The sequence below is a fragment of the Lynx rufus genome, unplaced genomic scaffold (genome assembly GCF_022079265.1).
Source record: "Lynx rufus isolate CCGP_SWC_20201006 ecotype Redwood Valley unplaced genomic scaffold, mLynRuf1.p SCAF_4, whole genome shotgun sequence".
In the NCBI taxonomy this organism is placed as follows: domain Eukaryota; kingdom Metazoa; phylum Chordata; class Mammalia; order Carnivora; family Felidae; genus Lynx; species Lynx rufus.
In genome coordinates, this window is record NW_025814856.1 from 51,972,473 (window position 1) to 52,260,830 (window position 288,358).

The following is a 288,358-nucleotide window of genomic DNA, read 5'->3' on the forward strand; positions in this document are numbered from 1 at the left end:
GTTTTTATTTTTATTCTTATTTTATTCTATGTAGTGTTGACTACTCTGTGCCCAGCACTGATTAATCTTCACATTCCCCCGGGCCTAGGAGCTATCATTCCCACTTTATAGAGGAGGGAACTGAGGCACAGAGAGGAGAGGTAATTAATCCCTAGCCACAAAGCCAGGATGAAGCAGAGACAGGATTTGAACTCAGGTCTCCTGACCCAGCCTGTGCTTCTGAGCTTTGATGCCATAGAGGCTTCCTGGTCTTATAAGATCCTTTGGGTCATCAGTTCAAATCCTACAGATACTTCCTTGAGAAAAATCATTTTTTAAATTAAAAAAAAATTTTTTAAGTTTATTTATTTATTTTGAGAGAGAGTGAGTGAGCAGGGGAGGGGCAGAGAAGGAGAGAAGGATCCCGAGCCGGCTCCAAGCTGTCAGCCCAGAGCCCGACATGGAGCTCGATCCCACGAATTGTGAGATCATGACCTGAGCCAAAATCAAGAGTCAAACACTTAATGAACTGAGCCACCAGGTGCCCCAATATTTCTCTATTTTAAAGAGGCGGGAGAAGAGGGCTCATCCAACATGAATTTGTGGAGGAAATCGTATCTCCTACTCTCTCCTTTCTCTCCCTTCATGGGGTCCTGCCCCCATCCGCAGCCACTCATCCTCTTAGTTTGTAAAAACTTAATCTCATGGAAAGTCTTGATGAATGGATCCCAAAAGAATGATAGGCAGTAAGGCTTTCATGGTGGAAGTTCAGGCAGGAGGAGGGGCAAGGCAAGAGGGCAATAGGACCCCCAATGTTTATGAGCACCTGGGAAATGACAAATACAGTTGCAGGTATGTTCCCATGTTCTCTTCTTTGAACCCTGTCACCAACCTATGGAATGGGCATTACCCCCATTTATAAGATGAGGAGACTGATGCCCCCAGGGGTTTGGGGACTCGTCCAAGACCACCCAGCTAGAAAGTGGAAGAATTAAGACTGATACCCAGTGTCCCTGATGTCACGTGTGGAGCTCACTGTGTGTGCTCTGAGCCGCTGGAGAGGGGCCAGCATGTACTGGGAGCTGGGGGTGTCCAGATGACGCAGCTCCTGGCCTCTAGCAGCTCAGGCTGGATTGGGACCTCAGGTCCAGTGGGGTTCATGCATGCAGAACCCTAGTTCAGGCTGGGCCACTCTAGGCTTTTGGACTGTCTGGAAATTGGAATATACACCCATCAAAAGGATCCTTAAGAGACAATGCTCTACACTTAAACCCTAAAAAAAAAAAACTAACAAAGGAAGGAGAAAGCCTGTGCCAAGAAAAAGATAAGATTCAGCGTTGTAAAGGACTCTACCCCTGGTTAGCTGTGTGACCTTGGGCAAGTCACTTCATTTCTCTGGGCTACAGTTTCCATATGTGTAAAACAGGTTGATTCCTAGGTTCAGGCTTACTCCACAGGGTTCCAGGAGCCAAGAAATAACATATTGGGTATGCACGCAATCTGTACACTGAAAATCATTTCACTATACAGACAATATTACTACAATTTCAATAAAGTATCATCATTTGCTTTCTGAATTTCTCCTGTAAGTGAAGCTGATGCCAAGGGCTCGGTTGTTGGATTGTGAGACTCTCAGAGTGGTCTTTACTGTGGGTAAATCTCCTAAAGGCCCATAAATAGCAAGAAAGGATTGTTATCCCCCACCAGCCTGCCTGCTCTCCAACATCCGTCATTAAAATACTGATACCTCTCATCACTATGTTCTTCAATGCAGTCAGCATCTCCCCCCATTTTGCAGAGAGGAAAACTAAGGTCAACTTGCCCAATATCCCTCAGCTTGTAAACACCAAAGTCGAGACACATTAGACTCTCTGCCTCTTTCTACACTTGCCCTCACCCTTCCTCATACCCCTCCCAGCCCCCATCGCTCACAAGGGTGAAGACAAGAGGCGAGGCTGGCATGAAAAGGCAGCCCAGTGGCCTAGGACCAAGATCCTGATGAGCAGAGACCTCATTTATAAAACCAAAGAGAGTCCTGAGGAAAGTTAATTGAAGTGAACGAAATCCCGAAGAATTTAGCACTCAATTTGAGAAACTATTTTTGGCTGAACCAAGATGAAAAGACAAAAGAAAGTGCACCAAAATTGAAGAGAAACTAATTTGGAAGACATAATAGGGAGCAAACTTCTCAAATTTCCTCAGAGCCCAAGAGACGTGATTATTCAAGAAATAATTAGATGCTATCCTGGGGGTAATGAAAGCTAAAAATGAAGAGGAAAGAAATTGAAAACTGCCAGAAAGGTCACGGGCTGCTCTCAATATTTTTTTCCTTTACAGATTTGAAGATGCAAGAATTAATTTGCAAAAGAACAATAAAGCAGTACAAACTAACCGGAGAGGAAATTGAGTTGTGAAAGAATGGAAATATCTTGCCCATCTGTTCGTGATGACTCTGCTGGGAAACACAGAGCCAGGTGTCTTTTGAACCTAGAAGGGGTGGGCAGTCCCTTCCAAAGATGGCTGAAGGAAAACAAAAGCATGTCCCCTGCCCCAAAGCTGAACTGCCTCCTGGCCTGAGGGGTCTGCAACTTTTTCTGTAAAGGGCGAGAGAGTGAATATTTTCAGCTTTGAGGGCCAGGTCATCTTTGCTACAACTACTCAATTCTATTGCTATTGAGTGAAAGCAACAACAGCCAGTATGTCAGTAAGTGTGCACCACCATGTTCCAATAAAACTTTATTTACAAAAACAGGCGGCAGGCTGGATTTGTCCTTCAAGCTATAGTCTGCTCCACCCTACTTGAATTACAGCACCTGGTCTTCCTATTTGCAGTCTGACCCTGCTCCTATCTACCCCCCAAAACATTAGAAACATTACACCAAAAGATTAGAAGAGTCTTTCTAAAACCTAATAGGATGATGATGATGATGATGATGATGATGATGATAAGAAGGAGGAAGAGAAGGAGGCGGAGGAGGAAGTAAAGGCTATCAGCATAGAAACACACAGTACTCAGTATGTGCTAGGCATGGTTCTTAGCATTTATACAACACTTACTGTCTTCACCGCAACCTTTATGAGGGAGGTACAATTTTACAGACGGGGAACTGAGGTCCTGGGAGGTGAAGTAACTTGCCCAAGATCACATAGCTGATGAGTGTCACAGACAAGATTTGAACCCACACAGTCTGGCTCCAGAGTCCAAGCTCTTAGCCACTATATTTTACTGCTTCTAATATGATTGGCTCCAAATTTGTCAGGAGCTTCCCACTGCTTACAAGATCAAATCCAAATTCCTTGTGTGACTTGGTACATCTCACCTCTCCAGTCTCATCTTTCTCCAAGCCTCATCCTGCCCCATGCCTCCAGAACAGCTTGAAGAGCCTTCTATTTCCATGCCTTCATTCATGCTATTCCCACTGCCTAGGATTCTCTTCTCTTTCATTTATTAACACCTACTGTACCTTTCAGACTCAGTACAGGCATTATCTCTAAACAGTTCCCCATGAGCCTATTTTCTACTCTCGGTTGATCAAGTTACTTTCCCTGTATGAATCCTAGCTTCAATGCCTATTAATTGGTGGAAGATAGTGGAACGCCCAATTTTCTCAATAACCATTAACATTCTAGTATGAATTAGCTTATCAAATTAGCTTGGTTTCCTAGGAGCACCTTGGAGAAGTGAGAAATGGAAAAAATAAGCTTGAATATAGGGGAGACAAAGGTTGTATGTCATAGGACTCAATTTATGTTTAAAACTGATTCTACCCAAGACTGGGGTGCAGCTCTGTTTGGCTGGGCACCTGACAACCTGTCTCTCCAGCTCATATTCCCCCAAGGGACCAAGTTCTGTCAGACCAAGCTCTGTACCTACTTAAGGGGAACAGCTGCTTCACTTGAACCCAGATTCCCTAACTCCAGGAATGATGCAATTTCGCAGCCTCACACTGGATAAAGAAGTATATTTATCAGGCTAGGCAGCTTGATTAAAACATCCCTTCAGAATACTAACTCCTTCTGCTCTCATTCTGATCCTCCAAGGAAACTTTGACCTATAAATTGGCTTCATCAACTCAAATCTGATTCAAATCTGTTATTCCCCAACTCACTGTTCAAAACTTTTTTACTCTTTCATCCACACTTTTATTTTAAAGTAACTTTGAACTAGGAGTTCTGGCTCCTGTTCTAGCATATTATTCTTCCATCCTCCTATCAACCAATCCTTCCTTCCATCCATTTCATCCATTTATTCCCTCAAACATTGGGTGGGTGCCCACGTTGAGCCAGGTCCATTGGGGCTTCAGTAGACAGAGATGAACCTGGCAGGGCACCTCACAAGGCTCACAATAGGGAAGGTCGGCTCTCCTTCTGCCTGAGCATCTCCCCTTCTCTGCCATTTTTTGCAATAAGCCCTGGGCCCTGTTTCCAGGGAAAAGGCTCCTGCCCTTCCTCACCTTCTCTTAGCTCCTCCCCCACATGTCTCTGCTCCTCAATGATCTGTGTCTCCTTCCTCCCCAGAGGAAGGACTATCCTCCCACCCTTTCCAGGCTCACTCCCCACTTCTCACTCCCCAGTCCTCCTGATCTTCCTCCCTTTTGCCTTCTGTAGCCTCTTGTCTTACCATTAATTACCCCAGTAATTACCATTCGTGTTATTGTTGATTTGGTGCTTATATACAACAACCACCCCCCCACCCCCGGCTGAGCCACTGAGATCTCTAGCCTGGACTGCTACAATAGCCTCCTCCCCTATTTCTCTTGCCCTACCCCTGCAGTCTTTTCTCAATTCAGTGTGGAAGGTTGTGTACATAAAATGCAAGTCGGATATCAACACTTCTTTGCTCCAAGCCCTCTAGTAAATCCTATTTCACTCTGCATAAAAGCCTAAGTGCTTACATTGTCCCACCCAGCCCCACATGATCTCTGAGTCTTCTCCTGCTTCTCTCTTCCCACTAACTCCACCTCAACCACACCTAGGTGTTCCTCAAACGCACCTACCTCAGGGCCTTTGCACTTACTATTTCTTCCACTGAGACCACTCTTATCCCAGAAGAGTTTACTCCCACAGTTTACTCTCTCACTTCAGGTGGGACTTATTCAAATATCCCTCACCAGGAAAGCTTCCTCTGAACGTGCACTAAAAGATAACATCCCGCCCCTCTCCATTACTCTCTATCTCCACTTCCCTGCCTTATGTTTTCTCATGATTTTCTATCGCCAGACACATAATATATTTATTTTTTTATTTGTTGCCATCTTTTCCCATTAGGATGCAAACCCCTGAATGCAGGACCCTTTTCTGTTTATGTTCACTGTATCTACTGTACCTAGTATGTTTCCTGGCAAAAGTATGTGCTTAATACATACTATAGAATAAGTGAGTGTGTGAATTAAATGTACACCTCTTTATCAAATCTTTCCCCGCAGTCTACAAACATGTCCAAACCTCTATTTTTAAAACAAATGAAACAAAACAAAAACCTTTTCTTGCCTAAAATTTAGTGTATCACTTTATTTTTTCTTTCCTCATCATCCTTAACATAACTGCTATCAATGTGCACATACAGTTTTGGATCCCTTTTTCTCCCCTAATCATTCCTTGCACATGCTGACAAATGTTTCTGCTGCAAAGCACCTCAGGGTGGTGGAATCCTCCACTCTGATCCCACTGCCCACTGTTTGCCACATCTGTACACCCCCTTTATCCCCTTTGATTCAGTATCGTCCTTTAAAAGCACCACCTTTTTATTTTTAAAGAAATCTTATAATGTTACCAGAAATAAGAAACCAGTGTGACTAGCCATAATTAGAATGCAGCTGTAAAAATGAGCACAAAAACAAAGTGATTAAATTCTAGACAGAGACTGTCACCTGCTGGGGGTTCTGGGCCAGAACCTCCCCAGCCATCTCTGCTCTTTGTGAAAAGAGACATCAGCAAGTGTCAGAGAGATGTTAGAGACCTGGGAGCTCTACAGCATGGTGACTATAGTTAATCATGCTGTGCTGCACACTTGACATTTGCTCAGAGAGATCTTACGCATTCACACGCACACCCGCATATAGACGTGAGATCATGGATAGGTTAGTTAACTTGCGATCATTTCACAACGTATATGGATATTAAATCAAAGCATTGTACATTTTAACAAAAAAACACAGTATACACTTTAAATATACAATTTCAGTTGTCAAGTAGCCTCAATAAAGCTGAGAGGCTAAAAAAAAAAAAAAAAAACGGCCCAAAGCTCCCCACTGAGGCCTTCACATGGAGTGCTCAGGACCAGAAGGCTGTGGAGATGTGCTGACATTCTCAGTGTCATTCAAAGGCATGGAATGTCCCTGGCTTCGTGGCACTTAATGTCCTGACTGTGTTCCCCAAAAACTCAAACTTGTTTTCCAAGTGAGGGATAAGTCTTCCTTTGGAAGATTCTGGAAAGGTATTAAGGCAGCCAGACTGCAAGGCAGCCCTGAGGCTACTCCTTGCTTGCTTCTGGACTTGTGTGCAATCTCAGAGAAGTCACTTCTGCTCTCTGGAAGTCAGATTCCTCACCGCTCAAACAGTTGGTCTGGAGGACTTCTGACATTTGTATCTGTTGGGAGCCCTAGGCTTATCATTTTTGTGATAAATTTAATATCCCACCAAATTAACATACCATGATTCAATTAACCCATCTATAGGACATTTGTATTGTTTTTGGTCTTTCACAGTATTAATTGCCATTGCTATAAATATGCTTTTCCCCTTAAAACAGCATTTTCCCTAGTTTTGAATTATTTCACTGGATTAATTTCCAGAATTGCTATTCTTAGATCAAAACATGCAGGTCTAATCCTTAGAGGCCAGTGGCCTTCCCAAAGGCTTGAACAGTTTCACAACTACATACAAAGTGACTGGGAGTGTGCTTTGGGAAGAGGCCATGAGCATTAGCAGTAGGAACATTCAGAACCCTTTTCAGACATCTTGCTGTCTAGGGCTTTAGGAAGATGTGAATTTGGGGGTAAGAGCTGATCTACCTTCAAATGGAGCTTAATTTGACCCAGAGCCCACCCCTTGAAAGCCCTAGTAACCTCGGACCTCCTCCCTCCCTACCCAAATCTTGGCCCCTCCTTCTTCCCAATTCTCTGACACCTGGAACAAGTAAGGGACTTGAGGGAAATAAACTCTTCCCTGTTGCTTTCTCTCCTGTGGACCTGTCACTGCCCTTTCCTCTAATAAGGAGGCCCACAGCCCTGATGCTTGCACCCACCAGGATAAATACCTGAAACTGCACCCAAGAGCAACACCCTTTGAGACCACTTTGGATGTTTGGGAATATCTTATTCTTGGTTCCTAAGAAGGATGTATGTTTTTTCTACATGATTTCTCAGCTTTGTCTAGCAACAGGAAAGGTGCCCTCCTAAACTGTGGCTATATCATCTCCCCCCTGAGCATGTCAGCTCCTTGAGAGCAGGGACTTGTGTCTGTCTCTTTCATGGATGCATTTCTTGCACCTACAGCAGTGTGGGTCACATACCAGGGATACAATACACATTCCCTGGATGAATGGGTGTTGCAACCAAGTTCTTGTGCTCTGATTTGGGCATGGTTTAGGAAATGGGGCCAAGCCATTCCCAATCATAGATTTCAGCCCCAAAGGGCAATAACATGTTCTTACAACATGGCAGCTTATGAAGACATAAGGATTTTGTAGTCTGGAGAACTTCAGAATTACTTAAATTGAAATCCAGATTGTGAATAAAATGACGTCACTGAGTATCATTTCTTAAGAAGATGAGTAGAATCCTTCCCCTCCTGGAGGAAGAGGACACTCATTCTGAGAAGAGAGGAAAAGACAGAGAAAATGAGAGAGGAGAAATAAGGAAAAAAGAAAGGTGAAACGGCGCCTGGCTGGCTCAGTCAGAAGAGCATGTGACTCTTAATCTCAGGGTTGAGAGTTTGAGCCCCACGTTGGGTGCAGTGATTACTTAAAAGTAAAATCTTTTTTAATATAAAGAAAGGTGAGAGAAATAAGAGAGAATATGTCACTTGACAGACAAATGTGATCAAAGAATAAAAAGCAAAAAGTTCTAGACCTATGTGGTTCAATAAGCCATTTTAAAACATTGTTGGCAGGGGGAAATGTAAAAACCATTTTCAGAAATCAGTTGTAAAGCTGATAGGTTTTGATTGTGTTGCAGGGTGCCATGCCAAAGCTGCCCTTGAGCCCTGGATCCTGCTACCAGGAACCTGGACTTTGGAGCCAGCATCCAGGACAAAGAAGGAAAGCCAGGGCCAGGTCAGGACCCTGGAGAGCGCCGAATCTGAGGGTTGGAGAAGAGCTCGCTCAGCATGCCCAGCAAACCTGGCCTGGCCATCTCCTGTCCCCAATCTCCTTCTGAGCATTAAGGGACTGGAGCCTTGCACTCCCCAGGACATGCAGACACTGAAAAATGGAATCTTGGAGCTGAAAGTGGCTATCACTGATCGCCCTCTGAGATTCCAGATCCCACTGCATCACCCACTCACCTCCCTTGCTGCTGACTTCTGGGTCCTGTGTGGATCTGATTCTAGAGACCATTGGTCTCCTACTCTGCCCACACTATAGGTGAGAAAACCGAGCCCCAGAGAAATGAAATGAACTACCCAACGTCACCCTGAGGTGATGCCTCATATTCTGAAGGGGAAGAAGGTGTGTGACAAGTTTGGGGACTGTCGGACTACAACTCCTCCTCAGAGGGCCACACTGGATCCTTTGGGCTTCCGGCAGGTATCCCCATCTAATGGTCCCCAACCAGTTGTTCACAAAGGCTCTAGGCTCTGAAGTTCTTTGCTCTTTATCTTGCTTTTCCTTTTTTTCCCATCAGAAAGCCTACAATCAAGGAGCTACTTAAAAGCCAACAAATGGTTAACTTTCTATGAGTAACAGTCATTGTGCTTGTCCCAGCTCCTTGCTGGTTGGACAACTTATGGACCCCCACTCTGTTCAAAACTGTCTGTGGTTATGGTCTGGCTAAAGCTTAGTCCCTTATGGGGCTCATTACTGTGCAGCTAATCAGCTAGAAATGCAGGAAAGGTTGAGAGGTTCTGGTGACCATAGCAATAACAGATAGCTGGATCCTGATGCCAACTCTCAGAAGCAAAAATCACAATATAGCTTGGAGAAAGAAAAAACCTCACTCAGGGTCAACAGCAAATACGCAGCTTCTGTAACCCAGAACTGTGGACAAGGACAGAGAGGCTGAACCACTTCAGACTCTGAAACAGAGTCTTAAACCAGGTCTTAAAGTAAAGTCATCATTACTCCTCTCCTGGGGCTTGTAGGACATTCTTTTGTGTGTCTGGTACTGGGTTTTGTCCCCAGTATATGTCATGAGAGGCATAAAAATGTGGTCTCCTATCCCCACATCTGTGGGGTCAGAAATTCCAGCCTTGCAGATGAATCTTCCTTTATGGTTGAATACTACCCTTCTCTTTGCATCCTCATTCAGGATGCAGTAGATACTTCAAAACTGGCTCTTGAGATGATGGAGGCTGAGAAGTCCCACAGTCTGCTATCTGCAAGCTAAAGACCCAGCAAAGCCAGTGGTGCGATTCAGCCTGAGTCCAAAGGCCTGAGAGCCCAGGGAGCCAATGACATACATCTCAGTCTGAGGGCCAGGGAACATCAGGTGATATGAAATGTCCCAGCTTATGCTGTGAAGAAAAAAAAAAAGGGACAAATTCCTCCTTCCTGTTCTGTGCAAGCCCTCAAAAGATTGGACAAAGCCCACCACACTGGGGAAGGCAATCTGCTTTACTGAGTCTGCTGGTTCAAAAGGTGCTCTGTGCTATGGTGCTCTTCTAGAAGCACCCTCATGGCATACCCAGTATATCCCCCCAAAAAAGTTTAATCTGGGCACCTGGTGATCCAGTCAAGCTGATGCATAAAATTAATCATCACCCCGATGACTGGGTGACCTTGTGCTGTTGATTCAGGGTCATTTGGGTTCATGGGAGCAGGAGGGCACCCCCATCACTGACCTTCTTCCACCCAACACGTGAACTGAGACGAGGTCAGGTTAGAGCTGCAGCTGGTGCAGTTTTGAAGGGAAAATTAGTACAACGAAGGGATTATTGTTACTATTCCTCAGAACAACAGCAGCTAACATTGAACACCCATCTTAGAATCATACGACTACAAGCTATCATTTATTTGGGCATTGGCTAGGTACCACGAACTATGCCAGGTGCTTTATTCACATTAGCCCATTTGTCTGTACCATCCTGTAGAGTAGGTGTTCATCCCCATTTTACAGATAAGGAAACAGAATCTTAGGTTATCTTGTCAGGGTCACTTGGACTGAAGAGGCAGTGCCAGGACTTGGACTCAGGCCTTCAACTGCAAAGACCATACTCCTAACTCTTATCTTGCTAATCTTTGAGAACTGACCCCTCCAAACATGCTGGGGGTCCCAGGAATAAACACAACAGACACAATCCCTGCCCATGTGGATGTAATAGCCTTGGGGGAGTAATTTCCGAACATGTACTGTCTGCCTGACACTGTGATTTGTTTGTATTCAGTTATGTGTATGACAGCCCTACAAGGTAAGGACATTATTATCTCCATTTGACAATTGAGGCAGGACTCAGAGAGACATCACACAGCATTACCAGCATCACACAGTGGGGTCCAGCAGGGTGTGGAAGGGGCAGGAGAATGCCACCCATGGTGCCTCACTGACAGCAACAGGGCTCAAGATGTGCATGTGAGTACTGGGGTTTTTTCAAACTTGCCCAACTCATCACCAGACTTCCAGAGCTAGGGTTCTCTAAGTCCCACCAAGGGTAGTGTCCTCTTTGCCATATTTGCGGCAGTTTCCCTGTCCTCAACTTACTGTGTGGTCTCTATCTCTCTGAGCCATCATGCCATCTTCCTGGCAGGGTCAATGCAATAATCAAATTAGGCAGACCATGGAAGAGTCTTAGCAGATGGGTACCTAATTCAGATCAATTACTAATACAAATTTCAGGATGGCAGTGAGGTCATGGGAGATCCACATCCCCAGCTGGAGAACCATAAGCTGATACAGAAAATGCCAAGAAGTGGCCCCAGGTCCAGAGATGCAGCCCCTTTGGACCAGGCATTGCCCTAGCACCATCTGAGCCCTCCTGAGTACCACCCAGTAGGCACAAGGGGCAGAAGCCCTTCCAACCCAAGTGCAATATTCGCCTTGGCCACATGAGGGCAGCACAAGCCCATACAACACTCCGGCAACGATGATTCCTGGGTATGGGGCTCCTACCGTTGCTCCCAGAAGAGCGGGCTCACATACAGGAAACCTGAAGACCTCTCCCCACCATGCCCATCCACCCTACCCTGCCCAACATTCCGCCTCCCCCCTCTCTCGCCCTGGTTCACAGACATCATCCAATCCTCTCTAGGTAAGTGCCTAGTTTAAGAGTTAAAGCGAGAGACTAGACACTACTATTTCTCATGTAGCCAATATTTATTGAAAACCTGCTTCATGCCAGGCATGATTCTAGGTGCTGGACACTCAGTAGTCACAAAACAGGCGAAGATCCCCGTTCTTACTGAGCTCACAGTCTAATGGGAGTTACTGCCTTCCTACATACATTTATTATGAAAAATTTCAAACATACAGGAAAGTTGAAAGGACTTTACAGTGAATACCCATAGACCAACCACCGTTATCCCATATCTATTTATGATCCCTCTAGCCACCAGTCCTACTTTTCATGCATTTCCTAGACAGTTGTAAACATCCCTATACCTATGCTCTAAATCATGACTAGAGTTCAGCTTTTTTAAAGGTACAGTCAATATAGAGTGAAATGCACAGATCTTAAGTGAACCACTGCATGGGTTTTGACAAACGCACACACTTTTGCACCTAAATCTAATCAAGATAGAGACATTATTAGCTGCTTTTGATGAGTTCTGCAATCTTGGGCTGATTAACCTTTCTGGACTGGTTTCCTCAGTGTTTTAAAGAACAATAAAGTTGCTGAAAGCATTAAATAAAGTAGTATAGGAGAGCACCTGGACCATGATAAACACATGGGTTATAGAGTCAGCCTTCCTGGCATGGAATTCTCCACTATTTTCTGGCTGTGTGACTTTGGGCAAGTTGCTTAACTTCTCTGAGCCTCTATTTGCTCCTCTGAATCAGTCATAAAAACTTATTAGCACTGGTCTCACTTAGGCTTAACATTACCTGAGGAACATTTAAATGTAATAACCTGAGGAACATTTAAACATAATTAACATTCCCTAATTATTTGGAAATATGTTTTCAGAATGGAGAATGACTGGAGTTAGGAAAACTAGGTTCAGGTAACTCCTCTGCAGACCTGGGTAAGGAGTACACCCAAGCTCTCTGGCCTCAGTTTTTCCATCTTTACAATGGCTGCATCATGAGCCTGTTGTGAAATACAAATGAGCTGATGAATTAGAGAGAAGCCTGAGAGCTGTTAAGTGTGCCACCCTAGGACATACATTATTAGGAACACTGGAGTCAGACAGGACCTTCTAGATCTTAACTTGACAGAATTAACTCTTTTAAAGGAGGGAACCAAGGCATGGGGAAGAATCCATGTTTTTACCGCTTCTGAGTAAATACAACCTGGCCCAGATGATAGCTCAGACCCCAGGGGGTGCCGTGACGCTAAACAGCTCCTAGCATACCTCCTTCAGGCAGCCTTTTCCAATTATGCATTTCTTTCTCTTTCCTCTACTGTCTGCTTTACACAATTAAAGGAACTCATTAGAAACCCCCACATTTTCCACTGTGTGCAAATCTGGAGAAATGAAATTTGTGGCACACATACCTTCACTACCCACTGCTGTGCCCCCAGACATTAATAACTGATCACTCAACTTTCCCCAGCTGAATCCATGTCTGACTTAGAGGCCTGTCCCATGCAGTACTCAAGCCAACATCACCAAATGATCAGCTCTGACATGTGAAATGAAACCTCTCTGCCATTTTTCCTGATAATGATATTTCAATAAATATTGGCTGGCAATGTGAGTGCTTTTGTTCCCCCAAATAGAGTATCAATTCTTTGAGGACAGGACCATGACAGGACCATCCAACAAAGTTTCAAGCATTTTGGATGGTAGATGTCATTAACCTGTCCCTCATTGGTTGGAAGGGCAGCGTACCAAGGTAGGCATCGGCTCTGGAGGAAAGACAATCCTGTCTTCTAGACACAGCTCTGCCACTTACTGGCTGAGTGACCCAGGGCAAAGTGACCTCCATTCCTGAATCTCTGTTTCCCCATCTGAGAAACAGAGGAGCATCCTACCTCTCTTGTAAGAACATAGCAAAGATTCTGTGAGCCCATGCAGGTAAAGCCCCTAGCACGGTGCCTGGCACAGAGTAGGTGCTCAGTAAACAAGGACTTGTGTCATTAGCACGATTGCTGAGGTGGAGGAAGGAGAAGGTGAGCCAAGTCTATAAAATTACAAGCCAGATGTGCTCACTGGAGCCTGATACAGAATAAAAAAGACAGCCTCCAGTGACTGAGATGGGTGAATGCATGACAAGTACTTGTCACTTCACCTGGCAGCTAATATAGGTATTTGTTACTGCAAAGGTGGCAATTTCTGGAACAGAGCTAAGTCAACAAAGGTGTAGGTGAGTTTGTGTTTAAAGAGCTCATGGTACCTGGGAGAGAAGGGAGGCTGAAGGTTTCCCCATGCCATCTAGCAAGAGCAAGGCAGGTGTGTCTGGGGAGGTACCTATCTATAGGTGATGGAGAAGAAGACAAGCCTGGTAAGTGGGGTGGAAACAGGTGAGACATTCCCACCCAGGTGCAAGGCGGGCAGCAAAGAGGAGGTGGATGTCCCAGAAGGTGAATAGAAAAACACAGCCACCTGCGAGCAGGTGATAGGGATCTAGGTAGGTAGGTGGTAGATAGTTGACACTCACTCAGCATGGAGATACAAAGGAGGGTCAAAGGAGAACAAGAGTGAGATACCCAGCAGAGGCTCTGAGAATGAGGCTTCATTCAGTTCAGCAGCCGACAAATGTGCAAGGTCAGGGAGCCTGAGTCATGAATGCCCATGCCGCAGAATCGACAGTCAGCTGAGGGGCCGTGCACCCACCCCCTAGGCTGCTTTCATTGCTCTCAAGGTGCCCCAGCCCCCCAGCCCAGGGAGCTTCCCTGAGCAGCTCCCTCTGGCCCAGGAGAGCTGTACAAACATTGCCTGCCTCTCCTTGTCAGCGGCTGTCAGAGCAAATTTGCAGTAGCAGTGGTCACGCGTGCTTCAGGAAGTCCAGTAGGCTGGGTGCTTTAGGGCAATGGCCAGATTTAGCGATGACTAATATCTTTGGATGACATCGGGAGACTCATTCCCTGGCCAAAGCAGTGAAAGATAGGACTGGGTGGGATTCCAGGGAAAAGAAAAAGGAAGGAAAGAGAAATCCACTCAAACACCACCACCTTGATCACACTGGGACTTGTAAACAGGTCCTGAGTAGAGTGAAAGCTCAGATTCTCTCCGTTCTCACCCATAGTTCTGGTATTAAGTTGCCGTGTGCTGCAGAGGCAGTCACTCTGGCCTCCTCCTCATCTGTAAAACGAAGACAGCTACACCTGCTCTGATTCATGGGGCCAAAAGGAGGCTCAGAAGTGGGCAAGCTCTTCAGAGATCACAAAGTGATAGACCGGGGAAAACAAATGCGGGTGTCGCTCTGCTTGGTAGTAGCTGCCTGGCTGCTGTGTTGAGAAGGATTCTGAAGCTGAGGCCAAGCCAGAAAGAGTGGCATGGTCGCTTAGCTATGTCTTCCGAGGGCACCTATGCTGTGTGTTTGCCATTTGTGTCCTAAATGGTTGTGAGGTATCGTCACTGTCATTTCTTCTTGTTTAGCCCAAAGCCAAAACCACTCTGGGAGAGGCCAATATGCAGCCTCCGTTCAGGAGGCTTTGGGTGCTCATCTCACATGGCCTTTTCTTCCTTCCTTCCTCCCTCCCTCCATCCTTTTCCTTTCCTTCTCCTCCTTCTCCTTCTCCTTCTCCTTCTCCTTCTCCTTCTCCTTCTCCTTCTCCTTCTCCTTCTCCTTCTCCTTCTCCTTCTCCTTCTCCCTTCTCCCTTCTCCCTTCTCCTTCTTCCTTCTCCCTTCTCCCTTTTCCTTCTCCTTCTTCCTTCTTCCTTCTCCTTCTTCTCCTTCTCCTTCTTCTCCTTCTCCTTCTTCCTTCTCCCTTCTCCTTCTTCCTTCTTCCTTCTTCCTTCTCCTTCTCCTCCTTCTCCTTCTTCCTTCTCCTTCTCCCTTCTCCCTTCTCCTTCTTCCTTCTTCCTTCTCCTTCTTCCTTCTTCCTTCTTCCTTCTTCTCCTTCTCCTTCTCCTTCTCCTTCTCCTTCCTTCTCCTCCTTCTCCTCCCTCTCTGAGCAGTATGACCAGGTGAATTGGACTCAGGCCAGATTTCAGGATCAACAACATCACACCCCAAAGAGCAGAAAGAACTGGAAAGGAAGGTCAAGTTGGCAAAAGTCAGATGCATGGAGGGCAACACACAGAGTTGCATAGAAACAGCAAGTAGGTATAAACACCAGGACCCACAGAGGTGGAGAAGAGGCCCTTTCTCCAAGTGATGGTCAGGGACATTGAGGCCTGGCCAGGCAGGGATAAAGAGGACCAGGAAACCAGTCACGGTGAGCAAATTGCTCACCACCAGCAGGTGCCTGGGACCGTGTAAAGAGCAAAGGTGCTGGTATGAGCTCTGCTGCTCCATAGTTACATGACTCAGGTGAGTCCCTGCCTCTCTGAGCCTCAGGGTCCTCACCTATAACATGGACATCACGATCCTACCATCTCCCTACTCGGGGGGCTATCGTGAAGACTATATGACACCATGCCCATAGCAACATGACGGTGTCCTAATGTCCCCTGACTCCTGTCCTCCAGCCCATCTCCTGCCTGCATCAGGTCCCAGATTAACCCCACAGGCCTGGCCCACTGGTTCAATCTGGGATACCCAGGGCCAAAGACATGGAGTAGGCCTGTGAGAGACAAAGTGTTTCCTGGGTCATTGATCATGGACATCCTCTCTTGTCCCTATTGTCAGGCCCTGGAATGTCCACCATGTTCCAGAGTCTAAGTTTTCCTGGGATTTAGATCCATCCATTCTGAGGATTCTAGCTCCTCTCTGGACCAGCTTGAGATAGTGCTGGGAAGGAAATTTGTTGGTTTTTTCTTTGCAATTGTTCTAATTTGTAAAAATTTTTAAATTTATTTTTGAGACAGAGAGACAGAGACAGAGGGCAAGTGAGGGAGGGGCAGAGAGAGGGAGACACAGAATGCAAAACAGGCTCCAGGCTCTGAGCTGTCAGCACAGAGCCCAACGCAGGGCTTGAACTCACGACCGTGAGATCATGACCTCAGCTGATGTTGGACACTTAACCGACTGAGCCACCCAGGTGCCCCTTTGCAATTGTTCTAGAAGTCAAGAGCACTGACTGGGGAGCAACCATGATTATTTACTTGTCCTTTGGTGTCCCAGCCTTTTGCCATGATCTCAGTGCCCACTGAGGGGGCACTGATATTACTGGACTACAAATGCCTTTCCAGAAGCATGTGCCTTCACAACCTCCCTGTAGAGGGAGGCAAGGAAGAATGAGCGGAGTGTGGGCATCAGACTCAGGCCCCTGACTTTCAGCCAGGCCACTTCATGGCTCAGAGACCTATGGTGCCTCTCTGGGTCTCAGTTTCTTCATGTGCAGATTCCCTCCAGCCCAGTGGCTGTAGGACTAGATAAGACAGTGTATGTGCGTGAAAGGGTTCTGTAAACTGTGAAGTGTCAGAGATGCGCTAACTCATGTCCCCTCCCCCACCCAAGAAATTCAAAACTCAGAGTAGGTCCTGGAGGCCTATTCTGGGCAGTTACTGGGGAGCAGATGACCTTGCTTCTCCGAGTTACATCACATGGTCATCCCACCCCCATTACTGCCTCGTTTCCAGCTATGTCCTTTCTTCACTTAAAAAAGACTTTCCATTACTTTCCAATCACACCACATGCTTTCAGGCCTCAGGACCTTTGCTCAAGCTGACTCTTCTGGTTGGAATGCCCTTTACCTCCCTGCTTGGCAAACTCCTATGCATCCTTCAAGACCCAATGTCATGATCATTACCCTGGGAAGCCTCCCTGTCTGACACCCCCTCCCCTGGGGCAGAAGTAGTGTCCTGCTCAGTGGGCTCAAACAGACCTCTGCTTTTGCATGCTGTATTAAAATGAAACTGGAGAGGACAAGCTGAATTGGCTAGATGTATGTGTCCCCTCACCCAGCACACAGCAGGTGCTTAGCCAGTGTGTAGACTTGTGCCCGTTGCCTTCACCCCCTCACCTAAAACTGGCCATGCGTCTGGCTTTCAGAACTCAACACAAGGCTTCCTCCTGTTTACAAGCCCTTGATTCTTGTTTGGGCTAGCTCATGTTCCTCCAGACACCATGGAGCAAAGTCGTACCGAGGCAACCACAGGATGCTGTGTCCCTGTGTGATGGGGGTGTGCAGGAACAGAGGGGCGGTGGTCACGGAGGAGCCAACTGGGAGCGCTGAAGGCCGCCCGTCACCATGGAGACAGGGCTCGTGGGCCAGCCAGGCCCAGGCTGGTCAGTGAATGAATAAACGTGGCCCATTTTTCTGCCTTTGTTTGGAGCCTCCCTGGGGCTTCCTGCTGTCAGCCCCAGCTGTGGGGAAGGCGGAATTTGCCTGATATCGCTGAGCCGCCGCCTGGCAGCGCTGAGCCTGGCCCGGGCCGCCCCACGCCAAGATTCATGCCCAGCTAACAAGCCCTACTTTGTTCCTGTGGGAAAGTCCAGCCCCTCAGGAAAGAGCCCTCACTCCGGCCGGCCCCTGGTCTGGGGACTCAGCGAGGCAAACAAAGCTCCATCCGTTGGCCACAATTCACAGGCCCCAATGTCCACCTCCATGTCCAGACAGATGGACGGGCCTGCTCCTGAAGACAGAACTCTGATGCGTGTCTTTGCCACTCCTCTGAGAGGCTGAAATGCAAACCGGTGTTCAAAGGCCTCCCCCACCTGCCCCAGCCTTTGATTTCAAAGTGGGACTTCTGTAAGAGGCAGGTGGGCCTGGGTGGGGGCGGCTTGGGTGGGGCTCGGCTGGTGTGCACATGTGGCCTGGGTGGGGTGGGGGTCAGCGTGGTCCAGCCATTCCCTGGAGGCCCAGTGATTTGCACATCCTCCTGCCAATGTCCCGGTGCTGGCTGCAGTCCTGATCCCACCTCTGTCTGCAGAGGTGGCCTTGGCCGCATCATGTCACTTCATCAGCCTCAAGATAAGAATGCTGAGCTGCTGCCTCCTCAGCTGTCATTGATATTGACGGCGATAAGGAGTCACTTCATCTGGCACTCATTTTGTGCCAGGCTCTCTGCAAAGGGTGTCCTATGATCTATTTCACTGCAAAGGTTCTCACAATGAGAATTCGCCAGCTCAGATGTCTACAGAGAACAATAGGCAGGTAACATGAAGGAATGCCATAACCCAGAGGTGGGATAACAGAGATGATGGTCCCCAAGGAGTCAGTGCCAGAAATCATTCCCATGTGGGAAAGTGGGTCCAGCTTGGCCAGATCTTCTGTTTCTAAAGGAAGTTGGGGGGTCCCTGGGTGGCTCAGTCCATTAAGCATCTGACTCTTCCTTCAGCTCAGGTTATGATCTTGCGATGTGTGAGTTTGAGCCCTGCTTTGGGCTCTGCACTGAGAGAGCGGAGCCTACTTGGAATTCTCTCTCTTTCTCTCTCTCTCTCTCTCTCTCTCTCTCCCCCTTTCTGTCTGCCCCTCCCACGCTCTCTCTCAGAATAAAGAAAAAAACTGAAAAAAAAAATAAAGGAAGTTGGAAATCTGGATTTTGATGAAAATCTTCTGAATTTGTAAAAATGCAAAACTAAACAATATATCATTTACATCTAAAGTAAAACCGCATATAAAACATGGAGATGATAAATACAAAATTCAGCATAACAGTGACCTCTCAGGGGTGGCAGCAGTAGGCTGGGGAGGGGAGCCCGGGGGCGGGGCAGGCTCAGTAGTCTCAGCTATTTCTTGAGCTGGGAGGTGGATACACAGATGTTTTTACATGATTCTTTATGCCTTATATATACATTATATATTTTCTTGGGAATGCGTGACATAGACTCCATAATAACTTACTTTAAAATCACCAGGAAACCAGATAAAACCTACTTGCAGGTCACATCTAGTTCTCAGGCCTCCTGTGTGTGACACCTGCCCCCCGCTTAGGTAACATTTTCCACATTTCACAGATAAGGAAACCTGGACTCTGGGGGTTTAAGCCACTTGTCCAAGGTCCTACAGCTCTCAGTGACTGCTGTGGTTTGGGTTCTTCCAGAAGCAGAGCCTGAGACAGGGTTCCAGTTTATGGGGAGGTGATCCCTGGAAACACAGCTGGATAGGGAGAAGTGAGACCAGAGAGGAAGGATGTCAATTGAGAATATGTCATCAAGCAAGTGACTCCCGTGGGCAGCTGGAGCAGAGTCATGCTAGGGCTCTCTGGAAAACAGTGTAGAACACACATCTCCAAGCTATCCTGCCTGATGGATGAGGGAGCTGGGATATTTATACCCCCTTCCCTTCAGCATTCAGTTCAGAGCTGCTCCAGGAGGCATTAATTCCCCTGGTTATTTTTTTCTTTTTAGCCGGCTGTTGGTGAGGGCAGAGTGGCTATGTGGCCAGAGTGAGAGCCCTTAGGAAAGGGCTACAGGGCTGGGAGGTGGAAGTCAGGCAGGTGTGCACCACAGAGGTCAGGGCAAGAGGCCAGAGCAGCACATCCATGACAGTGTCTGCTACAGTGACTAGAAAACCCAGGTGGCTGGGGTGACTATGATGTCACTTGCCTGCTCAAATTCGCTTGCCTGAGTAGCTCCCTACTCCACAGCTACTGAGCAAGAATCTTGTGAAGAGGGGGGAAGGCACAGGCAGATGTGTTTTTCAACACGGTCCCACATATTCCTTACACACACGAAAATCTTGGCTCAGGAGACGAAGTCCAGACTCAGCCTGCCATTCAAGGTTGCCACCACCATCAGCTCTTACCCATCCCTTCCTTGTCCCTGTGCCAGTCCTCATGGCTACAGCTCTCTCAACCTGCCCCATTATCTCTCTGAGGACCAGCCAGCCCAGGGAACTGCAGTGCTTGCAGAAGAGTTTGTGTGCAGCGATTTCAGACTTGTGGGATTTAAGTAACTGCCCAAATTGAGGGTTTCTGAAATTACTCCACTTATCTCTTCTTGGCCTTAAGATTGCTTTTTATAAATTGAGATGATGGAAATATTTCTCTCTTCCACCGAGAGGCGTAAATGGAACCAATTCCATTTTGTAACCCAAAACATAGGCCTTAATTATCTATTTCCTCTGCAGCTACAGTAAAGCTGCTAAGCTTTGAACCTGCACTGACAGTCCCCATCAAGGATGTCAAAGGAATCTAAAAGCTAGTTCTGCTTCCTTGAGGTTTATCTGAATTTAAGTGTGGAACAGACATGAGTGGCTTAAGCCTTGAGATCATTAGGGGTCCTTTAAGATGAGAGCCATTTTTGCACTCTCTTGTACAACATTTATTGAGCATGTATTATGCCTGAGCATTGTGCTGGATCATGAGGAAAAATAGGTGGGTGAACACCAGCCCAGACTTGGGGAACCACAGGGTGGCTGGGGAAACAGATGGGAGTAGATTACTTCTTTACCCTACAGTTTGGGCAATAACCTATGTGGGGAAGGGGGATGTCCAAGGTGCAAGGGTACGGCTCTGGCATCATGAGTTACCAAGGGATCCAGTGGTTACACATTTAACTGCCCCACCCAGGATGAATGGGGTTGAAATCTGATGCAGAATATAGTTGCAGTGGTTTCTCCACAAGCCCCTTCCCTACTCTTTTCCTGACTCCATCTGAAAGACCAGTGATGAGAGGAATCTGAGCACAAATTATTCAGAGACTCACCTTTTGTTTTTCAACTGATATTTCAGGGTTTCTCCATGCACTGGGGAGAGCACCCCAGATGGTAGATAAGGTGTTTTTAGTATCAAATGCTCTTCTGTTCAACAAGAAGGCCCCGGCAATAGCAGGGCTCAGCAAAAAAGTCATCCAAACCAAGGAGGCATTAGTTAAGAGGAGCCTCTTGGAAGTGGACATCTCATCCCTGCAGGGGAGAATGCCAGGGACACATGATTCAAGGACAGAAGAACGTCTCCGTAACTGGGATCTTAAGTTCTCCTTACACACCTTAGGACAAGCTTATTCTGTAGGGTGTAGGGGTCCATGGAACACCAGTGCCCAGATAAGTCTGGGAACATGCACATTGTTGTGTGGGTCCCAGAGGATGCAGGAAGATTAACAGAGAGACACCATTGACATTGTTAAAGAGTCTGTTTCCTTAAAGGCAAAGGTCATAGAAATGGACCTGTTTGGTGTGCAGTTCAGAGACAAATCTGATGATGTTCCACCATGTGCCCCCGTGGGGGGAGGGTGCTCAGGCCTCAGCACTGCTAAGACTCCCACATAAATATCAAGTCTCCCTGTTATCACTTGCCTGGGAGAAGGCTTCTGCTAGTATCTGAACCTTGAATCATCAGGTTCTTTGAGGTCATTACATACCTCTGGTCCATCTGGACTGTCCTAAACATTCTAGCTAAAGATAGTCTACTCAATAGGTGCAAGAAATTGCTACAAATCAACCCTAGTACCTTCTGAGTGTTGCTGCTGGATTGAGGCTGTGGAGGGCCAGTTTCTAAGATTTATAATTCCCCTAGAAGGGGTTCCCAAACTTGGCTGCCACTGGAATCACCAGGGGAGCTTTACGAAATATCCCACCCTGAGTCCCAGACAACAGATGCTTTAGCGATTGGTCTAGGGCAGCTAGAGCCTGGGCATTAAGATTTCTTCAGAGCTCCCCCAGGTGATTCTGATGTGCTGCCAAACTTAGGAATGCTAACCTAGAAGGACCAGGCAGTAGGCCCAACTGACTATCTCCTTCAAAACTGACAATGCATGTTCTCTTAAAGGTTCTGCGAGCCTCTGCAGTGAAGACTCCTGTTCAACCCAAAGTGTCCCAAACCTATTTAATCATAGAATTCTTTTGTCTCTTGACACTTATTGACATCAGGGGAATAGCATTCTGTGGGGCACACTCTAGGACATGCTGGGGACAGAACATTCTGTAGGGTGAAGTGGTCCACGGAGTCATGGGAATAAAGGGTCTGTGGAGGCGGAAGAACATTCTGACCTTTATCCATCATGAAAGGTTGTGTAACTGATCAAAATATTTGTTGTCTTTACACTGACCTCTGGCTTGACCAGGTGACTTGCTCTGGTCAATGAAATGTGAGAGGAAGTGACACGTGTCCCTTCTGGGCAGAAGCTGTAAGAGCCATTGCCTGATGACACTGAGTGCTCTGTTTAACTTTTACTGTGAGACAGCAGTGTCTCAGATAGGGGTTGCTCTGTCAGCCTGGGTCCTACGGTGAAAGAGACATGAAACGGAACCACAGACAATCCCTAGTGGACAAGGAGCTTGAGCAAGAAATAAATCTTTGTGGTTATAAGTCACTGAGGTCTTGAGGTTACTTGTTATCATGGCACAACTTAGCTTATGCTGACTGATGCACCCATAAAAATGGTTCTAGTAACATACTTGTTCTTGCCATAAAGTGCTGAAAATTTCGGATGAGTATTCAGATATTCTATATTATTTAAATTTTTCCTCTTGAGAACGTATCTCGTTAAGAAAAAAAAAATCTTGTTTAAAAGTGTTTCAGGTGTTACCCTCATATTGACCCTTGCAGAGGAAATCTTCCTTCTGCTCGGGCTGGCAGGGTCAATTGGAAGCTTTAAGCACATTCTTAGTTAAAGCAAGACAACAAAATGCCTTTCCTGGAGGAGATGCCTAACCTTTTAAAAATATCCTTTCAAAACTTGGATGTGCAGAAGGAAATGCTTTGGGGGACATGAGTTTAAAACCAGTGAATGCTATTTTTGTCTCTGCCCCAAACAAATAGGCTCTGGGTCACCCACCTGGAGGGGAAATGGCTCAGTCAAAATGTCAAGGCAATAATTTCCACAAGACCTTTTGGTTTCCTGCTCTGGGGACAATTAGACAGCAGAGAGCAATGTATATCCACTCTCTGAAAAGATGTCCAAGAACAGAATGGCACTCATCCTTTTACTGGTTCACTTAAGCCAGTTGGTTTCTCTAGGTTTGGCCCCCTGTGAAAACATTTCCCCCAAACACCTAACATAGTACCTGTAATCACACCATTAAAACTTTATTCTTTCTAGCCTCCCACAGTGCTCTACGATGGAGCTTAGCAAGGTGGAATCTAAGCCTACTGACTTGTGAATAGGGATGTGTGATTGGCATCAGGTTTGAGATCTACAGGGTACTGTTATGGGATGGAAGTAGGTCAGAGGAGTCACTGGGGGCTATTCCTTCTGGAACCAGGCAAGGGTGAGGCTGAGATGAGAATCAGCCTGGCACCACAGACCTAGTCAGGATTCAGCAATGAGCATGGCTGGTACTTGATGGGCATGTACTGAGGCACCTAAACCTGTTGTTAAAACACTGAAATAGACCCTTATGTTGTAACTAGTTGCTGTCATGTTGGATTAAAGCATGAATGGTGGAATCTCAGGCACAATGAGAGGTGGTCGGAAAGCCCTAGCCACTCTGTAAGGCCAAGTTCCCCACCTCCAGCCCTCTTCTCTATCCAAAAACCAAAAGGAATGTGGCCCCCGGGTCAACAGTCACCAGAGAAGTAATTTATCTTTTGTCAGCTAGGTGGTGGGCTACCAAAAAGTGAAGGAGAGGCACAGAGGAAGGTGGAGGTGGGAGGGAGCCAGAGATAAAGTTCTCCAGCTTCACTCTGTACAGACAAGCCACCCTGCACTCTGAAGAGGAACACAGTAGCATTAAGCTGTCCCTGAGAGCTGTCAGGGATAAGTTTCTCAAATGCTCACATTCTGTGGGTTTCCATGAAGACTAGAGCAACCAAAGTACTCAGGGTGAAATGTCTGCCGAGAGGTGGGAAGCCCTCTGAAAATCCCTAAAAACTGAACAGTACCCAGAATACATAAAGGGCTCCTATAAATCAATAAGATGACAGCTTGCCCAGTAGACAGGTGAGTAAAAGACTTGAACAGGCACTTTACAAAGAGAATGTCCAAAGGGTCAGTATGTATATATGTAAGGAGGCGCAACCTTATCACTGATCAGGGAAAGGCAAGTTAACACCACAGGGAAAAGCAAATGAACACTTCAATGAAATGCCTCTACACACCCACCAGGGTGGCGAAAACACAAGACTGACAACACAGGTGTCGGCAAGGATCAAGAGCACCCGAAGCTCACATATGTTGGACGCATATGGACGGATCTCACCGATAAAACACTGAAGGAAAGAAGCCAAACACAAAACACTACATACTGTAGGACTCTGTTCCTATAATGTTCCAAAGCATCCTGGTAGGAGTCAGAGTAGTGGTTATGCATGGGAAGTGACTAAGAAGGGTACAAAAGGGGCTCCTGAGATGCTGAGATACTAGAAGCTTCTTAATCTGGATGCTAGTTTCGTGGATGTTGTCAGTCCGTGAAACCCATGGAGCTAATGACATACGATTTGTGCATTTTTCTGTATACCTGTTATACTTAAGTAAACATTAAGGGAAAACCCTTGGGGAAGGTACTTCCCCATACTCACAAATCCATGTTCTTTCCTGGAAAACATTTACCCGACTACATTCCCACCCCTTTTGGAAACACTGAAAGAAATAGCCATATCTGCTAACACAGATGTCTCAAAAAAAAAAAAAAAAAAGCTTGCTGTGCAGAATCTCTGTATGGACAGGCTTCTTGAGAGGGTCTGCTCTGCAAATTTTCTGTGTCCCCTTTTAGGCTCATATTTAACAAGTATTTACCCAGCACCTAAAATGTGTAACAGTCCAGAAGCTTGTGTCCCGCTCCCAACGGGCTGTGAACGAGAGGATGACCCTAACTTTACAGATGAGGAAAGTCAAGGTGGAGAGAGGGCAGATGGCATGCACAAGGCCTCATGGCCATGTGCCAGAACTGAGATGTGAGCCCTTAGGCTGGCTCCAAGTCCAGCATTTCTCTGTCGGGTCACAGCTGCCTGTTCACACTGGACCAAAAGTTCTGAAACTTGAAAGGAAAGGAAATTCTAAATCAAGCACCATCTTTCGTTAATTGTACATCGTTCCCCTTCCATTCATCTATGTCTGTTTAATTCACACAAACATACATGCAGGCACCCGTGAAAGCAGTCCCCATGTAGGCCTGCAGGGTCAGGGGACAGGCAGACTGGGCTCTGTCCACACAGCCTAAGGGAAGTTGCAGCTTGTTCCTCTAGGACAGCCTAGACACCTACCTAGGGGACTGACAAGCTTCAAAACAAGCCTACAGATGCCACGTCCTGACGAGGCTGGAAGCAGGCCTCTTCCCCATCTGGAGAAAGTGGGGAGGGTCTTCCAAGACTGAGTGGTAAGGGACAAAGCACCTGGACTCAGGCACCAGTTCCAGCTTCCCAGAGGTCTGAGAATTCAAGTCCATCCCCAACCATGCTGGTGATATGCTTCCTCTGCTTTCTCTCACCTCTTGCAGGCACCTAGGATCCTCACACCCCTCACACACCTCCCACCCTCAGAGAAAGCCCCAGCCGCCCTGAAGTGATACCTTGGTCAAGACCCCACTTCCCTCAGAGCCTCAATATACTCATGTGAAAAATGGGAAATCTGGGCTATGCTGATTTCATCATTCCTTTCACCTTTCATAATTGGGAGTTTCTCAGACCTCATTGAAAGCAAAACACCCAGGCACCATCCTTGAAATTTCAAGATGGAATTCATGTTCAGGTTGGGGCTGGGGCTGCTGTATGCTCCCACATCATCCCTGAACAATTCTCCAATGCTTATCAAAGTTGGCCCTTGGGGTGGCTGGCTGGCTCAGTTCATTAGAGCATCTGTCTCTGTCCCAGGATTGTGAGTTCAAGTCCCATGTTGGACATAGAACTAACTAACTAACTAACTAACTAACTAACTAACTAACTAAAGTTGGTCCTCTATTGAATCAGTACTTTTTATATTATTTATTTATTTTTTAGAGAGAGAGAGAATGTGAGTGGAGGAGAGGGGCAGAGGGACAGGCAGAGAGACAGAATCTCAAGCAGGCTTCATGCTCAGTGTGGAGCCCAATGTGGGGCTCAATGCCATGACCCCGGGATCATGCCCTGAACTGAAATCAAGAGTTGGATATTTAACTGACTGAGCCACACAGGTGCCCCATGAATCAATGTTTTTCATTAAATTTAAAAAAAAAATTATTGTTTTTTATGTATTCTTGAGAGAAAGAGAGACAAGAGCATGAGTGAGGGAGGGGCACAGTGACAGAGGGACACAGAATCCGAAGGAGACTCCAGGCTCTGAGCTGTCAGCACAGAGCCCGACATGGGGCTCGAACCCATGAGCCATGAGATCATGACCTGAGCTGATGTCGGGTGCTCAACCGACTGAGCCACCCAGGAGCCCCTGAAACAATGTTTTTAAACACCTCCCTGAAGATTCTCATTAGTAGAGGTATGAGAAGCTAGTTGAGGTAATTTCTGCTGGCCCAAACTGCCCAAATTGGGACCCATGTGTATCTACCTAACCATGCCTCAGTTTCCCTATAAAGTTGGAATAATGGCTTCCTTGAGCCTCTGATGGGCAAATGGAAGAAGCACAGTAGGTTCCTGGAGTGGTGTGGCAGGGTACCCAATCCTGAACCCCATCAGAGAGAATTCTAGGCTGTATCTCCTGGACAAGGCAGGGTCAGGGCAGGAAGGAGGGAGGCAAGCCCAGCCTCACCTCATAAATCACGGGCCAGGAAATGCAGGGCAGTTGCCCTTGCCTCGATATATACTACACATTAGATGCTTCACTGGTGTCCCACAAGGGAGCTTTGTGAACAGAGGGGCCGGGAAGAGGGGTGGGCAATTAACATAAATAAAACCTTGGGCCAGCGCTCCCCCAGGGTCTTCCAGCAATAAAAGTCTCCTCACGCAGGGGCTAGAAACACGGCTTTATTTTTTTTGGAGGGGAGCATTTGGCTCTGGGTTTGAGGGCACACAAAAGGCCCTCAAAAAGGAGACAGAAATCTATTACCCTCCTGGCCAGAAAAAGCCCCGCTGGAGGCTGGGCCAAAGCCAAGGGCCAAGAAACTGTCCCAGGGGGCCTCAGGGAGGCCTCTTCGAGGGGACCAGGGGTCCACCGAGGGGCTGCTGGCTTCAGGGAAGGGCTGTGAGGGCATGCTTAGCCTCAGGAAATCCGGGACATCAGGTTTAATTTCAGGCCATCCACCAGCAAGGGGTCCAGCTGAGGAATCACTCAGGGGCATCTCTGGGGAGCAGTGATTCTAGAGAGTCATTGTTTAGGTATGCAGGCTATGTCCTCAGCAAGTATGTTTGGTGGAGGGCTCAAGTGAGGCTGAAAGCGTAGTCTGTGTTCCTCACCAGAGGGGGTGCCCTTGTCTAGTTCATCTGCCCAGAGAGGTGGGGCCTTGCTTCATTTAGTCAGAAGCTCCATATAAATGTCAGGAGGCCCTGGCCTTTTGCTTGGCATGATTAACACAGACAGTACCTATTTAGGAAACATTCACTCAGTGGCAGGCACTGTGTTAATACTGTCCATATACAGAAGGCAGTTTAGCCTAGTGAAAAAAAACCTAAATTGATAGTCAGATATAGCATTTCCTAGCCGTGTAACCTTGGTCATGTAATTTCGTCTCTCCATGCCATAGCTTCCTCAGATACAAGATGTGGATCATGTGGCTGCTTTGAGGATGTGATAAGACAATGCATGTGAAGAGCAGTGCTTGGCACATAGTAAGAGCTCATTATAGTACCCGTTATCTGTGTTATCTTGACAACATGCAGAAAGAAAGTATTGGTTTGGGGACTGCCAGCTGCTGTAACAAATAAACCCTTACAATTCAGTAACTTAACAAATACTTTTTTGCTCACATGCTCCAGTGCTGGTGTGTCTGCTTGGAAGGCAGCTTTACTCCATGTGGTGACTCAGGGATCCAGGATTAGAACTCTGGAGTCTTCTGTATCTAGGAGGAAGTTGAAAGAGATGGTGGAGGAGATACACCTCCTTCTTAACCCCACTGGCTTGGAAGTGACACACAAACCTTCCACTGACATTCCAGTGGTGAGAACTAGTCACCTAAGTGCAAGGAGTGCTGAGAAATGCCATCCCTGTCTGGCAGCCGCTACTCGACTCTACTATGATGGAAGAGCATCACAAGCCATGGAGGACAGTTAGACATCACTGTCACTCCCATTCAAGGATAAAGATGCTGAATCTCAGAGAGATGAACTCACGCAAGGCAGAGCAGTTTGTCTATGGCAGTGCTGAGATCTGAGCACATGTCTGAATCCTAACCTTCACGTCTTTCCGCTGAGGAGTCCTGCCTCTGTCTGCGGCATTGTCTCTCCTCCTGTCTAAGCCAGGTCTTCCAACCCCTGGGAAGGAAAGAGTAAAGACCTGACTCAGACACTGCAGGTGCACCAGCCACATGGTCAAAGCAGATTCAAGAGTCCTAGTAGATGCTGAAAATTGCTGTCCCTGGGACATATGGAACAGAATGGAGGGAACCCAGGTGATGGTCAATATTTATAGCCCCATCTTGGAGCCAGACCCCAGTCCTGAAGGTGATGGGGGTACAACAAGTTAGAAAGAGAGGATAGGGAGAGAGGAAGGTCTACCTTGCTGGGCTGCGTTAGCACATATCTTCTGGGGAGCTCATCTCTGAGCTGAGGGGCAACCAGGGGATTCTGGGAATGTGTATGAGGGTGTCTTGGCTTGGCTATCCCAGAAGCAGACTCAAGGCAAGTGTTAAAGCAAACATTGCTTATTTGGAAGGTGATCTGAGGAAATACCAGTAGGGGAGGAATGGCTTATCAAGCGCATGACCCCTGTGGGTAACTCAGTCTGGTCTTGCTGGGGACCCTGGGACACAGAGTAGAACATGCCCCAAAGCTATTCCAACAGGGGTTTTTATTCACTGATTCCCCCACAGTAGGTACTGCTAACATGCAGACAGGTATGGGTAGGGAATCAAAAGTATTTGTTCCCTGGGTATTACCCTGGGGCCTGAAATTGTGGGGAGAGACTGGATGTTGGTGCCAGGACTGCTGGTGTATTTCCTGCCTTGGCCAGGATTAGCTTAGAAATTGGGGTGATTCTGTGGCTGTGTGTGCAGGAAGTGGAGGGCTAGGGATGACTCTTTGATGTGGGAGGGGAGGGAAGTAACCATATCCTCCAAGATGGAGGACAAAGGGATGAAGGATGCCTGAGGTACCCCAGCCACTGTCCCTCTGCTCTTCTGCCCTCTCCAAGTCCAAGTCCAGACTGCTTCACTTGCATCCATCAACTCAGCAGGAAGTGGAGGAGGGAGCCAAGAGCACACAGCAATTCACCTTAAGGCAGAGCAGGGCAGCCAAACCAGCACCCATATGGCCCAGGTGCCAGGTGGCCATGGAAGCACCCTCTGAGGCAAGAAGTGCCCTCCATGTGAAGATCCCAGTCCCAGGGAGTTAGCCCTTGAAAGCATACCACTAAGGTCTTTTCTCCCCTACTTCAAGAAGTTCCATAGAAGACTGACATTCACCAGAATGAATGCTCACCAAAATGCATTAAAAGGCAATTAAGTGTAATTTCCCTGCTGGATATGAAAAAGCAGCTGGGGGCTGGTGCACCAGCAGCACTTACAGCCAGCTCTTCAGGTCCCAGATTTGTGGCCAGAGGTTCAGAGAGTTTCACGGAGTGGGAAGGGATGCTGGTCATGAGCCCATGACTTTGCCCTACTAGAACTGCACAAGGATTCCCAGAAGGTGCCTCAATGTTCTGTGAGCAAGAAATTCAGGCTGACACCTATCAGTGTTAGCACAGAAAATCCTTAGCCTGTGTATTGGAGGCTGGACAAGACTGGGGCTGAATCCTTGGCTCATCACTCGGAAGTTATCTGACCTTGACCAGGTGATTTCACCTGTTTAGCCTCCATTTCCTTACATGTGAAATGGGAACTGTGATAGTAATACCTGTTTTTCCAGGGAAGTCAGGAGGATTAAATGGGAGAAAACACCTGATACGTAGTACCACTCAACTGTTATTTATTAAGGAAGACAGTTGGAATTTAATAAAATTATTAGTAACTTATGGAATACCTACCATGTGTGGACACTGCCAAATACTCAATATGCATTGTCCACTTAACTCTCTCAAGCAGGGTGCTGGGATCAGGTAGAAGTGGAGACTGGACAAACGAACCCAGTCCAAGGTGGATGGGCAGCAGGGGACAGTGGGCATATCTCACTTGGGGTTGGTTGCCATAGGCATTTATGTCAGAGGGAGCCTAACTTTGTAGGTGAGGCAGGAGAAACTAGGTTGCAATGATACCTGAAGTCTAGCAGGCAATAGATGTGGCTTAAGAAGTGGCATGCATGCCACTGCTCTACAGGCTGTGTCTCTGGCAGACATAACTAATCTATTACAGAATGGTCCCCTGGAAGTCTCCAAGTCCTTCTCACTGAGAGTTGCCAAATGAAGTTAGATCAACTTTCTGCCTTTCTACTCATAGATGAATCCATGGAGAAGGGTGGGTGTGAGAAATGGGAGTCCTTCACAATTGGGGGTGCTGCTCTCAGACTCCAGACCTAGATAAGGTGCAACTTCCAAGTGCCAGTGGGGAGAGAACTCCTAGTTAGTGCCTTCTTCCCCTATCACATATACACCTCTATGGGCCAGGATTGACTCAGGAAAGCAGCGGGGGCTGAGTCTCCAAATTCAAGAGTACCAAGACAGCAGGTGAGCAAAGGCTGGAGGCAGCAGAGGTGCCTCCTGACAGCTTCTGTCCCAATCAGTGCCTCAGTTTCCCCATCTGGAAAACGTAGCAGATGGGGTAAACTCCCCAGTAACCTCCACTCTCCTAAAACCAAGCCAGCCAACCCTGCTATAGGGTTGTCTCCAGAGATGATATTTGCATCAAGGAGCACAAATGAGTATGGTCTCAAGGAGCTTCTTCTCCTGGGAGGAATCAGGGGTGCAGAGTCAAGACAGAAGCCATGCTCCATCAGACATATCATGGCATTTCTCAGAGCTGCCCATGTACTCCTGTCGCCTCCAAATGTGAATTGTTCATTTTACGCTTTCCTGACCCCATCACTCAGTTAACCAGCCAGTAGGGTAGGTGCCAACCCCTCCATGCCACCTTTCGCATAATGTAGAGAGAACTAGAAACTTCTGCCCTGAAATGACTGACATTCTCTCTGTTTTCTGTTCTGCTGTATCCAGGCCACTGCCCTCCCCTCCTCTTCTCCCTCACCTCTTTTCCCCACATGTCTTTTGTATTTGTTTCCATTCTTCTAAGCTTTCTAAGCTCAGCGTTGTACAACTGTAACTTAAATTCCTCTGCTCTTTTTCATGTATGTTGATCCTTCCCTACAGACCAGTCAGTGAGTGAGAATGAACACGTACAGGGATTTACAGAGAGGAGGAGGGAATTGTGCACATCAAAATGCCAAAGCCATTACTTAGATCATTCAAAGTGCAAGTCTCTTTTCACTTTATGTCTAAAAGGCTCTTGTTCAAAGCCTCTGGCTTTCTGTTTCCTGTGGATGCTTCTTCCTCTTATACTTGATCATTACCTGCCCACAGTGACTTCTGCCTCATCACCAGCTGGAATCAGATGCAGGCGTGAGTGAGCCAGCTGTGGCGGCACACAGGCACCTGTGTCAGAGGGTGTGGAAAGGTGTCCATGTATCAGATGGGTGACCTTGGCCACATTACCAAAACATACCATGGATTTCATTTGAAACATTTAAAAAAATTTTTTATTTTTAAAATTTATTTAAATTCAAGTTAGTTAACATACAGCATAATATTGGTTTCAGGAGTAGAACCCATTAATTCATCACTTACATATAACACCCAGTGCTCATACCAACAAGTGCCCTCCTTAATACCCATCACCCATTTAGCCCATCACCCCCACTTCTCCTCCAGCAACCCTCAGTTTGTTCTCTGTATTTAAGTGCCTCTTATGGTTTGTCTCCCTCTCTGTCTTTATCTTATTTTCCTTCCCTTCCCCTATGTTCATCTGTTGTGTTTCTCAAATTCCACATGAGTGAAATCATATATTTGTCTTTCTCTGACTTATTTTGCTTAGTATGATACGCTCTAGTTCCATCCATGTTGTAGCAAATGGCAAGATTTCATTCTTTTTGGTCACTGAGGGATTTCATGATTCTTAGCCACATTTTCAGAATACATCTGGGGGTATTCAGACCCAGATTAAATGTCTTGGCTCTTCCTTATGGATCTCCATGGGCAGCAGGACAAAGGGCCTGGGATACTTGGCAAACCTGAGTCACCAAAGATAGATTCAGTAGTTTTCCCTAGACACATGGGTGCTGTGAGGCCCCAACTGCTGCCCGGGGGCTGAGAGGACCCACTACTGAGTGTAGGGAGTGTCAGGCCCTTACATCAGTGCTGAGCTGCTGTTTGCATATGGTAACTCCACAGGGTTTCTTGAAGGTCCTCTGCGGTGTTCACTCAACACCTCACTTTTGGTGGTCTTACCTGCTTCCTTGACTTCACGCCCACCTAGACTCTGATGGTGTTCACAACCGTACTTCCCACCCTGACCTCTCCCACAAACTCAAACCCACATATCAAGAGCCACTGGGCACATCCACCTGGATATTGCGCCAGCAATACACAGCTAACATGGTCAACGCCATGGTCATCGAATTATTCTCCCCTTGCCAATCAACCCTTTCTCCTGGATTCCCCAGCTCAGGAACAGAACATCCTCCCAGTTATCCCATCCAGGATATAAGCACTACCTTTGACCATTCCTTGTCACTCACCAGGAACTGCCAAACCTATAAGATTCCCCAGGTGGCTCTTTCATTGCCCAACCCTTCTACCTCCCTGTCCTTCCCAGATACCGGCCACCTGCAACTGTTGTCAGGACAGCAGCCACAGTTCCTTCCCTCATGGCCATTTCTTTTTTTGTTGTTTTTATACTTTTTTCTTTAACATTTTATTTATATTTGAGACAGAGACAAAGCATGAGCGGGGGAGGGGCAGAGAGAGAGGGAGACACAGAACCTGAAGCAAGCTCCAGGCTCTGAGCTGTGAGCACAGAACCAGACGTGGGGCTCGAACTCACGAACTGTGAGAACACGACCTGAGCTGAAGTTGGATGCTTAACCAGCTGAGACACCCAGGTGCCCCATGGCCATTTCTGCCATTGAAATCTTTTTCTTCACTGACATCCAGGTGATTTTTCAAAATGTAAACACCCTATCTGGCCATTCTCCTGCTTACACAAGTTCAAGAGGACTCGAAGATAAGCTTCAAATGAGCTGGGACTTCTTTTGCCATTTTTGAGTCATGGTCCTGGGAGGAGACAGATGGCCCACACACCCAGCTGGGTGACTGAGGACAGCTTAATAAAGGAACTGCTTAGAAAGGTATTGGCAGAGTTTAAGTAGAGCAACAAAGATAGTGCAGTGCCCAAGACAAGTAACAGTGGGGAGCTCTTGCCAGCTGAGGCCTGAGGGTCAAGAAGAGGGAGCAGTTTCCTTGACCCCAACAGAGCTATCTGGAGAGGGTAGGCTGATGGCAGCTGTGTCCTGGGAGATTTGGCCACTGCTAGTCCCACAGAGAGGGAGCTGGGACAATCCGTACCCTGATCTCTCTCTCTCCTTTCACCCTCTGGTCTCTTGCTAATGCCTCTGATTTGCTACCACTAACCAGTACCCAGAGGTCAGACGTGCCTGCTGATATGATCAGCGTGGGTCAGCTTCCTGGTGGACAGAGCAGTGCACAGAAAGGTTCCTGGTGGACCTGAAGAAGCCCACAGGAGATCCCAGCACACCACTGGCACCATCAGCATCCAGGAACAAGTGCTCAGATAGTTGAATAAACCAAAGAACTGATAAATGTTTCCATATACACACTAGGAAGATAGGGACTAGTCTTGGTCAGGCATGTGGAGATCTTCATAAATCTGACCCAAACTGTCTTTCCACATGCCCTATATTGACTTCCAGCTAGGACACTGCTCCACATCCAAAGCACTTCTCAAATGCCACCTCTGCTGTGAAGCCTTCCCTTACTTCTCCAGAAAGTTATCCACTTTCCCATAGATCTAATAGTCATTCTTTGCTTTCATTATATCACACATTCCTCTCTATTCAAATATATGTCTCTCCCTACCAGCATGAGCACTATCATATTTAGATTGCTAGCATGTGATAAATGTGAGATGCTCAATAAAATTTTAAAAAGTTAATAAAAATGACAGGATGGAATTATGAGATATGATCATTCCTAATGCCCACACTCAAGTAATGGATTTTTCTATCCATTGCCAAAAATGGTTAGTGTTTTTTTTTATCTTTTGATTTTTGAAAATCAATGTGATATCGTACAGACACGAGACCATAAAATGATTTAATCTGTTTACTGTGTAACAAAAGCACCAAGTGAAAAATCTGAAGGTGCTTTAATTCAGACCTAAGCAAAGCTAAAAACAGTGAAGCTGCCACTAAGGGAAAAGTTCCCCATTGACAATGAAGTGCTCCAGATTGCAATTCCCGTTCAGCTTCTCAAGCATCCTAAACTAATGGCATTGAAAGCCACCATTTGGAAGCAAAGTTTACAGTCTACTTACTGATAGAGAGGCATTTTGTGGACACGGTCTATGAAACTTGTTTTCATTTTGATGTTTTTAAAATCTAATTTCCATGCAAATAGGAAGGGATGTGTTCGAGAGTGTCGACTTTAGGATTTGTTTGAGCATCAAGCGGCATGACTAATATTTGGGGGGTTGGAAAGTATCCAAGGACACTTAAGGAATTCCAGTATTACAAAGGAAACCAAATATGTTGTGATTAGAGCATTCGCTGTCCCAAGCAAATAAATGAGCTGGCTCAGAAGAGGAGCCTGTTTTGCACTGCCCACTGGCTTCAGAGCAATTCTGTTCCCAAGAATCTGTAATCATGTAAGAAGACTTATTGTTCAAACTTGGGTTAAAAACTCATTTATCCAAATGTTTTTAAAATGGGTTTTTAAATATTCAGAGGACAAAAAATGCAAAATGTTAGGCCTGAGGGGGCAGTGGCTTGCTAATAGAGTCTTAACAAGTAATTTGTTTTTGCATTTTCCACGATAGTGAGTGTCTGAACTTGAAAAGTGGGAGGAAGGGAGAAGGTGGGGATTTAGATGCTTGGGATCTCTCTCTCCCGAACAAAAAGGAAAAGGGTCACGAAGGACGTGGTGTGAGGAATTTGGAGATATGATTCCAGGTTTTAAGAAACCTTCCTTGGATTATGGCATACAAGACTTCAGCTTTATCCTCAAGTGGAAAGATGAGTCCTTGCATTTGAATGTGAGAGGAAATGAAGCAGGAAAGGTAGTTAGCATAGGAAGTTCTCAGGATGAAATAGTTTCTAAAACGCAATTCCCTCATTCTATCTGTTAACAGCAAGTGAATAGTTTAGGCTTTTAAGATAATCAATCTGACGTCCCCACACAGAAAACCAAGTTGCGCTGGGGACCCAGATGGCCCGGAAAGCCCCTGTGTCTTCCCAATGTCACACCAAGGACCAACCTCAACATATGGAACATTAGAAACCAATTGAAGTTTAGTATAAGAAAACGTGCAACTTGGATCTAGATATTTGTACTTCTCCCTACCTTATTCTAAATCTGATATCAAGATCTTCTATTTTACAGTAGTTGAATAATATCTGCTATTTTTCCGATAAAGACCTAAACCTTCTCTGTGTGTACACATGCCCACAAGATCTCAGTTACACACACTGGGTGCTTTGCCCAGAATCTGCACTAATCACTACCTCCCCTAGTGGCCATATCGATAACTGCAGGCCTGTGTCCCTGTATGCCCCCTGGGCAAGGGCAACTAGTTTGGCCTTACAATTTCTCATCTATTGTTTGTCTCATGGTGCCACTGATGTGGGCACATGAGTACCACATGCTCTACATGTGCAAATTAATAGGTCTGTGATAAGAAAAACACAACTTACCAACATTAAAACGACAAGAAAGAGTAAATCTGAATGGTCTTATATTCTTTTTAAAAAATGTTTATTTATCTTTGATAGAGAGAGACAGAGCACAAGTGGGGGAGGTGTAGACAGAGAGGGAGATACAGATTCTGAAGCAGGTTCCAGGCTCTGAGCTGTCCGCACAGAGCCGGACGCAGGGCTCGAACCCATGAACTACAAGACTGTGAGCTGAGCCAAAACTAAAAGCTTAACCTACTGAGCCACCCATGCACCCCAATCCTATATTCTTAAAGAAAAAAATACAACTCTTTCTACACATTGTAAAGACCAATATTACATCATCTTATCCTCAAAATAAAGAGGAAACTTTCCCTAACTTTTTGAGACCAATACAGCCCTGATACCAAAACTAAATAAGGTTATTACAAGAAAAGAACATTATAGTCCAATATTAGTCAAAATAGAGATGTGAAAATCCTGTTTAAAATATTAGAAAATTGAATACAGTGATATATTTTTTTTTTAAAAAAAAGGATAATTTATCATGACTGAGTCAAGTTTATTTGAAAAATGCTAGCGTGGCTTAATATTAAAATATCAATCAATACATTTCACCACACTAATGGAAAAATCCTATCTCAAAAGATTAAGAAACATTTGATAAAATCAACACCTATTCATGATAAAAATCTCTCGGCATTGGGAACAAAAATGAACTTCTTGGGGCGCCTGGGTGGCACAGTCGGTTAAGCGTCCGACTTCAGCCAGGTCACGATCTCGCGGTCCGTGAGTTTGAGCCCCGCGTCAGGCTCTGGGCTGATGGCTCGGAGCCTGGAGCCTGTTTCCGATTCTGTGTCTCCCTCTCTCTCTGCCCCTCCCCCGTTCATGCTCTGTCTCTCTCTGTCCCAAAAATAAATAAAAACGTTGAAAAAAAATTAAAAAAAAAATGAACTTCTTTAAACAAAAAATGAGTACGTACAATATATGCACAGATTTTAATGATGAAAAACTGCATTCTTTCTCCCTATGGTTGGTAACAAGATAAGAATGTCAATTATCTTGCTCACAACCTTGCTCAATTCAAAAATTGAAACTAATAAATGAAGTTGTCAAGATACAGGATCAATTAAAAATATCAATAAATTTAAAAGGATTTAAATAACATAAATTATGTTCTTGAACTACAATAGAGTTAAATTAGAAGTCAGTAATAGAAAGATCTGGAAAATCCCCAAATATAGGAAACTAAATAGCACACTACTAATTAACTTGTGGACCAAAGAAGAAATTACCAGGGAATTTACAAAATCTTCAAACTGAATAAAAATAAAAACACAATATATCACAATTTGTGAGACGCAGCTATAATTGTATTTACATGGAATTTTATAGTAATATATGCTTACATTAGAAAAGAAGAATTTCAAATCAATGACTTAAGTTTCTAACTTTTTACTCAAATTTATTCTAAGAAACTAGAATAAAAACAGCAGTTTAAACCTCAAATAAACAGAAAAAATTAAGAAGAAAAAAATTAAACCAATGAAATAGAAACAAAAAATAAAAATCTACTTATTTAATAGAATCATTAAAATGAATACTAGGCAGATTTATCAGAAAAAAATGAGATGACATAAATTGCCAACTTCAGAAATGAGAGGAGGGACATAAAGATTAATAGGGAATATTATGTATAAATCTATGCCAACAAATTTAAATGAAATGGACAAATTTCCCGAAAGACACAAATTTCCAGAGCTCACTCAAGAATAAGTATATATCCTAAATATATCTACTAAGGAACTTATTTTTGTGCTTCTCACAAAGCAAATTCTAGGCACAGAGCTTCATTGGTAAATTCAATGAAACACTGAAGAAAGAAAAAATCAATTCTATGCAAAGTCTTCTGGAAAAGTGAAGAGGAGAGATCATTTCTCAACAAATTCTGCAAGGCCAGCATTAACCTGATAGCAAAACCAGACGACATTAGAAGAAAAAAACAAAAACAAAACTACACACCAATCTCTTTCATGACCATAGATACAAAATATAAAACTTTAGTAAATCATAATTATAATATAAAAAGGATCAGGACCATGTAAAGTTCACCCCAAGAACATAAGGTTAATTTTACATTTAATATCAATATAATTCACCATTCTTATGGACCATGGACCAAAAAAGAAGAGGAAAAAAACCCCACATGTGATCTTCTCAATAGATGCCAAAAAAGGAGGAGGAAGAGGAGGAGGAGGAGAGAAGGAAGAGAAAGAAGCACATGACAGAATCCAACAACTATTTACGACAGAAACTAGGAATGAAGGGGAATGTCCTCAACCTGGTAAAGGTGATTTATAGAAACCTATAGCTAACATCATCAAACCTAGTGATGAAAGACTGAATACACTCCCCACAAAGATCAGGAGAGAGGCTGAGATGTTCATTCTTACCATTTCTATGTTATATTCTACTGAAGGTTCCATCCAGGTTTCTTGTACTAGGCAAGAAAAAGAAACAAGAGGCATGCAGTTTGGAAAGAAAAAAAATAAAACTATACTTACAGGTAACATTATAGTCTTTATAGAAAATCCTAAAGAATACTGTAATAAGTAAGCTTGCATATGAAGTTAGCATATAAAAATTACTTGTATTTCTATATACCAGCAAGAAACAATTGAGAATTGATATTTTTAAAAAGACTATTAATAACAGCATCAAAAATATGAAATACAGCTTTGAATAAAGGATACACAAGACTTATATATCAAAAATAATAAACACTGCTAATAGAAATGAAAGAAAGCTTAAATAGATGGAGAAATAAATATACCACATTTGTCAATTAGCAAAATCAGTATTAAGATGACAATGATCTTTAGATTCAATCAATCTGAATCAAAATCCCAGCAGGTTTTTTTGTTTTGTTTTGTTTTGTTTAGTAGAAATTGAAAAACTGATTTTAAAATTTGTATAGATATGCAAAGGACCTAGAATACCCAAAACGATTTTGAAAAACAAGAATAAATTTAAAGGACTTAAAAAATCCGATTCAAGATTTATTATAAAGCAATTTTATAATCAAGGCTGTGTGGTATCAGTACAAAGATACAATGTCAGTGAAAGAGAATGAAAAGTCCACAAATAGACCCACATATACATAGTCAATTGATTTTCAACAAAGGTGCCAAGAGAGTCCAATGGGGAAAGGATAATCTTCTCAACAAATGATTCTGAAACTGTTGAATATTTGAAAGTAAAAAATGAACCAGATCATTACCAAATCACACCATAACTCAAAATGAATCATGCATCTAAATTTTTTTTAATGTTTATTTATTTCTTAGCCAAAGGGTAGACAGAGCATAAGTGGGGGAGAGGCAGAGAGAGAGAGAGAGAAACACAGAATCCAAAGCAGGCTCCAGGCTCCGAGCTGTCAGCACAGAGCCCAACATGGGGCTTGGGCCCACGAGCTGTGAGATCATGACCTGAGCTGAAGTCAGACACTTAACCCACTGAGCCACCCAGGCACCCCTGAATCATGGATCTAAATGTAAAGCTTAAACTATAAAATTTCCAGCAGAAATGAGAGGAAACCTTAGTGATCTTTTCAAAAATTTATTTAAATTCAGGTTAGTTAGCATATAGTGTATTACTGGTTTTAGGAGAATTTTAGGTTTTTAGAATTTAGTGATTCATCACTTAGATATAACACCAAGTGCTCATTCCAACAAGTGACCTCCTTAATGCCCATCACCCATTTAGCCCATCCCCCACCTCCCCTCCCCTCTAGCAAACCTCAGTTCTCTGTATTTAAGAGTCTCCTTGGGTCCCTGGGTGGTTCAGTCAGTTAAGTGTTCAACTTTGGCTCAGCTCATGATCTCACAGTTTGTGAGTTTGAGCCCTGTGTCAGGCTGTGTGCTGACAGCTCAGAGCCTGGAGCCTGCTTCAGATTCTGTGTCTCCCTCTCTCTTTGCCCCTCCTCTGCACACTCTGTCTCTCTCAAAAATAAAAAAAAAACATTAAAAAATTAAAAAAAAAATAAGAATTTCTAATGGTTTGCCTCACTCTGTTCTTATCTTACTTTTCCTTCCCTTCCCCTATGTTCATCTATGTTTCTTAATTCCACATATAGTGAAATCATCTGATACTGGTCTTTCTCTGACTTATTTCGCTTGGCATAATACACACTAATTCCATCCACATTGTTGCAAATGGCAAGATTTCATTCTTTTTGGTTGCCAAGTAGTATTCCATTGTACATATATACCACATCTTCTATATCCATTCATCCGTTAATGGACATTTGGGCTCATTCCATACTTTGGCTATTGTTGATAGGGTTGCTATGAACATTGAGATGCATATGCCCCTTCGAATCAACATTTTTGTATCCTTTGGATAAATACCAAGTAGTGCAACTGCTGGGTCATAGGGTAGTTCTATTTTTAATTTTTGTGAGGAACCTCCGTGCTGTTTTCCAGAGTGGCTGCACCAGTTTGCATTCCCACTAACAGTGCAAAAGGGTTCCCCTTTCCCCACATCGTCACCAATATCTGTTGTTGCCTGAGTTGTTGGTTTTAGCCATTCTGACAGGTGTGAGGTGGTATCTCATTGTGGTTTTAATTTGTATTTCCCTGATGATGAGTGATGTTGAGCATCTTTTCATGTGTCTGTTAGCCATTTGGATATCTTCTTTGGAACAGTGTCTATTCCTGCCTTCTGCCCATTTCTCCACTGGATTATTTGATTTTTGGGTGTTGAATTTGATAAGTTCTTTATAGATTTTGGATCCTAACCCTTTATCTGATATGTCATTTGCAAATATCTTTTCCCATTCCATCGGTCGCCTTTGAGTTTTGTTGACTGTTTCCTTTGCTGTGCAGAAGGTTTTTATCTTGATGAGGTCCCAATAGTTCATGTTTGCTTTTGTTTCCCTTGCTGCCAGAGACATGTCTACTAAGAAGTTGCTATGGCCAAGGTCAAAGAGGTTGCTACCTGTGTTCTCCTCTAGGATTTTGATGGTTTCTTGTCTTACATTTAGGTCTTTCATCCATTTTGAATTTATTTTTGAGTATGGTGTAAGAAAGTTGTCCAGGTTCATTCTGCATGTCGCTCTTTTCCCAGCACCATTTGGTGAAGAGACTTTTTTTCCAATTGGACATTCTTTCCTGCTTTGCCAAAGATTAGTTGGCCATATATTTGTGGGTCCACTTCCGGGTTTTCTGTCCTGTTCTATTGATCTATGTGTCTGTTTTTGTGCCAGTACTATACTGTCTTGATGATTACAGCTTTGTAATATGGGTTGAAGTCCATAATTATGATGTCTCCAGCTTTGGTTTTCTTTTTCAACATTACTTTGGCTATGTGGGGTCTTTTCTGGTTCCATACAAATTTTTGAATAGTTCTAGCTCTGTGAAGAAAGCTAGCATTGTCTTGATAGGTATTGCATTGAATGTGTAAATTGCTTTGGGTAGTATAGACATTTTAACAATAGTTGCTCTTCTAATGCATGAGCATGGAATAGAATGTTTTTCTATTTCTTTGTATCTTCTTCAATGTCTTTCATAAGTGTTCTATAGTTTTCACTATACAGATCTTTTACCTCTTTGGTTAGGTTTATTCCTAGGTATCTTGTGGTTTTTGGTGCAATTGTAAATGGGATTGATTCCTTGATTTCTCTTTCTGCTGCTTCATTATTGGTATATAGAAATGCAACAGATTTCTGTACATTGATTTTTACATTCTGCAACTTTGCTGAATTCATGTATCAGTTCTATAAGTTTTGGTGGAGTCTTTCAGGTTTTCCATGTAGAGTATCACATTGTTGGTGAAGAGTGGAAGTTTAAGGAAGGAAGTTTCTTCCTCGTCAATCTGTATGCCTTTTATTTCTTATTGTTGTCTGATTGCTGAGGCTAGGACTTCCAATACCATACTGAACAACAGTGGTGAGAGTGGACATCCCTATCATGTTCCTGACCTTAGGGGGAAAGCTCTCAGTTTTTCCCCATTGAGGATGATATTAGCAATATATGGTCTTCATGACGTTGAGGTATGTTCTTTCTATCCCTACTTTCTTGAGGGTTTTTTTTAATCGAGAGGATGCTGTATTTTGTCAAATGCTTTTTCTGCATCTACTGAGAAGATCTTGTGGCTCTCATTCTTTCTTTTATAAATGTGGTATATCACGTTGATTTGTGGATATTGAACCAGCCCTGTAGCCCAGGAATAAATCCCATTTGATTGTGGTGAATAATTGTTTTAATGTATTGTTGGATTCAATTTGTTAGCATCTCATTGAGAATTTCTGCATCCATTCTCATCAGAGAAATTAGTCTGTAATTCTCCTTTTTAGTATGGTCTTTGGTTTTGGAATCAAGGTAAATCTGGCCTCATAAAATGAGTTTGGAAGTTTTCCTTCCATTTCTATTTTTTGGGACAGTTTCAAAAGAATAGGTATTAACTCTTCTTTAAATGTTTGGTAGAATTCCCCCAGGAAGCCTTCTGGCCCTGGACTTTTGTTTGTTGGGATGTTTCTGATTACTGATTTAATTTCTTTACTGGTTATGGGTTTGTCCAAATTTTCTATTTCTTCCTGTTTCAGTTTTGGTAGTTCATATGTTTCTAGGAATTTGTCCATGTCTTCCACATTGCCCAATTTGTTGGCATATAATTGCTCATAATATTCTCTTATTACTGTTTGCATTTCTGCAGTGTTGGTTGTGATCTCTCCTCTTTCATTCATGATTTTATTTATTTGGGTCCTTTCCATTTTCTTTTTGATAAATCTAAGTAGGTGTTTGTCAATTTTGTGAATTCTTTAAAAAAATCATCTCCTCGTTTCATTGATCTGTTCTACTGTTGTTTTTTTTTTTTAATTTTGATCACATTGATTTCTGATCTAATCCTTATTATTTCCCCTCTGCTGGTTTCAGGCTTTATTTGTTGTTCTTTTTCCAGCTCCTTAGATGTAAGAAGGAGACATTTCTTCCTTCTTTAGGAAGACCTGAATTGCTATATACTTCCGAGAGGAAACTCTAGTGATCTTAGCTTTGACTAAAAAATTATTAAATAGGACACAAAAAGCATAAGCTATAACAAAAAAAAAATAGTTAATTGGTTCCCATCATAATTAAACTTTCATTTTTAACAGATACTGTTAGAAAAATAAAAAGGCATGCCACAAATTGGGAGAAAATAATATCAAAACAAATATTCAACAAAGGATCTGTGTGTGAAATATATTTTAAAAATTTTACAACTCAATAGTAAGACAAAGAGTACAATAAAAAAATGTTAAGAGATTTTAACTGTCATTTCACCAAAGAAGATAGTAAACAAGTGCATGAAAACATGCTCAGCAATATTAGTCATTAGGGAAATGTAAACCAAAACCACAATGACATACCACTTTGCAACCACTTTGAGTGGCTAAAATTGAAAAGACTGATCACTCCAAGTGTTAGTGAAGCATTTGGAATTTTCATTGTCTGCTGTTGCGAACATAAAATGGTATAGTCACTCTGTAAATGAGACTATAGTTGCTTAAAAATTAAATATACCCCTACTATCTGACTCAGCCATTTTGTGCTTGAGTATTTACTCAAGACATGAGAACTGAAAGTAAATGTCCATAGAAAGACTTATACACAAATGTTCACAGCTGCCTTATTTATAATAGCACAAAACTAGTAATAGCTCAAATATCCATCAACTGGTGAACAGATAAACTGTGTTATATCCATATAATGAATATTCAGCAACAAAAAAGGAACCAACTATTCATACATGTAGCAACTTGACTGAATCTCAAGATAATTATCTTAGTGAAAAGAACTCATACCCTTTCCAAAGTAAATATTGAATGAATTTCCATTTGTATAAAAAATCTAGAATATGAAAACTGATATACACTGACAGAAAGCAGATTGGTTGTATAGTGACAGACGGGGGTAGAAAAAAATGTTCTATAAAGTTGTTATGAGGAAAGTTTGGGGAGTGACGGATGTCCTCATTATCTTGATTGTGGTGATAGTTTCACAGTGTATATGTATGTTAAAACATATTAATTGTACAATTTAAACAGGTACAGCTTACTGTACTTCAATTATACTGCAATAAAACTAGAAAAACCAATTGTACTCTATTGTATTTTCATATAATAGCACAAGAAATGGGAAAATGGAGTTTTAAAAATACCATGTACAAGATCATCAAAAATGTAAAATATCTAAGAATGCATCTAACAAAAGACGTGTAAGACCTCTACGTTGAAAATTACAAAACATGATTGAAAGTCATCAAAGGAGATCTAAATAAATGGAGAGAGATTCCATGTTCATGAGAGGAAGACTCATTACTGTCGAGATGTTAATTCTCCTCCATGTGATCTATAGATTCAATACAATCCCAATCAAAACCCCCAATTGGTTTTTTACTGGAAATTGAGAGCGTATTTTTAAGATGTACAGTATATGGAAATGTAAGGATCTAGGATAGCTAGGGCAATCTTAGATAATCAGACAAAGTTGAAGATTTCAAGCCTTAGGAAAAACTATAATAATTAAGACAGTGTGGTACTGGCACAAGGACAAATAGACCCATGGAACAAAATAGAGGGTCCAGAAAAGATCCACACATACATGTTAAAATAACAGTGTCAACTGCAATTCAGTGGAGAAAAAGATATCTTTTCAATAAATGCTGCCAAAGCAGTTAGATAACCATAAGAGAAAAAATCTTGCCTCCTAGCTCATGTCCTATACAAAAACAAATTCCAGATGGATTACAGATTTCAATGTGAAAAGTAAAGCCATACAACTTTTAGAAGGAAACCTAAGAAAATATCTATATGCCACTAAGCATGCAAAAATTTCTTAATCTGAAAGCAAAAGCATACAACATCAAAGTTATTAAAAACAAAAGCCACAGGTGGGAGAATGCATTTAATATATATATCTGACAATACTTCTATCAGAATTTTTCTCAATGTTTATTTATTTTTGAGAGAGAGAGAGAGAGAGAGAGACAGAGATAGAGACAGAGTGTGAGCAGGGGAAGGGCAGAGAGAGAGGGAGACACAGAATCCGAAGTAGGCACCAGGCTCCAAGCTGTCAGCACAGGGCCTGATGAGGGGGTCAAACCCACGAATGGTGAGATCATGACCTGAGCCCAAGTTGGATGTTTAAGCAACTGAGCCACCCAGGAGGCCCAGTGTATCATAATTTAATAGGAACTCCTACAAGTAAATAAAATAGGCAGAAAATCCGGGGCACCTCGATGGCTCAATCAGTTAAGCACTAACTCATGATCTCACAGTTTCGTTGAGTTTGAGCTTGACCTCAGGCTCTGTGCTGACAGTGTGGGGTCTGCTTGGGATTCTCTGTCTCCCTTTCTCTCTGCCTCTCTCCCATGTGTACTGTCTCTGTCTCTGTCTCTGTCTGTCTGTCTCTCTCTCTCTCAAAAAAGGGGGAGCAGAAAATCCAATGGAAAAATGGGCAAACAACCCAAACAGGCATTTCACAAAGGAAGACATCTGAATGGTCAAAAGACATGTGGAAAGTGCTAAATATAATTACTCATCAAAGAAATGAAAAAATTCTAATTAAAAACCCATCATTGCATAGCCATTAGGATGGTTAAAATTATAAAGGTAGAGAATAATAAGTGTTTGCAAGATTGTGGAACAAAAATGACTCTCATACTTTGCTGGTAAACAGGTTAATTGTGTAACAATTTTGAAAACTCTTTGACAGGATCTACTAAATTGAAGTACACACACCCTAAGATCCAGCATTTCTACTTCTTAGAAATATAACCAACAAGAATGTATGCATAAGTTCATCAAAAGACATATATAAAAATGTTCACAGCAGCACCATTCCTAATAGCCCAAAGTGGAAACAACTAGAATGTCCATCAAATGTGGAATAAATTGCAGTATATTAACACCACAGGAACAAACAAACTATTACCACATGGATGAAGCTCTTCCCATCCCCTCAGTAATGCTGAGTAGAAGAGTCAGCCAGACCCAAGAGTACCTACAGTAGGATTCCCTTTCTATAACGTTCATAAGCAGCAAAGATTAATCTATAGTGTTGAAAGTTAGGGCAGTAGCTCTTCTTAGGAACAATAGTGATTGCGAGGGAGCATGAGGGACTTCTGGTGCTGGCCTTGTTCCATTACTCGATCTGGGTGTTGGTTATGGTGGCTCACCCTGTGAAAATTCACCCAGCTGTATAACTACGGCTTATATGCATTTGTTTTGTACGTCATACTTTAAAAAAAAAAAAGGTTGATTTACTATGTGGGAAGTACTGTGATGGAGCCTAACAGGGTGCTGGAAAGAGAATTTGGTTGGAGTCGTCAGTCATAGAGGGCTCCTTGGAGGAAGGGGAAAATGACATGGGAAATCAGCAAATGAAATAAATCAGGACTTCCCACCCACTTCCCAGAAAACCACAGGCTGCAGGGTGATGATATTAGCATAACAGACCTATGTTGGTCATTTAACTGTCTTTAAATTAGCTATCACATCCAGAGGTCCTGACTTTGGTCCTCAGCTTTCTTCTCTCTCCTGCTAGGAAAAAAATAAAAAAAGCTTCTTTGAGGGGCACTTGGGTGGCTCAGTTGGTTGAGTGTCCGACCCTTAATTTCAGCTCAGGTCATGATCTCACAGTTCGTGAGTTCGAGCCCCACATCAGGCTCTGTTTGTGCTGATGGCACAGAGCCTGCTTGGGATTCTCTGTCTCCCCTTCTCTGCCTCTACCCTGTGCGCTCTCGCTCTCTCTCTCTCTCTCTCTTCCAAATAAATAAACTTTAAAAAAAAAGCTTCTTTGAAAATAATCAGTCTACCTTTAATAGAAGCAAATGCTGCATCAGTTTTCTTGTATATTCCTGGTATAGGAAACTATAATTTTAAGCTATTTTAACTTTATCATTGAAATGATAAAAATCTGAAGGAATCCCATCATTGTCTTCAAAGATCCCCAGGGCCCCAGGCACACAGAATGGGAAAGGTAACAAAAGGCCTGGGAAAGGTAGGCTGGAGTGTGTCTGAGTGTGAGGAGGAGTGCAAGAAAACACCCCACTGATTTGGGGAACTCTTTTGCTGTCCACTGTTTTTTGACTGTTGATTTACCCTTGAAGATCCTGCACTAGAAAAGGCAGCATTTACTTCATTTTGTTTGGTTTTGTCAAACAGCATGGGCTTTGGAACTAGGCAGATGGGGCATTCAAACACATTCTGCTCCTTACTAGCTGTGTGACCTGCACTAAATACCTTTCCCTCTGAGAGCCTCAGTTTACCCATCTGTAAGGTCTAGCTTTTAACATCCCCATCACCTGGCACTGTTGTGAGGGAATGCTTGTATGGCTAAGCATTGGGCATAGCACACAGGGACATTCAACAAGCAGTACTTGGGTTCTGGTCACTATGGGTCACACAAGTAGATACCTCCTGTTTTTAGCCCAAGATCATCCTCTCTGCACAAAAGCTCTGCCTCAGTTTACATGCAGCATCTCTCTTTTCCTTCTCAATTGCCAGAGAACACCCACCTCCTTGACTCCTGACTAAGTACAGATTCTTCCTATAACCTGTGAAAAATTACATCTTGAAGACGTAGGAAGAAGTTGGCCTCTGGACCCAGGCTGGTCTGAATTTCATCTGAGTCACTTGTTAGCTGCGTGACCTTGGATGAGTCTCTTAACCTTTCTGGGCTTCCAATTTCTTATTTTCACCATGGGAATAACAGTCACACCCACTTCATGGGATTATGGTGAGGGGTCAATGGGCACTTGATGTGAAGGCTCCTTGGACACTGACTGGCATACTGGAGGTGCTACGTAGATATCTGACCTCTTTTCTTTTTGCTATTTCCATGTATCCTAAGCTAACACATTCACTGGAGACTAAAAAAGTCCTATCATAGCCCAGGCCTTTTTACAATCTTAGTAACAGATTGGTGTAGCTATTTAAAAAGACAAAATTCAATAATGACCTTAACAATAATAATAATAACAACAACAGCTAACTTGCATGTAAAAGCAGTTTCAGTTCATGCTTCCATGATGCTTACAGTCCAGGGGAGAAGGTGGATATTCATCCACAAACCACAAGCTCTGGGAGTAAGAGGTGCATGTGACATCTCACTTTCTTCTCAAATGGACCCTATGAGATAAATACTATTATTATACTCACTTTTTAGATGAAGAAACTGAGATTCAGAAAAGTTACAATTCTGATTCAGGTTCACCCAACTAGTAAGAGACAGAAATAGGTTTTGAGCCCAGGTCCTTCTTCCCACACTCTAGTTGTGAAACAAATACAAAGGCTGTAGATGGATCTTATCAATCAAACCTCTACAAGATAGAATTCTTGTTAGGCAGACTTTTCAAATAGGAGCCAGCTTCAGTCAGTAAGACTGTTATTCATTCAGGGTGTCTGAGAAGGGGGGAGGGAGGACAGACCCCCCCCAAAGAAGCCAGTGCTGTGATGCTTTGTTTTGAAAAGCTGTCAATTAGAGGTGGCTGAGTCTAAGGTGACATGTGGTTTAAGCTCTCTGTTTCACAGATGAGTAAAATGAGGCTCAAAGAAGGGAAGGGACTTGCTCAAGGTCACAAAGAAATCACTAAGCAACTAGTTTCTCCACATACTTATACATCAATCCCAGGGAAGACTCTGATTAACTCTTTTGGATCACATGCTCATTCTTGCACCAGCCAATGAGTCCAGAGGCAGACCTAGCAACATGAATGACAGCCCCCACCAAAGCCACCCAAACACTTTTCTTGAGATGCCACAGGACTGGCTCCTTCTCAAGTCTTGGGCTAGAATGCTATCATTTCAGACCAGGTTTCTTCAACCACTCTACCAAAAGGAGACCCCTTCCCTGACCCTGTTGCCCTTTTCATTTTTCTCTGTAGAACAAAGAATACAAAAAAGCTCCTTTATGGGGCACGTGGGTGGCTCAGTCAGTTGAGCATTGGACTTCAGCTCAGGTCATCATCTCACATTCATGATCTCAGATCATGATCATGAGTTTGAGCCCTGCATCAGACTCCTCACTGGCAGAGTCTCTCTCCCTCTACCTTTCTCTCTCTCTCTCCCTCTCAAAATAAGTTAAAAAAAAACTTTGAAACAGAAACAAAAACAAAGTTTTCAAGAAAAAAAAAAGCTCCTTGAAAAGAGGGACTTTGTCTAATTTCTTGGCCACTGTACCCCTGGTATCTAGAAACGGAACTTGACATATATTGATGCTTGATAAATATTTTTAGATAAAACTAAAAAAGAGTTGGGGAAGGAGTTTTCTGAAGGATCTGGAAGAAGACAAAAGGGAAAGCATAGCATGTGGATCTCAAGTGTTATACTTAACCCTACTTTACAAATTCTTACCATTGACCTACTGGTTGTTTTCAGTTTCTAAGGCTGCTCCCTCCCACTAGCTAGATTCTTTAATAAGGACCTTTTTTTGTGCTCTCTGAATCCTGCTCTACCCTCTTTCTGAAAAGCAAACAAATAAACAAACACAGCAAACTCCTTCTAATCCCTTGGTTATGCCTCACAAACAACAGTAATAATGAGAAATGACAAAAATGACAGCTTATCATTTATAAAGCATGAATAAGACCCTTATCTAGATACTCTCGGTGTTTCCCCAAATGTGGCAAACATCAATTACAGCATGTGACACGCAGACAAGTGTCACTTTAACAGTTATATCATTAATGGGTTACCTTCTACTGGTGGTAAACAATACTGTCTTTCCACTTAGGGTAGCAATACAAAGTCTCCTTTAAATACAAACAAAATGAATCAATAGAAAGGAAAAGCAAATAAAAACCACAATGAGAAAAAAAAACACACTGAGATACCACTCCACACCAATTAGAATGGCTATAATAATAATAATAACAACAACAACAAGTGCTGGTGAGAATGTGGAGAAACTGGGACCCTGATACAGTGTTGGTGGGAATGACAAATGGTGCTACCTCTTGATAGAATAGGCAAGCAGTTCCTCAAAAGGCTAACCATAGACTTGCCGTATGATGCAGGAATTCGACTCTTAAATATAGACCCAAGAGAATTGAAAACATATGTCCATGTAAATCTTGTACATGAATGTTCATGGCATTAGTCATAACAACCAAAAGTTCAAAACAACCCAAATGCCTATCAAACTGATGAATGGACAAATACAGTGTAGTATATCCATGCAGTGGAATATTATTCAGCCAGAAAAATAAAGTACTGATGCATGCTATAGTGTGGATGAATTTTGAAAACATTACTCTAAGTGAAAGTGAAAGAAGCTAACACAAAAGGCCACATATTTTATAATTCCATTTACACAAAATGTCCTTAGTGGGTAAAATCCATAGAGACAGCAGGTAGATTGGAGGCTTCTTAGGCTGGGGAAGGGGTGGGTTATGGAAAAAATGGGTAGTGACTATTAAAAGGTACAGGGTTTCTTTTTTGGGTTGGTGAAAATTGGGGTGTTCAAAAACTATGGTGATGTTTGCACAACTATGTGAATATGACAAAATCACCAAGCTGTATGCCTTAAATGGGAAAATTATATTATGTGAATTATAGATCAATAAAGTTGTAAGTATATATAAAGAAAATTTTACATACTACAGACAGCATACAAATATGAAAAAAAGCATCAAGAAAACAGATGTAGTGAATACAAGTTTGGGAAACACTGGATTAGATCAGTAATCCTAATAGCCCTATAAAGTCAATGTTGATTTTTTTCCTGTTGTACAGAAAACTGGACTTCAAGAGGTGAAACTGCTCAACCAAGGACAAAAAGTTTTTGGAAGATTTTGAACACAGACTGCTGACTTTAAAACTAGTACTCTTATCTGTCATGTTCCTGGGCTCCCAGGCTTTGAATTCAGCCCCCACCCCTACTTTTCTGATGATGCCTCTCCCCTCATGTGTCTCTCTGAGACTTGGGTCTGTCATGCACCAATGAGCATCCATAGACTTTACTTGGGCTGGAAGCGAAGACAGGGATATCAGAGCTAGTTTCTAGCTAACAGGAAAGAACAAGCTCATTGTACAGAAGGGGAGACTGTGCACCAGGTCACAGAGGTAGTCAGAGGCACCTCTGAAACTCCTGGAGAGAGGTCTATGGTCAAGATGACCAGCTGTCCACCAAATATTACCCCTTCTGCATACAAAGTTATTGCTAGAAAATGGCTGCCTGGACAGGAACCACATTTCCCAGATGCAAGAGTATCAGTGGTGGCCTGACTTTAAGACAGTCTCCAATGACTTCTTCTCCTGCTGATAACATCCCTGGGTAGTCTCCTCTCGCACTGAATAGGATTGACCCGTATAACCAATAGGATACCAAAGAAATGATGGTGTATAGTTTCTGAGCCTAGGTCATAAAAGATACTACAGCTTCTACCTTGGCTTTCTTGGATCACTTACTCCAGGGAAAGCGATCTGTCATGTTCTGAGGACATTCAAGCAGCTCTATGAAGAGATCTACTTGGCAAAGAACTGAGGCCTCTTGCCAATAGCCATGTGGGTGCACCATCTTGGAAGCAGGTCCTTCCATGCCACTCAAGCCTTCTGATGACTGCAGCCACAGCCCATTTCTTGACTGCCGTCTCCTGAGAAGCCCTGACACAACTACTCAGTGGTGTCTCTCCTTATTTCCTGAACCACAGAAACCATAGATAGTAAATGCTCATCATTGTAAGGCACTAAGTTTTAGGGTAATTTCTTATTCAGTAATAGATAACTATTACACCCTGTGACCAGTTCTTGCCAATGAAGTGTGAGCTGAAAAATTACATGCCACTCCAGGCTCATGAGGTTAAGATATGAGCATACCCTCTCTACTTTCTCTTCCTCTTTCCACAGAGATATTTTTATTTTTTTCCCAAACAGATATTTGCACACCATCTGTTCATAGCAGTACTATTCATGGTAGCTAAGAGGTAGAAGCAACCCAAGTGTCCACTGATGGATGAATGGATCAACAAAATGTGGTCTATACATACAGTGGAATCTTATTCAGCCTCAAAAAGGAAAAAACTTCTGACACACTACAGCAAAGATGAACCTTAAAAATATCATGCTACCTGAAATAAGCCAGTCACAAATAGACAAATATCATAAAATTCCACTTACATGAGGTACCCAGAGTAGTAAAGTTAGAGAAACAGAAAATAGATTGGTGGTTGCCAGGGTCTGGGGCAGGGGAAAAGGGGAATTAGTGTTGAATGGATACATAATTTCAGTTTTGGAAGATGGAAAACTTCTGGATGGCGGTGAAGATTGTACAATGATGTGAATGTACATAATGCCAATGAACTGCATAGTTAATTACATCTGAAATAGTAAATTTTATATTATGCATATTTCACAATTTTAAGCTGTTGTCATGTGCTCAAAGGTAGTTACTCCCTCTGCTGTCCACCCAACCAAGCTTCTGTGCTGAGGGTTGGAGCTTTGGGCTGACTCATTCTTCTTCCGGCTACCATTTGCCAGAGTACTGTTGTAGACAAAAAGAGTAGGATCCTGTATTTGGGACACAGGTTCAGTTGCATAAAACAGGTGCACAAACAACAGTGGCTTAAACAAGATGGAAATTCAATTCTCCCACATACAGTCTGGACGTGGACAGTGCAGGACTGGCAATGTGACTCTGCTCCATTCAGTCCCTCAGAGATCCAGTCTCCTTTCTTGCACTCTGCCATCCCTAGGGTGTTTCTCCCCATGATTCAAGAGGGTTTGCCAACACATCTATGTCCTAAGACGCAAGGTGAAAAAAGGAGGGAAGAAGGGGCATGCCTCCTCTCTTTAAGACACTGCCATATGGGGTGTCTGTATGAGGAGAATGTAATTGCTGCCTGATGTAGTGTCTGCCCCTTGCATCCTCCAATATGACATCAACTGCATTCCATCTTTCCATGGCAGCCATGAAGGTGCCCAGCAAAGACGTTGGGAACCCCATGTTGACCATAAAACAGCTACAACGTGTGTAGAGCCTACATCCCTACATCCCTGCATGGAAGGCTGCCTGCCAAACATTTGTGTAGGGCTTTGCATTACTGAGAATAAACTTCAAACGTGGGCAAGCACTGAACTTTGAGAGTTTATCTGTTACAGCAGCCACCACTCTCTTAAGTAACACAGAGCTTTATGACTAGAACTTGGGAGGTTGAATAACACATTAAGGCTGAGGCTAGGCTGGACAATGAAAGATGACTTTGGAGGCAGGAGACCCAAATCCAAGCACTGGCAACTCCACTTACAAGCTGTGTGGGCCATTCAATCTCTTCCAACCTGGTTTGCTCAAATGTAATTTGGAGATGATGCTAATATAGACTACAAACTATTAGTGGTGTGGGCTGAGTAAGGAAATCTGCAAGAACACAGTTGAGAAAGATCTGCTTGGGGCAGTGACAGACACCTGTCCCCTCGCCATCCTCCAAAGAGGAAAACAGATGGGCAGTTAGAAATGGGCAGAGCATATTATAACTCATGGCTTGATGAGAAGCAAATGGCCCACTGGGGGGTGCCTGATCGCTAAGTCATGGCTGAATACCCAGCCTCGGGCAGGAAACTGTCTGGTTTGGATTTGGCAATAGCTTTGATTGGAGACCTCAAATAGCCCCCTGAGAACTTACTTGGTTGGGACTTGGATTGGGTTTGCAGCATGGATCAACTTTTTCTAACATTATATCTCAACTGGACAGCCATGGCCTTGAAAAGCTGAGACACTAAATGCTTTGGCTGCCACTCTTAAAAGTGTGGCCATCACATTGGTCCACACAGCAGAATCAGAAGCACAGATGCTTCAGAGGCTGGGCAGAGAACATAAGAGTGTGAAGAGGCTGGGTGCCACCTAGTAGTGAGTGGCTGGTACTATGATTTGTGTGGCAAGTTGAGTGTGTCTAGAGGTTCATTTTAAGTCCACAGATGAATTAAAGGCTCAGTTCTGAATTTATTGTCTTCTGCCCTAGCTTTTCTAGACTAATGCTGTCTGATAGAAATATAAGTCACATAAGCAATTTAATTTTTTTAGTAGCCATGTTTAAAAAGTATAAGAAAAAAAGGATGAAATTAATTTTGAGTATATTTTATTTAACCCAATAAATGATTCTGATCACCATCCAATGTTTGTGGGATTCCCCCACCCCCACCCCACTGCCAGCAAGCAATTCTCAGTTGGGTTCTCAGTTCTCAGTTCTGACACTATCTACCAGAGATTGCGTCAGAAATCAGATTCCCCGGGTTAAGGGCTCAGTCCCACAAGACTGCCCACCCCTCGACTTCTGGCATAATCACAAGTCCAGGCTGTCACCTGTGCTTTTGGCTGACAAGCTATAAATCAAAGTTTCCCATGACGCCCTCCTTGGGTTGAATCACTTCGCGATACTGGCTCACAGATCTCAGAAAAACAGCTTACTTACTATACTCCCAATTTATTATAAAAGGATATAACTCAGGAACAGCCAGATGGAATAGATGCCTGGGGTAAGGCATGAGGAAGGGGTGTGGAATTTCCATGCTCTGTCCTAGTGCACCAATCTCCCCAGATTTCCATGTGTTCACTACTCCATAAGTGATCTGAACCCTGTCCTTCTGGGTTTTTACTGAGGTTTCATTACATAGGAACAACTGATTAAATCATTGGCCACTGGTGACTGACTCAACCTCCATCTCTCCTTCCCTTCCTGGAGGCCAGGGGCCAGGACTGAAAGTTGCAATCCTCTATTCATGGTTGGTTCCGCTAGTAACCAGCCTCCATAAATCACCTCATTACCATAGCCTCAGCCGTGGTGGAAAGGAAATTATTATAAATAACAAGATACTCATTTCAACTTAATGGCCCTCAAGTGATTTCAGGAACTAAGAATGAGAGATCAAATATTGGGACAAAAGATGGTTCCGTTGATCTTTTCCACTTAGGAAATTCTAGGCATTTGGGGATCTGTGAACTAGGAATCATGGAAGACCAAATATGTATAAAAATGTATTTTGGTTATCTTAATGACTAAATATATATTTCTTATAAATCACAACATTGTACCCAGTATAAACCAAGACATTATAATTTCAACATGTAGTCAATATTGAAAATATTAACTATTTTACATTCTTCTTTTTTTATACTAAGTCTTTGAAATACAGAATGTGTTTTAACACATTGCAGTTAAGACCAGCCATATTTAATCATTTGGTAACTACATGCGGCTGGTGGCTGCTCTGTTAGGCAAGGCAGTTCTAGGTAGGTGGCATCCCCCAAGCCCACCAGGCATCTCCATAATTCCATGCCTTTGCTTCCACGGTGCCTCTGCCTGACATAGCTTCCTCTCCTTTCCCCACCTGCACTCCCAGTCATATCTTAAGGGATTAATGCAAATTTTACCTCCTCCCTGAAGTTTATGCAACCCTGAAGGAGGAGAGGTGTCCTTTCCTCTGTGCTTCCTTAAGACCTTGCATGGATCTCTATACTAGTGCCTGCCATACTGGATTATTGTTTGTTATCTCACTGAAAGGCCAAGACCATTTCTGAGTCATCACCAGCACTTAGTACATTGCTTGGCACAAAGAAGACCTCCAATCATAGCTGTTGGTTTTAAGAATAATTGTGGGGCTCTATCTGCGATGAGGATGTTAGGGCACCAGGAAAATTTCTTTAAAAGTTCCCCATGTTAATTTTTTTTATAGTGAGTTGCAATAAAGAAAGTGGCAGAAACAATGCTTGGGGTGTCATTGTTACCAGAGAAACTCTGAACCAGAGAGCTATGACTTGGGGTTGCATGTATCTTTAATAGTCATTCACTTCTTAGTCTATGATTCTCCCTAGGAGATAGTTGAACCACTTTGCTGTATAGTTACAAGGCACAGTATAGCTGGGGCCAGTGGAGAGCACAGCATTTTACCAGTTGGGTAAACTGAGGTCAGTGTTGACATCTGTCATAAGAGGACCAGGGCCACCATATTGCACAATTCCAAAGTAACGATGTAAATGGGGTCCCCAGAGTTGAGCACTCAGAGTCTGTGTGGCCAGATGCAGTGGTTCTAGGAGCTGTAGCTGTAGGCAAATGTAAATATCTGTGACATGCCACTGGCTTTAGACATCTGAGCCAGGATTTCCAGATCATTAGATATAAACACAAGGAAAATCAGAACACAAGGAACCATGTGTGTTCACACACACAGATGCTGCCCAATCCCAGAAGGACAACAGCTAAGAGTCCAAGTGTAAAATCAGTGTGTGGAACTTGGAAAGCATTCTCTTATAGCAACAGGGCCCAGATGGGGGATTTGTTTCCCAGGTTGGCATCCAGGATAGAATAATTAAGTTTTAAACGAATGTTCTTGGGCTTAGATGAGGAAAAGATATACACTTCTTCCTTTGTTCTCTCATTTTTCCACTGAGATCAAACAGGGAAAGACAGTTCACATGGGTAAAACCAGCAGCCAGGAGAGGACTACAGTTGGGCCTGGTAGGTCACAGAGGATACGCCCAAGAACTGAATTCTGACTTGACTATGTGATTATGGACAAGTTGCTCAACATCTCTAAGCTTCAGCTTCATGCTGTGCAGAATGAAGCACTTACCATCCCTACCCCACACTAGTTTTGTGCAGTGTAACAGACGGGGTGCATGAGGGCCCTCGCATAGCCTGTGAAAGTGTTATCAGTCAGCTTTTGCTGTGTAACAACCTCAGAATCTCAGTGCATTTATTTTGCACTCCTCTTGACTGTGGATGGGCTGGGGCAGCTCTGCTTTAGGCTGTGGATCTGAGGTCTGGCTGGAGTTTCTCTGCTCCACTGTCCCCTTTTGGGGATCAGGCTAAAAGGGCAGCAGCTACAAGAGATACATTTTTTTTTTCATGGTAATGTCAGCAGGTAAGAGGGAAAGTGCAATTACACAAGTACATTTCAAACCTCTGCTTGGCCAACATGAACCACATAGTCAAGAGATGGGGAAGCATGCTCTGCCCACCATGGGGCCACAGCAAGAGTGAGGACATAGAACACAATTACAGGCAAGTGAACACTTAGGACCAGTCGTCAATTTACTGTAGTGTACAGATACAATTATTGTCTCCTTGAGTTTGGTCATCCAAACATTTCAGTGGAAAGTCAGGTAGGTCTTAACAGTATTTCCTCCTTTCAAAAGAAGGCTGTCCTAGGGGCACCCAGGTGGCTCAGTCGGTTAAGCTTCCAACTTCGACTCAGGCCATGATCTCACGGTTCGTTGGGCTCTGTGCTGGCAGCTCAAAGCCTGGAGCCTCCTTCGGATTCTGTGCCTCTCTGTCTGCTCCCCCGCCCCTGCCCCTGCTTGTGCTCTGTCTCTCAAAAAAATAAAATAAAATAAAACATGTAAAAACATTAAAAAAAAAGAAGTCCATTTTAGGGATTGTGGCAGAAGATAAGCAGATGAGTGAAGGCTCAGGCAGGGAGGTGGCTAAGAGGCAAGGGGAGGGAGGTGTTCCCAGGCAGAGTCACCCGTCCAACTTAATTCTGGCCCTAAGAGTAAAGGTCTTGCCCTGAACCAGCAGTGAAAGCATTAAAATAAGAATGTTACCACAGCAACCTGGTGAGGGCAGTTCCTCAGTCTGGTGGTATAAAGGCTGCAAAATGATGCTTCACCCTGGAAGGTACGGTGATCAAGCAGTCCTAAGAATTTAGAGGGTGAAGAAATAATTTTAGAATTCATGAAGAAGATGAGCATTACAATGGGCTTAAGAGAATGAGTTGTGCCTGATAAGCAAAGGGGAGAAGGGGAAGGACATGAACAAAAGTGTATAAAGCCCACTGACACTCCATGGCTAAATGTAACAGACATTGATTATTACAGTTCCTAAGTCAGGAGGTGGGAGGTGGGCTGGGCTGGGTTTGCTCATACCTCCGTAGTCCCTGAGGTCTCTACTTTAGTCTGGGCTTGCCTTGAGGCACTTAGGCCAGGTCAATTCTGCTCCATATCCTGTTTTCCTCCTCACCTGGGGACTGACCCAGACCATCCTTCACAGGGTAATGGCAGAAGCCAAACAGAAACATTTACAGTCACTCAAGGCTTAGAACTGGCACCTCATCACTTCTTCCTCATTCTAGTGATCAGAGCAAGTCAGATGACTGAACTCCAGTGCTGGGAGGGTCCTGCAGAGTTACATGGCAAATGGCATGGATACAGGGGAGGGTGAGAAATTGGTATTGTTAATGCAATCCTGTTATAGTGGTGGTAGTGAGGCAACATTTTTGCAGAAAACTGTGTTCTCAGAGACTCTTGTGATTGGGACAGCCTGTCCATAAGTTCTGTGTGCCAGTCTAGCTTTCATGGCAGCATCTCTAATGTGAGGAGTTTACTACCTCCTAGGACAGATTCTTTAGACTGGATGATTTGTAGGAAGTTCTTTCTGGTGTCTAATGCCTTTTTAGCTTCCTTCCTTTGAGAGGAACCATGTGGTGTTTAGGTCCTGCAGCTGTTCACACAATTGAGGACGGTGCACTGGTTCAGTGGTTGTGGCTTATCACTCCCTGAGCAAGACAGAGTGGGTGTATCTACACAAACGAGCAGGGCCATCCCCTCCAAGGTGGAGTGCTGGAGTTCTACTAACCAGGCAGACCTATCTTCCTTTCCTTCATCCTCCATATGCAGCCCCAGGTCAAGTTCTGTGGGGTTTACCACCCAACCCCCCCACCAATATCGCTCAACTCTATCTTCCTCTCTTCGTCTCCACTGCCACCTCCCTCGTGTAAGCTGCTGCGTCATCTCTTGCCTGGACTATTACAGTAGTCTCTTCATAGCACTCACCCTACTCCATAAACCACTTTTCACAGTAATCTCTTTACAATGCAAATATGCTAATGTCACTCACTGCTCAAAAAAGTTTCCCCTTCAGGCACATCTTGACCCACACTCTCTGCTACAGCCTCAGCCTCAGTGATCGTCTTTCAGGACCCCCAACCCCTCCTCATTCACTTCATTGCTTCTGTCCCTTCAGGCTTCAGCTCATCTGTCACTTGCTTAGGGAGTCCTCCCTGATCTCCTTGACAAGGTCAGTCTCTCAGTGACAAGCTCTTCGAGACCCGCAAGGCTCCCTTTTATGGTGTAAACCAGAATTTCCAACTTCTATTAATTTCTGCGATTCCTGAACTAGGATCTGCCTCCTCCACTATTCCACAATGGTGGGCTGGTGCACTTGCTAAGTGGGCGCGGGGCTGATTTATAGCCTTTGTAGTTTCCTGTGGTGTAAGTACAACCACTATAGCAGACTTCCAGCTCCCAATTACAGCTCCCCAAATCCCTGAAAACTTAATAATTGGCTTTCATGAGCTAGTATGAGCTGGCTTCAGCATACTGCCAGGGCAGGCTTTCTATCTAGTTTTGCACCCTCACGACCTCAAGTATCTGAAGTATCTGAAGATAATTGAAGAACATAAGTATTTGGAGAATGAATGAATGAGCCATGCTGAAGTTTAAATAAGCCTTCAGGATGGCTATTTCTGGAAGATGAAAAACTTTGAATTCTTGCCCCCAAAAAGGAATAAGGAAGTCATGGCAATTCTATTCTTTGAAGACCATATATTTATTGAACAGGAATGTCTAATTCAGGCACAATCTAAGTGCTTTACAAATACCAACCCATTTAATCTTCATATCAACTAAAGGCAAATACTACTAGTACTCTCATTTTGCAGATAAGGAAACTGAAGCTCAGAATAATGTGCCGAGTAGGGAGACCTGGGCTTTGAACCCAGGAAGTGTGACTGTAGAGCCCCTGTTCCTAACCACTATGCTGTGCTGCATCAGGACCAGCTCTGGGGATGATCCATGGCCCATATTCCCATCTTGCTCCAATCTAAGTACATCCATCCCAGGGGCCTGGGTGTATGCCCTTCAGGTCACTGCCACTCAAGAAATAACAAAATGGAAAAGGCCCAGAGATGAGGCTCCAAAATGATAGGGAAGATGTGAGTTCTTCCGTATAAGGAAAGAGGAAAAAGAATAAGTCTTTTCCAGAGCTCTGATGTAAGCACGGGGATAGACTTTAAACATTTATTTACTAAATTCTAGGAGGAAAATACTGATTTGGTTAACTTTCATATGGAAACATTAAAACCTGAGAGGTGAGGGGTGCCTGGATGGCTTAGCTAAGTGTCTGACTTTGGTTCAGGTCATGATCTCACTGTTCGTGGGTTCAAGCCCCGCGTCGGGCTCTGGGCTGACAGCTCAGAGTGTGGAGCCTGCTTCAGATTCTGTGTCTCCCTCTCTCTGTCCCTCCCCCACTCACACTGTCTCTTAAAAAAAATGTATAAATGTTAAAAAATTTTTTACAAAAACCCTGAGAGGTAAGTTTGGGACATTAGTGTAATGTAAAATATTCTTCTCTCCATGTAGTCTCACTTTACCTCTAAGACCACCCTGGGAGATGAGGATAATCAAGATCATTTTGATAAACCAAGGACACCAAAGCTCAGAGGTAAGAGGTCTTACCCAAGGCCACATGAGCATCCATCAGCAAAACTGAGCCCAGGTCTGTGCCAGAGGCTGGCCACCCCCCACCCTCTCATGCTGTTCAGTGGGTGCTCCCCAGGCAGGTCTCAGAAAATCATAGCTTCTCAGAGGAAGTCAATTCCTGGAGCTAATTATGCTAAGGAACATTATAAAGTGAAATGCAATTAGATTCAAAGGAGGTTTACAGAGATTCTGGGGTGACAGCCTAATGTGGCAATAAGGTTTGGACTGTGTCTCAAAATTTTGCTATAGTTGTTCATTTAACAGGGGGACTCTGAGGCACTCTGTGCTTACTGTGTACAAGGACTGTCAAGGTCAAACATGAATTCCTTCCTTTATTGCCCATTCTATGTGCAGTACTGTGCACCATACCCTTGCCCTCCTATCCTCCCCCCAAATGCAATTACAGTAAAACCTTGGCTTGTGAGCATAATTTGTTCCAGAAACACACTTGTAATCAAAGTGAATTTCCTCCTAAGAAATAATGGAAAATCAGGTGATTCGTTCCACAACCCAAAAATATTCACACAAAAATGATTACAATACTGTAATATAATACAAAATAATAACGAAAATACAAAATATAAAGAAAAATAAGCAAATTAACCTGTACTTACCTTTGAAAACCTTTGTGGCTGGTGTGAGGGAGACAAGAGAGAGGAGGGTTATTGTGTAGGACAAATTTCAGTATCACTAACTGAATCATTGCTATCTATTGGCTCAATGGAATCTTTTCCTTTTCATGCAACTTTAACAGGGAACCAATCCAATGACACTTGCTTTTGTCTCCTTTTGAGGATTTTGTAAAAATGCAACATTGCATTATTTCTAAACAGATTCATTGCTCTCACTGCTACAGCCTTATTTGGGTGGTGCTTTTCTACAAAATTTTTCACTGTTTCCCACATTTTATACTTCTTGCTAATCTCATTTGAAGTGAGGGATTCCTCCCCCTTTTTCCCCTCCTCCTCTGTGGGTAAGATGCATATGTAGACTTCTTACAAAATCTTGCAGTTTTGGCCACTCCCATACCTTGTTTGTACTTCTCGATGATTTCTTTCTTAACTTCCACTGTAATCATCTCCTTATTCTTACTGCCTTTCTTTTCAACCTTTTTCTGCATGGGGGCCATTGTATGCACTTACACAGATGCTGACTACCATACAGTATTAATAATCTCTTGTTATTTACTGTATTTAATGTAACTGTCAATAAAGCAGCAGAGGAAAGGGTCTATATCTGCAGGTAGTCTGGGAGAATGAAGCAAAGCATTCTTAAACTTACTCTTGTATGGAAAAGGACTGTCCATAAGTGCTTGGAAGTGACAAAAAATACACAAGTGCCAGTTGTGGGCACCTTCCAACATTCTGAAAAATCACTGATTTCTGCCAAAGGCTGTGGCCTGAGACTGAGCATCTGAGCATGGGAGACGACCACCCACAATCCCGCAGGGAGAGAGAGAGAGAGAGAGAGAGAGAGAGAGAGAGATAAAGAGAGAGAGAGAAAGAGAGAGAGAGGGAGAGAGAAGAATCATTGGTTCAGTTGTGATCATGTGATGTTTGGCAAGCTATCGCTCATTTATTAGGATGTTAGAAACATTTGCTCACCTTGTGGAATACTCACAAAACAGGTTACTCACAAGCCAAGGTTTTACTGTACTCATATAGAGTTTTAGTGTGGGATAGAAAAGGCATCAATTTAGAAGGAAAGGCTGGGACAGACTGTGGGGTAATTTTGAATGCCAAGATAAGCAATTTGATTTCATCCTGTAGAAAAAGGAAAGCCAATGCGGATTTTTCAGCAAGGGAATGACATCGCCATCATCGTCACAATAAAAATAACAGCTACTGTTCACAGAGACCTATTGCTTTCAATGCTTTCAGCCTGCAAACCCTCACACCCATCCCATGAGGTCAGAATGAGTATCAACCCCACTTAGCAGAGGAGACAGCCTGAGGACAGCGATAACATAGTTCATAAGGGGTACAGCCTGGATGTGACCCCACATCTACCTGAATTCAGTTTACTCTCACCCCAAACACTGCAAGATCTTTGCTTTAGAACATACCCTGCACAGCGCATGGGGACGGAGGTGTGGGAACCATCAGTATTTCACTGGGCAGCTAAAGCCATGAGAGAGATGAGATTTAAGAGGACAGAAGCAGGGAGAGAAACAGCAGCTGAGGCAGGCAGTGTTAAGAAAAGCATGCAAGTGTGAATTTTAAGACAGCAAGAGGGGGAAATGGTGCAGAAAGTTACCTGGAGATCAGGCAGGATGGGGACGGACTAAGGACTGTAAGATCTGCCAAAAGAAGAGGGACTTCACAGACAGCACTTTCAGAGGAATGGTGGGAGTGGGCGCCAGATTGCTATGGGCTGAGCAATGAGTGGGAGGTGAAGACAGGGCCAGCAGCATGTAAACTTACTCTTTCAAGAAACATGGTAGTGAGGGGGAGGGGAGGAAGGAGGCCTGAAATGGGAAGATGGAGGCAGGAAGGGTTTTCTAGGGGGTTGGAGGTGGGGAGAGACTCGAGCAGTTGTAAGCCAGAATGAAAGGAGAGGCTGAGGGCTACCAGATGGGGAGGTTCTTCCTGAGAGAGCACCAGAAGGAGCTCCAAGGGATGGATGGAGAGCACAGTGGGTGGCATTAGTAACAGCTCATGTGGTTGGGCTTCTCCAGGGCTGTGAAATGACAGAGGTGGATCTATCTCTGTGGCTCCTTGCCCACTAATTTTCTTTCCCCTTTCTCCTTCCTCCCTTTCTCCCTCTTTTGCCCTAAGTATTTACTGAACACCTACTATGTGCTAGGTCTTGTGCTAAGCTCTGTGGCTATTATAATGAATATATATACAGTGTATATAATTCTTAAACTTGAGTGGTGAGATGGATAGTAAACAAGAAGATGCACACATATGTACATTGTGTAACTACACATTGTATGATAATGCTAAAAAATGCTAATGTTCATTGAGCACTTCCAACGTACTAAGTACTTTATAAGCATTTTCTCATTAAGTACACACACACATACACAAACACACACACACACCCTAAGAAAGGCATTGTTGGTATTTCCTTTTGCAGATCAGGAAATTCAGGCACAGAGGTCAGATGACTTCACACAGCTCAGACAGGTGGAGTGTGAGATTCAACTTGTGTTTGCCTGTCATCAGACAGATGCCCTTAACTGCCACACTGTCCTGCCTCCTTGTGTTTAGAACAGTGAGCACGAGGATGAACAAGACATGAAGGTGTACCCATCCTATGGGAGCTCACAAACCTTGAGAAGTGGGAAGAAATTGAGTTCATTTACTCCCTGTTACCTTCAGGTGTGGTCTCCGGACCAGCAGCATCCACAGCACTTGGGTGCTTGTTAGAAACGCAGAAGCTCCAGCCCAGCCCAACCCCCTGGATCAGGATCTGCAGGGACCTGCAGGTGCTTGGTGTGCACCTTAAAGTTGGAAATGCCTGGTCTAGAGCCCACTTCTCTTATTAGAGATGGGCAACCGAGGCCCAAGCTCTTGGAGATTACAGTGAGTGGTGGAATTTGGGGGTTTGGCGTCAGCAGCCCAACCTAGGCCTGAATGGGCGCTTCCACTCTTGCGCTGAGGCCAGTAGGAAGGAGAACAGGAAGGGCGCGCAAGGTGCTCGGCGCGCGCAAGGTGCTCGGCGCGCGCAAGGTGCTCGGCGCGCGCAAGGTGCTCGGCGCGCGCAAGGTGCTCGGCGCGCGCAAGGTGCTCGGCGCGCGCAAGGTGCTCGGCGCGCGCAAGGTGCTCGGCGCGCGCAAGGTGCCCGCGGGCTCCCGGGCCCTGCCGGGCTGAGGCGGCGTGGGCGCCCTGAGGGCCGGGCCGCCGCGCCGCGTCCCGGTCCCCGCGCTGGCCCGGCCCGGCCCCTCAGCTCCACCCCCTGCCTCCCCCCTCCCGCCCGCTCGCGCCTCCTGAAAAGCCAGCCCGCCCGGGGCGGCGGCGCAGAGCCGGGCCCGGCGCACGAGGCAGCCAGCGCGGCCATGACGGCGGAGAAGGCGCTGCCTCTGGGCAATGGGAAGGCTGCCGAGGAGGCGCGGGAGTCTGAGGCGCTGGGAGGCGGCGGCGGCTGCAGCGGGGGCGCGGCGCCCGCGCGCGACCCGCGCGACAAGCGCGACAAGGCGGTCCACGAGCGCGGCCACTGGAACAACAAGGTGGAGTTCGTGCTGAGCGTGGCTGGGGAGATCATCGGGCTGGGGAACGTGTGGCGCTTCCCTTACCTGTGCTACAAGAACGGAGGAGGTGAGGCGGCGCGCGCGGCGTGAGCGGGAATGAGGAGGGGAAAGCGGCCCGGTGGGGGCGGGGAGCAAGGGGGTGAGCGAGTGACCCCTCCCGCGCCTGCGTGTAGCGGGACCCTCGTGGGGAGTGCCTGCCTTGGGCCACCTGGCGCGTGAGCTCTCCCGGGGCTAGGCTCGCCTGTCCCAGGGCGCATGTGCACGTTTCTTCGCACCTGAATGTGCCGCCTGCCAGCACGCGAGGACGTGGTCGCCAGGTGTGTTCTGAGCCAGCGTAGGGTGGAGGCCCATGCTGGGAGCCCTTCCTTGCTTTTGAGACGTGCCTTAGCGTCTGGGGCAGGAGACAGCCCCTTGGAGCCTCAGCTTTCCCAACTGGAAACCAGTGTGAAGGAAAAGGACTCTGATCAGGATCCGTGTAGGCTGGGGTTCTGAGCACTTAGTGAAATGCCAGACTCAGCTTTCCCTCCATCATCTCATTTCATCCTTAAAGTCATCTCTGCAGGCAGTGGCAAACCCATTTTGCAGATGAGGATGCAAAGGGTCAGAGAAGTAACCCCATAAAGAGATCAAGATGGGATTCTGACACCAAGGCCTTGTTTTAAACTGGGATTGGACTGACAACAGGGAGGACTTTTGGGCGAGGTGTTGATGTTCGATTGCCCGCCCCGTCTTTCATTTGCCCTTAAGGCCTTTACTAGGTCCTCTTTTCGGGCCTATCTGGCGGAAGCACTGGCACCAAGCGGTTTCTTTCACCGGTGTCAGAGACACGGACAAAGAGCAACGACACGGATTTAATGTTTAGGAGATGCTTCGAGAGTGTGGAATGGGGGACAGGGAGAGGAAGGTGATGAGAGAGTTGTTCCTAGTGGCTTGTCCGAGTCAGTTTGGTGGAGATTCTGCAGTGAATCCTCAAATCTTTCAGCTGAAGGACTTTAGGAGCCTCCACCTGTCCTATCAGCAGGACAGATGGTAGGTGTGTGGCAAGGGACCTTGTGAAACCTTCGTGGGTGGCACAGTTTCTCCCAGGAAAAGCTTGTGTCCGTGTATTCCTCCCTCTTTGCTGTGCCTCTGCCCCTCTAGCAGATTCCCAAGACCCCAGTGGAGGTGGCTCAGAAGTTGGCTGGCAGGGACCACACTGTTAGGCCGCTCGGAGTAGGACTTCCTGTTCGAGCAGCTGCAGGGAGAGCGAGAAGGGTACTGCTTGGCCCAGGCCCTTTCTTTGGAGACATTCATCCTGAAAACCCAGGCTGCTCCAAGCCTGCTCTGCACTGGTAATGAAGTGGCCGCCGGTGTTGGTGGCTTGGCACTGGTGACAGAGGGAGTGGACTTGGAGACCCGGAACGTGCCCTGTGGCCTCAGCTGAGTTCTGCCTTTTTGCAGATTCAGCCTTTATTAGCTGCCATGTCTTCTTAGAAACCTGTGGAAACCCTGTTTAGGGTAGTCCCAGGCAAAAATCGTTTTAGCATCTTTTTTTTTTTTAATACAGGCAATTGTTATACAAAACAATGCATTCCTAAAAGGAGGCGACAGAGTAAATTGGGTTAATTACAAATTCTGCACAGATTAAAAGAAAAAAAAGTTGCAGTGAGTAAAATTTAAAAATTAGTAGGTTTTTTTTTTTTAACTCGCCAAGAGTCCCCACTGGGTGCACAAATATCCTGATTTAATTGAGGTAGTTATCTTGAGTACTAGCTTTGCGAATACATGGGTTAGAAGTCTTTCAGAAAGTGCTGTTAGGTTCTAGAGGGTTCACAGCATATTAGCGAACCTGTTGTAGCTTCTTCTAACCACTTAGATTTATATTCAGCAAACAGACCGTCTTGTTCCTTTCACATACTTTTTGCCTTCTGCTATAGCTGGGGTATCTGATTATCCACTGCTTGCCTTTAAAAAAAAATCTATACAATTCTATTCATAGATCCCAGCACTAGTTTAAAGGATTTCTTTCCCAATGTGAAACTAAGAAAACGAAAACAGCAACAACAACAAAACAGTATCTTGCCCCAAAAAGCTTTTCAAAGACGCTTTCAAAATTTGATGGATGTGGTCCTACTATCAGGTTTGATCAAAATTGTTGCTATTAGTTCTAAGGCTGAAGAGACTTCATTTAGCAAAAAGCAATTTCAGTTAAAGCCTTCATTTGTTAGATTAGATCGTGAGGAATAGCATGTGTTTCCAAGCTTTGTTATTAAACAGGTGAGAGGGAATGAGGGATTTGGAAAATCCTTTTCTGGTTATAGTAGCTCATGCTCACCTGAGTTATTTCATTTGTTTCAAAGAAAGGCCCAGGCAGTGGGTATTGTGTACCAGGATAGGAGCGCTAAAGCTTATGGCGGTCTTTCTCAGATTGATTCAGAGTCAGCCTTCTGGGGAGATAGATACTTGTTGCAAACCCCTTATAAGTCAGCTCCATAGCTGGGTCTCATGTACTGGGGCGCCATATTGCTAATAGCACATCTCCTTGAGAATGCTTTTCTTAATGAAAAGTATTTTCTTTTTTTTTTTGCAGATCACTTCCAAAGTAAATAGGAGGAAGGGGTCCCCTTCACCTAGCCTGTTGAGGTTACTTTAGGATAAAAAAGAAGAATGTAATGTTCAGGGAGAGAATGGATTTAACCTAGAGAGTGCTAGAGAGTGAAATATATACATTATAGAATTAAGCAAAGAGAACACTTCCTTTTTACATTATCATCTTAGATGCACAACATTTCTGTGAGATAAGTGGTACGGATGTTAAATATTAAAAGCCCTATTTTACAGATGAACAAGTTGAGGCTGGGAGGTGTGAGGTAGATGTGCAGAGAGCACAAACCCAGGGCCATGTTTTCTGACTGTGGTCGTCAAGGTGTGAACTTGACCTCAAGCTCAGCGAACATTACGTCTTGCACGTAGTAGGTGATTATTAAAGATTTCTTGTGCTGAACTCGAAATAGTAGAGGCAATTTTAACCTCATTCCCTTACTTTGCATCCTTGTAGGGGCGTTCCTGATTCCCTATGTGGTGTTTTTTATTTGCTGTGGAATTCCTGTTTTTTTCTTGGAAACAGCTCTGGGACAGTTCACGAGTGAAGGTGGCATTACATGTTGGAGGAAAGTTTGCCCTTTGTTTGAAGGTAAGCACTGAGTTCAAGAATGAAATGGTGCCTGGGTGATGATGTCAGGCTGTGAAAGGCAGCTGAGACTGTTTTAACAAGGTGGTAAGAGACCCACATCACTCCCTTTGTTCTTTCAGGCATTGGCTATGCAACACAGGTGATCGAGGCCCATCTAAACGTGTACTACATCATTATCCTGGCATGGGCCATTTTCTACCTGAGCAACTGCTTCACCACCGAGCTCCCCTGGGCTACCTGTGGGCATGAGTGGAACACAGGTATGGTCCCCAGGGAGGGTCTCTCTGCAGGTCCTGCTGGGGGACCAGGGATTGGGGGTATGCCCTTGTCCTGGACATCAATCCTGGCCTCTTGACATGAGTCCAGATTCCACTGAAACCGGAGATCAGTTCTGCACTGGGTCTGGTTGCCCTGGCTCAGTAATTGGCATGGGTAGAAGAATGGTGATGTTCTTTCCTTGCTTTGCTGAATACAGAGACTGAGCCCTTTGTGGGCAGAGAGGGGTTCAGGCTCTAGTTCCAGCCGGGCCCCTCTGGGTGTCAGATTTTCCTCTGTAAAATGAACGGGTTAGGCTAGATCAAGGGTTGCAAACCATGGGCCTATAGACCAGTTAGGCTTTAACTCAGTGATCAGTGAATTTCAAAAATGTGTTTGGTTGCCAAAATTTAAAAACCAGAAGACCTCGCATGAAAATCCAGATTTCCCGCTTCTCTTGAAAATAAATAAATAAATAAATAAATAAAAGATCTGGCAATAGCAGACCCACATTCTCACAGTCTTGCTTGACAGCAGCTGGGGCTGATAAGCAGTTGTCTTTGGATAAGGCATCTGTCCACAAGTTGGCCACAGTCTCCACTCAGCTCACATTGCTTATTTACTTTCCCAATCTAACCCAGGTAGAAATTTGAATGTACCACTCTCCCACTTCCTTGAATGGATAACTCTTTAGATTACTTTGGATTCTTATGTGCTGTTTGCTTTTCAATTTGTCCATCCTATCAAGATGGTGTCTTAAAATCCAGGGAAAGCAACAACATATTTATTCCCTATCTGTGATGGCTGTGCTCAGAGCAGACATCACTAATTGACTGTAGAACTCTATCCTTTTTGAGCCTAGTCTTGGCCTCAGAACCCTTCTCAGCAGTGCTCCAGGCAGCCACTGCCTTTTGACTGGAATGAACACACATGCTTTAAGCTGTTCACCATCTGTGTTATAACCTGTGGTTAGGTTGTCCCTGGAAGGGTCATTTCATCCTGCAGGCTGAGGTACGGTAAGATTGGGTGGGATGTTGGTTATCAGCATAAGGAACGGGGAGTAGGGAGTAGTAGGTCTAGAAAGTGCTGTGATGTCACTTCCAGTGCTGTGATGACTGCCCTGCTCCCACTGTTGGATTGTGTGGAGGTCTCACTATCTCTCTTTAGGGCACTGGTTCCTAACCTTTCTTTGGGGACTTCATAGAGATGTTTATCAAATTAAAATTCAAGGATATATCCTTGGAGGCCAGCAAGTCCTCCATGATAATTTAACTGTGTGTGTTTATTTTGAGGGCACTCTAAAAATACGCACATGTTCTAGATTATCTGCACAACCACCTTCCACTGAGGACAGTCAGGAGACTTCAGTGCCCAGTGTTGTGCGTGTTTACAGTTTAAGATGGGTTCTTGATAAGTAGGATGATGGTGGCCAATGGAGGAGAGCACAGAGATTTAATTTGTAAATGGTGCTTTGGTATTCATCAAAGTCCAGTTAGGAATGCCACAAACTGTAAGAATGAAGATATTGCGCAAGTGTGACCAGAGGAAAATGATAGTAGAATTGCTTCTCAAGTAGCCAGTGGAAGAATAGGCAAGCTGAACTCCACAGACCCTGCCTCCTCCCTTTGGCTCCACTCTCCTGTCAGGAAATCCATTTAATGTCACAAAATGGCATTGTCCTACACATACATTTTATGCTATCAGTTTGAATTGTGTTCCGTAGTTGGTATTTAATGTATAAATTTAATTCTGGTTTTATAGTCGTATGAGTACTATAATCACAAGGACTTTATAACTCATTTATTTGTACACAGATGTCATTTTAATAAAAATACCTTGTCAATGTTGGATGTCTGAGAAATTTGTTTACTCTAGGGAAAAAAAAAAGAGATGCACTGTTTTAGAGACTGATCAAAACTAAGGGCTCCCTTCCCTGGAAAAAAGCATGAGGGTTCCTATAATCTCAGGTTTTCAGACTCCTTTCAGGATGTCATGGCCCCCACAGACGCCCCCTCTCCCCCCCGCTTTCAGAATATGGTTAGTCCTTGCCAGGAGGAGCAGGAAGAAGGCAGACGATTGGGGGACTTTTCCCCAGCAGACGGCAAACCTTTCTCCCACTGGTTTGCAGCCCCCTTTCTCTCCTAGCATGTGAACACTTGTGTTGTGTAAAAACGTCATGTGTGAGAGGTGCTTCCTGCTCCAGAGGCTACAGATGTAGTTGGAGGGTTTGTACCCATGCGAGGAGAGAGCAGTGCCAGAGCGAAGCAGACCACTGACTCCGTGCTGGGTGCAGGGGCTCCAGAGTGAACAGTGCAGCTGCCCTCGGGGAGTTCACAGTCTGGCGCAGAGCTCTGTAAACAGGGGTGCTGTCAAGAGGTGCAGGTCCCGTGGTGGGAAACAGACCTGGGTGATAATCACGAGATGGGGCACTGGCTGGAGTGGACTCCCAGTTCTGTCCCTAACTGACTTTATAGAGGAGGGAGTGGGTAGGGATATGGGTCCCTTGACTGTTCCTGAACCTTAGATTCTCCTGTTCAAAATTAAAGGGAGTTGGAGAAGGTGGTTCCTTGGAGGGTCTTTACATTCTGCTTTTCTTAGAATTCAGGGGAGGGAGATAGATGAAGTCTCCCTGGAGGAGGGGGTCAATCTGGGCCTTTAAGATCGAACAGTTGGATATTTTTACTGGAAATTCAACTCCCCCTTGGTCATCAAGTTTCATGAAATGAGACATTCAATAAATCCTTTCTTGGATTGACCAATCAAGTGAGGGAATGAGGAAGAAAGCAGAAATTCTTTACACCTACAGGCTCACGCCATTTCATCCAGTTCCCACATCTTTATGAGGCAGTTGCGATATTAGTGTCTTCCTACGTGAAGGAAAACGGAGTCTCAAATGCATTACCGTCGTAGGGACACTGTGACCGACTCACTCTTTTAGACCCTCCACCCCTGCTGGGGCCACTGGGCAGGACAGATAAATGCCATGGAGAGGGCTTCTGTAGGGAAGTGGAAAAAAGGAAAGGAAATTCGGAACTGTGCAGGAGGAGAGTTTGATAGGGCATTTGGAGTGGAAGTGAGAGAAGGTGTCGTGCCCCCAAACCTTTCCCTCCTGTTCTAATCAGACCAGACCTCTCATTTAAACTGTAAGTGATCGATTTTCCTCCTCGGTGTTCTCTGAGGCATGTTTGCTTAGAGCGGCTAGTTAAAACCACCTGGTTGCACCATCAGCTTTGAATGTTTCCCAAGGTCCAGCCCTTGCAGAGGTTAATCTTCTCTTTCTTGTCTTGTTTCCACTGTAGAGAATTGTGTGGAGTTCCAGAAACTGAACGTGAGCAACCACAGTCATGTGTCCCTGCAGAATGCCACCTCTCCCGTCATGGAGTTTTGGGAGTAAGTGGAAAGTGACTCGTGTCCCTTGGCCTGTGGGGCCTCTGTCCTGGTTCTGCTGAGTTAACATTGCCCCCACCCTTGGAAAAAGTCTGACCCTTTCTTTCTCTGGCTTCGCACTTCCTGGTTTCTGGGGACGTTTGACTGCTTTGGAAGCCAGTGCAGAGATTTTACACGTTTCCTAAAGGAGCAGCTGAGAGGAATGTTTTCTTGTTCTTTGATGGCATGTCAGCATGCCTGGTTGCTTATTAGGGCAGGAAATGCTTGCTAAAAATGATAGTTTAAAAAAAAGGGTTTTTAACAAAAGAGGAGACATAGCATGTTTGCTATAAGCTAAGTCAGAAGTGTATTTAGCCTGGAAAGCAGAAGTCTCCAGGGCAGAGAGGGCAGGTTAGCTTTCCTTCAGTACCTGAAGTGTCATGTGCAAAGGAAGCAGGTGAACTTGAATGGATAGAGGTTCTAAAGAGGCAAGTTTAAATGTGCTTAAGGGAGAGGTTAGTTTCATAGCACGGTCTGCAAGTACTTCTGAAGGTTGTGATCACCCAACCCTGAAAGTGTTTACCTGGTGGAGGGTCACTAAGCATTGTTGGGGAGGTGTCTGAATCCACTGACATTACAGGCAGTAATTATGTGAATGGGCATTTCCCCAGAGGTGGGCATTCTTCCTTAACATCCCAAAGGGGTCTGTGACCTGGCAGTTACAGGGCTGCCACGTATGGTTATAGAAGTCGTGCACTGCACAACCCTAGGGGACCTCATTCATATTGTGAAATGTGTGCTCCAGAATTGTACAGTGCCAACCTGCGTAACAGTACACAGCAGCCCTGACTTGGGGTCTTCTGAGGTAGAAGGATCACCTTGTTTTGGGTATGGAAGAGATGTTTCCTCTGTGGGTCAGAGGTTGGGCTAAATGTTTTCTGAGACTATTCAATCTGAAAAAAGTATGGCTTTGTTCAAGAACATTGCCTACCCTAATGCTGATTATAAGTAGGGTAGAGGGGCAGTGGTTTTATGAGTCATTTTAATTCTCTTCCCAGATACCATTCATCTCCTTCCCTCTCTAGAGGTCATGATGCTGAATTTAGACTTATCATTCTCATGTTTATAGTTGGTGTGTGTGTGTCATACATATATATACACATTCTATATTAATATGTAATTATAAACTTTAATAAGCTTTTATAAAAATTATAAAGCTTCATATAAAATTATAAAATTATAAAAATTTATAAGCTTTATATAAAATTATATATAAACTATTTGTATGTTAGCTATGTATATGCTATATATACATCTCCCAAATAGTACCTAGATCTTTGTGGCATACTTAAAAGTTTTTTATTGATGGTATCCATTACTTTTCTTACAACTTTGTTCTTTGCTCAGTTTTGGTTTTGAGATGTTCCCCTGTTGATACCAGCTTTGGTTCATTTATTTTTTCCTGCTGTATAGTATTTCAATGTATAAAAAGACTACATTGTATTTAGCCAGCTCCTCTTGATGGGCATTTAGACTTTCTCTGGTTTCCCAGTGTTACTAAGAACTCTGAATAAATGTCTTGCCCATGCTTCCCTGTGTGCGTGAAGGAAGGTTTCTAGGCCTGTACCTAAGAGTGGGATTGCTAATGGTAGCGTGCATGTTTATTATCGGTTTTATCAGATAATGTCCAATTGCTTTCTGAAAGGATTGTTCTAATTTACTTTCCAAACAGTAGTGTATGAGAATTCTACTGTTCCATATTCTAGACAGCATTTGGTCTGGTTAATTTTTAAGTTTTGCATCCGACTGTTCTAAATTTGCATTCCTCTAATGACTTGCAAGGTTGAGCACATTTCATGTGTTTTTCCCTATTTGGGTTCCTCATCTGTGAACTTCCCGTTCGTATTCTTTTCTCTTTGGATTGTGTGTCTTTCCTCATGGGTAGGAATTCTTGACACATTCTAGATATTAGTATCTTGACACATTCTAGATATAAATATGCTGCAAATTGCCTTCCCTAGTGTGTGGCTTTTCTTATTTATTTATGGCATTTGGAGTTTTAACTTTATTGAAGTCAAATTTGCCAGTCTGTTCTTTTTGGTTTGCACAGTTGGTATCTTATTTAAGATGTATTTCCCTACCCAAAGTTGGGGGAAAAAATCTTTTATATGTTCTTCTAAAAGTTTTAAAGTTTTGGGGTGCCTGGGTGGCTCACTCGGTTAAGCATCTGACTTCAGCTCAGGTCATGATGTCGCAGCCCGTGAGTTTGAACCCCGCATCAGGCTCTGTGCTGACAGCTCAATGCCTGGAGCCTGCTTCAGATACTGTGTCTCCCTCTCTCTGCCCCTCCCCCGCTCACTCTGTCTCTTAAAAATGAATAAATGTTAAAAATTTTAAAGTTTTAAAGTTTTGTGTTTTCATATTTAAGAATATAATCTACTTGGAATTTTATTTTTGTACATGGCATGATGTAGGAGTTCAGGGCTATTGTTTTTTAATACAAATTATCAAATTTTCCAGCCATATTTACTGAATTATTCATCTTTTTCCTATGATTTATAATGCTATCTTTCATACATAGTTATCTTAAAAATACAGGTCTACTTTGGGGCTCTTGTTCTGTTCCATTTGTCTCTCTAGCTAATTGTGTGTTAATACTACACCCACATTTTTATTGTAAGCCTGGAGTTGGTAAGACATGTGGGGACTTGTCTTTGTTCTTTTCCAAAATTGCCTACCAAATGAATTTTAGACCCAGTTTGTCAGGTTAAACAACAATAAAGAACAAAATAACTTCGTGGGGATTTTGGTAGGAAGTATATTGAATGATTAGGTTAATTAGAAGAAAATTGATATCTTTGTGTTTGAGCCTCTCGGTCCATGAACATGGTATAGCCCTCCATTTATTTAGGTTTTTTTAAAATTCCTGATACAATAGTGTTACTTAAATGTCTACAAAGTAGTGGCATTAGAATACCTGATTAGAAATTCAGGTTCTCCATTCCTCCCCAGACCTACTGAGTCATAGTGTCAAATACAGCATACATAAGACATGTGCTAGAGAGAGGATTACTGTGGTAGGTGGACTGGTGTGGCCTTTCCCAGCCCCATTGGGCTATGATTTCCCAGAGGCATATTACAGAGACTTATTTGTGACCTGCATATTTTGAGGGTCTGTAAAACAGGGTCTCTTTGCTCCCTTAGAGAATCGATCCTGAAACCCCACAATGGAGAAGATCTCTGTGTAACTTACATTGTTTCTCACCATTTATTTCCTTTGTGTCATATATAGAAAACCTCAAATCATTTTTTGTGTGTGAAATGTGTTTGTTTATTGTCTGTATTCACCAAAAGGTAGTCCTAAAGGAACACCTTGTCTGGCTTTACTTACTACTGCTGGTCTGTGGAAGATCCCCAAGGAATATTTACAGAATGCATAGATGCATGCGAGGAAGACAGGCAGGCAATATTTTCTTGGAAATACTACACGAAAACTCAGAGTGGGTTCTGGCAAGAATTCATCCTGTCACTAAGGTCCCTGGCCAACAGCATCGATTGCTTCCTGGATCCCTTTGCACTATCCATATCATCAACTTATTTGGACACAAAGTGGTGGGAGGAGACAGCTAATCTGCATCCTCGTGTGTAACTGAACCTTGTGGCCTACCGCGTGGCCATTCTAGATGAAAGTCCATGGGAGAATGAACCCATGGTTCTAGTTTTCTATTAGATTGCATCTGTATCATCTGTTCAGTGTTGAATTCTACATCCTAAAAGTACTCAGATACCTGTGTGACAATCACCTTTTCATAACATGCTTTTGTCAGACAGTTCTTTTATGTATGTATGTATTTATTTTTAATTTTTTAAATGTTCATTTATTTTTGAGAGAGATAGCATGAGCAGGGGAAGGGCAGAGAGAGAGGGAGACACAGAATCGGAAGCAGGATCCAACCTCTGAGCTGTTAGCACAGAGCCTGATGCGAGGCTTGAACTCACGAGCTGTGAGATCATGATCTGAGCCGAAATCGGACGCATAACCAACTGAGCCACCCAGGCGCCCCTGTCAGGTGGTTCTAATTCATCTCTTCCCAGAGATGAGCTTGGAAAGGAGACTCTGTGAGATGTTCATAACATCCTATGAAAAGCCACTGGGGCCACATGCATTTGAGAAGTGTTGAAAACTGTGCCCTTTGGCAAGAACATCTGTTGTCTTTGATTAACTCAAATTGCCAAATGTATTTTCCTGTGGAATCATTTGGAGTCGTTCCTTTCTACCCCCACCCTACCCCCACTCCCTGAATGCTAGCCGTCCATGCAGCACAATTTGACACATACTTTGCTGGGAGGGAGTTCTTCCTTAAATTCAGCTGACAGTTGACTTCTGGGGCTTTGGATGGAGCATGTCTAATTCCTTGCCAGTGTGACAGCTCTTCAAGTATTGTATCAAGTTTCCTCAGAAGCGTTTCTTCTTTGGTTCTTTGTCCTGTTTCCCTGTGTGGCTCGCTCACGGGTGCCCCACCTCAGGGTGCTCCTGGTACCTTTCCTTACTGCCTCTGACCTCATTCAGGCCCACACACTGCTTGGTCCAAATAGACTGCCTTGGCTGCCTGCTCGTTCACTCATTCCATAAATGTGTGAGTTCCTGGTATTCATAGGAAGGACACTGCACGTTTGGAGGAGGCAGAAATGTGGGATACAACTCTAGCCCTCTAGAAGCGGAGGTGAGACAAGCCCCTAAACGGCCATAAAATCAGGTACAAGGTGTTACTTCCCTGCACATGACTGGCCATAGCTTCACTTTGACCTTGGGCACCTGGCCCAACCCACCCCCTGTCTTACAGGTTCATTTCCCTTTTCAGGGTACAAGTTATTGGCTTAGCCAGTGAGAAAAGGTTGGGCCCTGGGTCAGTCTTGGACTGTGGCTCAAGCAAGGGGCCTATGGGGCAGGGGCAATTTGTCTTTCTCATGTCAGATTTCAAAATTAGGCCGTTCTGGTTTTCTTAGTAACTCATTATGCTTCTGGCATCTGAGCATTTATCTAAATATGTTTGCAGTCCTAAATTTTAAGCCTGTGTCCTCTGCTGGGATTGAGTACTGCCAAGAGTGTAACCACCATCATGGCATTAGGTGGGCTTTGGTCTGTCTTCACATCAGGCCTTGGATTCCATTAGTCCACGTGTCTCCAGCAAGTCCATATTTGCTGTGTGTACAATTAAAATCGCTTTTGCGTGGTGTCCATTCAACCAGCATTTGTTGAGCACATACTGTGTGCTGGGCCTGAATTAAGCTCTAAGGGTTTTCAGTTCTGTATCTTTGTTCAGAAGGATGTGGTCTTATCTTTCTGGTGTATCTTCACTGGACAAGGTTTTAAAATTTCATTATTTCTAAATCATGTGGCCACTTGATTTTCTCTGGACACAAAATTTGGGAGGCAGGGGAGCTGGAGTGAAGCCCTGATTCCTGTGGACCCAGGGCCCAGCCCTGCCTCCCTCTCAGACTCCTTCCCCTCCACCGTCGCCCTCCTCCACCTGGCTTTCCTTCTGTCCTTTGTATGTACTTGACCCATGCTCAGTCACAGGTCTTTGTTGTTCCCTTTGTTTGGAAGATTCCTCACCAGATCCTTATGTGTCTGACTCCTTCTTACCATGAAATCTTCATGCAGATGTCATTTGGGAAGCCCTCTCTGACCATCCCAGCTATATCAGCACTCAGCCCCTCTCAACCCCATAGCTCTGTTTTATTGTCTGCGTAGCCCTTACTGAAATCCCCGCATCTTTGCTTATTTTCTCCCTCACTCCATTAGAATGTAAGCCCCATGCCAGGAAGGGCTGCCCTCGTTTGTTCCCTGTTCTGCCAGCACATTCTAGGTGCTTAACAAATATTAGTTGAGATGGGTGAGTGGAAGGGTGAATAAATGAACAGATGTTTCTTTAAAAAAAAATTTTTTTTTTAACATTTATTGAGAGACAGAGACAGAGCATGAGCGGAGGATGGGTCAGGAAGAGAAGGAGATACAGAATCCCAAGCAGGTTCCAGGCTCTGAGCTGTCAGCACAGAGCCCGACGTGGGGCTCGAACTCACAAACCGCGAGATCAAGACCTGAGCGCAAGTCGGACACTTTACCAACTGAGCCACCCAGGCGCCCCTGAACAGATGTTTCTTAACTCCTCAAAGTTCATTGTCCTCATTTGTAAATTGGAAATGATCATGATAACACTCACCTGCAGGGCTGAGATGAGGATTGAATGGGTCCTCCCCTGTCTTGAGCCCGGTATAGTTTAGACCCTTTGGAAAGGACTGAGTGTAGAAAGAGAATGTTTGTGATTGACTTTCCTATTTGTGAGTTGGAAATTAGTCACATTCCCTGCTTTGCCAGCCTCTCTGGATTTCTGTTGAGGATTAAAGGGGAGAACACATACTAACTTTGATGGGGTGTAAGTGGGGTGCCCAAGTTAGCTCCTGGTACTGAGGCTTGGTGCCCCACTTCGCCCCTGCCTCTACAGGTGTGGATTCATGGCTGATCCTCATGCAGCGTCAGCCTGTGTGTCTGAAGCAGCCATAGTGCCTCCTACTGCAGGTTCAGAAATGCCCCCCGACCCTTCCCTAAGTCAGAACCCAGCACTGCATGGCACCGTCTACTCCTGCTAGTTTGGAGTACTCCACTCCCAGTGTATTACCTCCTTGACATGCACAGTGTAGACTTGAGCGGCAAGTTCTAGAATCCAGTTTAAGTCATCGCTTCCTCTACCAGCCCAGTGCATGACCCCGGGCAGCTTACCCTCCTAAACCTCCATCTGCTTCTCTGAAGATGGGAGGGTCATAGGACCTAACTCTCAGGGTTTTCAGGAGTGTTAGAAGAGATGAGGCCTGTATGCTTTCCGGGTGGCAGGTGTTCAATATGTGGTAGCTAATTTTTACAAGGAAGATGTCATCCACATCTTTGAAAGTCTGCGTGGATTCTTTTAAACATTCTTAGAGAAGTCTCATCAGCCAGGTCTGTATGCCCCTCATGGTGGGCCTGGAGAACTCTCAGTGCATTTTCTTCACCTGGTTGTTCTTTTGACATTTTCTGAGAACCTACTAGGTGTTGGACACCTTATCAGTAGTCAGAAACATGAGGGGGCGGTGCTATCTGTCCCCAAAGAAGCACACAGCTTGGTGGGGGAAGCTGGAAAGTAAAGATGTGATAAAATAAAAGATTTTTTGAAATATAAAGCAACGGATATGTGTAGGATGGTTGCATAGGGCCAAGATGAGGAAGCCTGGGCTTTGGGGAAAGCTTCATGGAGTTGATGAGGCTTAGCTGTGTTTTGAAGGGTGAATAGAAGTTTATGCGTTTGCCAGCGGAGTGATTGAATAGCATGCCAGGTGGAGAAATAGCGTAAGCAAGAACCGAAGCAAGACCTGAAGCTAAATGTTGAGGCTTGTAGACTTTACCTGCCATACTACTGCATGTGGAGCCTGGGGAATGGTGGGGGCTTTGCTGAGGAAGTAGGCAGGAGCCAGAGCATCTGGTCAGTCACAAGTCTTTACTGAGTACCTACTATATGTCAGATAGCATTGTAGGTTCTGGGATACGGTATAAACAGAACAACATACTCTCCTGGTGGAGCTGGCTTCGCAGACAATCAAATACGCAGAAAGTATTAGGTTAAGTCAGGATCGTTCTGCTGAAGAAAAAGCAGGCAGGGAACAAGAGTGTCACAGGACCAAGGAGGGCCTCTTTAAGGAGGTGACATTTGAGCAGGTACCTGAGAGAAGTGAGGGAGGCAACCATGTGGATGTGGGGGATGAGGCCTCGGGCCGAAGGAGTAGCGGGGGCTGTGACCCTACAGCGGGAGAATGTTTGAGGTGTTGGGGGAAGAGCCGGCAGCCAGCAAGGCTGGAGCCGAGTGTGAAGGACCTTGGTGCCTTTCCAAAGGGTTTGAAATCATCCCATGGGCTGCCTCCAAAGGCCCCATCCATGGAATAATAGGAGTAAGACAGATCACCCATGCTGCCAGGTGGACGCAGGAGGCAGGGCTGGGGGGACACTTTCCTGGTCCAAGTGCATGAAATTGAGTTTTCTGCCTGAGAGAGGGCATGTGGGTGGGAAGGGATGGGCAGAAACAGTGTTGTGAGGATGATGGTAACTCTGCTTGGCCAATCTGTGCCCTGAGAAAGTAAGAACACGTCCCTATGATCTGTTAATGCCTCCCAGCTACCCGCTGGCATGCATCCGTGGTGGGCTTTTCCTCATGGGGGCAGGGGGGAGGCTCCAAATTGGCCTGGACTCTCTCACAGCTTTTACACGGCAGTGGAAGCCAACTTAGCAAAAACTCTCAGTGCTTGGGCAGTGTGTCAGCTTTGTCCCCAAAATTCCACTTCTGGAACTTTATCCTACTTGGGTGACCATTCTAGTTATGAACAGCATGCCAATGGCAACATCGTTTGTCATCGTTGGAAAAAAAAAAGGGACACATGTAAAATGTGATACTGATTAGATACATTGTGGTATTGTCGCAAGAACTGCTAACAAGGAATGAACAGAAAATGTGTTGATATGGAAAAAAATCTCTAAGGTCAAATTAAGTGGAAAAGGCACAGTGCAGAAAGTTGTATATAATACCATAATTGTAAAAATATATGTACATGCCTTGTTTTTGTAGAATATTTCCGGAACCTTACACAGGAAGCTGTTAAACGTGGTGACCCGAGAGTGGGATGGGGGCACACAGGCGTGGAGAAAGAGAGTTTTGTTTGCTTTTTATTTTTTTTTGTACTATTTGAGTTAAAAAATTAAAACCAGGAACATGATTATTTCATAATTAAAAAAAATAGGAGCTGAGAGGTTACAGAATACATTGTCATTTATTATAATGATCCCTCCTGAGTGACAAATCTTAATCACAGCCCTGGTAATGACTTACTAGTCATTATTTATTTATCGTATAAACCGTTTTTCTTAACATTATCTCATTTAATTTTTATATCAGCCCCATGAGATAGGCAGAAGAAAAACAATTCTGTTTTCCCGTTGAACAAACATGATCTTGGAGAAGCTGAGGGATTGCCCAGCTCATATACCAGAACTCAAAACTCCTGGGTCTGGCTGTCCCCAAGGCAGCCCTGGTTTCTCCAGAAGGCGCTGCTCTCCAGTGGGGTTGGGAGGGGCTGCCTCCCCCTACAGATGTTTCCTGTGGACCAGAGGAATTCACCTCCTTCTCTGCTCAATCCTCACCACCAGGGAGGCTCCTGGGGGCCTGAGTTAAGGAGAGCAGGGAGGAGATCACCAGCCCCCTTGCAAGGGAGCAGGCCTGGGCCGCCCTTCCTAGCTCTCAGGAGATGCACCAAAGCAAACCCAAACTGGCACTTTGTGTCCTTTTCCTTCTAATTATTTAATATTTAACTGGTTGCAGAAGTAGTGAATGTTGTAAGTGATTCAAACACAACAGCTACATAAATGAGATACATCTGTGCATCAGATATACATAATTTATAAATATGTGTTTTAGTCCATTTGGGCTGCTATAACAAACATACCACAGATTGGGTGGCTTCTACAACAATTTATTTCTCACAGTTCTGGAGGCTGGAGGTCCAAGATCAAGGTGCCGGTAGATCTGGTGTGTCGTGAAAGCTCATTCCTGGTTCATAGGTGGCCATCTTCTCGCTGTGCCTTCACGTGGTGGAAGGGGCAAGAGAACTCTCTGGCCACTTGTCCCGTTGGGAGGGCTCTACCCTCATGGCCTAATCACCTCCCAAAGGCCCTACCTCCTAATACCATCACCCTGGGGGTTAGGGTTTAACATATAATTTGGGGTGACACAAATTTTGAGGCTGTTGTTAACAATTCAGAATCTCTTCCTGTCAGTATTTCCCTATGCATTTAGCTCCATTCTTACCTTTCTTTTTGCTCTGTGTGTTGAAGAAAAGAAATTCCCAGGTTCAGGAATTTAATTCTGTAAAGGTCAGCTCCCTTTTACAGAAGTGGGTTCTCCAGTGGACACTCGATTTCCTTATTGGAAAAGTAGTCCATGTTTTTTTGCAGAAGATGTAGGAAGCATGTTTAAGTAAATAAAGGAAAAAAACAGCACACACAATAGCATTCCAATGTCCACACTGCTGAAGCTGAGAGGGGTTACGTGTCAAAGCCCACTGTTGTGGCTTCCTTGTTTCCTCTAGATCTAGCCTGGTAACCACCCTCGAAGTCAGACCCAGGCCCCCGCTTTCAAGAAGCAGCATGCAGCACCTGTCCCCCACTGACAGTGATAGAGCCCCAAGGTGACGCTCCTGCTCTGCCCCCCCCCCCAGTGGTAAGCTATCTGCCCTCAGTTGTCAGCACTGGGGTGCCCGCTCACCCAGAGCCCCTGCCCCAAGAAGGAGTGGTTAACCCTTCTTCTGCTGATGCAGTCTGAATACACCACTGAGCTGAGAGTAGAAGCACTGCTTGTACGCAGAATTACTGAAATGCTCTTTAAAAGAATGGTGATGCGGTATGGGGATGCAGAGACCTGGGCTTTGGGGCCCCAGGACAAGAATTTGAACCCTGTGGCTTCCACTTATGAGCTGTGTGTTCGTTACTTACACCTCCCGGCAACTCACTTTCTTTGCCCGCAGAATGGGAGGCGGAGGAGGAGTAATTCAGCTTATTAGGAAGTGCTGAAGAGCTATGATCTATTATCTTTTGTTCATTGGTGGAGTAAAGATATTTGTATATAGAATCAGCCACGAGTGTGTTTGTATTCACACACAAAAAAATGGTGGATGACTTACACTAAATAATGAGAGGTAGCAATTTAGTGAACCACAGGGCTTTGTCTGAGGTTTCTTTTATGTCTTGATGGTGCAGCAGGGGAAGGGGAAGCCCTGGCACTGTGCCCTGGCCCGGAGCATGCCCTCCAGCCACGCTTTTTCAATTCCAACCACCCACCCAGGGGATAAATGATGTAACATCACTGTGGGGGTCCTCATCCCACACAGGGGATTCTGAGGCAGAGAGAGGTTAAGGGACTTGTCCAAATTGCCTCTCTTGTCAAGCCAGAGCCAGAACTGGGCTGAGAGAAGGACTCTCCACCCCACCCGCGTCCCTTCGCCCCTTCGCCCTTCCATGCTCCTCTTGCCTGTGTCTGAAATGCGGGCAGCTGCCTGTTTTATCCCATGGCAGAATCTGACCAGCATGTCCCTTCTCTTTGCAGGCTGCTGGACCTAGGTCCTTGAAGGAAGAGTTTTTTAGCAGATTGGGGAGAACATAATCGATGGAAGGAGGGAGAAATGAATGGGAATGGGTGAAGAGAAGGCTCTGGTGCCCAGCAAAAACAAAACAAAAGCACCTGTTGGATTATGTCTTTGCTGGATTTCAAGAGGTGCCTTTAGGAAAATGGTTGAATCTTGATTTTGAAAGAATATTGTTGTTTTCAGCTGAGCCAGATGGTGCTTGTGACACTCAAAGACTCTGATCCACTGTGATGACAGATGTAAATTGATGCTGGCCTCCTGGTGTATAGCTTATGGCCCTGTAGCTGGTGGCACAGGTGTTAATGAATGACTTTAATTCAGGCTCAGGCACAAAATAATGCATAAGGGGCTGTTACCAAATTTCAGTGCATTAACTCTATTCTGGGTGATTTTTTTATGTTTATTTTTTGAGAGAGAGAGCGAGCGAGCAGGGGAGGGGCAGATAGAGAGAGGGAGACGCAGAATCCAAAGCAGGCTCCAGGCTCTGAGCTGTCAGCACAGAGCCCCCTGTGGGGCTCGAACCCACAAACTGTGAGCTCATGACCTGAGCTGAAGTTGGACGTTTAACCAACTGAGCCACCCAGGCATCCCTAGTCCAGATGATATTTAATGAAACCACAAGAAAGTATATGAAACTGTCAAGATGCCTGACACACATGTATCCTCACGTCTGCTCTAGACTGATGCTGGTAGACATCTTGATGGGGAAGAAGCACCAAAGCTGGGGAACCTGACCCTCCCACTTACTGGTGGGGTCCCTGGGCATGTGACTCGGAACCTCTGTTCCCTCGTTGGTGAAATGGTGTACCTGTCCCACCCTTCAAGGTGCTGTCAGTGTGAAGGGACAGTGGTGCATTGTGAGTAGCTGACCAATGGTAGCTCCTCTCACTTCTGCGTCCAGCCTGCACCCCTTCCCGGTTGGTAAGGTGACATTCAAAGGATGGAGGTCTCCTGGTGATAGACACCAGAGCTGGGAGTAGACCCCTCCTCCCCACTCTGGAGCTCCTTGTCCAGGGCTTTTCCAAATGGCACGTGTGCCTCTCCTGCGTGCTGTCCCTCCTTGGCAGACAGTAGCTCTTTGCTAGCCTTGGCACAGAACGTCTCAGAGGCACGAGGGGTGGCAAAGATGGACAGACTTCATCAGAGCTTTTGGTGGCTGGTGATGCAGAGGTGTGGTACTGTAAGGGCCCGTGGGGTGGGACTGGAAAGGCTTGGGCAGCACTTTTGGGCCATGCTGAGTCCTGGTGAGGAGGAGAAAGGGTCAGGAATTGGAGGGTCCTGGGACCCCAGCTGTGGGTGGTGAGATCCTCTCTGCTGCGTGGGACCTAGGTAATACACATGAGGATGTGCTGTGTTACGAACCAGCGGGTTCCCCAAAGCCGTGGCAGCCTCTCTGTTGCTTGGCCTGCCCCTTCTGCACTTTGCCTCCTGACCTGCAGTACCTCTGTTCACGTCTCCCCATGAGGCACAAGTTTTAGGGCTCTTCCCTGAGTTTTGATGCCATAAGAGTCCCTTCTTCTAGACTCATGCTCCTCACTGCCTCTTACTTTCCTGGATCTCACCCTCCAGCCAGGGGGGCACTGGAACAGAAAACTGGGGCGCAAGCCCCGTCTGTGACCCAAGGCAAGCTCAGTAATACATGGAGCTTCAGTTTCCCCTGAACAATGGGAGCAAAACAGGACTAACAGACGCAAGAGTGCCAGTGTGCTGTTCCTAAGTGTGTGTTCTGCGTAATGCCCTCGAGGAAGTATTGCTTTGGAAAGGCAGAAACATGGCACAGTACACTTCTTACTAACAACTTTAAAAAAAATTTTCTTTAAATGTTTATTTTTGAGAGAGACAGAGAAACAGTGTGAGCAGGGGAGGGGCAGAGAGAAAGAGAGACTCAGAATCTGAAGCAGGCTCCAGGCTCTGAGCTGTCAGCACAGAGCTCGATGAGGGGCTCAAACTCATGAACCACGAGATCATGACCTGAGCCAAAGTCGGCCACTTAATTGACTGAGCCACCCAGGCGCCCCCCTTCCTGACAACTTCTTAGTAACTGGGTTACAGTTTACATTCCATAAAGTGCTCCCCTTGTAGGTGCGCAAGTCAGTGATTTTGAATCACTGCCGATCGTGACATCATCACAATACAGGTTTGGAACATCTCCAACACGTCATAAGGGCTCTCAGTACCCATTTACACTTCATCTCTCCTCCAGCCTGCAGGCAACCACTCCTCCACTTTCTGTCTCCCTAAATTTGCCTAGTTGGGACTTGGCATATAAATGGAGTCATGCAAGGTCTCACTAACTTCCTTCATTTAGCATGTTTTCAAGGCTCACCCATGTTATCACATGTATCACTTCGTCATAAATAACATTCTTTGTGGCTAAATAACATTCTGTTGTATGGATACACCACCTTTTGTTGGTCAGTTAATGGACATTTGGGTGCTTTTCCGTTTTTGGCTATTAGGAATAACCTAGGGGTGGAATCTCTGAGTTGAATGTTTTTAACAGCTTTTTAAGAAACTGTCAAACCGTTTTCCGTTGTGGCTAAACCATTTTTGCATTTCCACCAAAAATATATGATGTTCCATTTCTCCACATCCTAGGGGACACTTGTTATTTTGATTACTGCCATCCTGGTAGGTGTACCCAAGTGGATATGAAACAGTATCTCATTGTGGTTTTAGTTTGGCTTTAATGGGGAATACTTCTGAATAAATTTGGGAAACATTGGGTTAATCAGAGTATAAAAGTATCTTTACTGCAGGACTCCTTAGAACCTTTAATATTCTGATGATCATTGAGATTCTCAAAGGAGGGCTACAGTGTACTTCGTTTTCTCCACTGAGGTCCTGGTGAGAACTCTTGAGTGTCTGGAAGGATTGCTGTTCTTTGGAAAGCCTAGGACAGGGTTCTAGAGACCACTGGCCAAACCCCGTCTCCTGCCTGTTTTTGTAAATAAAGTTTTGTGGAAGACAGCCACACTTGTTTATAAATTGTGTATGGCTGCTTTCACACTGCAAAGATAGATAGTTGGGACAGTGACCATATGGCTTGCAGACCCTAAAATATTTACACACTGGCCCTTTAAAGAAGGTTTGTTGACCCCTGATCTAGGAGTGCCTGGTGCACAGTAGATGCTCGCTTAACCTTTAGATGAAAGGATGGACTAACCCTTATGATATGGGTAGGGACCAAGAATACACTTTGTGAGGCTTTGTGTTGTTTGAGCTGGTGCTTAAAGGACAGGTAGAATTTTTACAGCTTGGGAGAATGAGGAAGAATGAGGAAGAATTCCTTACAGGAATGAATCCTGTAAGGTGGAGAAGTCAAGGTGTGCTTGGGGGCTGATGGGGACTTCCTCATGGCCTAGGGGGATTTCTGCAGTGACGGAAGAAATTGGAGCAGTAGCTCCTGACTCCTCGTGCCAACCTAGGTCATTCTGTAAATGACACAGTTCTGTTCCATCTTCCCCATGACCAGACAGTGGCTCCAAGCTCTGCCTCTGAAGTCGAACAGGTGAGGCTTCGGATTCTGCCTCAGCCTTCCTGGGCATATTAATTTCCCTAAGCCACACTTTTCCCACTTATAAAATGGGAACAACTGTTGTCTTTACCTTGGGAGTGAGCATGAGGAAATCCAGGCTATCATGGTCCTTGTTATTTTCTTCATACTCCTGGGTAGTAAGCTCTCCGACAACCTGAGGGGGTGCTCTCTCAGGGCACCCCTGCTTCACTCATCGTTGTGGCTTTAGTCCTTAGAGTACGCGGCATGGAGTTAGCACCTGATAACTATCTGCTGGAAGATGGCATGATGCAGAGGCCTCAGTTGCTTGACAAGGAGGGTCCTTACCCTGTGCCTCCAGCGGCATTTAGGATCTCTGCTGGGGCTCATAGGAGCAAGTCAGAGCTGGGGGCCTGCACTTCTTTCTTCCCAGAGAAGTGAGAGCAGAACCCCAAAGGCAGAGAAACTCTGGAGGGGGCAGGGAAGGCACATTAGTTTTGGTGATGGGCCCTTTTTTGTTTGTTTGTTGCTTGGGGAGACCAGAAAGGAAGACCAGCAAGGCTATTTATAGCCCAGCCCCTCAGCGCCAGTTTTTAGGGCGGTCTGTGCGTCCCTGGCAACACTTACTCCGTGGCAGGTTAAAGAAAGGTGATGTGTTTGCCGGCTCCGTGCTGGACATCAAGATGAGGCCTCTCCGGCCGGCCAGCCACGCTGGGAGCTGTTCCCACATGGCCTCTCCCAGGCTCTCTGCCGGTGGAGGAGAGGGGCCTGGCTGCCTGCTCCTTCTCCGCTTTCTGGGGTCAGACCATGCCTGGCTCTGCAAGCTAGGGAAGCCCCAGGTGTGAGGCTGTTTCCTCCTCTCCAGACTCAGCCTCTCTGTGTATGAGACGCTGAGATGGAAATGAGGGTGATGTCTGGAGACTGGATTTGGGAACCCAGCCATTTTCCCTCAGACTGTGAAGGATGGGGGAGAAGCCTTGAGTGAGAGGCATCCTTTTGCTGGGGTCCATTTCTGGCGGGGCAGCAGTGGGGGAAAGGGTGTGGGCACCGGAAGAACCTGGTTTCAAGTCCTAATCTGGGTAAGTTCCTTTACCTCACTTGGCCTCAGTTTCCCCACCCATAAAATGGGTCTAATAATACCCTCACAGTGAACTGAATGTAATGAGCTATACAGCTTTCATGTGGCACCTGCCATAGTCCCCTCTGCTTCCAGCTCCTTCCAATTCTCTCCTGGCAGTCTCTTAATAACGACAGTTTGTGGGCGCCTGGGTGGCTCAGTGGGTTGAGTGCCAGACTTCGGCTCAGGTCGTGATCTCATGGTTCCTGAGTTCGAGCCCTGCATCTGTTGTCAGCGCAGAGCCCACTTTGGATCCTCTGTCCCCTCTGTCTGCCCCTCCCCTGCTCACGGGCATGTGCTTGCTGTCACTCTCTCAAAAATAAAAAAATAAAAAAATAATAAGGATGGTTTCCTTCCAAACTGGCCTCTTGATTTCCCCAACACATTCACCCCATTATAAGTAAAACAGCTCTTGTGTTCTGTGTGGCCCTTCCAGCTACCACAGTCTCTGACCCATAAGAGCCAAACTCACCAGGGCCCCACCAGCATCCCACTGCATGTCTGCTCCTCACTCACAGCTGCCTGAAGTCTGCCCCACGAGGATCTGTTCTCCCTGCCTCACTCCCACCTTCTGGTCCCAAATCCCCTGACACCCTCCGTCTTGCCAGGCTGCCCTGCAGCATGTGGCAGGTGGACTGCTTCCCCTTCTGGAATGTCCTCCGCCTCCAGGGATGCCAGCTTCCCCTGTTGCTCCCTGCTTTTCTGCTCACACTTGTCTCCCTCCTGCAAGGGCTCCTCCCTTCCTCTCCTGTCCTGTAAATGTTGGGGTTCTGGAGGCTCTGTGCACGTCCTCCCCCTGCCTCCTCCTCCTCCTCCAGCTCTCCCAAGGGAGCCTCATGTGCTCCCAGAACACCCTGATGGCTCAGGTCTGAATCTCCTCCTTGTGTCTCTTTTCTGAGCTTTACACCCAGAGACCCAGTTGCCTCTGGGCATTGCAGCTTCCTAGGTGTCCCACAGGCACCTCAAAATCATCTTGTCTAAAAGATTGATTCTTCACCTCTTCCTCCTCCAACCTTCTTGACAATTCACTCCTGCTCAGCTAATGCCCGCCATCCATCCAAGTATGAAGCTGGGTGTCACTTGGAAACCCCCTCTTCCCTCCTACCTGCCACCCCCAGCAGTCACCTTGTTCCTGTGCTTTTTTCAAGCCCACTTGTTCTCCTCTAGGGCCATTCCCCTACCTTGGTCCAGACCCTCACCAATTACTATGCAAACTAAGGCAGCCCTGCCCCATTCTACCCTTACTGCCCATTCTTCCCACTGCAGCCAAAGAGAGTCTTCCAGAATATGTATCTGATAGGGTCTCAGTCCTATTTAAGATTCAGTGAGGCTCCTGTTGCCCTCAGGATGAAGACCTAGCCCCTCAGCAAGGCTCATAGTCCAGCTCTGTCCTCATCCCACTTCTCACCCTGGCTTCTGCCGCGCTTACCCAACGTGCCATGCCTTTCCCTGGTCTCACTGAACTTTTGTTCCAGCCTTTTGCACCTGGTGGCCTTTCTGCCCCAAGTGCTCCCCGCCCTTCTTTGCTGACTCCCTCCTACCCTCCAGGATCTCCTGGCTCACTCTGATCTCCACATCCTGGTATTGGCCAAATCCCCGATGATGGTCCCAATGATTTCTCTGTCTTGATCCTCTCTATGTCCAGTTCTATTTTCTTGTCTGCTTTCCCCATTAGAACATGAGCTCTTTCTGGACCACCGGTGTAACACTGGCACACTAAAGACATCTTACTAAGTGCTACTTGAATAAATTAATAAATTATGAAGGACATGTGCTGCGTACTACCTTTATGTTATATGCAAAAACACGTAAGATAGCTTTGGAGCATGCGTTTAATGACAGCTTTCATTAATGAAGAAGAGAAGAAGGCAATGATTTTAGTGTTACAGGGGAATCTCAGAGCTAGCATTGAGGCTGGAAGTGCGGGCTTTGGAGCCAGGATCCCTAGGTTCAAATCCCAGCTTTGTTGCTTGCTCCTGGTATGACTTTGGGTGAGTTACTGAACCGCTCACACCTCAGTTTCCCCATCTTTGAAATGATGGTGATTCTCTTTACCTCAAGGATTGTTGGGAGGGTTAAATGATGCTTGGAAACCTGTCAAAGGGAGGTATTGTCATTCCCATTTTACAGATGAGGAAGCTGAGACTCAGAGAAGCGATGTCCCTTCCCCAAGGTCATACAGCTGGTAAGGAACAGCGCCCAGTTTGAACCCAGTCCATCTCTACAGGTGCCAGGGGCTGGAGAAGCAGAGGCACCACACTGCCAAGCTCTGGGTAGCTATCTCCAGAAATATTCTACACGTGTGGTCTGAAAAAAGATACCTCGTGAAGGACCTGCTCCCATGCCTGGCTCATAGTAGGTGTTCAGAATAACTTGAGTAAATGCCTCCAAAGAGTTCTGTTTAGTCTTCAACATTTCCCGCTCCCTGGACAGTGTCAGGAGGTCTGTTCCTTGGTCCCCTTTTTTTTTTGCCAGGGTGTTGGCAGCAAACTCTTCCTTATTCAGACCTTTCTCCTCTCCAGCACTTCATGGGGAGGGTCATTAAGAAAGCTTTTTCCCAGGAAGAGCTGTGCCTTCTCCAAGTCTCCGGAGTTGAGTGCCCCAGCCCCTGGGCTCTCAAAGGCTGCCCTTGTGGGTTTCAAAACAACCCACAGCCCTGCAGGCTGAGAACCTGGCCCCTGAGCCTTCTATCTTTAGAAACCCGAGGTCCATTGCTAGTTAGAGTCAGTGCTGGTAAAACCTAAAGAAAATAGTTTGAGGATGTTTTCAAATAGTGTCTGGTGAAACAAAAGAGCAATTCATCTTGCGTAGCTTTTAGTAATCTGCTTCCCATTCTGGGAATTAGATTGTTCAATTAAGCGAGAGGGCGCCGAAGCAGGCTGCATGACTCAAAAGTTTGCGGCATCCAAAATGTGGAAGAGAGGGGACCTGAGCCAGCTCCCTCCTGGCTGCTCTGCCCCCTCTGCCGTCCCTCTGTCCCCATGCCGTTTCCAGTTTTCAAGTCCCAGTTCAGAAAACAACTACATCAACAAGAAGGCATATGTGTATGTGCACCCCTGCTAGCTGGGGACCTCATGTAAGTGCTTCTTTAATGAAAAATTCACAGCCTGGAGTGGAATGGGAAAAGCACACCATCTGCACTGGCCCACTTTCTCTCCTGAGCGGGCTTATTTCTTCTTGAATGAGAAGGAATGCCCACCTCATGGGCATTCAGGATGCTGTCGGGGGCAGTTTGTAAGGTGGTAGATATATGTAGGCTACGAGACTCTTAATCGAGAAACAAGGTCCTTGATGAACACTCTGAGGTTCCCTGCAGAATTTTGAGAGTGAGTGGGTGCATCACGGTATTTTGGGGGAGGAGAAAGTCCAGTCCTTCAGGAGCTTCTCAAAGGATATCAGACCCCATCTCTAGGTCCTCTTCAAAAATACTATTCAGCTGGGGTTTGTAGGTTATTCCTTCGTTGTCAGGAAACTCTACTTCTGTGGTGCTGAGGCCTTCCCATGCATAAGCAATCCTTGGACGGGTGTGGCAAAATGCAGCTTCGGGGGAGTCATTCGGCAAAGATCTGGACTCAGTAGGTCTGGGACGAGATGCAGGATTTTTTTTTATTTTTAGCAAGCACTCCACAAGGACCGTGCTCTGAGGCCCACTATTCTGTTATGATAATAGATACTCTTGAAGGTTTCATTTAATGGCCTGTAGTTTTTAACGGAATTAAAGCCAGAGACTACTAAGCATAAGAAACAAAATTTTAAAAAAAATTGCTGTTACAATGATGTGGCTATCTTCTTCCTTAAAAACTTGGACTTTTTTTTTTTTTCTTTGGTCCAACTTATACTTGTAGAGGGCAAAAGCCATACATGCTTTTGTTTTAATTCACAGTTTTAATATAGTGCCTGGTCCATAGTAGGTGCTCAGTAAATGTGTATTTAAGTGGATGTTCGCACTTCTAGCGATAGGTCTGAAAGCTGGTTTACTTTCAAATAAATCCACACAGCCCAATTTTGTTTGAGGGCCTGCCTGATTTCTCCAGCAGGGGTTGGGGCTGGAGGGAGCCTGTAGACCAGTGCTAATTGGTGTCATTGAGTAATTAATGCAGAATCAGGCCCTGAGCAGATTCCCAGGGAGACAGACACTGAGGGAGGCTTTCATGCTTGGTGGGATGGGAGCTGCTTGCTCAAAGGATGTTCCCAGAGCGCTGAGACGACTGGCGTGGTCCGACGGGGGTGGTTTGGCAGCCAGAATGGGGTTCGTGGAGCGAGTTTGGAGGGGGTTTGTGTTAGTGCCACAGTTCTGCACAATATGGAGCGTGGCGAGTTTGACTTTAAAGAAACACAAACCCCAGGCGTAGGCTCTGGGAGCCAGGCCTGTGTCAACCCTGAAGGATTGATGGGTTCAAGGCATTGACTGTGGCTCGAGGCATTGACTCAGTGTAGCCCGGGGTCCTCCCCCTCCTGTGGCCTGGGCCTTCTGGGACATCCCTACTCTTGGCCTGCTATTCAAGGCTCCCAGGGATGCATCTCTGTTTACCTTTTCTGCGATTCCCTTATGACCCCTATGTTCCAGCATTCCCCAAGTATTCCATACTCTGTTTTCTGGCTTTTGCTTGTGCTATTCCCTCCATCTAAAACAATTTTAAGTCCCTTTCTCTCCTGGCTGAATCCCATCATCCTTCATGGTTTAGCTCAAATATCACTTCTTCCAGACTGCTTTCCCTAACCCCATGTATCAGTCAGGATTGGCTGGGTTTTGCTGCAATAACAAACATCTCCAAAGATCTCAGTAGCTTAAGGCTGCAAAGTTGCTTTCTTGCTCACACAACATCTTTGACAGAGGGTAGCAGGAGGGCTCATGTGTAGTCACTCAGGAAGTCAGGCTCCTAGGGGCTCCATCTTGACACATACTCTGTCATCACAGCAATAGTAGGAGAAGGCAACATGGTGAATCACCTCACCTGGCTCTGCAAGTGACATGGGTGCTATTGGCGAAAGCAAGTTCATTCACTGCTGTTTAGTTCAGCAAGCCAGGGTTGTATAATTGCTCCCACTGAAATTCCCCACCTGGAATGTGTATGGACAGTCCTTCAGTCTCCTGGCAGTCGTCAGGTGGGCTAGATGCTTCTCAGTCTTTCCAGAACCCCTCTACTTCTTCCATTTTAGCCCTTGCCTCACTTACTGTAAACCATTCCTAACTGGCCTGTCTTTCCCCAATGAGTGAATCCACAAAGACAGAGGGCTGGGTCTTGTTAATCGCTGGGGTCCCAGCCCTGGGTTTGGCTCGGAGGAGATGCTTGGCAAATGGTGGTAGGGGAGGCAGGTGAATGATTGGGTGGCCCATTCCTGCTTCCCTATAGCACTAGCTTTGCCCCGGGTGGGGTCAGGGTGGGTCTCCAGCCCCTGTGACTCTCCCCTCTCCCCTCCACAGGCGCCGGGTCCTGGCCATCTCAGGTGGGATCGAGCACATTGGTAACCTCCGTTGGGAGCTGGCCTTGTGTCTCCTGGCAGCCTGGACCATCTGCTACTTCTGCATCTGGAAGGGGACCAAGTCCACAGGAAAGGTAAGAGGTGCATCTTCAAGCAACTAGCCACCAGCAGAGGAGGACATGAGCTGTCCTTGGATAAGATCACAGGTGACCCAGAGAGTACCCCGAGTTTGAATTATAAAAGTTAGCTCTTATGCTGGAAGGTAGGAGGAGCACTGGACTGGGAGTCCACTCAGGAGCTCAGAGCTAGAACCCAGTGCACCACTCACGTGCCACACACCTCAGGGCTGGTCAGTTCTGCCTTTTGAGCCTCAGTTTGCTTGTCTGTGAAATAGCAAAGCCTGTCCTGTCTTACTGAGAGCTCTGCAAGGAAAGGGGAGGTAAAATGCTTTGAAAACTGGAAGTGCTGAAGTACAACCATGTAGTTTTTGTAATGAAGACATGAGCTTCAGGCATGTGCCAGGGCAGGAAATGCTGGCTGCCTGCACTGATAGGCCCCAGGATCTCACCCACTAAGAGTCTGTGGATGGAGGCCAGCTGCGTCCATCTTGTTGCCTTGCCGTGCCATCCATACTGTGTGGCCTCCGGGACCTGCATCTCCTCTCGGGGGGGGGGGGGGGCGGGTCGGAGAAGTGGGAGGAAGCAGCCAGGTCTCAACAGCCCTGGCCAGGAAGTTAGCACGGCTCTCCCACTCACAGGCACCTGGCTGGAGCCTGAGGCATGGCCTCAGCTGCCTGCCAGGGAGGCTCAAGATGTAGGGGAACACGGGGGGAAGTGTAGTGAGCACAGCCATCTGTGCCATAAGAATCAATGCACATGTTGTACATGTAGCTCATGGACAAGTCCCGCCCACTCATGTGCTTTAAGGAAAAAAAAAAAAGTAGAGATGCCTGGGTGGCTCAGCTGGTTGCGCGGCCTACTCTGATTTCAGCTCAGGTCATGATCCCGGGGTTGTGGGATCTAGCCCCGTGTTGGGCACCATGCTGTCAGTGGAGCCTGCTTGGGATTCTCTCTCTCCCCCCCTCTCTGCCTCTCCCTGCTGGTGTGTGCACAGGCGCACACGTGTGTGTGCTGTCTCTCAAATACATTAAAATAAAAGCATAGTTGCCAACACTTAAAAATCAGGAGATTTCATGTTGGAAAAGGAAGTATGATTCTGGTATCCTTTGGCAAGTTGAAAGGTTTGGCAGCACTGGGCCTGCATGCCTACACAGCAGCTGGGTTGGCGGAGCTGAGCAGTAGCCACCGCCTTCTAGGGATACTCTGGTTGGCCACAGTCCTCACCATTCCCTATTGCCCTGACGCTCTAGCTGAATGTCAGTGCCAGTAGTTTGCTCATTTGTGCTATTCCATTTTTTCTTGTGGAAAAGAGGACATGCAGCTTTTCTTATTCCAGTCACCCTGACCATCTCACTCCTTGCCTGCCTGTTTCCGGTAGGCATCACCTTTATTCTAAGCTGTTGGCTGGATCAGGGACTGGAGGTCAAACCTCTAAGGAGATGGGAACTTAACCACTCTGGGTCCTTTTACAAAAGGTGGTTCCCTCATTTCCCACAGTGGTAGGTATTGACTGGTGGGCAGACCTGCTGGGGGGAAATTAGGCGAGCAGAAAAGAGATATTGACAAGTTTCCATGCTGAGGGTGGTAAGGGAGCTAAGGAGGTACTAGAAAGTAATCATAAATTTGCCTGGTGCACCAGAGAAAGAACGGAGACTCATGTTCTGTCGGCCCAGATGATTTTGCTAATCTTTGCTTTCTCTAGTTTGCATCATGAAAACAATAGAATTTTTCTGTTTTTCCAAATCTAAAAATCAGTGCATTATTGATGTACTTCTTTAGACTACATACACGCTGCTCCTGTCCCCTTTTTTGCTGCCTCTTCTGGCTAAAGAGGAGGAGAATGACTTGGAGGAGTGAAGAACCAGAGTTTGGAACCAGGATTCACATCTGAGGTCTGTCACTCACTAGCTGTGACCTTGGTACATCACTTAACTTTTCTGAGCCTCAGTTTCCTCTTCTGCAAAATGGGGATTGATCATTAAGTTTGTCTCATGGGGTGATTGCCAGGATGAGATGCAAGGATGCATATTTAATGCTTAGCGGAGTGTGTGACTAATAGTAAGTGCTAAATAATGGTGATTCTTAAAAATCTTATTATAATGATAAAATTTACTCATATGAGAAGTTGTTTCTGGGTATCTACTCTCTGCCTAGCATTAGTCAATGGATATCTAAAGGTGAATGAAACACAGCCTCTACCCTACCCAGTTAATATATGTGAGAGTGCTTTGTGAAGTGCAAAGGGAAGGGACACTGCTTCCACCATGATTACCACTTTCTTGGGAGTCAATGCCAAGGCCAGCAGGCTTGGCTGGCTAGCAGTTGTGTGTGGTGGGGGCGAGGGCCATTGGATAAGGCATTTGTGCACGCGTGTACTTGGGTTGTCCATGTGGGCACATGTAGCCTTGAGCTCTTGGGCCCAGAACATGGGCCACAGCAAAATTTGGTTCCATTTGGCTCTTAGGAGGAAGCTGAGTCCCACTATAGGGCCACTTGCCATTGGCTGGGCTGTTGAGCCTGTGTGTTGAGAATTCTAATGCAGAGACTGGGTTTCAAGGAAGGACTAGCAGGCTGCATTCTTGGAGATTTCAAAAGAGACATATGGGGAAGCATGGGAGAGAACATTCATCCACAGCCTTCTGTTCACTGCACACTCTGCCAGGCATTTTTCATCCACATTAGCACATGAGATCCCGCAACCTGGGGAGATACTGCCTCAAGTTCATAGGTGGAGACCCAGAGGCTGAGAGATTGAGGAGCCTGGCCTGAGTTGGATGAAGACTGTGCCTCGGCACTGACCCTGTGCTCCTCCCATCTTGCCTGTCCTTGGACTCGATCAAATTTTAGAAGATTGTGATATTTTGAGTGATGTCCTTTCAAGCATTCTGCCTGAGCCTACTTTCTCTCATCACTAGTAGGCATGGTAATGAGGGCAGTAGTACTTGGTGATAGTAACGGGTGATGGTCATTGAGCGCCTCACATGCCCACTCCGTTTAGAACTTGAAACAAGCCCAGGAGACAGGGGCAGTCATTATCTCTGTTTCAGACGAGGAAACTGAGGCCTGGACGGAGTAAGTAACTTGCTTAAGGACCCTCAGGTAGGAAGCAGACCCCAAGCCTTGGTGGCCGCATAGCCTGGGCTTTGGATGAGAGTACTATCCTGCCTGCCCTCTGTGGTGTAGCGATAATGAGTTTTCTTATGGGCTGATTATAAAGAGGCAGTTGATGAGATAACATAGCACACAGTGGGGGCTCAGTGGTTGTTGGTTGCAGCTGTAATAAGATGGTGGTTTTAAGGGAAATGCTGAAATCCGATGAGCCAATTAAACATTTTCCTGAAGGCTGGGTTTCAGGGGCTCTTCCCCTGTTCCATGCTCAAGACCAGGGTTAGCATCAGGATGGAATGTGGTTTTCCAGAGCTGTTGTGATTTCTCAGAAACCATGTGCTTTACCCCCACCCCTGACATTTTATTAGTGAAGAAATTTAGGCTCAAAGAGCACAAGGGACTTGTCCAAGGCCACACAGGGAGTAAGTGACAAGTGTCAGGTTAGGAACTAGAGCCTGGTGGCCCAGATCCTCAGCTCTTTATATATGATGAGGTTCTGACAGTTTAAGGAGACCAGGGGTCCCCCATCAGCACATGGTGTCTTCTCAGGAGAGGGTCTGTTGCTTTTCTTACTGTTTATTGTTCGCCTCACCTTGGACATAAGCCCAGGGTCCAAAGGTTTTTCAGGTTCTGTAGAAAAACAGCTAAAAATAAACACAGGTCATATGAGTCTTCCTGAGTGGGGAGCCACCGCTCCTGTCTCTTGCCTATGACCAGAGCCACTTTCATGAGGCTGTCCAAGGAAGGAGAACCCTGTCTTTCTGCTCTTGTCCAGGCCATGACTGAGTTCCAGTCCACTTCCCATACTCAGATTTCAGCAGAAAATTCTGAAATTTCATTAGCTTGAGAAAAGTTTCCTGGCCCAGGTTTAACTTAATTCATTGAACGTGTCTCTTGCTGCTGGAGGCATGCATTACAGACTCACCTGTTAGCAGATGACTGTCTAAATGGAGGTTTGGGATCAGGTCACAAATGAGTAGATCACAGATGAGTCTGTGACAAGGCCATAGAGGAAGGCCCAGCCACCCTCTCCAGTGGCTCAACAGGCAGTGTGTGGGCTCCTGATCTGTGTTGATATTAGCATACCCCCCACAGATGGTCTCCGCAAATGTCCTTCAGTGCCCTCCCCTCCTGCTCCCTGTTTGAGTGCTTTACGGTCTTCTGACATCACAGAGGCCAGCATTCAGGATGTCCCCAGGGTCAGAGTGAGCAGCATCTCCTGTCAGAAGAAGCTGCTGTGGGTTGGAGAGACACAAACTAGATTCAAACTTCAGTACGTAGCAAGGTGCCACCTAACTGTTCTTAATAAACATTTGTGGAATGGATGAATTTCACCTGTGCCTGGGGCTCCCTGCAAGGTGCTGGGATCCAGTAGAGAGGGTGGTGGGCCATCTTGTCCCCATAGGGTGTGCCTAGCAGGGCAGGCACAGACAGATAATTTAGACATTGCAATTTAGTGTGTTAGTGCTAGCATTCACAATAGAACAGCTAGAGAATCAGATGCTGTGAATGTGGGGATTCTAATGGCTGCATACTGGCTCTGGAATATTGGAACATAGCATGTCAGAGCTGGGAGGCATCTTGGCTTTTAAGGTCAAACCCTATTGTACAAATAAGAGAGTAGAGGCCCAGAGAGGTTGCAAGGTTTGCTCAAGGCCACCCTGTTTGGAAGGAGCAGAGCCAGGATTCAAGCCTGGGTCTGTCTGCCTTCCCTAAGCCTGATCCTCCTCTGCTCTCATGCCCTCAGCTGGGAGTTCATGTGCAAGTTCAGCGTGAGCACATTGATCATAGTTCTAAGCACACAGTAGGTGTTTATTTCCCTACCCCAGGGCAACAGCTATGGTTTATTTCTGCATAGCTTTTTTTTTTCTTTCTTTAGGCACAATTCAAAATTCTAGAAGTCTGAATTAGAAAAATAAATAAAAACCTTTCTCAATTGTTAATTAAATTCTGCCAAGATGTAGGATTCTAAGATACTTGATTTCTTCATGAGGAAACTTCCAGGCTGTTTGTAACTTGTCATCTTCTGCATGATAAACAGTTTTACTCCAGATAATTGAAATCAAGTGTTCACAACATGGAGACATCTTTGTGATTTTCCTGTGTCCTTGGTTTTTGTAGTTTGTTTTCAAAGACTTTATTTTTAAGAGCAGTTTTAGGTTCATAGCAAAATTGAGCAGAAAGTACAGAGATTTCCCATGTATCCTCCTGCCCCCACACACGTGTCACCTCCCCCTTTATCGACACCGACCACTGGAGTTGGGCATTTGTTACAGTTGATGAACCTACCTCATCATCACCCAAAGGCCCTAGTTTACACGAGGTTTCAGTCTTGTTGTACATTCTGTGCATTTGGATAAGTGTATAATGACACATACCCGCCATTATAGTATCCTACAGAATAGTTTCACCACCCTAAAAATCTTCTGTGCCCCACCTTTTCCTCTCTCCTATCCCTAACCCCTGACAACCATTCATCCTTTTTTTTTTTTTTTTTTTTTTTTTTTTTTTTTTTTTTTACTGTCTCCATAGTTTCAACTTTTCCGGAATGTCATTATCATTGTAATCATACAGTATGTGGCCTTTTCAGATTGGTTTCCTTTACTTAGTAATATGCATTTAAGGTTCCTCCATGTCTTTTGATGCCTTACAAGTTCATTTCTTTTTTTTTTATGCTTTTTTTTATTTTGAGGGGCAAGGAGGGGCAGAGAGAGAACCCCAAGGAGGCCTCCAGGCTCAGCAGGAAGCTTGACATGGGGCTGGATCTCATGAACCATGAAATCATGATCTGAGGCGAAATCAAGAGTCGGACGCTTAACTGACTAAGGCCCAAGTGCCCCCCAAAGTTAATTTCTTTTTAGCACTGAATAATAGTCCATTGTCTGGATGTATCATGGTTTATCCATTCACCTTAATTTTTTTTCTTTGATAGCTGACACACAATGTTACATTCGTTTCAGGTGTCCAACATAGTGATTGGATATCTCTATATGTTATGCTGTGCACACCACATGTGGACTTACCATCTGTCACCATACAACACTATTATGATACCACTCATATGCTCCCTATGTCTTACCTTTCATTCCTGTGACTTACTTATTCCGGCCTGTGCCTCCAACGCCTCTTCACCCATTTTGCCTGTCCTCCCACCCCCTCCCCTCTGGAAATCATCACTTTGTTCTCTGTATTTATAGGTCTAATTCTGCTTTTTGTTAGTTTACTCGTTCGTTTTGTTTTTTAGATTCCATGTATGATTGAAGTCAAATGGTATTTGTCTTTCTCTGTCAGGCTTCTTTCATGTAGCATTATACCGTCTAGATCCATCCATGTTGCTGCAAATGGCAAGATTTCATTCTTTTCATAGCTGAGTAATATTCCATTGTGTATACATACCACATCTTTATCCATTGATCTGCTGATGGATACTTAGGGTGTGTCCATATCTTATCTATTATAAATAATACTGCAATTAACATAGGGTGCGTATCTATTCACCTACTGATAGACATTTTGGGTACTTCCAAGTTTGGCGATTATGAATGAAACTGTTATAAACATTTGTGTTCAGATTTTTGTGTGGACATCAGTTTTCAACTCTGGATAAATACCAAGGAGTGTGATTGCTGGATTGTATAGTGAGCGTTTTGTTCTATAAGAAGCTGCCACTCTGTCTTCCGTTTTGCATTCCCACCGGCAGTGAATTACAGTTAGTATTGCCCCATATCCTCGCTAACATCCAAGTGTTTTGGATTTTGGCCATTGTCTCATTATTTTAATTTTCATTTCTCTGATGACACATAATACAGAGCATTTTTCATATGCCTACTTGCCATCTGAGTATCTTCTTTCGTGAGGTGTTTGTTAAGGTCTTGGGCCCATTTTTTTTTCCTTAATGTTTATTTTTATTTTTGAGTGAAAGAGGCAGAGCATGAATGGGGGAGGGGCAGAGAGAGAGGGAGACACAGAATCTGAAGCAGGCTCCAGACCCTGAGCTATCAGCACAGAGCCTGACACAGGGCTTGAACCCATGAGCTATGAGATCATGATCTAAGCCCAAGTCAGATGCTGAACCGACTGAGCCACCCAGGTGCCCAGAGCCCATTTTATAATCAGGTTGCTTTCTTATTGTTGAGTTTTAAGTGTTGTGTGTGTGTGTGTGTGTGTGTGTGTGTGTGTATTTTGGATAACAATCCTCTATTAGATGTGTCTCTTGCAACTATTTAAAAAAATGTTTTTTAAATGTTTATTTATTTTGAGAATGAGAGACACAGCACAAGCAAGGGAAGGGCAGAGAGGAAGACACAGAATCTGAAGCAGGCTCCAGGCTCTGAGCTGTCCTCACAGAGCCCAACATGGGTCTCAAACCCATGAGCTGTGAGATCATGACCTGAGCCAAAGTAGGACAGATGCTCAACTGACTGAACCACCCAGGTGCCCCTCTTGCAACTATTTTTTGAGCTTATTGTTCTTTAAATCTTTTTTAATGTTTATTTTTGAGAGAGAGAGAGAGAGAGACTGAGACAGAGAGACAAAGTATAAGTGGGGAAGGGGCAGAAAGAGAGTGAAACACAGATTCCAAAGCAGGCTCCAGACTCTGAGCTGTCAGCACAGAGTCCATTCCATGGCTTGAACTCATGAACTGTGAGATCATGACCTGAGCCGAAGTCAGATGCTTAAGTGACTGAGTCACCCAGGTGCCCCTAAGCTTATTTTTTTTTAATCTTTCAACATTTATTTGCCCTTGAGAGGCAGACAGAGTGAGAGGGGGGAGGCAGAGAAAGGGAGACACAGAATCTGAAGCAGCCTCCAGGCTGTCAGCATAGAGCCTGACATGGGGCTCGAACCCACAAACTGTGAGATCATGACCTGAGCTGAAGCTGGACACTTAACCGACTGAGCCACCCAGGTGCCCCCCTAAGCTTATTTTTTAAAATAATCTCTGCAGCCAACATGGGGCTCCAACTCACGACCCTGAGATTAAGAGTCGTAGTCTCTACCTACTGAACCAGCCAGGCACCCCTCTTGCAACTATTTTCTCCTAGTCTTTGGTTTCTCTTCTTACTCTCTTGACATTATCTTTGGCAGAACAGAAGTTTTCATTTTAATGAAGTGTATCTTATCACCTGCTTCATGGATCCTGCCTTTGGTGTTGTGTCTAAAAAGTCATTGCTGTACCCAAAGCCACTTAGGCTTTCTCCAATTATCTTCTAGGAGCTTTATAGTTTTATGTTTTATATTTAGGTCTATGATCATTTCAATTTAATTTTTGTGAAGGATGTAATGTCTGTGTCTAGATTTATTTATTTTTTGCATGTGGATGTCCATTTGTTGAAAAGACTATCTTTGCTCTGTCCTTATTTTTTTGTTTTTATTCATCAACCAAATTCATCTTGACCATCCCTGCCACCCACTCCTCCCCTGGTCTCATAAGCCTGAAACCACCAGGGCATTTTTGACAACTTCTCCCTTTATGTCTCATGCAGTTATTGACCAACTCGCCTTTTGTAATTACCCTGGCAAACATCCTGTCCTCTCCATTTATTGTCCATCCATCTACTCACCCACACATGCAACAAATATTGAGCCCTCAGTAGCTCTTCAGTACCTCCAGAGTGAAAATTGCTCTTAGAATTTCCCATTTGTACAAACATATTGCTGACACACAGAATAATACAAATGAAATGCTGTATATTCTATGAAACAGCAATTTCAAATAGCTTCTGTATGCTCCTGTCTTCATTCTATTTTATCAAATGACAGCATGTGAAGCAATGTTGTGGTTTTGCAATATTTTCCTGGTACCTCTATGCATATTTGTTGAAGATGGAAAAAACTGGCCATTACTGGTTGTCCTTCCTTTGTAGCTTTGCTAAACCTTAGTCTAACTCAGGGAGTAGCCAGATCTGGCCAAAGGCCTGTTTTTGTACATAAAGTTTTATTGGAACATAGCCACATCCCTTCCTGTAGGCATTGTAGGTGGCTGCTTTTGTGCTACTGTATAGCAGCAGACTTGAATGGTTGTGACCGAGACAATGTGACCCACAAAGCCTAAAATATTCACTCTCTGCTCCTTCACAGAAAAAGTTTGTGGATCTGTAATTTTTTTAAGTTTATTTATTCATGTTGAGAGGGGGGGAGGGGAGGAGTGCAGAGGGAGAGAGAGAGAATCCCAAGCAGGCTCTGCACTGTCAGCACAGAGCCTGATGCAGAGCTCGAACTCACAAACTGTGAGATCATGACCTGAGTTGACATCAAGAGTCAGCCGCTTCACTGACTGAGCCACCCAGGCGCCCCAAGTGGGTCTGTAATCTGTGAAACTAATTCACGCAGACTCTCTGCCATCTAACAAGAAACTAATATAAACTGCTGTCACCCAAAACATGGATGGTTTCAAACACTGCAAAGCATTAGTGATAGCTGCAGTGCAGAGGTTTTCTGAAAGGTCCTTAAAATCTCACCCCAGCCTTTGTAGCCTGCAGATGTGCTATTTCTTGTGTCCAAATGCTCACTTGCTATGGATGTTACTCATTCACTCATTAATTCATCCAGTAAGTGTTGCATACTTACTGTGTGCCAGGTACCAGGCTGGGGGTTCTCAGCGGTGGGTAATCCAGACCGTGGAGTTATGGCCTGCTGGGGGAGATGTAGAATGAATAAGTAACAGAAATACTATGGATGGAAGACAAGTGGGGCTGGGAGAGAAAAGAACAAGGGCGGGGGAACCCTTCACAGGGGTCAGGGAAGTGTTCCTTCAAGAGAGGTGTCCATCTGCGATGGGAAGGACGAGCAGGGCTTGGCCGGGTGAGCAGCACATGTGAAGTTTTCAAATGGGAAGGATCTGGTGAATGTGCAGCGAAGCAACTGGGAGTCCAGATAGAATCGGTGATGGCATGAGATGGGGCAGGGGAAGTCGGCAGGGGTCGGACCTTGCAGGTCATGGGGAAAGGGCAGGATTTTATTCTAAGTGTGATGGAGAGCCCCTGAACGTTTTTAAGCAGCATGATATGATGTTCATCCTTAAAAGCTGATTCTGGCTGCTCGTTGCAAGTGGATGGGTGAGAGACAGGCTGTGGGAACCCTGTTAGCAGGTGACCAAGGCAGAGGTAGCAGCGGAATGGAGAGAAGTGGTCGCATCAGTCGACTTTTGGCATGGCATCCTTGTTCTGTGAGGCCAGAAGGTGCACAGGGGTTCGAGACCTTAAAGTCCTTTGACTGTGGAATGGGGGTGGCTGGCCCAGCCTCGGTCCCGGACACTCTGCCCTCTGCAGGCAGCCGTCCTGCCCACCAGATAGTCAGGGTGTCCCCTCATGCTGCCCCCCACTCCCTCCCCATCTGGCTCCTGGTTTTTGCTCTCTCCTCTGCCCAATTTCTTCCTCTGTCCTCCTCTTGGTGGATGATTTATGGATTTTTCCCCCTCATTTCCTGGTCTCCAGGAGCAGAGGTTGGGAGGGGAGGGCACTGCAAAAACAATTCTGGTCCCTTCCCCGCCTCCTACTATTGCCACTTTAAAGGAAGCTGCAGGATTAGCTGGGATTTTAAGAAGAATCCTGCCTTTTCACTGCTTTTGGGCTCTGTTTTTATTCTTTTCAGAGCTCTAGGACACCAAGGCAGGAGAAAAGAAAACACACACGCGAGCGCGCGCGCGCACACACACACACACACACACACACACACACACAGAAACAGCTGCAAATAGCCTTGAATTGATTTTTTTTCTTCCCCTTCCTTCATTCACCAACAAGTAGAAGAATTGGAGGTGGCACAGGACTCTTAAACAGCCCGTGTCGTCTGCATGATGTTAATAGTAAAGCAAATGGTTAAGTGGCACTTTGTTCCAGGCCCTGTTCTAAGGCTCTAATTACATTAACCTACTGAGTCCTCACAACAACCCTGTGAGAAAGGCGTGACAATTACCCCATTTTGCAGATGAGAAGACCAAAGTTCGTAGGGCTTAAGCTCTGTGCCCTAAGATCCTGGGGGGACCAGAGCCTGTTGGGATGGGGGAGGAACAAGGTGGGGCCCCTGGGCAGGTGAGGGCACCCACTCCAGGCGGTCTGCCCTAGAGCTGCCTCATGGACGCACAGCCCAGAGGGGCCCTGGGAGGCTCCTCCCCAGAGTGTGTGCCTTTTATCCCCCCGCCCCCCCACCACCAAGGCGGGTTAGAGCCGCCAGCAGGGAAACCACCAGGAGCCCCACACAGAAAATTTATTCTTCAGGAGCACCCTCTAAAGTGGCTAATGGATTCAATGAGGCATAAAGCAGGAGTAAAGGGGGCAGGGGAAATAAAAGGGAAAGATGTGTGAAAGGGAAGAGAACAGGCCCAGGGAAGGAACTGGGCAGCGCTGTCTCTAGGCCCTCAAGTGGCCTTTGTTGCAGCCTGAAGCAAGTGGGGACGGCCTTGGTGGCAGGGCTCTCCCAGTGGCCCGGCTGATGTCTGCATTCAGAGAGGAAACTAGAGCGCTCATGAGCTGCATGCAGAGAGCCCAGGCGGCCGGCGCAGGGAGGTCCCTGCCCTCGGGCCCCCAGAGCCCGAGGACACCCAGAGCCTGAGCCACTGCGAGGGGGTTTTTGTGCCCAGTTGGGAGTGCTTCTCCCACAATTGTGGTTTGGGGAGAGCTGTAGATTGTCACATTAAGTCAAAGGAGTTTAGCATCTTGATTCAACCCTTTCTTTGGCCTTGAATGACAGCGCGTCACCTTTAGCGGGAACCCTGGCAGCGAGGAAGGTTGGAAAGGAGGGAAGCTTTGCGACTCAGTAATACTGTCTTTATTAAAGCACAAAGGCCCCCCAAAGTCCCAGTGGTTGCTGGATGGGAGGGGCTCTGCAGGGCTGGCCGCCTCCTGAGAAGGCCCGTTGGAGCACTGCACGGGGGACCTGGCTGGGGGCAGCGGGCGCTGTTAACCCTCATGGAGCGGAGCACCTCTGGGGACCTGGCATGCTTGGAGCCCACCCGCATGCGTGGCCTCCCTGGGAATCAGGAGCCCACCCTTCCCTATGGCAGGCACGGAAGAGTCAAAGTGGCTTTGCTGTCAATGTGAGGCCAAGAGCAGTGCTTTTGGAAAACTAAACCAGAAGCAAGTGGGTACTTATTTTGTGCCTACTGAATGTCAGCACCGTACTAGGCATTCACAAAAGAATTGTGAGCTATGTATCCTGCCCACAAGAATCTGGCAAAGGAGATGAAGAGAGATAGCAATTAAGAGGAACAGAATAAGCCAGCGTTTGGGGTCCAGAGTCCCACCCCACTACTCACCAACTGTGTGATTCAGTGCGTGCCACCATGACCTTGTATGGCTGTTCATATCACTTCATCTCTCAGGGCCTCAGTTTCCTCTTCTGTCAAGATTAGCATGACAAGTGCAGCGACAAGTTGGTAGCTGTGCTGATGTCACTAATGACAGAACAGATGAGGCAGGGGGTCCTGGCAGCCAGAGCATGCTGGAGGGGGAGGAAGACAGGGAAGGGGTCAGCGTGTCTAGGAGGTTCTGGGTAGGGGTGAACGGGAAGGGTGATGAGCATAGGCCCAAAGGGGACTTCGGGGGAGCATTGAGAGGTCATGTGAGCCTGAGCAGACTGTGGAGTGGATGGCGAAGCAGGGGGCTGGCAAGTTACAGTGCACCTGCTTGCTCTTGGCTGGCAGCAGTTGGCTAGCTCAGTGTAGTGTAGCTGGAATTGACAGGGAGCCGCTGTCTTCCTCCAGAGCCCCTGCTAGATCCCTCCTTCCTCCCTATCCCTGTGTCAGTCAGGGATATTGCCACTGTGTCAGTCAGCATTCAGCCAGAGCAGCAGAACCAGTAGGCGATGTAGAGATTTTGTTCGAGGCACTGCTGATTGTGGGTGCTTGCCGGACAAGTGTAAGGTCTGTAGGGGAGGCTGCAACTCTTGAGCAAGAGCTAATACCGCTGCCCACAGGCACCACTTCTTCCTGAGGGAAACCTTGCTTCTGTTCCTGAGGCCTTGTAGCTGATGGAATCAGACCCACCCAGATCATTTGGGATAATCTCCCTTATCATCAGTCAGCTGCTGGTGGACCTTAATCACATCTACAAAACACCTTCACAGCAACACCTACATTGGTGACTGTAGCCTAGCTACCTTGCACACTAGAGTCCTTCTCGTGCCATCATCCAGAGGTGTCCTACCCACCTGGCTGATAGCACAGGGGCTACCCTCCGTGCCCCCTGCCCAGGCCCATTGTCCACCACTGCCAGGCTCAGCTTCCTTCACCATGGCTTTCATCGCATCACTTCTCTGGGAACTCTGGAGCAGCCCCCATTACCTGTAGCACCCACTCTGGTCTCTCAAAATCAGCCAACCAATATCGTAGCACTGAGTATTTTTGGGTTTTGTACAGTTCCTTTTCCCTGCAATCTCCTTTCTCCTCTGTCGTGGGGTAAATTAATAACCATGCAGCTTGGATGTCACTGCTTCCCTGGGATCATCCCTAGCACAGGGATGTTTCATAACTGCCTGTTTACTTGCCTGCTTACACTCCAGCCTCTAAACTTGTTTGGAGTTGCTATCTGCAGTCCCAGGCACAGGGCATGCTTAATAAATATTTGCCTCTCCGAGTAAGAAGTCTCCCTGAGCTCACAAGCCTGGCAGTCATGAGACAATGACAGGCAAACTTGGGCCGGCTGCATGCTGCTGGCAGGTGGCTGCCATCAAGGGCCACCAGAGGAGTTCAGAGAAGGCCCGGAAGGATGAGAGTGGAAGGGGTCTGGAAAGCTTCCTGGAGGAACAGGAGATATCAGGGTAGGGCATAAAAACAGCAAAAAGAGGAAGCAGGAGTGGGAAGAAGGCACGGTGCTGCCCGTCACCCTGCCAATGCCTGTTACTTGCCAGTGACACAGGGAGGACTGGCGGGGTGAGAGGCATAGAGGCAGGGAGGCAGGTTTGGGGGGAAAGCTAGCTTGCAGTGAGGGAGACTTAAATCTCCTCCATCCAATGTGAACATTCCCCAAATGCCGGGGAAGGATTCAAGCTGGACCTTCAAATGTGGGCCAGAATGTCAGGGCGGGAGGGAAGGCAACCAGACACGAGGGAAGAGCTGTTGGCGGGGAGTGTCTTGCTGGGGGAGGCGGGGAGTGGACCAAGGTTTTCTGGATGGATGAGGCTGGTGATTTTGGCAGAAATTTCACACTTTTTAACCTTCCTATCAAAATCACCTCCCATGGGGATGGGAAACCATATGAATAAAGTATTTCCTTCAGCATTTTCAATGGTGTAAAGAAAAAAAAAAGGGATCCTAAGAGCCCAACAGTCATGGAATAGCTTATTATGTCATGGGATATTTACTCGGTGGAATTTAAAAATAGCTTTTGGCAAAATGGGGAGAACATGCTTTGCGAAGGACTGTTAAATGGAAAAGGTACATTATACAATATTGAATTACATCATGTTATGATTAAACAAGGTATAAACTCTGGTTATACGTGTATAAGGATCAGAAGGCAGCACAGGAACATTCTGGGGAAACTAGCCTTTCACTTTGAAATACTCAGTGCTATAATATTGGTTGGCTGATTTTGAGAGACCAGAGTGGGTGCTACAGGTAATGGGGGCTGCTCCAGAGTTCTCAGAGAAGTGATGCAATGAAAGCCATGGTGAAAGAAGCTGAGCCTGGCAGTGGTGGACAATGGTCCCGGGCAGGGGGCACGGCAGGGTAGCCCCTGTGCACTCAGCCGGGCGTGGGTAGGACACCTCTGGACGAGAGTATAGGAAAGACTCTATAACGTGCAAGGTAGCTAGGCTACAGTCATGTGATTCAAACACCTGTGTTAATGTTGCTGCGAAGGGGTTTTGTGCTTGTGATTACGGTCCACCAGCAGCTGGCTTACATCCTTCCCCCCTCCCCCCCCCCCCCCGCTTTCCTCTCTTCTTTTTTCCTTCTCTCTTTTCCTCTTTCCCTTCCTCTTCCCTCCTCATTCAGTGAGTGAGCATCCATTGCTTATTGTCAGGGGCTCTTCTGCATTTCCTTATTTCTTGTTAGTTGATTCAATCAGCTGACAAGTATGTGTTGCCTGTCATGTGTTAGGACCCATTTCATTGATTGGGGTGAAAGTTCCAAAGCAATTTCCTGACAATCACACAACCAAGCCCTCTTCCTTCCACCTCCTCCCAACACCGGTGGCTAGGAAAACAGAGGGACAACCTATCTTGGGGGAGAGGAGTGAAAAATGAGGCAGAGTCCATAGGAATTGTGTGTGATCCCAAGTGTGCAGCTGTAGGTGTGATACCCTTACGTAAGGACCAGCAGAAAATGAGGGGTGATGGTAGGTCTGGGGGGGGGGGATGCAGGATGATATGGAGGGTGTCACAGAAGCTATGGAGTCAGACTGACCCAGGTTCAAAGCTCAGGTCTTTGCCCTAAGCTGAGTAAACATTTACTGAGGGCTTACTGTGTGTCTGACATTGGGCTGGGCACTCTACTTTCATTATTGAACTTAACCTTCACAACAGACCGTCAGGTGAGTATTAGCAAACTCACTTTATAAATGAAGATACTGAGGCCCAGAGGTGAGTGATGTGCAGAGGGGCCACTTAGCTGTTTGAGGAGTCAGGATTTGAACCCAGGTCTGCCAAAGTGGATCTCGAAACTGGTGTTGTTCCTACCAGTGTATGCAGAGCCCTGAATACGTGTTGGCTGCCTTCCTGGCCTAGATGAATATTCACCAGCCCAAGTGCTTAATATGTGCTTGGCACCATAGGCAGGTGACCTGGAGGTAGACAGGCAGAAGAGAGCAGAGCCTGGTGGTCCTGAGTTTGAACCGAAGCTCTGCCCTGCAGGTCTGGGCATGGGCCTTTCTTTTGCCTCTGAGCTATTTCCTCAGCCTTCACTGGGGACAGTAAGAGTGCCCATGTCAGTGGTCTGAGGCACGTTAAGGTTTAAGTGGGGAGAGGCATGCAAATACTTGCCTGGTGCTTGTCACACAGGACACACACAGATCACTGTTGTTTTTATTTAATTGCTTGTGGTTTTTTATAAACTCATTCTCTAACTTAAAAAGGTTCTCAGTCTAGTGGAGAAGTAAGACTGGACTCCCTTTCTTGGAGATAATTAACACTATTTTGTAGTACAGATTAGTTGTCAAATAATGGCACTGTCATGCTGGTACAGAGCTTGGATAAGGAAGCTACTGTGGCCCAGAGTAGTCTGGAAAAGCCTTCTGGAAGAGGTGGGACCTGAGCTTCACTTTGAAGGACAGCCCAGGGGCAGGGGCTGAGCTGGGCCTTCCAGAGGATCAGGGGTATGGAAAGGGGGAGTCAGTTGTGGTCATGGAGATTGGGAAGCCATAGGCAAGGCCAGATTTCAGGGGAGGGGGGCACAAGTGCCAGACTAAGGTCACATGGACGGTCAGGATCCACTGAGGGTCCTTGACCAGGGATGTGTTTAGGGAAAGTGGAGGGGGCACAGATAGGCCTCGCACTGTGCATTGTGCCATGGCAGTAGCTATCTTCCTTCCTATTTGACAACCCCCCATGTGTAATGAACTCGAACCCCCGGTGAGAACATTGAAGCAGAAGATAATTCACTCTGCAGAAGCCAGACATGATCTTTATCCTGAATCGCAAGTATGTTGTGTCACAGTTAGGATGGACCCAGTATACTGACAATAGCAGTATCAACACCAGGAGGCAGGTGCTCAATCCATGCCAGCCCTAACTGCCCACCACCCCCCGGTGCCGCTTAAGCCACTCACAGACCCAGCACCCCTTCTTTATGGCAAAGATTTGCAATAATGCCTTTATCGCCCTGAAATGCGATTCATAAATAATCTACCTGCACAGATAAGTTCAAGAAAATTGATATAACACCCAGCTGTCTTTTATTTTTTTTAATTTTTTTTTTAAACGTTTTATTTATTTTTGAGACAGGGAGAGACAGAGCATGAACAGGGGAGGGTCAGAGAGAGGGAGACACAGAATATGAAACAGGCTCCAGGCTCTGAGCTGTCAGCACAGAGCCCGATGCGGGGCTCGAACTCATGGACCGCGAGATCATGACCTGAGCCGAAGTCAGCCGCTTAACCGACTGAGCCACCCAGGCGCCCCATCACCCAGCTCTCTTTTAAAAGAGAAACAAAAAGGAAGCAACTTCTAATAAAATAGCATGTGTTTCAATATGTAAATGTTCCAGCATGCCACAAAGGTAATAGAGTCATCAGGTGCTGGCAGCAGCCTGGCACGAAAAAATCTGGATATAAGACAAGAGAGCCAAGTTTGGGGCGCTTGGGTGGCTCCGTCGGTTGAGCATCCGACTTTGGCTCAGGTCATGATCTCGCCGTTTGTGAGTTTGAGCCCCGCGTTGGGCTCTCTGCTGACAGCTTGGAGCCTGGAGCTGGAGCCTGCTTTGGATTCTGTGTCTCCCCATCTTTCGGCCCCTCCCGTGCTCATGCTCTGTCTCTCTCTGTCTCTCAATAATAAATAAATGTTAAAAAAATTTTTTTTTTAAAAAGAGAGCTAAGTTTTCACAGAATATTGTCAGTGCTTTTTCTCTGGTTTACATCTTGAAATAAGAGCTAACCACATCTATTATGGAATCACCATGAATGCAGCAGCTACAAATGTGGGTAGACGGGTGTTTCATTGACCACTGGGCTCTATCTGTGGCGTTACCATCGGTGATAGGATTTTCTGAAATGATGAATGACATTAACGTTTGGTAAAGAACTGAATAAGAGAGTGTACAGTGTACCCTCAATTTACATGGTAATTCCATTTCTGGAAAATTCAGTTTATATTAAAATGAGGTAAAATATACTTTGAAGTTACTTGTAAAACAGATTCTAGGCTTGATAGTCAGAAACAGCTCCCCACCCCCATGAATGTCTAGTGGCACATTGGGAAAGCGTGTGAAACAGAGCAGTTTTTGTTATGTGGGGAGTGTCCCATGCGTTGCAGAATTACCAGCCCTCCTAGCCCTCGGTCGTTAAGTGCTGGGTCTCTATCTTTGTGATGACCTCAAATGGCCCGCGTGTCTCCAGGTCACCCCTTAGACAACAGTACTACTTCGTTGACAAGCACCAATGTACGTTAAGCTGTTTAGCCTTGACAACAATCCTCTGAGTAGATATTTTCATTCCCACATTATGGCTGTGCACGTCGAGGCTTGGAGAGGTGTTGTCACCTGCTCATGATCACAGAGCTGGGACTGGACCCACTTCATTCATCTGCCTCACCACAGCGTTTAATACTGCGTTAGTGTTTTATGGAAGTGTATGTTTAAAGATGAATTCACGGGTGCCTTGGTGGCTCAGTCAGTTAATTATCTGACTCTTGACTTTGGCTCAGGTCACGATCTCGCAGTTCTTGGGGTTCAAGTCCTCTGTTGGGCTCTGCATTGACAGTGGGGAGCCTGCTTGGGATTCTCCCTCACTCTCTGCCCCTCCCCTGCTCTCTCTCTCTCTCTCTCTCTCTCTCAAATAAATAAACTTAAAATAAAGATGAATTCATCATGCATTTATTAAACACCTATTGGATCACAGGAACCCATAAGTCCTGTAGACACACAGGCAAATAACTAAGATGTGGTCCCCGTATAACACATGGGATGGTCCAGAGAGAGAGAGAAGGAGGGAACATGGCTCAGGAAAGGAAAAGAAAGAAAGGAATAGAAGGGATAGAAAGAGGGAACATGGCTCAGGAAAGGAATAGAAGGAAATCCACACTGTGGCCAATGTGCATTCCTCAAGAGGCAACGGAGAAAGGTAGGCTGGGTTGGTAGGCAGGGACCAGCTTAGGAGGGGTTTGTAGGCCAGCCTAGTAAGAAGATGAAAGGAATGGAGAGTCACTGGAAGGCTGAAAGCAGAGGGGTGACATGACCAGGGTTTCCTTATGAAAAGGCCCCTGTGACGGTGACATGGAGAGTGGGTCAACAGGAGCCAAGGCTGGGGCCCTCTTCTGCTGGTTCACCAGCACACGGTGGCAGCTTTGCAGTGGGGACAAGAGGACAGGTTTGAGAACCAACACAGGAGTGCAAATCAGCCCCCACCCACCCACCCCCCCCCGTGACTGAATGTAGAGGGTGAAAGGAACAGAGACGTCTGCAAGGAAACCCAGGTTCCTGGTTCAAGTGTGTGGTGCCTGGTGGCACTGCTGGCTGAGATGGGGGACCCGGCAGGAGGATAAGGCACGGCTAGAGCTGAGGGAGATCCCTGTTGCATTTGTGATGTCTGTAGCACTGTAAGTAGAGAGTGTCTGCACAGTGGTCTAGAGCCCAGGAGGGAGGGATGTCGGCGGGGGGGCACCAGCATATATGTTAGGGGTCCACGGATGCTTCAGGGAGCCCTTAAACCTCTTGGAATTGTGTAAAACTTTTGGGACCATGTGGATAACCACATTTTTCTAGGGTGATGGTTCACAGCTGTCCTCTCATTTTCAAAGAGGCTTGTGTCCCCCAAATGATGAGGAATTTCTGATAGTGTAATTTCATCTGATGTAAGTTACACCACTATTTTATATACCAGTACAAAATACTACCAATTGAGAAGGGTGTTTACCAGAAGCAAAAATACCTCTAATTCGTCTGCTCTGTGTTCCCTGAACTTCACATGTGCCACATGAAATAACCACCCAAGACTCTAATGGACTCTCACTGTTTTGAAGTTTCTTTGGTGGATTCTCTTGTCTGCTGGCATATTGTTTGGATTTTAATAGCTATTGTTTGCATGTACTGCAGTAACAATATAATACAGCTTCATGTCCTGGAAGGTATTTTCTTAGATCCATAAAGTACAGTTGATGCTTGAGCCACATGGGGGTTAGGGCTGCACAGTTGAAAATCAATATATTAAGTTTTGACTCCCCAAAGACTTAACTAATAGCCTGCTGTTGACCAATAACATAAGCAGGTGACTAACACATATTTTGTATATGTATCATATATTGTAGTCTTACAGTCAAGTAAGCTAAAGAAAATGTTATTAAGAAAATTATAAGGGGGGTGCCTCAGTGGCTCAGTCGATTGAGCATCCGACTCTTGATTTTGGCTCAGGTCATGATCCCAGGGTCATGGGATCGAGCCACCACATCGGACTCCACGCTGAGCATTGGAGCCTACTTGAGATTCTGTCTCCCTCCCTCTCTCCTTCTACCACTCACCCCACTCATGCTCTTTCTCTTCTCTATAAAATAAAAAATCATAAGAGAAAATACATTTACAGCACTCTACTGGATTTATAATACAGTCCATATAAGAGGACCTGCAGAGTTCAAACCTATATTGTTCAAAGGTTAACTGTACTTGGTTGTTTCTTCATAAGAAAAGATAAAATTATGATTATTTTTCTAACGACTTATATTTGCTTTACAGTATCAATTTTCACCTCTTTTTGTGTGCCTGTCAGTGTAATCTTTTCAAAAGACCTTTTAAACACCAGAAATTGATTGAAATTAATTTAAACTATTTTTTTCAATGTTTATTTATTATTTGAGAGAGGGAGAGAGAGAGAGAGAGAGAGAGAGAGAGAGAGCATGAGCAGAGGAGGGGCACAGAGAGACACAGAATCTGAAGCAAGTTCCAGGCTCCGAGCTGTCATCACAGAGCCCAATGTGGGGCTCGAACTCACAACCCATGAGTTCATGACCTGAGCTGAAGTCAGACACTTAACCGACTGAGCCACCCAGGGGCCCCTAAACGATTTTAACCTACAAAGCCCCTCAACTGAAGCGATGATAATAGGGACAGCTCTGACCTAGGGCCCTTATACTCAGGGAGCAGTGGTGACCCTGCAGCTGCCACCTGAGGGGGGGCATCGTGACTTCAGAGATAATAAGGTGAACAGTGCGGAAAGCATGCATCTTCGAATTGGTGGAATTGAAACTGTGGGAACAGATGGGCTACCCAGGGAGAGAATGCAAGAGAAGGGAGGAGGGGTAAAGATAAGGGGTTTGGGGAGGCTGAGAGGTGGAGAAGGAACCTGAAAAGGAAGCTGAGTTCCCTGGGAAGTCGAGAAAAGCCAGGATTGAAAGGCCTGAGGAGGGAGTGAGGGAGGAGAGCCCACCGCATCTGTCCACGCGTGGTGAGAGCGCGTCCAGCTTCAGTGCACTGAAGGGGCTCTGGGGCAGTGGAGTCCAGCTGTGCATTTCTTAATTTATTCATGAAGAGGGGAGTGAGAGACAAAGGGTGACACCATTATCCAGCAAAGGGACACACAAGGAGGAACCTGTTTGGGGGAGAAAGTCGTGGTTTCGGTTTTGAGCATGTGGAATTATAGGTCAGAAATCCGGGTGGATGTACACATAAGGAACAAAAGGAGTTGAAAATGTGGGTCTTAAATTTGAGATACGGCTGGGCTGGTGAGAGAGACTGAAGGCCATCGGCACATCGGTGATGTGCTTAACTACTGGAGTAAGTAAGGCAAGTCAGGAGGGTGGGAAGAGAGCAAACAGAGGTTGGCTGAGGCCAGATTTTTGGGAATCAGCTTTGGAATCTACAGAGAGCAAGTGTAACTGTGAAACAGAGGGCGGGGCTCGCTCCCAATCTATCTTTGTATCCTCTATGCCTCCCACGGCATCTGGCACAGGACACATGCTCATCAAAGTTGGTCAACTGGCTGATAAATTGATGGAAAGAATGAGTGAAGAAATGAGTCTGTGAAAGAGACTAAAAAAAAAAAATCATGCGGAATGGAAACAGGAAACCAGAGGCATCATCTAATGAGGGAAAGTGAAAGCTGCAAAATTGGAGGACACGTGCTAAGAAATTACTGAGTTTGACCTAATAGGTGTGCCTGGTGTCTTCCGGGGTGGCTGCTGAGTGGAGAGGTGGCAGACAGAAGGTGGGTCTCCATCAACAGAGGCAAGTGTAGATTCTTCTTTCAAGTCATAAAGCTGTTTTGGAGGGAGCATTTTGCAGCCACAGGTGGCCTAGGTGGGATCCGTGTTGTTCAGGACTCCTAAGGCAGACCCAGCAGAACAGCAGGTGATTGGCCTGTGGGCTGATGGGAAGTGGTTTGTCTTAGAGAACAGGTGATGCAGGATCCAGGCAGCTCTTTCTGACTGAGACACAGTCCCTGAATGTTGGCTTTCCTCTCCACACCTCCATTGCCAAGAGGAAGCGTGTTAAAGACTAGCGTAAGAGGATGTAGTGTGGTGCTTCTCATCTGACAGCCTCCCCACAACCCCTGCCTGGGATTTAATGGTGTGCTTTAATGGTGCTCTTGGTCTCCATGGTGACACCAGCCTTCTAGTCCAAGAGAGATGGATGGGGTTTAAATCATTATTAGCCAAGGTACCAAGTGTGTTTTCCAGGCAGTAAATAATAGCTCCTAAAGCTCTTGTAAGCTTGGCTGGGCGCTGCATGGAATATTTATGTCATTTGAGCTTGTCTGGGGATTTGTTTTCATTTTTGTGGTCTTTATGGTGGAGCTATGTAAAAATCAATAGCATTGCCTCTCTAGTTAATCTTAATTCACCATGAAATAGGCTTAAACACTAGACTCCCCCATCCAGTGATTTTTAGATATCCTGTGGACAAAGATTTGAATCGGGCTCAACCGTCTTAATGAGCATGGTTGCTATTTAAGTACCTTGTCACCTCTGGGCCCCCAGCTTTTCTACTACCATGCAAAGCTGGTTTCTTTCCCTGGAGATGATGGTCCCAGGCTGAAGCACCCCACGTGTTCCATGTCCTGACAGTTCTTTCTTGCTCTGAGGAATGTATTCACACAGTACATTCTAGATCAGGACTCTTTAGAGCAATAGGGACAGTCTGTCTCCCTTCGCAGCCCAGGCCCATGAAGAGCTCTCTAGCTACACCACTGCCACCTGAGCTGCCTGCTCCCTCATCAGAGTGATGTGTTCCTGAGCTCCCGCTGCTACTACTGAATGGGTCCACCATTATGGCTGTCCATGTCTAGGGCTGGCTTGTATGCCCTTATAGGCAGGGGTCCGACTCATTCATCAGCATGCTTTCCAAAAACAGCAGAGGGCCTGACACACAGTGGGCTCAATAAATGGCTGGTGAATTGAATTAGAAAGCTCTTAATCCTCAGATGGAGAGGCTCAAAGTGAGAACTGTTTACATTTAAGGCCTGTTGCAGACACATGGGATTATATCCTGTTTTGTTCCATTTGTTCTTTCTGGGTTATTGAGGTCATAATGTGTTCATTCACCCACTATTTAGTCTGTGTAGGCCTTTGTGAAAAGCATTCAGAGCCTGCAAAGATGAATAAGGCGCTTGCCCTTCAGTGAATCCCACTTTAGGAGAGGCAGGTGTACGAGAAGGTAGAATGATATCAGAGCTAAGTGAAAGAAGGCTGGGAGGCTGTTTGCTATGAGCCAATGTGTGAAGTTTCTGTGCCTGGTATTGTGTAGGCATTGGTTCATTTAATTCTCACCCTTAACCATAAGAGGTAGGAACTGTTATCCATATTCCATAGAGTTAAGAGCCCAAGGCTCAAAGGGATTGAGTTAATTGGCTGTATGATTATCCCATTTTATAGAAGAAAATATCAAGACCTAGAAAGACAATAACTTGCCAAAAGTAGGTCATGTACACAGAAAGTGCCAGAGGCGGGATTTGAGCTTGGTTATTCTGCTGTCAAGGTTGATCCCCCTATACTGCCCCCATGTGCTGTAGGCTAAGGAAGGAGGATTTCATCCTGTAGCCTAATGCTGATTCCTGAAAGACATGGTAATTGACCAGTCTTGAAGGTTGGCAAGATTTTGTTAACTAGAAAAGGGGGAAAGGACCTTCCAGGTGAAGAGAATGACAAAAGCAAAGGCTTACACCCATGAAAGTGCAGGGTTTGTTCGGGGACCACAGGGAAATGTGTGAGATGAAGCTGGTTGGATTGTAAGGCCACTTGAATTCACTATGGGACTATGTAGTGGTTGAGTGCTGGTTTTGGAGCCAGACAGATCTGAGCTTGAATCCTGTTTTTACTGTTTAACCATGGGCTAAATACTCAGCTTCTGGGTGCCTCACTGTCCACTTCTGTGAAAGGGGAAATGATAATGGTTTTTATCTTATAGAACTGGATAACATAAGAAGGAAGCATGTAGAACCAGCAATAAGTGTTAGTCCTGTCATTATTAGGGATCTCCTGATTTTCCATTTCTCCTGAACAGAGCACTTTTCCCTCTTAATCCCTCTGTTCCAACCAGCATACCCCTGATTGGTAAATAATAAAACCATGGGATCTCCAAGTTGGACTAGTCCATGGGTGTAGATGATCTTTATGGCCCCAACCATTAACAAGAAGAAAGAGTAACACCATTCCTAAGATGTTTGGTTCTGTGCCCACCATGCCCCAACCCCTGAAGATGCCTTATTGATCTAATCTTTCCTTCATAACCTGTGAGGGCTGGCAGTGGCATTTTTGGGTCAGAATCTGAGAAGTCTTAGCAAATTTCCCCCCATAAACTGTACCTGATCCCCCAACAGCCACATACCCCTCAATGGGGAGCCCCCAGGCTCCTTTCTCACTGGGTTCCTGAAGCCTCATGAGGGTTGGCAATGCTTATTGTCCTTGGCTTCCCCTGAAAGTCTGGCTCCCCCCTTTCACAGGGCAAGCTTTGTCCCTGTGATGACACAGCTGGGACCCATCCTTCCCTTCACTGCAGCCTTTCAGTCCCTTCTATTCTTTTAATTTGGAACTTGGTCTTAGGGGGTTTTATCCTGGTATAATTTCTCCTATTACATCTAAGAACTGTTTGCACCCTGCCCCCTTCAGTGACCATAGCTGTTGGCTGGAGTCAAGACTCCAGAGGATTCTCACCCATAATGGCCTCTTTGGCTTACTCCTACCTCTCTCTCTAGCTTCATTTCAGAGTCTGGCTGCTGCACCCCCTCACAGTGGCTATGTGCACTTCCCTTCTGTTCTGATGTTTTTCTTATCTCTGGTCCTCTTCACCTAGATTGTCCCAGCCAATGATTTAGTACCTCTTTACACCAGCCTTCTGCTTTCTGCTGCCCCAACAATGCTCTTCGCTCCCATTGTTAATGAGAGGATCCCATAAGGGTTTTCAAGAGCCACTCTCCTGCCCCCCCCCCTTACCGCCGAGACAGAGATGACTCCAGCCTCTTTGTTTACATTCTTGAACCCCCAGATATGTTGATTTCTACTGGCCAAAGCTACTCACTTACTGGGCTGGAGGGACATTGCTTATTGACCTAGTGATGCAAAGGCAGTCACAGTTTTTCCAATTATTGAGCAGTGTCTGTGTGGCAGTTGCCTTGCATGGTGATCTCAAATTCTCACATCAACCTTTGAAATAAGTGTTATCCTCATTTCACACATGAAGAGGACAGGGGCTCAGGAAGACCTCAGAGACCTTCTAACCCATGTATGCACCTTTCTACTTGATGATGGGATCCACACCAAATTTGGCTACTCACCCTGTCAGGCTCATTCTAAACTGTGACAGAGAAGGTTAAAACAGTGGTTTGTTAGAAATGGCGATCTCTTTGACAGGTCTGTTTTAACTGCTCTTTTAATTTTATGGACTGCACCTTTCTGAAGACTTCCTGACTGTATTTGTTGCCATTCCTGGTTGATTCCAGGTGTGGAAGGATGGTGGCTCTGAAGAGTGTACCTTCAGGATTCTCAGGTCATCCTTGGAATCTTCTTTTCATTCTGAGTAGAAAGGAATAAGGTGGATCATTTGGGCTAGTGCCTTCATTTAAGAAAAAATGATACAGACTTAGAGCAGGACAGGGCCTATCCAAGATCACAGAGGCAATCCATGGTTAGATATTTAGGTTACATGTTGGACTTCTTACAACGGAGACCTCAAAGAGCAGTAGTGGAAAGAACGTGTATTTCTCTCTCCCATAACAGTCCAGGTATAAGCTGCCTGCTGTTGGGGACCCAGGCCGTTTCTGTTCTGTTGCCATGTTTTTCTTCATTTCCTATTTCTGTTAGAATGGTTGCCCTCATTTCCATGGTCTAAGATTTCTCACAACTTGGTCTTCATTCCAGCCTGTGGGATGGGCAAGAGGAGAATAGGATACAGCTCTTCCCTTTAAAGATACAACCTGGAATTTGTACATAGTGTAGTCACATGGCCACACCTAGCTGCAAGAGGGTCTGGGAAATGTTGCCTTTATTCTAGAAAGCCATGGATCCAGTCAAAAATAGGCGTTTTGTTACTGCAGAAAAAGGGAATGTGAATCTTGAAAGGGGGCCCATGTTCTCTGCCACTATGGTAAAATGGGGACTAGAGCTAGCTCATCCCACTCTGCTTGCTGCCTCCAGTTCTAACCCTGTCCCTCTCAACCCAGATCTAGGACAGTACCCTGAAACATGGGTCCCAAGGCTGGCTGGTGATTTTAGGCTCCACACATGGACTAACTTTTATAGATAAAGACACACCACAAATCACTGCATAAAAATTATAACTTCAGCTTCCCAAGGAAATATTTCTGCATTGCTGAAATGCTGTTATCTCCTTGAATAGTGAATATCTTTGCTATACTCTTGTGAAGACATGGCTCCATCCACCTATTTAGAATTTGATTGCTAGAACAGAATGTTTTTTTCTTCATTTCCTATTTCTGTTAGAATGGTCTAAGAATAATGTCTCTAAAAAGGGTGAAGAGGCCAGATGTGTTCATGGTGACATCCCTCCTTCAGATCCACATTCTCCTAGAACCTTGTTTTGAGAGATCAGTAACATCCTCTGGGAGATCATACCAGACTATTTAGTGCCTGCTATGGTGTCCCTACCTAGGAATTCAGGTAGTTTTCCCTCAAAAACTGGCACTGGGGAAAATCTGTTGATATTAAAAACATTAATTCTCGGGGCGCCTGGGTGGCGCAGTCAGTTAAACGTCCGACTTCAGCCAGGTCACAATCTCGCGGTCTGTGAGTTCGAGCCCCGCGTCAGGCTCTGGGCTGATGGCTCAGAGTCTGGAGCCTGTTTCCGATTCTGTGTCTCCCTCTCTCTCTGCTCCTCCCCCGTTCATGCTCTGTCTCTCTCTGTCCCAAAAATAAATAAACGTTGAAAAAAAAATTAAAAAAAAACACATTGATTCTCTAAGGATTGCAATCATATGTAATGGGCATATGTACCCTACACACAGGGGCAAGCCCAGCTAGAATGGAAGGGGTGGGGGGAAGGTTAGACTAATACAATGTTTCCCACACTGGGGTGGTAGGCTACGATGAGTTGCTGGCAAAAGTCAAGAAAACTGGACTTTTGAAGTTAAGGACAGACAGAGGGAGAAACAGGAGTTGAAAATAGGAAGGCATGTCTGGCCAGGTTTATGGCATGGAGCACAGCTTGTATGGTAGAAAGAGCTGACTTCTGATTACTTACCGTTCTGTGACTTGGCACAATCCACTTCTTTCTTTAATCCTCAAGTGTTTTTGTTTTTTGTTTGTTTGTTTGTTTTTGTCTACAAAATGGGGCCAGAACCTATTCGACTGGCATGAAGATCAGTCAGAGATAGTATACGACACATCTTTGGCACCCGGTGGTGCCTCAATTACCAACAGCATCTTCCAAGGCCCTAGGTAACTGGCTCTCAGAAGGTTCAGCCTAAATTAGAGTCAGGACCTTGGATAGCTCTACAAATCCTGGTCCTTTGAAAGGGTTGTGGTTAATCCTGGACTGTTCTAGAAAACATTGTGGTTGCTGGGCAGGACCCCAGCGATCATCCATGTGATCTATCCCACAAATATGGGAAGTGTTTTTTTCTACTGGCAGTCCACAGGATGATTTTAGTGATACATGAACCTGGATTAAAGAACATCCGATTACATAATGAGATAATATTCCCTTTCCATGTTGCTTAAGGCAAAAGGTACAGTTAACTGCTTCATCTTTTAGCACCTCCTTGACACTTGCTACTCTTGGTTTTGAACAGAGAACATAGCCCAGACTCTAACTGAGCCTTTGGCTATAATTTAATCATGCTTTGTTTTCATTGCATTTATTTTTGCATTTACCTTCTATATTTGTCATTAGAGGTAATGGTTTTCTGTTTATGGCGGTAATTCAGTTTTTCCATTACATATATTTATTGAACATAAGAGAGAATATTGAATTATAGAAAATATTAAGTAAATAATACAAAAGCATACATATATATGGCAAAAAAAATTGAGAAAATGGTATAAAGATGATTGAAGCTTGGATTAGTTCATCCCTGCCTCTTGTGGATGGTAAAGTGCCAGCCCAGAGAGGCAATGGAACTTGCTCAAGCCACTTATTATATTGGATCTTCTGACCCTGTGGTTCTATGTCTTTGCCCCCACACCAGCCTACTTTCCCAAAGCCTTTTGAACAAGGCTCAACTTTCCAATTGACCCCATTATCCTGGAAAACTTAGGGAGGGGCAGCCTTTCTGCAACTTTTGTCATGTTCTCAATGATCAGACAGTCTCCCTGCTATGAAATAAATAGCTGTGTCCTGGAAGTAGGGGGAAAATGCTCCACAATTCCAGTATTGGAATGCAAATGAGCAATTAGAGTCAATTAAAACAGGATACAGTATAATTACCACCAAGTGTGCTAACCTTTATATTCAAGAGGACTTGACCTGCTGAAAGGAAATTAAACAATAGTAAAAAACAAAACAAAACCTCTTCCTTAACCAAGGGGGATGTGCTTGGGGCAGGAGCCTCACTTCAGGGGCCTCTGAGGTCTGACAGATTAGACCCTCCTTCCCCCACACCCAACTCTCTGGGTCTGAGCTACCAGCCAGACTTGATGGTACCTTGTCAGTGACTTTTATGCCCATCACCAAACACTGCATATTTTAGCTAAATGCCCAAGCCCTGCTTGGCTCTTCCAGAGACTCCTGTAGCCTCGGGCATCTTGAAAGCTATGCTGAACTTTGCTGCAAAGTACCTTGTATCTGCACTTCCTTGACCTCTGCATCTGAACTGATCTGTCTTTTAAAGCCAGATCTCTTACTTCCTTATTTATAAACACTCCTCTGAAAATCCGATTCGATTTTCTGAATCCCATTTTATGCGGACCCAGCGTTTCCTACAGAGGAAGCACACGGTAGTGTTGTGAAACCCTGCAGTCTAACCTTGGGGTCCCAGACCTCAGCCTGCTTATTTGTTCATCCATCCACCAAATGTTTATTGAGCTTGTTTTATGTACCTTGTGCTGTCCTGGGCACTGTGGACATAGCAGGGAAAGTAAAAGACAAAACTCCCTTTCCTCAAGGAGCTCATATTTTAGAAATCTTACACTTACAAGGTGATAAAACAGCAGGTGGAGAGCAGCTAGAGGGGACCAGAGAGCACTGGAGTGACAGGGATGTGTGTGTGGTGGGGGAGGGAGTCAGGGAGGAAGTGGCACTCCAGCTGTCCGTAACAGGTGGGCAGATGGCATGGCTTATAGGTTTAGAGGGTGGATCCTGAGCTGATACTGAGGTACAGTAGTCCGGCCCCCCGCCCCTTATTCATGGTTTTGATCTCTGCGGTTTCAGTTCCTCCCTGGAAGCAGATGATCCTCCTCCTGATGTCAGAAGGTCAATAGTAGCCTAATGCTATGTCACAGTAGTCTAGGTCATTCACCTTGCTTCTCCTTACACAGGCACGTTATCATCTCACAGCATCACAAGAGGGATAAGTATAGTACAGTGAGGTATTTTGGGAGAGAGAGACCACATTCACTTAACTTTTATTGCAGTATATTGTTATAATTGTTCTAGTTTATTCTTAGTTAATGTTCATTAAAGTGTTTAATCTCTTACTGTGACTAATTTATTAATTAAACTTTATCATAGGTATGTACATACAGGAAAAAACATAGTATATATAGGGTTCAGTCCTACCTATCTGGATCTTGGAACATATCCCCCATGGATAAGGGTGAGTGGGGGCTTATAGTACTTCAGAAACACCATTCTGGGCTTCAGCTGCCTGATGTATAAAGTAGGTAGGACAATGGTATCACACCTGAATGGCAGGGTCCCTGACTTTGAGGAGTCCTCAGCCTTGTGGGGATTCAAACACACCCAGGAGGAACACCTGGGGCTGGATAGTACAAATAGAAGAAGGCACAAAAAGATAAGGAGGCCTTGAAGGAGCCTGGCATGCTTTCCAAGGGTGAGGAACCTGGTACAGCAGAGGACAAAGTAGTTGGGGGAAGGATAGAGACTGATCAAGTCACACAGCAAGCCAGGGAAGCCCAAGATTTGAACACGGGGTCATCTGACTCAAAGCCTAATCCTTTGCGCTATATCCCACGGCCTTCAATGTGCGGTTGGGGAGGGCAGATTCAGAGAAGCAGGAAGACACATGCTGAATTCATAGTTTTGAAACTTGCCTGCAGTGTGGACAGAGTGGGGCTGGTGCATGACTGAGAAGAAAGATAATGAAAGGCTTTGGTGGTGGGGCTGAAGAGAGGGTGTAATTTCAGAATATAGTTGGAGATCAAGTTGGTGGGTCTTAATACCACTGATTGAATGGGGACACAGCTCAGGAAAGAGGGGAGGCAGACTCCAGCTTGAACACCTGGAGGACAACCCAGGGGACAGTATTCTCAGCCCACTTACACATTGTTGGCTAGTTCCACATCTTCCCTGCCTGACTCAGCCTCTCCCATTCCTGCTTATCCTTGGAGACCCAGCTGCAACTCCACTGTCGGCACCCAAAGGCCGAATCCATTCACAAAGAACCTTCCAGCCTGTCTCTCTAGCCTCCTTTTCCTGTTTCACACTGCTCCTTTGGGTGTCATGACCCCAGGAACCCCATTCAGGTATGCACATTCAGCAGGTCTTTCCTTAAGCACGAGATCTGGGGCTTACCACTCTGGGCACAGGGACTAAGGACCTGCAGGAGACTGTGAAGGCATAAATGAAAAGTGGGCTAGATCAAGGGTAGAAGATAGTGGGTTTCTTCCCAGCTGATTATGGAGCTGCCTGGAGTACTATGGAGGGTTCTGAGGCTGTGTCCATGCTTAGCTGCACAGAGTATTGTGATCGATTAGTGATGTCTGCCATGAACACAGGAGGGATAGGGCAGGGTAAATGCCATTTATGTACAATTTCTTAATGACAAGATCTGTATTGTATGGACAATCCACAGCTGTTCTCAGGAAAAATCAAAGATGATATCCTAATGGCTGGTATAACTGAGGGCAGAAACAAATCAGAAGGGGGCTGTTAAGAGAACCAGGACCAGTGTCAGATACAGGCTGTCCTCAGCATTGCATTTCAACTTTCATACCACTCTCCACTTGTGTCCATTACATAATGATGCCCCTAAACCACCTTTTGTTCCCTGACTTGAGGCTCTCAAACCTCAGCTCACAAAGGGATTTTTCTAGCTAATGCCTGCCAGCCAGTGGTTTCGTTTTGGCAGCCTAAGTCATTGTCTGTACTGTGGTCTTTGAGCAGTTCATCTGAATATTTTATTTCCCTTATGGTTTTATTTTAAAAAACGTAAAAATGAAGGTGTGGATACCAGTGGAGGGAGGGTAGTTCTCCTCAATGTAATGTAGAAGCAGAACATGCATTTAGAACTTTAAACAATGGAATTACTTCAAAATAATTGTTATCTATTTAATAAATCATACTAATGTGGTCATTGAGGAGTAGTCTGCTATGTATGCTGCTGAGGGCATAGTGAGGGTGCATTTGGCCAGGTTATAAGTGACCCCTTAATGTTCACTCAAAAACAGACCAGGTGGAGGGGTTCCTGGGTGCTCAGTTGGTTGAGTATCCAACTCGTCTCCTGATTTTGACTCAGGTCATGATCCCAGGGTCCTAGGATCCAGCCCCACATCAGGCTTCATGCTCAGCCTAAGATTCTCTCTCTCCCTCTGCCCCTCTACCTTGCTTGCTCGTGTGTGCGCTCTCTCGCTCTCTCTCTCAAAAAAAAAAAAAAAAAAAAGACCAGGTGGAGTATAACCAACAAGTTTAGTCACATCAAGGTGGTCCCACAGAGTAAAGATAAAGTCCTATGATTTTCACTTGTTCTATTTTATAGGATAACATTCTTTTCCTTACATTTTGTGAGCATTGGGGGTTAAGATAGATATGTCATCCTTTGGGGCCTGGGCATTCTGGATAATTAATCTTCTGCCATACCATAGAGACAAAAGTGGAAATTATGCAGTTAAAAGCAATAGATTTTAGCTTCCTCCTGTCTTTTCACAGACATAAGCCAGTTGACCACGGTGTGGGGGTTCATTCTGAAGGAAGATACTCAAGAATTTATATGAAATGCTGAAGATCCACGCAAGATTGTGTCTGTAAGGCTAAGAGAAATGGGAGCTTTTATACCACGATGAGCTGTCTGGGCAGGAACCGTCGGCCCTATTGACTGCTGGCCTCTCATTTTTGACTATTGATATCAGCTGTTGGCTCTGATTCTTATACATCTGACTTGCATTCACCTGGATTACAGTATATGTTACAGCAAGAGGTTGTTTGAAATAACTGACATGTCAGTAGAGCTGACTGTTGGTTTGGAAACAGGATGCTTAACTGGCTGGGGCAGGGCTGTGAATAAGCTGAGGATGCTGCCAGCACTGTGGGCCAAGGACAGTGTCTGGATGAAACAACCCAGTCCTCCAGATGTGAGCTCCAGGACCCAATGACACCACCCTCTGCTGGTTCTTATTTCTTGTTTTTGAGGACTGGGTTTAAATCCCTGCTTTGTCACCAACTGAATGACTTACATTTGCATTTATGTAAAGTATGGACTCTTTTTTGTTTGAAGGTTAAGTGCAAAGAAGCAATACCTTTTTTTGTTACTGCTTTACAATGTTCCTGTCCCCTTTAGTCCCTCTAATGCGTATATGACCATTCTTCAATGAAGTAATAGCCCAGTTAACACAAGGATCACTGTGTGTCCTGCCATAAATAGCATCTCTATTTCAGTTTTTCGAAGATGTTAATTTATATGAAAATAAAAAATAATACAAGGAAAAATTCAAGTTACATAAATGTAACTATTTCCATTGTCATGTGTAAAGTGGCTGGCATTTAGTAAGATTTTATTCTCTTCTTCCCTCTGTCCCCGTTTCCCATGTCCTGAACTCCTTTATGGTCCAATACCTGGATCACCTCCTTGGAGAAGCCCTCCCTGACTGCCTCTGTAATTAGCTACTCTTTGGTCCTCCATCCTTTATATTCCGCTGATTACATAATGCATGAATTATCTACTTACCTACATGTCTGTCTTTTCTACCAGAGCGGGGCCTCTTGAGGCAGAAACTTCCATATCAAGACTTATTTGCATATTCCAGAGTCTAGCTCAGCACTTGGTGCATAGGAGTGTTTTTGGTGAGTGAGTGAGTAAGTAGGTGGATGAGTGAGTAAATGAATGAATGCAAAAACTGAGTGAGGGACTAGACCACTGGTAAAAGAAACCCTGAGCTGGGAAGGGTTTCAACTAGAAGAATTAAGACCGTAGGTCACACAGCACAAGTACTTTAGCAGGGAAGTCTGAGTCTCTGAACCATCCAAAAGCTGGTACACATATCTGTGTCTGTGCACCTTTGGGGGAAGAGAGGAGAGTCTGTAGCTGTCCTCAGATTCTCAGAGACATCCATGGCCCCCAAATGTTGACAAGTTGCTGATGTAAACAGATGGAACAGGCAGGCCCCACCAAGAGGGCACAACGAAGTGATTACAGAAGAGATGTGACAAAGGAGGAAAAATCAGACCTGGAGGAGGAGACACCAAGTCCTGCATGGACCTCAAGGAGAGGTTGTGGCCCAAGGACAGGATAGAGTCTTGAGGGTGTTGCTATTTGCTTATAAGCAGTGCTTGTGTGAGGAAACCCAGGGAAGATTCTGTTTCTTGTACAGAATCTGTGGGCTGAAAAGGGCTGCTCAGTTTGCTGGTTCCAATCACTGGCCTCCAGGTACACCGAGCAGAAATGATCCCAGGCAAACACTGGGTCTTTCTTGCCCCAAATAGCTTCCCTCCCCCATTTCCCTGCACTTTACTCTTCTCTCTTCTCTTCTCTTCTCTTCTCTTCTCTTCTCTTCTCTTCTCTTCTCTCCTCTCCTCTCCTCTCCTCTCCTCTCCTCTCCTCTCCTCTCCTCTCCTCTCCTCTCCTCTCCTCTCCTCTCCTCTCCTCTCCTCTCGTCTCCTCAGTATGTATGTATGTATGTATTTATTTATTTAGAGAGGGCATGTGAGCAGGGGAGGGGCAGAGAGAGAGAGAGAGATAGGAAATCCCAAGCAGGCTCCACACTGTCAGCACAGAGCCCAAGGTGGGGCTTGATCTCTCAAACCCTGAGATCACGACCTGAGTCAAAGTCAAGAGTCAGACACTCAACCGACTGGGCCACCCAGGTGCCCCTCCCCTGCATCTTTCTATTCTATCCTTGGCTGTGAAAAATTGATTATCATTGAGAGCAGTCTTTTTCAAAAATGTGGGTCATGGCCCATTGGTGAATCGTGACGTAAATTTAGAGGGTCATGACCAGCCTTATGAAAACATGAAATAGAATATGATAGAAAATATTGAGTGCATCACACATGTAAGAGTGAGTATCATGTGGGACGTCCTGTTTCAGCTCAATATGTATGGGATTTTGATATCATGTATTTCCTTTTGTGGGTTGTGGTCACAAATGATTAATAAGCACCGGTCTCAAGCATCATTGTAGGCATTCATGAGATACTCGCTGAAAGGCCAGGCCCCTGAGCGGACAGTGATGAGAGATGAGGTGGGAGAAGAAGCCACGTTGGGGCTCTACACTGGAAAGTCCTCTTCTCCTGGCCAGAAGTTAGGGCCCTGCCACATTGCCCACCACCATCACCCCTTCTTGATTCTTTCCTCTCCTCCCCTGGGCAGGTTGTATACGTCACTGCAACATTTCCCTATATCATGCTTCTGATCCTCCTGATCCGAGGGGTCACCTTGCCTGGGGCCTCCGAAGGCATCAAGTTCTACCTGTATCCTGACCTCTCCCGGCTCTCCGACCCACAGGTAAAGTTGCTTGCTTCGTGTCCAGTTGCCTGTCACCACTGGGACGCCCTCTGCCAGCCTCTGCTGCCAGCCACGGGGGCTTAGCAGCTGGCTGAGCATGTAGAAGTCCATGGACCCCTTCTCACAATAATCATTTTCCATGCATAAATTAAATGCCTAGGAAATCCAGTATATTGAAATACAACCATCAAAACATCAACAAAAGACAAATTTGTGGCGTGTAATAATATATGTGCTTGTTTATCAATACATTAAAGAGCAAGATCCAGCAACAGGTCCTATGATTTTTATGGTTTCAAAGTCATGGTGAGCATAAATGATGTGTGGAGATATCTATACTGTGATATGAAAGTATCTGGGATTTCTACTGCTGACAATTCTGCAGTTTGTTGTGTATATTCATAATTGAAGAAATGCTAAATTTGTTAGAGGTAAGTGTAAACATAAAGTTTTTCCTCTGCCTAAGATCACAGATCCCCCAGCCATGCATCTCAGTGAGACCAACTGGGTCTTTGTTGGTGATTGATTTTCCTTGTGGGTGCAGCTCGCAGAAAGAAAATAATTGGTGAAAACTGGCTCACCTCTTAATTGTGTCTGGTAAGGCGTTGGTTGTGCTGAATCTTGGATAGTGACTGTTTATACCTAAGCTTCTCTAAGTGGGCAGTGATGGTGTTCCCAGGTGTATGTTAGACAAGAGGTGAAAACAGACACCTTGCAGGCCCAGAAATGCTCAACCTCACTACTTGTTAGAAGCTCCTGGGACCTTTTGAAAAATCCCAATTCCCAGAGTGTAACCCAGACCAATTAAATTAAATTTTCTGGGGGTGGTTCCCAGGTATCAGTGTTTCCTAAAGGCCATCAGGTAAATCCAGGGTGTCAGACAATGTGCTCAAAGACATCTGATGGCCGAGGAGACATCCATGTTTGTTTAATTGAAATATAGTTGATATACAATGTTATATTAGTTTCAGCTGTACAACATAGTGATTCTGGCATTTTCATACATTGCAAAGTGATCACCCTGGTAAATCTAACTACCATCTGTCAGCATACACAGTTGTTATATATTATCAACTATATTCCATGTAGTGTACGTTGTATCCCTCTGACTTATTTATTTTATAACTGGAAGTTTGTACCTTTTAATCCCCTTCTGCTATTTTGCCTACCCCCATCCCAGCAACCACTAGATTGTTCTCTGTATCTTTGAGTCTGTTTCTGTTCTGTTTTGTTAATTTTTTTTGGATTCAACATATAAGCAAAATCATACAGTATTTGTCTTTCTCTGACTTATTTCACTTAACATAATATCCCCAGGTCCATCCATGTTGTTGCAAATGGCAAGATTGCATTCTTCTTTGTGACTGAATAGTATTCTGTTGTATGTATCTGTGTACCATATTTTCTTTATCCATTTGTCAATCAGTGGACACTTGGGCTGCTTTTATAATTTGGCTATTGTAAATAATGCCATGATGAACATAGAGGCACCCATATTTCTATTAAAATGAACATAGATACATCATGCATTAGAATGTAGAATCTGCATTCATAGTAGATGAGACTGCAGGAAACTCCGAGTCTGCAGTCTGTAGCTTCCAGCCACCCCCTGTTAGGAGAACTTGGGTGGAAAGGTTTATGGAGGGCGAGTTATTGCAGCTCAGGTGTAGCTCATTACACTGATTAAGGTCCATGGTGAAGTGGCAACGTGTGCTCGTTTCTTCTCAATTTGCTGTGCCTTGAGGGGCCCCTGAGGCTCGGGGCACCACCGGGCACCTGACGCAGCATCCTGAGTTGCAGGCAGAATCCCTAGGAAGAAGGAAATTAGCTCCTGACTGTTGGCCTCACCAACTCCAACCTCCGATGGCAAAGGCTCAGTTGGAGAGTGAGTTTTGGAAAACGTATTTCCAGAATCACTGGTCTGTGCCTTTTTGTCAGATCCACAAATTCTTGACCCAGTACAGATTTCCTGTTCTTTCCTCTGCTCACAGGTTTCCTTATCCTGTTCCTCAGGGTCTGTCAGGAAAGAGATCCTGGGCATCACCCACATTTTCCAAACCTAACTGATCATCGGAACACCTTGGAACATGTTAAGAATGCAGTTTTGGGGGTATGCGATGGCACCTGCCTATTTATATGATTAGGAAGCTGCCGAGGAGATTCTGATGATCAGAAAAGTTTGGGAAAAGCCAGCCAACACTTACGACCGTAGAGCCCTATCTACACATATACACATGTACCACAAACGCACATATCCACACACAGGACAGAGGTGAAGCCAGGTGTTCACCATTCACACTGTCTGCCTCATCATCCCAGTTTCCTGCCATCTCCCTTCCTCTCAGGCTTCGGCTCCCAGGCCAGCACTCACTTGCAAGGCTGTTCTGAGGAATGGCCACTTGGAGTCGTGGTATGAACATTGGGCCAACAGTCAGGACCTGGCTTTCCTCGGGCTCTGCTGCTGATCCTAAGTGACCTTGGACAGGTTCCTTCTCTTTTTCTCCTTCTGGGCCTTCGTTTTCCCATGAAGGCAAGAAAAGGTTGATTTCATTCAGCAGGTTCAAAGTGGATTCTGAGATGCCTGCATTTTCCATGAACATGGGTTGACTGATAGACTTACAGGCCACCTTCAGCCCTCTGCCCATTTTTGTAAATAAAGTCTTATTGGAACACAGCCATGTTACTTATTTTTCCCCATATTGTTTGGCTGCTCAAAGGCATAACTCAGAGGCAAAGATGAGTAGCTGAGACAGAAACCATATAACCCCTATGCCCCGGCCCCTGCCACATTGAGTGACTCACTAGGGCTCAAAGGACTCAGAGCAGTCATACTGTTTAATACAGCTTATTTCCAGCATCAGCGAGAGAAAAAGACACATCACATCAAGTGGGGAGGAATCCATGCCATAGGCTTCCCACAGTCACCTGCCAGGAGGAGCCACACAGAACGTGTTCCTTCTTGCAGCACCAAAATGCAGCAGCATGTGGGCAGTATTTCTCCCCAGAGGAGATTGGTCAGGACTCGGGTTTTTAATGGGGAAGTTTTATTAAGTGCGCAGGTACTTTGTGGCCATGTGATCGATCACACGGTCTCCAGAAGGAAAGCAGGTACTCATTGTAAGTTGCATTGCTTGTACAAATAGTCCAGGCAAGCTGGCACAGCAGAATTCAGTGCCCCTGGCATACAAAATGACGGTGTGACTTAGTACCAGGGGAATATCTTAGCTAAGTTCCCAGATATCAGCCAAGAGCCAATCCTGCCAGCAGGCCCTTTGGGACAAGAACATCAAGTCTGCTGTGGTAACTCTTTGCTGCACACTGGCAAAACGTAAAATATTTACTATTTGGGCTATTCTAGAAAAAAGTGCTAATTTTGAGCTGCAGAACCCTCAAATGCCTCTGATCTCTGCTTGACTCCCTCACTCTACCCATGTTGCTCTCTGCCTCGGCTGCCACCAGCCTGGTCCAGACACCACCATCTCCCCCTTGACAGTAGCCTCCTAACTGGTCTTCCAGAAATGTCCCTTAACCCCTTGGTCCTGTGGGCCACTCTCATTCAGCAGCAGAGTGATCTTTTTGAAATCTAAATCTGACAGGCATCTCTTGGCTTAAATCCCTTCTGAGGTTCCCTGTGGTCTTTGGTAGGGCCTCCAAGGGCTTCCTTGAGCTGTCTCCTTGCTGCATCCCCATCATTTCTCCCCCTCTCTCAGTTCATGCCAGATACTGGCCTTCTTTCTGCCTCAGGACCTTTGCACATGTTACTTCTCTGCTAAGAATGCTCCCTCTTTCCTCCCCAGACCCTCCTTCTGCACCTTGCCCAACATCCACTCATCCTTTAGGACTCAGTTTAAACATCACTTTTTCAGGCAAGTCTTTCCAAACTGCTAACCATGCACCCTCTAGTATTTCATACTTCTTTTCCAAAGTGCTTACCATGTTTGCAGGGAAATATTTATATATGTATATACATGTATGTATGTATTACATGTGTGATTTGTTTAATGTCCATTCATTTGCTTGACAGATACTTACTAAGTGCCTGTTCTGTATCAGAGATTATTATAGGTATCAGGGATATATAGCAGTGGACATTGAACAAAATAATGATCCCTTCCCCAAGAAGTTTATATGCCAGTCAAAGAAGAAAGCAGTGAACAGAATAAAAAATAAAATATGCAGTCCATTAAATGGCGACAAGACCCAAAGAGGCCAAGGATGGAGTGGCAAGGGGAGTGCTTAAGAGAGGGTGGATACAAAGTTCCTCCCAGAGAAGACAGCTTGGAAGCAAGGTCTGTATCTGTTTTTCCCACCATTGTATCTCCAATCCCTAGCTAGCTCAGTGCGTGGGACATAATAGGTGCTCAATAAATGTTTGCTGAATGACTGTAAGAGCCAAAGCTATTTTGAGATTTTTGAAGAAAGATTCTGTTGCTTTAGCCAAAAATTTAAAAACCTCCAGCTCACCAGATCTGTGAGTTGTAATTTTTTTTGATTCTCCTTGTGTGAGCATGCCCACCAAAAGGAACAGAGATAGTTAATTGGGATAGAGGTAAGGATAGTGACCGCAAGAGGGAAGGGTAAACAAAATTCCATGTAACTGGTATCTTTGGAAGCTGGAGTGTGTTGCGGGAAGGGCCCAACATGGCTGAGAAGAGAGGTGGGGGTAGCCCTGAGTCTGCTTTTTGTCTGCTCCGGGGGCTGAAGGGCTGGTGTTGGGGTGTATAGTAACCTGGAATCTGTGGAGGGGTCTTGATAACTCCTCGAACTTTGGAGGCTAGCACATCACACAGATTCGTTTCGGCGTGCTGAGGGAAGGCAGCCTGTGTGTGGGTCAGTAGAATCACAGTACCCCAGCTAGAATGTCCACTCAGTAGATAGATCCAGGTCAGAGAGGCTGAGCTACTTGTCTGTGGCCACACAGCAGCTCAGTGGCCCAATTAGGACTTAGAGCCCAGGGTTTCTGGGCTCTGAATGAAGGAAGGTAAGATCTAAAGAAGAAAATGACAGATCCACACCAAGAAGTTCTAAGTGTTCCCATTTGTGCACACCCCAGGCATGAACCATCGGGAAGGCCCAGGCTGGAAATCCTGCTCTCCCATTACAGTTCCTGTGGCCTCTAGCAAGGCTCCTCCCTCTGTGGGACCTGGTCATCTCTTCCCTAGAATGAGGGTCACAGGTTGTAGTCGCCTGCCCCATCAGATGGCTGTGAAGGTGAAGTGCAATGACCCAGTTTGTGGAGGAATGTTTTTTCTTTTTGCAGTTACGTGTTTTAATGTGCATTAGAAAAAAAAAAAACCTGGGACATCCATCAACCATATCAGAACCGTGACTTCATAGTTATTGCTGGAGTGAAGCTGTATCTATATACACTTTACACACACACACACACACACACACACTACACATTTACATACATGTATGTGGTAAGGAGCAAGGTTAATTTACAAGCAGCTATCAAATAAATACTAGAATGAACATGGACTTGGCAAAAGTAGTACAGGGTGAAGACGGTGTGCTGGGGTTTGGGACACGGCTGGGGCTGGGGAATCATCCTGAAGTAGCATTAGGACTTCAGGTAGCCACATGGTCCCGCTCAAGACAACTGAGGCATGACTCTCAGAAGTAGAGAAAGTAGGTCAGGAGAGCTGTCAGCCAGAAATACTTAATCAGGAGATCAGAAAATGGCTCAGCCTCTTGGTGGTTTTCTCCTTTTATCAAGTCCTTGTTGTGACTAATGAACCTGACTTAGTTTCCCATTTGTGCTTCAGAACGCACCAGGAAGAAAGACTCCCAGAAAGGCCTGGCCGCTTGGCTTGTCTACGAGTGTGAACACCCTTGTTTCTTTGGGGTGATCTAGAAGTTGCAGTGGTCAGGCTTCCCGCAGCTACAAGGGACTAAAAGGTTGATGCTGGACCTATCAGAGTGTCTCTTGTGTGTGAACCAATGGGAAGGATAGGTGATGGGGGTGGTGAGCCGGGGAGTCGGGCTGGTCAGAGGGGAGGCTGATGGACACATTCAGACCTCCAGCCTCAGAGACTCATTGGGTCCCTGCACTGCTCCAGCCATTCCCAGAGTGTGGGCATGGTCTCAGAGGGACTGGGGGCCACTAGGGGGTGAAATAAGCCCTTACTGGGAGTCCTCCCCAGGCTGCCAACTCCATGAGGAAAGGGATCGCGACTGTCCTGTGTACCACTCACCTGTCACCAGAGCCCAGCAAAGCTGTTCTGTATCTTATCCCACGGATATTTATAGCATGCCTACTTCTGCCAGGCAGTCAGTATATAAGTGAGTAAGAGCACTCTGTGACTGGGTGGGCTTCCCTCCCTGGAAGAAGGAAGAGGGTTGGAAGAGATCAGAGCTTTGCATCCTTCCTTTGGTCTGTTGAGAAGAACATGCACCTTGTTCTTGGTGATGGTCCTCATGCCAAAGCCTGTGAATAACTCCTGCCTTTTAAATACTAGGGCAGATCTAAAGGGGCTGCATCCATGCCATCACTCTCCGTCTTTTGCTTCCTGGGGGCTTATATGGGTGGGGACTTCACAGGAAGGCTGATAGCTGATGCTCTGGGTGCTAAATGGAACCCCCAGCTTGCCTTCTCTCTCCTGCAGCTGGAAAAGCCAGCCCTGTCCCAGTGCTCCAGGAATAGCTATGGGGCTCACATGTTATCATCACAGCTTTACCTCCCTGAAGCCATGTTTGGAATTTGGTGAAGTTGGGGGCCTGGGGTGGGAGGGCTTGCCTGTACAGGTCAGCAGAGGGAGGACAGGCAATGACCCACCTGAGGAAAACAACCCTCAGGGTGCCTTCTACCCCATAGGAAACTCTTGCTTCCTGGATCCCATATCCTGGCTGGAGTGATAGCAAGGTGGGGCCTCTCCGTGATCCAGGATCTCCATTAATTCCAGACCCGGGCTCCAGCCCCCCTTCCCTGCTGCTTATAAGGGGTTCAGACATGCATGTGTGCTGTGTCATTTACGTTTCTAAAGGGGCACAGGTTCCTGACTGATGCAACGCTCTGGACCCCAGCTCCCAGGGCCTTAAGGGAAAAATCCTTTTGAGGGGTGCTCCTGAGCCCTCTGGGCTTGTGTGGCATTCTGCATGAAGACTAAGTCTTGATCTGGACAAGCAGATGCATTCACAGCGGCCCCCTCCTTCTATCTCCCCAGCCAGCGAGGCAGGAGAACTCCAAAAAGCATGTAAAGAGAACTCAGTTGTAGGGAGCCTGGGAGCCAAGAACACCTTCCTCACAGGGTAACTGTGAAGTCCAGAGAGAGAGCCATGGAAGTTATTTTAAGGTCTAAAGGGCTGTGCGCCCTACTGTTGTAGTCTCCGTGAGGGCTTCCTGACCACCTTGTATAAAATCATGCTCTCCACCCTGCACATCCTGTCTACACACCCACCCCCCCAGCTTTGGTTTTCACCATGACACTTGCCAACATCTAAGACACCTTTCATTTTGTGTCACCATACTCCACTCACTAGAATGTTAGCTCCAGGAGGGCAGAGGATTGATCTGTTGCATTCACTGTTAGATGTCCTGCCCCTGGAAACAGAGCCTGCCAACATTAAGAGCTCAGTAAATACTTTTAGGCAGGCAGGCAGGAAGAGAGGGGGGAGGGAAGGAAGGAAGGAAGGAATTGAAGGAAGGAAAAAAGGAAGGACGGACAGTTTCAGGAGAAGCCTATGTGACTCTGTTACAATGACCTAGCATGGACTGCAGTTGTGGGTAAGCTCTCCAGAGACAGGATTTTTAGTGCATTGGAATCTGGTATCTAGGAAAGGAAATTTGAGTCACTCTGTTGCCATTGACCAGCTTGGTGGCCTTCAGGCTGTCTCTTTACCTCTCAGAGCTCAGGGTTCTCACCTGTCTGTTGGGGTTAGAATATCCACCACACGGAGCATTTGTGGAGCAGGTTTGCATGTGAATGCAAAAGCACTTCTATTTCTCATTTTCAGTGCCCAGCCCAGGGTCTGGCATGCTGTAGGGCTCCAGGGACACCAGTGATGTTCTTCATTTGCCTCCGTGTCACTGGGCTCTGGGCAGGATGAGTCAGAGCTCCACAGGCCTAGAGGGAGGCTTTGAACTCAGAACCGAGTGCCTTCATTGTGAATCCAGTAAATTAAGTTTCTCATCAAGAACTTGAAGCAACACAGCTCGCCTTCTTTGTCCTCTGGCAATTTGCATTCCGTGGTCTCTTATAACTTTCTAAACATCTATTTGCCTTCACTGTCAGCCCTGTGTTCTCTCCAAAGTGTGAAGTGCTTCCACTCCATTTTTTCCCCCCCAAATTTTTATTTTCTGTCTTTTCAGTCTTTGGGGAATGGAGGGCCGCTTTCAGGAAATCACATTTTCCCTGCCCCAGATTCCTGCCACTCTCACTCTTCATTGTGTTTCGAGTGTGTGTTTTCAGGGCAAGAACAGAAAGGCCTGTCACGGATCCAAATTGCGGGGTCTGCTTTCCCAGGGTGTGCACACGTTCCCCAAGTCAGCCTCTTCTATGGAGGGAACTGGAGCTGGCAGCTAAGGTGTCCCAAGTCCTGGAGGTGGGGTAGAAGGATGCCCAAAGAGTGAGAACCTCAGAACACTGGAAATCTCCTCCACCTGCCCTCACCCCATAAGGACAAATCAGGGAAAACAAGATCCTCATTTAAAACCTCACCTGATGAACCTTGTGGACATGCCCATGGAATCGCTGCCGCCTGGTGGCAATGTACTTTGGCTCCAGACAGGGACCCAAGGAAACATGAGTGTCTTTACTGCTGGACTTCCCGACTGAAATGGAAATAATGATACTGACTTGTAGACATTGGATATGTTTTTGAAAATATTGCAAACCTCCCTGGACACGAGGGCTACTCCCTGGGACTGAAAATCAACCAAGGTTTCCTTTTGGTATATTTAGTTTGGGGCTAGGGTCACTGTTCTACCAGCATTCATCTGTTGTCTACTCAGCACCAGGTACTGCGGATGCAGAATCAGATGATGCGTGATTCTTGTCTTCAAGGAGACGATAGTCTCTTGGGAGACACACATAATTAGGTCAGTGTTAACAGTAGTGAAGGAGGGGGTACTAGGGTTGGAGTTCACCTGACCCAGGTATGCTTCCCGTCACTGGGTGAATGCCTCCAGAATTAGAGACACATTACTGATCTAACACACACACTGAAAGGAAGGTAGTGAGCATTTCTTCTTTCTTGACTGCTTAAAATTCCTCAAGAGTTGCTGGTCTGTGGAATCAGAATTCCTGTATATTCCACTGAGATTCTGTGCGTCGCTGGGGTTCCTCATTAAATTCTTTCAGCCATAGGCTTACTCAGGGGGAAGTGTTGTGAATTTTAGTTCTCAGCTGTTTCAGTAGCCCCTTATTAATCTGCAGTCTCAGTGGTTAAAGAGCTGCTTGGGTACACATATGAGTAGTGATACTAGTTATTGTTTCTTTTTCTAATGTTTGTTTATTTTTGAGAGAGAGAGAGAGAGCGAGAGAGCGAGAGAGAGAGCGCAAACAGGGGAGGAGCAGACAGAGAGGGAGACAGAGAATCCCAAACAGGTTCTGCACCATCAGCTCAGAGCCTGATGTGGGGCTCGAACTCACACCCTGTGAGATCATGACCTGAGCAGCAATCAAGAGTCAGACACTTGGGGCACCTGGGTGGCTCAGTCGGTTGAGCCTCCGACTTCAGCTCAGGTCATGGTCTCGCAGTTCGTGAGTTCCAAGCCCGCATCAGGCTCTGTGCTAACAAACAGCTCAGAGTCTAGAATCTGCTTCGGATTCTGTATCTCTCTCTCTCTCTCTCTCTCTCTCTCTCTCTCTCTCCCTCCCTCCCTCCCTCCCTCCCCCTCCCTTTCCACCCCCCCCCCATGCTCTGCCTCTGTCTCTCAAAAATAAATAAATGTTAAAAAAAAAAAAAGTCAGACACTCAACTGACTGAGCCACCCAGGCATCCCATTAGTTATCGTTTCTTGATGGCTGATTTTATGACAGGTATTATACTTCACCAACTTGTCATTTAATTTATCCTATTCACTCAATCAGCAAGTAGTTATTGATAATTATTATTTTCTAGACCCAGGCACTAAATGCTATGTATAAGTACCTTAAATTTTTATGACCTGTAAGACAGGACCTATGGTCCTATTACCATATGAAAGGTTCTCTCCTATGGGTCATGAGAGTTTTAAAACCTATGTCCTAAAGGTTTTTCAGATGAGGGGACTGAGACTCCAAGAGGTTAAACTACTTGCCTTGTGCTTACAGAGATAGCCCTTGAACCCAGGTGAGTCTGACTTGGGCAACTAAAGGATGCAATGCTGAAACCCTTTGTCATATCTGATTTTTCTGGCCTTGTTCTTACTCTGCAGCCCTGGGCTAGCAATTCTGGCTCTGGTGTCTTTGAGCATCCCAGACCTGCATGACTACCTTGCAAGAATCCTAGAATCTCAGCGTCAGGTGGGTTTAGTCCCCACCCAGTGCAGGAATCTCCTCTGTAGTAACCTGGTCAGTTTCTGATTGGCCCCCCTGTGACAAGGAAACCCTTCAACTCCACTTGGGAACACTCCTTGCTCACCTGGTTCCCAATGTTGACATTCATTCATTCTTTGTTTCATTTGCTTGTTCTTTCTTGATTCATCTACCCTAATTTGTACCCCACTTTGAGAGAATCTACCAGGGTTCAACATGCTAATATAAGTGCAGCTTAAACAAATGAGGTACAGACCAACCTCCTGTGGGCTAAGAGCCTCCAAGATGGGCTCCCTGCCCCTTACCACGATCTCCTTCCTCACCCAACAGACTGAGGGAGCTTTGAAAAAGGAATCCTGGATTATGTAACTTCCTAGAATTGTTCTTTAAATGTGTTTTGCTTTAATTCTTTGCGTATGTTTATTCTAACATCTTTTTTCCCCAGTTCATGGATCATATTTTCCTGTTTCTGTGCATATCTGTTAGTTTTTGATTGAATACTGTGGGTTGTAGTTAAATATTATGGATACGATATTATAGAGGCTCTGAATTCTGTTATCTTCCTCTGAAGAGTGTTGGGTTTTTTTTGAATAGGTATTTCAAATACTGATTGACACCTTAAACTTATGTAGACTCAACTTCATGTTTTCTTGCTGCAGGCATGTGGAAATCCCAAGCTGTTTCTTAAGACCCTCTAACTTAATAGGACTCAGTGGGCCTTCATTGGTTCTAAGCTCTGTCTCCTCTGTAGAGCTTGTCAGGGCTCTGTTTAGGCTTTGTTAGGATGGGTCTAGAAGAGTTCTTACTCTAGAGCATTGGTGCTCAACTAGGGAAATTTTGCATCCCAGGAGACATAAGTCAATGTCTGGAAACCGTGTTAATGTCACTAGTGACAATCTAGTGAGTAAAGGCCAGGGATGCTGCTAAACATCCTACATTGCACGGGACAGCCCCCCAAACAAAGAGCTATGGGGCCCAAAATACCCGTAATGCCATGGTGGAGAAACCTTACCTGGAGGCCTGGTTCTTGCTCCTAAGGGGAGGTCCTTCTGTGTCTCAGCCAGGTGCCAAGGGTGAATACTTGGTGTTGACCGATCTGTCATGCTTGTAGGCAGTCCCCCGGCCGTGCTCTTCCCCCAGTAGTGTCCGACCTCTAGCATATCTGTTCCACTCTCAACCCCTGGCAGCACTATCTGGCCTTGGGTGGGCTCACGCTGGATGTTTACAGCTCAGCCCTCAGCCACAGTCTCCCAGGTGACCTCCACATGGATATCTGGGGCCCTGTTCTGTATAGCTCCCCCTTTCTGGTGCCCCACACTATAGATTATAACTCTTTCAGCTGTCCTGCACTCTGGCCCTGCCTCCTTGGCCCGGTGAGACTATGTATTCTGCCCAGATTCTAGCCCTGTCTGCTGTGGTCAAGAAACTGTCCCCAGGTAGAGGGCTGGGGAAAACCCCCTTGGAGGTTGCCATCTCTCAGAGATAACAATCTTGCCCTGCATATTATCCACTGCCTGAAAGGGTCGCCTCCTCTATTGTGACTGCTTTGATAGCTACTTATGGCAGGAGGGCTAGTCTGATACCACTCATTCATGACCAGAAACAGAGGTCAACCCCCCAGCAGCTTCCCCTCGCGCTAGGATTAAAATCGAGACTGCTTACCATGGCCCTCTGTGGCCTGGTCCCATGTCCCACATGGCCTTGGGCATCCTAGACTCCTTCCTACCATAAACCCTGCCTGTCTAGATCACTGTTCCCTCAGATAATCCTGTGGCCTGCTCCTTCTTGTCCTGTAAGTCTTAGCTCCAAAGTCAGGTCGCCTCTGACCAGCCGAGCTCAAACCTTCACTAAACCCCGTGACTTTAATGAAACCCCTGTTTTCTTTTATTCACGGCACTGATGGCTGTCTGAAGCAATCTCATGTGTTTGTTGATTAGTCTCCCCAGTTAATGCAGCTCTATGTAAGCAAAGAACTGGTTTGTCTTGTGCACTGTAGTCTCCCTGGAACCTGTCATACAGCCTGGCACATGTTAGACTCTCAGTCAATACTGGATGGGTGGGTGGGTGGATACCATATGGTGGTTTAGATAAAGGACTGCACACAGAGGAGAACAAAACTATTTCCAGTTGCACATCCTTTGGAAGACTTTTTGAAACAGGTAGCCTTTGATTTTATCTTTGAAGGATAGGGAAAAGAAGGCTGTTTGGAGATAAGCAAACACCAGAACTAGGAAAGTCTGCATATATGAAGGGAATGGTCAGTAACTCAGTGTGGCTATAGAACAGGTTTTGTTACAGGGAGTCATAGCAAGTAAGAGTGAGACAGCAGACTGAGGCCCTGTCACTGGAAACCTTTGGTACCAGCCCAAAGAGTTTAAGACTCCAGTCAGTGGTCAGGAGGCTGCTGTTGAAAGTTTCTGGGCAAGAAGTTGATTGGCATAACAAAGCTGTAACTTCGAAGATTGCTCAGACTGGAGGGACTCAGTAGACATTGGCAGCAGAGTTTTAGAGTCAGACAGAACTGCATTTGAATGCCTGCCTCTTGCTTACCCCACTGTGTGACCTCAGGCAGGCACTCACCCTCTCTGAACCTCAGTTTCCTCTCTTACAAGCCTCAACATACCATCTTTTACTAATATGCACCCCTTGTAGACGTGGTGAGGTTAGATGAAACAGTAATGTGTAAACTTCTCTAGGGACAGAAAAAGAGAAAGAGAAGAAAGTAAGTTTGGAGGTGAGTAAAGAAGTGGACACACGTATCAAATGACCTTGATTTTGGAGCCGGGGGGCAGGGGGCGGTGGGGGAGGACAGTGTAAAGCAAGGAAGAAGTCTTCTTCCCAGGACAGTGGAGACTTTGCAATGTCATAGGGGACACGAGAAGCAGCCCCCCAGTTGTGACATTGTGGGTTTATGGGCACATGGACCTAGGGTTAGTGCCGTTGTTTGAATTCATGTGGCTACTTCTGGAAGCCCAAGAGGCTCCTCAGAGAAAAGAGACATGGGGCTCATTCTGAAAAGATGTCAGCAAACCCTGAAGATATGCCTGCTGCCTGCCAGGTCTGACCATATGTTCGTAGTATGAGGGGTGAACTGGGCAGTGCTGTTGTCCTTGAGGATTTTGTATTCTCATAGGGAGAAAGAGAGATGTCACCAAGAGTGGTCACAGTGTGGGTTGATGGGGACCATGGACAGTCGTGACTCCAGCTGTACCAGCACAGGAGACTGACCGTGAGACTTCTCTAAGAATCTGCAGGGCTTCTTAGGCTGTTTCTGTTTTGTTTTGTTTTGTTTTTAGAATTCCAGCCTTATATTTTTTCATATAGCAAGTACTATTGAACACCTACTGTGTGCCATGTGCTGGCTATGCCTTTGCCTTTTAGATGAATCAACAGACATGTACAAAGTATCTACTCTTGCTAGACATTTGCTGCTCTCTGTGGGAGCGGGTGGAGTATGTGGATGAGTGGTGTTTTCTAGGACGGGAGTTTTTAACTGGGGAGGGGTTTTGCCCACCCCCCACCCCACAGTTAGACATAAAATTGTGTGCACTAAGCATGTTCTTTTTTTTTTTTTTAATTAATAGGATTTCTAAAAACAGTTTTAGCTTTACAGAAAAATTAAGCAGAGAATTCCCATACAACTCCTCACCCTGCTCTCATTTCCCCTATTATTTACATTTTATGAGTGTGGCACATTTGTTGCAATTGATGAGGCAATCTTGAGATTATTACTAGCCAGAGTTTACATTCAGTTTCACTCTTTGTGTTGTGCACTTGATGGGTTTTAACAAGTGCATAATGTCATGTATCTGCCATGACACACAGAATAGCTTCAGTGTCCTAAACATCCTGTGCTCTGCCCATTCATCCTTCCTTCCTCCCCAAGCCCCTGGCAACCACTGATCTTGTTCCTGTCTCCATAGTTTTGCCTTTTCCAGAGTGTCCTACAGCATGTAGCCTTTTCAGATTGGCGTCCTTCACCTAGTCATAAGCATTTTAGGTTTATGCATGTCTTTCTGTGGCTTAGAAGCTCGTTTCTTTTTATCACTGAATAATTGTCTGTCCTCAAGATGTACCGTAGTTTGTTTATCCTTTCATTTATTGATGGACGTCTTGGGTACTTCCAAGTTGGGCAATTATGAATAAAGCTGCTAGGAACATTTGTGTGCAGATACCTCATTAAGCATGTTTTTCTGTAAAGGAGTCCATCCACTGCCAACAATCAAGATCCCTGGACTTGAGCTTTCCATCAGAGCTCTGGTATAGTGTGGGGTTTCCCATCAGATTGCTTGGATTTGAATCATGGCTCATCCGCTTACTAACTGTAACCTCAGGCAATTACTGAGCTCTCTGGGCCTTCATTGGTTTTGTTGTTGTTGTTTTCCTTTTTTTTTTTTTTTAACGTTTATTCATTTTTGAGAGACACAGAACAGAGCCTGACATGGAGCTCAAACTCACCAACCGTGAGATCGTGACCTGAGCTGATGTCGGATGTGACGCTTAACTGACTGAGCCACCCAGGCACCCCTGGTTTTTTTTTTAATCTATAAAAAGGGTTGTTGAGAGGATCAAATGAGATCATCCTCATTCATGATGTGCGTAACATCATATCCAGTGCATAGTAAATGCTCAATGAACGTTGGCTCTTGTTTTCTTTAAGAGATGAATACGCCTTTAATTTTATGTTCTTGACTAACACTTCAGGGTTTTTTGGCAGCTCTGTTCAGCATGAGCTGATTTGACCTATCCTGTTCTCATAGAGTTTGCTTTTAAAACCCCATGGAAAACAGGTATGGCAAAAACAGAAGATACAAATATTAATGGGAGCTGATATGGTGCCAGCTGTCATGGTGCCTACAGGCAGAGTGACGTGACATTTCAAGACAACTGTCCTAAAACTGTCTTGCTCAAAGTGTGGTCCCCAGACCACCAGCAGCAGCAACAGCCTCATTTGCCAGCTTGTTGAAAAATGCAGACTTGCAGGCTCCATCCCAAACATATTCATCAGAGTCTGCATTTTAACAACAGCTGTCTCTGGTTTGTGTACACAGGCAGGTTTGAGGCGTGCTGGTCTGAGAGAGCACGCAGGGCGGGCTGAGGCTGCCAGACGAGCATGAGGGTTGTGGTCAGGGGAAGGAGAGGGGTGGGGGCCGAGTGTTGGGGCCACCCACCTGCCCTCACGCACACACCAGAGCAGAGGGAGGGTGAGCTCACTTCAGAGATTCCTGTAGAGGCAGGGGACTGTCTCTCAAGAATCATTTGGGGGTAGAATGGATCCCTTCAGGGATGTCCACCCTTTAGAATTATGCAGTCAGTTAAGGTAGCCACAAGCCATAACTCACTATTAAAACTTAAGGTAATCAAAATTAAATAAAAGTTAAGGTTCAGTTTCCTCAGTTTCATTCGGCAAATACCTGGTGCTCAATAGCCACATGTGGCCAGGGGCTACCATACTGTACAGAGCAGATATAGAACATTTCTATCATTGCAGATAGAATTCTTTTGGCCAGTAGTGCTCTAGAGGGAAAAGGGCCGAGGAACCAGGGATGGGGGTGTCTATGGAAACTGAAACTCAAATTACTCCAGAAACTTGGAAATGGAGCAGTGACCCCTGACTCTTCGAAGGCATGCTATCAGTATTCTGGGGTTCCTTACTGTACACCGTAGGGCCCAGGTTATTTCCAGAAGAGTTCAGAGCATGCCCATTAAAGAATCAGCACCAGAACTGTGGCCACAGTTGTCTTGGGCAGAAAGCACGGCAACTGGAAGGCCGCCCTGTGAAGTGCTGAGAAGGAGGTGGTAGCTGCCCATGTGGCAGTTCCCAGCTGGGAAGAAAGAGTCTCTCTTGGGGTACACTGGAAAGACAAAAGATGCTGAGTTAATCAGAGTGGCTGTTAACCAGCCTTGTCCTTTTTCTGAACAAGAAAATAACAAAGATGCAAAATTCCCTCCAAATTCCACATGCACACCCTCACCCTTGTTATGGTTATTTACTACTTTTTAAAATATTGCCTTGTTACTTTCTAGAGTTGATTCTTGGATTTTATAATATGTTTACCAATTTCTTTGCTCCCCATTTCTTTCACTTCTTTCTACTGAATTAAATTTCCTTTGTATTGCAGTGCATCCTTTAATATTTCTTTAAGCAGCCCCATGGGAACTAGTCTGTTTATGTCTGAAAAGATATTTATTTCACTGTCATTCTTGAATGGTAGTTTTGCTGGGTATGGAATTCTAGGATGGTGATTTTCAAGTTGCAGTTTAAGCTTGGGTGCCTACTTTACAGGAGCCATGTGTGGTCATATCCATACCTAGAAGTTCCATGTTGAGTTCTGGGCTAAGGGGCAGAATTTTCTAATACCACATTCATCATAGGACAGTCCTTTTCTAGCTCCTCACTTTTTGCAGTAAGCCCACTCAGCTTTTGGTCATGCTCAGGGGCTGTAATCTTAATTCTATCCTTGAAAAGGAACTTAAACCTCAGCCTCTTGGGCTTCTATCTGGTTGGATATCCCCATGGGTTGCTAAGTCTCTTCCTCCTCCTTCTCTTTCAGCTTTGACTTCTCTCATTCTGGCATCTGGGAGAATTTTATATCTTCCTTTCAAGCCAGGCTATGAATTTTTAAATGGTTATGATATTTTATAATTATGTGTTTTCTGTATCTCCCATAAAAATATGTTTAACCCTCAGGTATTTGCTTCTCTTCATCTACTAGTCTTGAATATGACACACTGAATGTTCAGGTAGCACATTTAAGAGAATTATCCCTTAGTCATTCATGCTTAATTCAGCAGCTCAATTTTATCCATAAAGTCATATGTTTATGGTGATTTCATATTTCATACTACCCACTGAATATATTTTCTGACAATAAGTATACTTCCAGCACATTCAGTAAAAATCATATTCATCAAGATAAAAAGCCCCATGGAGCCCATTTATTTGCTATTTTAACAACTTTGAAAGTCAATATCTAGGCCTTCTTTCTTCTTTTGTGGATGAGTGGCTGAATCCTAGAGAGAGGACCTGACTTACCCAAGACCTCAGCTGGCAGAGAACTGGACTGGAATGCAGAACTTCCTGTTGAAACATCTGTCATCTTTCTACCCCTTTGAGCTTGTTTTCCCATCTGTGAAGTTAAGGAGTTAGGCTAGACATAGAATCAGCTCCTGACTCCCTAGCTTTGTGACCTTGGGCAGATCACTTAACCTCTCTGGGCTTCCATTTTAATAAGGCCTCCTATCTGTACCTCAGATGACTGCCGAGAGTAACAAACAGGTTGATGTGCACAACAGAGCCCTGAGAAACACAAGGGTTGCAGAGAGGTGCATGCAGTTCTTATAATTAAGATGCTGTGACTGCCTCCTGCAACCCCTCCTTAGTTAAGAAGTCTGCTTTGCAAATGCAATGTGTCCTGATGATTTCTGACCCAGCACATATTGGAACAAGGAAAGCAAGGATCTCTTCTGTCTGTAAGCAGCAAGATGACAAGGCTTTGATACATCTTAGTTTGCTGGGATTGTGACATTTGATGTTCTTCTCTGTGAAAACTCACTGGTGTGTGAATCTCATGTTCCGCTTCCCTCACTTCTCATATGCAAACCAAGCACTGGAAAGCCCTGCAGGGCAAGCACTGAGTCCTGCATAATGTTCACAAAGAGGTCAAACATAGCTCTGTCTCCTTGATTAGAGCCTTAGAGATGTTCCAAATACTAGGGGCTGGTGGGCAAAGCTCAGCCTCCGATGTTGTAAGTGCCTTGGTCCTTGCATTTCCCATCCTCCCCTGCCCCAAGGAGGCAGTGTCACATAGTGGGTAACTCCCAGACTTAGAATCAGGGTACCCAGTTCCATCACTGACCTTGAAAAGACATTGTCCTTCCTTGTGCCACACTGTTCCCTCAACCATAAAATTAGAGCATCAAGTAAAATCACTTGTTTTCAAGCTTTTCATTACCGTAGCCCTTTGCTTTTCTTTTCTCCCTTATGACCCATTCCTGTGGGCTACTTCATACCCATGGGAGGTGCTTATTAGCAGTTGTATGTGTCTGATTAATAAAAGGTGTCAGCCCAGGAATTACTCTTTAAAATGTCCTTTGTGAAAATGAGACTCAGAGATATGAGATGATATATCTGCAGTCATGTGAGTATTTTTATATTATAAATCATCCACATGCCTCCAAGATAATGGATGATAGTGCATTAAGATTTCTCAAGGCCATAAGACTGAGGGAAAGGGTCAGATGAACAGCATTCTAAGCGAGTATGTGGTTAACTTCCTTGTGGAGATAATCCAAACTACACTTGATCATTGCCCAAGACTACCCTTCCAGAACCTGGACAACATCTTATTCAACTATACCTCTCCCATGGTGGAGGCTTGCACATGGCTCAGCACATAGGAAGTACTCACTAAGTGCTTGTGTAGAATATGGTCATCATTTCAGTGTTTTGATCATGCCTGGGACAGTGGGTGCCGTGATAACTGTTTATACGTCAGAATTGGTGACAAAGTGGAGAAGAAACAGAGTGGAAAAGAAAGAAAGGGTTCTAAGAAAGACGGGAAGATAAATTATGGGCATGGGCTTCTTTCTGAGTGCCCAAGAACCAAATATAAAATGAATCCATACAGTCTCAAGGGCAACTGGGGACTGCTACGTTCTGGTCCATTGTTCCTCCTTCTCCCGTAAGCCCTGGAAGGCTGATCTACCTCATCCAGAAGACAATTGTGGCTGAAAATGAGCTTTAAAAACTCGGATAAAACCATGAATTTCAGTTGGATGATTTAAGGAATTCAGAAGTGTTTTTAATCAATGAGGTGATGTCAAGGATAATAAACTGCCAGGTTTTCTGGTTGGGAGCTGACACTGAGTGTGGCTTCTGACTGTCACCTGGACAGCAGAGGGATTACCTAAGTTTACCCCTCAGTGATTTGATCGTGAGTTACTGGTCACAAAGCCTAGGTATTCTCACTGATGCATCCCTGGGAAGCATTTCCCTCCCCAGTTTGCATATATGATTCATCTCATTGAGCCCACCAGTTCCCACTGCTGGCATGGGAGCATCCTTTGTGTCATCTTGTTGGTTCTGCCTGCACAGGGAACACCCACATACCCACCACCTGATTCTGCCATCGACGTTTTGCTGTGTCTGCTTCATCGCAGGCCTCTCCAAGCCTTCTATCCATCCATCCGTTTAATTTATTTTTTGATACATTTCAGAGTAAGTTGCAGACATCAGCACACTTTACCCGCTAAACACTTCAGCATTCATGCCTTGATTTATTTTTAAAATGATCATTCTTGGTTTTGTTCCTCAAGCCAATGCCCGCAGAACTTGCTAAGGGAGGGCATGAGGAATGAGGTCAGCCCCTCAGTCATGACCGCTTTGCCCAGAGCCGAGGCCACACCTCGGCATCATTTGGGAGGACATGTTGTGGCAACCGTCAGTGTCTCCCATTAGTCTGTCTGTGAGGTTAGCCATCCCTCCTGGGTTCTGGCCCCTCTAAGATGTTGTGGTGCTCAGGCAGCTGGTGTCAGAGTCTGCGGGTACTGCTGTGGTGGCTCACTCAGTCCATCACTTGAACCTGCTTCTGTCATCTGCCCTGCATGCTCTGGGTGCCATGATTCCCAAGGATCTGCTGGTGTTTAAAGCTGTCACCTCTCCATTCAGATGAGCAGGGGAGAGGCAGTGTGGGTCAGGTAGCCATGGGGCCATGCAGTTTGACAAGGATGCAGGGAGGTGGAAGGAAACAGTATGTGAGTGGATGTGGGCAGGCCACTACATGTTATCCAGATCCATCTGGACTTTGGGCCTATGAGGCTGGTCACCCTGGGTACTCTCTTCTTGGTTGACACAGTGGCAGTCTCCTGGCTTTGGAATCAGACACATAGGGTTTGAATCTTCCACTTACTGGTTGGGTGATCAAAGGCCACGTCCATGACCTCTCTGGGCCTCAGCTTCCTTATCCATAAATAGAGATAATAATAGTACCAGGGCGCCTCAGTGGCTCTGTTGGTTAAGTGGCTGACTTTAGCTCAGGTCACAATCTCACGGTTGGTGAGTTCGAGCCCTGTATCAGGCTCTGTGCTGACAGCTCAGAGCCTGGAGCCTGCTTCAGATTCTGTGTCTCCCTCTCTCTCTCTGCCCCTCCCCCATTCACACTCTGTCTCCCTGTTTCTCTCAAATAAGCATTAAAAAAAATAATAGTACCTAGCTCAAAGCATTTTTGGAAGGACTGAGGTAATAGCCTTTTTAGGCCTCCAGAAAAGAGAGTGAGGTGCATGAGGATTTGAGGGCCTGGGTTTCTGCTGCTGAGATGATAGAACACACTCACCTTTTTCAGGAGCAAGCTGGTGTCTGCATTCTCAGGTGGTACTCAGGTGAGCAGCGTGCATAGTTCCTTGAAGGCCCATATGGAGGTGGTGGGTTTCCCCTCTGTTCTCACTCCTGACGCTGCCCAAAAGTGAGGTCCCAGGGAGAGGAAGTGAAGCCTGAAGAGCTCAGCTCCCTGGGGTTTGTCTGCTGGACCTGGGAGAGGAGGCATGAGCTTCGTGGCCCTCATGGGAACACTCACCTTGGGGTGGAGACAAGGCCAGGGCTCTGGGAATAGCTGGCTGTTCTTTTGCTTCTCCTCCTGGGACACATCTGCTTGGCTTTTCAGACTCCTCAGACTCTTCCTCAAGCCAGAAGTAATGACCCCTCTGGCCACTCGGCCCTTCCCACTGGATGCAGCTTTTAACATGAGCCAGGGGCCAGTGTGTGCTCTACATGTGTTGTCTTGTGTCCAGAACAATGCCAGCACCTTGGAGCTGTTGTTATCCCCACAGTACCCCTGAAGAAACTGAGGTTCAAAAAAGTGCCACCTCCATGTCACCCAGCAGAGCAGGCACTCAAGATCTGTCTGATACTGTGGACCGGGGAAGGTCTTGTTTGACTTCCTTTCCCCTCATTCACTTGCTAGATTACAAGCTTCTGAGCAGGGACTAGGGGTCTTATTATTTGTGTATTCTCTACACCTGGCAGATAGGTGATGCTCAGAAAGTGTTGTTTGGGGGGACTTGACCCCCTGATTAAGTTTGTTAACAGCAGAAAACCTCTGAGATTTCTGCCCTAACTTCCAATGCAGTGCAAGAATTTCCTCACTGCACCCCCAACTACTTAGCAAGAGGGAGCTCATCCTGGGGCTGGAGCTCTCAGCTGGGGACAAAGCTCTTTTGCTGCTGTGACTGTCCCCATACCCTCACCACCATGGAACCCCTCAAGGAGGCTCTTCCAGGCAGGAATTTGAGTTCCCTTCCCTTTCACTCTCAGAATTCTGTTTCCCATGGAAGTGAGTAGCATCTTCCTGCCTCGTCCCTATGACTACCACAGGCGTTTTCCAACTCAAAGTAAGAGCAACTTCCAGCCAAACATATAGTGATGAATGAAATGCCAGCTCTGTAAATCCATGCAGTTCAGGAAGGCACGTTCTATCCCCGCTCGACATCCTTTGCTTAGCTTGGAAGCATTTCTGCAGGGCAACTTCACATAGATCTTTCTTTCCCCTGCCTCTAGGCCTTTCTTTGCTGATACCACTTGCACCCCTAGAATATCCCTCCTCTTTCTTTCAGCCTTCCAGGCCAGGACAAGTGCTACAAACCTATTGAAAATGTATATTTCCATGAATGTGGCATCCTCCTCCTCTTCCCTTTATAAAGACTCTCTGCTCCTTGCGTTTGAGTTGAAGTTTGCTCCTGGGAAGGGGCAGGAGCTTAAACTCTGTGGTGTCACAGTGTCTTCCTGGGCTTTCAAGACTAGAAGGTCAAAACACCTCAAGGAAAGTGAGTCTCCACTGACCCCAAAACATATCCTTGCTATATAAGCCTGGTGTCCAGGGCTAGAAGACCATCTTTCACGGGTTTCAACTCACTTACCAACTCTGACTGATGGAGGAATTCTACCATAGCTGGGCAGAGGGGAGGGCAAGAGAGTGTTGTGAATGATAAACAATATCTGCCGTGAGAGGAAAGGTAGGGAAGGGGGAGGGTTGATTAACAGTGTTTACCATGGGCAGGAATATGAATGGGATTGATTAGCAATGTCTGCCATGGATGGGAAGAAATGGGGGTTAAATTCATTAGCAATGTCTTCCATGGGCAGGAATTGGAGGGGGACTGATTAACAATGTCTGCCATGGATGGGAAGAAACGGAGTGAAATTGATTAGCAATGTCTGCCATGGGCAGGAATTGGAGTGGGATTGATTAACAATGTCTGCCATGGATGGGAAAAAAATGGAGTGAAATTGATTAGCAATGTTTGCCATGGACAGGAATTGGAGTGGGATTGATTAACAATGTCTGCCATGGATGGAAAGAAATGGAGTGAAATTGACTAGCAATGTCTGCCATGGGCAGGAATTGGAGTGGGATTGATTAACAATGTCTGCCATGGATGGAAAGAAATGGAGTGAAATTGACTAGCAATGTCTGCCATGGGCAGGAATTGGAGGGGGATGTGCTTGCCACATATTTGTCATTGCCATTACAACCCAGTTTCCTCATTTTACAGATTAGAAAACTGAGGCCAGGAGAAAGAATTTGAGGGAGAACACCCAGGAACTATCAGGGCAACCTGGAATTGGAAACAGGGGTCCTAACCTTGTCAGTCCAGCACATTCTCCACTTAGCCTGGTAGCTAGGACTCTGCATGAGCCTTGAATGTTCCCTTCCTATGTCCTGGAGACTCCAAGCAGCTGTGGGCTTTCAGAACATGTTGTTGAGTATTTACCATGTGCTAGGCAGTGTGCGAAGTGCCAGAGATGCATCAGTGAACAAACAAATGAAAGGCCCTGCTCATTGAGTCTCTGTTCTAGGTGGAAGAGACAGACCATAAGCAATGAATATGATGATGGGATTAAATGTATTTACTCTTTTGTCTCTGGGCAAATGCAGAGGTGGCTGCCTTCACCAACTGTGGCTGCTTTCTTTTTCATTTTCCTCTCAAGGGAGTCCTTTCTGTAGACAGGACTGCATGTGGCCACTTGGCTCTCCCAGGGCATGGAGCATCCTGGCGTGCCCTCTCTTTCCTTGGCTCTCTGCCTTGAACCAGCTCAGTGATTATGAGAGGAGAGAAGTGGTTATGGCAGAAGCTGATGAGGCTTCATCTTGGCTGCTTGCTCAGCTGACGTGGGAGAATGTGCCAGTTTGGGGCTTGGTTGGGAGCTCAGGTCTCATTTGGCCAAGAAGTCCCTGGCCCTGTGCTCCCAGAGATGGGATGTGGGCTCTGCAGCCCCACCACTGATGCCAGCTCAGATTCCTCGTGCCTCAGTGGTTCTCAACCAGGGCTAGATAGGACCACTGTCCAAGGATCACTTAGAAACACATGGAAGCCTAGTTCCGGTTTCTGTGCTGACTGCGGCTACTTCTAGTATTTAGAGAGTAGAAGCCAGTGATGTTACACCCCTGCAGTGAAGAGGACATCTTGCACAGTGAATTGTCCTGTCCAGAGTGCCAGTTGTGTCCCCCCAGAGGAACACTTTTGGCCTAAAGTGCAACCCCTTGAGGGTGCATGGGCAGTCCTGGGAAAAGCTCAGGGCAGGGAACATGCTATCTGTGGGCCTTGCTCACGCTTCCTACTCTCAGAACCTCCTCTGTTAAGCCATTTGGAAAGATGGGACTCCGTTGTCTCATGTGATGGATTAGGGGGTAGGCATGCAGAGGCCTCAGGATTCCACCACAGAAGGCACGAGGTCATTGCCATCAGCTCAGTGCCAACAACACCCATACACTCCCTCAGCTCTCTGTGACTGGGACATGGCTGTCCAGCCTCTGGGCAAAGACCCAGCCACAGTGACCCCGCTCCCTGCTCCACACAAAAGGGCCACCAGGGTTAGCCTACACGCCCAGGCTCCCCCCACCCCTGCAGAACTGAACAGCTCCTCACCGCCCGCAGTGCAACCCTTCAGCCCAATGACACTTTACTGGCAGGGCCTTTGGCAGGGCCCCAGTCCAGCCCCCAGGGCCGGCTGCCCAGGGAAGTGCTTGGCTCCAGAGCCAGAGGCTGTAGAACATATTTCCAGTGGGGCTTCCAGGCCAAGAGCTTCTGCCCCTTCCCACCACTGTTCCCACTGGCCCTGCCCGCCTGCCCAGTGCATTAGCATTTAAATATATCCAGAGTGGACTCCCCCAAAGCCCTCTCCCCACCATTGAATCCATCAGGGAGGGAGCATTTGAATCCTTCTCTCTCCCAACTCCCTTTCCTCATAATGGCCATACTGTATTCATCAGCTTCTGTATGTGGCATTAGCAGAAAGAAGGAGAGAGGGCGCCTAGCAACCCAGAGGGGGCTGAGAAAGAGGTGGGAAGGAAGTGATTTTCATGTAATTATTCACTTCTACAAAAGCCGTTGTCAGGTACACACTGGAAACACAGCTGTTGTATTATTCTCCTAACCTACTTTTAATCTTTTGAGAATCTTTACCAATATAAAAGGAGAAAAGAAAGAGCTTAACTCAGCCATTTTCTGCCGGGCCATATAAGTTATGTTTTAGCCTCAGTCGAAGGCTCCGCTTACAAAAGTTGTGTTGTGTATGTGTGTTTGTGTGTCTTTGTGTGGTGGTCTGTATAAAAGAAAATGTTAAAGAGACAAAAGCTTGTAGGTTGTGAGCCCCAGGAGGGCCACCAAGCCCTGTTCTGGCTACTTGGACCCAAAAGCCAAATGCTGCATGTGCTGTTGGGTCTGGCAGTTTTCACGCATCTTCTTGGCCAGGCATTCGGACGGCAAGGAGCCTGGGAGTGGTGAGACGCTGGCTCCTTCCACCCCTCACTGGCGTACCCATGTTCCAGGCTCCAGAAGTAAGTGGGTCTGCGTTAGTGATGGGCAGCTGCAGTGTTTGGTGCTACTCAGACATCTGATTTGTTCACCTGGTCTGAAGAGGCCGTGATGGGGGAAAAGAAGCAAGAGCTTGTTTTCATGGTACAGTTGAGAAGTGTTAGCCCCCAAAAGAAAGCACATTAAGGAAATCTTACCAGGTATCCCACTGTGTACCTTACACTCGCCATATCTTTCACGGACAAAGAAGTCCAAGTTCAGAGAGGTGAAGTAACTTGCCTAGGGTTACACAGCAGGTAAGTGGACAAGCTGGGCTCCTGCCTGACCCCAAAGCTCACATCCTTCCATTAAGCCATAGCAAGGCTTGGAATCAGGCACCTGACAGAAGCTACGTGATTTAATTTAGTCCCCCTTAGCATGGTCTCCCAGAGGGCAAGGCCACATGCCAAAGGGCAGTTCCAGAGGCTCATTTGTCCCTAAGGCTGACTCCTCACACAGTGGCCAGGGTGTCTGTCTGTCCAAAGCTAAAGAGACAAGTGACTTCACTCCTGTGGGCACTAGTTTTTCATCTATAAAAGGGGGATAATAATAGCACTGACTTCAACAGTGAGTCTGACGCTTGGAACACAGCCCCTGCCGTGTCATAGGCACTAACAGAGGTGAGCTGGTGTCATGATCATTGGCATCACTGTCCTCACTCCCCTCCTTTCACTGAGGGCAGGATGGGCTAATGCTGCATTTGTCAGGGACCTCGAAGGGTCAGTGCCACAAATCCCACCCACTCCAGGACACAGATAGGGGCATACCGGGCCCGCCCACTGGCCTCTGCTTTGGTGATGCGCAGAGGAACTGCCCTTCTGCTCTGATGGTCAGCTCTGTTTGTGGACCTGAAAGCACGTTTCTAGGGAAGTGTCTTCCTGTCCCCCATGCTGTGCCAGACACCACAGAAAATGAGACCTTTGGCTCCAGTTCCCTCTCAGCCTCCAGAGACAGCAGCGGCACCTTCACTGCCTCGAAACCTCGTCTCCCATATAGTCCCTGCTTGCTCCTGTCCACCAGGTGTTGTATCGCCTCTTCTCTGCTTTGGTGTGTGGTCTGTCTCTCCTGCTAGAATGGAAGCTCCCTGAGGGCGGGAGATGCTGGTACTGTGCCTGGCACATGGTAGACTCCCAGTGCATGTTTCCTGTAGGGAAAAGAAGGGAAGAGGTTTTTGGTTTGTTTTTTTTCTAGATTTTTCAATACTGGCGTATCTGAGGAGGGATTGATATTGATTAAACACCTACTCTTAGAGCTCATGGCTGGGTTTCTGAGCACTTCCTCAGTGCCCTCCAAGAGCTAGCCACTGTGTCGAATATCTCTTTCACACACATTGTCTTATTGAACCTTTTGCTTGTGAGAGAAAAAGAGGGAGGTGCTAACCACCTAGGCACAATAACCCTCTCCTTGATCCCTGCTGAGTAGAAGTCTCGCTCCAAGAGGTGAGAAAAAGACACTAAGCTTTCGTTCCCAAACTTCTAAGGGATAAGACATTCTACATATATGGTCAAGGTAGAAATGTGGGGAGAGGGAAAGCATGTTTCTGCCCCTCCCCACAGCTGTCTCTAACCTGGGGATAATCATGTCCACCTCAGGGCGGCCTGTGGGTCACAGAACATAAGCAGGTGCTTTGCAAACTGTAAAGTGTTCTTCATGTGGACTGGGGCAGCAAATACTGAGCGTCTGTCATGAAAAACATAGCTTCTGAGTGTGGGTAGGGAAGAATTTGTCCTTGTCCATCCACCGTTCTTTGTTCCTCCTGGCTAATATCATCAAGGACCTACTACTCTGTGCAGCCCTGTGCTGGGCCCTGTGGGTCTCATTGGGAAGTGGGGTTACACTCTGATACTTTGCTTTCTGTACCTACTGTGCACCAGCGCTCACTGGAACCAACTGTCCCGAAAGATGTGAGGTTACCCCAGAGCTAGAGGGCGGAACCACCTCTCTTCTAAAAGGGGCTCTGCTCCCCTGTTCCCATGCAAATCTGTTCTCCAAACCTCTGAATGTGGACCGCCTACGTTCATGCTGCCAGAACGCCCCCCATTCATTGCTGTAGAACATGGGGAGTGATCCGTTTCTCAGCTACTTACCCAGCTTCCTTAGGGTTTGTTTTGTGGAGACTATTTTCCCTTCAAATTGTGTTGAGAAATAGGAAGCCCTTTCTCCACTGAGCTTCCCCCTTTGTAGCATCCTGGGAGATGCTGGTCAATGGGGTTCAGTTGCCTGGTCTTCCTTTCATTAAGGTGGGGTTGCCTTTGTCCTATTTGACTGGACAGCCACAGAGCTGTTTATATCCTAGTGGAGACTCCAGGCCTACTCAGCACACCAGGAGGCCCGAGCTTTTCTCTGAAACATGGAGCCAGAGTACTTTGGGTTCAAACCTGACTCTCTCCTTGATTAGCTGTTTGACTTTGTATGGACTCATTTCCTCTTCTATAAAAATGGAGATAGGAGTACTTGCCTTAGTGGGATGGTTATGTAAATGATGACATTGTGTCTGTGAAAACCTCTAGTACAAGGCAGGTTTTCAACAGTTAACTCATGTTTCCCACTTTTTTTAAAAAATGTATTTATTTATTTTCGAGAGACAGAGAGAGATGGAGCCCGAGCAGGGGAGGAACAGGGAGAGAGGGAGACACAGAATTTGAAGCAGGCTCCAGGCTCTGAGCTGTCAGCACAGAGCCCGACGCGGGGCTTGAACTCACAACCGCGAGTTCATGACCTGAGCTGAATTCAGACACTTAACCAACTGAGCCACCCAGGCGCCCCTGAAGTTTCCCACTTCTTAAGGCATCACCTTAAGATTGGTGGAAGGGTTCATAAATGTTATTAGTCTGTTTTATTAGCCTCTCTTTCTCTTTTTATCTTCTATAGAGTCATTCCAGGAGCCACCATAATCTTGTTTGATCTCTGGGTGTTTGTGGAATTCCTAGTTGAAGTAAGAAGTAGGGGAAATAGACTTGGGATAATGCCTATAGCAGAGATAATACTGTGTGTTTACCAACCAGTTCTCACTTCCTTTTTTCTTCCTGCATAAGTAGGAAGAGTACATTTCCCAGACTCCCTTGCTTTTAGGTTGGGGCCATGCAACCTGGTTCTGGTTAGTGATATGTGGGTAGAATTGATTTAATCAACCCCTGGGTCTAACTCTTAAAACTTCCCAAGCAGACCTCCAATTCTATGCTGCTTTGCCTCAGAGGTGTGTTGATGTAGAAGTATCAAGATAAGATAGAAGGGCTTGTATTGCTAAGTCACTGGGTTGAAGAGAGCCCCTTCATAATCTGTGTTTGGCTTTTTGTAGGAAAACAAACGAAAAACGATAAACTTATGTTGTCCTAAGCCATTGAGATTTGGGAGTTTATTGTTTATTCTTGCGTAGCCCAGCAGTAATTATCTTAACAAATATAGCAGCTCCCTCATAAGTTAACTATTTCCTTCCCTGATGAGGAGGAAGGCTGACAACTGGGACCTTATTGCATTTTTGCAATGACAGGCAGATGTTTAAGAACATAGACACACCTCACTTAGGCAAGTCTTTTAAGGAGGCTTCTTGTGAAGATATATCATGCTTCTTCATGAGATACTTTCATGAAGTCTAACCCTGAAGATTCTTGGTTCTTGAATGCCCAATGAGCATGTGTCTAAGCAGAGTTTTATCAACCTGAGTTTTACAAATGTGGAAAATGGAAAAAGCCAGTGGAGAAAGGTTTGGATCTGGAGTCAAGGGGATGTAAAGTTACTGCTAAAATTGTGATGACTCCTAAATGTGTGTCTCCAGCCCAGGCTGTGATATTTAGCCCTTGACTATCCCCCTGCCTCCTGCACATCTCAGTTCGATGTCTCAAACTTGCCTTGTCCAAAACCATACTTCCCCATTTCCCCACTTTATACTTCCACCCTCCCTTTAAAAAACTAGCTCATCTTCTGTTATCCTCTGTCTACTAAATTGCTCAACCCTGGGTATTCTGTCATCTCCAGTTGAGGCCAATCTTGTTTCATCTCCCCCCTGATCATTTCTTGGGAACCAAGGAGACAAGATGGCAGCAGAAAAAAAAAAAAAAAAAACCTTAAAATTTTCCAGACTCTCTCCACCCAAAGAGAAAACCCAGGATAGTAAAACAAAAAAACCTACAGACAACATCTTCACAATAATTACTCCATGAACTAGAGCTCATGACTCCAAGAACCACAAAATGTGACCAAGTGGAGTGAAATGCTGATAACAGTAACATTTGCATGATGTCAACTTTGTGAGAGAAGATGAATATGAAGGCAAAGGCCAAAGGAATTCAGAAGCCTGAGAGCCAGGAAAACCAGAACTCTCTAAAACATGTTCACCCCTGGAAGGAGAGGACTCTAGGAGGGGAAGCTTGGAAAGTCTATCTTAGAAGGTCAGCCAATTTTTTCCTCTGGGACTTTGATGGCTTCCTGTCTTACATTTAGGTTTTTCATCCATTTTGAGTTTATTTTTCTGTGTGGTGTAAGAAAGTGGTCCAGGTTCATCCTTCTGCATGTCGCTGTCCAGTTTTCCCAGCACCACTTGCTGAGGGACTGTCTTTATTCCATTGGATATTCTTTCCTGCATTGTCAACAATTAGTTGGCCATACATTTGTGGTTCCACTTCTGGGTTCTCTATTTTGTTCCACTGATCAAAATCCTAGAAGAGAAAACAGGCAACAACCTCGTTGACCTTGAGTGCAGCAACTTCTTAGTTGTCTCTGGAGGCAAGGGAAACAAAAGCAAAAATGAACTATTGGGACCTCATCAACATAAAAAGCTTCTGCACAGCAAAAAAACAATCAGCAAAACTAAAAGGCAACCAATGGAGTGGGAGAAGATATTTGCAACTGATATATCAGATAAAGGGTTAATATCCAAGACCTATAAAAACTTATCAAACTCAACACCCCAAAAAACAAATAATCCAGTGAAGAAATGGGCAAAAGACATGAATAGACAACTTTTCCAAAGACATCCAGATGGCTAACAGACACATGAAAAAATGCTCAACATTACTCATCATCAGGAAAATGCAAATCAAAGCCACAACGAGATACTACCTCACACCTGTCAGAATGGCTAGAACCAACAACTCAGGCAACAACAGATATTGGCAAGGATGCGGGGAAAGGGGAACCCTTTTGCGCTGTTGGTGGGAATGCAAACTGGTGTAGCCACTCTGGAAAACAGCATGGAGGTTCTTCAAAAAAATTAAAAATAGAACTACCCTATGACTCAGCAATCGCACTACTTGGTATTATCCAAAGGATACAGGGTGCTGATTCAAAGGCACACATGCACCCCGATGTTTATGGCAATACTATTGACAGTAGCCAAAGTATGGAAAGAGCCCAAATGTCCATCAAGTGATGAATGGATAAAGAAAATGTGGTATATATATTCAATGGAATATTACTCAGCATTCAAAGAGAATGAAATCTTGCCATTTGCAACAACGTGGATGGAACTGGAGTGTATTATGCTAAGAGAGGTAAGTCAGAAAAAGGCAAATATCATATGACTTCACTCATATGTGGAATTTAAGATACAAAACAGATGAACATGAGGGAAGGGAAGCAAAACTAATATAAAAACAGAGAGGGATACAAACCATAAGAGACAAAAACAGAGAACAAACTGAGGGTTGCTGGTGGGATGTTGGGTGGGGGAATGAGCTAAATGGGCAAGGGATATTAAGGAGGACACTTGTTGGAATGAGCACTGGGTATTGTATGTAAGTGATGAATCACTAAATTCTGTTCCTGAAATCATTATTACCCTATATGTTAACTAACTTGGATTTAAACTAAAAAATAAATAAAAAATAGAGAAGGTCAGCCAAAACTAGAGGAATATATGTGGGCCCCAAGCTATAGGTGAATGTGGTAAGGCTTTGGGAAGCTCGAGCATGAGGTCTGGGCCCTGGGAACTCTAAGGACCAAGCAGCTGAGGCTCCATAGCCAGAGAGAACACCACCCTGGGGAGAAACCACTAGAAGCAGAATCCAAATTGAGCAGATCAGTGACACTATAGGAAACAAAAAGAGAAATTTGGGATAAGAGTAGGGGAAGGGAACAGAGAACAGTAATTTCAGAATGTACTGTCTGCACAGTCATAGTTTTCAAGACTGTTTGATAATAACAGAAGAGGTAACTATGAGGCTAGAAAATCTACCCTGGATCATCTATCCCCCCATTCCTCTACACAAGAAAATCTCCTCCTAAGAGGACAAGAAAATGTGTCTGCCCTACACATGAACAACAGAAAAGAATCATGTCAAATCCCATACAAAGCTATTATAAGAAAAAGAATTGTGAACATAATAGTATTCCTATAGATAATGTATGCATTCCACAGACAAGCCCACAAAACAGCCGAATGCTAAAACTTAATATTTCAAAACAAGCTGAAAGAAATGAAGAACCAACAGGTGTGATAAAACAACAGCATAGGTGAAATTGTGAGACAAAAAGAACATTTGAAAATAAGGCTGACAGGAAGTACTGCTTAAGAAAGGCAAAACATTTTGGGAGGAATAACTAAATAGAAGGACTAAAGAGGTGAATAGACATCATGGGTAATATCATAAGGTAAATAGGGGATGGAAAAGAGGAAAGTAAAAAAAAAATAAAGTCAGAAATGAAGAGATAATTTAAAGAATAAAAGAAAAAGTGATATAAAAAAAGATCCAACGTATACATGAGTATGCCAAGAAGAAACCCAAAGCAGTGGAAGAAAAATAAATACTAAAAACAATAATTCAGGGATTCTTTTTTCCTGAAATAAAAGAGAAGACTTGAACTTTATCTTGAAAAAGTACACCAGAAGCCTAGGAAAATCAACCCAGACTAGTCAACGTTAAGACCTATTCTAATAAAAATGACTGAACATTAAAGAGAGAGAGAAAAAAAAAAAAACACCTGAATGTCGGTCATTCAAACAAAAAGAGTAAGTGAGAAGAATAGATTCAGGCTTTTCTACATTTCACTCTGTGCCAGGGGAAAACTATGCAATGTATTTAAGATTCTCTGGAAAAGAAAAAGAGAACCAAGGATATTATATGCAGCCATACAGACATTCAAGTATGAAAGCCATCAGCCAACTATTACGAACATACAAGAAGCCAGGAAATGTTACTTTTCATGAGCCTTGCCTGAGGGACTTACTAGAGAACAGGCTACAGGCAACCAAACTGACAGGAGAGGTATTATCATAAGGACTGGAGTAAGCATTAAATTAATAGTCACCTGTAGAGCTCACACTGAATCGTGGCTGTCACGGAGACAATATAATATGTAATGGCTGTACATTGTGATCATGCTCTTACGGAACAAAATTTAAAGTTGGGAAACGGTGGAGTATGTATATGGAAGATAGGATAAGTTCACATGTTGCTTTTACCTATCAACTGGAAACCAGTGAATATTTCTTCTATTTAGTTGCTAGAGGAAAGGGAAAAAAAATAAACTGAGACTACTGGCTAATTTCAATATTTCTCATAGTTGGGAAGCAACACACAGTGTCACAAAGAGGGGGGAACTAAGGGAATTGTATAGAGGCATGAATTTGATGGTAACCACCAGAATAACAATGACAGGCATTTTACCTTGGAGATAGGGGAGCAAGAAGGAAAAGTTATTTGAGAAAACATCCCCCTGTCACATGAACCTCCAGACCCAAAATGTCCTCCTGCATCTTTCTTGTCTTTAAAGGTGTGCCTTTAAGCACACCTTCTCTGATTGCCCTAGCACGTTAATTATCCTTCCCCCACCCTCACCACCATCAGCCACTCCTAGGTACTGGCTACCTTGTGCTCTGAATGTTTCAGCTTCTCTCATCTGCAGACAAAGATGAAATGCTATATGTAACTGTACAGTATTTCTTTCAGGTTCTGGCACAGGGTTCTGCATACAGAAGGCACTCAGTAAATGCTGGTTTACCAGTAATTCAGGATTGATTGAAGGATTTGGGCTTATATCCCCTGGGCTTTTCTAAGCACTTAATGTTGCTACTAGTCAGAATTCTTTGAGTTTGAAGTGACAGCAATCCAGTTCAAGTTGACTTAAGGAAAAGAGGAATTTGGGGCACCTAGATGGATGGCTCATTTGGTTGAACGTCTGATTTCGGCTCAGGTCATGATCTCACAGTTCGTGGGTTTGAGCCCTGTGTCAGGCTGTGTGCTGACAGCTCAGAGTCTGGAGCCTGCTTCAGATTCTGTCTCCCTCTCTCTCTCTCTCTGCCCCTCCCCTGTTTGTGTGCTCTCTCTCTTTCTCTGTCTCTCAAAAATAAATAAGTAAACATTTTTAAAAAGAGAGGAATTTATAGGCCTCTGAAAGTGCAATGTTCTAGGGTAGGCCTCCATTTCAGGCATAACTGGATCCAGGTACTCAAGTCATATCATCAATATCAGTCTTTCTTTGCTCTAAACTCTGCTTTCCTCTGCGTTGGTTTTATTCTCGGGCAGGCTGTTCCCTCATGCTCAGTGATGACCCCCAGGAATTACAAGCTTAGCATCTCTAGGAGAAAAGAAGGTATCCCATTTGCAGTAGCTTCAGTAAAAGTCCCAGGATTGAGTTTAATTGTCTTGGCTTGCATCATATGCTCATGTCTGAATCAATCACTGTGGTCAAGAGAAATGCTTTGATTGGCCAGGCCTGGGTCATGTGACCATCTCTGAAGCTACCTCCCAGTAGAGAGGAGGTGGTTTCCCAAAGGAAAACTGGGGAGCTGTTACCTGAAAGGGGGAGATGGATGCTGGGTGGGCAAAACCAGCAGATGTCTGTTTTAGTGCTGACATGCTCAATGCACAGACTGCAAGGAAAATTCCCCATAAGTGAAAGTCATTCTTTGGGGGTTACATCTTCAGGGTGTGTGGATAGAAAGCTCTCCGGTGTTTTCAAAGTCACAGAGAGCTTGTTTACCATGTTCTGGGTGGAGAGGAACCAGTGGCCATGGAGCTCAGTCATGATGGACAAACTAGATTTCCCACAAGTCTGGCAGTTTTTCTCAAGCAGTTCTGTACAGTCTGCCAGAGGACAGGAAAGGGGCTGGGTACAGGGACATCTAATTTGCAGAGGCATTACAGGCAAGAGTGAGGTACCAGAGGAGCTGTGCTTGATAGAGTGCCAGGAGTCCCACTGGGTAGCTCCTGTGATCTGGTCTTCGGTTTCCTGGGGCAGCAGCTGTTCTGTGTTTTACCCCTCTGTATGATTTACTACTGGTCTTAGAGATTCAGAGAAAGCACCCCTGCCCTTAGACCCTAGAACTCTCCCTCCTCCAGGCAAAATACCTCTCTTTCCTTCTTGGGGATTTGATGACTCAGTAAGGTCACTACCCTGGATTTGGGTAAAGAAAATCCACTGACGTAGCAAATAGGGGAACTGAGGCAGAGCGGGAGGACTTAAAAATGCATCCATTTCTCTCCTAAATCTTTAACATTTGTGTCTGCACTGGACCCTCCCTATCAACATTTAAGCATCCTTGAGTTTCTACCATTAAAAAAAAAAATTCTCCCTCAATTCCCCTTCCACTACCTATCTCCCAACTCCCTTTGGAGGCAAAATTTCTTGAAAAAGCTCTTGTTATATTCACTCTTTCCATTTCCTCTTCCCCATGTCTCAGTCCATTCTGTTATACTGGCACCTCTGCTCTCCACACACACACACACACACACACACACACACACACACACACACTTCATGAAAAGGGCTCTCCTTGAGATGCTCATTTAGCTCCAGGACACTCCAGTGAGGGAAAAAATGTATTCATTTCTTAGGTTGAGAAGCAGCCTAAGATTAAGATCTTTAATTTTAATAAGTTTTTGCTGAATGATTAACACACTCCAGCAAATCCAGGGTAGAGTGACCTGTACTGTTGTAATCAAATCCCTGAGGGGCGCCTGGGTGGCGCAGTCGGTTAAGCGTCCGACTTCAGCCAGGTCACGATCTCGCGGTCCGTGAGTTCGAGCCCCGCGTCAGGCTCTGGGCTGATGGCTCGGAGCCTGGAGCCTGTTTCCGATTCTGTGTCTCCCTCTCTCTCTGCCCCTCCCCCGTTCATGCTCTGTCTCTCTCTGTCCCAAAAATAAAAATAAACGTTGAAAAAAAAATATTTAAAAAAAAAATCCCTGAGAGGAGAAATAAGAGATTTTGCCTGGAGAAGGATGAGATCTAGGATCCAAGGGGCACTGGTGCTTTCTCCAAATCTCTAAGGTGCTACTGCATAGAAGAGGAAGGTGTGGTCTGGATGGCTCCAGAACTAGGAACCTTCAGGAAGGGGGACTTCCTCTCATTTTAAGAAATGTTCTCATGGTCAGAACTCTCTAAAGAAGAAAGGGCCACATCAGGATATAGTGAGTTTCCTGTCACTAGCAGTAATCAAACAGAGACTATTCTAATAGTCAGGAGTACTCAGAAGAGAGTCTTGGGTGGGAGATTATCCCAGAGGACTTCTGAAATTCTGGGATTGGTTAAGTATGTATCTCTAGAGGTGGGTCTCCACAGACTTGCCTCTGCCATTCCCAGCTGTGTGGTCTTGAATAAATTGCTCAACTTCTCTGTTCCTCACTTTCCTCAGCTATAAATAATAGCACTTACCACGTAGGGATGCTGTGAATATTCAAATGCCCTAATGCTCAAAGGGCTCAGCCCCGGTGCCCAGCACATAACAAGTGCTCAGTAAATGTAGCTAGTATTTGTATTTAGTGCAAAGCCTTGTTCTCTAGATGGCACCCTATTCTCAACCATCAGCATCATCGGCTGCATTTGGCTTTTAGCTCTGGATTTTCCTTGGAGCTGGGCTCACAGAGAGCCTGGGGAAACACGTTAGAAAAGCCATTGTAACTCCTGGTGTGCGTCTCATGCTGTCAACAGCAGTTTTTGTCAGAGAGGAGCCTGGAAACTAAGAAAGTAGTTTCCATTAAGTACCACAGAGGAAGCCTAAAATGCATCTGTTTTGAAAGGTGAAAGATACAGGTGGGCCTCCCCCTTCTCCTACCCCTTCCCTGCCACCTCTTATGCTCAGATCAGCTATGCAAATATTTTCTCATGGGCAGAATCCTGTGACAGTTTTCTCATGGTAATCTTAATCACAAAGATAAGAAGTCACTCAATTTGGCTTAAATATGACTTGCCTTATGAGCTGGGTCCCAGGAGCTTCCATTCCGTATCACACAAATCCTCTTGACAATCCTAAGAGGGAAGTTCATTCCCCACTTCGCGGATGAGGAGACTAAGCCTCAGAGAGGTTAAGTAGCTTTTCCAAGGTCACACAAGCTGGAGCAGGGACCTAAACATCCAAATTCTTGCTGTTCAGCGAACTGTTACCCATAACCTCTGGAAGATTCTGGAATTAATTAAGGACATGTATATTTAATGAAGCAGTCCCCAATAACAGAACTTCTAAAACACGTTCCTGAGAAGTTTAGGAAGTTCGTTTATTTCTCCGTCTAGACCTTTTGGATGGTAAGGTGTGGGTGGGGGATTTCAGAGAACAGGGCCATCACTCATCTGACTTCTCTTTATGCTGACCTCTTTGTGCCTTCCTGCAGGTCTGGGTAGATGCTGGGACACAGATCTTTTTCTCCTATGCCATCTGCCTGGGTTGCCTGACTGCTCTGGGAAGTTATAACAATTATAACAACAACTGCTACAGGTGAGCATTTTGTGGCCCTGCCAAACTCCAAACCTCCACCAGACCCCAAGAGCTCCACACTGTCAGGCTAGGTCACATTCGTCTTCCCACCTTGCAGGGCCAGGACAAGACAGGCAGTCTGTTTCTTGGCCTCTCCCTGCCCCAGGATCAAAGAGCGGGCCACTTGAGGAGCTAGGAAAATAACGAATGTGATCAGAGTGTGTTGCAGACTGAATGTGAATCCACCCCAGGAGTCTTATTCAGGCCCCCATCCCACCCTGTGTGGCAAAGATTTATCCCAGGGCAGGTAAGTGACTTGCCCAAGGTCACATCGCTAGTAAGCGGCAAAACTGGGACTTTAACTCAGGTCTTCTGACAGTGAGGGCTTTGTTCTTCTGCCTTCTGTTCAGAACCCTGCTTCTTGCCCCTTCTCACTTGATTTTAGGGTCCTCTCCTATCCCATCTGGAATGACTAGTGCCCCATCTTACCCCTTGGCCTCCCTGCCTGGCCTCCTGCATGTGCCCACACCCAGAACTGGGAAGGGAATTGCCCAGGTTGGGAGGTGAGCCTGAGACTGTCTGACCCTGGCTGCCTGGCTTCTCATGCTTGCAGCCTGATTTCTACTGTGAGGCTGAGACCCACTGAGGGCCAGGAACCCACTCAAGGTCACCAAGCAGTGCATGGCAGAAGGGAAATTGGCACTCTGGATTCTAGCCAATGGTCTGTTTGCTGAGATCTCTGTACCCCTGAATTCAACTCCTGGTCATAGTAGGTGGCTCTTCAGGAGACTTGTATTTAATAACCACACAATTTGGTTGCTATGTGGCTCAAGGGAGATCGTGCATTTGAAAGAACTTTTGGCATGATAAAAGTCCCTCCCATGTTATCCCCATCTTTGAGATGGGGAAAGAGAGGCTCACGGAAGTGACCCCCCTCAGCTGTACACAGTAGAGCCTGGACTCTGCCTGAGGTCTCCCATTTTTTCCATCCCAGGGCCCTGCCACATCTCTCTGAAAGCTAGCTTTGTGATTGCTTTATTAACCCATTCGTTAAAACCATGTGCATTGTGTGTCTGCTGAGTGCAACACTCCAGCATTGGTACCTTAGGAGATAATACACAGGAATGGCACAGCCTCGGTCTACAGATTTTGTAAGTTGGGGAAACAGAGGCACTGAGGAAGTGAAAGTGGCCAGGTCCAGCATGCTGTAAGGAAAAGCCATTGTGGAATCCAGTGTGCCATTAGGCAGCAAGTTCTGTTGTTCCTGGGGGCCCTTGGGCAGAGAGGTATTGGGTATGGCTGGGCAGAAGGATGCTGGAGAGGCAGAAGACCATGCCAGGTTGTCCATATGATCCTTTCTACCTTCCAGGCGTTCGTGGGGAGGTGGGTGTTGGGGGTGAGAGGCAAAGCACTCTGTCAGCCACAATGCAAAACAGTAACCATGGACAGGAAGAGAAAGGCATGGGGCAGGGAGAACAGCATGGCAGTCCTCTGGTCGGGGTTGAGTGTGAGCCGCTTGGGATGTTGAAGAATGCTGTCTGCACACAGCTGTCACCACACCAGCGTGACTGCTGACTTAAACCAGCCTTCTGTGCAGGACACTGCAGAAATCACTTGGCCACTGCCTGGCTGTCAGCTCCATGAGGACACAAGCTAGTTCTTGTTGGCCACCATCCCTTGAGCCTACTACAGTGCTGCCCAGTGTGTCAGGAAGCAGGGAAGGAGCCATCTGTTACACAGATGAGGAAACTGAGACCCCCAAATAAGTCACTTGCTCATGTTCATTATTACCAGTGGTGGAACATGGCTTTGAACTCAGGGCTTTCTAGTTCCTGCACCGCTATTCCTCAGCAACAGGGATGGCCAGTTCTTTCCCAACATCTGTAGCTGACAAGGATTTGGCCAAGACTGCCCTGTCTTCGGGCCGTGTCCTACAACCGTCTCCCCCACGGAGCGTGTGGGTAAGATATGCTGGCCACCACAGATCTCTTCTGCTGTCCCATCCAAGAGGCAGCAGAAGAAAGAAAATCCCCCAGGGGATGTTGCAACATCTGAAGGCCCATTTTATTTCCATTTCTCTGCGAACAGGTCTTCCCAACTCAGAGGGAGTAAATTAGTACCCTCCCTTCTGACAGCCTAATAGCTTCTGGAGGTCTTCAAAGCCCAGCTCAGTTCCTGCCAACTTTAAAGCGCTTGTTACATAAGCTTTTCACCTAGAAGGTGCCCTGCAGGAAGGAATTAGAGGGATGGGAAATGCAGCAAACCAGGCGGGGAAAATCCTCACTTCAGAACACAGGCTGCTAAGCTCCTTCTGCTTAAAAGGTGTGAGTGCTCTGAGGGCCAAGGGGTGGGATGCAGGGCTGGAAGGGACCTCAGGTCTGCTTAGTGCTTCTCTGTCCTTCTGTGGTATGAGGAACTCACTCAAGAGGCCCCTGGGGACAGATGGGGAGTTTGCAATAAGGGATATTTGTTTTTCAACAACCACATGAGTGCCCACAGATAACTGTCCACAAGTCAGGATCTGAAAGTCTTAATTCTTAGGGGGGATTGTTTTTGTGTAGCTCCTGGAAAAAGCATGGGTTTTAGCATCTGAGACAAATGGACACACATCCCAACCTCATCCCAAGATGCCCCTGAGACCTTGAGTAGGTGATTCTCCTCCCTGAGCCTCAAGATTCAGTGACACAATGTTCAAGAAACCATAGCACAGGACTAGGTACATTGCAGATTCAAATTATACAGGAGATTTCCAGAATAGAGAGGATATAGAGAAAGTGCTTTCCTCAGGACCCCCTTATTTCCCACTGTTTGATAAGGCAGGGTCAGGAAATAGGCATGAAGAGCAGCTTTACCCCAACCGTAGAGATAAATCTCCCCTTACCTTGACTGAGCTGCGTTTCCTTTAAAGAGGAGAGAAATCTGGGATGCCCGGGTGGCTCAGTCAGTTGAGCATCTGACTTCAGCTCAGGTCATGATCTAACGGTTCGGTTCATGGGTTTGAGTCCCACATCAGGCTCTCTGCCCCTCCTTATCTCTCTGTCTCTCTCTCTGTCTCTCTCTCTCATAAATAAATAAACAAACAAACAGACAGACATTTAAAAAAAAAGAGGAGAGATATCAGGCTTGCAGATAGTCTTCAGGTCTGCCAGCCCAGCCTACATCCACAGTGCCAGAAGAGTTATTTAAAGAGACCTGTAATCAGTCACTGACTGCTACAGTAATGCTGTGTAACAAACATCCCCACGAACTCAGTGGTTTAACATGACAAGCATTTGCTTTTATTACTCTCAAGTCTCCTGGACAACTGGGCAAGCTCTCCCGCAGGCTGTGAATTGGTTGGATTCAGCCCCAGGACCCAGGGCAGGCTCAAGTCTGCTTCATGTGTGTACATCGTGGGGTGCAGACTATGAGGACAGCAGCTCCCCTGGGGCAGTTCCTCTCATGGCAAGTCACAGAAGGCATAAAGGGAAAGTTCAATCACCTAAGTGTTACCTGAAGCCTCTGTTTGTATCACATCTGCTAATATCCTGTGACCAAAGAAAGTCATGTGGCTAAGCCCAAAGTCAGTGGGGAAGCATACTTGAACCCAGGAAGAAGGTAGGGGGAGATGACTACTTGCTGGAAAATTACATAATTTGTCATAAGGCCCAAGAAACCCTGTTCTTAAGCACTTTGTCCCATGGGGAGGTCAGGTCCAGAGAGAAGATTCTGCAGGGGGAAGTAGGGCCCACGTCTCCTGACCCCCAGGGTAATGCCTACTCCAATGTGCCCTTGATTCTCAGAGTCATTGCAAGGCAGCTGGGTGTCACAAGTCACCAACATTAGTGTAGCACTTGGTTACATTACAAAAGGCAGGCTGTCCGGAGAAGAGGAGGTGAGAGCCCTGCTGTTTTCTTGAGTCAAGCACTCAGTCCTGGATAGGGCATTTGAAGAGGGGCTGGGTCAGCTGGAGTGGATTCCAGATCACAAGCCAGATGAACAACTGGTAAAGGAACTGGGGCAGTTAACTGAGGGAACCGAAAACCCAAAGGGGATATCGGGCCACTATCTTCAGATCTGCCAAAGCTGAATGAGCTGCAGGCTGTTAGGGAGGGCAGAACTAAAACTCACCAGAGAAGGCTGGTTTTGGTCAAACACACACGAGGAAGTTCTTACTGCTGTAGGCAGCACTAGCTGGACGGCCATGGGAAAGCACCATGGGACGAGGGGACTAGGCCTGCTAGGGTGTGACCAGAGGAAGCCCACCAGCACCACCACAGGGACGCCCCCGGCGCATCATACCCCAGACAAATGGCTGGACAGGCCACTTGGGAGCTCCTCCCTGTAAAATGGGGCATCGCGCGTGTCGTAAGCCTAACTTCCTGGCGCATGCTGGCAGCAGCTGAGATCCAGGGAGGCCGATTCCCTGAGTTGGCCCCGTGAGAATGCAGTGCCTGAGGTAGGAGAGGCCGGGACTTGAGGGTTCTGTTTTCATCTTGACAAAACCCAGTCGTTTGTACTCCGATTTCTCCTGGTTGCAGCTTTATGCTGGTGCTTCTTTGCTGGTAAGCCCCTCCCAAGGGCAAGAGACAGTCACTGCTCCCGTAATCCCTCCATGCGGGATCCAACCTGGGAGGGGCTGCTGCCTCATAGGGACTTCAGTGAGGCCAATGAGGCTCTGCTCCAGTAAACAGCCTGGCAAGAAGCTTGACCTTCGGGAGGGTGTTTCCTCCTGAAGCTGCTGGGAGCTGCCGGTGCAAAGTCTGTGGATGCTCCCCTGAGAAGGAGCCATTTCTCAGAGGCCTCTCCGGCCCTCCTTGGGCTCCCAGGAAATCACTCCTCTGTCATTTCCCTGGTTTTGTTTCCTTCTGGGGATTTGGAGGAGTGTTGCTTTGTCTCCAACTATCTTCTCACTAGTGCATTTTCTCACTTGCCAGCCTTTCTTCCTTCCCATCCCTCTTCCATGCGTCTGGTCCATGACCCACCTTATCTTCTAAAAATGCAGGAGCAGCTCTGTGACCGTGAGCCAGCCACCTAACCTCTCTGAACCACCAGGGCTTCATCAGGCAAATGGGGCTGTCTGTGCCCACCGTGCCCTGCCTGCCCCACAGGATTGGCGGTGGTGCTCACACAGAATGTTCAAGCAGGGCACCTGTTCCGCCCACTCTGACCTCAGCCCCTCTCGCTGCTTCCCCACAGGGACTGCATCATGCTGTGTTGCCTGAACAGTGGCACCAGCTTTGTGGCTGGCTTTGCCATCTTCTCAGTCCTGGGCTTCATGGCATACGAGCAGGGGGTGCCCATTGCCGAGGTGGCAGAGTCAGGTAAGTTCGCCAAAGGCGAGGGAGGCCTCGGGTGATTGAAGGTCATAGCACAAGTGTGATCTGCCTCCTCAGCTCATTCTCCTCCTGGGTTCAGGTCTTAGGAGGTGGCCCACCATCCATCCTCAAACCAGGATCACGGGAGAAAAACCTTGACACCTCCTCATTTCCATATCCAAGACGTCCTCGGGTTGTATAGCTTCCGCCTCCTCAGTATTGCTCCACTTCATGTACTTTCCCCCAGCTACACTGTCTCCCCACCAGCCCAGACCACCGTCACCGCTCACCTGGATGATCGCAGGAACCTTCCACGGGCCTCCTAGCCTCCACTGTTGCCCCTTCTGTTCCATGTGTAGATTGATTTCTTTCAAAATGCAGATCTGAGTATGTCCATCTCTGGTGAAAAGCTCTTCTTTACTTCTCATAGTAGTGGATTCTAAGCATGGCCCCAAGGCCCCGTGTTGCCCAGCCTTTGTAGCCTCACCCCCAACATCATCCCCTCCGTGCTCATGCTGCCCCACTGCAGTGATCTGCTTTTGCAACGTCACTTGCTCCCTCCCACCACAGGGTCTTTGCACATACCGTTCTCTCTGCCTAGAGAACCTCTCTCCCTTTCCCTCTTTTAGATATAGAATCACTGAGTGTGACATTCTTAAGTACAGATTGATGTGTTTGTATCAAACACACTACAGGCAGAGTTATTGTTGCTGAGGCGATGACACAAAATGGTGAATTTACAGGGTTGTGATTCACAATCTACATGGTGTTTGAATTCTAGGAAAATGTGTGTTAAAAAGTATGAAAATAGTTTGTGTTCTCATGACAAATGGTTAGGTTCTAAACTCAGTTAAGTCTAAATAAGTTTTTCACCTACAAGAATGTGTAGTAGAATAGTTTGTCAAGACCAGCACAGGTTGCTTAGCCTTTCGGGCCTCCATCTACTCAGTGCAAGTCATGCCCCCATTTATTGTGACCACCCCCAAGCACTTGTGGGAGCCACACTGCCTCTGTGGAAAATGTTGGTCCACAGTATCCATATCCTTTTTTATGTGGCACACATAGATCAGGAAGCACCCCTCTAACCCACCAGGAAGCACCCCTCTAACCCACCAAGCTGGGCAAGGTGGTGGATATGGACATCAGAGCAGGAACGTGGTTGCAAAGCTTTGCTCCGTGACCACTCAGGGTCCACCTTCCTCTGGATAATGTATGAGAGAGAGAGAGAGAGAGAGAGAGAGAGAGAGAGAGAGACCGTCCCTGCTGAAATCAGGATGCCAGAGCTAGCCTAGAGGATATTAATCTGACCAAAACTCTCACTCATCAAGTGCTTACTCTGTAAAGAAGCTACCCCTGTTTTACAGATAAGGAAGCTGAGGCTCAGAGAGGTGAAGTCACTCAACCAAGATTACATAAGCTGGAAGGGACAGGGCTGGGATTTAATACAGGCCCTCTGGCTCCAGAGCCCATGCTCTGACCATGCCATCCTACTGCCCACTGTGGGCACCTGACACTTGACCAGACACCCATGCTCCTTCCTGGCATCAAACCACAGACAGCCCTGTAAGGAAAGAGTGTTACCTTCTATATGGGAGCACTGCCCACTCCAAGAATTCATTTCCTCCTCTATAAAATGAATGTCCTAATTTCTGCCTTAGGTGTGCAGTGGGATAAGATATCTGCAGCATTATGTTTTCTCTTTTTATCATTATTTCCATTTTATAGATGGAGTTCAGAGAGGATTCATAGAAAGGAAAAGAGCCAACTAAAAATAAATTTTATTATTTTTTTTTTCTAATTTCAAATTGAAAGCATATTCATGTTAGAAAAATGTGGAAATCTTAACAAAGGAAAAATGCTGCACTCCAAATCAGACAACATTTTGGGTTTTTCCTGTCATGGCATTTTCCATGCCTACATATCCATATGTGTGTTGATGGAAATCAGATCAAATTACCCCTGGTATTCAGTAGACTACATTTCCCCCTTCACAATAAAGCATGAGGAACTTTGTGCCTCAGTAAACAGAGATCTCAATCAAGAGTTTTCATGGCTCTGTGGTATTCCACTGGATGGATGGACCATAATGGATTTACTGTGTCTCGTTTGTCAGGCTCTGGGGTGGTTGTATTTCATAGTCTACCTCACGAAATTCTCACAGCACCTCTGCAGGGTAGGCTTTGTCCGGGCTTCCACTCGTGGCTGTGCAGAATAAGCTCTGCACAACTGCAGGGGGCACTGTTCACATAAACAGCACTAGGTTTTACCATGCCCATTGAGATATGGACCCCATACCTCAGAGCCTCAAGTGGTTCACCCAAGGTCACACAGCTCATAGGTGTTACAACCTGGCTCTAGCCTTTTCTGGCTCACCTTCCTGTGTTGCTCCTGGTATCCAGCCGGTAAATCTGCTCTGTGCCCTTGGTTGGGCATATGGGTCAGGCTAAGATTCTCCTTGGGAACATCTGCCATATGGAGAAATTGCAAGTTTTAAGTGAGTGTGTGGCCACCTCACCTTGCTTGGAAGGACCTGGGCTTGCTTTCTGATGAGTGATTTTTGGAAAATACCTAATTAGATGGCAGAATGCTCAATGGGATGTCCCAGAATACCTGGAAACTGAGCCAGAAAGGCAACGTATACTTCTCACAGGACTCAGATTTTGTCATGCTATGATCCCAAGCCCTTACCCACATGTCCCTTGGTCTGTTTCTGTGATACTTTCTGTGAGATACCCTCTCCTGGAGGTTGAGATTTTAGACAGCTTATAATTGGGTCTTGCTTTTTTATTCAGTCTGATTATCTATGTCTTTTAATTAGAGTATCTGTCTCTTTTCATTTCATAATTATTGATGTGGTTAAGTCCTGAATTCTGTTTTGAGACAGAAAATGTCAGAATGATCATCAGAAGTGGAAAGAGTCAGATGTGTGGTGGCAGGATTAAGTAATATGTTGCTAACTCCAAATAGACTTTAATGAGTTATGGGTGCATATTGTTGGCTAACTGCTTAGAAAATAATAATAGGAGGTAGAGCTACAAAGCTTAGATGAAATACAATTGGACATTTCAAAATATTGATCAGCCCAAAAGAAGGCAATAAAAACACAACAGAGTAAACAAAAAAACAAAACCTCCATAATTCAGAAGGGACAAAAGTAAAACAAATATGAAATGGTAAAATTACACCCAACTATATCAATAATTATATTAAGCGCAAATGAGCCAAATACTCCAAGTAAAAGGCAGAGATTATCAGACTGAGTAAAAGAGCAAGACTCAACTATAAGCTTTCGACAAGAGATGCTTTAAATTTAAAGACACAGATAACGTGTAACACAGAGTGAAAAGATAATACCATGTAAACAACAAGCATAAGAAAAGTGGCTTTGCTATGTTAATATTAGAGTAGACTTCAAGTCAAAGAGTATTACTAGAGATAATGGGGAGCACACTTCATAATGTTTATAAAAGGAGCAGTTCATTTATAAGATAGCTAATCCTTAATGTGTTGGTACCTAATGCCAGGGATTTTAAAAACATGAAGCAGTGGTGCCTGGGTGGCTCAGTTGGTTGAGTGTATGACTCTTGATTTTGGCTCAGGTCATGATCTCACAGTTCGTGGGTCTGCACCCTGCATCAGGCTCCATGATGACATGGAGAATCCCTGCCTGGGATTCTCCCTTTCTTTGTGCCCCCCTCCCCATCTCTCAAAATAAATAAATAAACTTTTAAAAATAAAATACATGAAGCAAAAACTGAGAAACTAAAAGTAAAAATAGACAAACTCACAATCATAGTGGGAGATTTTAACACCCCTTGTTCATTAATGTTAAAACAACTATACAAAATATTAATAAAGACATAGGGATCTGAATACTGTCAAACAACTTAGCTTAATTGACATCTATAAAACACTGCAAGGAACAACCGCAAAGTACAGTTCTTTTCAAATGAACATGAAATATTCACCAAGATAGGATATAAATTGGGCCATAAATTAAATCTCAATAGGCTTCAAAAGATTGAAATTACAAGGTATATTCTCTGACTACCACTGAATTAAATTATGAATCCATAATGAAAATATACCTAGAAAATCCTTAAGTATGTGTAAATTAAGCAACATGTTTCTAAATTTCCCATGAGCCGAAGAAGACAGTATTTCAAACTGAATGGTAGTGAAAACATATCAAAACTTGTGGGATACAGTTAAAGTACTTACAGGGAAATTTATAACTTTAAAGCCTAATTAGAAAGAAGGATTTAAAGTAAAAAATTAAAGTTTCTATCTGAAGAAGCTGAAAAAAAAGAAGTATAAATTAAAACCAAAGTAAGTATATGGGGCGCCTGGGTGGCGCAGTCGGTTAAGCGTCCGGCTTCAGCCAGGTCACGATCTCACAGTCCGTGAGTTCGAGCCCCGCGTCAGGCTCTGGGCTGATGGCTCGGAGCCTGGAGCCTGTTTCCGATTCTGTGTCTCCCTCTCTCTCTGCCCCTCCCCCGTTCATGCTCTGTCTCTCTCTGTCCCAAAAATAAATAAACGTTGAAAAAAAAAAAATTAAAAAAAAAAAAAAAAAAAACAACAAACCAAAGTAAGTATAAACAAAGAAATAATAAAGGGAAGACATACCCACAATAAAATTCCAAAGCCAAATTCGGTATTAAACAACAAAATTTATAATCCCCTAGTAAGACTAATCAAGGAAAAAAAATGAGAGAAAACACAAATTACTAATATCAGGAATGAAAGAAGGGGGATGAAGTTCTACAGACATTAAAAATGAGAATAGGAAATATTATGAACAACTTCAAGCTAATATATTTGATAATGTAGATTAAATGGAAAATTCCTTTAAAAATATAATTTACTCAAAGTGACTCAAGAAGAAATAGAAACACTGAATAGCTCTATACTTTTTAGAAGACATTGGATTCATATCAAAAACCTTTCTACCAAGAAAACTTGAAGCCCTGATGGTTTCACTGGTGAAACATGTAAGAAAAAAGTAATATCAATCTTACATGGGTCTTTTAAAAGTTAGAGTATGTTAGACCTCTGAATATCTGAGGGCTATGAGAGCTGTATAGCTACTTGTATCCTAATTTCCTTCCCAAACAAGAAAAAAACAAGAAGGGAAAATATATTTTGTACAAAACCATGCCCCTGCATAACTCAAAGACAGAAAATATTAAAGCTACAGATAACAGTAACAAAAAGAAAAAATACCAATCTCAGTTTATAATCCCTTCTGCTACCACCTGCACCCTCACAGCTGGTAAGGCTTTGTGATGAACAAAAGCAAACTGAGAAAAACTATGGGGGAAACAGAAGACAGGCTGGTGAAGGGACCTAAGAGTGATTTGGAGCAATCCCCAGAAAGATTAAATTCACTGTAAGTCTGAAAAACCTGGAAAAGATCCAGACAGATCCCTGAGCAGGGACAACAGAGAAGGGATTCAATGTGTAATTCAAGGAACAGGGGCCATTTAAAGGAACCAGCACAATGTAAAGGAGACACCACTTGAAACACAGAACTTCTGGGAGAGAAAAAGGCAAAAAGAAAAGGAGAAGCACCCTTTGACGATTAGATGGTGAAGGGAAAACCAAAAAAAAGGAGATAAAATAAAGTCCTGAAAAACCAAAGAGAACCATTAAATCAGGGTGTGGGAAGGGGAGATCACCCTTCCCCACCCTCAAAACAAAAAGCTGCTAGAGTACCTGGACTTTGCCATACTGACAAAAGAGGGCACTATTAAGTTGGGAATATTATAAAATACCCACAAACATAAACATGAGAAAAGTCAAGTCCATACAGAGCTACTGCAGAAAATCAGGAATAGAAACTCCCCACATATCAATGACCATGAAACCAACCATGACATAGAGGAAAATTGTAAGTCAACACTCCAGACAGAATTAAATATATCCAAAGAAGCATCTGAGGATGTGAGAAAAACAAACAAAAACCTTGAACCTGGAATTTTAAAACTACCAGATAGGAGAAGAGGGCACAGGAATGAATGAAGAGAAAGTTAATTGAACTCAGGGGGGAAGAAATGAGAAAAAAGATAAGGCCAAGTTATCTCAGAAATGAAGAATAAATTACAAATGTCCACTGGAGAATGGTCTCAATAAAGGGGCATTTTATTATTTTTTTGTTAAAATTTTTTAAATGTTTATTTTTGAGAGAGAGAGAGAGAGACAAAGTGTGAGTGGGCGACGGGCAGAGAGGGTGGGAGACACAGAATCCGAAGCAGGCTCCAGGCTCCGAGCCACCAGCACAGAACCTGACACGGGGCTCGAACTCACAAACCGGGAGATCATGACCTGAGCTGAAGTCAGATGCTTAACCGACTGAGCTACTCAGGCGAATAAAGGGACATTTTAAAAAGGAAGGAAAACAACCAGATGAATGAAAATGACATAAAGAAGTAAAAACGATCCCACCAAAAACTAGAAATGGAAGACCAGCAGAGAAGAAGATATTCACATTATAGGGTCCCTGAAGAAGAAAAATAAAACAATGGAACAGTGGTAATATTTAAAGCTATAATCCAAGAAGACTCTTCAGAAACAGAAAAAGAGCTCAATCTACACATTGAAATGACTTCTCAGGTACTAATGAAAATTAACCCAGGTTGATCAACTCCAAGACATCCTGGTAAAGATATTAGCTTTCAAAGATAAAGATAAAATCCTCAAGGCTTCCAGGCAAAAAAGATTAAATAACTTAAAAGGGCAAAAGACTTAAACTGGTATCATACTTTTCAAAACCAACATACAAAGAAAGGCAACTGTGAAGCAGTATCTTTTTTTTTTTTTTTTAATTTACAAAAAGAAGTGTGAATCAAGGCTATGGAAAATGTGGAGGTTATAGGAAAACCATATTAAGCAGAACTTTGAGACTTCTACACTCATAAGTCCTTTGGAGGAATCTACTATTGGGTGAGCTTCATCCAACCCAGGAATAACTAGGAAAACTTAGAAAAAAGACTGATGGTAAGCATTCAAAAATATGTAAGTACACATCTAAGACCAAAATGAAGGTAGGGAAGAAGATAGATGAGTAATGTAGAAATATGCTGTGTACTGTTAACAGAGTTGAAATCATCAACCTAAAAGATGGAGAGAGAAGGCAAAAGGAAAACAGAAAAGCTCATTGTTGTGTAGACCATAAATGGTGTCAAATGATATGGGGGGTGGGGTGGGGTGGGGTGGGGGCAGACCTGGAAAGCCAGGCAGTAAAGGTTTAAATAAAATATAAGGGTCTAAGGGCATTTTTAAAAGATGTAATAAGTATAAAGATAACCACTAGAACAAAAACATAAACCTTCCTAAATACCAAAAAACATTTATAAACAAAAGAACAAAGAATACATGACTCCTAGAGAAACATAACAAATATTTAAAAATACACATAACCACCAAGTATTTTGTCAAAATTAAGACTGATCATATCAATAGATGTGAGTGGGCTTAATTCATCCATTAAAAGAAAAAGACTTTCGGGGCACCTGGGTGGCTCAGTCAGTTAGGCGTCTAACTTTGGCTCAGGTCATGCTATCACAGCTTGTGGGTTCAAGCCCCATTTTGGGCTCTGTGCTGACAGCTTAGAGCCTGGAGCCTGCTTTGGATTCTGTGTCTCTCCCTCTTTTTCTGCCCCTCCCTTCTATCTCTCTCTCTCTCTCTCTCAAAAAAATAAATAAACATTAAAAAAGAAAAGAAAAAGATTTTCAATTTGGCTCACAAAACATGACCTATATATATGCTGTATATAAGAGATACACCTAAAACAAAGTGATTCATAAAAGCTAAAAATAAGGGAATAGACAATGACAGCAATATCAGGGAAAGTAGAATTCAAGCCCCAAAGCACTAAGCATTACAAAGGACATTTTTTAAATGGTAAAAACTATAATTCATAATAAAGATACAGCACACATAAAAATATATGCACCAAATAATACAGCAATAACCTTTATGAAGCAAAATTGCAGGAGGTACAAGGAGACACAGATAGAAATAAACTGATAATAAGAGAAAACTATACTAAAAACACATCGATAAAAGTGAAAGAATGAAAATTAATTACATTAAGAAGAACAACAGCAAAGTGAACTAAAAGAAAGCACAGGAAAGGAAATAATAAAGATAAAAGCAGGAAGGAGTGAAATAATTATAGATAATTACAAACAGTAGATCTAATTAAAATTCTGGGTTTTTAAAAATATACAAGTTACCAAACAGCCAAGAATAAAAGACCTTACCAAGAGTGAAATAAGAAATGATAAAGGGGAAATAACCATTGAAGTGGAAGACATTTATATGGTAAGCAAAATAAGTCAGAGAAAGATAAATATATGATTTCACTCATTGGTGGAATTTAAGAAGCAAAACAGATGAACATAGGGGAAAGGAAGGAAAAATAAGGTAAAAAGAGAGAGGGAGGTAAACCATAAGGGGACTCTTCAATACAGAGAACACATTTGAGTTGCTGGAGGAGGGGTGGGGGGGGGGATGGGCTAAATGGGTGATGGACATTAAGGAGGGCACTTGTTGGGATGAGCCCTATATGTAAGTGATGAATCACTAAATTCTCCTGAAATCATTATTACACTATATGTTAACTAACTTGGATTTAAATAAAATTTAAAAATTAAAAAAAAATCACAAGAGCCTGCTTTGTAGTCTTCTCAACACATAAATTTGAAAAATTAGATAAAATGAATATTTTCCTGGGAAAAAACAGATTGCCACAATTGACCACATTTGATTTAGAAAACCTAAGCCAATTTCCATAGAAGGAAAAAAGTTATTAACTACCCTACCAACAAAACAAAACAAAACAAAAAGCAACACTAGGCCCAGATGGCTTCTCAGATAATGCTATCAAACTTTCAAGTATCCAGGGCACCTGGTTGGCTCAGTTGGTTAAGTGTCCGACTGTTGATTTTGGTTCAGGTCATGATCTCACAGTTCATGAGATCAAGCCCCATGTAAGGCTCTGTGCTGACAGTGCAGGGACTGCTTGGAGTTCTCTCTCTCTCCCTTCCTTTCTTCCCCTCCCCCACTCACACTCCCCCCTCCCTCTCTGTCTCTAAATAAATAAATAAATAAACACAACAACAACAAAAACTTCAAGCACCAGATAATCCCAGTGCTCTATAAATTATTCCAGAGGGAAAGGAAAGGAACATTTATATGAAGCATGAATAACATTGATACCTACACCAAATAGACAATGCAAAGAAACAAAGTATCACTCATGCATAGTGATGTAAAAATAGTAAATACAATATTAGCAAATCCAAATCCAAACCATTAGAATCCAAAATCACATTAAAAAGGTAATATACCTAAACAATAAAAAAAATGTAAAAAAAAAAAATAAAGCGGGGGGCGCCTGGGTGGCTCAGCTGGTTGGGCAGCCGACTACAGCTCAGATCATGATCTCGCAGTTTGTGAGGTCGAGCCCTGCATCGGGCTCTGTCCTAGGAGCTCAGAGCCTGGAGCCTGCTTCCGATTCTGTGGCTCCCTCTCTCTCTGCCCCTTCCCTGCTTGTTCACTCTCTGTCTTTCTTTCTCTCAAAAATAATAATTAAAAAAAATTTTTAAAAAGAAGGTAATCCAAGTAGGATTTGCTCCAGGAATAATGCAAGGTTGGTGTAATGCTAGGAAATCCAGTAATATCATACATCCTATTAATAGCCCAAATGAAATAAATTATAAAATTATCTTCATATATACTAAAAAAGTCTTTGAAAAAATACAATAGTCATTCACAATATAAAAATAATTGAGTAAATGGAAATTTATGAGTATTTTTTAAAGGATAAATGTGTGTGTGTAAATTTAAAAAGCAAATATCTATAGTATCCTACCCATTGTAGAAGAAAGAAGGAGATGTAAGAAAGTATGTCTGCTCATTTGTGCAAAAGAAATATGGAAAGGATAAACTAAAAAATGAAGAGAATGGTTACCTATAGGGCATGAGTGGACAAGGAATAGAAAGAAGGGTGGAATTAAGTAAAGATGAAAAGGAAAAAATACTTCTTAGTATATTTCTATTCTGACTCTTAGAGAACCACGGTAACAGTAACATTTCACATAGCACCCAAAATAAACGGTTCCTTTTTTTGAGTGGAATTAAAATGGAATACAAACAGTAAAAAATGAACCTAACTGCATTACAAATAAAAAATGTAACCATACTGAAGAGAATGGGAAAGAAAAGACCAAATCTAAGTAAATTTCTGGACACAGTATTTTGACTGGACACTATAAGGCTAAAAACAAAAATCACTGTACTGTTCTCTTGTTAGTACAGGAGTATGGGTTTGCAATTCTGTAACTATTGTATGTGTATGTGGGGACTGAACAAACAAGTCAATAGGGATCATTAGAGACAGAATTTTCACTGAGGAAGAAGTTACACATGAAGAAAATGGAGAAGCTACAGTGATCTGTATTAGAATTGGAGGTATCAGGATGGACTCGTGGGTTTAAAATATATGCAGTTAGATATAGAAACATATGTGTGTGTGTATGTGTAGATAAACATACATATGTCTCCTAGCTTTGTGTGCTGAGAGGGCCTGCAAGAAATGATATTCCAGTAGCAACGAACATACCCAGAAGCCAGATCTTGATTTCTGAACACCATTTTTCAATTAAAGGAACTCAGGCTTTTTGGAGAAACAGTTGATTCTAGTGCTGGAGCAAGACATGATAAGCTGAAACATTTAGTAGTGCCAGAAAGTAAGGAAGTACTCAGAAAAAGGACAGAGGCATGTCATAAGGACACAGGGAACCAAACTGAAGAAGCTAATAATGATAGTATTGGATTGTAATCTGTAGAATAAACTGAATACCCGGGAGTCCACATTGAAATAAATAAAAATTGAATAAATGTGTGTGAAGGAGCAGTCTTTCTTACAGAAGAATTCTAATTGATAAATGTAGAAGGAATGAAGAAAAGAAACCCACTAGGCAAACCTCAAAGGAGTTATTGTTGCAAGCAAGATCTACCAATGGATACTAAAATCAGTGGGTAAAAGTTTTACTTGAAACAGGATAGTTTCATAATCTCAAAGTATCCTCACCAAGATATTTATCAGTTATAAAGGGAAACACAGTAACTTTACACTGGAGAAAACTGGCATTCACCAACCTAACCAAGTAATCAGTGTAAACATTACCAGTACTAAAGTTTACAGATATCACGTGCCCCTTTAACCTGATGCACTGAGAAGGACACAGCATCACTTCTGTGATGTTCTTGCCAAAAAAAAAAAAAAAATGCATAACCTTAAAAAAATTGTGTAACCTCTGTTTAATAATGAGAAAACATCAGACAAACCCATACAGAGGAACATTCCACAAAAGAATAACCAGTACTCGTTGAAATGTCAAGGTCATGAAAGAGAAGATTGGGAAACTATTGCAAATTTGGAGGAGAGTAAAGAAATACAATCATGAAGTATGGTGTGGAATCCTGAATTGGATACTAGAATAGGAAAAAAGGACATAAGGAGAAAAACTGGTAGATAAAAAAAAAAAAAAAGGTCTGTGGTTAGTGCACAAATGTTAATTTCCTCGCCATTAAATATTGAATGCTTGCCCCTAAAATCAGAAATAAAGCAAGGCTGTATGCTGTTTCTTCTTTTATGCCATATGGTACTAGAATTTCTAGACAGTGCAATAAAGCAAGAAAAATAAATAAAAATAATTAAGATTGGAAAGGAAGGATCAAAATTGTATTTACTTATAAACAACATGATTGACCACATAGAAAATTGTAAGAAAGCCACACACAAAAATTAATAAGTGAACTTAGTATTGCCATGGGATAAAAGGACAATAAACAAAAACCTATTGTATTTTTAATATGCTAGCAACAAACAAGTGGAAATTTTAAAACTTCTGTTCTTCACAAGATACCATTAAGCAAATGACAAGGCAAGCCACAGAGTAGGAGGAAATATTAATCATCCTTCTCTGATAAAGGATTTATATCCCAAATATATCAGGAATTCTCACAACTCAAGAAAAGGGAGACAACCCAGTAAAAAAAAATGGGCAAAATCAACAAGGACTTCACAAAAGAAGGCGTTTGAGCAGACAACAAAGCTACGTGAAGATACTCCACATCTGATAACATCAGGTGTTGCCAAGGCTGTGGAGCCACTGGAACCCTCCAACATTACTGGTAGAAATATAAAATGACAGCTACTTTGGAAATCTGTTTGGCATTTCTTAGAAAGTTAAAGATATGTTACCATATGACCCAGCAATTCCACTCCTAAATAGGATGGGCAAAGCTAATATAAGGTGGGAAAAAAATCAGATCAATGGTTGCCTGGAGCTAAGACAGAGAATGGGGATAGACCACAGAGGGGCCCAATGGGGCAATAGAAATGTTCTCCATCTTGAATGCAGTTATCTGGGTATATACACTTCACAACTCACTGAAGTTGTACAATTAAAATGAGTGCTTATTATAGGTAAATTAGACTTTAATAATGTTGCTTTTAAGAACAAATATAATAATCAGTTAATGTTTACTGAGTATTTATTTTAAGTGCTTTCCATATTCTGCATCATCTTTTTTTTTTTTTAATTTTTTAATTTTTTTTTTTCAACGTTTATTTATTTTTGGGACAGAGAGAGACAGAGCATGAACGGGGGAGGGGCAGAGAGAGAGGGAGACACAGAATCGGAAACAGGCTCCAGGCTCTGAGCCATCAGCCCAGAGCCCGACGCGGGGCTCGAACTCACGGACCGCGAGATCGTGACCTGGCTGAAGTCGGACGCTTAACCGACTGCACCACCCAGGCGCCCCTGCATCATCTTATTGAATTTTCAAAACCATTTCATTAGGTAGGACTTTATCATCCCCATTTTTCAGCTGAGGAGACAGATACAGATCACAGTAAAGAATAAGCATTTGAACCCAGGCCATCTGCCTATAGAACCTGTGCCCTTGACCACTGTGCTACAGGGCTAGAATATCAGGTATCTCTCCCTCGATATTAATAAAGTTCATCCTCAGGACGTGCTAACCAAGCTCTTTATTTGGAGCAGCCAAAATAAGTGAGTATAGACACAGGAAATGAAGGGAAGAAGCAAAGGAAGGGGCAGCCTGGGGTAGGCTGTTCCTGCTACCCATTTGGAATCACCTGGTGCCTGGTCCTTGCCCCACCCTAGACTGACCCAATTAGAATCTGTGAGGTGGGCCTGGGAACCCGCATTTTAATAAGCCACCATCCCCACGTCTGCCCCAGTGAGAACAGTAGAGACAGGTCTATGCAGGGGAAGTCTGTGTGTCAGACCAACCTGGGTTTGAATCCTGACCCCTTGCGTACCTTTCTTTTTTTTTTTTTTTTTTTAATTTTTTTTTTCAACGTTTTTATTTATTTTTGGGACAGAGAGAGACAGAGCATGAACGGGGGAGGGGCAGAGAGAGAGGGAGACACAGAATCGGAAACAGGCTCCAGGCTCTGAGCCATCCGCCCAGAGCCTGACGCGGGGCTCGAACTCACGGACCGCGAGATCGTGACCTGGCTGAAGTCGGACGCTTAACCGACTGCGCCACCCAGGCGCCCCCCCTTGCGTACCTTTCTATGCCTCAGCTTGCTCATCCCTGCAATGGGCATCAAAATAGTACCAACAGCTTAGGAGGGTGGCTGGGAAATTTACCTGATTTGAGGGAGAATGAGGCATAGTACCCAGCACAAAGGGGGCACTCAATATATGACGGCTTCAAATAACAACTGAATGAGGGACCAAGCTCCACCCAGCACCTTTCTCTCTCTCCTTCCTCTCTAGGCCCCGGCCTGGCCTTTATTGCTTACCCCAAGGCTGTCACCATGATGCCTCTCTCCCCACTGTGGGCTGCCTTGTTCTTCATGATGCTGATCTTCTTGGGCCTGGACAGCCAGGTAAGGGGGAGAACTCAGGCTGGGAGGGCAGGGAGGCCAGACACTGCACTTGGGAGCAGCTCAGGGGCCTGATTGCCACCTCTAGGTGCTGCTTGTCAGGGCCCTGCTTGCTGTCCCCATGTGGTCTCCTCTCAGCACCCCCTTCCAGGCGGTCTCCTCGGTCACCCCCAGATGCACCTGTATGGGTCCCTCCACGTCTTCCCAAACATACTTTTCCTTACCCAGAATTCCCACTCTCAATAAAATTTTTTTTTTTAAATTGTTAAATACTTCCATTTGGTGAAAATATTTCTGCCTAGTAGCACCACTTAGCAAGCGGGAAGAAATTCTCAGAGAGAGGCTTATAGTTAATGGCATATCTGAGGGCTCTGTCCCAGTCAAATCGTGGGGGACACAGGAACACAGAAAAGTACCTTCTTCCATCCTTCTTCTCGGTGTTACGGCCCCCCAAGGCACTCCAGGATGCCACAAGGGTCCTCAGTACCACCACCAGCTCCCACTCACCCCACATCCCACCCATCTGCTCTCTTCTCATTGTTGCTAATAGGGCTCCCCCCACCCACCCTGCACTTGGCAGCCTGCCTTCCTCAGTGAAGGGTGTATAGTTAGAACTAGCAATTTATCTGTGCACGTTTTCCGTTTTCTCCTCACGAAGGCATGCATTTAATCTCACCCTGTAAAACTCACCCCAGCCTGCACTCCCAGCCCTCCTCCAGTCCTCTCCTCGGCTTTCCAGCCAGACCCCCATGGCCTCCAGTCACTCTCCACTCGACGAAATCCACCCTTTTGCCTGCTGTTCCAGCACAGCGGGCTTTCCTGTGAGCCCCAGTGAACATCTTCTACCCAAGGCTGGAGGCTGTGCTGTCAGCCTCTGTGGCAAGGTGCTACGCCCCACCCATGACCTTGTGCAAGTCACTTAGCACCCTGACCTCATGGCCGGTGTGTCTGTCAACCCGGCCAAGTCCGATCTCCCCCCCGGATGATTTCTCAGAAACTGCAAAGCTGAGCTGCTGAAGCACCGGGTGTTCCTGCTGATAATCTTCCCTTCTATTGTTGAGGGCCGAGGCCTCGGGAGGGATTGGCAGCTTGTGCGTGACAGTGACTGTCCTGCAGTGGGAGGTGGGGGACGGGGGCCTCAGCTCTGTGAGTCCCTGGGGGTGTTGAGCGGAGCCAGCACTTGGGCTGAGACACTGTGCTAGCAAGGGAGACCCGGGGGCCCAGCGGGCAGGTGGTGATCTGCTCACCCCCGTGTGTGCTGTGCTATGCTGGGACCACATCCTCTGTTCTTTGTCACTATAACCACATGGACCGAGGGCCCTTGTGTCATCCCCATTTTGCAGATGAAGAAACTGAGGCCGTGTGACCAGCTGGGACATGCACCCAGGTTTTTGTGCCTCTTAGCTACCGCATGCTCTGATGTCTCTTCAGTTTGGGTCCTGGATAAACAGCCTTCCCTGAATTGCATCTCCTTCCTTCCCTGGGGACCCCGGAGAAAGGATGAGTGCAGCCAGCCTTACTGTAGAGACAGGGTAGCCTGGAGGCTAGGAGCCTGGGCTTTGGGGTCAAACAGGGCTGGGTGTGAGTCCCAGCTCCATGACTTTCACTAGCTGTGTTCCTCCGGGCTAGTCACTTCACCTCTCTGTGCTTCAGTCCCCTGCACAGTGAAGTTGGAAATACCTTTTCTGAGGGGGTAGAAATGAAAAGTAGAAAGGATATGGGTCCAACAAATGGCCCCAGGGAAGGGGGTATCTCAACATGGTGACCAGTAAAAGAATTCTTTACTCTTTTTGCTGCCCTCCCTCTTGGCAGTCCAGCACAGTGGTTAAAGCCCAGTCTGTAGAACAAGATTCCCTGCTTCCTACCCAGGCTGTATCACTGAATACCTCTGTGACCTCAGGCAGGTGGCCTACCCCCTATACTTACACGTCCTCACTTATGAAACAGGGATAATAATAGTACCATAGAGATTAAATAAATTAGTATCTGTTAAATGCTTAGAATAGAGCCTGGCTCACCATAAGTACCATGCATTTGCCATTATTTATTATTATTATGAATTTATCAACCTTTTCTGAGGCCTTTCCTCTGTGCCACTGGAAAGAGATGAAAATCCAGGGTCCCACCTTGTAAGGGACAGATATAAGCAAGCACGGGACCCATGAGGTGAAGCAGAGGTGGGGGTGCTGGGGTAGAGGAGAGGAAAGGTCTGTTCTGCCCAAGTTGGGGGCAAGAAGGAGCAGTCAGGAAAAGGCTTATGCAGGAGATCTGCCCATGGTCTGGAAGAACCCAGGGAGGAGGGTGACTGTGTGTTGGGATATTTGGGCTGGGTGTTGATGGTTGAGTAGGAATAGAAGTGACACCGTGCATCTGGCCCTGTCTCAGCATGGTGGGATACAGACAGGGGCTCCAGCTGTGTTGTCTTGAGCCTGCCCGGTCTGGCCGGGCCCAGAGTCTCCCACAGCACAAACACAAGAGCTGGGAGTTGGCTCGCCTCTGATTGCTCTCCATGCATCAGAGGGGTGCTTGCCCAGCAGAAGCAAAGGACAGGGGAAGTGTCACAGTCCTAGAGAATGAGGAAATCAAGCTCTGCCTGCAGACACTGACCAGAGCCTGCCACTACTAGAGCACTCACTCTCAGGATAGGTACAGAGGCGCCTGTCTTGCCTCCCAGACAGCGTCTCACTTAAGTAGTCGACCCCAGAACAGGGCCCAGCACGTAGGCTCCTGATAGGAAATATGGGGGAGAAGGAGTACTAGCTTTGGAGTCAGAGACCCCAGTTCAAGTCCTGACTCTGCCGCTTCCTTGCTGTGTGACCTTAGGCAGGTTACTTCCCCTCTCGGAGTCTCAGGGTCTCCATCTTTTTCATGCACTTGCTGAAGTTCTATTAAGTGCTGGGATTGTTGTTATTCTCGGGTCCTCTGTCAGTGTGAGTGTGGGAAGGAAGGTAAGGCCAGCGGGTGAGAAGCCCAGGGGTTAGACGTGTTGCACTTGTCCAGAGCCAGGGCCGCTGAGAACCAGCTTTCTCCTGGACTTGACACCATCCTCTCTGCCCCGTCCAGTTTGTGTGCGTGGAAAGCCTCGTGACCGCTGTGGTGGACATGTACCCCAAGGTCTTTCGGAGGGGCTACCGGCGGGAGCTGCTCATCCTGGCTCTATCAGTCGTCTCCTATTTCCTGGGCCTTGTGATGCTAACGGAGGTGAGCCATGTGGACGCAAGTAAGCAATGTGAACACGGTAACGTGATGGTTAAGTGCCTGGGCTCTGGCTTAGGCAGGTCTGAGGTCAAAGCCCAGCTCTGGAATTGGCCCTATGACCCTGGGCAGGTCTAGTACAGGTCTAGGACTCAGTTTCTCCTCTTTGTAATGGGTTGTTGTGCAAATCATTCGAAGTTCTCCTTGAGCCCCTAGCATAATGTCTTACACGTGTGAAGGCTCAGCTAAAGGTCACCGTGGTCGCTACCAGACAGGAGTGAAACTCGGAAAGGGAGATACTGGGTTTATCTGTAGTCATGAGCCTCTGGATGCCCGGACCACTCTCACTGTAACTTCTGGGTGAAAGGGACAGTGTTAGCTATGCACCCTTCAACCAGGTACTGCTCTTGGACTAACGTTCAGAGCAGGCTTTTCTGGGACATCACTGAGAACGACACACATGAGGATGTATGGCACCTTCAGGCACTGTGTGTCTGAGCCCCAGAACCCCTTATGTATCCCTCTTCTTGCCTCTGCTGGGCCTGTGGGTGAGGAGGGGTTCACCATTAACCCCTCAAATTAAGACTCTCTTGGGGCACCTGGGGGGGCACCTCGGTTAAACATTAGACTTCAGCTCAGGTCATGATCTCACGGTTTGTGGGTTTGAGCCCCATGTCAGGCTCTGTGCTGACAGCTCAGAGCCTGGAGCCTGCTTTGGATTCTTTGTCCTCCTCTTTCTCTGCCCCTCCCCAACTCTGTCTCTCTCTCTGTCTCAAAAATAAATAAACATTAAAAAAAAAAAAAAGACTCATAATACCATGTTTCTCCTGCAACCATCCTGTCCAATAAATACTTTCTCAAGTACCTTGAGGTGGTGACATTAGGTATCTTTACCCCCATACTCACAAAATTAGTTAGTTTAAAAAGAAAAAAAACACAGAAAACTGTTGCTGGGAGACAAGAAGAGGTTTTGTAAGAAACGTGGAAAGAGAGGAGGGAATTCCAGATCCATCCAAGCGGCTGAAGTGATACTGAGGTCGGTCTGGGGAATCTTCCGCATCCTCTGCTTCTCAGCTCAGAGGCTGCCTCCTGGAAGCCTCCTCTGCTTTCCTTCCTCCAAGCACTTTGTTCCAGGCTCAGCCCAGCCTTTCTCCCACCTTAGAATGACCCTCCAAGCACCTGTCTCTCCCCTACCAGGCTCTGAGGTCCTTGAAAACAGGAGCTGGCCTTGCGGGAGGGGGGGGGCTCTCTTCCCTTGGGGCCTCATAGGGGGCAGGCACTCAGGGCGTGGTGGCTGGTGTTATTAGTGTTCCTAGTCATTGTCACATTAATGGAAGTGATAATCAGCTTTGTGCAAATGAATGGTGTGGCATTCTATCTCTCCTCTTCCCACTGGGGAAACCAGCCAGCAGGGCTTCATTAAGTGCTGATTCATTACACAAAGTAGAGTCTTTTGTCACCTACGTACAAATTGGGGGGTTAATGTGATGAGTTAAAGGGGGCTGGTGGGGACTGGGCTGCAAGAAGATAAGCCGGGCCGTGGGCGTGGATGTCACTGGCCTGGAGCAGGTGGACAGAGGACCCTGCTGGACCTCCGGTGCTGGGGGCCCCGGGCCTCCCAGAGCCTGCTTGCCCACCCTTCAACCTGAGGGCGTGGATCTGCCCAGGGGTGCCTCCTGGCCCCCAGGGAGGAGCTGACCATTCATCAGCAGACACGTGGGCTTCACATGCCAACCTTCTGCCTCCCCGCAGGAAGATCCGTGAGTGAGCGCAGCAGGAAGTTCAGATGGCCAAATGGGCCATGTCCGCCCCAGCCTCCACAGTAATTGCCGGCGAGATCCTCTCCCTTAAGTATACACATTTAATGTTCGGCTCTGGGGAAGAAATAGGCCACAGATTTCTTGTCTTCCACGAAGGCAGTGTGGTGGAGGGTTAAGAGCACAGGCTGTGCGGCAGTCGGCCTAGGTTGAGTCCTCAGCCCAGTGACTGGCTAAAGCCGGATGACTCTGTGCCTTGGTTTCCCCCATGAACGCCGAGGACAGCAGTCGTGCCTGCCTCGTAATTAATTACACACACTGCAAGGACCAACCAGACTGAGACCCGGCACGCAGTTCACTCAGAGCCTGGTGCTTGGAGAGCGCTGCATACGCATGTATGGTGTTCATGGAAGGAGACGCTCAGGAGAGCCCTTGGGAGTGTGGTCTCTGCTTTTAACTCAGAAAGCCACGCCCACTGCTGGTCGCAGAGGAGCCTCTGGTTGGCTCCTTACTCTCACAGACCTGAATATCCACCACGTCCGGCACCGATGGGAGGCCCCAGACCAGATACGGCCCAGAGATCCCCTTTGTTTCACCCCCAATGTGTTTTTAAGAACGTGAAGAGGTTGCCAACTATTCAGGAGAAAAAGATTTCTCAGGAAAGCCTGGATTTCTGGCATCTTCTAGAAAATCTGCATATCTGGCCACACTCAGACCTGCCTCCCCCAGCGACTCAACCAGACTTGTGTGTGGCCAAATAGCACTAGTCCCCACCACTTCCTGCCAACTGGGCCAATGTCTCTCCCTTGTGTTACCTGTCTGGCCCTGTAGGCACTGAGATGTTGCCCCTGATGCAGCTGAAGAGATGTGGGGAAATAGTCCCAGCCTGTGTGTGGAAATAGTCCCAGCCCAGTCCAGATGTGAGGAAATAGTCCCAGGAGGAGGCCCTGGGGGCTGTGGGAGCACAGACCAGAAGCTTAATTCCAATTACGTCCCTGTGGCAGACACACAGGAGGCTGTCCAGGCTTTGTCCTGGCCTCTTACCCTCCTGTCCTGGCATTCACAGTGCCTCCCCCAACCAGACCCTCCTTCCCTTTTCGACTTTTATTTCTCCTGCTGTTGGTTGTGTTCCCCTAAGGGCAGTCACGTATTATAAAGATTTTCTGTAAGGATCCCAACCCTTCCCACACCTGTAGCTGGCCTCCCCCAGCCCAGATGCCATCCCTCCTTTTTAGGAACCTTCCCAGATCACCTTGGCCACCTGAGCTTATACCTCCCAGGCCTTTCCCTGAAGTCCATCATCACAGATGTATATACCACAGAGCTGGCCCACGCCAATCCTGCATTCCACAAAGATTGCACACCTAGTCTGTGCCAAGGCCTTGACCAGAAATGGACACAGCTGTGGACAAGCCATTCAGAGTCCCTCCCCCACGGGGCTCTCACTCCACACAATTCAACTTGCAACTATCGGGGACCTACTTCGAGCCAGGCCCTGCGCTGGCAGGAGACAAAACTGGTGTGGGGGCCTCCCCAGCAGAAGCCCAGAGCTAATAGAGCAGCTGATGGGAAAACTTGTTTTAAAAACTGTGAATCCAGAAAATGTGCTACAGAGGCTTTCAGGGAGGGCTTCCTAGATGAGGTAACATTTGAGCTGAGCTTTGAAAGAACTTACCAAGCAAAAGGGAACAGCACAGAGGCAGGACGATCCCTTGGTCTGTCGGGGGGAAGCGTGTTGAAGTCGGCTGGTAGGAAGGCAGACAAGGCCGAGTGAGAGGGGAGCTGTGACTGTCAGGCTGCCTGAAGCCAAGGGGTAACATTAAGCTGTGGAGGCACATGGTTGGATTTGCGTGTTATAAAGGTCCTGGTGAAAGCTGATGTGCCCAACATCTAGAGAGAGGGAGACCTGTGGGGAGGCTGTTAGAGCCATCAGGGAGAGGGGCTGAGGCCACCTCTGGTTTTCCATGTTGTCTTTGGCATGTGGGGAACAGAGACAAGACAAACGATTGCAATCTGAGCAGCCCCAGAGGGTGGAATCTTATGAGGTGCCCAGGTGCAGAAGGGATATCGTTTGGGGAGGATAGGGAGAAGCAGTCTGCCCTGGTGGAAGTGACTGCTGGCCGATGGTAGCCCCAGGGCACAGCAGAGGCCTTTCCGAGGCCAGCTGGCCAACCCTGCTCTCCCATGTGTGTTTGCGTCCCTCTGTCCATGTATCTGTCCTCCTGCTCTGCAGGGTGGCATGTACATCTTCCAGCTCTTCGACTCCTATGCTGCCAGCGGGATGTGCCTTCTCTTTGTGGCCATCTTTGAGTGTATCTGCATCGGCTGGGTGTATGGTGAGTAGAGACCGGGCCCACCCACACCCCAGCAGCCTGCTGTGGTGCCCAGCATATGGACGCCTGGGGCCCGGGAGGGCTCAGGTTCTCCGTGGCTTGTCTCCATCTGTGTCCACCTCTTCTTCCTTTCCTCAGGGGCTCGGCCTTTCATACTTTTCAAGAGAGTTTCTTACTCTTACACCCCTGCAGCACAGGGAGGGGTTCCAGACTCAGGCACTGTGACCTTGGGCCTGTGCTTCTCTGCCCCTGAGCCTCAATTTTCCCATCTGTGAAATGGAGTAGCCCTCACCATGTCTACAAGTAGGAGATAGTGTGGGCAAAACAACAAGCACAGTGCCTGGCCTTCAGTCAGCAGCTGCCTTGTGGTCCTCCTGTTTCCTCCTATATCCTATGAGTGGATGAGGATCTGGACTCATTGGTGATGGACACCCCCACTGGGAGCATAGCTTGGGAACAGGGCCCCCTGTGGGCTGCCCTACTCATTAACAGTCCAGCCAAGCAGTCGCCTTCAGAGCCCTGCCCCAGCCCCCACGCATGTCAGCCAGGCCCAGGGTCTGCCTCTCAAAGGGACCACCTTCTACTTTGTTCCCAGAAATGTTTCCTCTTTACTGTTTCCTGGGCCTCACTGCCCAAGGTCAGTGGTGTTCCCAGTATCAGACCAGAATTCCTCCTACTGCAGTATATTCTGAAACCTCACATACATAACATCTTGGTAGCTGTTCAGTGGTAAATAAGGTCCCTGCCATCATTTGTCTGTCTTGGGCTGGGAAAAGCAAACACTTCTAGCCTTCTGTCTGAGTCTTGTACAAAAATTCTCTGGGATGTGTGTGTGGCTGTCTGTTTTATCCTGGACAGGAAGCAATCGCTTCTACGATAACATCGAAGACATGATTGGCTACCGGCCACTGTCGCTCATTAAATGGTGCTGGAAGGTTGTGACCCCCGGGATCTGTGCGGTAAGGGCCCTGCCAGAAGCTGCCTCCAGCCCGCCCACCCGCTTTTCCACTCTAGCGCCACAAGCCTGGCCAAGGCTGAAACTGAGGAGGTGATGGCCCCCTGGGTGACCCTCTGTGAATTCAGAGTCCACGGCACCCAACAGCTTTCTAAGTTGGAGTCTTGGGGTCAGTTTCTGGGCTCGGCCAGGGAGGGGCCTCCCTGGGATCCCAGCTCTGCCACCAGCTTGCTGGGTGACCACAAGCAAGTCTTCTCCCTTCTCGAAGCCTTGGATTCTATACCCACAAGCTAAGTGTCCGGGGCCTGTCTCCGTGGCGCCCAAGGATTGTACCACGGACAATGTTTAACTTTGCCGTTAACTGAGAAAGCCACAGAATTGAGGGTAAAGTTGGAACTCATGCTCTGCCCCTCAGGCCAGACCCTGGAGGGGACTTTGTGAATGGATGTTTGATAAAAACTGCAGCCCCGCTGCTCTTTACCAGGTGCTTGGCATGTGAAGCATCTCAGAGCATCTTCACAAACCATCATGGTTTTGAAAGGCAACTTTGAAAGCAATGCCAAGAAGTAGCTAGGGAAAAATGAAAATCCCTGATTGGGCAGAGGCGGCAGATGGGGCTCCTGGGGGGGGGGAAGGAGCTCCGAGCCCCGAGGAGGCACTGGGCCCTGTGGGCATCCCTTCCCTGTGCCCGCGGTGCTGGCGATCCTGTGCAGCGCCTCCCCTGTCCAAGACCGTCACACAGGCCTGCAGCCGGGCCCCCAGGGACCTCTCCTGTCTCTCCACAGGGCATCTTCATCTTCTTCCTGGTCAAGTACAAGCCTCTCAAGTACAACAACATGTATACCTACCCTACCTGGGGCTACGGAATTGGCTGGCTCATGGCACTCTCGTCCATGCTGTGCATCCCACTCTGGGTCTTCATCAAGGTGTGGAAGACAGAGGGGACGCTGCCTGAGGTGAGACAGTCCCGGGCAGGAGGCCGGCTGGCAAGGGCAGCTCTGAGGGGGGCTGAGGCACATGCGGGGACTGGCTCTGCCTCGGGTGGGCCAAAGAGCAGGAGCAAGTCCATGGGTCTTACCTGAGCAGGGAGTGTGTTAAGAATGAGCCCTCGCGTGTCTCTCAGGGAAGCCACTGCCAGCCCCTCCCTGGCAGGTGTTCATTGTTTCCGTTATATGAGGTCATCTATATGAGGCCTTGAGGTTGAGCCAGGTTCTCTGAGTTTCCTCATCTGTAAAATGGGGACAACAGCAGTTCCTGACTTACAGAGGATTTTGTAAGGACTTGGTGAGTTCATACAGGGAAAAGCACTCAGACCAGGACCTGGAACAGAGACTGACCAAGTGGTAGCTTTTACTGTCCTGTTAATTCATGAAGGACCCCATACCTGGGGCGAAGGGAGGGGGAACACCTATCCCGTGTCATCACCGTGCCAGACTCTGTACATGCTGTATCTCCTTTAGTCCTCAGAGCAAAGCAGATGCTGGCCTCATTTTCTGCATTCAATAGGTAGAGAAACTGAAGCTCGGAGAAGTTAAATCATTCAACCCAAAGTGAGCATCACACAGCCAAAGCTTAGCAAACCAATTTTTTTTAATTGAGATATGATTGACATATAGCATTAGTTTTAGGTAACAACATAATGATCTAACATTTGTATGTATTGTGAAGTGATCAACACAGTTAAGTCTAGTTAACATCTATCACCCCGCAGTTCCAAATGTTTTTCTTGTGATGAGAACTTTTAAGATCTATTATCTTAGCAACTTTCAAATATATAGTACTGTATTATCAACCATAGTCACCATGTTGTGCATTATGTCTCTGACTTCTTTATTATGTCTCCATGAAGTTTGTACATGTGGACCCCCTTCACCCATTTCCCCACCCACCCCCACCTCTGGCAACCACCAGTCTGTTCTCTGTATCTTTGAGCTCTGTTAGGTGTTGTTTGTTTGTGTGTTAGGTTTTTGTTTGTTTTTCAGTTTTTGGGTTTTTTTAGGTTCCACATATAAGTCATGCCATCGGTATTTGTCCTTCTCTGATTCATCTCACTTAGCACGATACCCTCAACATCCATCCATGTTGTCACAAACAGGATTTCCCTTTCTATGGCTGGGTAATATTCCAGTGTGTGTGTGTGTGTGTGTGTGTGTGTGTGTGTGTGTGTGTATACACATACACATACATACATATATATGCATGCCACATCTTCTTTATACATTCATCCACGGATGGACAGTTAGGTTGTTTCCATGTCCTGGCTGCTGTAAATAATGCTGCAGTGATCATGGAGGCATACATACCTTTTCAAGTTAGTATTTTCCTTTCCTTCAGATAAATACCAGAAGTGAAATTGCTGGATCATATGGTAGGTTATATTTTTAACTGTTTGAGGAAACTTCAGAATGCTTTCCATGGTGGAAAACAAATTTTTTAAAAACAATCTTGTTACAGTATGTTTTATATATCCTAAAATTCACATGTCAGGTGTACCATTCAGTGATTTTTGTAGTAATTTTCTGTGTGTGAGAATCATCACCAGGAGTCAGCTTTAAAACCTGTCCACCACCCTAAGAAGACCCCTCATGCCCTTTCACGGTTTTCCCCATTCCCACCCAGACACCACGCATCTCCCGTCTCTGTGGATTTGCCTGCTCGGGACACTTCCTGTCAGCGGCATCGCACCATATGTGGTCCCTTGGTGGCAGGCAGAGTTACAAACACACCGTGGTACTCCAGAGCATCCGCTGGCTCTTTACTCTCCTTTCCCACCTGCTGGCACATCAGATGGTTTGAGTCACTTTCTCACTCATTTAGGGAACTGCTACGTGCCAGACGCTGTTCTGTTTACAAACACTGCACCATCGAATTCTCATAGTAGTCCCCTGCGGTGGAGGCTCTTCCTGCCCCCGCTTCGCAGAGGAGAAAGCTGAAGCACAGAGAAGTGAAGCAGCTTGTCCAAGAGCACACAGCCTCAGAGTGACAGAGCAGAAACTCTGAAGTCTGGGCTCTCATTGCCTGAGTTTTGCGGCCTCCTTCATCTGCTAGCCTGGCCACACTCCACTGCCAGACCCTGTCTCTGCCCCAGTGCCACATGATAGGGATCTCAGAGGTTGACCTTTCTCTCTCCAGGACAAGGCCAAAGGGAAATGGGAGTAGTTGTGTGTGCAGACACCCAAATGCAGCTCAGAGCCGGCTTCAACCAGCCTGCCTGCCCACTGAAGGGCCTAAGCTCCAGAAAAAAGCTCCACATATCCAGCCAGAAGGAGCAAGCCGAGAGGGAAAGCCCCTTTCTCAGACCTGCTCATGCCCCCAAAGAAAGTTTCCTTGGCTCCTGCAGGGAATATAGGTCAAGGGCAGTTGGTGAATTTTGATCTGGAACCAAACCATGTCTGTGGTCCCTGCCGGCCCCTGTCCAAACTTCTGTGGCCTTTGGTATTCAGGAATGCTCTATGTCGCCTTACAAATCCTCCAGAGATCAGCTCAGGCCTGGCAAGGAGGGAGCGAGGGAGGGCTGGGGAAGGAGAGGCTAGTTTCCTGAGCTTCTTCCACGTCCCTAAGCTCCCATACCTGCCTCCACAGAGAGCAAGGTTCGTTAAAGACAGCAGAACTGGTTTCCAGGCCATCCCTGAAGGTTCTACCAGCTGACAGGAAGGATCTGGAAGGAATAATGGGGTCAATGGTACTTACGCCTCTGAGAACTGCTGTGAGGATAGATATCTGTGCTAGTCTGTGACAAGCTCAACTAAACTGGACCTCATGTTAATCCTAGGAGACAGGTGCCCTTGTTCTCCCCCTTTGACAAATGAGGACACTGAGACGCAGAGAGGTTAAGTTTCTTGCCCCAGTTCAGTGGCAGAGCTGTGATTCAAACCCAAGCGCCTGGCTCTGGAGCCAGTAGTCTTTGCCCCTGTCCTGTGTTAAGAGCTTAGTGCAGTGCCTGGCACACAGGAGGCGTTCAGCACGGGGGAATCGGGCTGCTTATCCCACCTGGACAACGTAGGTTCAGCCTCTTAGGCATGGCAGTATCTGCAAGAGAAGACGGAACCTTGATCATGAAAAAACAGGCCTCCCGAGTCTTTGCGGCTTCCCTGGGGGAAAGGGTTTATGCCCAGCAAGGACATCCCAAATCCTGGTATAGTGTCTTCTCCTGATGGAATGTGTGGGGTACATGTGAAGCTGAGGTGTGGGACCCCAGGCAGCATTGTGGCAGCAGACGTGTGTCAGGAGTCTGCCTGTGTCCTCTGCTCCCTCACTGGTACAGTCAGGATGAAAGTCATGCCATCTGTGCCCAGCCCAGTGCTGGCCACTTTCCAAGGGGAATGGGGCTGTGGCTGTGATAATGTTCCCATCTTCAAGCGTGGCCAGAGGAGCACATGGCACACACCACGTGTTCCCCTGGACAGTGGCAATGTGATGACATCCCTTTTGTGGGAAATATACCCATTTATCCAGCAATCATGTAAACAGCCCTAGAGTGAGCCTTAGCTCCCTCATACAACACCCCTTGCAGGCAAGTACTATTATCCCATTTCACAGAACAGGAAAGCGCAGCTCATAGAGGTTAGGTAACTTCCCCAACACAGCTAGTGAGTGGCTGAGCAGAGATTCAAAGCCCAGCTGCTCTTCTCCACCACAGGGAGGGACGAGGTGGTCAGCCCCCGATTACACCCAGTAGGCCAGGTACAAGGCTAAGCACTTGTACAAGCCATCTCCTTACTCCTCATTGTCCCCATTTTCCAGAGGAGGAAACTGAGACCCACGAAGGTCAGTTCATCAGAACAGAGCTCTAAGTGACAGCGCTAAGGCCCAGATCTTGGTCTGATGGCTCTGTGGCCCCGTGGTGTCCACCCATGCAGGTGGGAGAGGCCGAGGCAGGTGCCGGGACCCCGGCAATCCCTCTCAGACAGCTCTTCTCCTCTCCACGTAGAAATTCCGGAAGTTGACCATCCCCAGCGCTGATCTGAAAATGCGGGGCAAGCTTGGGGGAGGCCCACGGACGGTGATGGTTAATGACTGTGACGCCAAACTCAAGGGCGATGGGACCATTGCAGCCATCACAGAGAAGGAGACACACTTCTGAGCAACACCTCCACCTCGGATGCCTCTCCTTCCTTTCCTCCCCCCACCCCATGTGTGTAAATGAATACCTGAAACATGTATTTCACCTAATGATAGAGGCTTGCTCGTTTTGCACAGGATTTATTAACAAGTTAATTTTAAGGTGGCCGTGTACACTCTGGAAAGTCGCATTCCCCTCCTTGCCCCCAGTTATCATGTAAGTAACATTACAAAGAGATAATACTGTACAGGGACTAGCAGAATCTTCTGTGCTAGGATGGTGTTAACCAATGTTTTCTAGGGGGTAGGGAGAAGTTGTATCATATGGTCAAACTTTTATACTTGGGCTGTGGGGCAGGTGGGGTGGGAGTGATGCCTGTTCTCCGTCAGCCTTTTAGCTGACCAGACCGCATCCCACGCTCGTCCCTGATGAGCTGCCTGTCCTCCATGCCCCCAGGAAGCCTTTGCCTTCAAATCCTGCCTTTGCCATCCCCGATCCCTTAGTAGTGGGTTTGCAGACAGCAAGGCTATGTCAGAGGAGAGAAAGTCCCACCAGACTCAGGACTCCTGGGTTATAGCCCACCCCCAACCCCACCTCCGCCCTGATCCCTCTAAGTGACCTTGGGCGCTCCCATCACCTCCCTGGGCCTCAGTTTCCCCATTTCTCAAATGGGGAGGGCTGGATCCGGTGATCTCTGAGGTCCTTCCTGGCCCTGCCACATCTCTTGGGGGTTCTCTCAGTGTGCCTCACTGGCTGGCAGGCCTGACCTTGATCTTGGATTATTCTGAAGACTCACTCCCAAGCTATCATCCCTGCATTGCACCTCCTGCTTATTTAAAATCAAGTTTGTTGCGAAAATGATGTGGTGTTTCCCCGTAAAACTCTAGTTTGATGCGTCTGTGAGTGGCTCCATTCTCTGGAGTCCTTCCAGGTCCTCAGCCCCCATGACAGGGCTCCTCCTGTCCTATCCATCTGCTCTCCCCCCTCATCTCTGCCTCTCCATTCTCATGGGGCTTGCTGGCATCTCCTGGGCGCTAATATTTGGGGTCAGGAAGCAGCCGCTATTCCCTTGTGGCTGTTTGTCCTGCTGCTGCTCCAGCAGGGATCTGTGTCTAGAACCTTCCACCAGCCTCCCAGGGGAAGGAGCCATAGTAGGGCCTGAACCCTGGTTTTCTCCTCTGACCCCTTCTCCATCTGCCTGTCACCTCTTCTCCTTCTTGCTGTCCTCTGCCCTCCTCTCTCTCCCCCTGTCCTACTTCCTCTCAGTCCTCCCCATCTTCTTTCCTATCACCAGCAGACCCTCCTCTCAGAGGCTTCTTCCCCACCCTGTTTTTGGGAGCCATCCTACCTGCCTCTCTCACCAGGTGGCTGAGAAGCCTTGGCACTTATACTGGAGGGGAGAACTTGGCTCCCACCCCTCCCTCTGTGCAGGCCTGGGGTTGCTGGGGGGTGCGGCCAGTGCTGCCTCAGACCCCTCTGCCTGACCTCTCTTCTTTAACTGGATTTCATCAACCCTCTCTCTTGGATTCTGAGTTATTTGGGGACAGGGAAGGTGCATTCTTTATCCTTTTCCTGTATGTTGCCGGTTTTATTTGATGGAAACAGGAGCTTTCTCCAAACTAAGACTTGAGTTTCCCATAGGGAACCCACCTGTTTGATTCACCCAAAACTTTCCAAACTGACAGCTTCTCTGCTCTGGCCAGCCCCCACCTGAAGCCCAAGTTTGCTAGAAGGGATGCCCAGTGCCCACCCCCAAGGCAGGTTGGGACGCCTGGTTCTGGGCCCCCTTTTGCACACACTGCCCAGGCCTGCCTGGCTCTCCCTATGCTGTCTGACCTGGTGGCCCCAGAAGTGGACCGAGGAAGATTGGGCCTTGTGCTGAGCCCTCTGCTTGTGTCTGTCCTCGGCTACTCTTCTTCTCCCACCAGGTCCCGGGGAAGGAGACTCCCCCCTGCTGCTGCTACCGATTCTCCACCTACAGCTCTGAGGTCTTGCTGGGGACACACTGCATTGTACCTGTGGCACTTAACATTTCACTCACTTAACACTACTCATGGGGCAGGGCGGAGGGAGGGCTTTTGCTCTTTGTTTTTTGTAATTTCCTACTAGTATTTGGGCAACTTGGGGTGGGGCGGGGAGGGAAGTGTGGGGGCAGGGGAAATGTCATTGTGGTGACTTTTTTGATATTCATTAGAAACAATACATCCTTTCTGAGATATTTACAGAATTATTAAAAAATGAAAAAGGTTGTACTGTTTTACATAATGAACGTTTTTATTGGGTATTCAAAGGGCACACGATTGTCTGCTTACTCATTTTTAAAAATTAAAGGAATGAACACACTATATGTGGCTGTTCCCAGCAGAGTGGTATTCATTGAGTTGCTCTTCCTGTACTGTATTACCTCCACGATATACCTGCAAAACCACCTTGGTTCCATACTTGGAGGTTGCCGTTTTAACTCAGGATTACAAATTAGAAGCACCCGGGGGTGTTGTAGGAACCCACACTTCCTTTCCTTCCTCGCCATACATTGAACATCTCCTTGTGCTAGGTCCTCTACAAAAGTTGTCTCTTTACTCCTTCAAAATAGTCCCATAACAGAGGCTCCTCCCACGTATTACATCCCCCACTTTACAGATAGGGGAAATTGAGACACAGAGAAGTCAGGTCTGTCTGAACTCAAAACCCAGTCTTGAATCACTGTGCCTTACTGTCTCCATGCTGGCAGACCTGCATGTCTGAGGCAGACAAGGTAGGGTGGAAAGACATGATGATTTGAAACATGCAGCCCTGGTTTGGGCTCCAGGATAGTCCACAGAACAGTGAGATCATCCATATACAGTGTCTGCTCATTCCTGTGTGGTTGACTCTTCTGTTTAAAATCCCCGATCTCAGGATCCACCCAAACCTGTCTTGGCCTCTCACCCTCTCTCAGGCAGTAGCATCCACTCACAAGGAAAGCATCCCCACAGAGTTCCAGGTTCAGAAAATCTCTGATGGCCAGAGGGTCCTTGAGAACTTAATAATTTCATAGAGCCACAAGGATTGGTACAGTCACCTATCTGCCACCATTCCCTCCTCGTGTCTGAAAGTGTATTAAGCAGTTGGTGCAAAGCATTTAAGACACAAAGAGACTGGGTCACAGAAATGTGGGTCTCCCTCATCCCCAGGAAATCTGATTTGCAGACACTTAAGCTTACAGAATTGTAACCTATGGCATTATTTTACCCAGTAGACCCTGTAGCCTGCAGTGTGTGTTAGTGACCCCTGCTGGCCAAATGTGACCCTGCAGCCTAGCTCTGTTAGGCACTGCAAATAACCAGAGCACAGAGGAGGTTTGGAAGTGAAGTCAAAGTCTACTCAGACCTAGGAGATTTTCCTCTGGTTTTGGGAAAGGGGACAGGGGAGGGAATCAGGCACTGAGGAGCTGATACTTTCTGCTGAGGGCTGCAGATTTTAGAAATTGGGTCATGTATTCAGCAGGCTTTTACTGAGTACCCGTCATGTTTCCTGCCTGGACCTAGAACTGGGGATATTAAGACAAATGGAAAAATCCCCTTTCCTTGAATGTTTCTGCTCTTTCAGGTCAAGAGGACAGGTGTCCACACTCCCCTGGACAGGGGTAAGTACATGGAGAAGCTGTTCTTGCTTCCTATCCCCAGCCTTCTCCAGCTAGTTTGAGCTCTGCACTGCATCCCTGGGCAAGTCTGCCCACTTTTCTGGACTTCAGCTTAGCCGTTGGGAGAAAGGTGAAGAAAATGAAATGCAGAGAGGAAACAGCTGGCTTAAGAGTCCCCTAGAGACCCTCTGCACCGTCTCAGACTGTTAAAAATCAAATGGATCATTGACCCAGGCAGCTTGTTAGCCATTAGGGAGCAAAGTCCATCTGTTGCCAACTCTTGGCCTTCTCTGCCTCTCAGGTTTGAATAAGATCACTTTACGGGGGGGGGGGGGCGGGGGGGAATGCACATGTACTGTTCGAGAAACTACAGGGTGGAATGTGCCAGGGACCAAGTGCTCTGGGAGTGCCAAGCATGGGGAAAGAACTCTTTACTGAGCACCTACTGTGTTCCAAGTGTCATTCCTGCATTACTTCACCAGAGCATCACAACAAATCTAAGAAGTGTTATTAATCCCATTTTCATATGGAGGAACTAAAATTCTGGAGATGGTAAAAAAATTCCCCCCCCCCCCCACCTACCCAAATGATACCAGATATACCTCCTGGAAGATGAAGAAGCTGGGCTGGACCAAGGCTTGTTGGGTCTAAATAGAGCCCGTGTGCCCAACCTCTTAACCAAGGATGTGGGACTTGAGCTGCACCTTGAGGGATGTGAAGATTTCACCAGCAAGAAGAACATTTGGGATGAGGGAACAGCCCAAGCCAAAGTAGAGGTAGTGTACTGTCTTTGGGGGAACATGGTGGAAAAGAAAGTCCTCCCCATCCCTGGTATACTCTTACAACTCCTTGTACAACCTCACCAGCTGTGAGGGTGGCCCCTCCTCATTCTCTCAGAGCTCCTTTGGGATGGCACTGTGCAAGTCCTGGCACAGGGTGGGTGCTCCACGGGACAGGGCCTCCAACGAACAAATGCTTGGCTTGCCATAGAGTGGGGAACCATGGGAAAGGGAATCAAAAGGCACTGAAGACCCACTCGGTGCTGAAACCATGCTGGGCTCCTTCATATGTATCACCTTGCCCTCAATCCCCTTGTGGATTGCCATGGTGTTCATTTTCTACCAATGAGGAAACAGGCTCAGAGAAGTAGAGTAGGCAGCCCAAGGTCCCAGAGCTGGATAGTTGCAGGGCTGCTGTAACAGCCCCATGGGATTCTGGCTCCAAGGCTCATGCACTTTCCACAGACCACTTTTGGGAGCCATTGAGTGCCATCACAGCCATCAGCACTGAAGAATCATTAAAGGCCATGGAGAAACGGATGATGGAGGCCAGGTGGGGAAGGTTGGAAAGTCTCTAGGAGCCTTGAAATATCTTTTGGACACAAGAGACTTCTGGAAGCCTCCATAGTTTCTCAGAAATGATAGAAGGTCACTGGGGTTCAGTGAGATGGACAAAGGGATGTTTGGGGCTAATGAGAGGCACTGAGAGTGGAAGGGACCATTGGAACCCTGGAGACCTGCAGGAGAGGTTGAGAGGTACTGAATGAGGAGCTAGAATTATGTGGAATCAGTGAGAGATGGAGCCTTTAGGAGTTAAGAGGGGTTGAGCATACTGGAGGGTGGGTATGGGAGTTCTTAGGGGACCGCTGGAAAAAAATGAAGGCTTTTGGGGGGCACTTCAGAGTTGCTAGGGGCCATAAGGAGCTGTAAAAAAGTATCAGAGCCCTTGGTCATTACTGGGGGACACTAGAGCCATGCAGAGTTCTGGGGCCACTTAGGGTCCCTGTGGGAAGCAAGTCTCTGAGGGGCACCCTGTAGGATGCAGCCTTGAGGGAAGTGAAGGAGGGGAGGAGGAGAGCTTGGAAATGCTCCTAGAGGCGGGGCATAAGACGTTAGAGCTAAGGTGACTGAATGAGGACAGGGAGGGCCTACCTGGTAGTGATGGGGAGGCCCAGCCAGAACTGCAAACATCAGGAGGCAGTGGGCAAGTTGTGCCTGGGCCCAGGACTCCATGAACTTGACCTCAGAAGAGTGGAGCAGGCTTGATTCTTCTGGAGATCCCCCACCTGGGTGTACCAATTAGCCAACACTTGGCTTTTCTTATTCTCCACGGAATTTTCTCTGCCTGCCTTTTGAGTATCTCTCCAAAGCCAACCATTTCTGGAAGGAGCAGGCTCTGGTAGTCTGAGCAGGAGCTTGGCCCCAATAGGGAAGTCTGGGATTTTTCTGTGGGAGCCCCTGGTCAGAGGGAGAGAGGGGACAGAGGAAAGAGTAGAGCACAGGCCAGTACCATTGACCACCTGAAGTACCATTTATTCAGCACCTACCATGCACCTGGGATAGGTTCAGGTATTTTCCATAAGCTGGAAAACAACCACTTCAAGTGTGATTCATTCCCATTTTACAGATATGGAAACAGGCCCAGAGAGGTAGGGGAAGAACTTACCCGATGTCACATAGACTGAGCTGGAATTCAAAGCCAGGTGTATCAAACCCGGAGTCCTTAGTTTTTTCTCTATACCAGGTGACTATTGGGTTGGCCTGAGTCTCTTGCAGAGAAGACTGGGCCTTGGGCCTCCCCCTCCTTCCTCGTCACCTCTCTCCCATCCAGAGTCCTGGGCTCAGGCGGGCGCTGGTGACAGCAAATCAGCCACCAGGTGGCGCTGCTGCTAAACCCAAGCCCCCTCCCCATGGTCCAGGCTCTGACTAGTAAGGTCAGAATTGGACCTAGGGCTGCAGGGTCCCGAGGCTTCGCTCTGGGTGCCCAGATGAGGGACCAAGAGGCTGCCCTTGACAAAAGGATGCAATTCACCCTTCTCACCTCGTCCTATCCCTTGCTTCTGTTGGAAGCATTACCCCAACAGCTAGACACACATGCTTTCAGCTCTCAGCTTCCCCATAATGGCTGGTGGCCTTAGGCAAGTGGCTTCACTCTGACTTCAGTTTCCTCATCTGTGCAAATGGACAGAATAGGGCTTTTCTGGCAGGGCCGTTGAGAGAATTAAATGAGATAATAGTGTGTGCCAAGTGTCTGGCAAATAGAATGTTATTCTTCTCGGTACCTGGATAGCTCAGTGAGTTAAATGTCCAACTCGATTTTGGCTCAAGTCATGATCTCACAGTTTCGTCAGTTTGAGTCCCACATTGGGCTCTATGCACTGACTTAGTGGAGCCTACTTGGGATTCTCTCTCTCTCTCTCTCTCTCTCTCTCTCTCTGCCCCTCCCCTGCTCACATTCTGTCTCTCTCTAAATAAACTAAAAAAAAAAAAAGTTATTCTCACATGTCACCATTCTCAGGATGACATTCAGAAGGGCCCCAACCCATGTCAAGAGACCCATGTCCTAGTTCTGAACTGTTTGTATGCCTTGGACAAAATCACTGTGCCTCCCTAGGCCTCAGGTCCCTCATCTGTAAAATGGGGCTAAGCACAGGAACTCTCTGATTTGGTTATTCTGTGAATTAGGTGACATAGTGGCTCTATGTCATTTATTTTATAGAGCTCCAAATAAACAGGAAAAATGATTATTGAAAATATTAAAAGTTTCCAGGAGGTTGTAGTTAGGTGAATATGCAGAAGGTGATAAGGTAGGAGGGCAGGCCAGCCCCTCACGGTCTGACCAGGAGTATGGGCCGGACTGTGGGTTTTGCCCTGACCATGTACCCACAATCACACAGGCCCTATCCTCCAGACCCTGCCTTGGTATCTGCCCAGCCTCCCCCTAGTCCTTACCTTCCTTTATCTTCCCTCAAGTCCTGCCCCCAACGCATTTGGACACAAAAATACAGAACAGAGATGAGAAAGCTACACACTGAAATATACATGGTGGTTATCTCTCAGTGATAAGGTTTGGGCTGATTTTTATTTACTCCCTTTTTTTGGTACCATCTAATTTTTCTTCGACAAAGAACATCTATTGCTTATATTCCAAAAAAATAAAAAACAAAATCAATAAAGCTATTTTAAAAAATCCTCTCCTCACCACTTAGAGGTTGGTTACAAATGAAGAGTCGGGGAATGAAGAATGATTCTGATATGGTTGGAAGAAATGGCGAGCGGGAAAAAGGAGGAGGGTGCTGCCACTACAAACATTCCTTCAGTCCTCAGGCTCCAGCCTCCCCTGGGGGATCCTGAGCCTCAGGATGTGGGAGAAGCAAATGGAGCAGGATCTCTCCTCTGGGCCACGTATTTGCACAGCATGTCTGGGCGGTCCCACGTTCCAACATCTTCAAGTGTTGCAGGGAGTTCACTGCAACTGTTTGAGGAGAGAAGGAAGCAGACATGCAAGGCAAGGCTGCCTTGCTTTGTTGAGGGCTGACTGTGTGCTAATTACTGCCACTCCTTTTATCTCATCAGACTCCCCCCCACCCTATCCACACATACCCAATGAGGGAGCTAGGATTATTAGCCCAATTTTCAGAGGAGGAAACCAAGGTATGAACTTGTATATCTGACTGCCTTCTGGGTATCTCCTTTTGGGTGTCTGTTGGGACATCTCCAACTCAGTTTTCCCAATTAAATTCATCTCTAACCCCCATCTCCCCCAGTCTGTCCCTCCTAGTCTCAATAAATGACACAATCATTCAACAACTTCCTTCATTCAGCAAATATGGTTTAGCACTTGCTGTGGCCCTGCCCTCATGGAGCTTATATTCTAGTGGGAAGACAAGACAATGAGCATTTTTTTAAAAGTAAAGATATATACTATAGCAGAAGATAAGAAATAATCTGGATAAAAATAAAGTGAGGCAGAGGTATAGGGAGGACCAGGGAGTATGGGTTGGGGTTGGATTTTTAAATTGGATGGTGAGGGGTGCCTGGGTCGGTTAAGCATCCAACTCTCTTGGTTTCAGCTCAGGTCATGATCTCACAGTTTGTGAGATCAAGCCCCCATTGGGAACCTGCTTGGGATTCTCTATCTCCCTCTCTCTCTGCCCCTCCCTGTGCTTTCTCTCTCTCTCTCTCTCTCTCTAATAATAAATAAGTAAACATTTTTAAAAATTTAAATAGAGGGGCACCTGGGTGGCTCAGTTGAGTGTCCAGCTTCAGCTCAGGTCATGATCTCACCGTTGGTGAGTTTGAACCCTGCATCAGGCTCTGTGCTGACAGCTCAGAGCCTGGAGCCTGCTTTGGATTCTGGTCCCCCTCTCTCTCCGCCCAACCCTGCTGGTGCTCTGTCTCTCTCTGTCTTTCAAAAATGAATAAACATTTAAAAAATTTAAAAAAAATTAGAATGGTGAGGGAATGCCTCACTGAGAAGGTGAGGGACAGAGCCTGTGGCTGTCTAGGGAAGAGCTTCCAGACAAAGGCAGCAGCATGTGCAAAGGCCCTGGGGTGAGACCTTCTCTGCAGTGTTCCCAGGGAAGCTAGGAAACCATGGTGACCGAAGCAAAGTGAGCAAGGGGAAAGTATAGAAAGTGAGATGAGAGAGTTGTTGGGAAGATCACAAAGGACCTGGGAGGCTGTCCTAGATGTGAGATGAGGGTTTTGAGCAGAAGACAGACATAATTTGATTTCTGTTCTGGTAAGTTCCCTCTGGCTGCAGTGGTGGGCTTGGGTGGAAGCAAGGAGACCAGTGAGGAGGCTGTTGTAATCCAGTAGAAAGGTGATGGTGACTGGACTGGTGGAGACAGAGAAGGGCAGACATGATCAGATTCTGGACATATTTTAAAGGTAAAGTAACAGGATTTCCTAGGGGATTAGATGTGGGGTATGAGAGGAATCAAGTGTGACTGTTGTGTAGGGCCAAATGGTCAAGTGGAAAATCCTCCCTCCTCACATTCAAGCAATTGGTGAATTTCCTTGGTTCTTTTTCCTCGAAATCTCTCAAATGCACCCGCTTTCCTCTGACTCAGCCACTGCCCTGGACCATCCGCCATCACCTGGACCACTGCTGTGGCCTCCTGCCTGCACATCCCTAGTACAATCTCTTCTGATGATAAAGCACTTCACTTATTGTGCTCCTGGCTGGGTATACCTGAGCCAGGGCACTTCCCACCTCAGTCACAGCCTCTGGCAGGAAGATTTCCTTCTGCCTGAGAGTTACCATCCCAAAACAAATCAGGGGAGCACTGGCACCAAGAGAAGAGGGAAAGATGCTGGGTCGCCAAAAACCCCACGAAGTCTGCCTTCCAGCCATACCCACCCAGTTCCGTGGTAACCAAGCAGCAATCAAAGGGGAGGGAACAGTGGCCCCAGAGATAACAGGGAAGGCTTCCTAGAGGAAGGGCAGGGGGTGGGTCTTTGAAGAAGCTCGGAGCTTAGTGATTTCAAGTGGTGGGCTTTGGCACTTCACAGATGTGGGTTTGAATCCTGGTTCCACCACTCACACACCATCTGGGTGACCCTGAACTTGTCCCTTCACATCTCTGAACCTCAATTTGCCTCATTGGCAAATTGGAACCAATAATCCTCAAGTCTAGAGACTTTTGCAAGACCTAGGAATTCCATTAAGGGTGTTGGCTTACCCTAGGATAACATCTCCTGGGCCTGATGGTGCCCCCCCATAAAAGAAATAGGTCCAAGCTTTGGAGTCAGACAGACTTAATTCCCACCCCAGCTCTGCCACTTACCAGCCCAGTGACCTAGGGCAAAGCACTGTCATCTCTGAGCCTCCAATCCTTCCCCTGCAGAATGGAAGCAGGGTTGCAGCGGTGGGGGTGGGGGATGGGGAATGGAAACTGTCCATGCACCCAGCACATAGTAGGTGCCCAGCCAAGGTGCTGAAGAGTTTGGACTTCACCCTGGAGGCAGCTGGACCCACTGCATGAACGCTCCCCTTCCTGGGCCAAGGCAGCTGCAGCCCCTGTGTGGTGTTTTTTGTCTCCAAGCTGCAGTGGGCTCTGAAGAAGAGCTCGGCAGAGTCCCTGGACAAAGGGCTGTTTTTCCCGCGGATCTAAAATTGCCTCCCTCTGATTGCCGCTATACAAACCCAGGCGGCTGCTCGCTTCCCCCATCCAGTTGGGTCTATTTCAAGAACACGCTGATTAACGTTGATTGCGCCTTGATTATGGAGAGCGCATTGCTCAGCCCCCTCCCCAGGCTTTGTGGGGAGTACATGCTCCCACACCCACCGACCACCTCCCCGCTGGCACCCAGGGGTACCCAGTAAGTGGTGCAGCATCCCTGGGTTAGGATCCTTATTCTGCCTCTACCACCCATGGGACTTTGGGCAGGCCACTTTCCCTCTCCCTGGCCCCTGTTTACTCCACTGCAAAATTCTCCTGTGCTCAAAAAGGCGCCAAACAAAATTGTGCCCAGGGAAATGTGACTTTAATGGTGGGCTTTTAGACATTGTGATAGGTCACAAGGGGGAAGGACATGGTTTTGGCCAGGGGAAGCAACTCTTCAAGACACCCCATCACACATACATGCATGTACACACATGCAAACATGTGCACGCACGTGCATACACACACACACACACACACACACACACACACACTGCTTCTGCCTCTTCCTGTACTTGAGGCTGCCCTTGGTAGGGTGGGATTGAGCTTAAATATCAGAGTTTCCCTTTACTGAGCACATCCCAGGTGCCTTGGGCACAATATCAAGTACAAATGCCACAACGATTTTTTGAGGCACATATTTTGTGCCTGTGTGCAGGTGATGACCCCGAGACTAACACAAGTGATGTGAATTGCCCAACTAGAGAATGGTGAAGTCAGAATTTGAACCAAGGTCAGTGTGAAGGCAGAGCCTGTGTTTCTCCCCATCCCACAGCATGCTCTGGATTCTTCGCCAGGTTGAAAGGAAACCACAAATGGGTATTGTGTATCAGAAGCCTCTTGCTAGTTATTTCTACCATGCTAGTCCTGTGTGGTCCTGGAAAAGTATTTTCCCCTCCCAGGACCTGTTTTTTCCTCTGTAGAAAGGGGAATGGACTCAGAGTGGCCCAAACTCTAGACTGTTGCCTGGGGCAGGTGGACTGATTCTTGAAATAACCCAGAAGTGCATTTTTAAGATGCAGGTTCTGGACCTCATCCTTAGAGATCTGAAATCAATAATCCTGGAATGGGCCCAGAAGTCAGTATTTTAAAACACTATCCAGTGAGGGTCAGTGGTTCTGACATCAGTCAATTCTGCCCCAAACTTTCTCTCCCAACCAGCCCCATCCATACACAAGACCTGTCTGTTCTACTCTCTAATGGGTCTACAATCTGGCTGGTCCTCCACACCCCTGTTGACCCTGCCTTCAGCCCAACCTCCCATCATCTCATACCCAGACCACTGCAGCAGCCTCCTCCCTGGACTCCCTGCTACCTCTCTGGTCCTCTTTGGTCCATTTTTTTATACAACAGATTGAAGGATGGTCTTGTGCAAATCTAAATACCAACACCACCACCACCAGCCAATCCTCCCTGCCCCTGGCTTCAACCACCAATGGCTCCCTATTGCTTCAGGGATAAAGACTAAATCCTATACTTTGCCTACTAGACCCTGCAGGGACTGTCCCCTCCCCCCCTCCAGCCTCATTTTACATGACCAAACTTCCCCTTGCAGTCCCCTGGTGTTCTTTCATATTTCAGATCTCAACCCATAGTGTGACTATCCACCAGAGAGGGCCTTTGCATCACTGTCCCTTCTTCTTGGAGCACATTTTCTCCCTTCTTCTTGTTCATGCCGGCCCATCCATTATACAGAGCTCAAACCTCACTTCCGAGAGGAATCCTGGGGAGGATTGGGCACCATGGGGGACATAAGCTCCCCATGCAGGGAGACATACAAGAAGATTCTGCTTATCTACTTGGAAGGAGATCGTGGAGAGGATCTCTGCTTTGGGTCTGAGTCCTAGATCCTTCCCCCTACCTAGGAGAGACTGTGGTTCTCTGGAACAAGGGAGCCCTGCCCTTCTGGGGTGTGGGGAGCTGGGGTGGACAGTGGAAACCTGGCCCTGGTCCCTAGAACCCCAAGCGGCCTACGCCTAGGGTGATTGGCAGCAGCGGGGTCTCCAGAGCTCTGGCAACGAGACCGGAATTCTCATTAGATTGTCCACTTGGCCCCTGACTCCTGGCCGGCGAGTGCTGGCAGCTGCAAGGGGTTTTTGAGGATCAGGTCAACTCTTCCTCCTCACCTGTCTACTACTCTGAGAACTTGTCTCTCTCTGGCAGCCCCTGTCCTTTTCCCCACCCCCTTTCTCTTCCACATCTCCTCTCCCCTCTCCCCAAATCCCCCTCTGAATGCTGTCTCTTCTTCCTCCCCCCACTCTCACAGGTGGCTCTCCCCTCTGCACACCCCTACTGCCTCCTCTGCCCTTCCAATCTTTTTGCACCCTTCCCTGTCTCACTACTTGGTCCCTGTTTGTCTCCCTCTCTGCAGCACCCCCCCCCCATACACACACACTCCCACCTGTTTGCCAGACTGAGGACCTCTGTTCACCTGGGCGAGGGTGCCAGGGAGGGCTGCAAGTGTCAGGCCAGAGCAGGATGTTTCTACAAATAGCCTGAGGAATGGCCTCCCTGTGGACAGGCCGGGCAGGAAACTTGACCTTTTGCTGTTCTCCCTGGACTTCAAAGCCCCCCTACACCACTGTTAGGGGATGGGCTCCAAAGTCTTGATCTTTAAAAGCCCTTCCCTAATGTCCTCCTGCAGAGCAGAGGGGCCTTGTGGGCAGAGAGGAGGCCTCGCTGGTAGGAGGACCTAGAACAAAGGGGAGTCTAGGGGAGGGCTTGTCAGGTTGGGTTTTAAGAACCTAAGCTCTGGATTCACACAGGCTTGGATTCAGATCCTGACATTGCCACTCCGCCGCTTCCTGGCTGTGTGATACTGGGCTAGTGACCCGACCTCTCTGAGCCTCGGTTTCTCCATCTGTGAGATGGGGATAAAGCTAGTTCCCGCCTGCCACGGTTGTTGTCAGGATTCCATAAGCTAATATATGCAAATGTAGCACCAGGCACGACACACAGTGTGTGCTCTTAATAGGTGACTAGGGACAGATCATGGTCTCAGGCTTGACTGGGGTGGGAGATGGACATCTGAGCCAGTCTCTGAGTTTTTAGATGAGCCCTCTGAGGGAGGAGGCAGGTTCCAGGGTTGGAGTGGCTTTTCTCCAGTGTTCTACATGAAGGAACTGCGAGGGTGCCCAGGGTGCCCTAAGTCTTTCAGCATGTCTCCCATGGCCAGGGCTTGAACTCAGCTCTGAGGACTCTCGGTGGGCTGACATGGAATGTTCGAGACCCGTGCCTGGGCTGTGGAAGATAAGCGGGATGTGTGCCCAGATTCTGGGATTCTGCAGACCCCTCCAATTCCCCCCACCCGTCCCCCGTTGCTAGGCAACAGCTGCTCATTGCTGAGGGTACAAGCAGAGGGAAGCCGAGCAGCCAGCTTTGTCCTTTGCAGAAACGCCAGTGGAAGCTGTTCCCAGGTCAAGCCTAGTGAGGATCCGTGTCTCGGGGACGTGCAAGGACTTGTCCAAGGCCACTACAGTTACAGGTTAAGATCCCAGCGCCAAAATACCCAAGCTGGTCGGATACCCAGAAAGTCAGCTCTCACACAGCACATGCACTGTCACCCCTCGGTTCCTGAGGCAGGGCAGCCAGTGCCATTCGGGGACCATGCTTCTTCCACTGAGCCCAGCCTTAGCCCCACAATTCTCAACAGAGTGGTTGGGCAAGTCTAACAATGGGTCAGAGCTGGCGTGCAAGATAAATCTTTTTATTATCTCTTATCTGTTCCTACGATCTCGTTTTACAGATATGGAGGCCCTGAGAAATATGGTGGAACAGAGTTCACCTGGGGCCTGGGAGTCAGAACCTCAGGACCTAGCTCTGCGCTGTCCTCTGTGTGACTGCAGGTGAGCTGCTGTGCCTCTCTGAACCTCAGACTCTACTGTACGTAGAATGGGTTTGATGAAAGCAAGCCTTCCCTGTAAAAATTAAGTGGGGGAGTGGTCGCAAGCACCCCCCCCCCCAGAGTGTCAGACACAGAAGCGGCGCTCAAGGAATTTTTGACCCCGTCCTTCCTTTCTTGTCTGTCTCCTCTGGGACTTGGCGGTAGCCAAGCTGAAACCCCAGCACCCTCCATCCCCAGGACACACCGTGCTCAGTCCCAGCTTTGCCAGCAGCTCCGTTCCTGGAAAGGCAGATGTCGGCCCAACAAATGGGTTTCGCCGAGGGGCGCTGGGGGACGGGATCAGAACCGGAGCTCACCAGGTCCCTGGTTAGCGGGCGAGGGAAGGAAAAGATGGTGGCCCGCGAGGACAGGATGCAGGTGTCAGGCTGCCAAGTGGAATGGTTGCTTGGCAACTGTTGGGCTTCACCTGAGCGTCTCACTGGCTTAAGGTGGGTTTGACTCTGCAAGCTTCTCTCTCTCCCTCCAGCGTCCTCTCTCCCATTCCCTAGACTCAGACCCCATCCGCTCGTTCCGCCTCCTCATGGCTGCTGGAGGGGGACCTAGCAGGCTCCCCCTCCACCTGCCCCACGCATGTCACACACATGCCATGCACACACCACACACATCACTTACCACACACATCTTAAGTGAGCTCATTCAACCCCACGACACAGGGAGAGTCGCTGAGCCCAGAGCCAGGCACTTACCACTGGACCACTGGGTCTCAGCTCCTCTGACCCATGCAGGGCACACAGGACACGGGTCCACGAACAACCCAAGGCCTTGCAATCCCTTCCCCAGTCACCCTCACGGGGAAGACTGAGCCCCTTACGCGGGTGCTCATCAAACCCATGGTCATCCCACTCTCCCAGCCAGGGTTCCCTGAAGGCAGGGTCTTGGCTTGGGGAGAGGGTAGCCCTATTCACCCAGAGCACACAGCAGGTGGTTTTATAGATGTACAGAGTGTCAATGAGCATGTGCTGGACTGTCACCTTCCCGGAAGCAGGGCCGCGTCCTAGCTTAAGCACCAAACTGAGAGTCAGAAGGTGGCTCTGTCCCTGGCATGCCCCTGACGACTACACGACCTTGGGCGAGTCCCTCCCCTGCCCAGCCTCCGTTTTCTCCTCTGCCAATTGAGGAGTCACAACAGATGCTCAGGCTCTGCAACTCAGAACACGCATGGACGTGGTTTATAACCCGCAAGACCTGTTCCAAGGAATACAGGTGGATTAGGAGGCAGCTGACACGGGAGACGGGAGGGAGAGAGCCTTCCCCTCCCCAGTGGGTCTGCTTGGGATCATCCTTTGCCAGGGACAGGCACCCTGTCCAGGTCAGAAGGACGTGGTATATTTTCTGCCACCGTGGAGCGGAGGTGAGGGCTGGGGAGGGAGTTTTTGGATAAGAATCGTGCTGGAAGGAGCTTCCTGTGAAGATTCTCTAAACACAAGGGTGGGACTTGAGAACATCTGAGGGAGATGTGCACTCCCCCCGCACGTGCATACGTGTGCACATACATGCATACATGTCACAACACTCTCCACACACATGTGCAAGCACACACATGCTGTTTTTCCTGTGGAGCTGGGGTTTCTTCTCTCCCTGAAATGTTTCCATGGTCTGCTTGATCTTCTCATCTCAAATAGGATCATTCATGACCCAGCCAAGAAACACAGGAGGTTCTGATGTTGGGCGACAAAGAGCAGGGCCACCAGTAAGGGAGGGTGGGGGGGGGGGGCTATGACACCAGGTGGCTGAAAGAGGTGAACAAGCTGTGTCCCCCTCCCCCACTCCATGGTCAGTCCTGCCTGGGAGCCCAGGGCACGGTGGCCTATCCCGTGTGCAGGGGGCAGCCCTGGACCTAACCTGGCCCTGCCTAGCAGCCCTCTCTGCCCAGCCCCTCACTCTGACCACACTGGTTCTCACTGCACCTAATTTTTCTTTACATTTTGTTAAAGTCATCTTTTCACTATGATTATGTGAGGGCCTTTTGTCTTGTTTTCAAAAGATCCCAGAAGTGGCAGGGAGCCAAGAGCAGGAGCCAAGACATCTAGTCAGAAGCCCAAGTTTGAGATTGTTTGTTAATCATTCATTAACTCACTAGATAAAATTGTATTGAGCACCTACTATGAACCAACCACTAGCTTGATGCATGTTTCTTGCCCCGTGGAGAAGACATACTAATACATTGAACCATAAAAAAAGAAGATGATGATAATGATGTGGGCTAGGAGGAGGTCAAGGGCCCAAGACAGTGAATGTTAAGGCCAGGGATGGGTTGCTCCTGAGGGGGTGCTCAGGAAAGGCCCCTCTGAAGGTGACACTCAAGGGGAGAAGGAGCAAGCCCGGCAGAGTGGAGGCATTACAGGGAAGAGAAAATAGCAAATGCAAATCCCCAGGCACGAGAGTGTGCACAGTACAGACAGGAGGCCAGAAGAACTGGCAGCTGGTGGGGGCAGACGGTGCCACAGAGGTTAGACAGGTAGGCCGGACCTAGTGTTGGGTCTGGTGTGGCGGGCAGAGAGCAGGGCCATGGGGGAGAGAACAGAATCGAGGATGAGTCGATTTCTGCTTTGGGCGACTGGAGGCTGTAGCTGTGATGTGTTGAGGGCCTGCCACATGCCAGATCCTTGTGCTTCATTGAGCTGACGTGTGGTCCGTCACTGCCTCCCCCAACAGCCCTGCCCCAGGATTGAGTCCGCCGGCCAGGCAGGGCCTCAGTCAGAGGTCAGGGCAGCAGCTGCAAACACATCTTCCTTTGCTGCCTTCCCCTGACCCACAGCAGTTCCGGGCATGTGGGCCCCAGGCAGGGGCTCTCATCTGAGCCCCACCTGCTGGGGTTGAAACCGGAGAGCACACAGGAGGCCTGGTGCTCAGAGAACAAATTCCCTCCAATTCTAGGAATCTCTGCCATTTTGTTCCCTAGTTGTCCAATCCAGGGGGACTCAACCCAGGTAAAGACGGATAGACGCTTAGTCCCTGGCTACTAAGACCCGCACCTAGAATGTAACTTGCACTTTCAGATTGGGCATCTCCTTAAATTAGGGCTCCCAATCCCACCAAAACTTCTAAAAAAAAATCCAGTTTCCCAGGACCCATCTCTGACTTGCAGTTCAGAATCTCCCAGGGAATTCTGGATTTTTCATAAGTTTCTCTGTGACTGGGAACCACTGCTCTAGAATAGAGAACTGGCAAGGCTGAGCATAGGACAGAGGGAAAAGCTGGAGGCTCTGGAAACAGAAAGCCCTGGGCTTAAATCCCAGCAGACCTACTGTGTGATTCTGGGCAAGTAGCTAAACCTCTCTGAGCCTCCCTTCCTCATCTAGAGTGGGGCGGTTGAACATGACTCCAGTCCCTCCACCCATTGAGAGCACTCTTTGCAAGATATGTCAAGTTCTTGGCACATAGTGGGTGCTGAATCAATGGCGGCAGCTTTCACAGTTGTCTTTGAGGGATGTCCTTTTTGTGGATGTTCAGATTAGAAACCGCCGACTTGTAACAACTCTCCAAACGATTCCCAGGGCCCGCCAAGCTGGCCCCTTGTTCCTGCTCAGATGGGCATGCTGAAATCTCCCAGGCAGGTCTCCTTGATGCTGAGGGTGCCAGGCGTGTGCTTACCCCGGCAAAGGCAAAGAGGGAAAGATCTTTCTAGTGTCCCCAGTTGCCCTGTGGATGGGGGGCAACCCCGCTCACCCAGTCCGGATGGGCAGAGAAGGAGGGGCCTGAGGAAGGCTTAGAGAGAGGAAACAAACCCCAAAGTGGGTCAGCGCTGCCCTGGACACTAACCCATTTCCACTCCCTCCTGCCCACAGGCCCGCCGGCCACGGGACTGTCATCTTGCATTCACTCCTCTCCTGCCGGAGACTTTGACCCCATTTTCTACCTCTTGGTAGCACAGGGAGAGAGAGCTTTGAACAACCTGAGCACAGATCATGGGGGCTGCAGGGACGGGTTTACGGTGCATGCTGGATGTTCTAGGAGGATTTGTCACCCACATATCCCGACTTTATTTGGAGTGGGGATTATTGGGGGATCTGGGGACACTATGCTAGTCAAAATAATATAGGCTTTAGGGCAGCCAGATGTGGGTTCTGAACCCAACTCCCCTATTTCTGAACCCTGGGGTCTCGTGCAACTGGCTTCATTTCTTCTGAGCCTGTTTCCTCATCCATTCAATGGGCTGTTGCAAAGGTTAAATGAGACAGTATCTACAAAAATCCTTGCTGGGGCCTTGCTCACGGGAATACTCTGTCAACAGTAGCTAGTAGCTGCAGTGCTGATTTAGCATAACAGAGGCTAAGAGGCCAGACCTGGGAGTCAGCCAGACCCAGACTAGGATCCCTGTTTTGTCCCAACTAGCAGTGTGAAGGGGGATAAGCGGCTCAACCTTTCTCAGCGTCCATTTCTTAATCTGCAAAATGGAGATGCTCACCTCCCAGGCCTTTGCAGATCACATGCGGTGATGTTTGTAACAGAGCCTCATGCAGAGGCAACTCTCAGCCAGCGATCGCCATTAATAATAATAATAATAATAATAATAATCGGGAATTGTATGTGAATCTATTCATTACATGTTCATTAAGCACTTGCCTGCTTGTGTGACAATGGCATCTAGCAGGGAAGAAGATATACAGGCCCCAGAGACACAGCTTACTGACTAGTGGATGCATGGTCCCAATGTAGATCATGACCCTACTCCATCCTCTATAACCCCGAGTGGGGAAACCTGGTTTATTGTCCAGAGGGATCCTAGGGAGGGTGAGGGACACCAAGGTGCCCAGTTGGGGAGGGAGCCAGGTGCCCCAGTACATCGTACTGCCCGCCACCACTGCATATGCCCCCTTGGTGAGCCTTGACCCCTGCCCAAGTGAACAGAGAGGAGCAGGCCTTGAGCTTCCAAGAAGTCATGCACTCAGAAGCAATCAGCTGGCACTTGTGGCCTGGCTGGCTTCCCAGCTATCAATGACCTGGCAACTCAGATGCCACAGCGGCTGGAAAGCAAGCTGCAGAGGCCACTTGAGCTGGGTGTCTGTTTCTCAGCAGCCCTTATGCCTGCACTTCTAGGATGTGAGACAAGGTTCTGCTGAGACCCAGGCCCGGATGGGCGGCCAGAGGCAGAGGAAAAAGCCTAGAGAAGTCTGCAAAGAGCAGTCTCACTCAAGCCCTACAGGGGTTAAAAGAGACACCCCCAGGCTATGAGGGTCAGGGGACCCCTATTCTCTGGGTGCTGCCCAAACTCACATTCATCCCTCCCCAGGAACTGACCTGAGCTACCTGTTGGCCACATGCTGCTGAGATAGAAATCTCTCAGAGCTCCTTCTGGGGGTCCGGTTACCTAGAATTTGGGGCATCATAGGAATGGAACTAGAGACTCAGACTTTGGACCCACGTTTGTACCCAACTTTTGCCACTTACTAGCTATGCCTCCATTTTTTCTACTGTAAAATGGAAACAATAATAATAGCACTGACCTCGCAGGGTGGTTGGGAGGTTTAAATGAGTTCCTATATGTAAAGTGAGGAGAACAGGGCTTGGCACATGGCAAAGGCTTAGTGAGTGTTATCGGGTCTTATTATTATTCAGAGTGAGTGATCCTGCCAGGGGCAGGGGCACAAATAGGTGAATTGTCAAGGAGTTACCCAAAGAAAGCCTATGTATTTGGCAGATGCGTTTGGTGCCCAGAATACATCTGACACCTCTGATTTTGACTCACATGCTCTTGACCCTTCTGATTTCTGTCATGGCTATCTATGCCATCTCCTTCTCACTTTGTTCAAGGACATGCCAGAGCCTTTGCCTAAATATGGTGGTGTCCATGGAGCTCATTAGGACCTCATGCACATGCAGCTCAGAAGTAAGGGGAATCAGCACCCCTGTCCCAGGCAACCCTTGACAAATGGGGGCCTGAACCTAATGGATAATTCTGGAAGACTTCTATATACTCTGCAGAAGGTTCTGGCAGATTTGAGGTCTTGTTGCCACGACGGCAACGTGGATCATACACCCCTGCATTAACGTTCCCTTCGCAGTCTTCCTGCTCCCCCATTTCTATGCCTTACATCACCTTTCACACAAACCACCTCAAACAAGTCCTTGCCTCAGATCCAGAGTTCAGGAAAGTCTGAGCCTGGCTGAGGAGCTTGGGGTCTTCCTGACTCTGCCATCTACACATGGTATGACCTTGCACAGGGCGATGCCCACTCTGAGTCTTGGTTTATTCATCTGCTACATGGATTGGTTGGATCTCTGAAACTGTGACATGTGGCCATGAATGGTGTGGGTATTGGAGGGAAGTCTGGGTGTTCCCTGGGTGACCTCACCCTCCACTTGTTCCTCTCCTCCCTGCAAACGTTGGAGCCTGTCCTCAGGCTAAATCCCTCCTTCATCTGCTGTGGAATTCTCCCACCATCTGGCCTTCTGTCTCACCCAGCACTGTGTATTATGGCTCAGGGGAAAATGTCTGTCCATATGCAGGGTCATAAACACATGTTCACACACACACACACACACACACACACACACACACACACACACACGTGTGTGTGTGTGTGTTCAAGTCCTGCACCCATATGAACACCACATGTGTAAGTACACATATGAAGATGTGCTAGCCCACAGTGCATGTGCATGCATAAATGTGCACACTTTCTCAATATCCACAATTGTGGCCTAGGAACTCTCATACAATCCAGCCACAGCTACCCATAGGCAGAGTAGGCTGAAGGTGCACACAGCCTGAGAAGGAGCCCCACAGGTCATCTGTCTGCAATACAGACCAGTCAGCCCCAGGGAGAATGGGGGGAGAGGCGTGAGGCGTCAGAAGTATTGGGAGGGGGGTAGATTAAGGAGGAAAAGGAAGAAAGGAACTTAGTGACTGGCACCAAGTGCTTCACAGACATCATCCCCTCTTACCCCACAACCGTTGGGTAAGGATTATAAACTCAGTTTATAGGTCAGGTAAAGTGGCAGAGGAGAGGAGACTCATATAGACTCTGAAGTTCAAATCCTGGACTCAGCACTCACAAGCTTTGAGAAAGGGCCTTGACATCTTTGAATCTCAGTATCCTCATCTGTAAAATGGGGCTAATGATTCCTACCTCTCAACATTCTAGTGGATGTCAGAGGGAAAAGGAATTACACGCAAAGTGCTTTTACCCCAGTACCTGGCATAGAGATAATGGTTATAAATGGGGGTTTTGATTATAACTAGAATGACATAGATGGGGGCCAGAGACCCTGGTTCAGACTTTCATCCTGTGCTCAAGATCCTCTTCTTCCTCATTAGTGGCCCTTTGGTGGCATTGGTCAGCTCCTTGTCCTTGGCTCCCTAAGGTGGAAGACAGCATTTGTGGGAGGCATCATCCTTGTCCCCGCCAAGTGCACCCACTACTCAAAAGCAGAGCCTTGGAGAAGGCAGTTAAGGTCACGAGAGCCCCCGTCCCAGCCTCCCAGAGACAAAAATAAAGTATGGAACTGTCAGAACCGTTATGGAACTGTCAAAGGTATATGAAATCGCTCCCGTGAATTATTAATAAGTCACGGGCCTAATTATTCAGTGACAGTATAAAAAGAGACAAAATGTTTATCAAGAGATAAAGAATTTAAAGAACCAAAGAAAAGATGTGAGCTATGGGAATAGGTGGCCATGACTTTCCGGAACCAGGAGCCAGGAGTTCGGAGAAGCCAGGAGTTCCCGTGCACAGTGATTCAGGACCATGGAAAGCGGTGTGGGTGGGAGAAAGGCGGCCTCTTGCTGCTCTGGCTCCTCTGACCAGGGAAAGCAGCCCCAGCTGTCTGGATCTTCACTCCTGTGACGTCTCCTCCAACTGCAATTGCTTTTGCCTAAACCAGAGTCAGAGCTGGCACCTCGGCGGCTGCGACTTCATCTCCCTAGATTCCTGCTCACTGTAGAAGTCATGGAGCCCAGTGCTCCCATCATGGCAGGAGAGGCTGGGGGTGCATCCTGAGGATAATTATCTTTCTCTGAGCAACTCGAGGTAACTAATCAGCACCATGATGCTGGCAGCTGTGACTGCTAATGGGGTTAGAAACTGTCAAACTGAAGGTAATAATTGTCTCCTTAAAAAAAAAAAAACTACTTAATTAGCATAATCAGGGCATACATGGGCCAATATTCCTAACCCAAAGTGGGAGGTGAATATGAATTTTGGTGCCTTCAGTGGCTCCAGTAGAGACACCGACACCAGCCAGGAGTTGGGGTCACCAGTTCAGAGGGGAGAGAAGAGGGCAGGAAATATGTGTGCTCTGGGCTGTTGCTGTGTGAGTGTCCACAGGAGATGTTATTTTATGTAAAACGCACCCTTGTTTTCAAGGCATCGATGTTCATTTGGCATTTTTCCAATCCATACTTTGATGTGTATTTACTGAGCACCTGCTGGGAAGGCAGCCAGGATTCATTCTTGGCAAAAAAAAAAAAAAAAAAAAAAGAAAATTAAGTTCATAGAATATGCTCCCCATCCTCATCCCCCTTCTCACTCCCAAAGAGATTTGCTGTCTGTTGTGGGCTAAGGTGAGAGCTCACTCTGAGTTATATGTCTGGTAAGGGTCCAGAGGGGGCACTGAGAATTGCAAAAAATCATCTCTCGTGTCTCTCAAAGTCTTCTCTCAAATCATGGCAGGTAATGGCTCCCTGAGCTATGTGCCCTTCAGATGGGTATGACTAGGAAGAATGGAGACAGGCATGGCATGGTCCTAGTAAAGCAAACACTTATACAGCACTTCCTTGTTCTGGGCACTGACTAAGAATATGCATACATTCATGTTCCTCCCCACAACACTATAAAGTAGATACCATTATTATCCCCTTTTTATGGAGGAAGAAACTGAAGCACAAAACAGGTAAAGGACTTGCCCACAGTCACCCTGCCAGTGAGTTCCAGAGCCAGGATTTGAATGCAGCCTAACTCCAGAATTTATCTTCTGAAATCTCAATCTAAAAAGGGGGAAGTATGCTTACTGCAGCCAAATATCCAGAATAAAAGCCAGTGAGGGGGGAGCAGAAAGGAAGCAGCATATACTGAGCATCTAGTATATGGGAGGCACTGAGCTGGGTTCTGAGGCCACCAAGGGAACTGAGACCTCATTCCTGTAACCAAGGCACCTGCGGGTTGGAGCTGAGAGTGACCAGCACACACAGTACTGGGCTCTTGGACAGTCACTCCATGTGCTCTGGGTTCAAATCCTATCTCTTTCATTTACCGGATAGGTGTCTTTGGGTAATGGTCTGAGTCTGAGTTTCCCCAGGAGCTCACCTTGAAACAAGGATTTAAGTTTAAATAGTTTGTTTGGGAGGTGAATATAGGAAACATCAGTAGTGAAGTGAGAAAGTATATTAGTTATCTACTGTCAAAACAAATTAACCCAACGCTTAGCAGTGTGAAACAACAAATGCCTATTATCTAAGAGTTGCTGAGGGTCAGGAATCTGGAAGTGGTTTAGCTTGGCACTTCTAGCTCAGAGCCTCTCATGAGGTTTCAGTTAAGCTGTCAGCCAGGGCTGTGGTCATTTGAAGACTCAACTGAGGCTGAAAGATTCACTCCCAAGTTCACTCTCAGGGTTGTTAGCAGACCTGGATTCCTCACCAGCTGCTGGCCAGGGGTTTTTCAGTTCCTTGCAATGTGGGTCTCTCCACAGGGCTGCCCCATGACATGGAAGCAGGCTACCCCTCAGAGTGAGTGATGGGGGATGTGGTGGGGCGGGGGGGAGTAGATAGATCAAGAGAGAAGCCATGGTGTATTTTATAACTTAATCTCAGATACAATATACCATCACTTTTGCATATTTTATTGGCCACACACACTAAACCCTGATAGAGCTATAAGGGTGTGAATACCAGGAGTTGGTGATCATGGGAGCCATCTTAGAGGCTCTCTGTGACAGAAAATGAGACAGGGAGAATCAATGGAAGCCAAGAGAGGACCTGTCAAGCCAGGTCCCATGGGTGACTAGAGCTTAACCCCCACAGGAGGGGGGGTCCTTGAGGACAGCATAGAACATGCCTCAGAGTCACCTCATGACTCAGAGCATGAGGACTCTGGGATATTTTCCCATCCAATCCTTACCCATCACTGGTTGAGAGCTATCTCCATGGGCATTAACTCCAGCATTCTCAGCTTGCTCTGTGCAGTGGGTAAGCATGATGGGGGGTAAGCACTGATAGAATCTACTGCAGTAGTGACTCTCTTTGACCAGAATTCCCTAGGTGAGGGTGCTAAGAGCACTTAGATGCTAGAGTAACTGTGCACTGGATGTGCCTGGTAAGTGTTCAGTAAAGCATGTGATGTAGCTAAGGCAGTCATTCTGATGGATGATTGTAAGGATGAATGAGATAATGTCAACACCGGTCTAGTGAAATCCGATTTTCCTGACTCCCATTCCTGCACTCTTTCCAGCTCAGCACATCATTTCCCAAACTCCAGGCAATAACACTTCAGGAATCAGTGCTCTGAAGCTTAGAGGAACTCCGAGGCAAACTGAGGGTGGGAGCACATTATTTCAAAAGTTGCTGCCGACCTCAGCATCCATGATATGCACAGGACTCAAGGAACCCCATATGGAATCACCTTTGACAGCTCCCAAAGACATGGTCCTGGCACAAACCCCCTCAACCTGATTTTATCCCCTCCTTGTTAACAATGCCTCTGAAGTAGTAATGTGTCTTGAGGCACTCCTGTATGCCACTTAAGTAGTTTGTCTGAAGCCTCACACCTAGAAAGGCACAGAGCCAGGACCCAAGTCCAAGTGTAACTATCTTGGATAAGGTGTCAGATCTCTCTGCCTCCAGTTTGCTCATGTGAAACAAGGGAACAAGGTTGGCTTGTCATGGGCAGATGACCTGGCTTAGTTCTCTCTCATCACTGTTTTGAAGTTCTTAATAATTTTTAACAAGAATATTGGCATTTTCATTTTCGCATGAGGCCCTAAAAATCCCTTAGCCAGTCCTGTGTGAGAATGATGATTATAGCACCTCCCTCAGCTGGACATGTTCTGTTCCCCACTCCAGGTCTACCCTCCAGCCCTTTGCACCTTGCCCTGTGGCCCAGAAGGCTGGCCTATAATGACTACACCATCAAGCTCCCAGGTCCTCTGACACACAGGTGTATTCAGCCAATGGGAGGCCCTGGCAGGAGATGAGAGGGCAAGGAGAGGGTGCACACTCAAGTCCAAGGGCATGCTACCCATCCCACAGTGGGATGTTTTCCCCAGGGCTCCCTCCTTGCTGAGTCACTTCAGATTGGCTGCGTTCCTCTGTTGAAGACACAACTTCTGTCAGGCAGCCCTGCCAAGAGCTGTGGCCATGCTCATCGTTTTCCAGTAACATCTCCTTCCCTTGGTCCATTTGGACCCATAGTTGCTGACCTCAGATGGTTCATTACCTTTTGTTGGTTTCCCTGTACCTTTTGCGAAATGCTCTTGGACTTCCCCATGTGTGTGCACCTTCTCTTTCACTCCAGGACCTGCCTGTTACATTGTCCCATTGGATTTCTGCGAAGGCTAAGAAAACCCCGCATGGAACACACTCGGCATGGCCACAGGTACACCATAAGCACTGAGTAAAAGTTCACTTTTGCCACTATTGGTTATGCAGCTCCAAAGGCCAAAAGGTTTTAGTCGTTACCCTGACCAGCCACAACACTCCCAACATGCGCGCAAATGCACACAGACATACATACCACCCCCCTGAAAAACAGTTCACCTGGTGGTGTGTAAATAACCAGAGAGTGCTTTCTAGAGGTTTCTAGCTTTGGGAATGAAGCTTGGAATATAAATTACCCCAGGAACCTCTCATTTCCAGCCCATGGGCTCTAAGCTGTTCTATGATTCTCATCTTGAGAATTTCTCTTTCTCGGTCTTTCACCCTTTCTTTCCCCTCATTCTCTCTAAGAAATCCAGCTGACCAGCTGGTCTGTGAAGGCTTTATTACCCCACCCCAAGGCTTGGTTCTCTGCAGTTTTGATGTTCTTCTAAGTCACATGAGCTCTGCCTGGAAAGACAGAAGGCAGGACTTGGTTTCTCTCTCTATTGGGATGAACCAATCACCTCTAAGCCCCTTTCCAACAGTAACTGGGAGAACTTGCAAGGCCAGAGGGTATAAAAAGACCTCTACAATATGGCCAAGAAGGTGCCAGCACCACCAACCATGGGTGCAAATTAACTGATCACTGCTATTTCCCAAAGCAGTGCTAGGGACCCTCAGAGGGCAAGTTCAGCTCCCTTCACTGGAGACCAAATCCACCAGACTCCCAATAACACAGATCCCCAAAGTCTGAAGCTACCACATCCCTAAAATGGCCTTGTTGTCCCAGAGCCATATCTGTCTTGTCTTCCACTGCATCACTGGATCCTGACACATGGGGTGGGGTCTCCATAAATGTATGCTGAGGACATGAGTGAATGAACAGTTGAGTCCACAAGCTGGTACAGGAGCCAGCTGAACTCTTCCTGTATTTTAGGACCAACCTATTTCAGACAAGTTCTCCCTTTATGTATGGCCTGAGGATGTCCTAGAAGAATTCCCCCCACAAGGCATTTTCCTCCCAGTGACCTTTTGACTCAACCAAATATACTCTTCTTTGACCTGTGGCAACTCTAGTTGGAGGGAAGAAAATCCTCAACTACCTTAAGTAGTTCTTCCTCTCATGCAGCCCAGGTGCTGACCAGGAGCTCCATTGTGGGAACAGGTGGAACTTCAAAGGCAAGTTCCAAGGCCACTTTTGAGAAAACCACAGAGACAACTCTTGGGATGGAGAGTCCTGGCCAGTTTGGTAAAGAAAAGATGGCAAATGTTCCCCATGAAGACCTCCCCCTTTCAAAAATCCACCTGTCTTGAGTTGACTCCCCCCAGAAACAGACCCTGTGACAAGGATTTGAATGCAAGCAGCTTATTTAGGAGATGACCCCAGGAAGCACTGATAGAGGAATGGAGAAGGTGGAGAGGGGAAGGAGTATACAAGTGACTCACTACTGAGTAGGTTACTCTTGTGAGTAACTGGAGACAATCCCCCCAGCATAGAGCACAGCCAAGTGCCATCCTATGGAGGGGCAGGAAGCTGGGTATCCATTCTACACCTGCCATCACTCATTGGCCAACATGTGCTTCTAGGAGCAAGAAGTTCTAGCATGTCCAGCCTGCCCCGAATGACCAAGAGAAAGCACTTGGCTGGAGAGGTGCAGGGCCTTGTATTGGGAACTACCCACACCACCATCACCCGAAATGCATCATCACTCACCCCACAACAGGACAGAGCCCCCTGTGACATGTGTCCAGTTCACTACTGGGTCCATGGGTCTGTATCACTACCCAGTACAGAGCTTTGCCCCTTACACACCCACGACTCCAGTCTTCAAACAACACTGTCAGGTTGCAGGTATAATCGTCTGCACTTTACAGATGGGGAAACTGAGGCATAGGGATTACATCACTTTCTCAAGGTCTTTCAGCCAGTATGTGAACAAAATAAATGAAAACTCCTGCCCTGACATTGCTTAAATTCGTGGAAAAGAAGACAGACAATAAGCAAGTAGATAAGTGGAATGTATAGGGCTTTTAAAGATGACAACTCTGTGTGTGTGTATGGAGGAAAATAAAGGAACTATATATAAAATACAGGAGCTATATATAAAATACAGGGGATTGGGAATACTGGGGGAGCAGTACAAAATGAAATAGGCGATCAGAGAAAGTTTCCCTGAAACCACAGCCTTATGCCAAAATTTGCAGAAGGAATCCAAGGGAGGGAACCAAGTTCTAGGTGGAGGGAAGGGAAATACAACCCCCTGAGGCAAGAGTCTGCCTGAGTGTGGAGACAGGAGCCCTCAGGAGGTTAATGTGGGTTCCCTGACCAGGGAGTGGGCTTCCCAGGGGATGGGGCTGTGAGGCAAGGTCACGCAAGGCCTCACAGGCCATGGCAGCGATTTTTATTTCCACTCTGAGGAAGGTGGCTTCTGAGCAGAGGAGGGGCCCGGTCTGACATAACACTCACCAGGATCCCTCTGGGGACAGGCTTGAGAAGAGAATAAAGTAATATGTGAATGAATGAATGAATGAATGAATGAGTGAGTGAATGAATGCATGAGTATCCGTGCACCTTTTCACAGATTGGTCCTGCCTGCTTACTTTATGGAGAGACAGGAGGCAAGAAAGACTGAGAAGCTGTTGGAAGCCCCTGCCACATGAGGAGTCTGGAATGCAGGCCCTGCAGACAGGCAGCTGGGCCTGGCAGGAAGCTGATGGTCTTTGCTGTGTCCCCAGCTGCCTCTGCCATCCCTGTGTTCTTCCCGCCAGTACAACCTCAGGGAGCTAGTGTGATCATGGACATGAAAGTGAGTCCCACGCAGAGAAGATAATCCCACGTCTTGTGACAGCTGTTTTCCCTCAGAGTGCTGCTTCCAAGAGGCCCCAGGCCATCCCTCACAGCCCTTCTCATCCTCCTCCAGCCCCAGGCTGGTGGCCTCAGGCAGCAGCCAATAGGAGAAAGCTCTCACAGCTGCCCATGAAGCATTCCTTACGGGTGCCGGTTAGAGATGGGGCCATAGATGCCGGAAAGCCCCCCAACAGAGCATTAGCTCCTTTGAATCAGGCATTGTCTCTTCTTTCTCTCTCCTCTCTTTCTCTCTCATTCTCTTTCTGCCTTTAATTGTCATTGGGAAGTTTGAGAGAGAGCAGAAGGAAGACAAGGAGCTGAAGCTGAAAGGGGAAAGGATGAGGGAAGGAAGAGACAGAACAGAAAGGAAGAAAGGGACGAATTCCCCCAATTCTGGGCAGACACATTGCCGGAGGCTTCTTATCCATTATTTCATTTAGTCCACACAACAGCTCTAGGAGGTAGGTCTCATCGCTGTGCCTATTTCACAGATGTGGAAAGTGGAGCCCCAAGAGGTCAGAGCTAGGGTTCTGTGTCCTACCACTGACCCTGACTGCATACCACAGTCTGATGTACAGCATATGCTGAGCCTGGCTCCTTGGCAGGGTCTGAACTGGTCAATAGCCCAGGGAGTGGTGGAGCCTAAGAGAGAGAAGGCTGTTAGGTGAAGGGCTAGAGTCCAGACACCAGGTCTCACTCAGCTCCAAGCACCCTGGTTTTCCCTCTCAACCATCACCCATGGGCTGGACTATGCTGAGGGCTCTGAGAGGACTCTGACATCATGGGGGTCATGGGGCTCATGGGGCTATCACTTCTGAGACACACATGACCAAAACCCGAGGCAGAGGTTTTCAACTTCTCCCTAAGGACCTCCTTTGATCTTCAACAGGATTTGACTAATTCTATTCACCTCCCCACCCCCATTCCCTGAGTAGCTCTCCATGATAGGCTCTGCGCCTGATCCTGGGGATACCGTGGTGAATAAGATGAGGTCTCTGCCCTCAAGGAGCTCCCAGCCAGTCTACAGGGGAGGCACATATGTATACAAAGAGATCCAGCGAAAGATTGCAAATGCCTATACGGCCATCTTTCCTGAACTGAGTGGAAACCCATAAAGGGCTGATTGGAGAAACTAGAGTGGGCTTTGATACATGATTAGGAGTTTTCTCAGAACAATAAGAGAGGCCTAGGCATTCTAGAAGGAGGGAACAGCTTGAGCAAAGGCCCAAGGATATGAAAGGTCATGGTGAGAGTTTTCAGGAGGCTAACACAAAAGGAACAACTTTTAAGGTGTGCCCCACGTCTCTTCCTTTCTCTTCTTACCACATAGTCTTTAAAAGTCCTCTCTCCTGCTAGAGCAAATCCACTCTGCCCTCAATTTGCATTGCTCAACTGGTCATTTGTTCAATATTCCCATTGGGGATCTCACTTCCAATCCCCAAAATAGTATACAAGTATTCATCAAAATAAAACACCTGTCTTCCTAGGGAGAAAATGCACTTCTGAGAGTATATTATTTTCTGCACATTGTTACCCAAGAGACGGGAAAGTGTTATTTCATTCCACTGGAGGACAACAGTAGAGGAAGAGGCCATCATTCCAGCTGGGGAGGCTGAGTGATTTAGCATATTATGGGAGTTTATTAGGGCACAGGGAGAAGTGATGGATGGAAAGGAGAGAGAGGCCGGGTCCCAGATTAGGAACGGCAAGAACGCAGGCTGAGCTGCTGACGTGCTGCTGAGGGCAGGGGGTGCCGTGGACAGCTAGGCCGGCCTTGGCCCTGGGTGGCTCAGCCAGCAGCCACCCCAGGCTTGCTCCGGGTGAGCACAGAGTTGGCATTCAAAGCTGTCAGAAGTGATTAATTCATCAACAGCACTGCCCACTGGACAACTGGCTCTGACTCAATGGCTCATTAATACTCAGATTCTGATCGGGCCACAGATGCTAATTTAAGCCACTCTGAATAAAGGGCCGCCTCCTGAGAGGTCTGGCATTAACCTCTCCCTCACTTCCCCTGGCAGGGCACACACTCAGGGCCTGGAGGAGGTGAGCACGGGCGTGGGCCCTGGCTGCTGGTAGCACTCCAGTGTGAGAACAGACTCGTGCTTGGCAACTCTTGAGAGACAGAGCCCTGTAGCACTTAGAGATGGTCAGGCCCTACCCCTGCCATTTTGCAGATGGAGAAACTAAGGCTCAGGGAGGTGCAGGGACTTGGCTGAGGCTATGAAAGTAGCAGAGCTTGGACGTGACTCCTGAGCCCTTCCTACTCTGTCCCTCTGTCTCCCAGACCCCGATTCACATCTATGTGCCAGTTACCACTCCAGGCAGTTGGAAAGAAAAGAGCACAGCGCCAGGCCTCAGCCTGACTACAGGCAAATAGAGGAGACATTTCCGGGAGGGCACCAATCTCATCTTATTCAACTCCACATCATAGCCCCCAGCCCAAGGCCTGGGACGGTGAAGATTCTCGCTCAATAAAATGTAGAACAAATTCATGAGTGATTGAGCTCTGTCATGCCAGAATGTGAAGAGGTGTACAAACTGCTCCGTGAGTTTGGAAGAAGAAGAGATCAAGAAAGGCTTCCTGGAGGTGGGAGCATCAGAAGTGGGCCTTCAAGCAAAGACACATAGACTGGCCATGCCTGGGTCTTCCCGAGCATCTTCTCATTTTATTCTCACAACAACAACCCAGTGATAAGTATAGCAATGATTATACCCATTTTGCAGATGAGGACATTGAGGCCTGATCAGGGTAAGTCCTATACCCAAAATTCCACAGCCAGGCAGCAAAGGAGTTGGGACTTGTTGTCGAAGCCCATGCTCTCACCAGCATCTGGAGGCTCAGCTCAAACACCCTTGCCAAAGGAAGTCTTCCCAAACTCCTTCAGGATATGGCCACTCGCTCCTTGGGACCCCTATATCACTCCTTCCCTGGATCAAACTTGCCTTCTTCTTCTGCAGGTTCCAGTCAGCTGTGCCCACACCCGGCCTGGGGCGCTGGCAGCCACCCGCTCACGTTTGCCAAGGGGACTTTAATCTGGTGAAACCTGAGATCACAGAGCTCTGCTGTGAGGATTCCATGAGCAGACACTTGCAAAAAGACTGGCTTGGCTGGGCACACAGTAAGTACTTAGCACAGGGAAGGCCACTGCTGGGCTGCTTACTGTTATTCAGATTCAACCAACACCCCTTCCTGGATTCAAAGCAATTCCTGCCCCCAGAGAGGGCCAGACCGGAGAAGATCACACAGCCACATGAGGCTCAAAGCCAAGTTGCCTAACTCCCAACTCCCCAGCAAGTGCTCCTTGATCCTCAGAAACCTCGCCATCCAGGCATGGTCTAGTGCCGCATCCTTTGATAACATAAAAGCCTCTTCCAATGAAATAATTCCACCACAACCCTATCATGGAAGCACACACCTGCTCCTGTCTCATCCTCTCCGCATCCTGTCCCTGCACATCAGACCAGCCTGGAGTGTGCTAGGGAATGTGTGAGCCCAGGGGACCGTGCATGCACGCGCGCACGTGTGTGTGTGTGTGCGCGTGTGTGTGAGCCCATCAGGAGTGTGTGCGTAGCTGTGTTTTCAGTCAGCCAAGACTGTGCTGCACTGCTGTAACAAAAGCCCCTAGACCTCCGTAGTTCACAGCAGCAGGGGCATCTTTTTCAGCACCTACCAGTTATTCACGGGTCATCTGCTCCCTGCCAACCGCACCCTGAGCCCAGAGTAAATGGGCAGCCTCCACCTGGGTTGCCGTGGGCTGCCACGGCAGAGGGCACGGAAAACACGAGGAACTGCGAACTGGCTCTCAGCGCTCCTGCCCTGACATGACGCGTGGCTCTCCCGCCCCTGTTTCATGGCCATGTGAGCGAGCCCGACTTCAACAGGAGGGGAAGCGGACCCCTCCTTCAGGGAGAGCTAGGAAATCTGTGAACAGAGAGACAGCCGACCCCACCGTGACTCCCAATGTGTGAGACGCCGGTTCAAATGGGCTTTTGTGTCTTAATGGGTGTTGGTTTGTGTGAGAAAATACAAGGGTGCAAATCTACCTGTTGGGGGGCCTGAGCTCTGGGTATAGATGGGGTAGGTTGGCATTTCCAGATGTGAAAAGCAGGTGAGAGGTGTGTACAAGAGCCTGTGGGTGAAGGGACAACTGTGAGTGTGTGTGTAGTGGGAAGAATGTGGCTCAGGGGCGTGTAAGCATGTGGGTGTGCAAGCATGGGTGTCAGCACATGTGCATGTGTGCATATGTGTATGCAAGCGCCTGGGCACGCATGCAGGTGAGAGCATGCATGTGAGCGTGTATGTATGTAAGCATGCAAGTGTACCCACACGTGTGTGTGCACGCATGCCCTAGCCACAGCGCTTGTCTGAGTGCGTGCATACGTCTGCTGAACGCCCCCCACGTGCACACCTAAACATATGCTCCCTTCCACGGGGAAGAGGCTCTCGCAGATGGGAGGTGAGATGCTCAATTTCCCAGCTGATGATTTAGCAGGTTCATTCACCCCTCATTTGTGGCCATCTGTCACCTTCCACATGGTGGCTGTCTCTACCTGGCCTGTGAGCTGTGGCTACAAAGGAATGCTGGTAGGACCGGAAGGCAGGCATTTTGCCCTCAGCTACCAGTTCCAGAGAATAAGGTCCCTCTCCTGGTCCAGGACTGGCTCTCTTGGAGCTGCCCTGGGGGACGGGAGCCCAGTAGGGGACAGCCCTGAGCAGTCCCCAAGGATAGAAGGGATTTGGGCATCTTCAAGATAACTCGGACTCCCCTGAGCCTCCAGCAACCCTTTCCATTTCCCAGCTCATTCCCCCACCCCTGTAGGGACCTCCAGCCAAAGCAAAGCAGACCCTAATAATTGCTGAGAGAGTCTCCACTCCTCCAGTGTTGATCCTATGGCAGGCTGTGTGCTAAGTGCTTTACATGCGCAGTCTCCCTTACTCCTCGCAAAACCCGACAGACAGGTGCTAGTGTTCTCCCTGTTTGACAGGTAAGGAAACTGAGGCACAGAGAGATATCCAAGCTTCCACGGCCCACTTGTAACAAAACTGGGTCTTGTGCTAACATCTCCCTGTTCAGCCCTTCTGGGTGAGCAGCTAGGGCTGCTCCAGGTCACCTTCTCCAGGAAGCTGTCCCAATTCATAGCCTGGAGGGGTCTGGCCTGGGACTGTAGCTGGATGGCAACCCCGAGCGTAGATGCTAGGGGAAGGAGGTGGAGCAGAGAGTCTAGGACACCCCATCTTCTTCTCTTCCACCCCACTCCTTTCCAGGGGAGAAACCCTCCCCCTGGACAGGCCCCTCCCCTTGGCACTGCCTTCTTATTCTAACACATCCTTGAAATGAGTCTTCTAATCCCATGGTTGATTTTGTCACGTCCCTGCTAAACCACTGCTTAGGGGCCCCACCACCCTCTGGATGAAGTCCAGTCCCTCCAAAACACTGTACCAGGCCTGCTTGTCCAAATTTATCTCCCCATGCTCACTTCCTCTCTTACTTTGAGTTCCTCACTGACACAACATCATCTTTGATTCTTTGCATACACGGGGGACTTCTGGCTGAGGAATCAATAAGTGCAAAGGCCCTGGAGTAGGAGTAAGTTTGGCATGTTTGGGTTATGCCCAGGTAGCTGGAGTATAGAGAGCTGGGGAAGGGGAGGGTTCAGAGAGGTAGCAAAGCATTTCCTGAACATTTAAAAAATTTGTCTTTGAATGCTCTAGACAGCCTCTTCCAGAAAATCTTCTCTGGGTGCCCACCCCTTGTGCCTATGAACTCTCTCAGTCCCTATCCCTCATGACCTGAATCAGCTCTTGGTCCCTTTAAGATGGAGGAGTCTCTAAACCCCTGTGTCATCTTATTCAAAGGATGGTAAAAGCATTTTACAGCTGGGCCTTCCTCTGGTCCTGGGTCCCAGGGCCAGCAGAGCATCTGTGGGAATTAGATAGAGTCCCAAACAGGACAGTTGTCCTCCGTATCAGCTCCAGCTCAGTTAGCATGTCTCTAGAGGAGGCAGGCTGGACTGGCTGGGATGTGAGCCTTGGTTATTTATGGATTTCAATTTCCCTGGTTCCCTGTGACTCCCAGGAGCATCCCAGGGAAGCTGCAGAAAGGTATTTGTCTCGGCCTAGGAGAAAGATTCACCTGTCAAATGAATCAAACATCCTCAGAAGGACCCATGGACATTTCAATGTCTGAGGGACCGAGAGAGACAATTCAAAGGGTTCTGGATGGCAGTCAGAAAACCTAAGCTCTGACTCTGGACCTGCCCCAATTTTAGGTTAGCCCTACTCTGGGCCCCAGTTTCTACCTTAATAAGAGGTAAGAGAGATTGAGTTGGGTCAGGTCTTGGCAAACATTTCGTAAAAGTCCATATAGTAAATATTTAAGGTTCTGTGGGCCATAGCAGGGCTTGGCAAACATTTCGTAAAAAGTCCATATAGTAAATATTTAAGGTTCTGTGGGCCATAGGGTCTGTGTCATAAGAGCTGAACTCTGCCCTTGTAGTGCAAAACAGCCATAGATCGTATGTAAGCAAATGGGCATGGCTATGTTCTAATAAAATTTTATTTATAAGAAAGAGGTGGTAGGCCCAAACTTGGCCCATGGACTATAGATTGCTTACGCCTAACCCAGGTGAACCTTCTGGTGTATCAGTCAGGACAAGTTGGGTTGCAGGCAACAGAATCCCAATGTATACTGGCTTAAGTTAAACATTGTCTGAGGGAGGAGGGATTATTGTGTCATATAAGAGAAAAGTCCTGGGGACTTCAGGCATGGCTGGATGCCATGGATGGCTTCATGCATGGCTGGGGCCTGGATGATATCTTTAGGACTCATTGTGACCGAGTTTGCTCCTTTGACATCCTTTGTCAAGAGTCGAGGGTTCTTTGTGGGGAACTTACATTCAGGGCTTCTCCTCAAAATGTCGTCATCATTTCTCCTTGGATAACCTCTTAATCTCCACCCACTTTCTCTCCATCCAACCCACAGCATACACCACCACCAGGTTAATCTTCCCATAGTTGCCAAATCACTCCCCCGCTCAAGAACCTTCCTTGGCTCCCAGTTGCCATCAGGACAAGATCTTCATGCCTCAGCCTGATGCTCAAGGCCCCCAAGGTCTCACCCTACTTCTCCTTCTAAGCTTTGTCTCTTCCAATCTTCTAGGCTTGACTAAGAGTCCAAGACTTGGGTTAGTACCACTGTTCTAGTGAACAGTGACCTTATGTGACCTTGAACAAATTTCTGTCTCTCTGGGCCCTAATCTGTAAATTGGGGCTAACAATAGATAGGTCTTGGGAAAAAAATGAGTCATATATTCTACAAATAAAAAGAATTATACCTTGAGTTGTCCTTGAGCTCCTCAGCTTATGGATTCAAATGTGGCCCTGGAAACAGTCCTAACTCATACTTCATTGGTTCTACATCCCCCCACCCAATAGGTCCTATGACGTCTCCCCCATGCTCACCAACCAGCCCATCAGCATCAGTCACCTGCAGCGTCTACTGTGCTCTTCCTTTCTAGCAGCCACACTGGCTATTGCCAGCAAGGCTGTCCCTAGCTATCCTTGCTGATGACTAGGCCCAAGGTGCTATACCCAAGTGTGTCTCAAGCTGCTGGATAGGTGCTCCAGGCAAGGCATAAATGGGACAAGAAAGTACCTTCTCTCCTCTGTCCACCTGCCACCGGGCCTGGACAGAGCTGCATGGGTCCAGAGCCTCATGGGGACTCCCATGGAAGGGACCCTTCCAGCTTCCATGGTAGCCCCTTCCTTCTGGTCTATAGACCATGGTGCAGAGAACTCAAGGCATCCGTAAACTTGCATGGGGAAAGCGTCGTAACTTTATGTTCATTAATTCCCTTCCACTCTGAATGAAAGTAACAAACCACAGTCATGTTGGCTATACCTGTGCCTATGTGCAACCAACAGAAATCATGTAAGTGGCTCACAAAAATTAACACAAAATGGATCATAGACCCAAATGTAAAATGCAAAACCATAAAACTCCTAGAAGATAGGAGAAAATCTATATAACTTTGGGGATAGAAATGACTTTTTAGATAGAATGCCAAAGGCGTGATATAAGATGCCTTCAGTAAGTGAATGGACAAATAAACTGTGGGAAATCCAGACGATGGAATGTTATTCTGCACTAAAAAGAAATGAGCTAGCAAGCCGAGGAAAGACATGGAAGAATCTTAACCGCAAACTATGTGAAAGAAACCATTCTGGAAAGGCTACATACTATATGATTCTGACTGTATGGCATTCTGGAAACGGCAAAACTATGGGGAGAATGAAAAGATCAGTGGCTGACAGGGCTGGGAGAATGGGGAGGGATGAAAAAGCGGAGCACAGGGGATTTTTAGGGCAATGAAAATGATGGATACGGTATGATACTATAATGATGGATACGTGTCATTATACATTTGTGAAAACTCATATAATGTACAACACCGAGTGAGCCCTGATGTAACCTGTGGACTTTGGATGCGGCAGTGTAGGTTCATGGATTATAACTCGTGTACCCTCAGGTGGGGGAGGGTACCCTCTGGTTGATAACAGGGGAGGCTGTGCATATGTGGGGGCAGGGAGAATGTGAGAATCCACTATACCTTCTTCTCAATTTTGCTGTGAGCCTAGATCTACTCTACAGAAAAGTCTTTTTTTAAAAAAGCAAGTGGCAGAATGATAACTAGAGTACGATGCTATATTTAGAATATAAGCGCACGCACAGAAAACCATTGTTAGATGTTTTCTAGGTATATATAGATGTATGCCACTGGAAAGGGAAAAGTCTGGAAGGACATGCAGTACACCCTTCATGTTTTCTCTGGGAAGGGAGGAGTAAATGAAGATTAAGCAGTGGATCAAAAGGTCTTAGTTTTTTTTTTAAATTTTTGTTTATTTTTGAAACAGAGAGACAGAGCACAAGTGGGGGAGGGGCAGAAAGAGAAGGAGACAGAATCTGAAGTAGGCTCCAGGCTCCCAGCTGGCAGCACAGAGCCTGAAGTGGGGCCCGAACTCACAAACTGCAAGATCGTGACCTGAGCCCCAGTCAGATGCCTAACCGACTGAGTCACCCAGGTGCCCGGATCAAAAGGTCTTAAGATTGTCACAGTTTACAAAGAGTACATATCAGAAATATTGTGTCATTAATATATTTTTTAAGAGGAAAAATGAAGGAGAACAAAATAAGGAAAGAAAGGAGGGAGAGGGAGGAAGAGAGACAAGGGAGGTAAAAGGGCAGAGGGAGGGTTAGGGAGGAAGTGAGGGAGGGGAGGAAGCAGGGGTGGGGAAGCAGGCTGCAGAAACCCCTTGCAGCCCCCTCCCTCTGCACCCGCCAAGATCTCTCCAGCCCCATCAGCCCGGGGCAGACAAGCTGAAATCCCAGGGCTCTGCTGTGTTCTCTCCCATTAAGATGTCAACTCCACTCCTGGCTCCCGCCTGCCCCTAGCCCTGGCCTCCTGCAGAGGCCTTTATTCCTCTTATCAGGGAAGACCAGAAAGGACCACATGGCTGGCCCCACGCCTGGCCCACTGATTGCAAATTGTTTCTGAAGGAGTGTTTAGCAATGGGTTTTCCCTCTCCCAGGACTATTCTAGGAATGTCAATAGCTTCTGTTTGGAATAAAAATGCTGAATCCATTTTTCTCATAAATACCGATATTGTGATTAGCTGCCATTCTGATGGCAGATAATGAAAGTAGAGCATGCATTTGCTGCTTCTAGATCTCCTAAGATAGAGATGTGTGGGTGCCACAGGCCCTGTTGGGGCATCTGCTCCGTGCCAGGCTCTGAGTCCACACACTGTTTCCACCTCTCCTGGGCAGTCGTGGCTGTGTCTACATGACAGAGGAGTAAACTGTGACCCGCTGACGTCATCCACCTACAGAATCCTAGAATGGGGGCTCCCTGGGTGGCTCAGTCAGGTCAGCATCCAACTCTTGACTTGGGCTCAGGTCATGATCTCACGGTTTATGAGTTTAAGCCCCATGTTGGGCTCTGCATTGACAGTGCAGAGCCTGCTTGAGATTTTCTCTTTCTCTCCTTCTCCCTCTCTCTCTCAAAATAAATAAATAAACTTAAAAAAATACTTAAAAAAAACCCAACAACGAAGACCTAGAATGAACTGAGGACTTCTCTCTCCAAGATCAGGATTCGCATGTCTACACCCCAGCTGCCCATTACTCTTGGAAAGCAGAAATTCCAGAAGACAAATGGACTCAGGGTAGTGCTCACCCCTATCAGGCATCATCAGCCCACCCCTTCCCCAGTGGAGAGACACAGCGTATGACCCATAACCCTGGACCTGACCTTTCCTAGGGAGTCTGGCTGACCTCCCACTCAGTCACCAGCATCTGCTCCGCCAAATCCTCACTAGTCCAGAGGTGCCAGGAACTTAGCACCCTTGGAGCAGGTGCTCCCTCGACCAACGGCTGGCAGGAGTTGGTATGTAGATACCCCAGTGCCCTCTCCTTTCAGGTGGGGTGATTCTGAGGCTCATGTGCTACACCCTCTCCTAGAGGTTCCCCCTGGAATTGAGCGCCAGTTGCCCACAGGCTGACAGGCTGGATCACGCACTCCATACCGGCCGCCTTCCTTTCCCAATCCCACATCCCACTTCCCTACTGTGTTCCCCGTGCCTCCCAAACAGACCACTTGCACTCAAGTCTGTCTCGGGGTGGGCCTCTGGGGGAACCCAATCAAAGAGCACCTTGGAAGCAACGATCTAGATACACTCCAACAAAAACTTCAGTCACCAGCAGTAAATCTCCCAGAAGGAACTTCCTAAGACTCAGGTCTGGTCACATCCTTCAAGGCTCCCTAAGTTAAGTTCAACTTTTTTCTTTGTTTTTGGCTTTGGTTTTGTTTTTGATTGAGGTACAATTGCCATATAGCATTACATTAGCTTCAGGTACAATGTAATGATTTGATATACGTGCTTATTGTGAAACGATCACCATAATTGATCTAGTTAACATCTGTCACTACACGTAGTTACGAACTTTTTTCTTTGATGAGGATGTTTAAAATTTACTTTCTTAGCAACTTGCAAATATGTGTTACAATACTATGAACTATAGTCACCAGGCTGTGCACTTCACCCCCGTGACCTAGTTACTTGCTAACTGGAAGTTTACTTTTAGACTCCCTTCACCCACCTGCACTCTCCACCCCTGGCAACCACGGGTTCAAACTCCTTAAGGTGGTATTTGGACGTTTAGAGGTTTTGCCTGTTTGGCAACCCTTGTCTCTGGTCTGGTTGCAATCCCTCAATTTGGGGAGTGGGGGGATTACTTCTCCAAACTTAGTCCAAACAGAAATCGGATAGATAGCACCCTTGACAAGATCATGGCTAAGAGTGTATGGATTTGAATCCTGTCTGGTAATGTGAGCAAGTACTTCACGGAGCCTCTATTCTTTAGGTGTGTTCTTTACGTGATAGGCAACAAGGAGAGAACCTCGCACATAGGTCTTGTGTGGATTAGATGAGCTCATACACGCACAGGGTTCCGTACAGTGCCTGGCACATGGTTCAGGTGGATTGTTTCCACCGAGGCTCCATGAAGATGGGGTACCTATGACTCAGGCTTAGAGCCCTAAAGAGCATCAAACACCTCTGACCGTAGTGGCTGGCTCAGGAATGGGCCCAAGCTAGTTAAACGAATGTCAACTCCAGGAAGTTTCTGGGGATGCTGGGAAAAAGAGGGTTTTTCCTGATGAGAAAATGGAGATGTTTGTCTGGAGCTCTTGGGAGCCATACTGTCAACACATGGGAGACAGGCTGCCAGCCCTGAGAAAGGAGGACTAAGAAAGGGAGAGGAGAGACGGAGAGACAGAAAGACAAATACAGACAGAGAAACAGAGAGACAGAGAGACAGAATAGAACCAGCTACACCAACTGGATATACCCTTGACATTTTGGCTGTGCAAGCCAGTAAATTCCATTTGGTATTTTGGGTGGTTTGAGCTCAGATTCCATCTCCTGCAACCAAGAGAATTTGGAATGGAAGCTTGCTCAAGAACTAAATAGAATGAGCCAGACAGCCATTTAAGATTTTAAAGCCAATGACTTCTTTTATCTTTAGCTGCGCAAAAATTATATCAAACAAAATCCTAAGTAGAAGCCCAGATAATAAAAGTGGATCTGTTCTGGTTGAATCAGACATGTGGGTCCTTGAGATCCCCACTCCCCAACCACCACTCACATGTTACTGACCCGCAGAGGCACCTCCACAGGAAGGTCCAGGGACCAACAGGACCTCAAACCACTGCCCAGTCCCAGCTGAGGAGTCAGGAAACTCATGGGCACACGAAAGCTTCAGAGGCACTACACTGTGGCAGAATCTCCCTTCATGTCAGATGTCTACCACTGGGGGGTTGGAGGGGCTCCAGGTAGTATCTGGGTATGGCATTAAACACCCACAAACATGGAAAGTGACTTCCTCTTCAATTCACTCCCAATCTTTCTGTTCACATCAAAAGGAAATGTTAACACTAAAGAAGGTGTGCTCTTGGGCAAATCACCTCCTGTGACTTGCCCAAGGTCACACATTCAGAGCCATAAATGGAATCCAGGTGAGCCCCTGGGCTTCTGAAGTTTCAGCCATTCACATGCCACATTGATTTTTTTTTTTTCAACATTCACACCCCAGTTTAGGAATTTTGCCAGATCTGGGCAGTACTCAGATCTCTCTTTAAAGCAACTCTCCTTTAAACGACAGTAAATTTATTGAAAAGGAAACATTTCACCACTGCAAATGGAAAGCTAATATTCCTTGCCAAAATAGAAAGCAACTAAAAATAATTACAATAACAATAATAAGCAAAGAGCAATGCTATTAAATTCTACATTGCAGGAAGGAGTCTAAAGCTGGCTCTTTGTTAAAAAGAGAGATTAGCAAGTATTGGCAAGGTGTTAAAGGCATGGTGGCACTAATCTGAAACTTTCTTTTTGATGTGACAGCCAGGAGCCAGGCTGAAGGAAGCCAAGGAGATAAATCCACCCGTCGTCTTTGCCACCCCTCCCCAGTTAAGGCTGGAATCTAAAACTTTTTGGTTTTTAACAAATATAAATAAAGGAGATTGTATAGAATGCAGCATGGACAAAAATCACATCAAATGGTTAAATATTTTGATGGGGTGAGGAGCATAGCTGTCAGATGAAGGAATTAATTAGCCCTTGAACCTTCTGAGTCAAAGACGTTGGTGCACACCCTCCATTTGGCACCAGGGGTTTGAAAGCAGAGCCCTGCACACATCATCTTCAGCCTCCCCGAGGCTCGGTGGGGAACTTCGACACGAGTCCATTTCAAGGGTTCCTTCTTTCCTGTCAAAAGAGGAAGATCTGGGTTCTTTCCACCAAGGATCAAGAGCTCTTAAGTGGGCTACCAAACTTACATACCTACCAAACTTAAACACCTATGACCAGTAATCCCATTCCAGAGACTGGAAAGACAAATCTGCAAGTGAGTCTTGGCTTAAAAATATGTGGCATTTTGGGGTGCCTGGGTGGCTCAGTCAGTTAAGCGCCCAACTTCAGCTCAGGTCATGATCTCGCGGTTCGTGAGTACGAGCCCCATGTGGGGCTCTGTGCTGACAGCTCAGAGCCTGGAGCCTGCTTTGGATTCTATGTCTCCCTCTCTCTCTGCCCCTCCCTTGCCTGCACCCTTTTGAGGGGCTCTCTCTCTCTCTCTGACAAATAAATGAACATTAAAAAATTTTTAAAAATATGTGGCATTTTATCAGCAAATAAAAGAAGACCACCAACCAGAAATGCATTCACATGTGCACATAAGAGCATATATAAAATATTCCCAGGAGCAGCATCTATAATTGCTCCAAATGGAAAACAATGTAAGTCTTCATAATAGGAAAATACATAAAGAAATCATAGCATAGTCATATAATGGAATACTACACTGCCCTGATAAAGAATAAATTAATTCCTGCACCCAATAGAATGGATGAATCTTACAGACATGACACTGAGTGAAAAAAGCCAGACACGTAAGAAAACAATTCTACTTATATGAAGTTCAAGATCAGAACTAATTCATGATGCTAGAAGTCAGAAGAGTCGTTCCTTCTTCGGGTGATGTATTGAGTGGGAATCTCTGGAAAGCTCAAAATGCTCTATCTTGCACATGAAGGTGTGCACATGTAAAATTTCACTGAGCCATCCACACAAGGTGAGTACTTTCTGTACACATAATTTTTAAAAATTTTTTCATTGCAGTTTAGTTATCTATAATATTATGTTGATGTGTACAACATAGTGATTATGTACATTACGAAGCGCTCGCCCTAACTGTAATTACAATCCGTCACTACACGAAGTTGTTACAATTTTATTGACACTTTAAGGCGAATATGTTATACCTCAATTTGAAAACTGTATATAGGCTGCTGGCTGAGCCAACAGGTAAGGTGGGTTGGCTGCTATGGGTGAGGGAGTGAGGCTGGGAAGATCAGGCTGCTGGTGGCTTTGGTCACCAGTTCTGGGCAAGAATGGAATCAGAGAGGCACCCAAGGGAATGGCAGTGGGGGAACGACTCTCCCTCCTTTCTCTTAGAAGTGCCCATTTCTCACAGACGCTTATCTCAAAAGCCGCCCGAAGATGCCATGATTTTTAAGGCCACAAAAGCCCTCTCCTGGGGCTGCCACTGCACAAACTGCTACCTTGGCTGGGCACGAGATACTTGGTAGTCATGACTTACTGACCCCAGACCACCAGCCAAGGAGCAGGGACACAGCAGCGAGTTTGAGCAGCTTGCCTGAGATCGTCTGGCTGGGAAGGGGTGATCTGGTTTTTAGCCCTTTTGTAACTAACTCTAGAGCTCACACCTGCATCACATATGAATGCTCTATAGATATATAGAGTCTGTCCCCCCAAATTCCTTACATAGATGTGATGAGAGGATGTGAGGTGGATGACATAGGCGTTGTGACACAGTGTGAGGCTACTATTTGACCTTTGGATGATTCCTCGGGGGGGGGGGGATTATCTGCCTCCCAAGTGTCATTGACCCTGGGTAATTGACCCAGAGGAAAGCAAAGCAAAACCATGGTCCAGGGGACAACTGTATGCAGCCTGAATACACGAGGGAACTGGCCCAAGCCAGAAGGGCAAGGGCTGATCTGCTGGCGTCCAAGCTGAAGCCTGCCGACCAAAGAAGGGTCCATCAGGAAAGGAGGATAAGGGAACAGCATTCCTGGCAGCCAGAATGTCATATGTAAAGGTCCAGGGGTGGGAACCTTTTGAGGGGCACTGAAACTAGCCCTACGGCTGAATGTAGGTAATGAGTGTGGGAGGAATCCGAGAGTCCTGGGAGACGATATGAGTCAACAAATACTGAGCCCCTATTGCATGCAGGGCTCCAAGGGACAATGGTCCCTGAATCCACCAAAGGGAGAGTGTAAGTACCTAACGGGAGGCAGGAACAAGACCCATGTGGGGATTTGAGGAAGAAGAAATCACAAACAGCTGGGCCAAAATCCACCAGGCTTCCTGGAGGAATTTGAGACTTATTTCAGCCCTCGACTAGGATTTTGTCGACTGGGAGGCGAAAGCAAGGAGATTGCTCATGAATGGCACCTGAATAATGAAAGTATGTCGAGCATTTACCAGGCATCAGAGCATTATCTGGCTTTTTCCTAGCAATGTTGTCAGGTAGATGCCATTATGAGTCTCATCTTACGGATGAGGAAACTGAGGCCCAGAAAGTGAGGTCACTTGTCCACGGTCTGTTTAGCTGCAAAGCCCGCACGTCATCCACAGTGGAGGGAGGTTTACTGGGCCAGTTCCTCAGGGACAGGCTCAGGCCCTGCTGAGCACAGGCTGCTCTCCGCCCATGCCCATTCGGGGAGTTGCTTCTTTGGAAGTGGAGTTCTGTTGAAGAGTTCGAGCACAGATCCCAGCACAGTATGACACACACAAATATTTGAACATTCCGCAGCCAGGCCACTGTCAGGGAGCTGCCCCAGCGTGACTCACGGACAGGATAACAAAATGATCTTATGTCCTATTATCCCCCGTGAGGTTTATTGTGGCTTTTCGAGTGATTACACACATTACAGCTGCGGCTCTCTTGCTAATGGGGGAATTTCTGGCATGGAGGGGGGTGTGGTTAAGATAACAGCATCCCTTCAGGAAACAAAACACCCCGAAGCTCTGTTTCCCCACAGTGGATGTTTTCTTAGGTGGAAGGGACGCGTCTCAGATTTACTATAATTTTGGAGAAACTGGAAGAGGGAATTCTGTTGTCCGTGGAGACAGTCTGCTACAAACAGCAGACAGGGGTTCAGGGTAGGAGGCCTGGGAAAGGCAGTGGGGAGCAGACTTGGATGTGGCCTTCCCCCTAAGCCCCTCCCCCAGCAGCCTGGTGACTGGGGATGGCAGAAGGGAAGTGCCATCTTTTTAATTTACAGGTGAGGAAATTGGGGCTCAGAGAGGGAAAGGGACTTGCCCAAGGTGACACAGAGGGTTGGTGACAGATCTCAGCATCCTGACCCCTAGCATCACCTGTGGCCAGATGGGAGGCTCACTGGGATGGCAGAAACTGCACCCCCCAACCTTTCCATCCCCGCCCCCCCGCCCCGGGGCAAGATTAATGAGCTTGATGGCCCAGAGTGCTGGCTTTGAGGTGACCCAGCTTGAACTGGGATCTCAGCTCTGCTCCTCTCCTGCTGTGTGACTTTGGGCCACTGACTCTCTGGGCCTCTTGTTTCCCTACATGTCAGTACTTATCATACAGCAAGCGCTGCTCCAGAAACTAGCAGGTAGCCTTCGTCTTTCTCGCTCAGCCATCACACAGCAAGGTGCTGGCAGGCAAGTTACTGCCTCTCTCTGGGCCTTGATTTACCCATTTGTAAAATCAAAGGATTAGACTAGGTAAAGCAAGGGCCAGTTCCAGTCTGAAGCCCTGTAATTCTGACTTCATGAATTACTTCACGTCAAGGAAGGGCAAGGACTACAGCAATAATATTAACAATAATCATTTCAATCATTTATTGGGTGTCTACTGTGGGCTGGGATTTCTGCTAGGTGCTAGCCTACCTCCTATCACACCTACACTGCTATAACAGCTCCGTGCTGGTTTCCTGGCTTCCAGTCTTCTCCCCTTCCATCCACCTTGCATACCTGGCCAGTCTCAGCTTTCTTAAACCTTACCTTCCTCTTTTTCTCCAGCACAGTCGCTGGTTCCTTCAGTGCCCTCCAAGGTCAAGTCCAATTCTTTAATGTGGTGGTTAAGCCTTCCATGCTCAGGCCATGCCCTCTCTAATGGAATTTCTTATCAACTCTATGGTCTCTTTGTCTGGTCCTCTCCTCTGGTCCTGTGCCTGGTACTCAGAGGTGCTTAATAAACATTCCTTAAATGAATGAACACGTGGGTGTAATGTTTCTCTAAATTAGGCTACTCAAACTTTAGTCATTTGCAAACCACTTATAAGAGTTTTCTGAAATCTGTGCACCGTGTCTATTTTTATTTACTTAAATATTTTTCTTTTTTAGATTAAATAAATGTATCCCAAAAGGAAACTGTACATCATGCTATAACTAGAAGACCAGTATTGCTTGCCAGAAATAGGTCTCCATTAAAAGAAATGCAAGGACAAATGAGCAATGCATTCAGTTCTAACTAGATACTGCTGTCTACCAAGGCTGGAGTCCGAGGGCTTCTCTCTCTTAGCTAAAATGGGATTGGTCAGCACTTTGGGGAAGTGTTAAAGACAGATGAGCACCAACCTGAGACTTACCCATGGACAGAAATAGAATGTCACAGGGAGATGGACACAGAAGAGCATTTGCCCTTCAGGTTATTCTGCTGCAGTGACAATTATCCTAGCTACCACCTGTGGTTGCCAAGCCACACTTTGGGAACACTGCTTAATGGAACCCACCACTGTAGCCCATGGGAGACGCCTGTGAGTTCTCTGGAAGGATTTAACTGGGGACGTAGGAAGGACATAGAGGTCCTGTATACACCGAACTCAGCCTTATGGCATAGTGACTCTTACCCAAACCTCAAGGCCCAGGAGACCGTTCTCAGAACTGCACTGAGATAAGAGTTTGTTGTTTGAAACCATCTGCATGGTGGAATAAGGAGCTCCCATCCTTGGAGATGTGCAGATAGATGCTAGACAGTCATGGGGATGGAGGGGGTGGGGGACGGAGCAGGGAATGTCGTGAAGATAATTCAAGCATTAGATGGCAGCCTATGAAACTGACCTGACAGCCAGACTTTGCTTTGGTATGTAGGCAAAACACGTACAGCAATGAAAACAGCGGAGAATTAACTTCTGATCAGGAATCTAGAAAAAAGAGAGACAGTTGCAAGCGAGGTTATCCAGGAGACATGAAGGAAGAAAGGTGGAGGGAAGTGGTGATGATTACTCCTTTATATAGGTAATGTTTCATATTTCTCAATCCAGCTCTTGATTCATCAGGACAATTTTGGCTTTAAGCAACATAAACTGAATTCAAAATTTTAATCATTGACAAAAAAAGGAATTTAATGGGATTTCAAATAACTAAACAGCCTTCAGGCATGGCTAGATTCAGAGACTCAAACATTTTTCTTTAGGACTCGGTCCACTCTCCATCTCGCAGCTCTGCCGTGGTCTCTGCTGGCTTCATTTTCAGGTAGGGTCTGACAAAAATGGTGTGACAAAAAAGGCTGCTGGCATCTCCAGGCTTAAGAACTGTGATGGAGATCAAGCTTCTGTTTGACAATAGTTTTAGCAAAACTCAGGGAGAGCTCTCATCGAGCCAGCCTACGTTACATGTTCCCTTACCCCCACCATTGAGGTCAGGGTGATGTGCTCTGGCTGTGCTTGGGCCACATATCCACCTCTGGAAGGAGGGAACCCCACCTAGCCATAGCAATGTGAATGGAGGAAGAGAAGTTCCCCAAATCAAAACTGAGGTGCTATTACCTGAAGAAGTAGAAATGAATTTCAGGCAAGCAAAAATAGCTTCCATATTTTGCTACCCTCATATCCTTGCTCAAAGCTGTGCCCCACATCTCCATCCAGGCAGCTCCTAATCATCCCCTGACTCTCAGTTCAAATGGCACTTCCTTGAGGAAACCGTCCTCAATCATCCCGAGCTGGCCTGAGATTCCACTGAAATGTATGCTCCTGACAGAACTTGTCACTCTGGGTTTATTTGACTACTGGACAGAAGCCTATCTCCCATGCTGGACCAAGACCATCTTGAGGTTTGTCTTGTCTACCACTGTGTCCCCAGAGCCTAAGACTATGCTTGGCGAGTAGAAGGAGCTCAGTAAATACTTATTTGAAGCACCACTGGAGGTTAAAAGCATATGGGAGCTAGTGGCCAGTGAAGAGGGGAGGGATGGATGGAAAATATCAAGGAAGATATAGAGGAAAGTATCAGGATTCCATGCTTGTGAGTGTGGGGAAAGAACCAGGAGAAGTCAGGGTGGCCTTGGGGAGCACTGTGTTGTGGGACCCCAGGATGGATGACCAGAGTGGGGGCAAGTTAGGGTAGAGGATGGCAAGTTAATCAGGAAATGCCAGCCCTGGGGAAAGAGAGAGGATGGTGAAGAGCAGGTCACTCTATGAGTCCTTGAGGGACCCAGAGGGAAGGGCAGCTGTGGCCCCATTCCCAGGAGGCTTTGTGAAAGTGAAGGGGGGGGGGCGATGTCAGGACTTGGCAAAGGGAAGGGAGGGAGTCCTCAGGCATTGGGCTGGGATTGGCTAGGAGAGAGGCTTCTCTGGGACAATCTCTTAAACCTCAAAAACTGGAAGTAGGATGTCTTGGGGGTTCTGCCACCATCCCTTGGGTGTTCTTCCAGGCTGTTTCCCTTTTTAGTCATCTGTTTATCCAACTGTCCTTGCACACACATAGCCACTAGTGTCTCCAAGACCAACTCCTGGTAGCAACCCACCCCTCCCTGCCTACCGCAGGCACGCCCCCAGCCTGGCACCAACAGCATTAGTGAGCTCTAGGTCAGAAGTTGTGGTCCCCTCCTAACAGCGCGGGAGGCTGCCCTGGGGGGAGAGCAGAGGAGGGGTAGGAGTCCACCATCACCGCCACCCACAATGGCCGGGCCTTATGACCTACAGAGAGAAGTGGGTGCCAGAGAAAAACAAAAAGGACAGACCAACAGAAGCAGACTGTAAGGCTGGAAAGAGAAAAGCCAAGAGGGAAATACGTTGAAAGGGACTGGGAAACAGAGACCAACACAGGCAGGCTGAGGACCCCAGGCCAAGGCAGGGAAGAGGCCAACAGACCTAAAGAGAAGGAGGGAAGGAATGGGAGGAGGAGGAGGGGGAGAAGGGAGCGGGAGGCGGGGGGGGGGGGGGTACGGGAGGGGGTGGGCTGGCAGGGGGAGGTAGGGAGGAGGGAGAGAAGGAAAGGAGACGGGGAGAAGGAGAGGGGAGAACTGGAAGGCGGGATGGAGAGAGAACGGGGCAGAGGAGGGGAAGGCAGAGAGAGTGGCGACGGCCAGCGGTAGAAGCTGCCGGCGGGGAGGCCGCGGGGCGGCGGCCGCGTGGGGAGCGCGCGGCGCGGGCCGGGGGTAGCGCGGGCGGGGGGCGGGCGGCGGGCGGCGGGCGGCGCCCCTCCCCGGGCTGGGCGGGCTCCCGGAGCAGCGCCCCGCCCCCCCCCCCGCCCGCGCGCGCTCCCGCCCTTCTTCCCTCGCTCCCTCGCTCCCCCGCCCTGCCCCTTCCCCGCGTCCCTCCGCCCGCCCTCGGAAGACCGAGCGAGGTTGCGGGCGAGCCGCGCCGAGCGGAGGAGCCGAGGAGCGGAGGAGCCGGGAGCGCAGCGCGGCCCGAGCCCGGAGCGCACCGGAGCGGCCGAGCTGCCCGCGCGGCGCCCGCTGAGGGCGGCGCAGCCCGGGCCGCAGGTAGGAACGGGCGGCCGGCGTCGGGGCGCGGGGCACAGAGCCCCGGACGGCCCGGGCAGGTCGGGCTGGGCGGGGTGGGGGCCGACACCCAGATGCCAACCCCGGCGCCTCGCCTCACCTCAGGGCCGCGCGGAGGAGCCCGGGACGCCGTTCGACCGCCGACGTGAGCCCGGGCCATGCCTCTGGGACGCGCGGGGGCAGGGGGACTCGCGCGAGGGGCGCGAGGGGCGCGAGAGTCTCGAGCCCCTTCCCGGTCGTGGGTCCCCTTGGATCCCCTAACTGGCGCTGGATTCTGTTCGAGCCGTCGAAGCGCCGCGTTCATTCCCTAGGGGACGGCGGGACTCCGGGAGTGAATAATACGAAGAGCGTTTGGGGGGCAGTGCGCCACTTTTCCGTGTCGGGGTCAGCTGCGCCGAGGTAGAGCCGTGCGCCTTATTTATTCTCCAAGGGCTCTGGGCGAGCAACTTGGGCATGGGGCACCTCCGTCCCATCCTGGGGCAGCTCAAGCTCTCAAGAGATGTTGGCTAAAAAGCATACTACAGCCTGGGCCGAGCGCACAGGAGCTCGCGCCGCGCTCTCCACTCCTTTCCTCCAAGCAATGTAGGGTGAGGGGAGTCCCCCAGAGGACTGGAAGACAGTGTCCCCATGTCGCCGCGGAAACTGTTTTCACCTTCTTGTATCCCTCATTTATTCTCTGGGGATGGGTAAAGGGAAACTGCCTGCCACGGTTACCCCAGGGCAATGGCCATAGGGTCTCCATGCTCCGTCCCTTTGTGCCCACCATCCCCACGGGTGGTGCCCACAGATGCCCTGTTCTAGCTTGGCTTGGTCTTCAGATGAGGAACTTAGACCAGGCAGCTCACTACTAAGGCTCTTAGCTAATCTTTTTGCAAAATAGACATGGACCCCAAGGAGAAAATTGGGTTTTAAAAAGCCAAATGATACAGCCCTGTTTCTTCTTCCTGATATGGGTCTGGAGCACTCGCTCCCTCTCCCAGAAACCCCAACCTCATCCCCCATGAACTGGGGTGGAGGGGGAAAGCGCTGAGAAAAATGGCTCCTGAGCTTTGGTGACACCCTCAAAATCCATGGACTTTGGAGTCGACCTTCATTTTTCTGTGACACACGAAGTGGGTTTTTGGCAAGAGAGGAGGTGGTTGGTGAGAGGGGGTGTTGGGTGCTGGATATTGTTCAGATTTTTCTCTCTCTTTGGGAACTTTGGGGAAAATGTATGCATAAGGGAGTCTGAAAAGCCTGCCCAACTCCCAAATTCCAGAACAAAGGAGATCAGTGGGAACTACAGGCAACTTGCACCCTCTGTCTGTCTGTCTCTCTTTCTCTCTCTCTCTCTCTCTGGAGCACTCTCTCAGGGAAGGGTTGACCCAGCCTCTGCTCTGGTTCTGGTTGGAGCGGTCTCAGACCCTCCCCCCAGGCAAAGGAGGAAGAGGAGACATTGCCCTTAGAGGTGCAAGTCCTTGGAGGAGTGGGAGGGACTTTCCCCCAGAGCATCCAGGGCAAAATGGCTGAGCCTCTCTTGAGTCTCAGAAATAAATTGTCAGGCAAGCAGCAAACAAAGAAAGCGCGCTCTCTCTCTCCAGCCAAGGGCTGGCTCAGTGGCCAGGGCTTGGAGGACAAACAGTGAGTCCCAGGCAGGGGCACACAGCCGGGCTTGTCTGGCAGAGCATCTGGAGAGTGGGGCGATTCCTAAGAACCACAACAGGAGAGAGGCAGCTGCTGTGGAGAGAAAGCAGGGACCATCTCTCTTGTGTGCAGCCCTTCCAGAGCCTGGAGATTTGGTGAGAAGTGGCCCACCCAAGAGCTGAGAGAGGCATCTGGAGGCCCAGGAGGAAGCACCTCAGAGGGTAAAGACGGAGGAAAGAGCAAGTCCATCAGAGCTAAAAGAAGCACAATTGCTCTGTCTCCCAGATTTCACATGCCTAGAGATCAGGAACTCCAAACGTTGTAATTTGTTTACGCCTGGTCCAGCTTCATAGCAGGCACTCGGCAAGTGTCTTAGAATAAAGCCTGCATGGATGGAAGGCAATGATGGGCCTGGCGTGGACCGACCTGTGATATCTGTGTCATGGAGCCAGGGAGGCTATGAAACATGGACTCTGAGACCAGAACCAGCCCTGAGTTGGCCTTAAGCTAGGGTGCTGCCATTATCTGGCCAGGTGACCTTGGGTAAGTTCTCATCCCCACTGGAAGCGAAGAATGGAGTACTGAAAGCTTCCAGCGTGCCCGGCTCATAAGGCCTCTAATAACCTTGTGCAGCAGGTAGTATTCTAATCCCCACTGCAGAGGTAAGGAAACTGCAGTACAGAGAAGGGAACTGACTTGCCCAAGGTCACCCAGCTAGGAAGAGGCAGGGCAGGGATTTGAACCCTGCTCCTCTGATTTCCTGGCCAACAGTTTGCTCCACAGCTGGGTCTCTGGGCCTCAGTTATCACCTCTATAGAGTGAGGTGGAAGGGTAATGGTGAGGATTTAATGATTGACGGTGAGGCCTCTGGGTCTGCTGTCTGAGCAGTGGCTGCTTCTCTACCTTCCCAGCATATGCTAAGAGCTTAAATAAAACACAAATGTCAGGTGGCTTCTGGCCATCACATAAAGACACTGTTCCTAGGCTTGGCTGTGAGCTCGGCAGCTGAGAAAGAGATGTCCCAAGCCACCTGGAATTCAGAGACGTCTTTTTCCCTCCTCCCTTAGCCTGCATATGCATGACAGGCCCAGTGCCAACCAGTAAGCCTTGCCCGCCACCTCTAGCCCCCTGCATCCCAAGTCCATCCCCTTCGTCCATGGGAGCAGATGGGATGCCCGAGCCCTTCCCTGTCACCTGGCCCCAGGTGTACCCAGCTTCCACCCCAGCAGCCTTGTCCCTCAGCTGCACCTACAATGCCAAACCCAATTAGAGCCCCTCAATCGCCTTGTTCCCCGAAAGGAAACGGAGATGTGAGTGTCAGCTGGCCTGTTTATCCTGCATCGGAACTGCCCCCTTCAATTTCCCTGTGCAGAGTCCCCTGAGCTTCTCTGTGCCCAGAGAACAGTGGACAGAGCACAGTCCCTGCCGTGATGAAAACAACCTTGAATTGACTCCAATTGCAAAGAGCAGCAGGGCCCCTCTGAGCGAGGAGAACAGGAGAACACCAGCCGGGCCGCTGCTCCATCGCATTCCTTGGCACCAGCTCCTCAAATGGGCCCAGCACTGTGCTTCTTTCTGTCACCTTTTTGCCCCATTCTCTGAAGGTTGCTGGGAGGTGGAGGGAGAGAGTGTGGAGGGGGGCAGATAGGGGCAAACGGCTGGGAGGACAGAGATAGACCCCAAAATAGGGCTTCTCAGGCAATGTGCCTCTGTGAGCTTTGTGAACATCCAGCATCTCTGCTCGGAGCTCACCTGCAGACCTCAGAGCCAGGGGGAAGGGGCGTGAGAGTTAGTGGGAAGCCTAGCTAATAGCGGGGATAAGGGCTGCCTGCCAGAGACGATAGGTGCGAACACAAGCTGTGATATTTCAGCACAGACTTGGATTCAGTCACAAACAGAAAACAAAGCAAAACAACGCACTAAATGTTGTTCCAATGGTAATGTCATCAATAACAGTAATAAGTAACAGTTATTGCAAGTCGATGATCTGCCAGGGAACGTGCTGTGTGCTTTACTTACACGATTGCATTTAATTTTCGCAAAACCCTGTGGGGTACACGGAATTGTCCCTTTGCAGATGAGGAAACTGAGAAGAGAGCTGAGGGCCCTTGCTGTGGGATTGCTAGGCTAGTAGGTGACCCTGGAGCCCAAGCTCTGCCGTACTGTGCTGACATTCCTGCCACGGAAGAGCCACCCCCCCCCCATCCTCCCCCCAGCGTGGTTCGCTTGGCAAGGACCACACTCCCCATTTAAGGAGCTGCACAGTTAGAAAGCACTTCCCCGCTTTGTTTTCCAAGGATTGAGCTTTGAGCTTTGCTGCAGCTGGGGGAGTGGGGGGTGGGGGTCGGTGGTGTTCTTTAGGGGAAGCCGAGGCATGGAGAGAGGAGTTTGTGCCCAAGGTCCCTGAGCTGCTAAGGTGCAGAACTGGGATTCGCACTCAAGTGCCCTGCTTCTTAAATACTTCTTTTTTTTTTTTAACATTTATTTATTATTGAGAGACAGAGCATGAACAGGGGAGGGGCAGAGAGAGAGGGAGACACAGAATCAGAAGCAGGCTCCAGGCTCTGAGCTGTCAGCACAGAGCCTGACACAGGGCTCGAACTCACAGACTGCAAGATCGTGACCTGAGCCGAAGTCGGACGCAAGTGCCCTACTTCTTACAGCAGATTTCTGACCTAGAGTTCAAATTCATTTAAAGCTGTTTTGAGTGTTGTGCACCCAGCCACCTTTCGCTAACTCTTAGGTATCTCCCAGTTTGTCAGCACCCTCTCACTGCTCTGGAAGCCATTGAGAGTGGCCGACGAAGTCATCAGCTCCGTTTACCGTGATCTGACATGACACGAAAGCGGCATCCAATTTGATGCGAGCTGCCTGCATCGAATGGCCTTCTATTTTTACATTTGTCACAAATTGGAAATTACAAGGAGGCCAGGTCTTGCAGAGGGATTGGCTGTGGCTCCCTGAAAGCCCAGGGTGTGCAGTCAGGTGGAACGGGCCACATTAGGGTACCTGGGACCCTCTTGGATGGGGCCGGATGGGATCCTGGCATATAGAACAGGCCAGAGAATGCAGGAGTTGGTGGCCGCCTCGGACGGTAACCTGCAGCACTCTGCCCACCTGTCAGCTGCATGGTGTCTGCAGGATCAGCATTGCATGCCAGCTCCCGAGACGACTGAGCCCTGGCCAGAGGGACATTCAAGGTCAAAGACGCCCCGAAAGACACTGACAGCAGGTTGTTTTCATGGCCTTATTGTTTGGTAAGGAGGTTGTGTACATGGAGAGGGCAGCAGCCACGGGAGGTGAACATTTGGTGTCGGTATTGCAGTTTGCTGGAACTGACTGCTGATCGTACGCTGGGTCATCAGAAGAGTACTTTGCAGTTGCAGAAAAATGTTCTTGAACCTGTTCTGCCTTTTGATCCTGTGTGAAGTATTCCAGAGGAAGAAAATATGGTCCTTGATATCCCAGAGAAGAATCCTCTGTCGAACAAAAAGAGACATTTTTTTAAAGCTTGTTTTCTCGTAAAGCCCAAGTCAGAATGACCTTGACTCCAATGAGGTCTCTTTGTACACATGTGAGTACACACACGCTTAATAGGTAGAATTTGATAGTCCGAGTGCTTTTTCCACTGAAGTTTGCAACAGCCCTAGGAGATCCATGTGAAGATATTATTATTATTACCATTATTGTCTCTGTCCTTTGGATGGGGAAACTGAGGCTCAGCAAGCCCTGAACACACTTAACCTTAACCTCTGGATTCCCAGCTGGTGGTATTCACCTCTACTAAACCCAAGTCCAAATTCACCAGGTTGCCCCTTGAGAAGAAGTCCAGGCAAGCCCAATCTGCAGCAGACAGAACACCAAGCAGAGGGGACTAGATTGCAGGATAGTGTGGGAAGGCATCACCATGCAGTTTGGGAGAACAGGGCTCTGGCAGCGTTTAAGCCTTAGTTCCAGTTCTGAGCTCTGGCCAGAAGCTAACATGTCCTCAGTTATGCCCAGAGTTTGTGAAGTCTGACGTGTGCTCATTTGGCTAGGGGGCCCCCAGTGGTGGCCAGATTTGGAGGGGGGGGTGGTGCTGGGGAAGAGGGAATGATTGATTACTCTCAGACACCCGCATGAACACAAGGATGCTTCTCTAGATGGATTTGGGTGGAAACAAATAAACCAGGAGCCCCATGAAGTTGTCTAGAAGGATCTCAGGGCCTTGGTAACCAGGAAGCGTGTGGGGAAGTATTCATAGGTGCGCCTTGGGTTGTCTGGGACCTACTGGAGGAGCAGACTGGGTGGTTCTGAGTCGTTCCCAGCCAAGAGGGTAGGAAAGGGGAGGGAGTCCATCACTCATTCTGGCCATTACCTTATACCCTGGAGATTATGAAAAATCACAAGTTCTGGGAGCTTCCTTCTGGGGTTGGGGAGGGGGCAGGGACACCTGACAGTTTGACTCGTCCTCTTGCTGGTGGCCAGCCAGTCCCCAACCACTGAGTATGGAGTGCCCCCTGGGCACCAGTCCTGGGCCATCTGAGGTTTGTGAGAAGGATGCTAGGGATTGGTGGGGGGGGTAGGTGCTACTGTCCCCATCAGTCAGAGGAGGACCTGGAAGCTGAAGGAGGTGGAGTCACTTACCCTGCTTTGCACAGCAGAGTTTCAACCCAAGCCTTGCTGATGCCGACCCCCATGTACCTTTTTCTGTTGCCCACTGCCTCTGGAAAGCACATGAGTGGAGGTCATAGTAGAAGAGACAGGGGCTCTGACTCACTGAGGCAGAGTGTAAGCTATATTAAACAAGCAACCAAAGCCAAAGGCTTCTGTGCCCTTGATTCTGAGGTCCAGCTCCCCTGCTGCGTGAACCCCTTTGCCCCTTTGCTCCCATGTCAGATGTTTTTGGAGCTTGGGATCAAGGTCTCACCCATGATTTTTGTTTTTTAAAGTCGTTTTGGGAACAGGGAAGAAGTTATCATACTGAAGAGTATTATGTGAAGATGGAGTTGAAATGTATACATTTTTAACAGGTTGGTAGCAAATGATCAGATACCGACAAGCCCTGATTTTGAACTCTGACTGTGATCCAGGCACTGAGCTGAGCAATTGACAAGCAGTGTTCTAGGATCCTCAGTAAGGAAACTGAGGCCCAGGGAGCTCACGTGGTTGCCCAGGCTCGCTTTGCTGACACGCTGCAGAGTTGCGACTCAGATCTGGGTCTGCCGGATCCCTGAGGCTTGGGCTTGCAGTCCGGGCAGGCCTCAAGCCTGCAGGGGACAAAGGGTAGGGTCCTTCCCCTCTCTGGACTTTGCTTTCTCAGCCCGTAAAGCCAAGAGGTTTGGACTGGACTGGACCATGGGCTGCTCCCCAAGCCTGGCGCCAGCTCTCCAGGCAGGGGAAGGGTGACTGCACACCCCGCTTCCTCCTCCATTTCCCCCATAATAGCCTCCTGAGACTAATGACTGGGGAAGATAAGAGCCCTTTCTCCAAATGGCAGTGAATGCCACTAATGACAGAGCAGATGCAGCACTGTTAATTATGCCGCGGGTATTAAATGAAAATGCCAACCCCGGAGGAGTTTAATAGCGCCGCTGGGCTGGCAGTGGCCATGCCTAAAAGCGGTGCCATGGACCTGGGCCAAGGCAGAACGGCCCCCTCCCCAACTGTGGGGCCAGACAGGAGCCACAAAGCTTGTCTACACGGGTCCCCCTCCCCAGCGTGGGGTCCGCAGTGGCTCCTTGGAGCCGGGGATGTCGGTGGCTGCTCTGGGACATTTTTGCAGAGGCCTCTGGGGGCCTGGATGAGTTGCCTTCAGGGGCAGATGTGGGCAGACAACTGGGCCAGATAAAATTTTGAGCGCCTTCTGTATGCCAGGTCCTAGTTGGGTTGTGCAGACAAATCAGGTATTGTTTCTGGCCTTTGACGAGCTACTCACAGTCAAAGTGTATGTTCCCTGTAAATAGAAATGCCATGTCTTCGGGAGTCTCTGGGGCCCAGCATAGTGGGACACGTAGTAGGTACTTACCTCTTGCTTTCTGTTGTCTACAAGGCTTCTTCAGTGAGAGCCAGAGGCCACACGTGTGGGGGCCAAGAGCACGATCAGCTGTGTGCTGAATGAGGCCCAACAGGCAGGCGGACTGGCTGTCTAGGCACACCAACCTAGCCTTCCTGGACAGCTGGACTTGCCACCTGCGGGGTGACCATGGACAACATTTTTGCCCTCTGAACTTCAGTTTACACATCTGTAAAATGGGGAGAGTCGGGGCTATGATAGCTGCAGGCAAACTTGTGTCTTTTAAGCATCCCCAGCTCTGAACCCACAGGGTCACAGAGATTGCATAAGCATCTGAAAAGTGACATTTTGGTGGGCAGTTCAGCAGAAGGAGAGACTTCGGTCACCAAAGGTAGCTTCTGGTTCTTTCCTGTGGACTTAAGATGTCACTCAGACCTCTGTCTGATCTCCAGTAGCTCCAGACCCCTGCTTCCTGCTTCCTGGACCTGGAAAATTGTTTCTTAGGTTTTTCTAGGCCAGAGAAAGTCACAAAACCTACCCATTTCCGACACCCTTGCATTACAGATGGGTAAACTGAGGCCCAGAGAGGAGGACCCCTAGGGCCGCAGGTGCTAGGACCCAGAACTTCTAACCCCTAACCCAGTGCTCTTTCCCCTTCCCCAAGCCAGCCCAGCTCCACTCTTGAGAAATTATTAAATAGAGTTGGTGGAAGGACTCTGGTTGCCGTGACAACGGAGCCTGTGTCCTCGGGAGATAATGGCGTTGCACAGGCAGAGTGATGTGTGTTGAATGCTGATTCGGGACCTGCTAGAGTGAGTGAGCAAGAGTGCAGAGGGGACAGTGTCTGGGGTTTGAGCTCCCCAAGAAGGAGGCTTGGGCTGAGTAGGTGGGGACAGCTGTGGGGACACTTGCCTTGCCTAGTTCCATCGCTCCCACAACCTCACACAGAGGGGTAATTACCTCCCCTTCGTGGAGGCACGAAGTAGGGCCAGGGGAGGTGAAGTGACTCTTCACCCAATCACACAGCCAGGGGAGAGGTGGAGCTGGGATTTAAATCTCAGGCTGATGCCGGAAGTCTAGGCCCCAGAGAGTGCCTGGAGAGGGCACCCAGAGGGGGCGGACAGGTTGGTGGGACAGGGAACCAGAATGGACCCCACTCTGAACCCTGCCCTCTGGGCACCTCAACCCCTCTGAAGACTGCTGAAGAGAGTGCTCACAGAGATCCTGATGGGCCAGGGGTGACAATCCCAGCCCAAGAGGAATGGGTAAACAGTATGGCAAGGTGGCTACCCCTATCAGCTTTGGAGCCAAAGTCAAACCCCGCCCTGCCGCTTCCTAGCTGCGTGACCCTGGACAAGTCACCGTACCTCTCTGAGTCCCCGTGTCCTCATCTGCAAAAACGGAGACAAAATAACGGACTGAGCTCATAGGATTGTTCTCAGACCAAATAAGGTAAGGGAGTTAGAGCGTCAAACCCTGCTTGTGAGCGTAGCTCAATCAACAGTAGCTATAATTATTGACCAAAGAGGAGAGGCCAGGAGAAGAGCCCGCTCCCAGCCATGTATCAGCTTGTAATTTGGAAGAGTGGAACTGGCTAAAATGAGTGTGAAAGTGATAAATAACAGAGCTCTTCGTTCCAGGCTAGTGGGTATCAGTAGAACAAATGAACAGCCCCCATCACCAAAAATATACATAAATATTTTGCATTTGGAAAGCATGATTGATGTACCTCACTGCAGTGCACTGTCCCTAAAAGCCCATGTGCAAACCACGATGGGGGAAATTGCCTTTTCTCTCTGCCAGCTATCTAAATGACCCCATGCTGTAAACCCTTTTGGAAAGTGAATACTCTCACCCACGCTCGTCATTTCTCCCTCTCACACAGCTGGTGCAAAATATTGACTCCCCTAATAGGGGATTGGAGAGCATGGGGTTAACACCCTGAGAAACCCCAAAGTGCATCATTTGCATGCTGGCAAAGATGTGATGGAGCTGGCAGACAACCCCACTCCTTTTGGGAAGCAGAAAGAGGGTGCTGGATTCAGGCATTTAGCTGTTTTAAAAGCAGTGGTGAGAGCTGGGATCCTGATTACTTGGACGCAAGCAACCATTTTGTTTCCGCAAACCTGTCTGAGGAGATCCACCCCCGGGGATAGCAAGCAACCTGCTTCTGGATACCCAGAGAGGGAGGGTCATTTGTTCGCTGCTGATCCTGGGGCTGGGTGACAGGGTGTGAAGCAATGAGCCCGAAGACCTTGGATTCCCACTCCTCCAACTTGGCCAGGCAGGAGAGGGGTCAGGGAGACTCATTCAGTGGACAAATGAAGACAGTTGACATTTAACCAGGATTGGAACGAACGTGCTAATTGCAGGAAAGGTACACATGTCCACTTCAGGAGTTGTGTTTAATGAACAATTTGCTCTGAGAATTTGATTTGATCAGCACTTCCCAGTGGTTTGCACCGCTCTCTTCTATTGATTGCCTATAGGTTAAGATAACGGTGGCATTCTGCCCAGGACTTTTTCCCACAGCTATCAAAAACAAAACAAAACAAATAATACTAGCCCTAATCAAGTGATTTATTATATCTGCCAGGTAGCAAGCATTTACTCTGTACCAGGTTCTGTGTTAACCACTTTACATATTAGCTCATTTAATCCTCATAGTAGCTAAAAGTAGATACCATCTCCTCTGTCTGAGAGAGGTTGGGTGATTAACTTGGGTCACACAGCATCTGAGCTGAGACTCAAAACCCAGATTTTCTTGCCCTCAGGGCCAGTGCCCTTAACCACTACCCTGTTCTGCCTGCCCCTATCACAGCTGACAGATCAATCTCTGAAGACCTTTGACCTGTTCAGCAGAAGTTATTCATGACTTCCTTCATTGTCCATGGACTTCGGAAAACTTGCTCAATAAAAATCCCGTTTTCCCAAGTGGGTAGGTTTTTCTTGCTGCATGTGATTTTTCACTTTACAAAGAAAGGGAGATCTGTACTGTAAAGATTCCTTTAGAAACCTAAGTGCATGAATCAAGAACAGATGCATTGGCCAAAGTGAGCATTCATGTGAGTCTTTTAAAAATAAAATCAGCTTTCTCTTGTGGGAAATATTTGAGACCCAGGAATCTGACCCTTAATCAACTCTGAAAATACACACCCTCCTCATTCTCGCAAAACATTCTAAAGCAGAGTCTCTCAACATTTTTTTAAAAAAAAATCCAACTGAGCTTGTATTAAGAGAACAATAGGATTTGTTGTTTCCCAAATATAAAATTACAATACTGAATGTGCCTTTTTGATGCTCCCATCCCAGTGAGTTTTGCGTATCTCCGCTAGGGAAGGGGAAAGCGTAACTTTGTCCTTCTACCGCTTAGGAGAAGAGCTTTCTGGAGTGACTAGATTGCACCATGTATGTTAGGATTGCAAACTCAAGGTGCAGTGAAGGCTGGGCAGGTCAAAGAAATGAGTAAAGAGGTCAGGGATGAGATAATTATCATGGCGGGACTTACAGTTAACTGGGAAACACATCACTGCTCCCTCCCCCCAGTCCCTGCAAACTGAAGTTTTAAAATTCTGATACTGCTGAACCAAACACTTACAGGGGACCCGTTCGGCCCCGCAAGCCATTAGTTTGAGATCCCTGCTGGTTCTTATTGTGACTTTGTATGATCTTGATCCAGACGGTATATCTTTGGGGCTTCAGTGTGTTCATCTCTAGAATGGAAGCAAGAAAGCCTGCAGAGTGGAAACAGCGCCCCAGGTGTGGATGCTCGATAACGAACTGTGGAAATGCCCAGAAGTGCCATTCTGTGAAGCGGAGTCAGCTCTCCATCTAGGCTGCGCGTCTGCGTGTGACTTATTACAGATTATCACTTAGTTCAGCCAGTCCCTGCAGTACTGTGTTTTCTTTTTTCCCAAATCTGAGTTTTTTAAGGGCGTTTATCCTAATGCCCTTCAGAGTCCTTCACATCATGCACAGGAGAGAATGCTTATTTAACCCCCTGGTTTTCTCACAAGTGTGTCTTAAAAGGCAAGGAGTGATGTAAAAGAACGCCAGGTGGTCAGCATGTGACTCTTATTTCCTGATCTGAATTAATCTTTTCTGACCGGTTGAGCTGGGGGGGGGGGGGCAGGGGGAGGTCTTTTCAGAAGAAGCCCCCGGAGTTCAATGCTGCAGAATTCCACCTCACCAAGCAAGGAGCCAAGAATGGTAGGAGGAAAACCGCAGCCGGGAACAGCCGGGAACAGGACTGAGAGGGCCCCGAGGCTGAGAACCTTGACCTGTTCCGCTGTGGGCTCCCCTTGTGCCTGGCACAGGGTACTTCCCAGTAGGTGCCTTGAGCCCTCCTGAGGACACTGACTGATGGTCACCGACAGTGAATCCAGCGAAACCAAATGGAGGAAGCCAGTCAGGCAGGTCCGGAAGCCTGCGTTCCAGTCAGAGCTCCTTAACCACTGGAGACCGCAGGCTCTGCCAACCAGCTCTTCCTGCTGAAATATAGGCCCCCTCTTTCCTTGGGTTCTCTGGAGGCTACAGTGAGATCACAGAGTAGAGCCTAGTGCAGCGTCCGGTTCAGGAACAGCACCCTGACTCCCCTCCCTCTGCTGTCCTTAGTTTTTTTTCCTCCCGTCTTCCTCCTGTGGCCCTGTTCCCACCACTCTGTACTGGCCTCTCGCTCCGGTTTTCTTCACTCTCCTTTCCCCTCCTCCTTCCTGCCCTCCTCTCTGCATCCCTCCCCACTCCTAAACACCCAAGGAGGGCTGGACCCTGGACCCCAGGCACCTGCAGGAGCAGCGGGCGGCCTCCCCTCCAGGGCCAGCCGAGGAGGCTATGTCCAGGCTCTCCTTGCAGGAAGCACTCAAGACCCCACTCCTGGGGTGTACTCGTCTCCTCCGGGTCATGTGACTTCATGGTGGCACCCTGAACCGGCTGCAGTGGAAGCATTTACGCCTTGGAAATCAACCTTCTGTTTGCCCTCCTGAGGGCCCGTTGGTGAACTCCGGCACACTGCTGCTTTGGAGACCAGTGTCACCTTCTCCTACGCAGACATTTCTTGAGGACTTAATAATAACAACCTCCCCTGTCACAGAGAGGGACATGGGATAGAGGGGGACAGAGGGTGGAACTCAGTGCAACACATTTGCATCTATCACTGAAGTGCTATGGGGGAAACAGGGCAAGTGGAAGACCTGGGTTCCATTCGTACAGAGGTGACAATGTTGCTGGGGGGATGAGACTGGATAGAAGTCAAGGTATGTGTAGCGACAGGGCCTTCGCCTTCACCCCCACCGTGAACCCAGCTCAGATGCTACCCTCCGTCCCCCTTCTACTGCCCCCCTCCCCAGGTGCCAGACTCTGGCCAAGTCATCAGACCAAATCCCCCCACCTTAAAAGGCTCTGGTGACCCCCAAGTTTCCCCCGGTATCCAAGGTGGGGAAGGGCAGTTAGAAGCAGAGGCTCCGGAATCAAACTGCTGCCTCCTGGATCTGGGACCACAGGCAAGGCGCTTTCCTGCTTTGAGCCTCAGTTTCCACATCTGTGCGGTGAGAGGTCAACATGATCATCTGTGAAATGCACTAAACATATTAAGCACTCGATAAATGTTCAGTTTGGTCACTGCTCTTACTACAGGACATGGTGCACCCCCTTTTCCTACATTTGAAACCCCTTATTGCTGCTTTTCCCCTGTCTAGCCATACACCCTGAATAACCCCAGCTTCTAGCCAGCCATACCAGGCTCCTCACTGTCCCTAAAATACATTATGCGTCTTCACCCTGTTCTATCTGCCTAGAATAGATCAGCAGCCAGGCTTGGGGTAAGGCAAGGATTCCGGTCCTGCTTTTCTAGCTGTGATTATAAAGAGAACGTCCCCACTTCTGTCCCCATCTGTCAGGGGGACAGAGTGCCATCCTCTCCCAGTTGCCTGCTGAGGGGGCCATCCCTCCTCTGGGCTGAGGAAGAACTTATCACAGGGATGCTGGTTACCTGTGGCCCATCCCCCAGCCGTCCCAAGAGCTCAGTGGCAGGCAGGGCCAGACTCCAGCTGGTATCTTTGTCCCCCTGCACCCAGTGTGGGACCTGCTCCCCAGAGGCACACAGTCCATGCGGACAGGATTGGATTGAATACTGCCTTGACAAGAGGAGGTGCTCTGTCGGGCTTTGCAGACATTTAGGGGCCAGGGCACATGTTAGCAAACCACTGATTGAGCTAGACAAGCAGGGTGAGAGGAGAATAAGGATGCAGATCAGAAGTGTCTTTGGAAGGCGCTGTCTGCCTCCTCTCCTTGCACTCGGAGGAGAACCAAGGCACAGAGAGCGGAAGGGACTGCTAGAGATCACACAGCTAGTAATGTGTGGAGTAGATTCCCACAGGGGCCTGCGACTCCAAAGTCTCCAGCTAGCCACGCTCTCTCCTTGCCCTGCAGACGTGGCCCCGAGGGCCAGCTCCTTGCTGCTGCACACAGGGCATATGTGTGCAGCTGGAGGAGAGCTGGGGACCCCCGGAGGGGATCACAGCCCCTTGGGGCTGGCTGCCTCCCCAAAGGACTCTAATTAGACCCCTGGGGCCTGGCAAGAGCTGCTCAGCCTGGATCCCATGTGGTTGCTTGTTGGCCCCTGGGATACCGGCGGGTTTGCCCAATACGACCGTGGGGACCAGTTAGCCTCTTACGGAGCCAGACCTCAGCAGCCTCTTGGGTTTCTTAAAAAGAGCGACAGGCCTTGTCCTTGTGGGGGTTTTCCCTGGAGGGAGTTGCTTGCTGGAGATGGGCACTCTTACACACCCCAAAGGTGGCATGTGGGGGTTCCACAAGCATCCCACTAGAGACAGCAGAATAGAGTGCTTAAGAGCGTGGACACAGGAGCCCAGCTTCCTGGGTTCAATAGTTAATACATATAAATCATTTACAGCAGGCCTTGGGCATGTTAGTAAGGGCTTAACTCACTTCCTTCCCCCACTCTGAGCTCTTTTTCTTTCTATCTTTGTTAATGAAAAGTTGTTTTTGTTGTTTTTGCTGCGTGCAACCCAAAGAAAGAGAGCCTTAACTCCTGGAATTTATTTCACTGTTAAATGGGTCTGTTAAGCCTCTAGCAGTTATAAAGCTGACTTTTTTTTCTCACTCTGGTTGTTGGGGCAGGGGAGGGGTGTGTTCTCTGGCCTTCTCCTATATTCTGGTTTGGAGGGCACCCCGGAGAACTGGACCTGCAGGCTCTCAGAGGCTGCAAACAGAGGGGAAGGGCTTGAGCCTGGGTTTTCTCATCTGCATGGGGCTGTGAGTCTGGGGGAACTCATCTATGTGAGTCACATCTCTTCTCCTCAGAATCCAGCAGGCAGGCATGAATAGTAGTAAGGCTACATATAAAGGCTTCAGAGAATTTCACACAAGCCCGTGTCTGGGAGGCACCTGCTAGGTGAGCTGACACCACCAGACTGTGAGTCAGCGGGCCTGGGTTAAATCCTGTGTGACCTTGAACAGGTTATTTGACCTCTCTGAGCCTCGGTACCATCATCTGCGAAATGGGAGCTAGTAATCATTGTAGCTTCAATGTATTTAGCACTTGCTGAGCCTGGCACAGCACTAGAAAATTCTAATCCAGTCCTCACGCTTTGTGAAGTGGTTACTGTTGGCCCCATTTCCTGAAGAGGAAACAAACACTTGGAGAAAATAAGTAACGTACTTGAAAATCACAACAGGATGCTGCGAGGCGTAGGCATTCAATAGATGCTCTTGAGAAATGCACCCGGGTCTGTAAATGACCTCTCGGGTATGTTGAGGCAAGTCAGGAGTGTGCACCAGCACAGACCTGCTTTCTTTCATCTCTTAAGTATGAATGTGTAATGAGCTGGGGGGTCTGAAAGAATCATACCGTTTGTGTCCCGTGTGACCTTGGGCCGGCCACCAGCCTTCTCTGGGCCTTGTTCTTCATCTGTAGACTGCTGGGGTAGACCAGGTGTACCAGTGTGGCAGAGACTAAGTCTCAAACAGGAAGGAAGCTGCATAGGCCCTAAACCCCGCTGGCTGAGGGTCCAAGGAAAAGGGCTAGCCGTCTAGACCTGAGGTCGTCTATTTTGCCTGCAGCTCTCACCCTGGCAAAGATTGACTTGTTGCCCACTCCCACCCGACTCAGGGGAGGCCTCGTAGGCCCTCTCCAGCTGCCCCCTCTCCATCCGAGCACCTTCTTCGGGGAACCTTCCCTGGCCTTCAGGGCAGTCGGTGTCAAAGGCTGACCATGACACCGGCATCCATCTGCACGCGTCCAACCTCCTTCTGACCTTCTGCACATGATGATCAGCTATTAATTGGTCCTCGTATTTGTGCCACAATTTTCAATTACAAAGCACTTCCCCGGCCATTCATCTCTTTGAATAGCGATCCGAGCTGCTATTTACTGAGCACTTCCTGTGCGCCAGGCCCTCTGTTTTCACCAGCCTCTCTCCACGCATCATCTTGATTCAGAGTTTCACAACAATCCTGTGAGGTACAGGAGTCCACATTTACAGATGAGGAAACTGGTACTCCAGCACGCTTACATATCTGGCCCCTGGTCATACAGGGATTTGAACCAAGCTCTGTGGAAGAATCAGGGTCATCCCTAACCTAGAGCTTCCAAAGCTGCCCTGGGCACCTGAATGACTGGGTCCTTGTTAAAACGCAGCTTCTGATCCTGTGGGTCTGGAGTGGAGCCCAAGGTTTGTTCTTTCTTTCTTTCTTTCTTTCTTTCTTTCTTTCTTTCTTTCTTTCTTTTTCTTTGTTTTTAATGTTTATTTATTTTTGAGAAAGAGAGAGAGTGTATGTGAGCAGGAGAGGGACAGAGAGCGAGGGAGACACAGAATCCAAAGCAGGCTCCAGGCTCTGAGCTATCAGCACAGAGACCAATGTAGGACTCAAACTCACGATCTGAACCATGAGATCATGACCTGAGCCCAAGTTGGACGCAAAACCGATTGAGCCATCCAGGCGCCCCATAAGAGAATCACACTGGATAACGATGCCCCGGGTCAGTGAACAATCTGAGACTGCTGTACAGTAGCCCCAGGCTGGCAAGCCTCAGTTTCCCTGTCTGTCAGATGGATGAAATAGCTTTTGGCTTATGGAGATGGAATGGGAACTGGATGATATAACACCTGTGAAATGCCTGGCACACAATAGGTGCTCAATAAATGCTGGCTCTTCTCCCTTGATAGGAGCTGGCATGGGTCTGGATACACAACAGATGCTCAATAAATCTAATGAGCCCAGCATTTTCCCCCAAAGCAGAGAATAAACTGCATTATGTTTCCCTTTGGAATGAAGCCAAACCCAATATTAATTTTTTTCTTGAACCGCATAGTTCCAAAAAGAAATAAAAGCAAGTAGAGTGATTGCAGTATGAAGCAAGCCTCTGTAATTTCTGTAATTACAGAATGGGAGCAAGACAAAGCAGGAGTATGCACAGCGTCATGGGAGGGAGCGGGGGCCCCTACTCTCAGGCCTGCTGCTCCCCCCCCTTGCCTTCCTGGCTCTTCATGGTGCCCCACTCGCTCTGAGTGGGTTCTGGGCCCACCCCCGGACCTGGACAATGGCAGCCCTGAGACACTGGCCTTGACCTTTTGGCCTCTGCCCAAGTCTCCACCCCATGCAGCCACCAGTCCCTCTGATGCAGTGGGACAGAGGGAGGATTGTCCAAGGAGGCTGCCACACACTCCCCTCCCCCCAGCCTGCCATCTGTGCAGGGGGCTGCTGACAGCCAGTCTGCTAGCAAGGCCTGTAAGCCCCACCTCCAAAAGAGAAACCCGGTCAACTCCTCACCACCTCTGCCTTAGCTGCCACCATTCAAGTCACTGTCCTCTCTCCCTGGACTCTCAGCCTCTTAATGCCCCTCCCCTGCTTCCCCCCCCCCCCCCGCCCTTCTGCAGCCTCTTCTGGGCAGAGTGAGACTTTTAAATGTAAGTCAGATTTCCCCCACCACTTAAACCCTCTACTCTCTTCCATCGCGTTTAGAAGAAAATGTGAACTCCTTGCTGTGGTCTCTGAGACCTTGTGTGATCTGGCCCTTGCCTGCCTCTGACTAGTTCTGTTCCCTCCTGTACTGGACTGCAGCCAGCCCAGCCTCCATGCTGACTCTCAAACATGCCATCTTATTCCTGCCTCAGGGCCTTTGCACTTGCTGTTCCCCCTGTTTGAAATAATGTATCCTAGAGAGTCATATTTCTGGCTTCTAATGCAAACTGAAAAAAATTTTTGTTCAGGCCAAATAAAACAAGCCCAAGGGCCAACTTTGACCCATTTTGCCAGTTCTGATCTAGAGCTTCCAAACTACATATTTTTTTTTCTTATAAAGCATTTCCTCACTCAGGGGTTGGCAGAGGTATTCTTTCTGCTTGGTTTGGCCCTGTTTTTAACGATGGCTTTGGGACTTGGTCTCAACGTGCACATCGAGGAAGGAACATTTTCATGGGAACATGTTCATGGAAACATTTTCACCACTTTGCTGCCTTGAGTCTCTTTCTTTAACTCCTTCCCAGAGCCTCCCTGTGTGAGTCTTCTTCTCTAATACTAATCTGATCATATTATCACCCCCGTTGCAACCCTGCAACTGGCCCCTAAGTTCCTTAGCCTGGCTTTCAAGGTCCTTCACAAACTGACCTTCCTATCTTCAAACCTCCCTACTTCTGTTTCTCCACCTGGGATGCCCTTCCCTCTTTCTGACCCTGATGAACACCTATTCAGCCTTCAAAACCCAGTTCCAATGTCCCCTCATCTGGGATGCCTTCTCTGGTTGAATTAAATCATTCCTTCTAGGCCTACGGTGTCTTGTTCGTACACTCTTGCTGCACGTATCATAAGGTATTATGATTGGCTGTAGACAGAGATATTTCTCCTTCTAGGCTGTGACCTTGTCAAGGTCAAGGACCTGGTCTTGTTAATGTTTGCAACCCAAGTGTCCGGCCCAGCTCCGTGTACACGTTAGACCCTAGTAAACATTTACAACATGGAATCTTTCTGCTGGTCCCTGTTAGTTCACGGATTCAAACTCCGGTTCAAAATGCAAAGTGCTAGAAATGATTGTCCCATCACTGTGTCAGCACCCAGCATATGCTGAGTAAGTACTTACTGAAGAAAGGAAGGAGTGAATGAGTTGGTGAGCGAAAGTGGAAAATGGGTCACTTGTGGTCACGCATTAACCGTGCCTTTTAGAATGTTAACTTCGGTGGAATTCAGCTAACATGGGAAAGTATTAAGGAGGAACACGTAGCCAGATTCTTGGTCTGCGGAATATCATCACCTGATGGGGAAGATCCAGAAGGCTCTGGAAGTGGGCCTTGGAAAAATGTCCCAAATCACGAGGTGGTGAGAGGCATTCCTATTACCCATTGCGTCAGCAGGTGGAGGAGGGCTGCAGAATGGCACTGTACAGGCTGGTGAAGAAATGCCTGGTCTCATGGCGGTGGGTCCACAGAGCCATCTCAACACTGAGCAGCCCCTGGCGGCAAAGCACAGGAACCTGTTTCGGGAAAGGGGAAATAGCAACTGGCTAGAAGGTTGGCTCCTGCTTCAGAGAGCATTACGTTTCTAGAAAGACAGCCAGATTCCTCTGCTGTGAACTTGAACATGCCTGTGCTTTCCATGTGCCGTTTTTCAGAGAAAGGGAGCGACAGGTTAACCAGCTGGTGTTAGGAATGAAAATTGGCAAGAAGCTATTCTTGGGGGGTATTAGCGAGGCCGCTTCTGAATGTGCTGTCTGTAAGCATTGGGCCCTAGGCTTTTTAATGAACAGGGGCCCTTTGATCATTTTCCTGCCATCTACTAGATGCTTTGGACTGTCTTTTTCTTGCCAGACTTGACTTATTACAGAACAGTTCTTTATTTTATTAACTGACCACACAAACGTACCACTCCCAGCTTCGACTGGCCCAAGGTGATCAGCTAGACCACTCCTAAGTTGGTATACAGAGAACCCAAAGCATGGAGATTTGAAATTTTCATTAGCTAGTTTCCCCCCTGGAGGCTAAGAGGACTATTTCCATCGGTCTGAAAATGCTGAAAGTCTGTGAAGGACCGGATGATATGCCCTCAATAAATGTTAGCTGCTCTTAGTAGTGGTATTGCCATCGTCACTACCACGATGGCCTTCTGGGAAGCTGTGACACCTAGATTTGGAACCACAATCCGCACACATACAGAAATAATCACAGTGATGATGAGGGCTGAGATTTCTTAAGCACTCACTCTGAGCTAGGTATTCCTTCCCCTGCTCTACATGCATGATCTCATGTAACCCTTCACCGCCCCATTTTACAGATGAGGATCAAAAAGAGGGTGGAACTTGCCCAGCGTTAGTAAACGTGAAGGGGAGCCGAGGTCTCTGATGTAGCCCCGGGGCCGTCTGTCCCACTGCCTTGCAAGCCAGAGGGCCTTCTCCATGGGGATCCCCAAAGAAGCACCAGTTACATCAGTTCGTGGCCTTATATTGTTACCTTCACATTTTGCACATCTTCTTTTTTTAAAATTTTTTTTTCAACGTTTATTTATTTTTGGGACAGAGAGAGACAGAGCATGAACGGGGGAGGGGCAGAGAGAGAGGGAGACACAGAATCGGAAACAGGCTCCAGGCTCTGAGCCATCAGCCCAGAGCCTGACGCGGGGCTCGAACTCCCGGACCGCGAGATCGTGACCTGGCTGAAGTCGGACGCTTAACCGACTGCGCCACCCAGGCGCCCCAACACGTCTTCTAAAAGGAAGGCTGTACACGCGGAGACGTGGCTCTTCAGAGGGCAGTTACAGGCATCTGGCTAAATCTTTCTCATATTCTGAAGATAGCATGTATGCCTCTCTCATGCTGAGCTCTTCAAGCAGCCATGGACTCTGATCTCTCTGGCCTTTGCACGAGGTGATGCTAAATGTACTCATGGAGAGGGTGGTGGAATAAACCGCCCGGTGAACCAGAACTCTGCTTCCTCCTGACCTTCCACCTTTCCTATGTGTCGATGTTGAATGATTTCTTCAAAGGACATACACACCGTGTTTCCCCCTTAAACACACTCTGCCATCTCCCCTGCTTCCTGGGAGTAGGCCAGAGGGGCACCTGTCTGCCTGCCTGCCTGCCTGTCACTCTGTCTGTCTCTCTCCCTGAGTGGTGTGGGGCAATCTGAGGCCCCAGTGCACAGCACCGTAAATTTTAGTTTGGTTTGACTCTCTGTGGATAATCAACAAATGTATCCAGAGTGGAGGCCAGAAGTTGTTGTTCCCGTAGACTACAGAGAACTTGGTCAAGTGGTAAGGGAGCAGAGATTCAAGACTTTAGCAGGAATCCTCTGAGTCAATGGGAGCAATCAGGAAATTTATGTTACCGCTATGGGGATGCTTTCTTTGTAACCTCTAAACACAGGTATGTAACCCAGCCTTAAGAAAGCCTGGAATGGCAGACACAAATGCTTCCAAGATTCTCTCTCCATCTTTTTTTTTTTTTTAGTTTATTTCTTTATTTTTAGAGCGAGAATGGGTGGGGGAGGGGCAGAGAGAGAGATCGAGAATCCCCAGCAGGTCTGCGCTGTCAGTACAGAGCCTGACGTAGGACTCGAGCCCACGAATTGTGAGATCATGACCTGAGCCCAAGTCAAGAGTCAGACACTTAACCGACTGAGCCACGCAGGTACTCCTCTCTCTCCGTCTTTGGACCTCTGATTTCCTTCCTTCTCAGCAGATAGATGGGAGAGGCTGGTCTTCTTTCTCAGTCTCATGCCAAATTCCCAGGCAAGGAGCTTTGATTGACTAGCCAGAGTCAGGTGATCAGCCCTCGTCCAAGGTGATTGGATCCTTTTGAACAAACATGGTGGCTGGAGCCCATAAGGGTAGGTCATGGGGACAGTAAAGGGCATCACTGCTTTGATAGTGAATGGCTAACTGCCCCCCCCACAAAAGGGGTTCCATTCTAGCCTCCCCTTTTCCTGATGCTGCTCTCTCTCTTGCATATCCCAAGACTTCCTGGTAGACTACAGAATGAGCTACCATCCCTGACAATGGGAGGTCACCCTACCTGAGTCTGGAGTTCCTTCTGATGGTACCAGGCCCAAGTCAGGAGCTAGATGGGCATCTGAGACAAGGCTGTGGGTCATCCTTGAGAACAAGAAACAGGGTTGGCAGTAAAGTTTCGATGGCCTGAAGGTGAACTCTGGTTCACCTCTGGTTTTCTGTGAACTCTAGGAAGAGACAATGGGGTTTGGTAATGAGGACTGCACGTGAGGGGCCGTCAGGTGGGTGCACAGCCCCCAGGGTCCCCCCAGCGGGGCAGCGCTGAGGGAGGAGGCCGCACATTGCTTTGGCTCCCCTCCTACATCTCAGACCTCAGACCAGTGCTTCACACATTCCTGTGAGCCCTGGGGATTCCATACATTTATTCTGCATGATTTTATTAATTTAAAAATGTCTTATAGAAACTTAGAAATGTAATTTTTTGCAGAAATTTAGAAATAATTCTAAAAATCCAGAAAAGCACACACACACACAAAAAGGAAATAAAAATGACTCTTATAAACTAATCACTGTGAATACCTTAGGATATATCCCTTGGGTTTTGGAGGGTTTTTTTAATGAACCGATTTGGGGGTGGGGAGTGGGCAAAATTAGGATCATACTAAATGAACTATTTTGAGGTCTGCTTTTTTCACTCCATAAAACAAGGTACCGTCTCTCGTGTTCTTAAGGTGGTCTTTTACAACATTTCTGCATATTTGGTTGGAGGATGGAGAAAAATCTCAGCTGGGTTCGCTGGCTCCCAGTTGGGCCCTGAGGAGCTGCGTCCTCTCTGTCGCCTTCTCTTTTCCTTCTCATAAAATGATGGAGTGACATCCTTGCCTTGCCCTCAAGGCAAGGTCCTGAGAGGGCAGCAGGCCCCTTCCAGCATGTTCCCAGTGCCCCGTGGCCAGCACCACACTGCATGGACTCACGTGGTCATCCAGCGGGGGCGCTCAGAGAGAGGCTTCCCGCACCCCTGCCGCTCTCCCCCCAGGGCTGCCCATTAGCCACTGCCTGCCAGCTCACCAGGGTCCCTCCTCATGTCTGCTTTTCAGGATCCCACCCCAGGGGCTGCAGAGGGCACTGCTCTGGAGCTGACGCACCACTGAAAATCATCAGGTAACATCTGTAACCAAAATCATTACAACCATTTGTGGAGTTCTCTCTGTAAACCAGTCAGGTGAAAAGTACTCTTACAGCTATTAAAGCTTAGTTTTGCCACCCTTCTACAGGCTAGATAAGATTACTCCCATTATATAGATGAAGAAACTGAGGCTAGAGCAATAAAAAACAGTGCTTAGGGTCACTCAGCTTGTAAAAGGCAGACTGGAGATTTGAATCCAGGACGGGACCGAGCCCAACGTCATACACCGTCCTCTACCCCACGCTGCCTCTGGAACTAAAGAGGTAAGGAGAGTGCAGGGTGTAGGTGGGATATATCTTGGGTCAGAGAGGTCATGTAAACTAGTGGTCCTTCTTCAACTGATGGCTGGGACTGGCTCCCAGCATAAGAAGCTCCTTTTGCAGAATTTGTTAAATGTATGGATTCAGGATGCATCTCCTTGAGATTCTGATGTGGGACATCTGGCGTGTGACCTGGGAATCTGCATCGTTACAGAGTTTTGCAAAGAACTTGGAAGCGTGGCCAGGCTTGGGGTTGCTGAGAAAATAGTAACAAGTCCCCACCATTTGCCAGGCGCAGGGTCCTCATTGAATAAGCAAAGAACAACCGCCCAATGAGGGACATACTATTATCATAACTCAATTTTTAAATATATTTTTAAATTTATTTTTTAACTTACATCCAAGTTAGTTAGCATATAGTGCAACAATGATTTCAGGAGTAGATTCCTTAATGCCCCTTACCCATTTAGCCCCTGCCCCCTCCCACAACCCCTCCAGTAACCCTCAGTTTGTTCTGTGTATTTAAGAGTCTCTTATGTTTTTGTCCCCCTCCCTGTTTTTATATTATTTTTGCTTCCCTTCTCTTATGTTCATCTGTTTTGTATCATAAAGTCCTCATATGAGTGAAGTCATAGGGTATTTGTCTTACTCTGACTAATTTCACTTAGCATAATACTCTCCAGTTCCATCCACGTAGTTGCAAATGGCAAGATTTCATTCTTTTTGATTGCCGAGTAATACTCCATTGTGTGTGTTCTTTATTTATTCACTTATCTTCTTTATCCATTTGTCCATAGATGGACATTTGGGCTCTTTCCATACTTTGGCTATTGTTGATGGCACTGCTATAAACATTGGGGTGCACAAGGGGTGTACCGCCTTCACTCACCATCTGTAGCTGGGTCACCTCCCTGTTCCAGCCCACGGTTAAGCCCCACCATTGCTTACATTGGTCATGGTTACTATGACCTCTGGGAATGAGAAATCTAGTTGTACCCCACGAGGCAAAGATAAGGAACACTTAATATTTCTGTCTGAATATTTGGTCTCCTCGGTTTTCTTCTCTGAGCAAGACCCATAACAAGGGCATGTGACGCAGATGCAGGTTTGACGTTAGCTCAGGAGCTATGAAGACACCACATCCCCACGCACAAGTCTAGAAACAAAGGGTACTGCCCTTCCTCTCGGAGAAAGAGGGCTTATGAGAGAGCCTTCTCCAGCTCCTAGGTTGTTTGGGGTTATTTTATTTTTGTAATTTTGGGGCAACTCCAGGATCTTGCCACCCTTCTGTGCCTATCACCCCACCTCTCTCTTCTCCCAGGGTGACCTTGAGCCGCAAAACTGCTGTCCGCGTGGACCGGGGCCGACATCGCACGTCCATCTGCCAGGACCTCTGTGTCCAAACTCCGAGACATGGCGACCAATGGCAGCAAGGTGGCCGACGGGCAGATCTCCACGGAGGTCAGCGAGGCCCCTGTGGCCAATGACAAGCCCAAAACTCTGGTGGTCAAGGTGCAGAAGAAGGCAGCAGACCTTCCAGACCGGGACACGTGGAAGGGCCGCTTCGACTTCCTCATGTCCTGTGTGGGCTATGCCATCGGCCTGGGCAACGTCTGGAGATTCCCCTATCTCTGCGGCAAAAATGGAGGTGGTAGGTGCTGGCCTGGCAACCTCCCAGCCGGGCCTGGACCCCTTGGAGAGTGTCACACTTGGGCGTTTTCTGGGGCAAACTCAGGGGAAGGGGTCCCCTAAAGACTCCAAAGGGAGTACCAGGCCCCATTTCCTGTTTCTTGTCCCTTAACCAAAAGATTCCCAAAAGGACAAGTGTCCTTTGTTAACACCACCAAAAAGTTCACCTCTTCATTTTGCAAAGAACGGGGGACATAGTTTGAGCAAAGGACATCCTTGGACCTCAGTTTGGCTGTGGGTGCTGCTTTTGAGGCAGAGGGTAAGGATATCATGGCCGGGACCCGAAAACGCCCTGCCGTGATGCTCCCTCTGACCGGGCCTTCTCCAAAGCCTTGGGGTCATGAGCGTCTCTCTTCTCAACCCCACAGGGGCCTTCCTGATCCCCTACTTCCTGACTCTTATCTTTGCGGGGGTCCCTCTCTTCCTGCTGGAGTGCTCCCTGGGCCAGTACACATCCATCGGGGGCCTGGGGGTGTGGAAGCTGGCCCCCATGTTCAAGGGTAAGTCTGCAGAGTGGGGGGCCATGTGCTGGTGCCCCTGCCCACAGAACTATGGTGAAACCAGGCCCTTCCTGGCACTTCCATCCCCACTGGAGAGGGGACCTGCTCGGTTCGCTTCTGAGCAGAGTGGAGCCCTCACAAGGAGCCAGGTGATAGATGGTGGCATTGACTATAATCTAGGGTGAGGGAGGTGGACAGGAGTGCCCAGTGCAGAGGCCCTCCCCACACACACACACCAGCCTGCTGTCCTGTGAACTTATTTCCCTAGCCAGGGCTGGTGCAATTTTCTTTGCTTCCTTACTCAGTGCCTGACACTCAGATAGATATGTGGAGAAGCATTCTTGTCTGGCAAGCTCACACTCCTGCCCCACCTGCAACCAGCCAGTGCTGGGCCGCAGACCCAAGTCCCCACTTGCCAGATGTGTGTGACCTTACCTAAGTTCCTGCCTCTCTCTTAGCCTCAGTACCTCAATAACACCTGTCTCCAAGGGCCAGTGAGCTGGTGGGCATCATGGAAAATGATAAGAATGGCACTCACTGGAGTGTTATAATTTTTTTTAATGTTTATTTATTTTTGAGAGAGACAGAGACAGAATGTGAGTGGGTTAGGGGCAGAGAGAGGGAGACACAGAGTCCGAAGCAGGCCCCAGGCTCTGAGCCGGCAGCACAGAACCTGATGCAGGGGTTAAACTCACAGACCGTGAGATCATGACCTGAGCCGAAGTCGGACGCTCAACTGACTGAGCCACCCAGGCGCCCCATGTAATTATTCTATGAAATGTCATGCTGCCGTGTCCACTCCCAGGTGTGGGCCTTGCCGCCGCTGTGTTGTCATTCTGGCTGAACATCTACTACATCGTGATCATCTCCTGGGCCATCTACTACCTGTACAATTCCTTCACCACAGTGAGTGGACCCTTGCACCACCCCCTCCAGAAGGAGCCAGACCCAGAGCCTGCTCTCTGTCTACTGGGACTACCTTTCTGTTCACAGTGCTGTTCCTTGGGTGGAGGGTGTGGTTTGTGTTCAGTGGTCCCTGTCTCCCTGCAAGTTGTAGCACCATGAACCAACAGCCGCTCTGGGCCAGGTGCTTCATGGGGGCTAACATCTACTCTTCTTGACACCCTCCTTAAGGTGGCTTTTGTTAGCTCATTTCATATGGACCCAGACTTCCTTGGTTCCAATCCTGACTCCAGGATATACCAGCTGTGCAACTTCGAGAAAGAAACTTAACCTCTCTGAGCCACAGTGAGAAGGTAGAAAGGAAACCTGCCTCATAGAGTTGTTGTGAGGATTAAGGAGTGAATATGTGCAAAAGGCTTAGGATTGTACCTCACAAAGAACAAGTACCGTAAAGTGTTCACTGTTAACATCAGTGTGCAGAGGGTCAAACAGGCAAGATCTCTTACTCAAGGTCACGTAGCTAGGAAGCGGCCCCCAGATGAACACACAAGATATTGTGGTGCCGCTCAGAAAGCTGGTTTTCAGAGGGATATGATCAAGGTCCAAGTTTCAGCTCTGACACTTAGGAGCTGTGCGATCTCGAACAAGTTGCTGCCCCTCTCTGATCTCTAAAATGGGGATCTCAACATGACCTGCACCTGAGAGCTGTTGGAGAGGGGAGGCGAGGTAATGGATGGCTATGAAGAGGCTCGGGGGACTGTGAGGATGGATGAGGTGCGCTGGGACCACTGTTGCCATCCCCTGGGGGCTCAATTGTGTTTGTCCGTTCCCCTGTGCCTTTGCAGACACTGCCGTGGAAACAGTGTGACAACCCCTGGAACACAGACCGTTGCTTCTCCAACTACAGCGTCGTCAACACCACCAACATGACCAGCGCCGTGGTAGAGTTCTGGGAGTAAGTGTGGGGCCATCAGTGGTGGGGGTGCCTATCAGCCAGGGCCAGCAGGAGACAGAGGCACCCTCAAAAGGGTGATGGGAGCTGATGATGTGCGCAGGGCCAAGGGGGAAGCGAGGGAGAGTGAAGTCTCTTTCTCCCTCCTAGAGAGCTGGGCCATGGAAAGGGCCACTAGTTACAAACTAGGGAGAATGAATTGCTTCAGTACAGAGAATGAATTCCTGCCTTCTCTCTCCTCCTGACCAGTGGCTCCTGCCATTGGTCAAACTTAGACAGAAGCCAGAGGACAAGGGAGCCAGCTATATAGGCATAGCAGCCAGCCTCCTGGGGCACAGAACAGAATGGACAAGGGTGAAGAGTGAGCCCCCGGGAGGGAGTAACCAGCACAGGACAAGGAGAATTGCCAGGAGAGGCCAACAAAATCCCAGCTCATCCTGAAAACCAGTCCAGTCTACTTAGAATCCCAGAGTTGTTTGGACTAAAGGCACACATGCACACACACACACACACACACACACACACACACACACACACTGTACATACTGAAGGCCGTGCTGATTGTATCTTCAGGAGAGCACATCATAGATTGTGTGTTGGGATATTGATTTTACTAAAAGGGGCCTTGGGATCCAAATCTCTTTGGCATGAAGGAGACATTTTTGTTGCGTAGCTTGAAAGGGTCTGGGAGCACTCTGGAAGGTTCCACAGCACCTTAGATAAGCTGCCAGGAGGAACTGTTCTCAGGAGGTGTCAGAACACGTGATGCTAGTCTTTGTGCAGAAATGTCCTTGGCTAGGTTGGTCTCCTTACAAATAAAATTAGATTCTTTGGCTTCTGCTTCTTTCCAGCATCTGCCACATACAAGTCTCTCACACCCATTCCGGACTGCATTTAGCCATTTATTCAGTAAACATTTCTTGAGTGCTTACTGTGTGCAGTGTGGTTAGAGGCATGGCAAACATAAGCAAACAGGCAGTCGTAACACCAGATGAGCAAGGCTAAGAGTGGGGGGATGCACGGGAGGCTAGAGGTGCCCCAAGTTGGTACCTGGACCAGCCCAGGTGAGGAGTGACATCTAAGGATGAAAACCACATAGGAAGGACAGGTGTCAGCAGGAGGAAGAGAATGCATGAAGGCTTGGAGGCAGGTGAGCGCAAGCCAGGCACAGGTGAGGGGATGGGAGTCGTCCAGGCTGATGAGCATTTGAGGGGCTTCAGGGGGGGCTGAGACTGGAGAGAAAAGTAGGGCCAGCCCAGAAGGGCCTTGCAAGGTCAGCCTGGGGAGGCTGGGCTTCATGCTGAGGAAGTAAAGAGCTATTCACTGTAGGGTTTTAAGCAGGCGAGTGATACGATCAGACGTACCACTTAGAAGGGCCTCTGGGGCTAGAAGGGAGTGGGGACAGAGCAAAAATGAAGGTGAGGGTCTAGCTAGGAGGGCACTGCAGCCAAACAGGTGAGCAATAAGGGTGGCCAGACTAAGGTTCCGGCAGGTCCCTTGAGCAAATAGCACACTCTCTGCCGATTAGTATAATGGACCCCACGGTCTCCAGCCAGCTCCTGGATCTCAGTGACCACAGATGTCAGCACAGTCCCAGTGGAGGATGTCATCTGTGTTCAGTCCCTGGGTACCCCCAGGTCACTCCAGCTCCCACGTGACTTTCTGTTCTCTCCACTGTTCCACCAGGCGGAATATGCATCAGATGACAGACGGGCTAGATAAGCCAGGTCAGATCCGCTGGCCTCTGGCCATCACCCTGGCCATCGCCTGGATCCTTGTGTATTTCTGTATCTGGAAGGGTGTTGGCTGGACTGGAAAGGTAAGGCCTGTGCACAGTGGGGACCAGAAGGGGACAGATCTACAAGGGGATTTCTGCTCTGGGCAAGGAGTCTGCACCTCGAGGAATCCCGTCGAACCTGGAGTGAAGCAGTTCTCTTCATCTCCCTCTGCCTTGGTTTCCTTTCCTGTAAAATGGGAATAATAACACTACCTACCTTCTGGGCAGCTCTGAGGATTACATACCACAATGCAAGTCAGACAGTTACACAGAGCCATGACAAAACATGTGGTAAACTTTGCTCAAGGACCATTGAACAAACTGTCCCCGCACATCTCCACTGAGCCAGGCCTTGTAGGGTGATCCAGAGATGAATATTCCACATCCCAGCCTTTGAGGAGCATCAGAAATGGATCAATGAATGGTTAAATACTCAGGCCCTGTTCTGGAACAGTCCTGAGTTTAGATCCCAACTTCCCTGTTTACCTGGCTAGGTGACCTTAGACAGGTCACTGCTCTGAAACTCCATTTCCTTCTTTAAAAAATGGGGCTCATCTGTTGGTTTGTCATGAAAATCAAATGGGGTGATGATTTTGTAAAGCTCTCAGCAGCTAGCAAGAGGAATTGTACTTGTTTTGTTTTTATTATTGGCAAGGGCAGAGCAGGTCAAGCTTGGAGGGGCGGGGAGGTCCATCCTGGGGACATCTGGGGAGCTCGCCAATCAAGTTAGGGGTAAGGGGACTGGCCTCACTCCCATTCCTTTCCCCTTAAAGCCCCACCCCAGGAGTCCAGGGTCAGAAGATGGCTCAGCCTGTCACTGGCCCTAGCCTGAAGGGAACTTAGAGACCTGTCTGAGTTCTTATAGCAAGTAAGGGAGAGAAGGGATTTGAACTGAATCAGGCAAGAGCAGGGAGGTCCAGACTACCTAAGCTGATGTAAGCAAAACAGAACCTTAACAAACATGCTTGGGCATGAGTGCGGGTGATGAAAAACTCACCAATTCCAGTCTGGTGGGACCTTTGGACCTACCAGGTTCTCAGTTCCAAATCCAGTGTCAAAACCTCTCGAATGTGTCCTTAGACTAGGCAGTCAGGAGGAGGGCACAGGTGTCTCCCATCCCGATTTTAAGAAACAGAAGAATGTAGGGGCTAAAAGCACTGGAAGAAATAGAGCTCAGCTTGAATCTCAGGCCCCTGATTCCTAGCTGTGTGTGCTCGGGCAATCTATTTCACCTCTCTGTGCCTCAGTCTCCTCATCTGTTAAATGGATACAATAATAGTACCTTACAGGGTTGTCATAAAGACTGAGGAGAATAATCTATGCAGAATATGTAGCATATGCCTAGCCACCATATACCATATACTATGTAGACAATCCATGATATCAGTTATCTTTTGAGTGAGTCGTCCAATCCAACAGTAAACACTTATTAAGCACCTAGTGTATACCTGACTCCATTCTGAACATGGAAGACAGATTAAAGTGTAAGACCTAGGCAATATATATTAAGCATGTGGTATGTCCTCTGAGTAGGCAGGTTGATTGTATCCATTTTCCAGACAAGAAAGTGCATGGTTCAGAGAGGATGAGAAATTGATCCAACGTCACACAGCTTATAGGTGCTGCAGGTGTTTCAAATTCCTTTTTCCTAATTCCGAGTACAGTGGTGTTTCTAGTGGATTATGGCTGCCTTTGCTAACCCTGAAGAATCTCAGATCCATTGAGGGAAATGAAACTATGAAATACAAGGGTTATTGAATTTGAAAACTGCTCTTTCACAACAGTAGACAAAGAAGTGTAATCTCAGACAATGACATCAGTCTTTTGATTATCAATTTGGCAAAAAAAAAAAAACCCACGTACTTTTTAATGATTATACTCAGTGCTGGCACCTTTGTGGGGAAGGTGCACTCTGAAATGCTGGACAAAGTTCGGTTTCTGGAAGGTAATTGAGCAATATGGATCACAAGCCATTGAGAAATTTATCCCTTTTTAGTCATTAATTCTACTTCTACAAAATTTTCCCAAGAGTGGTATAATAATTTTCTGGACAAAGTTTTATATATAGGGGTGTCCAATGTTGTATTAGTGACATTCATATAAAATGCATAAAAAAGTTAGTAAAATTCACATAAATGGATAACAGTAGGGGAAACTTTAAAAAGGATGGTAGAGCCTTCTGAGGGACTATTTTGCATAATTAAATATCACATTTTTAAGAGACAATAAAACAATTTTTAGTAAACAAATAAAGTTGTATGTACTGTGTTTTTGAATTTTAAACATGTTAAATGAAGATGCAAGTACATAATTTGAGCATCACTTTGTAAGAAAATGTGATCATATATGCAAAGCAAATTCTCAAAAAGGAACATTAAAATGTTCACCCCCATGCTTTTATGTACTAGGCATTTATTGAGTGTCTCTTATATACCATGGGCCGTTCTAGGCACTGGGAAAACAGAACTGAACAAGACAAGCCCTCTCCTTCATGTAACTTAAATTCTAGGAGCTGTTGAAGGGAACTTTGTGTGTGTGTGTGTGTGTGTGTGTGTGTGTGTGTGTGTGTGTGTAAAATTTTCCTGACACCATATTGTACTTGAACAATTTAGACAAAAGTCAAAAAATAAAGGAGAGGTTGAGGGAAGGAAACTCCAGGTGCTGAGCTGGTTGGTTCATACTCCAAGGAGAGGCTTCAGAAAAGTGGGCAAACACAGCCAGTTAGGAATCCAGGAAGGCTTCCTGGAGGAAGATGAACTGGAAGTAAGCCCAGGGCCACAGGAGATACTGATGTAGGTGAAGTGGGGGGAGGGGAAGAATGGGCGCGCTGGAGTGGGGGTGACGACCTCGTTGCCAACTCTTCTCCCAGGTGGTTTACTTCTCCGCCACCTATCCATACATCATGCTCATCATCCTGTTCTTCCGTGGAGTTACGCTGCCCGGGGCCAAGGAGGGCATCCTCTTCTACATCACGCCCAACTTCCGCAAGCTGTCCGACTCTGAGGTGAGTGCCTTCCCTGGGGCCCCGCCCCTCTGGCCGGGTGAAGGGCCCACCTGAGTCCTGAGCCACCGTTTACCAGCTTTAGGAAAAGTTCCTGTACCTCTCTATCCCTCATGGAAACCAAGATGGTTGCCAGGTGGAGCTGGTTACCACGTGTAAAAGGCCATGGGGCACTGTGGCAATGATTATAATTTTGACTAGTTCTTGATCATCCACTTACAGGTGTGGCTGGATGCGGCAACCCAGATCTTCTTCTCCTATGGACTGGGCCTGGGATCCCTGATCGCTCTCGGGAGCTATAACTCGTTCCACAACAATGTCTACAGGTGCGGGAGCCCAAGAGCCCCTTCCTTCCCGGCCACGCCTCTCTAAGGTCAAGCCTGCACGTGACCACGCCCCCGTACAGACCACGCCCCCTGGCCTTTCTCTACTTTCAGCTCCACTCCTCTCTAAGCCTATTCCTTTGTGGCCACTCCTTCCTCTTCCACCCCTTCCCTGGGAAGGGGTGGGGGCACCTGCCCTGTGGCCCTTCTCCCAGGCATCCTTTTCTGCCCCTGCCCCTCATCCCTCACCCCTCCTAACCACTGCTCCTAGATCGCCTCCTGACCAGGCCCATCCTCACTGACTCAGCCCTTTCCTCTCTGCAGGGACTCCATCATTGTCTGCTGTATCAATTCGTGCACCAGCATGTTCGCAGGATTTGTCATCTTTTCCATCGTGGGCTTCATGGCCCATGTCACCAAGAGGTCCATTGCTGACGTGGCGGCCTCAGGTTCGGGCCGCACATTGGAGGGCACGGGCTCCTGGGGTGGGAGGGGATAACGCGCGGCATCTGTGGCCATCGTCAACATCACCAGCAGCAGCCTGGGGACAAGCCTGCGGGCAGAGGGAAGAGCCAGTACACAGGCCTGGAGACAGGGATGAGTGTGGTGTGTGGGCTCCCTGGCATTGAGCATCACTATGTGCCAGGCAGGGCACGGAGCATTTTAGTTGGAAAGCATCTCTGAAACTTTCCAGCACGATGGAGTGGACGCTTTTGTTGTCCCATTTACCAGGTGAGGAAACTGAGGCTCATGGATCACGTTCTCCAAGCTAGAAAAGTGGTGGAATTGGAATTGAGCATTGACCTAGCCGATCAAGAAGCCTGGGCTCTTAATCCCATGACCATACTGGCTCTTCCAAGCACAATGCTGCCTTTTGCAGGGAGGAGACAGACTCTTTCTTGCCCCCTGGGATATAAACCTTGTTCCAACTCAGACATGCTCACCACCCTGACACAAAGTGCCTGAATCTTTGCTTTTGTCCCACTGCCAAACACGTCCTCATCAAGCAGGCTGTACCCACTCTGTTCACCACACAGTCATCAGTGGTGCAGGGTCCCAGGAGAACCCCAGGCAACCCTCACCTCCCTACTCACCCAAGAAAGCAGTGAGATGAGGGCCCCACTGTGTACACAGCAGAGGCCCTGAGGCTCAGGGAGGCATCTTCTCCATCATGGAGAACTGGGCCGGTCATGTGGAAAGGAACTTTCTCCACTGATGTCATCTTCCCTCCAATGGCCAGCTCATTTCTCTGGGACTCCCTAGCCGCCACCCCCCTTTCCTGAGCCAGACCCAGGGAGGATACAGTTTCTTTCCTTCTCCTTGTAAGGTTTCCCCTGATCTCTTGACTACCCCCTACCCAGATGCTCAAACGCAATATTGATCTCTTTAAGCCTTCTCCTTCCCTGTGCTCCCCAAAGGTACCACCGTCCAGGAGCCAGGACAGCCCCAGCATCATTCTGGACCCTTCCTTCACCTTCACTCCACAAACCAGCCAATACCAGGACCTGCCCTTTCCACCTCCTCACTATCTCTCCATTGGGTCATCTCTCTGCACCCGCACTGTCCCCACTGCTGGTCAAGCCACCAAAGTCCCTCATTTCATCTCACTGGCACCCTGGCCTCCAGACATAACCCTACTCCCTCCCCTGCCCACACGCACTCTGTATCGTCATCTAGGAAAAGGGGGGGCTGACGACACTCACCCAAAAGGTTACTCTGAAGATGAAATGCAATAAAACTTAGAAAGTGGGTAGTGTGCTGGGTATGCTGTAGGGGCTCAGTACCTTTTTTTTGTTTTCTTTTTTACCCTTCGCTCCACAGGCCCTGGCTTGGCATTCCTGGCATACCCGGAGGCAGTGACCCAGCTGCCCATCTCTCCCCTCTGGGCCGTCCTCTTCTTCTCAATGCTGCTGATGCTGGGCATTGACAGCCAGGTGAGGATGGCCTCCCTGGCACTTTGAAGAGCCCCCAGCCAGCTTTGTGGGTCTGGGAATAAGCAGGGAGAGGAGGCCATTGTCTCAGGCCCCCAGGAAGATGGTCAAGAGTTTCAGACCCCTAGCCTGTTCCACCACATGAGACTTCAGGGATCAGCTCATCCACTTTCCCCATTTTCCAGATGGGGAAACTGATGTCCAGAGGGAAAGGACCCCGGCGAGTTCCCTGGACTGATGTCCAGAGGGAAGGGTCACAAAGAGAGGCAGAGGCAGAATCAGGCCGGGATCCTGGGGCCCTCCTAGCCCTGCTATCCCGACATTGCCGGACCCCTTGGGTCTTGCCCCAGAGAGTCAGGCTTTGGGTGGGTTGGGGCTGGGGTCCGCTGCATGTGGCTGACCTTTGACCCCCTTGAAGTTCTGCACCGTGGAGGGCTTTATCACGGCCCTGGTGGACGAGTATCCCAGACTTCTCCGCAACCGCAGGGAGCTCTTCATTGCTGCCGTCTGCATCGTGTCCTACCTGATGGGCCTCTCTAACATCACCCAGGTGAGCTCACTGGGCACGTGGCTCGCCTCTGGTGCAGCCACTTCCAGGTCCTCTCTACCCCAGCCTTGTACTGTGTCACCCTTCGCCTTTTCGTTGAGCACCATCTCTGTTCCAAGCCCTGTACACACAGCAGTGGGTCAGACAGGGTCCCAGCCCTTAGGGTGGGATGGTGGGAAACACACACACTGAGTTAGAAATGATAAGACACAGCTAGAGAATACAGCCCCTACCCCAGCCAGGGGCACCCAGGACTACTTCCTGGAGGAAGGGATACAGGGACTGTGTTTTTAAAAACTCATAAAAATTAACTGGAGAGTCGAGCTGGAGTTGAGCCTTTGACATCAATACTGTCTCTTCTTCTTGTTCCCACTTTGCGTTTTTCTATCGATATTAATGAGCACTCCTGTCTGCATTCAAGGCCTTCCTGGTCTAGTCAGAAGGCATACATATAGCTGATGAATTGTACAATAAATATAAATGACCCTAAAGCCATGAGCTCAGCCCTGTGGTCTGCTTTATGATCGGCAAAACTACCCCTGGATTCAAATATAGCTCATTCCCATAATATTGTTCATTTATTCCTTTATTCCTCCATAGTTGTTAAACACTCACCATGGGCCTAGCATTACACTGGAGATTCAACAGTTAACGTGACAGACACAGTATCTGCTCTCTTGGGGCTTACACTTGGGTGGGCAAGACTGACATACAAATTAGATCATTTCAGAGAGTGTTCAGTGCCCCCCCCCCAAAAAAAGGGCAGTGGGACAGGGAATGACCAGTGAGAGTGGGAAGGATGCTACCTCAGACAGAGTAGTCAGGAGAGGGCCCTTTGAGGAAGTGGCAGTTGAACTGAAACTCAAATGATAAGGAAGAGACAGCCAGGGGAAGATCGAGCTGGGGGAATAAAGCATAGCAGGTGCTAAGGTCCTGAGGTGGGCATGGGCTTGGTAAATTTGAGGAGCAGAGGGAGTGAGGGGACAGAGGTTGGGGGTGCAGAACCACATTATGCAGGACCTTGCTGGCCAAAGCCATTTGTATTTTGTATTGTACTGCATTGCATTGCAATATATTGTATTGTATTGTATTGTATTGTATTGTATTGTATTGTATTGTATTTTAATCTCTCAACTTTTGATGTGTTATATTTATGTCTTGTGTAATCCATGGGAGGTTTTAAGCAGGGAAGAGACACAACTGATTTAACTTTGTGGAGAGCTGGCTCTAATGACCAGCTCCTCTCTCAGTCCTCCAGCATTCCCAGGAATGGGATGTTTTTCTTCCCCAGACATTTTCTTCCCAATTCCCAGGGAGGCAGTGATCACCTCCTCTCATTGTCACTAGGCCCTCGATGCTTCTTTCAATCTTCCCTTAAGCCTTCTCCTTGCAGCATCGTCTAACACTTACCTGGCCAGACTGCAAAGGCCATGTGGTCTGTGAACTGCGTGTCCTGGGCACTGGCCGGAAGTGGACCCCCTCTTACTGCTTTTCCTCTTTTAGGGAGGCATTTATGTCTTCAAACTGTTTGATTACTACTCTGCCAGCGGCATGAGCCTACTCTTCCTTGTGTTCTTCGAATGTGTCTCCATTTCCTGGTTTTATGGTGAGTGTCAACTCTCCTTCCTCCTACCCTCCCTCATTCATTCATTCAGTCAGTCAGTCATTCCTTTCTTCAGTTATCATTCAACAAAGACAACTTGAATACCAAGCCCTTTCTATACATTAGTTTACAACTGACCCTTGAACAACCCGGGTTGGAACGGCACAGTCTGCTTATTCTGCATGTAAATATAGTGCAGTGTTTTTTCTGATACTTTTTTCAGTATAGTACAGTGCTATAAATGTATTTTCTCTTCCTTCAGATTTTCTTAATCACATTTGTTTTCTCTAGCTTACTTCATTGTAAAAACACGGTACATAATGCATAGAACATACCAAATGTGTATTAGTCAACTGTTATTGGTAAGGCTTCTACTCAGCAGTAAGTTATTGGTGGTTACGTTTGTGGAGAGTCAGAAGTTATATGCAGATTTTTGGCTGCATGTTGGGGATCAGCGCCCCTCGCTGCTACATTGCTCAAAGGTCAACTGTCGTTAGTCCTTACAACAGTCTGATAGAGTTAGCACAGGAGATTCTATGCTTAGAAGATAGTATAAAGGCGGGTTAAATACATTCGTTGGAAATGGGAGCCAAAGTTTCTTCATAAATTTTGGGATAAGAGCGTTTGAGATTTTATCTAGAAAAGTAAAACCAGGGGTTCCTGGGTGGTTCAGTTTGTCAGGCGTCTGATTCTTGATCTCAGCTCAGGTCTTGATCTCAGGGTCGTGAATTCAAAGCCCCACGTTGGGCTCCACAATGGGCATGAAGCCTACTTAAAACAAACAAACAAACTACAAAAAAAAGTTCTGAAGTTAAATATGTAACAAAAATGGGGCTATAATTAAAGGTATGCACTACCTTAGAACAAAGAATGGAGTAAACAGTGATTTTATGTGTGTGTGTGTTTTTTTTTATGGCCTAAGTTTCCAGACCCCGCTATGTGATAGTCCAAAGTAATCCTCCCCTGCACTTTGATTATCACAGCAAGATGATTTTGAACCATTTTCCTGGGTCCCTCTTAGTCCTTGATAGCCACTGTTCCTTCTTCACCTCCTCCTCCTCCTTGTCATCTCCCGCCTCACTCCCAACTGGCCTAACACTGTCAGATCCTCACTGGTCAGTGGCTCTGCTTAGAATTCGGGCAATGCCCAACGTCAGTCTTAGGAACTTCATGACACCTGTGATTTTCTGCCAGCTTTGAGGTTCTTCTTTGCAGTCTGTCCCCGGTTGCTTATAGCATCAGATCATCAGGGGAAAACGCCCTGTCCAGCAGAGCCTTGAAGGAATGTCTAGGCTAGCTGTTGGGTGGGAGGGACATTGAGAGAGGCGGGGACATCTTTATGAGCATATCCTTTTGTTGGTGGGTATTTTCATGTGAAGGTGCCTGGCTTTCCCACACAACCCACATGCTGGGGGGTTTGGTTATTGAATGCTTAGATCGCGAGGACCCCAGGGAGCATTAGCCCCCTGTTACAGACAAAGAAGCGGAAGCTCCGAGAGGTCAGGTGACTTACCCGTGGTCATACTGCAAGAAAGTGGCAGATTGGGGCTTCGAGCTCATTCATCCCTGCTGCTCTTGCTCCAAATGTCACAGGTGTCAACCGATTCTATGACAACATCCAAGAGATGGTTGGCTCCAGGCCCTGCATCTGGTGGAAACTCTGCTGGTCCTTCTTCACCCCAATCATTGTAGCGGTAAGGACAAGGCTTGACCAGCCCTGTTAGCGTGAGGCCAGACCAGGCCCTGGGGCCACTCAGGTCCAGAGAGAAACTTCTGGAAGCAAAGGCGCCCATTCCGTAATAATACTACTGCCTCCCGTTTGCTGAGCGTCTGCTTTGTGCCCTGCATGGTACTATGGTACATTACACCATCCTCACAAACCTCGGCAAAATAGGCATTCTTGTCCCTGCTTTACCGCTGAGGGACCCAGGCTCAGCCTGCCAGCATCACCCAGCTAGTTGGTACTGCGTTCAAACCAGGCGGGCCCGATTCGGAAGCTCAAACCACGGGAGGCCTCTTATTCTCAGCATCCTTCATTGCCTTAGGCAGGAGGAAGCTGAGGCATGAGCAGGCCTAGGAGGGCTGCCCCAGTCCTTGGGGTGGGGGCTAGGCCACTCTGTATGTTGTGTCCTGCACAAAGACACTTGGCTGATGGCCGGCCAGAGGCTGATTTCCAGTCCTCATTCTGCTTGCCAAGCTGCTTATCTTGGAGGAAGGGTCCTCCCAGAGAGGGCACCAACTTCAAACTGGTCCTCCTGGAAGGACTGCCATTTTCTGCTGGTTCTCACAGAGAGGGAACCTTTGGCTATTGGTCCTTCCCGAAGTGGGTGCCTTTTTATATTCTATACAAAGATGTCTTATGTACCAGCAGTGGCCTTGGGTGCAGGATTCCCAAGATACTGGGCCCTTATGAGGGTCAACCTCATGGCAAAGGAGGTGGTCAATGGACCTATCAGCTTCAGGGTCTAGAAAGAGGCCTTGATTGTCCAATCTGGGTGACTGACTGTGCACCATCCCCTCTCCTCCACCCTCCCCAGGGCGTGTTCATTTTCAGCGCTGTGCAGATGACTCCTCTCACCATGGGGAACTACGTTTTCCCCAAGTGGGGCCAGGGCGTGGGCTGGCTCATGGCTCTGTCTTCCATGGTCCTCATCCCTGGTTACATGGCCTACATGTTCCTCACCTTAAAGGGCTCTCTGAAGCAGGTAAGCCCCTTCTGCACCCTTTAGATTGCTAGTCCCCTTACCCTGCTGTGCTGGGCACAGCCCCCTACCCTTGCAGAGCTCACAGTCTAGTTAGGATACAGACAGGCCAATATCCAATGACAATAGGGTGTTAGAAGTACCATGATTTGGGTAAATCAAGGAGGTGGGTTAGCCCTGCCTGGGCTGGGGAGGGTTAAGAAAGGCTTCTTGAAAGAGGAGATAGCTAAGAAGGTGCCTCAGGATGAGCCAGCGGTAAAAGTAGAAGCACAGAAAGAATGTTTCTAGAAGGGGATGGAAAGGAAACATTTGCAAAGGCATAGGGGTATAAACTGCATATGGTGAACTGAAGGCAGAGCACTGTGACTGAATGGTAGAGAGGGGTGCAGAGGGGATGATAAGAGATGAGGTTGGGCATGTAAGAAGGTCAGGCTCATGAAGGGCTTTGAAAATTAGGACAAGAACTTTGGACTTTATCCTGAGGGCAGAGGGGAGCCTCAAAGGTTTGAAACAGGTGAAGGGTAGGGTCGGATGTATTGAGGGCTTACTCTAGACCTCTTTTGTGGGCTTGATAAAGACAAAACATGGTCTTACCCTCGAGGAAAGATAATGTAAAGCATGCTGCCCTCAGCAGGGGCCTACTAGCACATTCTAGGCCCATACCAGCTCTTTGTTAAATTATATGGACTTCTCAAGTGAAACAAGGCCATGTTGCAAGTACCCAAGTGCTAGAGACATTGATGGAGTAACTGCACGCTGAGATTTCACTGAGGAGAGGTGGATAATCAGAATGTGGAGGGCCTGGGATCAGTGGTTCTCAACCTTATTTCTACCAAGATGGACCTTCCAGACCAATCAGAGCCAGAAGAGGGAGCTCTATGGTCTGCGGCCTAAGGAGGACAAGGTGGAGGTTTGTGTGTAGCCCCTGGGCCAGGCTCCTCCTTTCACAGATGGAGAAACTGAGATCAGGTGGGATAAAATACTTACCCACCCCTTGCAGTAAGTCATTAAGTCATTAGAGGAGCTGAGGCTTACAGCCCCTTCTTCCAACTCCAGGCCCAATGCTTTCATTTTCCATAATCCTCTGCTGAGTGCCCAAAGGCGGCCAGGTCTTGGAGTGGCAGAGAGGCAAAGGCAGTGCATTTGAGGAGGGGAGCTCAGCCTGTGTGCAAAGGCCCAGAGGTGGGCATCTCTGAAGACAGTGCATTATCTGAAGGGACAGGATTTCGGGGAATATGTGTAGAGAAGGTAGTGGGACATCCATTCAGGAAATACGTATTGAACACCTACTATGTGACAGTATTATCAGTGCTAGAGACACATTTTGCCATGAGAAAAATAGGCAAAAATCCCACCCTCCTGGGGCTTACATTCTAGTAGAAGAAGACCAACAATGAACAAAATAAAAAATGTGTTAGATAAGGATGAGTACTGTGGAGAAAAATAAAGTAGAAAGGAGTTTTAGGGAGTGCTGAGCAAGGCCTTGCTGAGAAGGTAACACTGAGCCAAGACCTAAGGAGGTAGAGATTGAGCTGTCTAATTATCTGAGAGGAAGGATGTACCAGACAGGGTGAGTGCAAAGGCCCTGAGGCAGGTGTATGTTTGGCGTGCCTGAGGAGCAGTGAGGAGGCCAGTGTGGCTGGAGTGGAGTAAGTGGCGGGGAGGGCAGGAGCGGCAGGGAGAGGGTCAGCCGGGAGCTATTACAATAACCCAAATGTGACAGATGCCACTCGGCCCAGGTAGGAACATGGGAGAGTATGGAGGATGTGGGGGTGAGGCTGGAGTCTGGGGGCACTCTGAAGGCAGAACAGGCAGGCAGGACAGACCTGAAAGGGGGGTGGGGGAAGGGAGCTGCCGGTCTTCCTCCCCCCACAGCCCAAATTCTCCCCGGCGCCCGCAGCGCATCCAGGTCATGATCCAGCCCAGCGAAGACATCGTCCGCCCTGAGAACGGCCCGGAGCAGCCCCAGGCCAGCGGCTCAGCCAGCAAAGAGGCCTACATCTAGGGGCGTCTGGCGGCTCCCCGACCCGACACTCTCACCCCCCGACCTGGCTGAACGTGACCACCGCTTGCTGTCTGAAGATACCGTCTGTCTCAACCTACCTCGAGTGACGGCGAGTCCAGACATCATCACCATGCAGAGAGAGGGGAGGTGGGGGACAGTCACACCCCCGGTGGGCCCCGCCAGGGGCAGAGATACCCCACGGCTCCAGCACCTGTAGGCTGGTGACCTTTTTAATCGGGCCCCATAAGCATCAAGCAATCAGCCTTTGTGACTGTGTGGTAAA

At 47.2% G+C, this 288,358-nt stretch overlaps 2 protein-coding genes across 2 annotated transcripts; both read left to right on the forward strand.

Moving 5' to 3' along the window:
• Positions 1-64,594: 64,594 nt before the first annotated feature.
• SLC6A11 (solute carrier family 6 member 11) lies at positions 64,595-197,417 on the forward strand. Its single transcript, XM_047096724.1, has 14 exons — positions 64,595-64,853; positions 67,824-67,958; positions 68,078-68,218; positions 71,513-71,603; positions 92,838-92,970; positions 127,794-127,928; positions 164,782-164,885; positions 170,043-170,167; positions 183,985-184,097; positions 187,158-187,295; positions 191,280-191,382; positions 192,238-192,338; positions 193,120-193,290; positions 197,265-197,417. The coding sequence occupies exons 1-14, from the start codon at positions 64,595-64,597 to the stop codon at positions 197,415-197,417; spliced, it is 1,902 nt and encodes a 633-aa protein (XP_046952680.1).
• A 74,138-nt stretch (positions 197,418-271,555) lies between these two features.
• SLC6A1 (solute carrier family 6 member 1) lies at positions 271,556-288,075 on the forward strand. The gene is made up of 14 exons (XM_047096868.1): positions 271,556-271,793; positions 272,200-272,331; positions 273,137-273,237; positions 274,080-274,189; positions 275,873-276,005; positions 278,833-278,967; positions 279,187-279,290; positions 279,612-279,736; positions 281,109-281,221; positions 281,637-281,768; positions 283,269-283,371; positions 284,962-285,062; positions 285,906-286,073; positions 287,971-288,075. The coding sequence occupies exons 1-14, from the start codon at positions 271,556-271,558 to the stop codon at positions 288,073-288,075; spliced, it is 1,800 nt and encodes a 599-aa protein (XP_046952824.1).
• The last annotated feature ends 283 nt before the right edge of the window (positions 288,076-288,358 follow it).

Bases quoted from the DNA above. Each gene is read 5' to 3' on its own strand.
- SLC6A1 (XM_047096868.1), top strand. From the start codon at position 271,556: ATGGCGACCAATGGCAGCAAGGTGGCCGACGGGCAGATCTCCACGGAG. The intron at 279,737-281,108 runs GTTCGGGCCGCA...TTCGCTCCACAG, and splicing joins TGCTGACGTGGCGGCCTCAG to GCCCTGGCTTGGCATTCCTG. The intron at 286,074-287,970 runs GTAAGCCCCTTC...CGGCGCCCGCAG, and splicing joins TAAAGGGCTCTCTGAAGCAG to CGCATCCAGGTCATGATCCA.
- SLC6A11 (XM_047096724.1), top strand. From the start codon at position 64,595: ATGACGGCGGAGAAGGCGCTGCCTCTGGGCAATGGGAAGGCTGCCGAG. The intron at 187,296-191,279 runs GTGAGCCATGTG...CCTGCTCTGCAG, and splicing joins GCCTTGTGATGCTAACGGAG to GGTGGCATGTACATCTTCCA. The intron at 191,383-192,237 runs GTGAGTAGAGAC...TATCCTGGACAG, and splicing joins CTGCATCGGCTGGGTGTATG to GAAGCAATCGCTTCTACGAT.